The sequence below is a fragment of the Lycorma delicatula genome, chromosome 2 (assembly GCF_047948215.1).
Source record: "Lycorma delicatula isolate Av1 chromosome 2, ASM4794821v1, whole genome shotgun sequence".
NCBI lineage: Eukaryota > Metazoa > Arthropoda > Insecta > Hemiptera > Fulgoridae > Lycorma > Lycorma delicatula.
In genome coordinates, this window is record NC_134456.1 from 197211280 (window position 1) to 197460527 (window position 249248).

General features: G+C 28.9%; 2 protein-coding genes across 4 annotated transcripts; one reads left to right on the top strand and one right to left on the bottom strand.

Annotated features, from left to right (window-relative positions):
- Window positions 1-215: 215 nt before the first annotated feature.
- LOC142319554 (MKRN2 opposite strand protein) lies at window positions 216-56028 on the bottom strand. 3 transcript variants are annotated; one of them, XM_075356948.1, is made up of 5 exons: window positions 55897-56028; window positions 9981-10123; window positions 7701-7778; window positions 5844-6053; window positions 216-3583 (listed from the first exon to the last, which is right to left on the bottom strand). In XM_075356948.1, exons 2-5 carry the CDS (start codon window positions 10109-10111, stop codon window positions 3328-3330), a joined length of 675 nt encoding a protein of 224 aa, XP_075213063.1. In that variant the 5' UTR covers window positions 10112-10123; window positions 55897-56028; the 3' UTR covers window positions 216-3327. The 3 variants fall into 3 exon arrangements, with proteins under 3 accessions (XP_075213063.1, XP_075213062.1, XP_075213061.1); XM_075356947.1 differs by having other exon boundaries at window positions 55884-56028; XM_075356946.1 differs by lacking the exon at window positions 55897-56028 and adding an exon at window positions 13787-14020.
- Window positions 56029-65254: 9226 nt separating this feature from the next.
- On the top strand, window positions 65255-161525 carry eys (eyes shut). The gene is made up of 23 exons (XM_075357709.1): window positions 65255-65385; window positions 79352-79500; window positions 82137-82250; window positions 86658-86774; window positions 89043-89156; window positions 95219-95387; window positions 98224-99283; window positions 105300-105348; window positions 128001-128265; window positions 130669-130894; window positions 136759-136910; window positions 137474-137610; window positions 140012-140257; window positions 140891-141067; window positions 143823-144057; window positions 145680-145843; window positions 148469-148678; window positions 149394-149582; window positions 151139-151380; window positions 153276-153417; window positions 154358-154536; window positions 158243-158480; window positions 161359-161525. The coding sequence occupies exons 1-23, from the start codon at window positions 65255-65257 to the stop codon at window positions 161523-161525; spliced, it is 4872 nt and encodes a 1623-aa protein (XP_075213824.1).
- Window positions 161526-249248: the final 87723 nt, after the last annotated feature.

Genomic DNA, 249248 nt, shown 5'->3' on the forward strand with positions numbered 1-249248 from the left:
AGTTGTGATTTTGTTTACATTGGCAACAGCCATATGAGCTCTTTGTGATTGGTCGTTGTGTTTGACAGCGGCCATCTTGCATTGATCTGATTGGTTTTCCTTTGTTTACATTTCCATCTGATTTATTAGCCTCTAATTTATTAAAAAAACTGTACAAATTAAAAATAAATAGATAGATTTATTAAAAATAGATGAAAACAATCTTTGATGCGGGTTATATATTGTGCTAAAAATTTTTTTTATTGTGTTTTAAAAAAAAAATAAAATACAGATGTTTTAGCTGTTAAATATAATTCAAAGAAATTTGGTCGTTGTGTTTGACAGCAGCCATCTTGCATTGATCTTTTATTTACATTTCCAAATTAAAAATGTACAAATTAAAAATAGAAATATAGATTTATTAAAAAATAGATGAAAACAATCTTTGAAGCGGGTATATATCGTGCTAAAATTTGAGCTTAACGCAGAACATTTTGAGTTTTTGAAGCGTACACAAACGAACTTAACATTTTTATATATATATAGATTTACTTTGGCAATCATATGTATAAGTTGTATAGTACTAAATTTAAATTAAATTATGTGCTGTTAAATGAAGTAAATCACAAAAATGTAAAATATACAAGGGGTATTTGAAGAATTATTTGAGCAGGATTTGTAGTATTCAGGGAAATTACAATTAATTTGTTTTTAATTAAAGGAAATTTGAAGAAGTTAACATTAATGAAGTCCTAAAGTTTAAGGTTTAAATCTGCTGAATATATTTAAGTACAATTCTAATTTTAAAAATTGACTAACTGATGTACAAGTTTAGACTGGAGAGAACTAAAACTAGATCTGAAATTTGATCCCTAGTATAAATAAAATTCCAAAGGAATCCAATTCATGAAAAACTTTATTTAATCATTAATTATTGATGAGAGGCTTTATTTATCATATATAAAGAGTACATTTGACACCTAAGTTTCATATGGTAGGAGCTCTTTAAAAATGTGGAGTGCAGTATTTGTAAACAGAAACAAACTGCTGAAAAATGAAAGTTTGGACACTATTTCAGATATAATCAGGAACACAAGTATAATCAAAACAAAGTATTTATTTTTAATGAAAAGAACTTAGTTTAATGAATAGAAAAAGTTGAATTAATTTAAAATTATCTCTACATTTATTTTAAGAAACAAACATTTTTTTGTCATTTACTTATTTTAGTATGCAAAAAGAGAGATAATTCCAAATCTTCCTAAAAAAGAATCCTGCAGTATAATTTAATTTTTACAGTAACCTAATCTTTTAGAAACAGAGCAAAAGTAAAAAGAAAAAGTTGTTTTTAAGGAGTAAAAACAATGTCTTTGATAGACATCAAAAATGACCAACTTATGGATATTTTTTGTTGTTACAAAAACAACAAATATAACATTTAAAGTAATTGTAAACAATACGAATATCATATTATTTTTACAACTCATATGCCATTTGATGTCATTAACTGTTATGTTAGAAAAAAAATTATTTCTAGTTTAGACCACAAATTAAACATCCAGGCAACTCAAGAAATAATTACTTAATAAAAACGCTCTCTTCCGGTATGCTAAAACTGGATCATAAATTTCTCTTCCATTTTTAATTTAAAAATCAGTAAGTGGTCACACTGCCTCCAACCAAAAACAAACACCCTTCAAGACTTTTAGCCATATTGAATATAACATGAATTGTTATGAAACATGCATTAATACTTTGAACAAAAAGTATACAACAGATATTATCTAAAAAATATTTCATTATTGATTATAAAACATAAATTAGTAGTTTTGTTAAAAAAAGCTAATGTGTTTAATTATTTTATCTTTTCATACTATATGTGGAATTGAATATGTAATAATAACACGAGGATAAATTGTTACGTGTAATACAAAATTTTTATACAAACAAAGAGCAATTATTATTCTTTGATCAGAGGTTCTTAAAAATACTATGATACAAGTAAAGATATTGTAAAACAATATGAGAAAAATCTAAATAATTAGAAAAAGACTATTTTTATTGGTAGAGTTACTTCCATAGTGAATTTAGTATGAATATAGATATTTAAAATTTTCATAGCTTGTTTTCAAGTATATATTGTTATTTCTTTAATATTTAATAGTACAATAATTATCCAAACCGCTAATAAAATAATTAAGTTTAAACATTTGTAAAACGGTCCAGAGTTTTATAATGAAATTCCAAAAATTTTCATAAATAAGAAGTCTCAGATTATTTCCTAGTTCTCCTGTTGAATGATCATCCTAGGACTGAGAACAACCATCAGTAGTATATGACTAGAGACGACTATTCTAGTTTTACTAGTTATAATTGAAAAGCATTCTTTGTGTCTTTAAGTTTAGTTCATATCGGACTGTAGTACGTTATTCAGTTACTCAGAATACTAAACTAAAAAAATATAATCCTTACAAAGGTAATATCATTTTTCAAAATCCTTTTTAATTCAAAAATCATAAATGTCCATTTAAAACAACTTTCTAGATTGTGATCAAACCCTATTTTCATGAATACTGCCATGTTCCTAAAACTTCAAGTAGTGACAACCTTATTTTCTGCGGTCCTGATCAATGCAGCAACATACTTCAGATGATAAGTATTCATTAGAGTGGATGAATAAGTGAGGGTGTTGTGAAAGAATTAGATAATCTTTATCCTATAAAGGATTATATTCTATAATCAGTATAACAATATAAACATTATAAAGCATTAATTAATTATCCTCTACACATTCTTTCCAATTATCACTTTTATAGATGCAATCAGATCCTGCTAGTTTCTCCACACTGAGGATATCAGGAAGAAGAAACATTACCTGCAACACGTAGGGACCAAATATAAGACATAAAGGACACAGCTACACAAAATATAACAGAATAAGGGAAACCAAAAAGACAGAACCAGAAAAGACGAAAGGGTTCACTGGATAAATGTCCAGGAAAGTCCTATCCTACTCCATTCCAATCGTCTGCTCCATTCCCCCTGACACAATGAGATGTTAAAGATCAAGGATAACCACTGGCATTTTAATCTTTATATCTGTTGGGGGATCTGCTTATAATCTGAGTTATATATTTCAATTTTTCTGGTAAAAAAGACGCCCAATGAGCACACCACCGTAGGATGATATCAAGTCCAATAACTTCAAAGCTATATGGTTATGTTTCCAGTATCACGATCAACTTATAATTTTGATGACAAGGAAAAAAAAAAGGATTAAAAAATATTTACTTTTTTCTAATTAACAAACAACTAACACTGTGCAGATAAAAAATGTAAATAAATAATTCAGAAAAGTGAATTGATTGTTGCAGAAACAGATGACAAATTCTTAGATGATTTAGAAGTGCGACACACATAATATCCACTGTCTTTAAGACGTCGATACAAAGCTATATATTTACAAGCAACTGTAGCTCTGGGTGATACAAATGCTTCACAGAATTTCACTCGACTTACAGCAGCTTCACTTAAGTTTCCATCACGTAAGCATCGTAAAAATGCAAGAACAAATGTATAACAATTAAAGGTTTCTTCATGATATCTGTAAAAATAATGCACACCATCAGTTACTGAAACAAATAATTTAAAATAAACAAATTGTAAGTCATACAGAACTTCTGACTTATTGTTTTTCTCACATCATCCGAATGAGATATCTTTGACATAGCTGATTAAGTAGCAATTCCCCAGCAATTAAGAATGTTAATTTGAGTATAAAATTTGTATTATTATATGAACCACAAAAAAAGCAAGCTACATTTGTTAAGAATAATCTTAAAATGTGTCATTAATACATTATTTTTAAATTCTATTGCAGAAACAGATTTATATCAATACTAAATAATGTAAAAGACTTTTTTTTTATTAGTAAGTGCACTATTTAGTGCACTTTTTATTTCACTTACAAGCAAGTAAAAAAATATTTCATATAAAAAAAGTAAATAAATAAATGAAACAAGATGATTTAATACTGCACAGATAGTAATTACTAATGATACAACCTAGATAAGCAGAATTAGGAAACACAGTGACCAATATAAGAAGTACCATGGGCAAATAAAGGAATATAAGCTATCAACGTAACCATTAACATAAACCTCCATAGCAATTGAGATCTCAGTAAACACTGCAAGAAATGCATAGATTAACAGTTGGTTATCTTCAATGGTTTCATAAATTATATGAACAACAGTTAAACATCAGTTCAGATAGTAAATATATTATTTTTCATTAAACAGCTGTTGCAAATCATACACTAAGATTTTAGATTTGTTATATCCTTATTATCATCACTCACTATCTAATGAAGAGTCATACTTAAAAATAGATTTCGTTACATGAGCGTTATATTTATACAATTTCTGGACATTAATATGTTTAAAAGACAAAATCATATTTTCTGAGAATCTCTTAAGACTATTATTTTAACGTAAGTAGTAATGATAGAAATGCTCCATTATAAAGAAGTATATTTTATAATAATAAAATATAACCTTTTCCTAATAAAATTTCCTGAATTTTTTGTTTTGTTACCCTTGGGAGCCAGCTGGTCATTTTAGTCTGTTATTATAAATGCAGTTTCCACTTAATGCACCTGTTTATTTCCATTGGTTTCCCTGCTTATTTCTGTTTGTTTTTGTTTAAAATTACAAATAAAATACATTTTAACATTTGCATTAAACAAGCTTTGCAGAATATAAGAAACAAAAAAAAGAAAATTAAAATACATTAAGCAATTTCATCTTGAAATACATATGAATGGATACAAATATCAGAAGACATTCTACATTTCTTTATTCCAGAATTTTTTCTCACATAGTTAAGATAAAAATGCTTTATACTCTGAAAACTACATTACTTTAGAATATAAAAATATTAGTCACAAAGAAAAGCTACAGTTCTCTGAAAAGTTAAATATTAATTGATTTAGCATCTAGAAAAAAAACTTTGTTTTACTAAACCTGGCAATGTTGAAGCGCTGAACTATCTGTGGATGACATGACAAAAGTTAGTTTCAGTGTCAAAAAAAAAAAAAACTAGATTAAACTGTTTTATTTTTCACAGTTAAACAAATTTCATTACTTTAATAAGATATTCTATTATGTAATTTTGTTTGATTATTATCAAACAAACAATTAGTAATCAACTACAAAAGGCTGAAACAAATTTGTTTGCTTTCTTACAGTAATTGCAAATTACTGTGAAAATCTCTATAAATAATCAATTATGAAAAGAGTAAGAACAACAATTTAGTCAATAACTCAATAATTTTTAAATACCATCTGTACATAAATTCATCCCTGCAACTTAACTTTTGATACACCTATGAAGTACACTACTATTTGAATGCATTATATTTTATTAACTTTAATTCTATCTTAACAATTTATTTTACTCTTTTATAATAATTGGAGCAAAAATAATAATTTAAACATACTTCTGAGCATTCAAAACAACAAGCAATTAGGAAAAATCAAGATATCTGAAATATAATACCTATAATATAATTTTAGAAACAAATAAAATTTCAGATGTTTTGTGGCAAATTTTTTAGATTAAAATTATTTGAAAATGATTAACATGCAAAAAATATGATTTAAAATCTAACTTATGGTGACTAAACTTATCACAAAATGCATAAATATATGTAATTTATTTTATCATTTTTGGATAAATGAAGACAAGTACAGACTGCAGGAATAAAGTGATATTGAAACAGGGAGGAAAACTTGTAATGAACTGGTTTGAAGTATTTAGACTGCATACAAATGGTTAAGACATAATAATACAAAATATTATACCTTTGTGGAGTCCAACAATCCTGTCGTGCAACAGTTTCTAAAACTGAATCCCACACTTCTATCCATGGCTCAGAAGTTAATTGGCTAACTACAAGGCACTGATTCCATGATGATGTTTTATCTCTATGCAATCCACCTCTGTCAAACTCTACTACCTGACCGTTTGATGTAGTAACACCAATATGCAAATCCATTGAAACATTATAATTGCTGAAAAGATTATTAATATTGTGTATAAGGAAAAAAATATATATATTTTTTTTAATCAGAATAATTAAACAAAATTTCAGTTAAAAAATTACATCATTACAAAAATATTAATATAGAAAGAAAAGGTGTTAATTTAATTAAAGGCCCATTTATAACTACACAAAAATGTTTTATGATTTGAATCATAATTCTTTAAAAGGATAGAATATTGCTACTGTATTCTACCTCTGCCTTGATTATTGAACTAAATCAGACTAATCCACAATTTAGTTTTAAATAATGGCAAAATTATACAATTTTTTTCTTTGGTACCAAGTAAAGTTCATCATTAATCAAACGTGTTTTATATTCTGATGAAATTATGTTATTTTTCTTAACATTAATATTTCCAACTTTAGTGTAAATAAGATTACCACCTGAATAGTTTCTCAGTAATCACGAAACTATTTTATTTCTGAAGCACATTTCTACTGAAGGCAATAACTGTAAAACTATAATGAATTTGGAAGATATAATATATATATATATATATATATACATTGTTACCACATATATGCTTAATTTAATATTGATGGTATAGCAACTCAGATGCCAACGGGTGCAGAGTATACAGACGCGCTGATACAAGCATCATTCCCACCACGCAGTTCTCCCACCATAGCGGCGCTGCAGCCCCCACCATTCTCATGCTCCAGAAAAAGAGCATGCACAAGAGTGAATTTTAAATTCTTCATCGACCACCACCTGGAGAAGGCCAAGAAGAAGATAGAAGAAGTTCCCTGGCCGGCTCAACATGAGACCTCCCGGCAGATGCCAACATCCCCGCCGGAGCAGCAGTGTTGGCCGGCTTGCCAAGGGAGTCACTGGACACAGACGCTACTTTCCTACTCTAGCTTCAATCACTCTGGCCGGCAGACTCAGCAGCAGTGGTCGGCCCAGCATGGAATCGCTCGGGGAGAACTGCCTTAGCCACACCGGCAAAGGACGACCAATGCCGACCCAACACTGCGAGGCTCCGAGAGCCACCACTGCCACACTGTAGTGGGGACTCAACTGTCACTGAGGGAAAGCCCGGTTGGACTTCAATGGACCAGCCGCAACTCCCCAACTTCACCGGAGACCAGCTTCTGGACCCAACAGCTCTTTTCAGAGCTAACCCAAAAAACGGCCCTTTTCAGGGCCACAACAAGGTTATGGATTACAAACCATCGAAGCCATTGAACAACAACAGCTCTTCTCAGGGTTACCCTAAGGTTAGTAATTATGACAAGCTGTCGAAATCAATATACAACAAAAGCGGCCCTTTTCAGGGCCACCATATGGTTAATAAGTGCCACATGCCGTCGGCATTGCATGCTGTCAAGCAATTCGGCAACAACATATATGCATGACTTGATCCCTGTTAGTCAACATCATAAAAAAAAATTTCAAATATATGATTTATTAGTGCTACATTATACAAAATACTTAACTAGCAAAGAGTAGCAGCAACTTTATAATAAAATTACTGTCATACAACAAAAATTATAATATAACAACATAATATAAATGCAAAACCAGTTTGTTACATCATTAAAAATGAATTACATTACATAAGAAGAATAACAATGAATAATTATTTGCAATTAAAAAGGTAATATAACATACTTGAGAAAATCACCATTTGTTGGTTTTATGACAACAGAACATGGATGCTGAACTGCTCGCACAAAAGGATATGGAACCCTGCAAAAAAAAAATGAGAAGAAAATATTGAAATACAAGTTTTTTAAAAAGTAGCTACCCACAATCTTCTACAAAACTAGAAAGTAGATCTTAACAACAATTACGACAAATGCCGCAACACAGTCTTTATTTGAAAAATATGTATTTTTATTGTGCAGTACCAAACTGAGCCAACAAAAATTTTAAATAAAATCTTGCCGAACGTAATTTTAAATAAATCTTTCAAACATATAGAGATGGCTTCTTGTATTACATTTAATTGATCCGCGAGTTGTTGTTGCGTTTGAGCATCATCCCCATCCAACAATGCTTGCAATTCGCTGTCTTCAAACTTTTTCGGTTTCTCACAGTAAAATCACCAGTTCTGAATTTTTTAAACCACTCTAAGCACTGTGATTTACCAAGAGCATGCTCACTGTTAGCTTCGACAAGCATTCGATGCGATTCTGCAGCAGTTTTCTTTAAATGGTAACAGAAAATCAAAGCTTTTCACAAATTATAGTTTATAGGCACAAAACTCGACATGTTCAACGCTAATTAAAGCTATTCAGTTGTATGAAACTAGTATTGTTGTGAGTTGAAAATCTTTGTCAACTGTCAAAGAAAGAAAATAGCACGAATGATGCGGTTTGACGGTAACTACATTGACAACTAGGGCCATCTATGGGCAAATTCCAGTTTCATATGTAAACACCTGGTACAGTAAGTAGAACAAAATTCAGAATAGAAGGTACAATCAAATTAAAAGGCATTTATTTGTTTTGGGATTGTAAAGAAATTCTACTGACAGAATATCAGAATATATTTACATACAGTCTGTGACCACTCTATCAACGATAGACCAATTTTTGTTTTATTTTTTTTATTTGTGAGATTCTTACTAAGTTTCAGAGGTCAACCTGGAATAAATAGTGCAAAGTGCTAAAAAAAAGATACTTTTTCTTTTACAAGACAATAGGCAACCCCAACAGTTGCAGAAAAAGCTTTACTTGAGCAACTGAAGTAGAAGATTTTCAATCATCATTCATAGCCAATCACATTCTGAATTTGTGATTACAATTTCTTCATCATAATAAAGTTTTGGCTGATTACCTATAATCTTGAAACCAATGAAGAGCCCATGGATAAAGTTTATTAACTAACTAGTTACTCTGACAACAGAATACTTCAACTATGGTGAACAAAAGCTGTTCAACAAAATTGCAGACAAAATAGTTACTACTCCGCCTGTGATCAATATGAAACTTTAAAAAATATCATCTATTAAAGATAACATGATTTGAGTATAGATCAACAAAAGAATCACCTAAACCTTTTCATTAATAAAACAACCACAAAATAATTTATGAACCATTTAAATTTTCTTGAAGGAAAATCTTTCAAAATATAAAGAAGTGCAACAGGGATTTGTGAATTTGGAATAAATTCAAATACATTCTCTTTAGTTTCTAAGTTTATGCACAGACATCCAAATTCTAATGATGGATTTATTTTGCAAAAATAATTAATTTTCACTATCATGAATTTAATTATATACAAAACCTTTTAGTACTACCTATAAAGTCTTTCAGTAGACTTTTAGAACTTTATGACATTGTGCAGCCAATATTTATGACCTTGAAGAATAATATTTTAACATACTATTTCCACTATTAAAATTATATTAATGTTTTACTTAATAATTTACATTAATATTACTAATAATTAAGAGTAGAAAAAATTGATCCAATCCCATCTACAAGGTTATTTTTTTTTCAAATGATAAATTAAAATAGATCAAACGATCAGATATGCTTATTTGTAAATGAAACAGGATAAATGCTATGTGATAATATGGCAGATACTTAATTCCTTTCTATGAGGTTATGAGTTCATAAAATTACTGAAAAAATTCCTTTAAAATTTGTTACTTTTGTACTGCACATTTAAAAAGTGATAAGTACTGACAATGAAATCATTGCAAATTCTTCAATCTTCTTGCAATCTATAATAAATTTTTATTTTACACTAACAAACAGCATTCCTTTAAAAAAAACTGTGTTTTTGTATAAAGCTTTTAAATGAAATTCACTTGAAATATATATTTTTAAAGAGTAGATTTTTCTGAAAGCTACAATTTTTTTAAGTTTCTAAAAGAACAGCTAAGAGATAAGACTGAAGTAAATAAAATAGTATAATAAGTCCTACAGCTAAATAAATTACCTAAATGGAAGAAGTGTCGGCTGATTGTGATCTAAACGTACACGACAAGCAGGGCAGTTTTCTGGAATCTGAAAGCAGAAGACCCTGGGACCACAGTGATCTAAACAGATAATTCCTGGATCTGCATCCATATAATACTGCTCCTGTAAACATAAATATTAGACTGATGACTTGAAAAATATATTTTATTTGTTATCTGAAAAATAACATGCAAATATAAGAAATAATCACTATTAAATTAAAATCCCTTATTCTCAAGAAAATGTATAAAATAATTGTTAACATAAATGTATAATACATACATGTAATAAAACACACGAACCAAAATACTATTAATGAAAAAGTAATGTTTGAACATGATGACTGGATTAGGGAAATAGAACATTTAACTTAAATTCAGATTTAAAATATATTCAACTTATAATATCATTAGTTTCATTAGTACATGATTATAATAGTAATATTTTAAGTTCTTAAAAATAAATAGTTTTATTCATTCTCTGTGAAAGCATTAAATGAAAAAAGGGGGAAAATAAACAGCAAATGAACAGTAATTAGTTTTTTATAAATAATTATGCTCTGCTACTAAGATGGTTTTCTAGATTATTTATACAAAAATAAAATTGATGCGTAACAAAAAATTCAAAATTCATAAAATAAATAAATTAAAATCCATGGTTTTCCTGATCAACTATATTTGTAATTTCTTAATCAAACCTCAATGAATACAGCAGTACCAAACAACACTGAACTTCGTAAAATTTATGTGAACTAAAATATGTTTTCTACATCAACGTATCAACTGATTAATAACCCCAATTGCTAAAAAATTTTCTGCAAAGTTATAATCACAGTTTACAACAGTTTTTTTAAGCTTAAGTGAACTCTATGTGACTTACTTGATAAATCTGAAGTAGTTGCATGTAAAAGTGGACCAAAAATAATTACTCACCCTTTTTTTGGAATAGAACATTACAAATTAACTCAAAACTATTTTTTTTAATTTTTTTAATTAAATTTCAATCAAAACATGATTTATTGAAAGATTTTGAAAGTAATATATTTTAAATGCTAACCAAAGAAGCGTTCACAAAAATGGTCCCTTTTTACAAATTAAAACCAGTGTTTCTACCGGTATTGCCACTATTTTGACTTGAATGTTGTTTTTTTTGCTCTTCTAAATTTTGTGGCTTATTTGACATAAACTTTTTTTTTCTCAAACAGCCAAAAAGAAAAAGTCAGGAGCTGTCAAATCTGATGATCTTAGAGGTAAATGAAAATCTAAATTTTTCAAAACTATTCAATTTCCAATCTTTGACCTAAGGAATTCCATTGTGGCTCTGCTGGTGTGCACCGCAGCTCCATCTTGCTGGAACCAGTCCTCTTCAACTTCATCTCCAACATCAGAACTGAAAAATTCCTCAAGTTTTTTGGAGATATTTATTGTTATTCATTGTTATCAAAACACCATTTTCTTCAAAAAAATAGCACCCAGTGAATCTTTGTTTAGAAACAGCACACCACACCATTGTGGTGTGTAAAGGATGTTCATGTGCAACTCAAGGATAGGTAGTACCCAAAAACAAGTATTTTGTCTGTTGACATACCCACTAAGGTGGAAATGGTCTTTGTCACTCATCCATAAATTAGGCAAAAAGAAATCATCAGAATCATTGAGGTTGATAAATTGTTACCAGTATTCCAGGCATAATACATAATCGTTTTAATCCTTTTTATGAGCTAACTGGATTTTTGTAAGGAACCATTTCCAAATCCTTGTGCAATATTCTGCAAAATGATGTTCAACTAATATCCCGTATTGAGTGAAAAGTTTTCAAATTGGCATTGTGGCATCCTCGATACACTGTACCTTACGGACTCAATATTTTCATTATTTCTGGAAGATTTTGGTTTTCCTGATCTTCTGGCATCAGCCACTGATCCAGTATGCTCAAATTTGAAAATGACTGTGGGGATGGCTGCGCCAGAAGGTGATTTTCTAGTTTTATGAAACTTTCTTAATTTTAATTATTTCAGAAACATTCCTCTGACTTCCAAAGTAAAATGTTACTATTTTTATTCTTTCTTGGAGGGTATATTTTTCCACAATGAGGGCTGTTTTTTTAAGTTCAAGCTTAAAGCAAAAAAAAATTATATTTTAATAATAAAAAAAAAGTAAATTTTTTTCCATAGGAAGTGATTTTTGGCCCACCATATATAATTAAATAATGATAGTGGATTTAACTCCTACAAAAAAATGAAAGATAACAATTAATTAATATACTAATATGATTTAAACACAAATAGCACCCGAGTTTAAAGTGAGTCTACAGCTAAAAAGTTAATTATGCAAAATCTTGAAAGAGCAATTCACCCCAATGAAAAAGTTACTACGAAAAAATTAAAAACCATCTTAAACAATGATAACAAGCTTTGCATAGAAATGGTACTGAATTTAACCATAAAATAATAATTCTGTAGTGTTCAATAAAACTCATATCCCATATATTAATAATTCTGAACAAAAAAAAAACAATTGGAACAGATGGTGTGAAAATTAAATATTACATGTTAATACAGAAGTCATGACATTGTGGTCACACAGAATGTAAGGTGATAAAAAACAACTTTTCACAAAAGGTATAAGAAAAATATTAAAATATACAGATTAAAGTTCATTCACATACTTGGATAAATCATCAAAAGGAATTATCAAGAAAACATAACTGTGAACATAAAATGTGTTTAGCAACCCTACCTAAGATGTGAACAATGAATGTTTCTGCATTAGTGACCAAGGATCTTCCAAAACTTCAAAGGTTTATGATAAACCAACAGTTAACAAAATTTAGACTTCTGCCACTTTCTGAAGATTATTTATTTACTAATTAATAAATAATTAAAAATATATTGTGGTGAAACTCATTGATTATAATGTTCTGGCAATTCACCATATCTAAATTTAATTAAGAATTTATGAAAAACAGAAAAGAAAAGGGTACAAATATTTGATGACAGTAACAAATAAATTTTTTTCTTCATGAAAAGATTATCAAAGTTAGAAATAAATAAAATATTACAAGTGCATTTTAAAATTCACAAACTTTAAAATGAAATTTCAGACAATGAATAGAATATATGAACAACTGAACTTTCTAAAAATGTTATGGCATTATTCTTTAATATGAACTGAAATTGCTTGTACTTTTTATTAAATTTACTCATAATCTACAAATATTAATAAATTCAACAGCTCATTCATGTCTTCACTTCATGTATACTGATGCTCTCAAAAGTGTTCTTGAAATAAAAACTGTTTTAGCAGTCAATGACAGCCAAAGTAAATTCAACTTAAAAATTCTATAAAGTTACTAAAAAATTCAACTGGGATCATGGACAAACAGTCTTAAAAGAAAAACACTATAGAAAAGCAGATACATATTTTTCATGAAATACTTCAATAACATATCCTTATAATCATTACTTGCAAAAGCTTTCATTTAAATTTTTTTGGGAAAAGATATTCAATAATGAAATATTTAACAGCTAAACTATGACCCAAATTAAAAGGACCATAACTTGATTCATGAGAAAACAAATTTGTTTTCATTCTTTAAAATAGACAAATCGTGTCCAATTTCTTAACTTTATCTAGTAATAACCTAACCTCAAAGTTTGCACAAAACTGCTTTCAAGTCAACGCGCATTATATGTATTATAAACGTTTATAAGTTTACTATTAAACTAAGGCAGCCTACAAATTAGGTAAATAAAATGATAATTCTTTGATGAAAAAATTCAATTACCTGGTTAACATCAGCATTCTATAAATCAAGATAAAAAGTGTAATAAATTAGGTGGACTAAACACCGTTAATTAAATATCCAGCTATAAGTTTTCGAAAACAAATTTTAAACATTATAAAGATACTTGCTAAGTATTCACATAATTATCAATAAACAAAAAAATCTACTTTTCCCGCACAATATTTACTACATGAGTAATTGTCTACCATGCAGACACTAAACTTCTACTGTTAAGATTAGGTACTCTACTATGAGTCGTACTATGATCTAAAAGCCCTCAATTTTGCTAAAACGAACCATAAGCATTACAAAAAGTTTTAAACAATGATCCGAGTCATTTAAATATAAGGATTAAAATGAAACAAATGTAACAATGAAATTACTTCTTCGTTATTGGTCAACGAGATATATAAGAGCAGTACGCTTGCGCACGCCAATGCTAGGTGATAATTTTTATGAATTTACTATTATTATTAACAATTTTTATCACATTTAGTGGAAGAAATAAAAACAGACAAAAAGTTATCAGCTTGCATTAAGCGTACTGCTGGGTTAATTACCAAACCTACCGGACTGGTCTAGCGGTGAACGCGTCTTCCTAATCAGGTAATTTGGAAGTCGAGAGTTCCAGCATTCAAGTTCTAGCAAAGCCAGTTATTTTTTCACGGATTTGAATACTAGATCGTGGATACCGGTGTTCTTTGGTGGTTGGGTTTCAATTAACCACACATCTCAGGAATGGTCGAACTAAGACTGTACAAGGCTACACTTCATTAATACTGATACATATTATCCTCATTCATCCTCTGAAGTATTATCTGAAAGGTAATTACCGGAGACTAAACAAGAAAAAGAAAATAGTTAATTATCAGCAATAACTCGATTGTCAGTCAACAATTTTTTACAGATTAGATATAATTTTTTCAAAATAATAAATGCTTAATAATTTTTGTAATAAGTAAAAATTTGATCAAAGAAATTGTAGATTAAATAATTAAGATGACTGACATTTTGAAATTTTTGAAGTGACGTTTTCAAATTTTTTTTATTTTGTAGTAAAAGACACTAGTTTTAGATTTGCCAAGTTTAATTAAACTAGGTTTACCCGTTCCTGAAAAATAGTTTTTTGTTGAAAATCACAAAACGGCGTCCAGAAGAAAAACAAAGCAAAATAGGACTTATATCTATATGAACGTATTTGCTCATTTTGGTGTCTTGAATCGGTACTTGAAGTTCGGCGAATATGTCTCGGAACACTCCATATATAAGCTTCTATATTAGTTAGGTAATGAAAGAATTATTATTTATATTTATGAAATTTGTTATTCTGTTGTTTCTTTTCTACAAATTTGAACTCTTTCGATTATATTACGAAAGATATGAATTTTTTTGGCCGTTAATCGCTTTGCTCGTCCAGCAACTATAGCTTGTAGATTTCTCACTTAAAATTCAATTCGAAAATTTTATATTGGTTGTGAGCAACATTTACTAGTCTCAATTTGATTACCACATGAGAGATACTTAATTTTACTTGTCAGGGCAGTCAAAGCAAGCGGCTTACGTTAAACTACGATCTACAACAAAAAAATTCGAACATAATTATTAAATATAAAATAGGACAAAGAAATAAATTGGAAAACAGGAAACTCAAAAATTGATACATATATTTTATTTTAAAGAAACCGTTGAAAATGCACTGCTAAAAAATCTACAAAAAATTAATTATAGCAACTCTACCTTAAGTCTAGGTTCCGCACAGTGAAGACGTATCTATCTGAGGACCAGATTACATTGAAATTCTACCATTTTTTTTTTTTAAATTGACTGGATTTATAAGTTACAATAAAGATTTATAAGCATTAAGAGTAAATAAAAAATTATTTCAATCCCTTTCTTTTATTTTATTTTCTCTACAATTATTTGTAGTTAATAATACAATCCTAAATATTCGCGTTTTTTTCAGTTAATGTGTTTTGTTTTAGTGCTTTACTATTTCATTGATTTTATCACACCAAAAGTGTTTTTTTTTCTGTAGCTACTTAAGAAAATACTAGTATTTAATTTTTCTTGTCTCTTATTATCAAATGCAGGAATTTCCATTGGTAACCTATGCAAGTTCATGAGATTTGGCTGGGACAACATATCCCTTTAGTTCCGATTTCGAATTGGAAGAGAAATACCTGTCTACAACGTTTTCACTATTATCAGGTACAGGACGAGAACTGTTAAGGCTATTAAGTCTCTCAAAGTTCTTTTGCTAGGCAACACCCATGCGAGAGACTTACCTGACCTTATATAATTTCTGTGGAGTTGGATTACCGTACGACTTCAGTGGTAAGACTGTAAAAAAAATACTACAAAATTCAAAAATACACTAAAATACTCAAAAATACACTACAAAATTCTTTGCCTTTTGTAGTGTATGAAGCAGAGAATCTATCTAATGATTTTTCTTTTCTTCTGAAGACCTCGTTTTCATCATCGGTAGTACAAGACTCATTCATTGGCTGCTGGCCGAGTTCCTGGGTTTTGCGATGTAGACTCGGTGTTTAGACCACAAAAGAATGTTTTACGTAACATCTTTCACTAGTTTGACCCTACAGTGTTTAAAGAAAAGTGAATAGTAACAAGAGAAGTTTTGTTGGTGAGATATAACATTGTCCTTTTATAGAACCAAATGCTGCTTTCATAAGTTGTATGTATATCCGTCTCTGATTATGTTTAAATTCGGTAGTAAAGCAGTTCTGGATGAGGTCTTGTTTTTGAAAATTCTGAGAAAAAATATTTTTTAATGACAGGGGGAATCCTTTTCCAATCTTTGAAATCACTTGCTGTTAAATATTTTACATACCTCCCATTGCAGTGTTTCGATTACCTCTACTTAACAATTTTCATTAACAACTCTTTCCCAAAAAAATATAACTTTTAGTATTAATGCATAACGTCGATCGGTCAAGGATCCGAATATTCTTAAAAGATCAAGTTCAGATCCCTCCTCCCCAAAAGACATTAACTACACTAACATTCAGATTTCTCATATAAATAATAATATGCAATGCCTATGAAATAAAACCAAAGAGGTTGAAATACTTATGATCAGATTTTATTGCTTGTTATAAGATTTTTAACTTCTTCAAAACACTGGCTATCCAACACGTAAAACATTTCTGAGCTACATTATTTTTAGCTTGCTGTAACGTTTTATAGAACTGAATACAAAAGCATCGAATTCCAGTTTTTGTTAAAGATTACGACTTTAATAAATGGAAACTTTTTATATATTCGGAGAACAAATTAAACATCTGTAATATTGAATGTTGTGCATTTCATTATCCTAGTGTAAAATTGATATTGATGGTAATTTTCAGATCATCTGATTAATTTGTAACCTGCCTGGATAAAAGTCGGAAACGTTTTTAATTCCTAGTAAATACCATGTCAGTGTTTGTCGATTTTAATGTTAATTTCCTAGATAATTTCAATAACTTTCCCAACAGTTGCAAAACTGTTGGGAAAACTGAATTGTTGTTTTAGTTCATATATTGAAATAGAAATACGACTACATATGTTTTACAGAAACAAATAGAAATATCCGCTTATATATTAGAAAGCATAGTTGTAGAAGATTTTTTTCAGAATTACATACTTAGAAAGTGATTCGGTATTTATATATTTTTTAAAAACGTTTATACCACAGTTAAAAATTTAAGTCTATGAAATTTTTAAAGCTGAAAGATTTTGCTAAAGGACAGATGCAAAAATATATCTTAGTTCCAGTTTTAACCACTGAAGATGTTTTATTTGTAACTAATATGCGAGCCTATTCATGTTCATTTATATCGATTTTGTTTTGCTATTTAAAGAAATGTTCAATTTAAAACACTAAAAAAACACAAAACTATTAAGAAAGTTCAACATTACTTTTGGCTTAGCGGTGTTGATTCTAAATTGTGAGAAAATTTGTTCTAAGCAGAGGAAGATAAAAAAATCCTTTTGAGGTATGTAGGATCTTTTTTGTGTATGACGGTACATTATAATTCACTGAGATTTATAATCAGTAATAAATACCTTATAGAAAATTTTACAACAGAACATGTTTCAAAATGATTTCCTTCACAAATTGTACGCTACAATTATAAATCCTCCATCATAATCAAATTTCTAAAAACATTTTTCTCACAAAACGCAAACAATACGTATTGTTAAGTGTGTGTATTTAACAACAATTCCTTCATTTTGATATTATAATTAAAACATTTAATCGAATAGATTAATACTAATGGTTCCTTATTTCCAATTAATCTCGAATTTGGTAAATTTAGGTATTCTGCTAATCAGGGTTCTTATATATAACGCCCGAATCTGAAAAATTTGAAACATAGAATAACCGAAAAGTGATCAGTGAACGTTTTGAAAAAATCAAAACGTAGGCTGATCGGCAACAGAGCTTGTAGGCGGTATTCTTTCTAGGCTACGTGTTTCTGAAAACAGAACATTTGAGCTGTACTCGAAGAACAAGGTACACCAAAATATGAGATCTGCCGCGTTTTCTATTGTTCATTAAAATTTGTGTCATATCTATAAATAAACAAGGATAAAAATATAAATACAAGAAAGAGGAAATACTGATTTCAGACCACAAAATTTAGATAGATGTAAAAAGATATGCTATGACTTATGATTAAGGTAAATGTAATAAAGTAACGATTAATTTCAGTGGTCGTGGCGCGAATAATGGTTTTAGTTTTGGCCTCATAGGTACATAGTTTAGGAACCACATGATTCACATCTAAAACGAGGATATTTCATATTATTGTAATTCATTTGATTAAAAATACACTAAGGAAAAAACCAGATATTGCAATGGATCTTTATTATATTACATCAATAAATCTTGATTCTAAACCTTTCTAAAATATATTTGGTTTTATTTATCAGATTTATGATTAAAAGTACACTCTTTCTAATTCTTGATAAATGTATGATCTTTAATAAAAATAGTAATCTTTGATTCACTCAATAGGCGGGCAGAAATTTTATGGAAATTATCACCTTTATGTTCTTATACGTTTTCATTTTTTTACAACGAGAGATCATTTGGCTTCTTTTCGTATGTTGTTAGTAATTTGGAATAATGTCGGAAATTTTTAAGTAATGATGAAACCAAATCTGTTCCTCTGAAGTTCCATTATCTACTTCTTATAGAAAGAACTTTTTCATTAAAATTACTAAGAGTGATTATCCAAAAAGCAAGATTTATTTCTCATACTCCACACTCTACGTTGTTACATAGTGATATGTTATCAGCGAGTATGAAATACTCGCTTCGTAAGAAATATTATTTCTTACGAAATAATGTATTATTTCGTTATGGCTTCATTGTAAGAAATATTTCCTAGGTTGGATTTAGAATCACAGTACTCCATTTTTTGGCACCTTGAAGCATTTTCTAGTCAGATTACCTCTTCTGCAAAAAGGAGAGATCTAAGAATGGTTTCTAGCAGCGATAAATAAAGAAGAAAGGAACCTTGATATTTTTGAAGATAACTCGATAACATTAGGAAAAAGATTGATGAACCTAATAAGAAACAAGAAAATTTAATTTTATTAGATGCGGTGTAGCGGATTAATGATATATTAATCATCATTTAGATGAAAATTGAGTATATTAAACATTATTATAATTAATAATGGTAGTTATAATAAATAAATAAAATAGTTATGTAATAAATAGTATATAAGTATTCAATTTTATTTCCTACATGTCAGTATGTTTGAATTTCTGACTAATAAAAAAAATTTATTTCTATAATTGTATAATATAAAAATTTTTGGTTTTTAAATCAAATATACATATGTATTAATACTTACTAATTTATTAAATATTTTTTCGTAATTTTTTCATGATTATTTTGACTTATTACGGATATATTGACGAAAGATTTATTATTTTACTGTTTTAAATCTATTTTTTATTATTATATTAATATTATTTTATTTGTCACTATATTGACGAGAAATTATAATTGTATAAATAGGGTGTCCCATATAAAACGCAACCCAACCTTATATTGGTAGGCATTGAAATAATAGAAAGGCATGTGTAAATGTAAATGTAAATGTAATTTTTATTATTACCATCCATTACCTTACATTTAGAGTAAATGTTAGAAGTGGCCGCCATCTTCTTGAATACAAGCTTCAATTCTTTTTACAGCGTTTCTTGCAACTTTTTTCAAGAAACTTTCAATATTGACTTTCAATTGTTCAAGTGTGCGTGGTTTATTGCTGTAGGCTTTTTCTTTGAGGTAACCCCATAGAAAAAAATCCGCCGCAGTTAAATCTGGAGATCTTGGTGGCCACAAGCCTCGACCGATAACACGATTACCAAAGAATTCCTCGACGAAATCAGAAGTTGAACCTGCGTAGTTCGATGTCACATCGTCATGTTGTAGCCAGCAGTGTCTGTCTTCCTCTTCCAAGAGTGCAATGAACTGAAATAAAATATCCTGATATCGTTCTGCATTAATCGTGTACTCGATAAAAATAGGGCCGATTATTTTCTTCCGCGATATCGCGCACCACACGCTCAACTTCTGCGGGTGTAATTGTTTTTCGTGATAAATGTGGGGATTTTCAGCACTCCAAATTCTACTGTTTTGGCTGTTTACGTAGCCATCCAAATGAAACCGTGCTTCATCTGTGAAAAATAACGAATCCATAACATTAATTGCCTCACGCAGAAATCGACGGAACCGTTGACAATATTGTAGCCGTTTTTCTTTGTCGGGCTCAAGAAGTTGATGAACCGTTTGAATGCGATAAGGTCGTAATTGTAATCGTTTGGTCGCCCGATGAACAGTTGATTTAGACAAATTAATTTCAGCAGACAAACGTCTGATCGATTTATTTGGCGAGGCGAGTAATCGGTCTTTGATTTCAGTGACTGTATCTGTATTCAACACTGACGCAGATCTTTTGTGTTCCTTGTTATTAACAGAGCCGGTCCCTCTAAATTTTGCGACTAACCTTAATACTGATGTTTTGTTAGGAGCTGGTTTATCTGGGTACTTATGGCGAAACAAATCTTCCACTGCAACCACTGATTTCGTACTGAAGTACGACTCAACAATGAAAACACGTTCATCTAGCGAAAACACCATCTTGTCTCTAGCAATAAACTGAACGTTATGATTGCATTGTTGTTACTGTCGGTAGTGTTCTACTCCGTCGCCGCGATGTTCAGATGTTGGACGAGTCCATTTCAGTAACGAGTAGGGGAGTAAGCTTGAATTTTGAAATTTCATGGATGAGTGATTGATGGGTTGCGTTTTATATGGGACACCCATATATATATATATATATATATATATATATATTTATAATTTCTTAAAATAATTTCAATAGTGATTTAATGTACTAACAAATCTGTTTTAACTATCATTTAATTCAAACTAATTTTAATAATTATTTAAATGATGATAGTCGATTTTTTTTTCAATTTATTATTCATTTAATTTTTTTCTTATAACTTTTGGCTATTCATCTTTGATAAAGTATGAACTACTAATTAGAATTCTATTTTCTTGAAATTGTCATTTCTCAGTTTCACTTTATTATGATTTGAACTGACAACTATTTAATAAAAACTGTGCAAAATTTCTGGAATTATAGAAGCACAAAACCCACCACTAGAACTCATTGATTTCATCTTCTAGTAGTCTATAACAAACATAATTCAGCGGAAATCTTATTAAATGAACATCGATTAACAAATATTTTTAATTATAAAAATAGAGTACTGAAAATATTGTGATTAATTTTTCAGTACTGTTCTCTTTTTATTCTTTAAAATAGAATTGTTAACAATAATATAATACAATATTATAAAAAGTTTAATATACTGAATATTAGTTCAGTTAGAAATTCCTAAATTATTTATTTGTAAGTATTGAAATAAATACTCTATTTATGAAATGAAAATAACATTGTAATCATTAACGCAATCATGAAGTAATAAAATAAGAAATCGCATAAAAAACATTTATACATATCTCATAAAACAATTTTGCATTCACGACAATCAAGTAAAAAAGAGAGAGATAGACAAATACCAAAATATAATTAATGGGTAGGAAAAGCAAAATAATATTTTTAAAATGCAAATATATTTAGTTGTTTGATAATAATCAGCTGAATCATACATTTCAATTTTTTTTTTTTCAGAAGTAATAAAATCTATGTCGGCTTCCATCGTTTCACAAATATTTGTTTACTACATATAATTTTCTTAACTAATAAATTGATTATAAAAGCAAGAAATACACGGACTTCCTAAATTGTCGTTCTTAAGAGCTGACAACTAGCCGGCCCTTCATAAAAAGACAACAAATAAAGGGTCCTGAAGAAGAGAAGTTTGAATAAACCAAGAGCTACTTAGGGCGGGTTTATTATTGATGCAAGGTAGAGTAGAGGGTAGTGTCTGGCACTGTTCATATTGTTGTTGACAAGTTACCATGGAAACAAACCACCCGACCACCCACAAAACCAGCATAAACAGCAGTCGTGCACCACCGCGTTGGAAACACAAGCCGTTCACGATAATTCTCTAAGGTTTGTACATGTACATTTAATACATACAATTTAGTTATAAACATTTATACCAAGTACTAAATTAGGCATAAAACATTGTTGTTTACTTTACAGATTTAAATGGAATAATAGAAGCTTATAGGTGAAAAAATTGGGTGCAAAATAACTAATGAATTTATTGGAAAAATGAATTTAAGTATAACCTTCGAGATAACCCATCATCTAGTTATTTTTAACTAGATGAAGTGTTATTTTTTGACTAGAATTAGTTTTTTTTTAAATTTGCTAAGTTTTATATCATACAAATTAAACAGTATACGTTCATTTGTGCATGTATAATTACGCCATTATTACATTTTCCAATTTTTGTTAGAACGACCTATGTCAAACTATACTCATAAATATATCAGAAAATATATAAATTAATTTTTTTGGACTCCTTGAATATTACCAAAATAAAGATGTAAACTGGAAAGAATAAACATATTTTCTGGTTAGGATTAACTGCATGCTCGAGTGCGCTTGAATATGATCACGTGATAAAGCATTTGTAAATCTATTGTTTTTCATAAATTGATGAAATTCTTCTCATTAAGATATGAAAAACAAATTATATGGACATTAAATGATTAATAATACGAGAAAAAGGACAAAAATTTAACTAATACAAGAAATATTGAATTTAGATTGAGATATATCTTAAAAAAGCTCATTAATCTAAAATCACGTTTAATTAAGCTCTATGAATCAGATATTGTAAACCAATGTATTTTTATTTTTAAATTCATATTTCATTTTTTTTTTTCAGGAACTAAAGAAAATTTAATAATATTTACTGTTTTATTACAAAAAGAAATTGTCTGAAAATATCGATTCGAAAAATATTCATTGGTAGAGTCGAAAATATTAATATTTTTGTTCTCTGACCAAATACATTAAGCTTTTATTATTCTTAAATTATTGTAAAGAAATATATTTAATACCGAAAAAAACAACCATTATTATTATTATTATTATTATACAATCATGATTATTTAACGGCTAATTGTTTGCTAAGGATGCATCCAGTTTTTATTTTAAATAATTTGTTTAGTGAACAGTTTGATTACAAATGAAAATTTCAAAATGCAAATTAAAGTTTAATACGCAGGTACACTTTCAATAATTACAATCCAGTGCAATATGGCAATTAAAAAATAATCCATTATTTATCAGTCTGCTTTATTCACTAATTAAAATCAATTATTCTGATTCAAATTACACCGACTTTTTCAGCAGTTAAATATTTTTACAACTTCACATATGAGCATTCTAAAATAAAAACTGTATATATATACTGTAATTAGCATTAACACTGTCACTTACCCCTAAACTAAACCCTATTAGCTGAATGACCTATCTTGATTAATTTCACGTAACTCCTTTTACAATTGCTATACTCGTATATGGTTATAACCGTTGTTTCATTTACATACCTAACTCCACGCAAAGAATATACAGGCTTGTGACTTCCACCACCAATTCTGGAATAACTCAACGGTGAATTACGTCACGCTTTGAGTTCACTACCACCGTACTGGATATCGTACTGTTAATTGTAATATGAATTGAAACATGAGATACCAATCGTCAGCGCTTGTAATTAAGAGATGAAACACCGATATTCCCTCCAGCAAGTAAAAACAAATTTTCGCACATCTTTTACTTGACATTTAAATCTAGCATTAATCGACGTTTCCAATAGTTACTCATACTATAGCCAAAGTAACATAGTGGGAAATTTTATACTTTGTGATATTTTATATAATTTATTTTAGTATGTGAACTTAGTGAAAACATCTATGATAACGGTAATAATTGATAAGAAAACTGTAAGGTTTACATTACTTACAAAATCTAAATCTGTGTTTACCTAAAATCGTGGAAAGCGCTACGATGTTATAATTTATTTAATTTCTTCAATGACTGTACTGAAGACAGAGGAAAAGAAGATAACAAATTTATGACGATTTATTTTGAATAAATAGAATGATAAATGAAATGGAAATTATCATTGTTTTATTAATGATCAAAAATATTTTAATATTTTCTTATTTAGAACGTAGTAGTGGTAAAGTAATTCTATGAATCAAATTTTTACATAATAAATGTGCAGTCATTAAAACGATTTATCAGATTGTGAGATTAAAAGGCCAAACTACTTCACAACTCTTGGTCTAGGGCAGCGTTTCTCAACCTGTGGTCACGACCCCCACGGAGGCCGTGGTGATATGAAAGGATAGTCGCGAAATTAGCCTACAATTTTACACGTAAACAATAATGAAATCATTTTATGAGAAAAATAATTATTTATTATAAACATTTTTCTTACATTTATAAGCACACATGTAAAGAAAACAAATTAATGAGATGGTTACGTTTGTTTTTCATCTAAAAGTTTCTCCATTCGTGGATGTATTTTAGAAACACACAAAAGCAAATTATTTTCAAGTGATAAAAATCAATTTTTATATTTAGTTTTTAGCGCAACCATAAACCAAAAACCCTTCTCACAAAGGTAAGACGTAGCAAAAGTAATTAATATTTGCATTGCTTCTATGACTAAATTTCCTTATTCATTTCGACGAGCAAGCCAAAACATATATAAATATTCAAATGTGAATTGTAACTACAATTATTCCAACATTGTGACATGTAAACTGTTCCAATTATCAGCCGACATTTTGATAAGCTAGTTGTGAATCTCAACTGGTAACTTAGCAGCTCTACAACAACGTTTTCATTAAATGGATTCAGTACCCATCTCTTCGAGAATTTAGAACAATCCAGATATCAATCAGGCTTCTTAATGAAAGCATGAACTTTATCTCTCCTTAATAAAATGTTTTTATCACGTTCGCATTCAAGTCGTATAAATGCGAAAGTACATCAACTAAGTAAGCCAACAGCAACATATACTCGTTTTCTGTAAAAACATTGAGAATGACGCTTGTTTATCCTAAAAAAATATTATTAATTCATCTCGCAATTCCAGTAACCGGGTTAACATCTCCCGCCCTATAAGCCATCTGACTTTTGTATGGAAAAGAAGAGATTTTTTCTTTTTGCACATTTCATCGCATAGTTTAGCAAACATCCTATTCTGTAATGGTCGACTTTTAGTAAAATTAACCATTTTTATAATTTTACAAAGAATCTGTTTGAGATTTCCCGGCATATTTTTTTGCGGCAATAGCATGTCTGTGAAGGAAGCAGTCGTTTATTCCGCCCTTGGTATAAGACGATCTTTTAATTTTTTTAGAAATTCACTGTTCTGTCCCCTTATCTTACCTTTGGACCATTACTAAATTCTACAATAAATTTTGTCCAGACTATATTACAGTGTTTAGTAGCTTCATAAAAAGCAACAAAAAGACATTGTCCTGTTTCAAGGCCAGGTATTGATTTGTAAAACAACATATTTTCTTTGATTGATCTGTCCCTACCGCATTTATATCTCACAAAACATAAGAACTGAGAAATGTTTCCCACATCGGTTAATTCATTAAACTGAACACAAAAAAATTCACTTGAACTCACTTGCTTAATTATTTGATCGCAAATATATCATCATAGCCATATCATCAGTTCGCCTTGATACTGTACTGTTAGAAAGCGGAATTTTTTTCAGTTCTTTTCTTCTTCACGCCTACTAAAACACTGAGCATATCAATTGCAGCAGGGAATATGACCTTTTCTGCGCTTGAATGGGGTTTGAACATCTTAACTACTCTTAATGTTACGAGCTAAGATGCCTTTTGTGTACTTTTATCAATGCGGCTTGATTTACAGATAGAAGCTTCTTGATTTCTCAATGTATGTAATTTTCTTTCGAAAAATTCCAAGGGTTTCCTTTCACGATCTGGATGTTTAGTTTCCAAGGGTCGAATTAATTTTGATGGCTAAATGCTTTCATCGGAGAGGACTTGAAAGCAAACAACGCACTGTGGGTTTCCATCCGATGAGATAAAACTATCATTTAATAACTGTCATTGTAAAATCTTATCTTTTTATCGATTGATTTACTGAATGTTAGCTTACTTCGTTTGTTCACAAATTTATCCGTTTTTCCTAAGAGTCTAATTGAAAAAAAGAAAACAGTTACACCGTTTGACCGCACACTAAAAAGCTGAAACCTCAGTTATTATTATTTTCAATGAAACTATACTTTAAAAATTTAAATAACGTCACTAGACCCACGCTTCGCTTTCGAAACTAAACTGACGTTCTGCAATCCCGTAAGATTCTTTTATACTCCTGAGAACACGACATGTTCAAACGTATCGTATGCATGTTCGTACATGACGCTCTCACAGCGAATATTATGCAAGCAGACCAAATTATAAGGAGCACTTACGCATCAAGTTGGAACCTGTAAATTGCTCATGTTTGTACACTTCATACATGCATGTTCATACCCGTCGCTATCAACGCAACTAAATAGTTTTAACTAGCTTTAATTGGGTTGGAGTTGGGGGTTCACGAAATATTCATTTTATGTTATTACTTTCCCGCCTAGCGCGCTATAGCAGAGATATAGCTTTAGAAGGGAAACTATTGAATTCGGTTAAATTTGGGGATATGTGGTTTCCACTGGATCTTTACGTTTTGACACCTAAGGAACCCCAAAAATACAAAAACCGGATGGAAATGTTCTCATGTACGTGTGTATGTTCGGTGTTTCCTTATATCTCCAGAATTACTTGACCGCTTTTGACCAAACTTGATCAGTTTACTTCTATATGTGGGACACTGATGCCATTAAATTTTCTACTTAAAAGGTCAAGAGGGTGGGGCTGCATAGCAGGGTCACCCTTAGTACCTCGAGATTTCGCGTTATTAAGGTCTTATTTTTCTAAGGCACATTTGTTAACAATTAAAAAATAATATTGCCAAAAAAACTTTTTACAAAATCGCACCCCCACCCAAAAAATGTTCTAAATAAACTAATGGCTAAGTGGATATACTGAGTCATTAGAACCTCCTCTCACCACAAGAAGCCCTAGTGTAGCACTGACGTACAGCTGCTGTAGTAGCCTGCTATGTTGTAACATCACAAGTGAGCGGTACAATTAAATAAATGAATAATATTTTAAGTGTAAAAAAGTATTTAAAGTGGCCGCTAGTACCGGCACACCCGCGCGAATGAAATAAGTATGCGCGCGCGCTTTAATTATAATCATTGAACTAAATAAACAAAAAATATTATATTTAAATAAAATGATAAATATTTTTAATTAAGTTGTGTGTGTAAGCCGTGCATCAGAAAAAAACCGCGTGACGAGAAAGTCCTACAACTGTGTTGTCAGCTCTTTTTTTTACTTTCTGGTGGTCGTGGAGATAAAAAGGTTGAGAATCAGTGGTCTAGGGGAACACTCTACAGATATTTAAGCTTTAGTTAACGGTAGCATTTAATAGTAGGTCAAACCAACCACCTAACTGGTAATCAAACATACAAAAATATTTTATTACTTCATATAATAACTTTATATCCTTTATGTTACGTTTATTTTTTTACTTATTTAACGCTAGAATTTTTACGTTCATTGTGTTCATTAATCTAATTTACATTTAAATAATTTGAATTTCAAACCAAAATTGGCCATTTACATCAAAATTATTTTAATATTGTTCATATAGTATCTAAAATGAAATATTTGATTTCGATATGATTTAAATGTTTCACAGTGAAATGCATCATTCCAAATATTTTTGTAAAATTTTTAAATGGCAGATCGTTGTTCTTAAATTTTTTGGTTATTTTTCAATTTGTTTTACAATATTTTTTTCATTTAAGTAACACGTAAAATCATATAAATACTATCATTCCTTTTTTTCTTTGTGTTGCATCTTATAGAATAAAAAATTAATACATTAGTTTTTATAGAATTAAACTTTCAGAATTTATTAAAAATGTGGAATTATAACTGTATTGTCGGGATAAGTTCATTACACGCTCACTCAATGTAAACAATTAGAAACATATTAATTTAAAAATACGAAAACAATTTTCCATGCATAAAACGTATGAAATATGTATTTAAGTATAATATACTGATAAATATCATACGACATAGCAAGTGTGCCAAAATATAGTTATATGAATAATTGGTCTATGCATTTCCACAGCAATTATCGCAAGCAGTGACTACTGTTTGGCATACAAAAACACGTAAATTGTCATAATTTTGTAAAACACTGTTGTAAGCAGTAATAATAAATATCATTCAAGCCTGTTCTTTTTTTTTATTAAGAACTCATTTCTCATTTAAGCAATAAACAATATCTAGTTTATATTTTTTTACAAAAGCAAAATAATATGATTTTACATCCCATTTTTTTAAGCTCCATAACTTTCGTCTAATAATTCGAAAAAGTATGTGGTGTAATGATGAACTTAATCATCTCAAATTTTTCTTCGTTTCGTCAAATATTTTATTGTTAGTAGGTCATTAAAATATATCGGTTCTCGTCTTCGCTCTCATATCGATTTCTGAGACCAGTTTTATGACAGTTATTAAAATTGTAACTAATTGTTAATTTAGATAAATGGTTGAGAAGAAAGAGGAACGTTAAAAAAAAATATTTATAAACGCTTCAACCTACTACCAATTGTGACGTTAATACCACAACGTATCCTATAGTATCATTTTTACACATATGCATCATTTATAACTTGTTAATGAAAATAACAGGAACTGTTCATAAAAATAGATTAACCTATTTTAATTGAAATTTATACTTATGTTCAGTGCCGTCCGTATGAGGATGTCAAGCGCGTCAAGCTGTCTAGGGCGTCTAACGGCGCCCTCTCTCCAGGTGTCAAAACTGATAGATATCACTAAAATTTTAAAACCGAAAAACACAAAACTCTACCTACTGGATACAGACTCAAAAAAAAGTGCTTGTTTTCCAATTTAAATGTGAATAATAAGTAAATATTTTAATAAATTTTTTGTTGAAAGGTTAATGCTGAAACAGATAAATCATTCAATATTTATATTCACCGTTGATTATATATTTACAAAATGTGTTTCTCCTTTCTCACTTTCAGTTTATCTTCAGTTATATTCCCTTTAGCACCCAAATTTCAATATTTACACTACTTAGTGAATTTGGATAGTTGGGGGGGGGGGGGGGGTCTCAACTGTCTTGTCCCAGCCGCCTAAACTCCCAGGGACGTTACACTAACACCCCTGCCTGTGTTACATTAACACAGCTTAAATTTGATTCTCGTTTGCCAAGAAATAAATCTCAGAATCTATGTACAAATCATATAACATTTTATAGTTATGATTCTAATTTTACAAACGAATACGTTTTTAAATGTCTACTGTAAAATTACTACGGGAAATAAATCGTTTTGATAATATACCTCAGGATGGAGTGATCAGTTTTTTAATCGCTACATTTCTAAAAAAATGAACTAAAAGGAAAAAATATATTAAAGAAAATTATAAGGAGGAAAGAATTAAATTGTCCATAATTAATATGATTTAACCATGCATAGTCTAAAAATTCAAGTAATTGTTTTGCTTTTTGAAATTTAAAAAGAAAAAGGAGTCGTAAAAATATTTTGTATGAAATCACCATTAAAAAAAGACAATTTCTCAATACTGCACTGAAGCTAAGTATAAATAGAAAAATGTAATTTTTATTGCATGTGGATTCAGAAGAGAATGTGTCGACTGAATGAGTGATGAAACAAAAATATTTCGTTTTTATATAATTATAATGAACCGTAGAATATTATTAACTTATAAAATAATAGACAGACAAATATTTTTCCCATGTATTACGTCATTCATTTACTCTTTTATTGTAATTTTTCCGCAATTTATAACAATGCTTTCAGTTACCGTAGATGCAACTTTCCAGTCTAAAAACAGTAAAATTTATTCATTACATGATGGTATGATTTCTGAACAAACACCAGTTAAACAATTATAAACCGCATCAATATTATTTGCACATTCATACTGATTGTAGTCACGTTAATGGTGAATCACAAACTAGCACACACGTATGGTTTATTAGAATACCTACAAATAGGAAGTTCCAGTATATTGAATGAGGGTAGCCCATTACAAGCGGCATACTGCTGTTAAAACAAAACAATTAGTTTTGTTGATGCTAATCGTATGAACTGAGGGCAAATAGCATTATTTGTTTACACATATTTCCTAAAATTTACCATAGTCTAGTCTATAAAATATTTTTAAAAGTAAATGTATAAATACTTCACACTATTTTTAAAACAATAAAAGTAAAGAATTTTATCATAAAATTAATTAAAATTTTTTAATCGAAAGAGATAATTTTACATTAACCTATATCATAGTCGCATTATTTTGCATGAGGGAACGTTATTAACTTCTTACATTCTGATTGAAGAAGTTTTGTAACACCTTTTTAAAACATAGTTAATCACGCAAAGAAATAACTTTGTTTAAAAGTTTTTGCAATAAGATTATCGTGGAAAACAAAACGCTTATTTAACTGCATTCATCAGTTGTTGGTAACTAGGTTTTATTATTTTTTTCAGTTTTTGATCCACAAATGGGATAACGTTGATATCAAAGAACGTTTTTGTATCTGAGTTAGGGAAAAGGTAATAAAAAACGCTATAACCGAATCCCTTACAAACTAAATATATACATTTATGTTTATAAATGTAATATATACATTTATTTTATTAAATACATAAATATATATATGGACCGTAGGTGCTAAGGATTCAATTAAATGCACTATCTCAGATTATTTTACGGCTTGATTATAAACCAGATCTTCGTCAGTATTTATATTTTTTTTTATTTTGATTAGATGAATAGTGGAAAAATCCTTTCTTGGAATCGAACCCCAGAGCAGTTCATTAGAAGTCATTATGCTAACCATTAAAACGGGTAGTGCATATACAGGTGAGATTTATAAAGCGTAGATCATTTTTATCATGATTTCGTACGAATATGTATGATAATGATCTAGATCTATTTACTATCCGAGATCCCACTTCTCAAACAAATAAATTTAGACAAGACATCTGATTTTTAGGTTAAATTATCTTTTTTTTCTTTTTACTTATGAATTATCAGAAATCTTCTTGCTATGACATACGATAAATTTGAATGGTTAATTTGTTTTCTGTTTCTCTAAACTGTTTGAAAAATTATAGGAAATTATAAATTATAAACCAGGTCCACACAAACGTATAAAAAATGTGTAAATTCAGTACAGTTCTGCTAAATTTTTTATAACAAAAATATAATTCATAAAAATTTCTTCTATGTAATAAAACCTACACGGTGAAGATTTTTTTTAATATATTAATTACATTTTACAAGTAACTTCCTAAAAACAGAACTACCTGATAGGTTTCTATAAAGCAACATGAAGGCTATATAACATGGTCTACAACATAAATTTCAAGAATTATTATTTTTCTCTCAAGAAAGTATAAAAATGTTTTTTTTTAAAAAACACTAAAGCAGTTTTTTAAAACAAAGAAAGTTCAAATCTTGTCAAACTGCAATCTTGCTAGTTTGACAAAATTTATTTTTACGACAATAAATTATCCTAGACATTATTTTTTTCAATTGTAATTATTACTTTCTTTTATTACATTAATTACAATTATTACTTTTTTTATTACTAGCGTACATTCTGCTTGCCAGGGTCCTATAAAAAAAAAATCCTTCTGAAAGGTATGAATCAAATTTTCTTATCAAACGTAACCGAATTTTAAATCAAGATTATAACTGTAAAAATAAGCATAACTTTTGGTTCGTTAAATAGGATGACAAATTAAAAAGTGCGTAACTTAAAATATATTTATATATATTCATCTATTAATTATTTACGTATTAATTTGAAAAGAATACAGATATCCACTCAAACTTTCTTTCTTTACTTACTGAGTTTACTTGATGATTTATTATAAATAAAGAATTTAAAAAAATAATTTATAAAATACAACAAAACAGCAACAAAAAAAGAATTATTAACAAAATAACAAAAGAATTATTCATTGTAATAATAGTAATTGGACCATGCTGATCATAAAACTCATATGAAAACGTGATTTTAAATAAATTTCAATTGAATCATGGGAAATAAAATGTTCGAAATTTATTCTGAGAACAAAATTAAAAATGCAAGATATCTTTTTTTTTATGTAATACTTTTCCTCAAAACTTGAAAAACTGTTGAAATATTATATAATATTTATAAATTTGTGCAACCATTACCGATCCAGAAAATCTCACCATTAGAAATCTTAATGGATCTCTTTTGGAACCTCATATTTTATAAGTATTTTATTTAATATTTCCATAATTGTGCAGAAAAAATACTGATTTCGGTCACATAATACGTCGATTTATGTTTCATTTCTATAATAACCAAACTTCTTTTAAATAAAATCTGCCGAATTTATAAAAATATATCTTAGATAAAAATAGTAAAAAAAAAGTCTTATAACTTTTTTTTGTTGGATAACATTCAAGTAAAAAAAAAAAAACGTTAATGGCAACGATTAACATATTTTTGAAATCTTTATACTTAATAATTTATAATATGGCTTTAAATGTGCTTTAATATACTTATCAAATTATATTAATATATAATATTGTACTGCAATAATTAGAAACACACGTTACAAAAAGTATACAATTTTTCTTCTACAGATCAATGTTAAGATAGTTTAATGTTTTCAGTGGTTATGGTGTTTCTCTTTGGCGTTTAATGAATGTCCATGTAAACTCTAATCAGAAATTATCTTAGCAAATATCTTATTAATTTACATAATGCAGCCATTTTTAATTAAAGTAAAATTTTTAATTAACTTTTTTTTTGTAATCTTATTTAACTAATCAGTAATATTATAGAACGGCGGAAAAAAATATTTAACGTAATAAAAATATAATTAATCATATGTTCGTGTGAATATAATTTTAAAAAATTGTGGCATATCTTTATTAAAGAAACAACACAAAATAATAATAAAAAACAATTATAACACTATAAAATACGTAAGTTGATTGGCACTGTTATAATATTCTTTTGAATAAACATTATTCATACATATTTTAAACACAAAATAAAGTGAAATTTATAGTCTTCATGACATTCTGCGGTTGCAAGCTCATTTTTCCCATTAAATGTTAAAAGTGAAACAAGAATATAACAATAATAATAATAATATATTTCTCTACTTATTACATTATTTCGTTTTTATATCTCACTGTAGAACAAAAAAAATAATATTCTTTTTACTGGAGATCATTTAGAATATTTTAGTGAGGCTTTACTAGAAATATAAAGAATTACTTTTTTCTTATAAAGATTATCAGAATTAACGTTTTTAATCACTCAATTATGTTATTTTTATTTATTTATAATATTAAAATTTAAATAAGTACTTCAAACTCTTACTCCTTGATTTTAAAAACTCCCCTTATATTAAAACACTGTTATAGAATAAAATGTTCATTTACTTAAATAACAAAACAACTTATTCCTTGTTTGTAAACCAAAATCAGAGCGTACAATAGTTAATTATTAAAAATAAACTTTGCAAAGCATAAACTGATAAAAATCCTATAAAACTGATATTTTCTTACTATACACAAATTTAAAAATCTCAGTTGTTTCCTAATGTAAAGATTCAAATAATAATTATTATTTTCTTTAAATGATACAATGTTATATTAGATAGGGAATTCGTATGGGATATGTTTATTGTGGAATATATCAGCTATCAGCCTAGAGATTGTTTTAAAATTGGTCACTTGAGTAAAAGTTCATTTACACAGTATTAGTACAAATCAGTTTGTCATTTCAGTAGAATAATGGTTAATTATCAGTTTGACTTACTGGGTGACATGCTTACTCCAGCGTTTAGAAAGCAACCGCTGAATATGTATGTTTAATTATCTGACCAAAAGTTGATATGAACTAACCAATGCTGACATCAACTGTTACATAAAGCAGCAAGCACCATAGAGTTTCACTATCAGTTAGTTTTGTTAATATATATTTGTTCTTTTGATGGGTGAAAAATATCGTAAATTCAATAGAAATGTTAATCCATTAAATTTAGTTGGAAATGTGTTATCTACAAGACAAAAAACTAAGCCGCCATTCTTCGAATTTAAAATGTTACCTCTGCCGTAAAAATTTAAAGTTTTGAAAACTGGAATTCTTGAAAACTGTATTTACGATTTTGATAAAATTTTAACATCTGTCAGTAAGTACTTTAAGTACTATTTTTAGAATTTCCAATTTAATTTCAAAAAAATGATTAAAAAATTAATAGTATTTTAGAATATTGAATTTTAATATTTAATTCCCAATAAAATGGGAACTAGTTTTTTTTAAATTATTTTACGAAATAATAATGACACTGAGATTAAAGCAGTGTTTTTCTGAATCCGCTGGTAATTTTTTTTAAATTTCGAAAAATTGAGTTTTCCGTTGAAACACGTCATCAGAGCTACAGTTTGAAAATTATAAGTTAAGCTGTTTTATAAAACATTTTAATAATTAAATGTTCTTTTTAAAACTACCGTAGTTAACCAATTTTGTCCGTTATTTCCACCACCAATTAGACATTAGATAGCTAACCACGAGTTTCAAAATAATCTCGTTATATTCTCTTTTTTCTAGTCGTCTTATACATCGCTTGACAACTCCTTTCATTTCTTCATCACTCGCTAAGAACTTGCTATCGAAAAAGTCTAAACATTTTAATGTATAGTATGTGAATGAAAACATCCTTAACGAATTTTTCTTGTAAAATACACGTCATAGCTGAGTTTTCTACCCCTCATTATCGTACACCAACATAACGCCTTTTGTGCCATCACCGGCTACTATTATCAGAACAAATATTTGTAAAATACTGCTCTAGGAACATATAGAAAAATCTTTTCCCAAATTTAAAATTTTTACATGATGTTGCTAATTTGTTTTTTTCTAATTTGGTCAACGTGCTTCTGAAATGTTCGAAAACGTTGGACGATCACTCGTCCAGACCTTGGTGATCACTCGAAAAGCTTTGCCCTTCACAGTACTCTGTTAAGGGTGCTGAAACATTTCACTTTATTATCTTATATTTGTTTCATTCGCTGCATTAGACCGGTCATTTGATGTAGTGTTACATTTTTACGTTTTTGGTTACCGCGTGCCGCGCTCGATTCTCTGCAAGGAGCTAGCATTTTTTCATTTCATTTAAATAAATCATGTCCTTGCCAATAATAAATTAAATTAACACCCGCACAATGACCAACTGACCATAAATTTCAGCCATTATCTCGTTCTATAACCCCAAAAAATATACATTTTAAAACGTTATATCCAACATTTAAATGAATATAAAAAGAGGACAAATAGTAGAGTGCAGCGACACATGCACGGCAACCATTTAGAAGAGTCTAAATGAAATTTAGACTCAATCACGGAAACTAGTTCTGTTTTTTCCACCGTTACGAAAATTCAGTTTTGGATAATCACTAGACAGTTAAGAGCCTATAAATTTTTGTTTGATTATAAGGCACTTCTTTTCTTACATTTGAATCAATGATGAAAATATTTTAAATCAATTTGTGGTATAACTTTTTTTTTAAATAGTCTTACTTTTTTTAAGAACTGATGTATTTTCTGCAAATGTATAGTATTTCTGCAAGTAACTGTATGAAGATTCTATAAGTTTGTATAAATAATTTCTATTACCATTAAATATTTTTAAAAAAATCTACACTATAAAAAATGCATTGAAAATTGTAAATATCTTAAAACGTTTTAATAACATACTAAACTCTTAAGATCCGTCTGATCAAAAAGTAATAACTGAAATTCGCGTGTTGAGAGCTTTCGCAATAAACTTTAACAATTTAACCCTTTTTTTATTGCAGATCAAGTTTCATATATTTAAAGCGAACTGCGACGCTATTTAAAAGTTTTTACTTATTTAGAACAAGAATAATAAATTATGTTTTATAAACAACTAATAAAATATTTTTAGGATGATATATGTTGTGTAATTTCTGTTCAACATAATAATACATGTTTTGCGATAATAATTCAAGTTATCTCACATACCGGGTAAATTTTATGGCTAAAAATCACGGAGCGTGTTTGTTTTTGGTTAGAGATGGCGTGACACCATTTATTGATTGTTTACTAAAAAAGGGAAGAGAAGTTGTTGATTCAGTTTTAACTTGCCAGAAGAGAACATATTTAAATTATTTTTTCATATATTGTCTGTTTTTTTCTCTTAAGTAGCAGTCTAAATCAAAAATGAAGCTTCTCTTTCTCGCTATTGTAAGATCTAAGAACAAATATGTATGTTATAAGAATAATGATACTACCTGTGGTAATTATAGTTGCTGTAAATACCATATTTGTTTGTTTTTGATTTCATCTTAATTCTGGTTATATTTTCATATTACATTTTCCATATTATGAATATTTTGTTTAGGTGATCCACTTAACATCCCCATCATTTTTTATATTTTTCCCTTTGTATGCTATTTCTTAAAAACTACTTTTTAGGTTGCTTTTTTTTACTTTTTTCTGTTCTGGAAGAATATACCGTAATTAAAATTAAATTGTGGTACCCAAATTTTTGTATTTAACTGTATTTAGAGAGATCAGGCAATATTAACCTTCCTATATTTCGCTCATTAAGGTAAATGAATAAAAAGATTGTATGATTATTTAAAGTAAATAAAAGAAATAACATAAAAATATGACTAAATTAATCCTTCTATTCATCGGTTAGAAAACTTCTAAGTTTTAATTATACACCTTTTCCTTTATTAATGGCACAATAAATAATCCAATCGTGCACATTTTCCAAAAAAATAAAAGTACAAACAATAATTACTCATTGCTGTATTTTAACATTTAATAAAACATTTTACAAAACATTTCTGTGATTTCACAAAAATTCTTTTTTTACAAAGTTAAACTGTTTATTAAATGGCTGAAATTATTGATGCTCCTTTGTCAAGTACAAAGGACTAAAATAAAGGAAAATAGATAAATGCAGTATTTGAACTTTGCTTTCAGATAGTAAAAAAAAAAGCTTTCATTTTTCAAGTAGTCTTTTTTTAATTGTCTTACAAAAACTAGACTTCACATTTTACATATCGGGAGTGCCTGTCATATGAAAACTCTTTATCAGATGTTCCCTTTATTAATATATCTATAAAGGGAATTGCTACTTGAAATTTGATTTATGTTAGAGATTGAAACTATGACCCTAGTTTTAACTCTCCTCAGTCGAAACTAGTAGAGTAGTAAGTTAGTTTTTCATACTATGTATTTAGCAGTGTATACTATTTTGATACCTTATTTACCAAAGAACTAAATTTATGGTACATAAAATGTATCTATTACTGATAGTGCAAACGGGTAATAATTTTTCTTAATAATAATAATAATTTTCCATTTTATATTAAACTTATCTTCTTTTTATTCTTAGGTTAATCATGATTCAGATTCATAAACTTTTATAAATATCCGAAATTAATAATTTCCAACTGAATGTAGTATTTTTTTCAAAGCATAGAAAATTTTCGTCGATAATGCTATACTAATTTCACATATCTGATGAACTGTAGTGATGTTTAATTAATGAAGATTTGTTGATACGTTTATGTTTTCTTTCATTCCATTATCTCTTTCCAATAACAGATTATAAATATGCAATGTGCATTTCACTGAACAATCTTCATTTACTGAACAATGATGTGTTCTTTCAAATTAGATACATAACTTAATAAAACTGTAGGTGTCAACCGCAATGGTTGCAAGTAATCTGATAAGTAATACAATTCATATAAAAAAACAAAAACAAAACAAAAATTATTCTACAAATAACAAGTTCATATATTGTACTTGCTAATCTACCAAGCCTCTAAAATTAGATGCATATTTAAATATGGATGCTACTGATTTTTTCCGCTTCTGATGATCAATGTTGGTTAAACAAATATTCACATCAATAAATCTGAGAACAGAGACCTTATTTAAATAACCTTTTGTTTCTTTGGCTGATGAATTAATTCACCAAAGAAGCTTACAAGAAAGGTTGTACTTGAGAGTATGAATATGAAGATTTGTAACGTATCAAAAATGCTATGCCTGACCGGGATTCGTGCCCGGGACCTCCGAATGAAAGACTGACGCTGCTACTCCGGCACAGAGATCGACGGAGTGATTTTATTTAGGAATAATTAAAAAATCACTTCGATACACAGCCTACTACGGTTTCTCAATCTAAAACTCTTACTATAAGTATATTGTTTTTCTTTATTCTCAGCCAGATTTTGGCAAATAAAGCAACCTGTTGAAAATAAAGCAATCTACAGTATTGTATAAAGTTAATATAAAGAAAAGAGTGTTGGGATTACTTTGGTAAAGACCTTTAGTACATTTTCATTCGTGTTTTTATACGTTTTTTAAAGAATTAAAAAAAAAATGAAACCTCCTGATTTCAGAATCGTGAAATATACCCAGGTATAATTTTCTGGATCAAAATCATAATTTTGTAAGACGTTTTATTTTGGATTGTAAATATTGTATTTAAATACTATTTCTTTAAAGGGGCCAATAAATATAACACAAAGCTAAGTTCTTTTTATGGAATGTAACGTAAAAAATAACAAAAGTCATTATCATTTGCAATAAAAATGTAAAATAAAATTTGAGGGGGGTAGAAAATACCACATTAAAATAGACATTATTTTTATTTTACAATATAAAATTGCATGATATCAATCATAAACCTTACATTTTGAGCTTAGAATCTTATTATCTATTGTCAAATTCATACATTATTTTATGATTATATATCATGATAAACAATGATGTGTATCCACGAGTAGATATTATCAGCCATGACGCAAAAGTAAATTTACTATAAAGTAATTTTATTTTCATTTACTTTATCGTTCTATAATAGAGGAAGTTTCTACTAAATCCATATCCCCTAAACGATTTACTTCAAATTGTTAGTTATTATTTTTTGTAACTATTATTGGTAGTACCGCATTGAAGTACTCAACATAATGATCACAGTAGCTGCCAAAAGTGTATTTACAAATTACTGGTGGAAATCAGATCGCTTCCACAAAGTATTCCACAAATCGATATGGTAATGTAGCATGGTTTTTTTCTGTTCGACAGACAACATTTTTACTTCCTGTTCAATGAAAAGATGTAACACGCAAAATTGCAGTTCCATATAGTAATGGTTTTCAAGGTAATTATATTTTAATATTTTATGAGTTCTTCGTAAACGTAACTTGTATTACGTGTCTGTATCACTCATTCATTTATATAATTCATACCGACTTCATATTATAATAGTATGTATATTTTTATTCAACATAGCTTCTGAGTATGGTTAAAAATTATTTTTGTTCTATAAATTTATTAAAAAAATTTTCAAGTATTCTAGTAACGTTTATTAATAAAATTAACCATAATTACAAACGTTTATAGATAATAACCTAGTCTATTAATTACAAAAGAGTGAATAGTTATTTCAAAACTAAATTATAATTGGTCTTGTGTCATTTAATAAATGTTTGATTTATAGATTATAAAACATTTTTAAGTTACTAAAATATATTTTTAACCATATGAAGCAATTTTAAGAATGTACTAAATATTGTGATATCCCCTGAACACTTATATACTACACGTATTACAAAAAAAAAAAAAATAGAAAAAAAAATTAATACTTCAACATCACTGTAAATAAGCTGAAGTCTTCAAAAAATAAATTATAGCTATTCTATTTGGTTACAGAAAGAAAAATCTTTAAGAACCATTTAAAAAATATGAAAATCCATAACCAGTAATGTTGACTATTAAACTGTGATTATCAGTAAATATTAAAAATATGTATGAATATAAAAACGAAACAAAAAAGTTAGTAACTAAAATTGCAAAAATGAAAGTATCAGAAAAATGAAAAGTAGAAAATTTATTTTTAAAAATTAACTTCCGTTTTATAATTTCCGTAGCCAATTTGTATCAGTTTTTTACGTATTTTATATCTTATTTTTAATTTTATTTTAAAAAAAGATACAGGAAAAAGATTTTAGAGGTACTCCAAAAGTATTTTTTTTTATTTAATTGTTACCATTTTCCTTATTTGTTTAGTTATTATTTTTTTTTTTTTTTTATTATAGCAATTATAAAATGACAGCAGTTTTTTTTTAACTGTAGGTTTTTCAGTACTTCTAACTTATATAGTTATTTTTAATATCAACTGGTTATAATTGTTTAACAGTAAAAATGTTCATTTAATTAAACACTTTAATTTTTTCAAATGATTCTTAAACAAGCTGATACGAGTATTTTACTTAAAAAAAAAAAAAAAACAATTTTTAACATGTGAAATATATTTTACCGAAGAAAAACTTTATTTTGAACTCCTTTTATTCATTAAGTCAATAGAAATTTTCTAAATTAAAGGTTTGTCTTTATGTTAATTTCATCCTTTTAGATGTATAGAACTTATTTTATGAAATTTTTATTGATTCTATTTTTCTTAAACTTTTCTTTTACAAATTTAAAAAATTAAAAAGACAATTTGACTGAAAGATAATTATTACTTGTTTATTTTCCCTCATTTTTACTTTCTTGTACGAAGTAAAGGATGTATTGTGATCGCGAAACATTTCGGTTTTCATATGTCAACAGAAATTTTGACTATCTCTGAATCCATTTTGAATAGTTTCGGCGTGACGTCTGCACGTACATATGTGCGTATGTAACTCGCATAACTCAAAAACGATTAGCCATAATATGTTGAAATTTTGGATTAAGCACTATTGTAACATCTAGTTAGTTGTGCACCTCCCTTTTCGATTGCAATTGAAATTAAAATTAAAATTTTAGTTAATGAAATATTTCGATCTTAAAGGGAAGGCATATCGATTCGAATCAGACTTTATCTCCTTTTGCTTTGTTTTTTTAAATCTTTTTTTTTATTTAAATATATTGATTTAATTAAACTATTCCGTTTAGTGAACTCCTGTATACTGGTTACAAAATATTAATTTTGACCTTACGGTGTAGAATAATCAGTTTTTATTATTGTAATATTTGGTAAACAATTTATTTAAAGAGTAATCAAGGGACTTTTACTCTAACCTAAAATTTCACGGAAGATTGTTGAATTAATAATTATATAAATATTTGTTGTTAATAAAAACTAAATTTTAGCAATTGTGTAAATCTCCCCTTTTATTAAAGAATTGGAGGATCGTATCTCACTTTCAAATGAAATAAGTTTAAATGAAGTGCAGCAAAAATGTGTATATGTAATTTAATAGACGTACAAGGAGGCCATGTGGGCTCCACATCAGATTCTTTATTTATTCAATAACAGTTGTTATATTTTCATAGAAATTGCTGTTTTATAGTTTCACAACGATCTTAATTCTGTACTATTCTGTGCCTACTTGCATTACAAATTCCGTGGTCATGCAATGGTCTTTCTACTTTATAATGATGTAATAAATTCAGTAATCATGAAGTATAAATATTTATTTAAGAAATTTTTTCAAAACTACAAAATTTATTATCACAATTCGAATATTGTACGATGTATTACATTTTCTGATAAGAAAGAAATTTAATTCAATTTCCATTACCTTGAACCCGTAAGAATTATACCCATTTTTATTATAAAGAATAAATGGGATTATTTCATTAAGTTCAAGGGTTTTTTCTATTTTTTTCTCGTATCCGGTCGAGCAGCTTCAAACTATACTCTTTTTTTAGCTGCATTATTCGAGGAGATTTATCACCTTTTCGTCAATAGTACTATACTATTTTGCCAGGATTACATATGAGGGAAAGTTTTCAACCGAATGGATGGTTGTCAATCTGTATCTTGTCGCATTCACACAGGTTGCTACCCAACAGCCGTCAGTAGCGGAGGTTGTGCTTTGAGTGGGCTTCGCCGCTTCTTAATTTGTTCAATGTTTTCCATTGCTAGTAGTTGAGATGTTTACCACGAGAAAGCGATCCAGCCTATCTCCGGTGTTTGAGGCTGCGTTCCATATTCGGTATCATTTGATTATAAAATTTATTTTATAACTTAGTCATTTTTTTAATTTTAATCTGCACATAATCAGTTTAACGTTAAAATTTAGTAAAATTAAACCACGCAAATGTTAAATCAACATTAAAAAATACCTAAAAATTATCGTTTAACTTAGTTCCCGGGCTTCAAAAAATGGTTCCAAACCACGAAATTCAATTTTCACAAATCAGTTTTCTATAATTCTCCAGTGCCTTTATGCACGAGTAAAAGAAGAAGATTATTAAACTTTCTAAAACAATAGACCAGGTTGATAACCATAACCTGTATTTTTGATTAAAAACGTATATACCTTAGATAAATACTCCCTGCTTATTAATGACATCTTAAGCAGAAACCTTGTGCTAATTAAAATATTTGTTTAAATCATATTCACATCTTATAATATACTAAAAACAACGTTAGCGCGTCAATATCAGTTTTTTTTCTTTTTACTTTAAGGTATCCAAACTGTTACTCAATGCGGCTAAAAGTGTTCTGAGGGAGCTCCTGCAATAGTAGTTATCTCAAGCCGAATCGAGTAGAACCATGAGTACGTAAGGTAAATGATTAAAGCCAGTAAACAGGTCCTTTGAGAGAAAAACACAATTTGATGAATGTAAAACTTATTTTTTTCTGTTATGGATAAATCTAACTGAATTTGATGGCACTTTCCTTATATCTGGTAATAAAGTTTTCTTTTACCAAAAGAAAAGTCTGGTAATTGTGTTGGTTAACGTCATTTAAGATGAAGTATGGTGATTCGATCTCTACAAAGTCAGAATTTTGAGATGATAATGGTTAAAACATTTCACTATAACATTTTTAACGGATAACTTAAAATAATAGAAAATAATATCGGGACAAAAGTGCATCAAAATCAAAGACAATATCAGTAAGTCGGTAAATTTACGTCATCAGAAAAAAAAACCAGAAAATATAGCTAAAAACTGAAATTATTGAATCTTTTCACATTGAAATCCTTACTTGGAATAAAAAATTTAACGATCTTATGATTAGCCTTCATGATTGCGAGTAGGATTCCAGATCCAATACGCTTGATATCCAATACTCTTAAATCCGATTTTGCCGATTGAAAATGTTATACAGATAACTGTGGGGAAAGCCATGGATTTGTAAAGTATTTTAGATTTTCAACTTTTTTCTATTTTAATTTACCGTAACTAACGAGAACAGTTATTCTACATTATCATAAAAGGTGAGAGAGTTTAGAACAAAAAGCAATAATTTTTCTTGTTTCTCTTATCTCCTAATTACGGTTACACTGTTTTAATGGAGTCGTGGTTGGAGAAAGGTATTATAAGGTATTAGGTGTTCGATAATAAATGTATATATATATATTTAGATGTAATCGATGTAGTACTGTCTCAGGAATGAGTCCTAGTGTTCGGGAGGGGGGTATTGATAGCACGTAATGCAAAGCTCTAGGCGCAGTTAGTACAGTTTAGATTGCTTCAAGATATGAGCTATTCGAGTTAAAATAAACACTGGCCGTAGCCTTCGATTTTATGCGCTGTAGTATGCATTTCTCCAACTGTAAACTTAAATTATTATAAGGAATTCTAGGAAGTTTTGTTATATTGACATTAATATTGTTGTTTCTTCTGATAATCTAATCCTGTATGATTTCAATTCAAATTAACATGATATTTTTTTTTGTAGTCCAACAAAGCTGATTTTTATTTAATTTTATGCCGTATCAATTTAAATCTAAAATTCCGTTTCTTATGAAGATTTTACTTGATTTAGTACTGAGTAATATACCGACAGAAACTAAGCCAATTATTCCTGAAGGCAGTTATTATTATTAGTCTGCTAGCATAGTTGAATTCAAGTTATCAATGAATTCGCATATACAATTGCATCAGTTCATCAATCATAACTTAATTTTTAAAAAGTTCATTTTTATTTTTTTTATTGTAATTTAAGGTATAGGGATCTCAGTAGTTTGTATAATTATACGGATATTGATGAGGCAGTGAATCGCTAACAGATATTATTGTAGCAATTTATGGCTGCCTACCAGAATCTAAGTGGTAATTAAATTCAAATACCATCCTTGATATAATCGAGCAATAATATAAAAACAAAATTAAATAGAAGAATAAGCCTGCTCGAAAGTAACCCGGTATTTCCGGTATTCTTTTCTGCTTGATTGAAAACCGATATTCCTGATATTACTTAAAAATATTTGAGGGACTTGAGTTGCCCTGTTAAGCTTGATATACATTTCCATACAAACAGTTCATGTATGATTTTTAACAGAATATTCATGATAATGTATAAGAACAGTAAAAAAATTCTAAAACTGACCACTATGTCTTCGAGATGAATGAGCTTCCTATGCTATTAAGTTTTTATAGTGTAAGAGATTAATCGGACTAGATAATATCTCCCTCCGAACGTTATTAAATGACGAACGAAATTCTTATTAGATCCACTTCTGTTTCTATTTAATTTATCATTGGAAGTAAAAATATTTCCTCAAAACGTAAAACTTCGATACTAACTCTGAAAAATCAAGAGAAACTACAGACCCATTTCTATTATTAATTTTTATGCAAAAATATTTGAATATATAGTTTAGAAAAAGAGTTTTAACAGTATTAAGTGCATATTTATTCTCTTTTCAACATTGCTTTATACCCGATCCTTCCATTGTGACAAATTTTTCTTCTTTTTAGCAACTCATGAACTGAATAGTAATTCTCGTATTATGTTATTGTTCTTGATTTTAAAAAGAAATTTGATGGATTAAAATTTTCTTTTAAAAGTGTTACAATGTGTTGAATATCTAGACGATATAACTTTCTTCAAAATTTATTTGAAAGGGCGAACCTTGTATGTACCCTTCAAATATGAAATATCTAGACAGATATAGACAGTAGCAGATCGGCAGTATAATAGAGAGCAACTTTGACTCTAATTTTTTTTATATTTATTAATGATTTACTTTCAAGTATTGGTAAATCGAAATAAATATTGTTTGCCGATTCGTGAAAATTTACAGACCGGTCAGGTATTACGAAGATTACAGATTCTTTCAATTGATATTGATAACATAGCTGTATTAAGTTTGGTTACTAAGTTAAATATAAGACAAATTAAGTTAAGTTAGTTGAATATAGGTAAATGTATAGTTTTCATTTATTATTATGATTTATCGTAAATCACAATATAATAATTACAGGTGTCTAATAAATAATAAACAACTTGTAATAGTCTCAGAGATAAAAGACGTCGAAGTACTGCTTGGTCCCTGCCTTACGTGTAAGAAACATACGTATCAAATAACAGCTAGCGGATAAAAATTTTACTTTAAAAATCTATACAGTATAATGATATTATAACAAAATTATAAAATGGATTAGTCAGGAGTATTCTAGAGCACGGGGTAGTCATATAGAGACCTTTTTTTATTTATTTTTTCTTCTCCTCCGGGCCGAATCCTGCAGTTAAGTATTACACAGCCCAGGGGAGTGTCCTTTACTTTAATGGGCCTCCACGTCTCGGGCCGCCGGTGTAATTTCACTTTGCGCCCTCCTCAAACCCCCAGAATAGGATCCACCAGGCTCGGCTATGCCGTCCCTGGGTCACCACTCCGCGAGCCGGGACTCGGTCTTTACGCCAATGCCTCTAAGGGGGACACCCCGAGTGGAACATCCCCGCCGGGTCACGATCTTTTTCTCTCGGGGGGTGCGAGAGTCTCCGTACTTCATCGCTACCGCCCACTCGTGCAAGCACGTGCGAACGGCAGCTCCGCAGAGGCCTGTCCCTCATCCCCGAGCCCCCCGATCCTTCTCCTGAAAAACCCTCGTCACGAACCCTGCAATGGCATCAAAACTCTTGGGGCTCCGCAACATGGTGGCGAAGATGTTCTCCACGCTGAACGGTCCGGTAATCGCCGAGCAAGCTAAACGGTATTCATCCCACTGCGGGCACCAGATCACCACGTGTTCTGGGGTACCCGTCGCCGCAGTAAAGGCAGTAGGAGTCATTTGCCCTGTTTCTACCGCACAGGTAGTTGCGGAAGAGAGACCTTATCAATATAAATATATTCATGACATTAAGATTGTTAAAAATAATTTTTAAGGTACCTGAAAAAATTTAAGTGCACCTGTCCTTTGGAATGCTCAACGGAGTACTTGAGAAATATATTTTCCATTAATTTGTTGCTGATCAGGAGGAAGATCTTCTGCTTGATGATAATTTATACAATTTTTAATAATCGAATCGAATTTCCTGCAGTAATTAATCTAATAAAATTTCAAGTTCCTTGTAACAACAGGTTTCATATTAATTTATTGTACACAATTTATACTAATTTAATTGTAATTTATTGTTTAAGATGTTCCAAGATCAACAACGGTGAATTTTAATAATAATTTATTTTTTATACGTCCGTTTTATATGTTTAATGAAATAAATTAGGACTTAACACCCATTTGATAAACACTAGTAGTTACAAAATTTTAAATGATTGTTAAAGTGTGATCATAAGACATATTATGGTGGCTCAAGTTGTCTCATTTTCATTTTTATTTTATTTTTTTTAATAACGTTAGCCTAAGAATTTAACGTAATTGTTTTATAAATGTGACTGCTTTATACAATATTAAAGTTATAATAGTTGGGATATTAAAAATACCCAAGAAATAAGATCAAATTGTGTAATAATTAATTTGACCTGTTTGAATACACAACATTTAAAAAATATTACATTTTCTCCTATGTTTTACAAATCTAACAAGGTTCATTACTCTCTCTGATTTTTTTTAAAATATATTGTTTATTATTGATCAAAACTAATATGACTATTACCGGAGAATCCTACAATTAGAAATCATATTTTTCCCAGTTATGAAAATTAATTACAATTTAGAATTTTTCGTAGAAGGAATTTCTTTTGGATTTTTATGTTGTGTAATATTTTGTCCTTATTCTGTTTAGGATTATTTGTTTATTTTCTCTACCGACTACAGGCCACCATCAAATTACAGTGATTTCTAACGGTTAAATTTTGTGTAGTGTAAGAAATATCAAATTTACCGCGATTTGTAATTAAAACCTTCCAAATCGATGGCAGAGACGCTAGCTAGCTGTTGATACTACGTGCGTAGGAAGAGATATCATTATTCAAATTTATTTTGTTTAATCCATTTCTTTATTTTTATTTATTTTGTTTAACAATAAATAAATATATATATATATATATATATATATATATATTTAAACAATAAATTGTTTATTTAAAAAAAATTAAAGTTGAATAATAAAATCCAACACTATTCTTTTATTATCATTCTTGGTTTTACCCATTGTTTTCTGAAAATACGAGTAATATTAATTACTTAAAAAAAAAGTAAATTTCTTATAATTTCGCCCGTTATTCTTTTAATTATCTACCATATATTAATCATTAAAACATTATGTATAAACTCAATTATTGATTTTTGTATTATTGTTTCATTAAAGAGATATAGCGTATTCCGTTCACTTATGTATAACTAAAACCACAAGTCATTGAACTTAGTTCATAAAATTTTCATGTAATTCCTTTATTGTCTTTCTTCACTGTGGAAAAAGCTATTTTCTTTTTCACAGGTTAAGATAATAATGGAAGTATTGATTTATGTCAGTTTATAAATTCTACATCAAAACAAGAATTGTTTATTAAAGCGATACCGAATAACAACTTGAAATATTCCTGTATCATAAAACCTGTTTAAATTTATCTGTTTGTATAACAATGTTTGTACTTTCAGTAAATATTATTTATACTTAAAATGGGCAATATTTCTTGCAAACTGATCGTTGGAATATGTTTGTTTGAGGATTAATAATTAATTTTTTTTTTTCAAAGGGAAGTTATATTATTTTAGTTATTATTTTAACGCGACAATAATAAAAAAGCTTCGAATGGTTTTGGTAAAAATAATAAAAACTTAGAGTAGTGTTGAACTTTTCAGTCATTTGCTTTGATCTTAAACTGAATTGTTCATCATAAAGGTGTGAATTATTTTTATTCTTACTACCTTATCTTTTTTTCTTTCTTATCAACTAATACAAAAAATTAATTTAAAAAATTCTTTAAATTAATTTAAAAAACTCACAATAAAATTGTCTTCCGTTACATTATTTTGTAAAATTATTTTTTCATTCGGTACTGTCACTCAGTGCATACCCGCGTATGAGAAATATACCAATACAAAGTCAAAATAACTTCAAATTGAGGGTTAAATTGACTGTTTTCGACCTTAGATTGAGCGTAACTGAAGGACTCAACCAATCTTCATCAAATTTTCTCACGCACAACTTCAGATACAGCATATTCAAATTTCAATGAAATTGAGTTTTGGAGACTTTCGAGCCATAGATTTTATGCATATTCCTGTTTTACACACACACACACATATATATATATATATATATATATATATATAAATAACCTTTAATTGAATGGTATTTTCGTCCTCCTTATACCTGAAAACGTAAAGAAAATTGAATTTCACTCCTTCCCGTCCCCAATCAAACCGAAATTAATGCCGTACTTTTGTCCAATATGTGGGTAAAAAAAGCTCTGGACTAATTTGTTAAACCAGTAAACATAAAATCAATCTTGTGGTATCTTAAGGTATTTATTTATTTTTATATATTATAAAATTTAGTTTTAATAACGACCTGAAATAACCTAATTAGGGTATTTTAAAATAATAGCTTAATTTTATAAAATATTTAAAATCGTTATTACCAAGCACTCTAATAAACTTTGAAAATATTGCCAATCTGATAATACCAGTTTAAGAAAAAAAAAAGTAATAAAAAAAGGTCAAGTTGATAATTAGATGTGGGGAAAAGTTAGATAAATTCATAAAAATAGATTTTTTTATGGGATTGATTTAATGATTTTTTGAAATAGTTTTTTTGATGAATTATTTTTGAAAGTAAAAAAAAGACTCCGAAATTAAATTTTCATAACGTCCAAACTCAGTCGATATTAGTATACACCCATTATTTTCCCCTACCTAATGACCCCCTAATTTAATAGAATACATACCCTCCCTCAATGCATTAGCTAAAACAAAATTTATAATTTTAAATTAAAGTCAAATAAAATCCAGTTCATAATCCCTGTATGAATATGCTTGTACATCCTTATAGACATTTACATTTAAATAAATACACACATGCATAAAATACATATATATGTATCAGAAAATTATATTTTATACAAAGTATTAATAATTACGGTTACGGACTCAATAGACTTCAAAATGTTGAGAATACAAAAATTTGGGATCATTTTCGACCGATAAAAATTCATTCTCTCTGTTGTCAGCCATAACATCCATGAGTGTATTATGTACAAAACAATTCAACAAAATGTAAATATTATGTTAATAGATAGTTAATTTCAATTCGTTTTACCTTTCAATTTATGATTTATTCTTATGATGATTAAAAAACAACCTTTTATTTACTCACCTACAAAGTGAATATTTCTAATAAAAATAATAAAATTATTAATTGTAAAATAATAGAAAAATTACATAGCTTTTAAGTGTTAAATAATAATAATAATAATAATAATTATTATTATTATTATTATTATTATTATGTAAGCTATGTAATTTTTCTATTATTTTACAATTTTGAGAGCAAAGTTCTGTAATTAAATAACATTGTCATTATTGGATTCCAGTTGCTATGGACTCGAAAACTTAGTTCCAAAACGGAAATTGTAAACATAAATTAAATGGTCAGATAAGAATGAGTTTCAATAAAACTAAAATTAACCTATACACATTATAACTACCACAATTTCTGTATAATTATATTATAAAAGGAATAATTTAATTTTCATTTTTATAGACTTAATTTTCACCCCTATTAATAATAACAGGAGTCTTGGGATTTACCTGAGTTTATTTTACCCTACATGGTGACCATCCCTTTTTGGATCCAAATATGCCAAAATTTCGTGGATTTATGACGAACTGCCTTCTAGAAGATTTGTTTTTTATTTACATTTTACTTAACCTTGAAAAATTCGTATTTGGGACACAAATTACGTTTTAATTTTAAAAAAATGATTTTGTGAGGTTTCAAGTTTTTTCAAAAAAATTCGTGCATGGAAATGCCTTCTTATTACTAAATTACGTCAATACAAACAACACGCGAAAAATTTAATAAGATATTGGATATTGTTAAGAAAAATAGTAGGAAAAACTTAATAAAATATGTATTACTGTATAATTTCGGATGGCGAGATTCTCTGGATCGGATTTGCCTACAAGAGCCGCAAAAATAATAAATGTTTTTTAAATAATTTTCAGATATTTAAAAATTTCTAAATATGTGTTGCTGTGTTGCCAAAGTTGCTTTTAAAATATATTTTACGAAGAGCTTAACAATTCGTTCATTAAAAATATATATGAGTATAAATGAATACGTTAATTTTGTGAAAATGAAGTTACAAGAGAATTTCATTGCAAGAGAATTTCAAAATCCAATTTTTAGGGGGATTTTGAACTTTTTCTTAACTGCAGTAATCAGCCCTCATCACTGAGAGCTTTTCAACGATATATCATTAGTGGTACTTATTTTCATTGGTTCCAGAGTTATAGCGAAATAAAATTTTAATTAATCAAATATTTATAAGGTACAAGGGGAAGGCACTCGATTCGAATTCGACTTCATTTTTTTTTTGTTTTTAACTAATTTTTTTCACTTTTTTATTTATTTAAATATATCGATTTATTAATAATTATTAAACTCTGATTGTAAAAAATGCGTATATGTAATTTAATAGGCGTACAAGGAAGTCATGTGGTGTCCACATCATATTTTTATAAATACTTTAATTACAAAATATATTAATGGATAATTTTTTTAGCTCCTCTTTTTAACAACATATTCATGCTACATGAGGAATTTCAATCAATTTTGATTTTAAATTCGGAAAAATTATTGTATTTCAACCGGTACTTTGGTTTTCTGTTCAAATCTTCACCTGCTCAGTGTCACTTGTAAGACTGGGCTAGTCTTTAATGACTAGTTTGATGAACTTCTTTAATGAAAATTGATTCAGCTGTTCTAAAATCATAGGTGCTTCTGGTAGTATTACGAGTAAATACAACATCATATATATATATATATTATATTGTAAAAAGGCCAGTATAATGGTCTTGATTAAAGGATCCCTATCGATTAAGAAGAAAGCAGTAAAAAATAACAATGAAAGGAATTCAGAAAGGATCCTTTTTTCTAACGCTAACAGGTCCGTTTAACAATGTTGTTTTTATAATAGTGCCCATGCCACGCCTCCAACAGATGTTGTTAAATGAAAAGCGTTACCGGACCAGGAGGAATTTTTGGGAAAATGTAAGGGCACGGACGATAGTTCTCACGCTTCAACAGTTAAGGAAATTGGATCTAGTTAAGCAGGTCATAACCCACCGGGTTGGTCTACTGGTGAATGCATCTTCCCAAATCAGCTGATTTGGAAGTTGAAAGTTCCAGCGTTCAAATCCTAGTAAAGTCAGTTATTTTTACTCGGATTTAAATACTAAATCGTGGATACCGGTGTTCTTTGGTGGTTGGGTTTTACACTTCATTTACATTCATACATATCATCCTCATTCATCCTCTGAAGTAATACCTGACGGTAATTCCCTTAGGTTGAACAGAAAAAAAAAGGTTATGTTGATATCGTGTCAGATGGGACGCTAACTGAGTAGTAGTCATTAATATTGAATATGATTTGTTTGGTTTTTGAAACTGCTTGATCTCAGCTCACACCGTACTTACGTAAACGGTACACATCGTATCTGAACGGTAATTACCGGAGGCTAAACAGGAAAAAGAAAGAAAAGTTCAGCAGATTATAGGATACTAGTATAAATACTCCAGAACCAGTAAGTTAAGTTCACTAAGAACCGAGTATGAAGCGTGATGAAGTGTGTAGTGATGCAGGGTGTTCAACGCGATTTAAGTGACGTCTCAAGCATTCCAGTGCGGACAGTAGGTGAATGCAGGAAGTTGTTCAGTAAATTACTGATAGACAATTAGTGAAAGGCATACAGTATTAAATTCATTCATAAATTGTTAGGATACGTCTATGTTAAATAGGAAAGATATTTGCAGTGAATGAACTTTAGATTTGTCTTACCTGGTAGTTAATACAAGACTGGAACAAAAGTGTTCAAAAAAGTGTTAAGATTAGCGGTCATTATCATGTCTTTACATTTATCATGATTTTACTTCCTTGAAAAGGAAGTATTGTGATCGATAAAAATTTCAGTTTTCAGATTTCAACTAAAATATCCATTTTGGCCATCCCTGAATTCATTTTGATTAATTTCGGTGTGACGTCTTATTCTTGATTAGTATCTCGCATAATTCAAAAACGATTAGCCATAGGATGTTGAAATTTTGGATTTAGGACAGTTCTAACATCTAGTTGTGCACATCCCCTTTTCATTTCAATCGACGCGACCAAAAAAGCTCAAAATACAAAAATTTTTGGATTTTGGACTTTTTCTTAACTGCAGTAATAAGCCCTCATTGGGAGCTTTCCAATGAGATATCATAAGTGGTACTTATGATACTTTTCATTTGTTCCAGAGTTATAGCCCAATAAAATTTTAATTAATGAAATATTTGGATCTTACAAGGAGAAGGCTCATCGGTTCCAATGCGACTTCATCTCTTTTTTCTTTATCTTTTTTTTAATTTAAATATTGATCGATTAATAATTATTAATCCCTGATTGTAAAAAAAAAAATATAATAAATAATAATTCAATAATAACAAGAAAAAAATAAGAAAAAATATCAGAAGTTATTAATGAAATAAAATTTTATGTAATTTTCATTTTAAAAAAATGTGTATATATAATTTAATAGGTGTACAAGGAAGTCGTGTAATGTCCGTAATAGATTTTTAACTGATTTTTTTTTTTTTATTATTTAACTCCCCCTAAATAAATGCTGTCTTTACTTGAAATTCTATTTTGTATGTAATTTATTGATTATTATTATTATTATCGAAATTTTATTATTATTGTTAGTTGTTTATTATTGTTATTGTCATTATTATTATTTTTGATTCGTTTATTTTTTAATTGTTTGTCAGTATCCTGATCGACCCGCGAATACGCAACAATATACATAGCATTACGAAGTGCATTAGTGCTGTATACAATTCGAGTAGTAATCATAACACTCATTACATTTTGTAGTCCTGTATATTTATATCATTGTGTAATATTTTCATTAGATATTATATTCTATAATATATTATTTACAATATACGTTTGATATATTTAATACATTATACTTTTGTACTTTTCCAAAGTAATACTATGTTGTTTTACAACGTATGTGTGTTTTTTTTTTTGTTTTTTTTTTTCATTATTAATTGTGAAGATATCTTTTAATGTTTATTATTTAAATAATTACTTATAACTTTTTTACTTTCATAATTTTTTTTTTTAATGAATACATTAACAATGAAACAACATACCAGTTTGTAATAAATGTTATGCATTATCAGTTAAAGGTAATGTGATACGAGAAAGACAACACTGTAAAAGTAAAACCATTCTCGATAAAAAGAAATTTCTCATGCCACTCTTATAAAGAAAATGAGGAGTAAATGATTACTTGTTTGTTATTTTCTTCACTGAACCAGATCATTCTTGTATATCAGTATATCAAACCCTTTGAAATGCAAGTAATATTTAACATAAAAGAAATACCTACTATTCACCTCAGGAACTGGCAATATAATAAATATGTTTAGTCTCAGAAAAAGCAATTTTGATCGTTGTCACATTTATTTAAGTGCTTTACGGGTACCATGACCGTGAAGCATTGAGATATAACGTGAAACAAAAAATGAATGTACTCCTTTCTGGGCTATTTATATAAATATATATATATATATATGAAAAAAAAAACAAAATTTTTGTCAAACAAAAGAATGTTAATTCAATCTTTAATAATGAATCAGAGAGATAATGTTGAGTTCAATTTATAAAATTGTAACATGACTTAAGTACAGCTAGGTAAATTTCTTCCTTTTTAAACTTAAAAAAAAACTTCAATTAATTCGAAAAAATTTGAATGAAAAGAAACATATTAATCGAGTTTTAAATAAACTACAATTAGTCTGTGAAAGAAAAAGATAATTTTTATGATAGAAAAATATCTGATGTAGACACTACACGACTTCCTTCTAAGCCTATTAAATTACATATACATATTTTTTTTAAATGAAAAGTACATAAAATTTTATTTCATTAATAACTTCTAATATTTTTACACTTTTTTTTTTATTGTTATTGAATTATTATTTATCGTAATTTTCTTTTACAATCAGAGATTAATAATTATAAATAAATCAATATATTTAAATTAAAATAAAAAAAGTTAAAAAAAGGAGATGAAGTCCGATTTAAATCGATGTGCCTTCCCCTTGTAAGATCCATATATTTCATTAATTAAAATTTTATTTGGCTATAACTCTCGAAACCAATGAAAATAAGTACCAGTTATGATATATCGTTGAAAAGCTCTCAATGAGGGCTTATTACTGCAATTAAGAAAAAGTCCAAAATCCAAAATTGTTTTGGATTTTGGGCTTTTTTGGACACTTTTGGTCCTGTCGATTGCAATGAAAAGGGGAGGTGCACAACTAGATGTTAGAACAGTCCTACATCCAAAATTCCAACATCCTATACCCAATCGTTTTTGAGTTATGCGAGTTACGTCACGCCGAAACTAGTCAAAGTGGATTCAGGAATGGTCAAAATGGATATTTCCATTGAAATTTGAAAACCAAAATTTTTGGCGATCACAATATCTCCTTTACTTCGTACAAGAAATAATAACGTAGAAAAATATGATAACATAAAATATGAGTATTTCATGTTTACAGTAAAGCGATTAGAAGAAAAAGTTAAGTTATTCAGAATAAATGTAAAAAATGATTTTGTAGTTAAGAAGTTCATAAATAAACCTTTAAAATAATAGTTTGAAAATAGATTATAAAAAGATTTTTAGATTGTATAATTTTTTTTAAAAAGCATTAGAAAAATTTATGATAAAAATATACGGACATTAATAATTATATATTTAATCAGTAAGTAAGAAAGCGTGCATGATTACAACAATATCTCTTATTAAATGGATTAAGTGCAGAAAATTTTAAAAATATTTACAACTTTTTTATAAAATGTTTCTTTTACAGTATTATATATTATATAAATACTTTAAATGTATTAAAAAACAGATGTGCGTAAAATCAATAAATATATAGGTTATGTATACGCACTATGAGTTGGTACCTGGTCCAGATGTAAATCAGTTACAATTGATTGCTGAACTGTGGTGCACAGTGCCAGGTGGAACCAGCGTAATGTGAGCTAGTAACTGCATTTAACTCCATCCACAACGGTACGTCATTCTACCTATGCCTTTACATCACCCAACCCAATGTCAATAGAGGACTTTACGGATAATTTCATTATACAATACTAACAAAGATAACAATTTCAATGTACATGGCAGTTGTTTTTTTATTATTTTTTTTTTATTTATTGAAAAGATGAGGATAAAAAGATAAAATATTTACATTAATAATTAAAAAAATAATAAATAGTTAATATGAAATAATAATAAGAGTAGAGTATATACATATCTTTTAAATAGTATTGGCTTTAAAGCTGGTATGTTACTAAAATAAAAGTAAAAAATTGAAAAAAATTATTCCTTTTTATTAGTCTTTACGCTACTAAGGTCAGATCAAAACCGCTATAAAAGTTTATACCTTAAAAAATAAAATAACCAACTGTTTTAAGCAGATGTCTTAACTAGAATTTAGAATTACAAGAATAGTTACAGTTCTTATTTAAGTATTTTTAGATTCATTACACCATTATTTAAGTAGTCTGTTTACTAGAATTAGAAACCGTTTCAGTGTTAAAATTTCAGATGTATAGCATTGAAGTATTTTTTGTGATTTTTTTTTTTTAATTTCCTGTAATTTACGTTTAAATACAAAAGTAAAAATGACCTTATTATTTTATCAATAAATACGAGTAAATTAATTAAAATCTTTAAAAAAATTATTTGTTTTAAGTTTAAAAAAATATTTGTTTTTTTGGTGAATTTATTTATTTTTATTAATTTTAAAAGATTCCTTAAATTTCTTCGAATAGTTCAGATTCATTTTATTGAATTCATGAATTCCATTTTTCTATATCTAACACTGTTTTTCAATTTAATCAATCATATATATTCTTCTGGTTGGAATGGGGAATCAATATTACTTTTAAATTATTTTATTGATGGATGAATTTGTGTGTATCTTTTTGTTATCTACTTAAGTACATACTCATTAAGTGTTTACAGAAACGAAGTGGTACACAAACTTAAAACTGTTTACAAATAGAAATAACTGACTTGCTTCAACAATCTAGAAGAATTTAATCAAGTTTATATATTAAACGCAAGGTATTAAAGTAGATATTTTATTTGACATGCATACGATTACGCTTATTTATTTAATTAAAAAGGACTGTTGTGTTTTTTAATGCAATAACCAATATATATATTTTACATATTCAATTACATTAAAAAAAAATTATACATTCGTATAAATATATGTTGCTAATTAAATTCTAAATCGTTTAAAAATTTGATAGCAATTGTTTACAGATTTTATAGTTGCAGCAACCTTTAAAATTGGAATATTTTTATATTCAAGTATTTATAAAAAACCACTGTACTTTTTGAAAGTGGATAAAGTCTTCTGAATTGTGCTACGGTTAATAAAACAGTTTAACGTGTGATAAACTAAAATCCGCAGAAATTTATATGTACAAGAAATTTTATAAATTTTACAAACATACAATATATATTTTCATATCCTAGCGTTTATCAGAAATTTAAAGCTAATAAACCCGTCGTTATCTTTAACTTTGAAACAAGTTTATCGCAAATAACTTTGTTTTAATTTTGACGTCCCACCATCTGCATGTAATAAAGACAATTCAAAATTTAAATGTTTATTCTATTTGCTCTAAAAAATGTTTGGAAGGAATAATATAGGTACTGGTTTTTAGAAAGGGTGATGGTAGCACAATAATCTATAAAATCGACTATTTAATCATTTCTATGGAGTCAAAAACGCTGTAGCAGTCAAAAAACGACATAGATACTATTTTGGACAACTGTTCATTATGCAAAGCGTTGGCCAGTCGTTTTCTTGTGATAGTTTTGTTCACCACCAGCACTCGTGAAACATTTAATAAAAACTTTATCTAAAAATCATAATTTTGTTTGTAGTTTCTTTAATAATAATTACACATTAAATAGCTCTTTTATAAAAAATAGTCGGTAACTGGAAAACCACTGATCCAAAAATCCAAAACGAGAGCAGTGAGAAAATAATACTACTAGCCATTTATAAGAGTACATTTAAGATTTTTTTTCAATTTCAGAGAGGTTTTTAACTTAATCAGAAAAAGCTTCTTAATCTGCAAATTTTTATGACAAATTTTGAAATAGAAATGAAATTTAACATATAATCGAATAAAAAATAGATATAAAATATAACACTCCAGATTTATTATCATCCTTTTCTTGTTATTTTATTATTATTATTATTATTATTATGCTGTGGTTTTTGCCAGTGAAAATTAGCTTATTGAATTTTTCCATAGAACAGGAAAAAAGGAACAACGTTTCACAGGGTTTAATCAGTTATTCTCTAGTACATTTTGGATATTTTCATTTTTCTTGTTGTTTGTCATTTATCTTAAGAGGCAAAATAACAACCAACAACAGAATTGTTAATCTATCCCAATAGTCAAACCGTTTTTTTGGTCTGATGCAGAGCAGAAAGTGATTCCTTTCTCACTCATTTTAGGCCAAGAGTTGAAATTTATCTCCCCTATCATTTGAACAGATTCGTCAATGACGGCACACTCTGATTTTAATTTACGTTAGATTTAGTTTTTGACAGGGTGGCTTCGTCTAATGTCAAGGTACAAAATGCATAAAAGGTTTTATGGTGAGTAGAAGCGTTTGCCGTGCAATGATCAATGTGCGGGATTATTTCATTTGGAATGCATGGGTATAACGGACGAGTATTATCTTTTTCCTTATACTTAATAAGATGAGCAAATATATTTTTGATGATTGCTCTCGTATATTCAAAGGTGATCGTACACCGATTACTGGTGCTGATAATTCGAGTATCTAGTAGAATTAACGCGAATAGGGTTACTAAATGTAAAAACATGAATGAAATTGAAAAAGTGGACGTAGTTATTAAGTCTAATTTTATGTAACATTTTGGTTCCAAAGTTGTTTGGACTCATCATCAGTTTAAAGGAACAAATTAATCAAATATAAATGAAGATGAATCACTCATGTATAGCATTTAACAAATTTAAGAATGAAAATGTTAATTGAGAGAAAAGCTGGATTCCCTCTGTTTTCAAGACAAGTCTGATCCAGCTCCTGCCAGTAGTAGCTTGTATAGATGCGTCGTAAAAATTGTCAAAGAAAGTTGAAGCTGTAGGTGTGAGAGTAAAGCGAGACAATAAGGTAGTTACTTTATCAAGTTAGAATAAAAGTCCCCTAACGGCTGATGCTTGCAACAACAATGTCGGTAAATGACTGGAAAGTAGTGAAATCAATCTATCAAACCTAGAAAGAAGGCACTATTTGTTACGAAGTTTGAAGATATTACTGAAGCTTCTGATGTGGAAAGGTTATAAAAAGACGTTACTAAAATTCAAGAGATTATTTACACCAAGCTTAAAACTAAAAGAGAAGGATAAAGATCTTTTCATGTATTATAAGAAGATTATGAGAAGGCTGCTGCCCTGGAAGTCTAGCCGAAGAAAGTTTTGGTTTAACTATGTTATGGATCATTTGAGGAAGACTATATATATAAATTGCCTATTAATCAGGAGATCAGTGAAATAATGTCAGTGGGGTTGTACTGAACTTAATATTTTATACGAAAATGATGGGGTCTTTGCAATAAATTTGTTGAAGTTTTTGCGTCGGCGACTGCAGTACAACATGAGATTATAGTTATTACAGAGACGTATTTTCTTGACACCACTTTACAGATTACTTTTCTAACAGTTGGGTAATATTTAGGGGTTGACAGGTACTACATAAAAATGGATAAACCTTGTGAAGGATTGCCCTTATTGCCGTCGATAAAAAAATTCAATCGTTTAAAAGGAATGATTTAAAGCTTACTGCAGAATGTGATAGGGTTGAAATATAAATGAGTGATAGCAATAACCAGGAGGTAAAAAGTAAAAATGGTGCTAACTAAAAAAAGTGAAAGCACCCATTATTCAAAAGTTAGCACCCATTATTTCAGCCCCGACACTGGTCCTGAAGTGCCGACAGAATATTTTCACCGATACAGCAAATTAGACTGGGACCAATTGTCCCAGTCTAGTTGATTGTGATGCTGGGCGACTTTAACTTGCCTGGGGTTAGATGGAACGATCTCTCCCTCAAATCTGGAATTCATTATTACCCAAGGAAGAAGAGTGAGGTCCTTTCTTAGTTTATGAATAATACAAGACTCGATCAATGTAATTTCTGTCTGCCGGATGGTCACACTTCGATCTTGGACTTTATTCTATCTAATGTTGATGTGAGTGCGAACATAAAGGTTAATCATTTTGTTTATCCTGATTTCCTACATGATGCAATTACAGTGAATGTTTAGATAGAGAAAGTGGTACATTAAATATATGATATATTTAATGTACCACTTTCTACTACACAAGAGATAACCACCTCAGCATATATAATGCTATAACATTAACAGATTAGACAGATTGGAGTGCAGTTTATTCTCCTCGATTACTTGTGTCTCTGCCTTTTCTTTTAGTAAAGCCCTATCGCCTAAAATTAATGATTTCGTTCCTGTGAGGCTAAACAAGAAAAAAAAGGTCTGTCTACGATTTTGGGGATCATAAACAGAGATTTAGTTAACTGAATTGATCACAATCTGTTTACTGATACAGCAGGCATTTCTCGTATTAATAAGAAAAAAGTATTAGGGTGTATTGCGAGTTAAGAGTGTGGTCTACTTCAACTTTAGGAAGAATTTTGACATTATTTTATCGTGTTGTATAAGTTAAAAGCTTATGGTGTTAGAGGTTCTGTGCTGAGATGAATCCATTCATATTTGCCTGATTGAATTTTTCAAGTGAAAGTATCTGATGAAATATTTAGCGAATATGTTGCAATATTCTGTAGAGTCAATATTGGATCCATTTTTTCTATTATTTTATAATGATTTTGGAAATGGCATAAAATCAGAGCTTAGTAGATTCGCTGACGATGAAATATTTATGGAAGTGTGAACTCGTATAGTGATTATTTGGCCTTTCAAACGGATATTAAGAAGATTCATAAATAGTCGGTTGATTAAGCAATGCCTCTGAATCTTGATAAAACAATTATCCTTTACTAGAAAGACGTTGTAAAAAAACAGCTTGGTTATCAAAGCTGTGGATAGCTTTTAAGCTAAAATAGCTATCCAAGAAATACGTCGAACTGAAAAAATTTGTGATAGGTATTACCAACGATTCTAAGCACTTGTTTACGCAACATGTAGACAAAATAACATGTAAATCTCCAAGGAATTTTTGCCTTTGTTTATAGGTAAGTCGTTACTTTCGGCAAGTGATCACCATAAGTCATCTTTATCAAACCACTGACAGGCTGGAATGTTGTTCAGTGATTTTGAACTATAATAGATTTTGAACGTTTACTAACCTGAATATTGAAGCTATGTAAACGAAATTCCTCTGGGATTTACGGCAACGAAAGCTGAGTACGTACCTACTTTCATATGTGGCGGAATGCCGCAAACTGGGCATTGCATCTTTGGAATCAAAGAGGAAAATGTAAGATGTTATGTGCATTTATAAGGCAATGGATGGACGAATGTTGAAATTTCAGGGTTCCATACATGAATAGCGGGAGGTATAACTTATTTAAATATTCAAACCAAACTTCCTTATCTCTAACCAATAGATTCGTTGAAATCCTTAATCCTTTGGTTAATGATAGCAGAGTGTGTTTCATGAAAATTTAACTATGTTTAAAATGAAAATTAGAAAGTTATTTTTGACGACTGCTGATTTGTGAATTTGTCATAATAACCTTGTTTTTCTGCTTAATTTATTTTATAGATATTAATTTATTTATAGATTAAATTTAATGTATTAATTTAATTTTATAGATTAATTATTTTATTTATTTATTAATAAATAATTTTAAAAATTTATTTTATAGATATTTGATAGTAGGTAACGATTACGTTTGATATAAATTGTTACTATCGAACTTGACATTAGCATTTCATTTATTTTAGGATTCACTTATTAATAGTGATTTTATGATTAGATTTGACGAGGAACATTCTGTACTTTTTCATTTTATATTTAATTTATTCTAGATTCCTTAATCACGTACTGTTTGAGTGACTGCCTGCAATTTTTGTTTTACTGATTTTTCTTAAACACTGAGGAAGTAAGTTAACTTGTTTAATTTTAGTTCCCAGACTAAAATTATTCCCTGTACAATAGTGCAGCACATTACATTTTTTTCATTTACTGTTCTGCTGTACTTCTTACACTTATTTAGGCTTTTCCCGCTTCCCTGTCTGTAGATTAAGTGTCTTCATAGAGGCAGCTGATGACTATAAGTGGTGTGAGGAGACCATAAAAAATACATATACATATATTAATTATTATTACTACATTTATTAAGTATCAAACTTGCTGTCAGAGCCTTACTCTACATAATTATCCGGTTACATTGCTTATTGTTATCACCATGTTTTATATATACCGGTACATATATTTTTTTAAATTAATATGAATCAAATAAAGATAATTCTAAAATTCATGTTTTACGTGTGTATTTTGCTGAAAGATTTCATTAAAAAGAATTTCAATCAAGAGGTGAACTCCGAATTTTGTGTATCATATGTTTTACTTTTATATTAGGTTATATAACAGAGGAAAAGATTCCTCTACGAAAAAAACAAAATAAAATAATATATAGGAAGAGTACTACAATTAAAATCTCATTCCTGTTCTGTTTGCTCGTTACATATGCTAACAACAAAAAAGTGATATGAGGATTCGTTTTTAGTTAGAAGAGAACCCAACTATTGTCTGAATTGTAAACGAATCAATAAATGTACTTTTATACAGAAATAACTTATTTACGGATAAAGCCTGAAAATCGAAAAATAGAACAATTCAAACCATGTTTTGGTTGAACAACTGTAACGAATTCATTTAAACTTCGGTCAAAATAACCTTGAAAAAGTTATAGAAGTAGAGTTTTGTTGTGAAACACGGAAATGAATAACAAAGGTTATTCATATCCGGCTTTACTACTCCCCTAGTTAATAAAAAGTCCACTTACACGTTATATTATTTAGATCGCTGTAAAATTACATTAACATACAACTCTCACATAACCTACATGCGCGCGTGCGCGCGCGCGCGTGTGTGTGTGTAGAAAGAGAAAGAGCAAAAGGAACGAGAGAAGCGAGAACTTTTCGTAATATTTCTTACTAATTATCACACATTGATATACGAATTTTAATCATTAAAAAATAAATAAATTGTGGTCAATAATGAATAACGCATTCAAAATTAAAAGTTATTTTATGAGCTCTAAGCTCTTTTTTAAGTAAATGAGACTTATGTCGTAATTCACTCTCAAAAGTTAATAAAATAGTCATTCATATTCAAGGCGTATTTTTACCAAAACAAACCGATATCAATGTTTTTACGTGAAATTCCTCTGATGATCCCATTGTTAGTTTCTCTAGATAGGTAATTTTAGCGGAAAAGTTTTAAAATTAAAAATTACTTTGTATACGTAAACGATTTTATATTTTTTTTATTATAATAACGAACACTGAGTTATTACAGAGTAATAATTCTGATTGATTTTAACGCCATTTTAATATTTAATGTATATATTTAAACAAAAATTCAAGAAACATTTTTAGAAACATTACGTAAAAATATAACACCTAATCCCGAATTCTAAAGAACCTTAGCTTACTCTGGGTTTCATTCTCTTCCCATCATTTCTCTGCATTCGTTTTTTTTATTTTTATCAAAATACAGGTCCCTTACCTTGTGTCCTACAAGCGGCTTAATCACACGAGCAGCGTTTTTTGAATGTATATTTATATTTTAAATCAATATAAAACAAAAAAAAATCTGAATAAAGAACTTTAAATAAAATAAAGCCACTTCAAACTAGCACAAAAAAGTAGCAATACTAATCTATTATTCAATTTTTAAGTTTCTACTTTTTAAGTCAAAATTAAGAATAGGTAGTCAACAACTGTTTTTAATTGGCGCTGACTTGTAAAAGTAGGAATTTACAGATCTTGTAGTTAATACGTATTATATTATTAGTTTAATTTTAAGCGAGGATTTTCAAAAACTACGCTTAAGTGGCTTTACTTTTTAATCTATTTATTACCAGCAGACCCAGCAATGCTTCGCTGCTGTTAGATTTGAGTATATATAGATTAAATGAACACAATTGCAAGTTTGATTAAGTATTAAAAAACTGAACATTACGGAATTTCACAAAATTTAATCTTTTCCTTTACCCAGTTTTCCTTTTCTCCCTTTTTTGTTTTTCTTTTTCCCCGTTTCCCTTTTTTTAATTTTTCCTTTTTTCCGCACGTAAATCGGTCCAGTAGGGCTTTAGCTTATAGCGGACACACATACGACATACCCTTTTATATATATAGAAGAAGAAAGTCTGTTTGTATATTTGTTTGTTTCTTAAATATCTCCACACCCGCGACACCTAGCGGGTACAGTTTTTGCAATTATTTTTCTTTTTACGTAACTAATATATATTCTGAATATGAGCCATATCGGGCCATAAAATACAATTTTTCGAAATATCTCGACCCCCAGCGCCACCTAGCTGGTCCAAACTAATTCAGAAACCTTCGCGGGCGTGCGCGCAGCAACTCACCAAAGTTTTATCACAATCGGATGAATGGTATAGGAACGCATACGGGACAAACAAACAAGCATTCATTTATATATATATAAGATTTAAGTGTTGGAAAATTTTGCTAATTATTCATCAATTTTATCCGTCTGTATATTGTTTTTCTTACAAGCCAGAGAGAAAAGGAGGTAACGGTGTTGTTTTCTTTAATTTAAAGATTCTCAGAACTCTTAATATTTTAATACAAATCACAAAATTAAAAAAAAATAAATAATATTAATAATAAAAGTAAATTTTAGCATAGAAAACAAACAGATAACCCGCCAAATTGGTTCATAATTCTCATAATACTGAATTGCAGTTTAAATGAAATAACAGACTTGACCGATTTTTAAATAGTTACACAACCTATGTACGAGTAGTATGACAACACCATATCAGAAATTTTGAATTTCGTTCTTCATTTCAAAAGATTATGAAAGTCCGAATTACCAAATCGTAATTACTCAATAGTCATCATAGTTTTGTAAGAAGTTTTAGTCCAGCCAAAAAAAGTATTTGCAATAATATTATAAATTATATTACTTTAAACTACATTCAAAAAGTATTAAATTTATAATTTTATAGGAAGCGGCAGGATGCCGGATGGTGCCTGGGTTTAGAGTCCTCCTGGCGGCTGTGACCGCCTCATGGCTCGTACTCAAGTTGACGTCAGCCGGATTCGCCTGCCTCAGCAATCCCTGTGTGTACGGAATTTGCATAGATGATCTTAACAGGTAATTTTTATTTAATGTTAGTTAAAAAAGTTACTTATAATCAAAGCGTGAAGTAAAGACATTAGTATTGGTTATTTAATTTTATTATTTTGATTAATATAAATTTTTCATGTCTGTGTTAAAATATTTAAAAGTTGTAATTTCAATAAGCTCTAAAATATATATATATATATATATATATACATACATACATATATATATATATATATATATATATATATATATATAAATGTATATATGTGTATATTGATTTATTTATTAATCGTGACTTAAACAAAGAACATTTCAAAAAAGGTATTATATTTTTTTTATTGATATGATGAAGTTTTTATTTGTTTTAGAGTAGTAATGGTAGTGCCTTCTAAGCTCAAAATTTTTAGAAATAGTCCATTAACAATTAAGACGGAAAATATTTTTATTTAAACAGCAGAAAACTATACATAAAATTAAGTACAATAACAATATAAATACTGTTTAAATAAAAAAGACATTAGAATTTTACTGCTATGCATTTACATTAAAAATTATACTTATAAATTTTGTTATACATAAGAACAAAAAACCCTGCTTTGAAGGCTTAAACATTAATAAAATAAAATCTTGAAATATGATTATAAAAAAAAAAAATGATTCAACAAATTAAAGAAAAATACTGTTAATGCCGTTCTGTATCTGTTGCAGAATAATATGACCCTTTAACTTAACCCTTAATTTAACCGTAAAATATACACTTCAAGTTTATTTAAATAATTTTACTACATTGAATTTCAATAAAAACACTTAGTTTGTTGAATTTTTAACGTTGTTATAAAGGTAAGTAGTTACTAAAATTAATCTCTAATGATCAATAAATTCATCATATTTTTATTATTATTACGAGTACCTAAGTACATCAAAAAGCGTTCAAAAGTTTGCTTTTATAATTCTTCCTTTTTTTTTTGAAGACTTAAGTTATCCATTCTATTTTTTACGGGAAACTTACTTTCACAGTAATTTCAATAGATATACTTTACTGTTAAAAGCAACGCTTTGATCGGCTTTAACACAGATACTCCACAAAGTTTGCACTAATAATAAATTTGGCTGCCGTTCATTTTTCGATTGAAATAAAAATTCTTTAAGAGGAGCATTAGGTTTACACGGTACAAACTCTTTAAATAAAAGAACACAGATTTTTTTTAATCTTTTTACTGACTGAAGCCGGACATCCGGACTGTTTAGAGGTATTTTTTATCCATTTAAAACTCAAAAAATATTTTAAAATTAGTCTTGCTTACAATCTAGACGCTTGAACGTCCATTTTCATTATTAAAAGTCAGTAGATATTGAAGAAAAAGTACATAAAATGGTGATTAAAAAAAAAATGAAAAAATGGAAGTAAAAAAACAATAATGAATATTAATTTTCCAAGAAACAATACTTACTGAAGAATATAAAACAAGTGCAGGATGTCCGAGCTGAAGGTATCCAAAAGTAATGACCTATATTTAGAAAACCAGTCGTCGTAATCTCTTAAATGTAGGCTCAATCGACAAGAAATATCTTCAAGATTAGTTCTGCATATTCTCAAGGTCAGCGGAATACGCTTGCGCAGGCAAACCGATTCAGAATACAGTTGCAGCCCATTTCATTGTCCATTACTGTTTAGGGGTTTTCAGTATCCCAAATTCGAATTGCGTCTGTTAACTTTCCCGCACTTATTAAAGGTTAGTTCATCACTAAATAACAAAGTATCAAGATAATTAGGATTGTATTCGTCAGGTGCATTACCTCTGCAGCAAAATAATTTCATAGAGGGGTATCATTTGATTTAATACGATGGAGTTGTAACTAGTAAGTTTGCAAATAGAGCCGCTTATGAAGAATGTCGTGAACAGTGGAACTAGGAATTTTCAGTTCGTTACTATCTCGCCTAATTTACGTTCCAGGACTGGCAGTGAATGCATCGCGTATATGATTTTGTCACTAACTGAAACGTTTGGATGATTTACGGTATGCAAAAACAAGCTTTCAGTCTCTCTTAAAGTCGTATCCCACTGACAAATAGACTTGGATGTAGAAAGTTCCATTCAGTTCATGCACGCCGTTGAACAAGCGCAACTGATTGAAACTCCACTAATCAAAGCATACACTCAACCTTCTGTTATAGGGCCTACATCTCTAGTGACTACAACAGCTCTGTGAGTCGATTTGCCTAAGAACGCGTATTCCGCCGACTTGTTAGTACACGGGATAAACCTTGGAGATATTTCCTGTCAGTTAAGCCTACGTTTAAGAGATTACGACCACTGGATTTTTAAATATAGTCCATTTATTTTCGGATACCTTCAGCCCGGACAGCCTGTATTTCTAACAGTGTTAAAATAATAAAGTAAAAAAATCAAACAGCCATGGTCGTTTTAGTCAATCCCCATCAAAAACAGAAAGTTAGCTTAAAACCGATTATTTTTCATTAATTTAAATTAGGAATAACTGAACTGGATAAAACATAAATTAGCCTACAGTTTTCTACAACCCATACAGTAGTCATGAAAAACTGATCGATCGGAGATGACTATGGAAAGTATTCCATGGTCATATGTTTACGGTCACTGTGATCACTCCGCTTAAATTATTGGACCAATCCCTTCAATCGGCGTATTATTTAAGGTTGTGAAAAAATTAGAAAGTATTAAAAGAACAAAAATGTTTTAGATAATTTGGTCAGCTCGTTGCTAATTATTCAGACTTTGACAAACATTAAATAGGTAAGATAAGTTATTTTATACTCCTCAGCATTCAGTACGGCAACATTCGCTATCACAAAATGTATCGAATAGAACGGTATGGAGTATATTTCAACATGATATTACTTAGTTTCACCCGGAAAAATTCAAATTTTCCAGGAATTATACTTAATGATTAGCGAGTCGCCTTGACTTTTGAATAAATTATGATTCATGTGAAAATGTTTAAGTGTTACACGGTTTAATTATGTCGAAAGAAGTTCATTAATTTACTTTAAATTTAAGGTATGTTAACAAACAATAATGTTGATAGCAGCCTTCCTAGTAATCTTACTTCATATATGAACAACAATATGAAAAGTTAAGTAAGAAGTGACAATAACTGTAATTATTGATTTTCATTTCTTTGAAGTAAACACGGGAGTACAGTAACAGATACAGCACAGTGGTGTGCTAATATATTCAAGAATACCTTCATAGTAGGAATACAAAGATTAAAGAAAAATGAACTTAAAATTCTAGCAAAATGGTGTTACATCGCATTCCATGGGGATATCTAAAGTTTTTAAGGAAAAATATTTTCTGGTCAGTTGATTTCTCAAAATTGAAATATTGGTTGGCTATCAGATCTCCAGAAACATCAATCATAAAAAAAATCAATTTTACAAAATCTAAACCATAAATTAAAGCAACATTCTAGTACCGTATTTATTGCTATCAGAAAATGCAAGAAATCCTGGTACTCCATCCAGAGGATCTACTTAAAATCCTTGAAGAATTTAAAATAGCTTCCAAGACAATAAATATTATCAAAGAAACGTTAACAAACACAAAATCAAAAGTGAAATTCTTAGGGAAACTTTCAGAACCATTAGAAATTAAAACTGGCTTAAGGCAAAGAATTAGACTGGAAACAATCCATCTACTTGCCTTACGCCTTCTCTTTAACTGTACGCTTGAAAAAGTTAAAAGAGAATGGGAGAAATGATTTAAAAACTTAAACGCAGACGAATACATAAAAAAGAGTACTACAACTAAATTGATAAATACAAACATTCTGGCCTTCGCAGATGATATTACAACTTTTACAAGAAATATAGACGAGGCTAAAATTAAAATTCAAAACCGAAGCGAATGTACAAGCAAAATTGTTCTTCAAATGTCTTATAAAAAAAAAACTTATTGGTATTCCAATGACAAAGAGAACACAACTCAACCCATAAAATTTCCGACAACAAAGAAATAAGTAGAGTTCAAAAATTTAAATGTTTGGGAGAAATCACGACACTGAATATAACTGAAAAATATGGGAGACGAATTTACGAAAAACGGAATTTGCAATAAAAACTCCTTGTCGTATAAATTGAGATACTATAAAACTGTAGTCCTACCAGAAGCACTGAATAGGGAAGAATGTCTGAAGTTTTTTTTTCAGAACAAGAAATAGCAGTACACAAAAGAATTTTAAGAAAAATTTATAAACCGTAATATGAAGATCTAATTTACAAATTGAAAAGGGAAAAAGAAATTCGTTTTCGTACAAAAAAAAAGGGGGCTTAATCCAGAAAATAAAAATACATTTTTATGGACATTTATGCAGAATGAACAACTAAAGATTGACAAAACAAATATTTAATTTCTACGTAAACAGATCCACAAAGACCATCTGGTTTAAAGAAATAGAAACAAATCTAAAAACGTTAACATTTCTAAAGATCTGCGTTAAGAAAGAGATCATTTTAGAAAAGTCATTCAAGAATCTAAGTTTCCAGAGAAATAAGGGTATAAACTTGAATAGATGAACCGAAGAAATGCGATAACAACAAAGCAAAAGAATGAAAACCTTTTGGGAATAGAAAAAGAAGATAAAACTATGCAAATGTGATCCGTAGTGGTCGATACGAAAAGAAAAAAAGATTAGAAGAATTGGATTATAGTATGAATTATCAATAACAGAAGGCATTTGTAAGTTATTTTTAAAAAAGTAAAGAAAATAAAATAAACCTCATTAATTATACTCGTAATTTTTCTCATTTCTCTTTGTTGGTCCTGTAATTTACATTAATAGGTAAAAAATGGTTAATTCTCTTATATATTCATATATGAATATAGAATATGGCCTATGTAAAATTTTAATAAAATATGAGACAATTACAACCTTCAAGAAATGAAAAATTAAATGTATTATTATTATATGTCAAAGGTTAATGAAAATGTTTTAATAGCACTATGAAGAAAGGTCAAATTTGAAAGCAATACTGTGATCAGGGATTGAATATATACAACGTCAATGGAGATTAGAAAATATTACATAAAATGTATTATCCTGCTGCAATACGGCTTCCATTCGTTATTGTATTATTCAGGCCTCTGTAGTAAAATAAATTGGCTATTTAAATTTTTTTTAATCAACTTATTTTGATTTTTTAATAAAACATAAAAAAAAGTTTAATGAACTCCTTTTGTACGAAATTACCTCAAATGTTTTTCCACTATGTGAATAAGTTTTAGAAAGTATATTAAAATCTAATTTAATACAGAGGTTTGGAAATGATTACTTGTGTTAATTAATTAATTAATGATATTTGTTTATTTCTTACAATAACACATTGTGATTTGAACCCAGAACCATCAAGATTTAATACAAATATGTTATTACTTCGCCTAATATCAGGTTACCGGCACTGTAATTGTGATACAATTCTTGCTTACCAATTTTTTTCTTTTTATCCGTGATCTTTTATAGAAGTGTAATCATATTTATTTAATAAATTTACTATTTCATAAACGTTTAAGAGTAAAACAGTTATGAAGTTAATTTCACCAAACCTAATATACGAGCGTATATTATACTAATTTCTCCAAAGTAAAATCATAAAATCATTCAATATATCACCAACATTCTGACAAAATCATACAATTTATTGAGTCAAAGTGAGTGAGCAAAGGTCACGCGATTCTACAGCAGGTGCGCTTTTGCACAAATCTTTCTCAACTACTGTAACGTAAATATAAAACGTTGCAATGCTCAGTTAAAGTACCACACGATAAACTCACTTAAAACCACTTCTTCATAAAATGGTTTGCTCAAAGACACATAGTTTGCACGCATTATATGCCACCTCATATAAACGTGGTCGGAATATATATGAAATGATTTAAACAATGTGACACAGTACTGCCCTACATTTTACTGTAAAATTTACTTAAATATATGATGATCTTTTTTCTCTACAAAATATATAAATGACTTTGCACCTAAGTAGGAAGCTAACATCTAAAATGGTCATAAATCATTAATGCAAAAATAAACGCCATTTTAGCGAGAACATAATGTTGCATTCTAAGTATGTAATATTGTACACGAATGTTCTCGTATGTTTTAAATTTATATGCCATCGTTACATTCACAAATAGATGCACAGGAAAAATTTCCGTTTAGCATAAAAAGTTTAGTTTATTTCATAATAGCATTTCTTTAAAAAATATACAAATGTATAAATAATAACAACTCAGATCGTAATAGACACAAATGTATTTAACATTATAGACTTTCGTGTGTGTGTGTGTGTGTGCACAGTAATGTTCAGTGCATGCGCGCAGAACATTACTGTGCTGTCACTCGAAACTAAACTTATTTTAGAGTCGTTTTACTGATAGAAAAAACTGCAAAATAATTTTAATTTCAAACAAGTATATTCAGTTAAAACTTACAGGAAACACAAATAAATTCCAAAAAAAATTTCTGAGGTAGGCGTTTCTGTTGATTCTACCGAACGAAAAAGCAGTTTGTTGGAAAAAAAAACATCTGTTTATAGAAACCGTTATGAAAAAACAAGGTGAATTATTGTTTTATTCATGACTCAGTTTTCCATTACATAGCTAAACTGTTGTTTTTTGCTTTTAAAAGCAACAGTTCATTTTAATATTTTTTCGACGCGCTGGCAGTAGGATGTTGCGGTTGACACCAACGAATACCATATATCATTTTATCAGTAGATTTGATAGTTTCATGACCCTTTTATTCTGCGCTTTAATAGGTACTTGTCGGTTAGTAGTAACTTGTCGGTACTTGTCGGAGGCTAAACAGGAAAAAAGAAAGAAGGTTATGTTGATATTACCCACCGGATTGGTCTAGTGGTGAACGCGTCTTCGCAAACCAGCTGATTTGGAAATGGAGACTTCCAACGTTCAAATCCTAGTAAAGGCAGTTACTTTTATACGAATTTGAATACTAGATCGTGGATACCGTGTTCTTTGGTGGTTGGATTTTAATTAACCACACATCTCAGAGATGGTCAACCTGAGACTGTACAAGACTGCACTTCACTTACACTCATACATATCATCCTCTGAAGTAATACATGACGGTGATTCCCCGAGGCTAAACAGGAAAAAAAACGTTATGTTGATATCGTGTCAGATGGGATGCTAACTGAGTACTACCCATTAATACTGAATAAGATTTGTTTGGTTTTTGAAACTGTTCGATCTCAGCTCACACCGTACATACGAGTAATACTGATAAAACAACAGTTTGCTGGGCAAATGACTTGATCTCAGTAAACGGCGAACAGTTTATTCATTTCATACGTTTCCTTAAACTTAACGTTAGAGTGAGCTAACAGCTCTGTTTGGTGATTCAGTGCGTTTGCTACGCAGTATTACTATTGGGCGGAAAAACCAGTTTGGATTGAATGAAAGAACAGTCGTTTTTTTTTTTCTGAGAAACACCAGATAGTTTAATCTTGATATTTTCCAACACATCACTACTTTTAGTTGACAATGATGCGAAAACTGTTCAATCATGACAGATTAATTGCCTGTCTTCACGTAGTTGACTGCATACAAATCTTTTCTGCATTTGAATCCAAACACTACGCTAAAAAAATCCATCTCTTTTCTGTTTTTTATTCCGCTCAAAATAACCTACTTTTTTAAATTGATAAATTCAACTTCCGAAACTGACTGCTTTAATTTTTTTATAATTTGACGCTGATCATTGTATTTTGGCAGTTTTTATTTTAGGTTTTATTTATTTAGGTATTATTTATTTTAGGTTTTATTTTCAGCGGTTTTACATGTTGAGCGATAATTTAACATAAAAAGTGAGTGGCGTTTGCATTGTATGTTCAGTAAAGAAACTGTCATCATGCATGATCTATCATGAGATAGTCAAGTTAGCGCATGATGGAACAAAATAATCATAAAATGATACGGTAGGGACTTTGAGTATTCAATGAGTTAGATTGCTTTAGATATCAACATGCGGAAGAAACCACAAATAAGCTGTTGGTTTGTGCGCTAATGCACTTCATATAAATAATATCTTCATAATAACTGGCTAGAAACCTCTTAAATATTTGAAAGGTAATTTCAGATCATGGAGAACAATTATCTCTGTAAACTAACGTGTGTGTATATATATATATTGTATTTAACTATGTCATACAGCTCATTGTTCTTATTCTTACCAGTTATTCTTCTCTTGCCATTATTTTTATACAAAATTCTAAGTGCAATCCGTCATTTTATAACGATTTTACTTACTTTGTTACGAAAAAATTCAGAAAACTATGTAATAAATCTGTAATGTACTAACTAAACAACCCATTCTTCAAAATGTTCCTATTCCTTCATCAAATCAACATTCTGTTTACGTTAATAGATAGAGTATAATTTACTTCTTAGTGTAACGTACTGTGACTATCATCTTTATCCAAAATATCAAAATCATTTTCTACACTTTTTTTGTAATAAGTTTATTTAGAATATCTTTAACATTTGATAAATTCTTCTTTTTGTGTCTAAATATTTAGGTACTCAGAATTTTTTTTTAAACAATCCGTTAGTTTTTATTACATATAATATATTTTTCCTAATAGCTTATTATTTTTATACACATCTCAACAACTACTTCTTTTATTTATTTGTTTATAGCCAACAACAAAATACACTAAAATATAAAATACAAATATTCGATGCAATACAAACATGATACATTTTTTTAAATATGTTAATTAAATTAGAAGAATTAATTATTTTACAAATTTATATAAAGAAATTATTAATAAAAATATTAATTAATAATTTAACAAAATACATTAAAATACGAAATACAAAAAAAAAACATTGAATACATTATAGATTTTTAAAAGAAATACAGTAAAAGTTAACTCAATTAAACTAACAAAAATAATATTATTTTACAAATATATTTAACATACATTATTATTCTGGATTCACCGGCAAAAGGTACAAGATCTTGTTTGCTAGTGAGGGCATTCATTTAACTATAGTAACAGAACAGCCCTTAAGACGATACAATAAAAAAGAAACGTTGAAAATGCAATCCTTAGTTCATAAGCACATCAAAATTATAACAGTTAATTGCAATTTTAGTAATAATTAAAAATGATATGCCTTGACAAAAAACCACGATGTAAATTAGTTAAAAATATTTAATAAAATAAACTAACTGCATTAAAGAAAAAAATATTTTTAATCCCTGTCGTTAATTCTTTGTTGGTTTTATATATATATATATATATTTTATACCAGTATTTATTTTTATTTACAATCAGTTGCAATTAACCGGATATTCATAAGGAAATTTAATTACGATAAACAAATGACATGCACAGAGACTTCTTCATTGAAATCTCTCAAGAATTATAAATGCATACTCATGTACGCATATGTACACAAATTTTACAAAGGACACTCAAATATATAATAAATGTAAGCAATTAACTGCACTGATGAGTTCAAAGAACAACACTGATCAAGTCCATAACATTAAAAGAAAATAAAGAAAACACCAAAAAGTATATCTTACAGTTACACAAAGAACCACAAAAAACGACGAAGAAAATGTCGTTTTCTAAACAAAGAAATATCAGAAAGGAAAAATAAATAAATAGCTAAAGTTAAAAAAATAAAAAATGATCAAACAAAACGGCTAAAAAGAACGAGATATTTTGAAAAAGAGTAATGTCCCAACATAGTGGATTCATCCAAATCTCGAAGAATCTTATAAATCCAATACATGCAGCCTCTTTAACCGCCGAACTTCCTCCCAATTATCCAAGAGATCAACTCAAGCTAGCTTTTCATACGACTGTTCAGTCTTATTTTTTATTTGATACCGAATTGTTGTATCTCCTCCCGAAACTCAGCATTTCCAGATAACTATGTTTCTCAGTGTTTCTGTAAATCACGGCATCTCTGTTTTAGTTCTCAATAACGTATTCTGAAATTGCTGAATAATGCCAATGTTACTCTCACTTGTAGTACCCCACAACTAGATTCTGTAAAACCAAATAGGTTTCAGGATTGTTGTATACACCAGCTACTTTCGGTAATGATAATTGCGACCCCCTCCCTTGCAACCAATATAACTCCTTGAATTTAACGTTAAGTTTTTTCCGTTTCTTCCTGATATGAGTCCTCCACGTCAGACGGCGATCCAGGTTCAGACCTAAGTGTCGCATGCTGTTAGAATGCGGGATGAAAACGCCATTCACTCGAAGGCAGTCATCCCTCCTCATCACAAAAATAACGATAAAGAGCTTACTTCTTATCATTACTTTTCATAGAAACTAGAGGGCAAAGTTTAGACTTTGCCAGATTTATCTTCATCTTCCATTTAGAAAGCCAATGATTAATTAGAGTAGGTCAGTAGGCCAGACATCTAGAAAAACAGCCAAACAATTCATCTTCTCTTCTACACAATTGCTGATAACATTCACAATCCGGTGTGTGTGTCTTTGATCGCCGATTGACCACTTGATGGTCCGGAATAACACAACATCCCTTCCCCAGAATCGGCCATAGTCTCCGAAGAAGTAGTCTGAAATAACTTCAATAGAATTGGCAATAGGCTTATATAATTATGGTTTACCCTGTTTTCCGACCATTATCATTTGACACCTTCCATCAGGAAATATGTAATCAAAAGATGCCGTTAAAAAGATGTATCGGATGGCTTTGAATAGAAACATAAACAGTATTTTGTTAGTTATCAAGTCATACCAAAGAGCTTTCTTTGAATTCCGTCCTCTCCTGATAACTTGTAGAACCTCTGCTAACGAAAAGGGTTTTACTGGAAGACTAGGGCTACTCAGGTTTTAAATTATTTGATAACTTGAGCTTCAAAAAATTTATTTGGTGCAAGGTTCATCAGTCGTATATTAAATAAATCAAAACGATAAAATTTTTAAGGTTTCGGCGAGAGTTTGTCGTGAATTGAAAACTCCAAATATCGAAAATCAAAATTCAACAATTTATTTATTTATAGTTCTTCAAAAAGACATTGTCCGAAACAAAAATGTACAGATATGTATGAAAGGCGGGAAAATAATTGTTATCTCACTTATATTCAACAACTTATTTATGTAATTAATAAATTGTGGAATTTTGATTTTTGATGTTTTCAATTGACGGCAAACTCTCGCCGAAACCTTAACAATTATTTTATTTTCTGTTCAGTCGTTAAATTCTGTGAAATATTACACGATTTATCAAGTCTAGTCAGTAACTAGTAATTTATTAATAATAAGTTTCTTCTTATTTTTAAGAAAAAACAACTTCAAAATTCTCATCAAATAAAGCACTCGATCTTCATGAATGAAAATCTTTTTCTTTTCACTCAGTAAACATGAAATTAATACTGATCTAGTTCATATCAGTCAGTTTTTCTAATCGATATCTAGTCATCAATTAGTATTTGAGTTTTTATTTTCATTGATTTGAGCAATTGCAATAATAATGTGAAAACGGTTTAGCATTATTAAAAGAAATGTTTTAATAGTGTTGACACAAAATTTTCAAGAAATGCAGTTTTCAAAACGGTAAAAAAGTTGAATATTAATTCTAAATAAATATAAAGCAATGAATAAATAAATAAATATATATATATACACATGTGTATTTATATGTAATGTATTAATATACATATAAATATTCATTTATACTATGTACAATTTTTCGAAATATCAGACCCCCAACGCCATCAAATAGTTCTAATTGTAGAATAAAAATTTAACCAATTTATTTCAGTTTTATTTATTACTTTTTTAATAAATCTAGTATCATCTCTTGTAAATTAATATTTATTTATTTTTTTTTTAATGAAGTGATGGGGCTTAAAATAATTGTTTCATCTTCAGTAGTTTCATTTAAATAAGAGTGTTTACTATTAAAACAAGCTGTAATATATTTTCTTTTAAATTTTAGCATTTGTACGCTACCTAGTACTATCAACACTGCTATCTAGCGGCGCGATTCATAAACGGGTTAGGAGAAAAAAATCAGGGTTAGAAGAACGAAAATTTCGCATTTTCAAATTAAAAAACGTGAAATTACGAAGATTATCGCATATTTATCGAAAAACCCTACATTCATTTAAGAACATCTATTTCTGCGATGATATGTAGCTTTATTTCATCAAAATTATTATTTTTTTTATATTTTAAACAATTTTAAAATTTCGATTTGCGAGTTGGTCAGCGTATAGTATTTCAGTGAGGACAAACTCTCGCCGGCGTCATTCATCGAACGACTTGATAGTCTCCGTATAATGGTCAAATTACAATGATACTCTTCCTATTTCCTAATTGTATAATTTCTTTGTAAGTAAATATAATAATTGGCTCTTAATTTAAATTGTCATGTATTACATTGAATGTGCCTCATTTGGCTTTTAATGTATAACTGTCTTACAGTCACAGCGTCAAATTCCAAAAATATTTTATTTGCTTGAACAGATTCTATGCTTATTTAATATATTTTCGACTATTACTTTTTGCATAATAAAATAAAGTGCTCATGTGAGAATCAAAATTTCATCACAAACTGATACACTGTATCGTAATGTTGATTGAACAAAACACAAGATATTAATTTTATTTCATTTATTTTACGAATTCATTTTAGTTTACAGAAAAAGTAAGAGATAAAGTTCAGTTTTTAACAAATAAACTAACTAAATTTTATTACAATTTATATATCATTTACAGGTTTATAAATATTATGAAGTAATAGTTTAAATGTATATTGAAAGACATAATTTTAATAAAATTAATAAATTATAAACTTATTTTAATAGTTTAACTATAAACAATTTAAATAAATGTAACATTTGCATTAATATAAAAATTTAAATACTTATTTGAAATTTGATTGTCTATGCAACTGACAAATTATAGTACAGGTAATAAAATATTCTTAAAAAGATAATACTAACTTCAAGAATCTAATAGTTTTTTACTTTCAATTAATTGAAGATGGTTTAATTATTATCACCATTTTTAGTTTCTTAATTTGGTTCTTTCTTCAAAAAGCTAAAAATATAAAGAAATGAAAATGTTTTTTTTTTCCTTTTGTAGAGACTTAAATTTTTTTTTTCTAATTTTACTTTATTTAATATTTTGTTATTACTATATTTAAAGTATTAATAGGCCTAGAAAAATGCAAATCTTATGAAAAAACTGTTCATAAGGAAGCAGAAGTCTCAATAAGTGTTTTTTTCTTACACCATAGATTGCTTTCTTTCTTTTAATCTTTTGTTTTCTTTAATGGTTAATGAATAATAATCTTTTTAGATGTCTGATTATTAGAAAAATAATAGTGTAGGTCAATTTTATAAAATGAATCTTATCATGAAAGAAAAAGTATATACATTCTTAGAGCCCAACAGTTGTTCATTACCTAATATTTTATTGTGAAAAAATTCCCATGATCTTAGATGAATCTATGAATTGAAAAATGCATAACTATGGTAAGAAAATTGTATTTAGAAGTACCAATTACTTATACAAGAACATCTGGTTTCTTATATATATAGTCCTACCTTTAAAATGGATATAGATTTGGCTGGCTTCTGGCCATAGCTTTTTTTATTTGTGCTATGTAACACCACCAAGCTCATCATATGTACTCATCTATAGACATAATTCTAGCCCTTTCAATTCATTCTATTGAACTTGAGGCAAATTTTATCTGTTTCAGGAATTAAGTAAATAAAAAATATTTTCTTTTGCATTTTGTTTTTTTTCAGCCAAACTAGAATTAAAAGGTTTTTCATAATTTTTATTTATTATATATAAATAAAACATCATTCTGTAACTTTAATATTGAACACAACTATATGTTATCATATTTACCAAATTTGTAGACCTAAAATCATTAATCTAAAAGAGCACAATTATTTTTCAATAATTAATCTTTTTTTTTCACAGCACATACACCTGTTACTGCATTGATGGTTATACAGGAATACACTGCCAAACAAACTGGGATGAGTGTTGGTCTTCACCTTGTCTCAATGGGGGTACATGCCATGATGGCATTGCAGCTTTCAATTGTTCCTGCCCTCCAGGCTTCCTTGGTAATCAATCAAATTCAAATAGAATTCTTTTAAAATTTTATACTTATAAATTTACTTTAGTAAAAAATTAACTTATTACAATTTAAGTCATATATGTATAATATTTTAACTATAAACTAGCAGACCTGGCAATGCCTCACTTTTGCTAGATTTGAGCATATATGTAGATTAAATGAATACAATTAAAAGTTTGATAAAACATTAACAAAATGAACATTACATAACTTCACAAAATTTAACCTTTCCCCTTTACCCTTTCTCCCTTTTCCCCTTTTCTTTTTCCTTATTCCCATTTTCATTTTTGTCATTTTCCCTTTTCCTCCCCCTTTCCTTTCCCTTATTTCCCTTCTCCCATTCCTATTTTCCCCTTTTCTTTCCCTTTTCCATTTCCCGTTTTTCCTTTTCCTCTTTAAAATTCTCCTCTTCTTCCCTTTTACCTTTTTTGATTTTTTCTTTTTTTCTGATTTTTCCCTATTTCCCTTCTCTGATTTTTCCCTTTTTCCCCGTGCATAAATCAGTCTACTACTTTTTTAGTCTACAGCAGACATACATATTGGAAACATTGAAATGGAAATGTAAAATATTTAGTATAGCGTGTGTTGCTTTTATGTCCAATAGGTAGTGCTGTTTTTAAAAAAAAGCATGTTTTTACCTGTCACAGGTCTGACATCTTAGGTATATATAGTAAGTATATAAAAAAATGCACGTATTCAAATGCAATATTGTGTCAAAATTTCAAAGCAATCGGTGAAGAACTTTCAGATTTAAAATTTTGAACAAACACTTACATTTTTATTTATATAGATTAATATATTATTTTTTTGCTTTATCAGAAGCATTTCAGAAAATCTCCTGTGCTTACTTTTAATTAAGAATTTTATTTCCATGTTATGTTGGATTGATAAACTTGTTATTTTTTATGAGATATATTTTACTTATTTTAATAATAAACTAGTTTTCATAAAAAAAAAAAAAAAAAAAAAAACAGTGAAGATTTTAAATTATTTCCCAAAGTTGGTAAGTAGCTTATTTCTTAAGAAAACATTTGCCATTCTTTGCTTGTACTTTTTTATATTAGCATTAAGTGCTATCAGCTATCAACATTAGTCAATGTATACAAAAAAACCTCTAAAACTGATCGCTTAATTTCAGTCTTCCAATGAAACCAGTTTATCAAATGTAACATACTTTACTGTAATTTTTTTTCAAATAATTATTTTTGCAACAACCAAATTTTAAATCTTTGGTAAATTTATTTTTCATGCATCTACATTGGCTGTAGATGCGTATGTATGTGTGTATACATAAATATACATACATCAGTAATAGTGCAATAATGACAATGTAGCAATAATTACAGTGTGTATTGTAATACACTGAGGTTTAAATCAGTTCTAATAGTGCAACAGCAATATTGATATAATTATGTTTAAAATTCTCTAATTGGTAAGACCAAAATTAGATGTTTAGATGAGATTCAGGAAGCATTAGGAAATCTGCTATGTCAGAAGTTAACATGGAGCATCAGATACAGTCGTGTGTAAGACAAATCACAAGTACCGGATTGGAGTTTTAGCATACCTAAAATGAGCATTCAAAGTATGCTTCATAAGCATTTGAAACTACACAATATTTGAATCACAAATTTAGCTATAACGTAAAATCATGATGGGCCACCATCCCAAGCAAGTTGAATTCACTGAATACTTGTTCCATAAACATGTGATGATGATAGTTTCCAAGTAAGCACTATGGTTAGTAATAAGGTAACTTTCTATATAAATTGTTTTGACAACTATACAACTGTAAAATTTGTCGGTGATTCTTTCAATTAAACAAAATATATAATGTGAAGTAATGCAAAATTCTGTTGTGAGTCCATTTATATTCTTTAAGAAAAAGAATTACACCCTACGGTTATTATCCAAAAGCCTTTTTTTTTATCTTAGCTATACTGAAAGGGTCAAAAAATTATAAAATTAGTTTTAAAATTATACTTTTAAAAACAGGTAAAATTATAATTTTTTCTGTAAAATTTTAGTATAAAATTAAATTATATATTATTTAGTCGTGAAATCACAACTCCTTCTTTTGATAACTCTGTTCTTGAATTACATCTTTTTATACTTCAAGGTGATGAACATATTACCATCAATGATGATCTGAATACCTGGAACCAATAAACTCTAACTATACGCAGTTAATTTCTTCCATGGCACGTTTTAAATTTTAATATGTCTATAGACAATATCTATTTTCACAAGTGACGTTTTTCATTAGTTATATTCTAAGAGTAGAGTTCAAAACTATAAAAAATAGATTTTTATAATTATATCTATGTAAAATATTACTGTCAAAAGCAATTATACCAAAATACTGACACATTAATTCTACAAGTAACTTGCTATATATATATTTTTTTTTTTATGACAGAAAGCAGAATATCAATAAAAACTGAATGACTTTTATTTATATTTGCATAAAATGTTCTGAGGTAAATATATTAATGAAAGAAAAAAGGAATACACATATTATTCTGTTAAGTAAGAAGAACTAGCTGTATTTTATTATGTATCTTACTGAAGGATAAAAATAATGTAATAATTTGTATTGTTTTTATTCTATTTTTAATCTAGGTGATTTATGTGAAGAGAATGTTGATGAATGTAGTTCTAATCCATGCCTCAACAATGCTACCTGTCTTGATGTGGCTAATGGTTACACTTGCCTGTGCCTTCCTGGATATTCAGGTAGCATATATAAATAACTACTTTATAAAATATTTCATTATTTTAAGGCCGTCTTGTTTTTGTCTTAATTGAAAGTTGATGATTATGAGGTAATTTTTTTACTTAATTATACACAGAAATATTTTCATAGTTAATAAATATTCTTTAAATTAAACTGATCCAGGCCTTGATTTCTACTAAAATATTTTAATATGATATATAATTATAATATAATGGAAGCTAGACTGTCAAAAGTTCAAGAACTAAATCTAAAAAAAGCTATTTTAAAAGGTTTACTTTGCATCAACAGTTCATACTTGGTTTTACCCTCAGAATACAACATAAATTTAAAAAGAGATTAAACAAATTTTTTAAATAGGTTTTCAAACTAAGAATGGTTGTTACTTGATAACTGTAACTTGTATCACTTTCAAAATGCAATTATTTCTATATTAAGAGTAGAATTTGTTCTTAGATTATTTTCAGAAGCCATTTAAAACTGGTTTACTAGAAAATATGTACATGTATTTTTTCTTTCAGCAACTGATTGTTTATATTTAAAAAGAAATATAATCTTTTCAACACATGTTATTAGATAAACAATATAAATAGATGAAGGGAAGGTAGACTGAACCAAAATCTCTAAAGTGTCAACAATTGTAATATTTTATTTAATTCTATCTCTACTGTAGCTTTTGGTTTATGTTGTATAGAAATATAAATTTAAGTGTAAGAAAAATTACTTATACCAGTAAAACTCTTTTTTACTACACTTTTATTTTTCAATAACAAACAGATTTAATCACTTCATCATGGGACTTTTTTCAAGTTAGCCGTAGTATTCATTACATTTAAAATACAATAACGGACAAGATAACATACAATTAGATAAATTAGATTAGATTAGTTAAATAATTTACTTAACATTTAAAATATGAAAATTGCATACGTTTGAAGTAACGTATACGGCAAAAAATGTTAAAGATATATTTAAAAATACTGATGGATTCAGACAAGAATTATTATAATATTAAACTGTTTACTATATAGTTGTATTATTCCCCAAGTCCAGTTCTGTTACAAATTTTCTAATACTTAAGCATTATACATTTTTTCATAATTCACTTTATCTTTATGGTATAACTTCTGTTCCTTTACTTCCATTTTTTTTCAATTTCTATACAGCCATGGTCTGTTTCTTAAATATTTTCTGTAAGATTTGTTAGATATTTTTAAAAAATAATCATTGCTTCAGTCATTAGGTCAGTCATTGCAATTCAGTTAATCAGGTTTTGTTAATGTTACTTTTGTAGGTTTTTTGTTATAGTTGATAATCTACCTTAAGTTCTTATCGCAGAATTCTATTTAAAAATATATTAAATTAGAACTGCCTATAGCAGAACTCACTGAAACATTATTCATAACATAAACCTCACAATCCAACTTTGCTGATCACATCACTGGTAACAATTGGAGATTTTACATAAAGTGGTTTAAATATATATTAAATAAATGTGAAAAGTTATAAAATAGGATGAAACAGAATAAGAACCAAAGGATAAAGAACAGAATGTTAAAATTTATAAGCACACACCTGTATTATTATTTTCATTTTATGTTATTCTCACAATCTTAACAAACAATTCCAGTACAAATCAGACATTATTTTTGTTGAAGGGCATAGTAAAACAAAATATCTCATGGAAACTGTTCATCCAAAGAACTTTTGCTGCATTACCAGTATCTTCTTCAGTGAAGCTGCTGGTGCTACCAGTAATCAGTAACCATTGCAGATGGTGCTTCACAATTAACTCCAGAAGATTTTTTAAATAAGATAATTTAAAAAATAAAAATAAAAACCAACTTAAAAAATTATACTACTAAAAAGTTACAAATAATTATATTTTCATTTATTAACTAAATTAAAAGTATTTACAAGAAATAATTGATTTGAAGTCAGTGCCAGCCAACACAAGTTAAACATAAAGTTCGTACCTCAACCGACCAGTAGGTGGCTAAATGGATTCCCACATGTAAAATGAGACGTCTCAAAATCATACCTCATCTTCAGTTTGTAAATGCATACATACTTGGTGATAATATATGTACCTGAGCATCTATAAAGTATTCTTATATAATATTTTTATATCTCACATTTTTAAACATGCTGCTCAAATGAGACAGCGACGTTTAAAGGAAACTGGCCAAGAAAGGAATGATCGTTTAAGGAAAAATAGAAAAAAAATGCCATGAATATTTCCACAGCGACTAAACAACAATAATACGAGGTGTGTGAGAAAAGTAATGAGACTGACTTTTTACTTACCAAAGTTTTTATTTTTTTCAAACAACAATATTATCCCCTTCAAAGTAGTTCCCTTGGGCAGCTATACAACGGCGGAGTCATTGTTCCCACCCTTGGTAGCAGCGCTGGAAGGCTTCAACTGGTAGGGCTTTTAACTGGTTGGTCACAGTCTTTTGAATGTTCTCCAGAGTTCCAAAATGACGTCCTTTTAAGACATGTTTCAATTTCGGGAAAAGGAAAAAATCACAAGGACTCAAATCAGGTGAATAAGGGGTTTGAGGAACCGTAGGAATGCGTTTTGAGGTCAAAAATTCCGTGATTGAAATGGCCATGTGACAGGGGGCATTGTCATGATGAAGCATCCATTTGTCTGCAATGTCTGGTCTCACTCTTTTCCTGAGCCTTTCAAGGACACCTTTGTAAAACTCTTGGTTGAACGTTTGTTCTGGAGGAACAAATTCTTTTTACACGATACCCCTACTGTCAAAAATGCAAATCAGCATGGTTTTGATCTTTGATTTGCTCATTCGACATTTTTTTTGGTCGAGATGACGGAGTGTGCAACTCTTCGCTTTGCCGCTTTGTTTCAGGATCGTACTCAAATATCCAGGATTCATCACCTGTGATCACACGATTGAAGAATTCTTGGTCATTGTCAATCCTCTCAAGAAGATCAATGCATACGTTTCTTCGATTGTCCTTCTGTTCCGTTGTGAGGTTTTTTGGCACTAATTTCGCATGTCCAAATCGTTTTTCAAAATTTGATGTACGGTGAAAGTTTTTAAATTTAACTGTTCACTCATCATACTTATTGTTAAACGACGGTCTGATCTCACAAGAATCCTCACGGGCTCAACGTTTTCGTCAGATTTTGAAGTTGAAGGTCTCCTGAGCGAAGTTCATCTTCAACATGTTCTCGGCCTTTCAAAAATGATTTGTGCCAGCGGAAAACTTGTGCTCTTGATAAGCAATGTTTCCCATAGGCCTTTTTCAACTTTTCGAAGATCACACTCGCGGATTCCCAAGTTTAACACAAAAATTGATTGCACAACGTTGCTCTAAATTCCATTTTCGTAACATACAACAAAAACAAAACTTCACTGATGGAGCTGTCGAAAATAATGTGTTGGCTGAACGGAGTTGAAACTCGTACTGAGCATGTGGAAGGGATGAACAAACAGGTCTAGCACAGACCGGGAGACACAGCGTTGCCAGATCGCTCGCAGTGTTACCAATCTCATTACTTTTCTCACACACCTCGTATATACTGTTATTAGTATCCTAGTCATACAGGCAACAGAGAGCAACACATAGTGGTGCAGTAGTAAGCAGCTAAGGGTGTTGAGCCGTTTGGTTTTTTTTTGTTATATTTCTTAAAATTATCATTGGAATTGGTCAAAATTTATATGGGACCACTGTGAAAGCATACTCTTTCGATTAAAAAAAAATTATCAAAATTGGTGGACTAATGTCAAAGATATTGCATGAAAAAAATAAATAAAAATACAGTTGAATTGAGAACTTCCTCATTTTATAAAGTCGATTAAAAAAGATGTTTTATGTAGTTTGAAAGCAAGTTATTTGTCATTTTAAAACATATTTTTTTAATCCTTAGTACTTAATCCTGTCCTTAGTACTAATAATCCTGACCTAAAAATGTTAACCAAAAACTTTATTAATAATTCTCTAATTTTCATCATACAGCTTAAAAAGTGTTAGTTTATGATGACATATGAAAATCAACAGCATTAAATGACCATTTGAATTCTCCATTGGATTAATCTTATTAAAAATACAGCAATTATTAAATAAATTTCATATAAGCTAAATATTTTGAGAAAAACTGAAAATATTATTAAACTGTCATATGGCAAAAATGTGACTATTTTCTTAGTGTTTCTTAAATATTAGTGTGTTTTCTTAAGTGTTTTTTTAAAAATATTAATGAAGAACAACTGATGACATAAACAAAACCCAAAAATAAATGATGATTTTACCAAAAATAAATATAAAATAGTTACATAATGATTGTAAAAAGAGAAAATGCATTAGTAGTTAAAAATTAATTACAGATTCAATATTAAACTTATTTATAATTAATTTCATGCATCCGTGTTTTATAGGAGTCCACTGTGAAGTAGACATTGCAGTGTGTAATAGTACAGAAGAGGCTCAGTGTCATAATGGTGCAGTATGTGTTGAAGGCCCTGGTATGACATTCACATGTATCTGCACCCCAGGTAAAAGAAAAAAAGTTATTTTTAATTTATTTTACTATTTCTTTTATACTCTATGTAATATTAAAATACAATAAAGCAATGCTCAAAAGGATATTTAACAAACTTACACATTTGAAATTAAGTAGTATTTCTTGATTTACATTACCACTCATATTCTTTTATTGCACCATAAAAAAAATCATGTATATGATTTTACTTCAGCAACTGTGATTGATTCTCCAATTCTGTAGCTAAATTTAAATTTATTGCACTTTTGTTATTTAACATTTATTATGAGAATTTAGTTCTTAAATTCTTTCATGTTCCAACTAAACAGAGGTACACAAAAACTTTTTATCAAAATTATCATGGCAATCTCTGCTGGATGATGTAGCCCACTGATCAACCAATAAATGTAATAAAATAATATGTGGTTCATGGAACTTATTTTATTTACAAACAATAAAAAAATAGAAACTTTTTTCTTTTTTTTAAAATAAGTTTAAGATTGTTTCTTCTTCTCACTGTCTAACACTGGAACTCTCATAGTATGTCATCTTATAATTAAATGATCTATTTTTGCTGTCATGATCAAAACATCTTCTTATTAATTAAGATTTTTTCTTTAGATTTGATTTATTGTATAATGTTCCCACCAACAATTTAAGATGGGAACTTCTTATGCCTAATTACTGACTAAAAATTATAGAGTTTTCTGATGGATTATAGTGTTCAAAACTTTATTTTTATTAGCTATTAATATTTTAATGCAAAACATTGCTTATGTGAGCACAATGAGTATGAATGCTTTCAATTTCTGAGTTTCAAGATTTTTATTAAAAATTGCATTACTTAGTAATACTAATTGCCTTACTGAGTAATAAAATATTATAAAGATGTTTAAAAAACTGGGTTAATGTATAAAAGTAAGCTCAACATTTTATACATTATGAGGGAAATTTGGCCAGCATGCAAGAGAATAATTTTAGGATTCTAATTTAGCATAATTAGGATGGATTTATATATAAACTGACAAAATGATAAAGAATAATCTTTGTAATTTTATATTCAGTTTTTTTTTTTTATCACGGTTGAACATAGTTGTATAAAATTCAGACATAATAATTTTTATTAATTATGTATTTTTAAATTGATTGATAGTCTTAAAGAAAATAAAAACACTATTGTGTTATTTTCTTTAAGACTATCAGTTGATGCATGATTATCAACACCTGTGTCTTGTTGATATATATTAAAACACTTATATTTATATACTATTTCAATGTACAAATAACAGTGGTTCTGAAATTTAGTGAATTTTAATTTCAATTATCTTATAGGACAATTTAGATTTACAATTAATTCAAAATTATTTTCTATAATACTATTCCAGATTTGAATCCTGTACAGAATTGAGACATTTCATATGCTACAAACATTCTGTATCTTATTCCTATCTAAATTCCTTAATCTTGTTTGAAGAAACTCTTTATCTATTATAAAAAATAAAAGAAATAGTTACATCATAATTATCAATCATTAGAATATCAGTTTACTCATATCTAATAAATCTAATTTAAACTGCATGAAGTTTCTACCAAACTTTCAAAATTTCCAGTAAACTTTTTAAAATCATTATAATACAAGGAAGTAATTCATATAATTAAAACAGAAGATGATTTCATAATTGAGTCTATTTGTAATGCTCACTTTGTCAATATTTATATTAAAGGATTCTCTTTATATCTAACAACATTACTTTCATACAAAAAAATTAATTTGAACAGTAGTCCAAATAAAGTCTAAAGTCCTACTCAGTCTTATTGCAGCAACATACTGATTTTGTTGATAGGTTAGGACTATTGTGTAGTTCATTCAGCTCATAGAAAAAAGAAAAAGAGTTGCTGGAAAAGAGTTATTACTAGAATAATACCAAAAATAATATACTTCTTATCACACGATTTGTGTTATTTCTACATACTCTGATGTGACATAACAAATAATTATTTAGAAGAAAAAAGAAATTACTCATTTATTAAGATATATATACAATTTATTTAGATAACTGTGATTATAGTTTATTTTTAAAATATTAATGTTATTAAACTGAAACCAGCAATTTAAACTTTTGCTGAATTTATTTTAGCAAAAATTATTATTGAAATATTGATTAATTAAGATCGAAGCTAAATATAGAATACTTTTTGTTCATAAATAAGATTTATTTTTGTCATTGCCTTGTTTAATTCAAGGCTGTAACATATGGGAGTATGTGTATGTTATGTATAGGATGGAAGGGGAAACATTGCGATGAAGTTATAGACGAGTGTGCATCAGCCCCTTGCCAGAATGGAGCAGTCTGCATCGACATGCCAGCTGGCTATGCTTGTGCCTGTTTATTTGGTAATCCAGAATCCCAGTATTGAAATCTGTTTGATAATTTCACTTAACACAGCTTTTCCTTTCATAAAACTTTAATGCTCATCAGTTTCCATTCATGTCAGACTGTTAATAAGATAACAGATTTATTTAATTTCAAAAAAAGAAAAATCTGATGCATGATGCTTATTTAGTAATTAAAACTAAGCAATATTGTATTTGTTTAATCTTTGTTAAGAGTTTGAGTTAAGAAATTAACATTACTGAATTCATTATGAATTAATCTTACTGAATTCTGCATTTGTACAACTAATAAAAATTAAATTCCTGATATTGAAGTTGCTATTTTTTATAAACAGTTTCATTCTGGTATTAAGAATTTACAAAACAGAACATTGTTCTTCTTGATGAGGAATATTTATGTTGATGAACACTGAGAATGCTCAATTCCATAATTAAACAAGTCTGTTAGTTAAAAACAGTAAGTCAATTTTTAAAAATGCAGTGTGTAAGTGGAACACACTATAAATACTGAATTTTTATAACAGAAAGAGTAATTTAACGTATTATTTTTCACTAACAGTCTTAATATTTCTGTTGGTACCGTATGATACAAGAAGAGGCACAATTAGTGTTGCTTTTTCTGTGAATAACAGTGATTACTGCACTTCCTGTGATGAGAGAATAAAGTTGTACATGCAAGAATGAACACCATTTGCCTTTGGTATCAGCATACTGATGTATTACAATATGTTCAGCACAGAATCCTTAAAATGCCTGGTTAATATTGTCAGAATGTTGCTGTTCTTGAGCACTACTATGGCATTTTTGGAAATGACTTCATGCCTTACCAAAAATATTTAAACTCTGCAACCTTGTGGTTTAAAAGAAAGAAAATAACTGAAGAACTGTCTTTAAAAAAATATCACGATAATTACAATTTTTTCTGATTAGCAAAAATGAGAGTATTTTTGAAGTAGAATTTCAACAATTTAAATTCATAATTATTAACTGACTGGAAACACAAACTCAATCCAAACTTGCAAACTGATATATTCATGTAGATATTCATATTACATAATTTGTATATGTTACGGTAAAACCCCTTATACCGGTAAATCTTAAGTTTTACCGGTAAATTCTAACATTTACCAAGTCACTTGGTAAAAGTTTGAAAAAATCTTGAAAACGCATTTATTTCGCACTTTTACCAAATAGTTTTGGTCATTATTGACATTTACTATAGACTGTTGGTAGAAGTTGACAATTCTGTAATGAAATCACTCAAAAGTATGAATTTAAAAATGCTCTTCCCACTTTCGGAATTTCAGTGCACTGCAGGTGAAAAATGAAACATTTTTTTCAAAGGATTACAACAAAAGATTCAAAACATTAGCTGTAATCAAAAGATTACAACAAAACATTCAAAAGATTATAAAATCAACGTATAAAGTGAGAAATAAATATGAAATCATGATTTTGAAAGAGTAAATCCTTTTCAGTAAAGCCTGCAGAATACAATTACCATTAAGAATAATCTATTAACTTTTTTGTGTAAAAATTATTCTTAATAATATTAAATAAAATTCAATCACATTTTCTTAGCAGCATGCTTTTTTTTAATCATGGTGTTTTGTAAAAGGAAAGACGAGTTTTACGATAAACAGAAAGCTGGAAGGCTATATTTTAAAAAATAGAATTTTTAGTTATATTTTTTAGGTTTTTTATCTTTCCTTAAGTTTTAGAATGGAAATAAATCCAAAAATTGAAAATAAATTGGGTTAAAAAAGAATCTGGGTATTAGACCCAGACTGTGTATTTAAGAGTTAACTATTAATTGATTATTCTCATGTTTGAAAATGATTAATTTTAATGCAATTTTTGAACTGAAATCCCGAAATTAAGAAGAGCATTTTTAAATTCATGCTCTTTCCTATTTAGAAGTGATTTCGTTACAGAATTGTCAACTTTTACCAACAGAATATGGTAATTGTCAACAATGACCAAAACGATTTGGCAAAAGTCCGAATTAAATATGTTTTCAAGATTTTTTCGGACTTTTACCAAGTAACTTGGTAAATGTTAGAATTTACCAGTAAAACTTAAAATTTTCCGTTATTCGGGGTTTTACCGTAACATATATATTCCACAACCAGAATAACATTTTATTAATGTTAAGTGATAATAAATTGTCCTTTAATTCAGATGTGTTGTTAGATTTTTATTTAAATAAGGGTTGTTGAATTGAATTATATTTACTACTAGGCCCAACCTAGTCAAATCTTAATTTTCACTTCTTTCTTTGCAATCACTAAAATAATATTTTATTGTGTTTTCTTAAATAAAAATGGTTCATTAAGCTACTACTAAGAGAAAATTTCAATGTTAATTATAAAATAGCAGTTATTGTTCATAAAGGAAAAATAAACACGAATTTAGAACCCATGATTTCTGTTCAAAAAGAATGTAGGTCTGCAAAAACATTTACTTCACATACGATTTTTATTTATTTTTATTTTTGTCCCATTAACCTAATTCATCAAATAAATAAGAAAGAATAATTTAGAATTCCTAAAAAATATACTCATAGCTATTATGTAATACTCATATTTTATTATAAATTTGCAAATAGTATATTTTTTCTATTTTACTGAATTCTGCATTGCACAAATATTGCTATTTATATAGCACTATCTTATATTGTTTTCATTTATTTATTTCACTAACAACTGATAAGATGCATTATTTATTTTTTAATTTTTATCAGAAAATTTATTTTTGAATTTTGCTTATGTGACATTGGTGTGCTTTAAGTACATATTTTTTTGGCTATTTTTGAAATCACTGTTTAATTTTCATACACAGCTATTTTTATTCACTGTGTAATAATTTATTTAATTATTTTGTACTTTGTTATTCAGTGTTTCACTTAATCTACTTATATTAAAATTTTACATAATAAATATATGTTTAAATTTGTTTATTTTTACGTACAGTTCAGTCAGTTTATCTAACTGACTGAACTGTTACATAAAACGAAAGCCTTATAATTTAAAAACAGAAATGTGTTATAAAGAGTTAAAAATATAATTCATTTATTCCACTAAAAGAAATGAAAGTTTGAAATTAATGAAGATGAATTAATTTTGTTATAATTAGAAATACGGAGACAACTTTTCTAATGGATTTTATTAACACATTTTTTCTTAGTTGGTATGAATATCTTTTTAAAGGTTTTCTGAAAATTTATTGCTGAAATAGTATTTTGTACCATAATTTTAAATTTTATCAATGTTTAATTATAATATTTTCTTGTACATTTTTAAATTATGAATAATATTAACAAAATAAGAAAATATATTTTTTTAAATACGTAGTGATTCATAAAAGATTTACAAATTTTCAGGACATGTTTTACTGGTGAAAGTAAAAAAGAAAGTTCATATGAACACAGGTTCAGAAATTCTTCAATAGTGAGTGTTTGCTAGGAAAAATTTACTAAAATTAGATTAAATTAAATTAGATTCCAGAACTATACTTTTTGCAGTTTTCAATAAATCTGAGGTAGCTTAAAAGACAAAATATTGGGGTCAAAAAACCACACTATTTTAGTTTGGTGTAAAATAATTTTGGAAGGAGGAAGGGCGAACAGTTACAGTTACGTCTCAACGTTATGTACACATGCTAAACAACTTCCTGAAGCCGAAACCGAATGAAATTGGAAATCGTGTTGTATGGTATTAACAGGATTGTGCAACCGCTTACACAGCAAGACAATCTATGGAAGTCCTAAGACAAATGTTTCCAGGGCGTTTAATTTCACTGCGAGGTAACATACCGTGGCCAGCTCGTTAACCCGATCTTGCTGCTTGTGACTTCTTTCTATGGGGCTACTTAAAGAGTAAAGTCTACAAAATCAAACCGAGGACAACCGACGAACTCAAAGCTGCTATCCGACACGAAATCGCGGAAATTCCACAAGAGATGACGACGAGAGTAATGCACAATTTCCGAGTGAGGCTTCAGTCGTGTATAGACAATGACGGTTGCCATTTAAATGATATTATTTTTAATCATTTAGACATACAATAAATGGCAATGATAATTCTTATTATGGTATAATAAAAGTTTGACTAAAATCTATTATGTATTTTTTTTATTAGCCCTTCAAACTGGGGAGTTATTTCTGCCGCTACCTGTATTTGAGAAAAAATTAACTTCAAAATGTTAATTTATATTTAGTTTGTGGGGACTTTTTCATGCCACTTTACTCAGGATCAAATTCTATACAAGTCTTGTTTAAAACCTTTCTGTGTTTATTACTCATTTAACATAATTTTTTTATCCCAAATATAAAATATGTATTTTTTGTTTTTTACTCTAGATTACTCAAAAACTACTAAAAACACTGTTCTGGGAATTATTATTTTCAGCTGAGATTTCTTTTAAAACCACTAAATTTACCTCATAATTTGGGTTCCAAGAATTATAGTGTACCTTAATTATACAGAAGACGCAAAAATCAGGGCAAATTCTTTCGCCCGCTGAAACTCGCTAATGAAGCGTTTCCGAACCTATGTTTATATGAACTTTCCTGTTTATTTTCACCAGTAGAACATGTCCTGAAAGTTTGTTACATTCTTCATGGCTCACTCTACATAACAATGAAATCTTTAAAAGCCATTTACTGCAAATATACTCATTTAAAATTATTTTTATTTTGTCTATAATATATTATAATTGCTTTTATAAATTGTTTTAATAAATCTCTTGTTAGTATAACTTTTGATGATTGTTCTAGGTCTTAAAGATTTGGTTAATTTACATGTACTACAACTATTATTAATTGTGATTTTGTTGCCTCCACTATAAATAACACATAACAATCATATATAACAAGCAGAATACAAGATTAAAAAAACTCAATTTCCTGGTTATTTTTATAAAAATCTTATTTATGAAGATATTTTTCACAGTTGTGTTCTTGATCTTTGCTGAAAAGATTTATACTATTTAAACATCTTTTAACACAAAGTTATAATTAAAAAATATACATAATAAATACAAAAATAATTTATTTAATACATTTCCATATGTATGATATATGATTAAAGATTTATATAATAAACTTACCATTTTTAAGCTGTTAATAACAATTCTCTTAGTAAGAATTAATTATTACAAATTCTTCCTAAATTAAAGCAACATCCATAATGCATTGTTTTTCTACAGAAAGGTATATATATATACTAATCTCTTTATGCTATCTGTCCCAGTCTTTCTTATGGCTCTGACATGTATTAAGTACGTGTATATAAGAGGTATAAGAGGTTTCTGCCAGACTTGCTTTCTCGGTGTCTATGTGGTGAATGGTATGAAATTGTCACTTGCTGGACAGAATATTATTTGCATTTAGATGTGCTTTGCATATTGATTTGCAATATTATTAATTGGTTCTAACCACTTTACTTCTCACTTTCCCTAGTAAGCCAAACTTGTAATTGTTATTGTTCTTAAAGATAACTATTTAAATTGTTGGGAGTGACTTATGACTCATGACAGGATATCTGTAACTGTTAATGTTATGGCACTTTATAACCATAATAAACATACTTCAGTAATGATTAATTAGAATAATATTTTATTAATACAACAACATTAAAACAATCATAACATGTATTAAATGTGTTATAATTATAATTCTGGTTTTTTAAATATTTTGATTTCTATTATTAATATTTTTTTTTGAAACCTGAAGTGGATTAAAAATAAATGTTTGTTATTGTTATGATGAAGAAAGTAATCTTTTTATTAAAAAAAATCCAAAAAATGTAATCATTACTGTTATTAATAGTATATACGTTATATTTTCTATAGTTCTATTTATTTTATTTGAACTGACCCATCAAAATTTCACTTGTAGAAAAACTTAGGATGGAATATGTGATTAAAATTAAGCTTGAACTAAAATTTTCCTAATAAACTTCACTAGTTCTCTTGTGAATTGTAAAATACTATTTAACATTGCAATATAATGTGATCCAATTTAATTTTTGAAAATTGATATAACTTTAATATGTTTTTAGGCTTCACAGGTCAGAACTGTGATACAGAACTTCAATTGTGTGAAATGAGTCCATGTGAAAACAATGCTTTATGCTTAAATGAGGATGGAATGAGTGTATGTTACTGTGTCCCAGACTATCATGGAGACCGCTGTCAATTTCAGTATGATGAATGCCAATTGGGACCAAGGTATATATAAATTTGAAAAAGATGTGTATTAAATAAGTTTTCCATAATTTACAGAAAATTCAATATCAGAATAAAAATTTATGTTCATGACCTCAGCTGTGTAACACATAATCAACAATTCAATAAAAATAATGCTCTTCTTATTTAACAATTAGGATATTCAGTGGTTAACAGCGTGATAATTTAATACATTATCTGAAATACACAGATTTATTTCTCCAATATTTTCATTCTTTTTGTTTTGTCTTCAACATAAGGATAAATATAAAGATCATCCATATGGTTTTTTGTCAAATCAACAAAAATGATTACATCACTGACAACCAACTGTTAAATTAATGATGCAGCATATAATTTGTCAGAAATTTAAAAGCTAAAATGTTGAATAATCCACATTTTCAGTAAATAAATATATAAATTTAATCAAAATAAATAATTATTTGAATATTAATACAACAAAATGAATAAAAATATTTAAGATTTGTATTTCAAATTTTACTACTATTTCTTAATCATTTAAAAGTTATTACCGTATTTATTCGAGTACCCCCCGCACTTTTTTTCTTGGAATTGGATAGAAAAAAATAAGGGTGCGGGGCTTACTTGAAACAGCCTTTAGCCAGGATAATTTATGTAAAGTAAACGTTTACTTAGAAGTACCTAAATTCAATCACATAAATATAGTTACATTAGGCTTTCGTTTATCAATATCGGATGCCGCTTATACATCATTAACTATTAACATCCTGTGCATATTATCGATAGGAACGAAGTTACCATATTTTTATAAAATTGATTCATTCTGTATAGGCTGCATCCGGTTGACACTACAGTTACATTATCAGGTACCCATCGTCGTCTTGTCTATTCGCCATAGTCATTGTACTGTTTGTACAATGTGGACGGTTATATGCATTTTATCTGTTTAGTTTATCTTGTAAAGTTTAATACGGTGATTTATTTTAATTACGGCATTAAAATGAGTACAAAAGGACAACGTCTACGATATTTTACAGTAAATGAAAAACTGCGCGTTGTAGAAGAGGCTGAAAAAATTGGAAATCAGGTGGCAGGAAGAAAATTTGACGTAGATGAAAGCTGCATTCGAGACTGGCGTAAGAAACAACTTCTGGAGAAAGGCACTGGTAATAAAAGGGCTTTTCGTGGCTTAAAACCAAAATATACACACATAGAAAAAAAATTATATGACTTTGTTATGGAAAAAAGGAAACGCGGGTATGTTGTCACGACATAAATGTATCGATCATATGCTCGTGGAATCGCTAAATCATTGAATAAAGTTGATTTTAAAGTAAGCCGTGGATGGATGATACGATTTTTTACACGAAATTATTTGTCAATAAGACGAAAGACGACCATTTCTCAACGATTTCCAGATGCTTATGAACAAAAATTATTACATTTTCACAAATACATAATAAATCTTAGAAAATATAAAGGCTATTTGCCTTCTCAAATAGGAAACGCTGATCAAACCCCCGTATATTTTGAAATGCCATTTGGCAAAACCGTAAACAAAAAAGGTGAAAAAAGTGTTACGATTCGCACTGGTGGTAATTAAAAACAAAGGTGTAGTGTTATGCTTTGCTTTACTTCTGATGGATCAAAATTACCTCCGTACATTGTTTTTAAAAGAAAAACTCTTCCTACCGTACAGGTAAATGGAGTTATTATCAGAGCACAGGAATCAGGTTGAATGGACCAAACCTTAATTTTAGATCGGATCAGGTGTGTATGGCAAAAGCGATCAGGAGATTTACTAAATAAAAAAATACCGGTATGCTAGTAATGGATAGTTATCGGGGACATACGACTGATAAAGTGAAAGACATTTTAAAAAAGGTTATGACAGACCTAGTAATAATTCCAGGCGGATTGATATCTCTATTGCAACTACTAGATGTCTACATTAATAAACCGTTCAAATCTGCATTAAAACAATTGTACAGTAGATGGATGGCGAATGAAAATTTTTTTCTCACGCCTACAGGAAGAATCAAACGCCCAGATTTTAACCAGATTTCTGTTTGGATAAAAGCTGCTTGGGAAGGTATTTCCACGGAATTAGTAAGGAAAAGTTTAAAAAAATGCGGAATATCTAACGAACTTGATGGTAGTGAAGACGATCACCTAACGCAGAGCGACGTGGAGACTACCGGTAACTCTTCTACAGACATTGACAGTGACAGTGATTAATTAAAAATAAAATCGCATATTAAAAAGTGTATTGAAATGATCCTTTTCAACATGATACTTTCTTTTCGTTTTACTGGCCTACTGATTCTGAACTAAACTAGATCTTACGGTAATTAATTATTAATGTAATATTAATATTGTAATTTTAATGAACGAATTAAATGCTTTTACTTTCTGAATATTTTCGTATTTTTTATCATATTTGTTGCACTTTAAAATACCGGTATGTACTGGATTTTTTTTTTAGATTTTCGGTCCGGAAAATCGTGGTGCTTATTCTATGCTATAATGGTAATTTAGTTTTATAAAATACTTTTTATAAAACTTTCCAGCGAATTAACTAACATAAATGAAATACTTTTTAGCTCTGGTTACTGTCAGTAACTTAGTCAAATTTTCATAGAGATAACTCTTAGCCAACAATTTAGTGGATCATAAAATAAACTGCTTCATGAATCACATGAATTACTAAAATTGATTATATAAGAAATAATATTATTTAAAAACAATTAGATTACATAATTTTTTGAATAAGAAATTATATGTTTAAGCAGACATTTAATTTAAAAAATGAAAGGGAGTACTACATAACCATATAATTCTGTTTTAAATTTCTTAGATGTTGGAATGGTGGAACCTGCATTGATGGAGTGGATAATTATACATGTTCATGTCCACCAAGGCTTACTGGACGCCACTGTGAATGTTTAATTTTGGATGATGACCAATTAGATTGTACATACACATTGACCACAACAGAGCTTCCATTTACTACCATCCATTATGTTAAATCAACCACAGAAAGTTCATTAGGAAATAAAACATTATTTACTCATTTCTTCATTACAACAGAAATCCCTGAAACTTATGTGCCAACAACTTCAGAATCAACCTTAGATTTAACATCTGAGATAATATCAAAACCAATCACTGAAGAATCTTCTTCGGAGGTTACTAAAATTGTTGAAACCACTCCTACTACTGAATTACAATTGACAAGTGTTAAGTATGTTACTGACATGACAACAGAACATTTTACAACAGATTTATTTTATAACACTACAACAGCTACCACTGAAACTGATTTAGTAGGTACAACATTATTTCCATCTTCAATAAAACCCCAATTTTCAACTAACAAAGAAGTAACAGAAACTCGAATACCAATAAATATCACAGAAATAACTTTCACAGGAAAAACAGATACTGTTACTACTACTGAATCTGGATACACACAAATTAAAACAGAGTATGAATTTACAACTACAAGTGAAAAAGCAAGTAGTTTATTCTCAGAATTACCTGTTACAACATTTATACCAGAAAGTTCTCCAATACCAACAGAGAAAACAGACAAGACGACAACTATCCATTCAATACTAACTGAAACTACCAAAGAATTAACAACCAAAATATTTGTGACTGAATCAGAACATCCTATGATTCCAAGTCTCATGACAGTTCCAATAGAAACAAGTACTCCATCAGAATCAACTATTGAATATTCTACATCAAAATTTTTCACTGAAATTCCCTTACCTGAAGTATCAACAGATTATTACTCACCTACTACAATTACTGAATCTGAAACAGAGACTGTGACCAAAGTGCATTTTGACTGTTCAAAACTTCCTTGTTTAAATGGAGGAAAATGTATTGTTGAAAAAGGCATTCCTAAGGTAAGTAAATAAATTTAATTCAAAATTGAATACAAATATTATTAATAAAATTAATAAATTGTTTATTACTATAACATAAAATTAGTGCTTACTTATTGCCTCTGTATTGAATTAGGAAGGATTAGAAAGCCTGGCTATACCCAGCTGTGGCTTTATAAATGGGCATAAAATGGGAAAAAGACTCCAGATATGACCATATACAGAGCTGCTTTCCCCAAGCCATACAAATTCAATTATCAAGGGTGCTTTGCTTCTGGTGATCCTTATATCCTTCACTTGTGATGAAGTTATGAAATCTGGATCTGTATTCAGTGAGAATTTAATTAAAACCAACATATCACTGCGAAAAAAGGAATCTAAGAAAAAGGGATGGATAACGAGAAAGGGACAGTCTGCCACAGTGAAACAAACATCCTACTCAAAGAAATTTTAAGGAGTTTTGCTAGAGATTTCCTCCAGGCAGTGGTAATCCAGTAGTATATCTTTATGCAGGATGGGAGTACTACATAATTATATATTACTGATCAATGGTTTTGCATTGATCTTTCAAGTATATGCGGTTACAAATTTTTTTCTTCAATTATTTACTAGTTACCTGAGAAAACAGGTCCTTACTTCTTTAAGGAAAATCTCCACTCATCTCCAAAATTGTGTGGCATTATTGAGAAGTACCTAACTGAACTATGAGCAGTACCCTCCACTTTCAAAGGAGAATTGATGTATAAGTGGTTATCATTCTCATCAGTAATCTATTGTTATAACAGTTTTTCTGTTATGATGCAGTAGATTTAATTCATATCATTTTAAAATATATTCTTTGCTCTAATGAGGTGAGGTTTACTGATTTTCAATAATCTGGCTTTTCTTAATTTTATCAATAACAAGTAAACAAGGGATGACAGTCTTTATGGAAGAAAATTGCTTATTTAGCATATAAATATTACATATATTTTATAATTATTTTGAAATGCTAGAAAAGTAAAGTTAAATTTTTTTTTAGTTTTCTACTGATATTTTTTTTTGGTATTGTTCATTGCAGAAGTCAGCAAAAATAATGTAAAAGTATACTTTTGCTGTATATTATTACAATTTCTTTTTAAGTACAATATGCATTACTTTGTACCTTAAAGTATACAGTAATGATTTATTTCTTATTTCTGTTTACATGAATTTACACATCTTTTCAGAATGAAAACATCAATACTTACCATTGCATTAATACTAACTTCATCATTAAAATACCTAATAATCAGACATGATCTTTAGTTGTACTTGTAATTTTTTTATTATCATGTTCTGATTAACTTAATCTTTCAGCATACACAGCCTTGAGCAAAACATCTTTGTACATGTGAAATGTATGGTATTGCAATCATGTTTTTTTAATGAAGAACAGGCACAATAAGCAAATTTTATTCATTAATACATTTATAGGCATTATTATTATCATAATTTTTTGACTAATGTAATTATACATCTGTATAATTACATCAACAATAAAATAATCTAATTTTTTTTAAAACACAGAACTCAAAAAGAAGTAAAATTAGATTACATAATTTTATTTTTCGCTGAAAATGTTTATAAAATTGTTCACAATGGCTTAATAGAATAAGAAAAAATTTTATGTGGACACCCATGACTTCCTTGTATGCCTATTAAATTACATATACACATTTTTTCTAAATGAAAAGCACATAAAATTTTATTTCATTCATAGCTTCTGATATTTTTTTTATTTTTTTTTTTTATTGTTATATTGAATTATTATTTATTGTAAAAATATTTTTACAATCAGAGGTTAATGATTACTAATAAATGAATATATTTAAATTTAAAAAAAGTTAAAAAAAAGGAGATGAAGTTGGATTTGAACTGAAGTGCCTCTCTTTTGTAAAATCCAAATATTTTGTTAATTAAAATTTTATTTGGCTGTTACTCTGGAACCAATGAAAATAAATACCACTTATGATATATCGTTTAAAAGCTCTCAATGAGGGCTTATTATTGCAGTTAAGAAAAAGTCCAAAATCTAGATATTTTGAATTTTGGACTTTTTTTGGACACTTTTGGTCCAGTTGATTGCAATGAAAAGGAAGGTGCACAACTAATTGTTACAACAGATCTAAATCCAAAATTTAAACATCTTAAGGTAATCGTTTTTGAAATATGCAAGATACATATGTACATACGTCTGTATGTACATACAGACATCACGCCAAAAGTAGTGAAAATGGATTCAGGGATGATCAAAATAGATATTTACCTTGAAATCTGAAAACCGACTTTTTTGCAATCACAATACTTCCTTTACTTCATACAAGGAAGTAAAAATTAACAAAGAAAAAAATATTCTTCTGACAAATTAACAAAAAATTTGTATCATAATGTTTCCCAGTTTTTAATTGAAATAGTATAAATTTTATTTTTGATATGTTTATAATCTTACCTTATAAAAATAAACTACACTTATAAATAAACTATTATTTATCAAATTAAAAAAAGTATAACAATAATAAAATAGTACTGATTCACTGACCTGCAACAATTTTTTTACGCAGATAATTTTGAGTTATTATGTATTGTTTGGCGCTGAATCCAAATATACCTTGAAATTTGATCAAAAGGTTTCATTTTTTAATTGTAATTGTCACTAATAGAAAATTAAATTTGTTAAAACAATTTATGTTCTTTATTAAGACTAAATACTCGTTAAGTTTTGTTATAAGTCAATTTTTATATTCATAATAAACTTTGAATGTTTGAACATATTTATAAAAAACCATACTTACGAATGGCTCAGAGTGGAACAATTTGAAGGAGTTACCAGTGTGACTAATATGGTATTAATCATAGAATGACATCAAAACTAACTGTTTACTATGGCTCATTCCTTCTAGGAAAAATAAATCTATCAGAGTATTTTGATTAAATTAATAGCCTTTATAATGACATCATAATTGATATAATCATTTCTATCACTACGTTTTAATGTGTAAATACCTAGACTAGAGAATCAGTTTTGTTCTGAATTTCATGCAAAAATACCATATCTAGTATGGTCTTTTGTTTTATTCCTATTCTTGTTTGATACAGTTGTGTATTATTTTTGTTATAATTTTCTATTATTCTTTATAATTTTTTTTAAAATATGTATTGTTAGTAATTTACATACAAAAACATTGTGATTGTATAAATCATCCTAACAGTTTTTGCTATGTGTGTGATGAATTAATTTTTAAATCTCGTAGAAGAAATGTTATTCCTTTAGTTAAATAATTATATGAAGTCTTGAGTGCAAAATAAGAGAACTGGAAAACTGTTAGCTTCCTTAAAAGGAACCCAAGACTCTAATAACTATGACTGTATCTGTTGTAATTCGTGCATAATTATACTAAGCAGCTGGCTAAGTGGCAAGCCACAACAATTGGCTTTTGATGTTTCTATTGTATGGAGAGAGCCTAACAAATCACTATCACTAGATAGACTGTTATTTTTGTATTACAAACATTAAAGACATCACAAGTAAATTCAAAAGATCTTTTGTATATTCTAGTCTTTTTTCAACCATATCTATTGCACATTGAAGAATTGTTACCTGTTCCACTTCCTCCAGCAAAAATAAAATTCAGAAAAAAGTTTTGATGATGGAGAATCCTATGGTGATTTACAAAATAATGAAGTAAAAGAGGTGAGCACTGACTCTCACAAAATGACTCAAGCAGACTTTAATAATCTTGTTCATGATCTTAATCTGTTTAAAATGCAGTGAGAGTTACTGGCTTCTAGGTTAAATGGCTGAAATCTCCTGAAAGGCCGAAAGCTGAAATCAAAATGGAACTAAATTATGTTTTAGTTTTTTTTTCATGTTATTCAACAAGAATGTCTGCATCTGTTCTCCTTACAAGATAATTTAGAGTACTGTAATACCCAGCAAAAAAAATGAAGACATATAAGAAATATAGAAAATAAGATTAATAAGAAATATTTATTGAAGATGATACAGTATTAAAAGTATTCTTGGCACAAATGTAGAGGCCTAAAGATGATAGTAATTTTATCAGGATGGCTCAATTATTCTAAGTACTGTTGTTTCTTATCCAAGAAAGAGAGTAAAGACAGGAAAAACTATAACATTAAGAGAGACTGGCCAAAGAGAGAAGCACTCAAACCTGGACAGAAAAATTAATCTGTCAAGTTTTTCTAAATCCAAAGAATGTGTGTCTTCCACTAATACACATACATGGCTTGATGAAAAATTTAGTCAAATCAATGGAGTGTAATAGTCAAGGTTAATCAAAGAAGAAAAATTTGTTGTACTACAGATACATAAGCTAATGAAGGATTTGAATTTTGAGAGGAGTTAAAAATAATCTGAGAAAACAGCATCGGTAATATTTAAAAAGTTAAATCATTCTGGGCAAAAATGTTGAGAACTATGTACAATTGGTGAATTCTTCATTACTGGGATGCTATATGTCCCTAAAAATACACATATTAGCTTCACTTTTGTTTTTTTTTCCAACTAATCCTGACAATGTAAGTGATGAGCACAGGAAGGCTACGAACAGGATATGTCAGTGATGAAAAATTGCTACCAGAGCAAATGGAGGCTGAATATCTTTTCAGTTACAAATACAGAGTGAAAATGGGTCATTCCAGAGGCTAATGCAGGAGAAAAATAAAGAAAACCAGATAAAGATAATATCATACTACAGATTGAATAATACCTAAATAAAAATCAGTTTTTCATAAAATAAATATTATTAAAACACCCTGCCACATATTTAATTTTGGTTTGCAGATTTGAAATCAGCGTAAAAAATACTTTCAGACACATTTTATTGAATTCATATAAAAGAAAAATTTTTTTTTGTAGAACATGCTATAATTATTTATTGTAATATTGTGGTAGTAAAACACCTACACAGTGACTTTGTTATTCTTTCTTATCATCTGAACAATGTTCTCACTTCACTCAGTACATTTTAAAACCTACTTTACAGACAAACCAAATAAACATTCCATACTTCATTCTATAGTAATGTTTTTTTTTTTATTTTCTTTCAACGTGCATAACAATAACCCATAAAATGCTTCATAACTCACTTTCAAGCGTGAATACTAAGTAAGCAAAAAGCAGTCTGTTAAAATTAGCAAAATATAGTAAATCAACTCGTAAAATAACAAAATTAAAATTATATCTAATAATACAAAAAATTATGAAAATGAAGAAATAAATAGTTTCACATTAGTAAAATCATTGAAAAAAGACTATAGAAATAAAAAATCTCAGATAATCTGAATGCGAATATCTACAATGAAGAATTAAATATGAATTACTATAGTTATATTTTAGTTATTCTTAACTGGTTTGGATTTCCCATGTTATCTGCTTGCTTTCATTCTGAAGTCAATTAATTAATTCATCAAGTAGACATAATACCAAATGCAAGATGTAGTTGGTAAGAAATACAGGAAGAGTCAGAAAATTAAAAGCTAGCATAGAATGCTACATGAGATATACATACTGTGTGTTACTAGGCAGACAATGAGGTGAGATAATAATATTATAATAAATATGTGAAATGTTATCCAAGATTAACTATGTCAGTATATGATATATTTATTACCAAAAAAAAATCTTCATACTTAAGAGAAGGAAGATCTATCATTAAATTCACCATAAAATTTTTTCTATTCTTTGTAGAGGTAGATAATGTTTCAATAATTCTAAGTTTTTAAAATGCTAACTAAACTTTCAGTTTTATAAATAGATATTCTTAGTTAATAAAAAATGTACTAATTTATAAATTAAAACGTTTTTAGAGCTACATATTTACTTATTTGAATTATATGAAGTTGAAAGCCCATAAAGGCTCAGTAATTCTTTATGTTTTTCTAAATAACGCAATAAATTTAGATCTTAGGAAAAATCATAAATTAATTCATGCTTTTTTATGATAAAGAACTAATGTTATATTAAAAAAAACTGCAATTTTTGTTAATTTTACAGTGTAGCTGTCAGTTTGGGTGGACAGGATTTCATTGTGAGGAGCATACAGGTAAAAATTCATTTAAAAAAATAAATAGCATATTTAGTATTACTAATCTATTATTTATTATTATTTTCCAGTTATTGTTTTTATAGAAAGATCAAAACACAAAAATGTAAAAAAATTGTCTTGTATAAGTTTAAGAGAATAATTATAAATTGAAATGAATCTGAAGACCAATATTGTAAATTATTAGATGATCACACGATGATGAACAGCACTTCATTTCCTTCATTAAAAAGTTTTCATTTTATTCTTCTTCCCTTTAGAATCATTTATGGCTGGAAGCATTAATTGTTCATTAGGGTGGAAAGTTGATGAGTGCAAAAAATTACCTTACCATGTTATGGTAAATAATATTTAGTTTATTCTTCTTAGTGGAACTGTATATTGACAAGTATCAAGAAACAGCAATCTCCATGATGGTCTTTTCTGATCTTTTTCTTATAAATTACAGCATTCATCTCCCTTTCAAATCATCGAATATCTTTCTTCTTCCTCTCCCCCTCATACATGCAATCTTTCCTTCAGTTATTACTTTTTGAATTTAATTTATGTTTTTAATCTACTCATTCCATTTGTACTGTTCCATTTGTAATAATTATGATAGTTATATTTCTATTAAATTTTTCTGATTTCAGTCTATTACTGTCATAAATTAATGATGAAAGAACAGTCATTTAATTATAGATTACTAAAATATTATCTATAAGTTTCACATTTCCTATTAATTTCTTAATATCAATTCATCAACAGTATGCATTTTCTCTTAAAGAAAAACTATTTGAAGTAATATTTAAATGTAATCTACATGACCATTCCACAAAAAAATGATTAACTTGAAACAGCTATAAACTTTACTAATGAATACTGATCTGTGTCATCAAAACACTGACATAATAATCTTGTTTCCCTTATTTATTTTTGAAATTTGTAAATTTAATTTATTTTTAATAATTCTATAATGTAATAATAATAATAATAATAATAATAATAATAATAATCAGAAAATAATTCACTAGTATTTTTTTTTGCCAAATATTGTAATTTTTTGAGTCTTTATTAATACATTGTAAAAAATTACTGTAGGAAAATATTTATCATGAACACTTTTGTATTTTCAAATAAATCCTGAAATTTCAGTCTAGAGCATAGTAAATATGATCTGCTATAAATTCATTACAGTGATTATTATACTAACTAACCACCATATTATGTAAATATTAACACTAACTTTTTTTAATAGCTAATAATTTCAGTCATTACAAGGCTTTTTCAGAGAATTAAATTATCAGTGATAATATTGAAGTTCATATAGCATCCTTTGTTGCTGATTCAAACATAAGATACCAAAAACCTAATATTTATGTAACTGAAAACGTATATGGAATAGTTGGGAATTTAAACTTTAAAATATAAGAATTTAAAAAAATTATTACAACACATATGCAATATATTTGCCAATTTTAATTTCAAATCATATTCTTAATTATTATGAATAAAGACATGTAGCTAGAAAAGAAACTGTATAGGTAAATGTTCCTAAAGCATCTTCTTCCATTTTTTATTATTACTTTAAAATTTGTTTAAAAACATAATACTATATTTTATATTTATATATATATATAAATATTCATGAGCGCGCACGCACGCACACACACACACACACACACACACACGCACACACACACACACACACACACACACACACACACACACACGCGCGCACACACACACACATACAGAATGTATCACAAAGTTCTCCCGGGACTTTTATAAGCTACTTTACTTATGAATATAATGGAAAAAGTTCATATGTCCTAAAATGGTTCGTTTGCATGTTACAGCTAATGAAAGATTTCACACGGATTGCAGTTACCCCAGTGAAATGAGATTGTACCAAAATTTTTAGAACATTAATTATGGGGCAAAATTAATGACTTCTTACGGTTCTTGACCTGAAAAAATAAAATAGGTCCCAGAACTGTATCTGCAGTAGTTTATTAGAAATCTGGGGTGAAAACTAATAAATTGCAGTAAAAAACCCTGTTTTTTATGTTTGATGTACAATAACTTTGTTAAATGGGTAATAAATAACAAAACTTGTAGAGAATTTAATTTTGAACAAAATGGTGTAAGATAAGTTGAATAAAGCAAAGAAAAGTTAGAATAAATTAGAATTTTATTAAAATCCAAAATAAGAATATTAGTCTTCTGTTGCATTTTTTTACTGGATGGAAGTAACTGACTTCTGTTTGTATCTTTTCTTATTCTATTCTACCATTACTTTTTATGATTTTGGTTTTGGTTCTTGAAATAGAAACAAAGAATTTTATGTGGACACTACATGACTTCCTTGTACGCCTATTAAATTACATATAGACTTTTTTTTTATATGAAGAGAACATAAAATCTAATTTCATTAATAATTTGATATTTTTTTCATTTTCTTTATTGTTATTATTGAATTATTATTTATTGTAAAAATGTTTTTACAATCAGAAGTTAATAATAATTAATAAATTGATGTAATTAAATTTAAAAAAAGAGATGAAGTCGGATTTGAACCATTGTGCCTTCCCTTGTAAGATCCAAATATTTTATTAATTAAAATTTTATTTGGTTATAACTCTGGAACCAATGAAAATAAGTATCACTTATGACATATTGTTTGAAAACCTCACAATGAGGACTTATTACTGCAGTAAAAAAAAGTCCAAAATCCAGATTTTTTTGGATTTTGGGCTTTTTTGGACACTTTTGGACCAGTCGATTGCAGTTAAAAGGGGAGGTGCACAACTAGATGTTACAACAGTTCTAAATCCAAAATTTCGACATCCTACGGCTAATCGTTTTTGAGATATGCCAGATACATATGTACATATGTCATGCCGAAACTAGTCAAAATGGATTCAGGGATGATCAAAATAGATATTTCCATTGAAATCTGAAAACTGAAATTTTTCGTGATCACAATACTTCCTTTACTTCGAAAAAGGAAGTAAAAAAAAAGCAGACTTGGTATTGCTTTACTTAAAAGGCAGTGAAGGCTCTCTGTTGGTAGACTTTGGAAGCAAGGTATCATATTCAAATATGTATTAAATTATGCAAAATTTCATAAAGGTTGTAGTAATCATCTTTGTTATTAATTGGATTGGATTATTAATAGCATTAATATAACAGTTATCAGTAATATAATTTAATATTAAATAATTATCATAGTGATTATATTAGTTATTTCAATGATAATGTATGTGTTTCTCATATACATGAAAAGCACTTATAAAATATTACTTTAATTTTTTAAATCATTTATTTTTATTTTTATTAATAAACTTAAACTACCACCAAATCATGGTTTTGGTGGTAGTTATCTCTATGTTAACATTATATATCATTGTGACTACCTGCTGTCTATTATGGTGTGTTTACATTATTTACAGTATGTCTTTTTGAACAAATATTAACAGACAGTCAATTTTATAAAAAAAAGTAACATATAAATATCCAAAATTATTTGATAAATCAACATACTAATGGTTTTTTAAATTTAATTTGTTAATTTTTATTTTATTCTATAAATCTATCATAATCTTGAACATAAAAATGTAACATTGATAAAATAATACATTAATATTACTTTAACGATATGCATGTTAATAAGAAATTAGAAAAGTTTACATCATGTAATATATTTTCATAACTAGTACTTTTATATTTTAATTGAAATAGATCATAAATTTACTTAAAACCTTCATAAAAATAAGAAATAGAATACTTCAGCAGGTTAATGACTAGTGATTTCAAAATACTTTTTTTTTCTAATGTATCCTTAATTGTAGTTTGTTAATTCAATACATAATATTAATTACTTATATGTTAGTTAAAAATCAAAATTGTAACAAAAATCAAAACGTTTGCAATATTAAGATTAGAAAAGTAATTTTTTTACCATTACATTCATTTAGTTGCTAATTAATTATTAATGTAAGATAGGCTTAGAATTATTGATACTGTAAAGAAATCTCAAAGTGAGGATTATGTTACCTCTTAATATTAATAGTAGTCCTAGTAGAAATAGAAGTATAAAAGGAAAATGAAAATATTTTTGTGTGCACTTTTATAGTGAATAACATAATTGTGAAATTTGTTGTTAGTAATTAAACTTTGTTAAATCCACTAAAATTGTTAAATATATACTAAAGAACTGGTGACTAAAATTAGTTTCTACATACATTAATAGTTGTGTATATTTAAAATGAAATGACAGTCACTATATTTCAGTAAAATGGAAAATATTTTTAAAAATCAAAAAACGTGCTTTCATAATATTAAATATTTAGGTAAATATTTGTTTAAACATTTTTTAATGTAAAATTTTAATAACATTAAAAAATTGGTGAAAAAAAATTTTCATCCTTTTTGTTTTCATTATGTGTAAATTTTGTTTTTGGAAAGTGGGAATTTATCTTTGTATTTTAATGACGTGATATTTTTCAGTTATTTCTTGAAATGTGTACTTTAAAAAAAAAAATTATTACTAAGTAAAGCAGTGATGATAGGATCAAACATTAAAGATTAGCGAATAAAAAATATTAGTTTAAGTGTCAAAAAAAGGAAAGTATTATACCCTAAGTGATCGCACACAAATAAATATTTATTCCTGATTGTTGTAATATGCATATATTCTATCTTTTTCTAACTACTTGAATATGTAGTTAAGTCTGACTATACCTCAACAGTAAGCCTGTTAAAGTCAAACTACAGATATTTTTTTCATTAAATTTCAAGAAAGTTTAGCAGATGTTCATCTTTACACTTACGGAGTGCAAAATGCGATAGGGTTATAAATTATCTAAATCAGTTTTTTTATGATTGCAGTTCTGCGTGCTCAACTTATTGGTGATTTGCTCTTTCATTCTGTATGACATGTAACCTCGATATTTCACAAACTTTAATAGTTCTTAGTTCATAGCTTTCATATTTGTTTCCTTTCTTTTTCTATTTCTTTTCTACAATTTCCTATTTCTAAATAAATAACATACACTTGGTTGCTAAACAAACTTTATATGGGGGCCAACTTCCTATCGCATGTCATATAACGGGTGCGAAATGGATTTAGCAACACTGGTTAAATCTTAGGGGAGAATGAAAGTATCTTGTAGCATTAGTTTTACCATTCACTTACAATGGTGTCATAGAGCGATGCACACCATGCTTTTGCTGTTAAAGTGTATCACAAAAATAGTGACAGTTATGTTACCACATAGCAAGACTTTCAGAATAACTTCAATATTCCTCAAAATAATTTGATGCCTTCTGTCCATGCAATAAAAACTTCTAGAAACAGGCTCTACATTAAAAAGAACTGAAAGCCTTAAAAATTTGGAGACATAGAAAATATGCGAGAATGGAGCCTGCTCTACAGCAAACTCTTACTTAGTCAGCACAGCACATGCAGTATCATTAGGCATTTTTGACTGCAGTACCATCAGTATGCAGGTTGGGCATGTACTGAATGATGTTGATCAAACAAACTGATTAACTTTCTATCATCGGTTACTGGAAATGATAAATGTTAATCCACACTTTCTTAACAATCTTTTGATAAGTAATGAGGCTCATTTCCACCTTTCAGGTTTCATCAATAAACAAAACTTTTACTTCTGAGAAAGTGTAAATCTTCAAATATTACACGGAAAGGTTCTCCATAGTGTCAAAGTGACCGTCTAATGTGCCATTTTATAATTTGAAATTAGTATGCTTTCTAATTTTAAGTTACTGTAAAATTCCTTCAACCTGAATTAACATATCATCCTGTTAATCAAAATCATCAATATCTGTTATTTCAATAAGATGTCCTACAAGCCACACATAGCACATTTACACCTTGCACTTGTCACAGGAGTCTTTGACTCTTCAAAGACTTCCGTGACAAGTACAAGGAAATTGTTTCACAACTTAGTCATCTTCAAGAACGAGATTATTCCTTGACTCACAAGATAACCATGGTCTGTTTGCGACATTTTTCTTTAGTGATACTTGAAATCACACATTTTTCAAATACCCTCAAATAACTTCAAAGGATTCTTAAAGAACCACATCTTGAGTCCTTAAAAAACAGATCCGAGAAAAGGTGGCTTCCCCAAAAAATGCTATAGGTAATCTACACTCTATACTGTTGAAATATGTAAAACAAAATGATCGCCATTTTTGAGATGTTATTTTTAAACAACTGAAAGTCTGTTTTCATTTCATATACAATAAAAAGACGAATTAATACTTTTTTACTCAATTATGATGCATTTTTAGTTGCTCGGTTCATTGTGGCCCCCGTTATTTAGCTACGCATGGTACATAAAATTATATATAAGAAATATATCATTGACTGCCTGTAAATCAATTGCCTTTTATTTTTAAAGCAATGATTTTCTGTTTTTCCTTTACATCTATGGATATTTTGCCTATTTTTCATGTTTCAATTTATATCAACAACCAGTAAAAATTATTTCTGCTATTTTATTTATTTTTCTCGTCAAAAAATAAAAAAATTACTTCCTGAAAAACAGTACGACTAATTTCTAGAAAAAATATATTCAAATAATTTAGCGACTCATGTTACATTGTTATTAAAGCAATACATATTCCTCATTAAGTTTTTTTTTTTGTTTTATGAACTGAAATTCAAACTTGATTTTTTAAATGACGTAATCTAAATTATTGATGTTACTGTTTAGACATATCTGAATACTTCTTATATTTTTATTTTTATTAAAACAATTTAACAGTACATGAGTGAGAAATTACATAAATGTACATTTACTTCTAGTAGTAAAGTCATAATAATAAATAAAAGCTCATAAACAGAGTAAATGGTTTACTAGAGTATTTAAAAAATGTTTTCCACACTTCCCCACCCAGTATAGAATTTTTAATTTAATATTTTAAAATAATAATTATAATAATAATATTTACTTGAAAAAAGAGCAATTGCCATGATACAAGTAGTACAAATAAGCTTAGATATTGGTTGCTTATTCAATAACAACTCTCACGACTGATAGAATTTTTTTACCATGCAAAAGAAAATTATATTATTTTCAAACATCAAAAAATGTATATTCATAAAATATTTATGGTTCTGTTAAAAGCAATAAAATCGTAAAAAGAGATTAATTTTTTTCGAAAATTGTCAGTGCTTAATTCTAAAAAATGAAATGACAGTTTTAAAATTTGATCTGTTAAAATTACTGTGAAAACTTTTTCACTAAAACAAATATAAATATAATTTGTATCCTTTGAAATTATTTTTATTACCTTAGGTTTAATCCTAGTTATGTTTAATTATAGGGTTAGCTACATAAAATTACAATATAAGTATATTATTTTTTTTTTTAAATTATCTGTGTGATTAAAGAACAGTGATTTCTTTGCATCAATTTTTGCATATATACACATAATTAATTAAGTAATATAGCCTATTTCAAGAACAATTTACCAATTATTTTACGTAAGTTTAAAATTAATACGAAATTTACACATTTGTAAATATAAAAATAAAATTTTAGCGGAAATAAAATTTTATTACAAAAAAATATTAGTTTATTTTAGAAGTTTATTTGATTTTTGTATGTTAAAAATTGGTAGACTTTTGTATGTTTAGCTTTAATAAATACTTATTGCTAATATAGGTCAACAGTAGCTTATAGGATAAATTTTGGCATCATAAGTATATTTTTTAAATAAAAAAAAGACAAAACAAATTTATTAGTAATTTATCCTATAATTCATTAGAATTATTGGAGTTATGTAGAAGTCTATTCGATTTATAAATGACTGAAGCTTCAGGATATTAAATGACAATAATAAAAAAAAGAATGGTTAATTTCATAAGAATCATTTTAAAGTAGTTCGACCGGGAAATAAGATTGTGTCAACACTCTAAAATTATTTCCGATGAGTAATGATCATGGTGAAAAATTGTTTATTTTTTAATATTTCTAATTTCAAGCGGCAAATCATTTTTTACACGACTGCCCAAAAAGGAGTGCAACAATTTATTTCGGGTGTATGTATATATGTTCCCTCGTAGCAGCTCAACGGCTGAACCGATTTAGATGTATGACCACGCGTTGGATTCGTTACGTTACTGGGAGTATCATAGGCTATATATAATTTATGTTTAAATAAATTGTAAAAATTTGAAAAAATGAAATACAAAATTTTCACCTGCACGCTCTTTAATTATCTGATATTAGTAATTGCCCAATATTAAAAAGCACTGTTTGTCACCCGCACGCCTAACGCGCTCAGAATGTGCTATTTAAAAATCAGATGCAAATTTCAAAAACCGTGCTCAGAAGTTTCCGATTTCGACAGTTAGATGGCAAAATCTATTTTATTTTTTAGTTTTGTTTGGCAGTCGTGTTTTTTTTATTTTAATGATTTAAAACTCATTAAATTGTTACTGTATGCGTCATAAGTACTGAAAATTTATCTATCTGTGTCTTTTTCTTTCATCTTTACATAAGTAAATAATTATTATACAATTTAATAATATCAGTTTTTAATCCTATAATTATAAAATAGCATTAAAAGCAAAAAATGACATTGAACGGTAATATAATGTTTATTTAAAAAGCTATAAAAGATAGTAGAGTAATTTCAACTGAGTTATGTATATATTTATGTATTTTAATTCATTTTTTCTTTAATAATTTTTAGATTAACTACTTCAATAAATACTTTTAAAAATAACTTAACAGTCATTTTACAATCCTTTGAAAAAGCTAGAGAAAGTAAAGATGCCCACATCGCAAGTTAAATATTGCTATATTGCAAGTTTATATAAGGAAGGTTTATAATAATTAATTATTAAGATAAAATTAACTTTTTGAATTTTTCTCTAATTTAAATCATAATAGATAATATTAAATGATTAAAATACTATTAATTCAGTTTTTTTTAATTAATTTACATTAACTATTTTGCGTACATCTTTATTATCTATGACGAATAAAGCTAGATAATTCCTCATTAATTATCAATTCAGAAGTACAGTTCTTTCAAAATGAAGCGTATTCATATAAGGCGCAGCGTTATTCTATGGGTTTTTTCCGAAAGAAAGATAGTTTTTTAACAAATGACAATATTTTTTTATACTCCATGGATGAGATTAGATTATTTCTTAATCGTTATGCAATGCAGAATTATAAAATTATTTCATAAATAAATAGAATATTTATCTTGTAAAATCAAATTATATGTTACACTAACTTGTTATTTATTATTTATTAATAACAAAACAATTTCAAAAACAAAGTAAATAAATATATTACATAAACTGTAATTAATAAATAGAGGTTCTGAAATAATAATATTACCTAATAAAAATTAAACGAGAAACAGATGAATAAAAACATCAGATACGCCAGCCGCCATGGCGCGAGTAGTAGTGTCTCGGCCTTTCATCCGGAGATCCCGCGTTCAAATCTCGGTCAGGCATGGCATTTTCACGCGCTACAAAAATTTTCATTCATCTCAACCTCTGAAGCAATACCTAACGGTAGTCCCGGAGGTTTAAAAAAATCAGATATAAAAAATTTATATTAGTCAGTTTTACCACGAGCATACATTTTACTAACGTCGTTAGATTCCTAAAAAAAATTTAGTTTACCAAACCGCGATTTTACAATCTATTATGACAATTCAATTTTGCTTAAATACGATAAACGATGTGTTACTTTTAAGTAAAAAAAAATTAAAACTTCGTAGTAGCCCGGATGACGAATAACAACCTATTTTTTCTTAAACATAAAATAAAGTGATTGTATGTGATGTTTACTTCTTTTCATTTAACTACTAATGCAGATATAAAAATTTCACCCACCGAGTGGTCTAGTGATGAACGCGTCTTCCCAAATCAGCTGATTTGGAAGTAATGAGTTCCAGCGTTCAACTCCTAGTAAAGTCGTTATTTTTATACGGATTTAAATACTAGATCGTAGATACCGGTGTTCTTTGGTGGTTACATTCCAAATTAACCACATATCTCAGGAATGGTCGAATTGAGATTGTACAAGACTTACACTTCATTTACACTCATACATATCATCCTCTGACATAATACCTGAACGGTAATTCTCGGAGGCTAAATAGGAAAAACAAAGAAAGATATAAAAATTTCAGATTTCTAAAATTGGCTAAATCTCAGTGATAATCCCTTCTCCAAAATATCACATATGATCTACCACTTTGGTAAGTAGATGTTCTGTAATTACAAAAGTGTCTCAATCATTGAAGTAAATACGTTACTTCCATTACTATTTTAAAACTACCGGATCAAAATAAATAAACGTCTGTAGTATCACGCAATATGGTAATAAGTTCCTGCTAAAAATCAATTTATTTTTTACGAGATTATTTTATATTTAGACACATTTGTATAAAAGAAATCAATATAATAAATATATAATCTTTTTATCATTCACATTTTTCCATAATAATTTCGATTTTATCACGATCCTATTTTTATTTTTATACATTTTATTTTTATAAATAAATCTACGAATAAATGTTATATTTACATTAACCTTGAGCTGAGATGGCTTTGGTTCTGTACGAAGTTTATTCTGAAAATTTTATTTTAATAAGAAAAAATCAACCTTTCTTTGGAATCTATATATTATTTCTACTTAATACTTCTTTCTTATCTACATTAGGTGTTTCTTTTAGGGGTAAATTTTCAAATTTGATAGTATTTTCAGTAAAATTACATCAAACTAAAACAAAATTCGCATTTCTTACTAAGTAAAATTAAAAAAAAACACATAAAACACACACACATAGATGTGTGTAGTCTGAAAGTGATACGTAATTTTTAATGTTTCAACAGTAAAAGAATATTTTCATTTAAGTTTTTTTCTGTTATAGAACATAAAAAATATATTTAAAAAAATATAATTAACATAAAAAGTATATTTTTTATGTTCTATAACAAATTATGTTACATCAACTTTAAATTTTCTTTTATTAGAAAGAAATGAGGGATGTATAATTTTTAAAATTAAAAAGTATTTTATTTGAATTAGAAAATAATTACATATTGATCAAATCAGATCACATACATCGTCATCATACACATGATCAAGTCAGATATGGTTGGTGAGCTATTCCACAACAAGAAGAGACCACTACAATTATTTACTTAGAAGGATCAAGGGAAACTATAGAAAATCTTCTTCAGAGGAATTAATCCAATTATAAATTGGATTAATAACAAAAAGATAGGTTGCTATCTAACCTATTAATATAACAGTTGCAAGAAAATAATAATATCCTATGTAGATATATCAACCATCTACAGTCGATATATTCGTATTTGGTTTTAACCTTATTTGAGTCCGTAGTTACAATTATTTTCATTATTAGGAAGTGAGAAATAAAATTACTAAGATGGACAAGAATAGTTCATTTTTTTTTTTAAATAGAGGCAGATATTACATAAACACCAACTGTTATAGAAAATACTAGTGTAGAGCATATTAAATTACTCTGTAACAAAAGTAGAAATAGAGATTATGCAAGTACTCCTGTTTTAATTTTGGTCGGGTTGTTTTAAATTTAATTATTAAAATGTAATACTAATATTATTATACATTGTTTTTGAATTAATATTAATTTGGTATTCTTAAATAAATTTTAAAGCCACTTCTTGTATGTACTCTTCATAAAAATTTCTTAGAAATTAGTTTTTGCAGAAATTTCTTTATAAATAATTAAATAATTTTTTGGTACTTACATTTCTTTTTCGCCAGATAAATAGATAGTTACAGAAAGCATTTTAAAGATTATTAAATTTTTTTTTCAAAGTAAATCTTTTCCCAATTTGTTTTTGATTTAATAAAACTATCAAATTTTTAATAGAATTTTTATTTTTAACTCTCTTACATACGTAAACGAAATCACCAATCCGTAGGTTATACATTTATAGATTTATCATAATAGTAACGAGCAAAATATTTATTATTTTAGCAATTTACCACTTTATGTAATTTTATTATTATTTTTTATGAGCTATAAAATATCAAGTCTTGTTTTATTCGGTATTTATTGAATTTAAACATGAGAAAATAATACTTTTAAAAGTATACCCGATTTCCGAACGTTTATTTATTTTTGTTCATTTATTAATAGATTAGATATGTTCGCAGATAGATAACGAAAAACGTGATTGAGACAATGTAAAAACCCCAAGCCCAAGATATCTTGTTATAAATCTAAAAACATTTTGCTTATAGCTCGTAAGTTTCCACAAGGTAGAAAATATTGCATTTTATGTGAATATTTTACTTTACTTTAACTATTTTTTTTACTTTAACTTCCATGCAAAATATGATTATGTACACTTACCATCAAATAACAGACGTCATATTAGTAAATATACAGAATGTCCTACGAATAAACGGAGAAACTTTCAGGACATGTTCTACTGGTGAAAATACCGAAAAACGTTCGCATAAACCTAGGTCCAGAAACACTTTGTTTTCGAGTTACGGTTAGCCAAATATTTCGCCCGGATTTCAGCTCTTTTAACAAAAAGAAGCCCTACTCTAAATTTAGGGACCGAAATTATGAGTAATATTGGTGGTTTCTTATGTAATTTGAGCTGAGAAATGGGATAAATTAGGTCCCAGAATTGTAACTCCAGTATTTTTTAAGATATCCGACGTAAAACACAAAACTCGGTGTCAAAAAACAAGTTTTTTTTGGGGTTTATAGTACAATAGCTTCGTTGAAACACTAATAAATGCGGAAAATTTATAAACAAAATTTTTAGGGATTTAATTTTGAGAAAATTAATGTAAATACAGCCAATAAAAAGTAAATAAAAACTTCATTACATACAAAAAGAAAATACGATTTTCTGTCTATTTTTCTTTGCCCAATAAAAAACCAATTTTTAAAATTTTTTATTTACTTTTTATTGGAAGAATTCTGCATAAGCAGAATATTAAAAATAATAATGCTTACGCGTAAATATTGAAATTAATTGCTACTGACGACACAAATGTTCGGTTTAAGAAAGAAATTGAACTGAAACCTTCAGACACTGGTGGCTCTGCCAATTGAGTTAACGAAACTATAGTGAGGTATCTATCTGTATTACTATTTTATTATTATAATCAATTGAACTATAGTAATAAAAAACATGAAATTGTCCTGAAAAAAATAATTATTTTCAATTACCCTCACACGTAATTGTGTAGGTTAAAAGACATAGGAATTCTAAATTTAATATTGACGTGTAACCCTCCGGAAATTATATAAAATATAACTTTGCCACCTCAGAAGTCGGTTTCAACGGCACATTTATTTCTACAAAGAAGAAAAATAAAGGTTATCTAAAAATATTTTGTTATTTTCTTTATGTACAGTAGAAAACAAAATTTTACTTATTCAAACGTTTATAATAATTTATACTTAAGTATATTATCACTTAATAATTGACCTGACTTAAGTAAAAACGTATGATTTACTTGTAAACTGAGTTTTCTAAATGTCAAAAAACGATTGAAAAAAGCTTACTAAAATCAGCAATAATTTACAGAAAATAAAAGGAAAATTTTACATTCTCTAAATGATAATTTAAAAAAATTAAATCCTTAACTTTTTTTTCTAGTCACTTTTATTATTATTATGGGCCAAGAATAAGTAATTTTATATTTTCAGAATTTAAGAAGCATTATTTCAGTTAGCATGAAAAAGTAATATGATATACTCTATTTCATTTATTAACTCTTTCAAGAAATAAAACTATAGCTGATAGTAATTATCTTGATTTTTATTATTTCTATTACAAATAATTAGTAAAGTTTTCCATTTGTAATTAATTCTTTTTAAGATAAGATTAATTAACTAATTAAAGAATTAATTCTTTTTAAAATAAGTTTAACTATTCATGAAACTAATTTTATCTTTGAAATTAAAAAAAAAATTATATATTGACAATTTTTAGTATTTTGATATGTTCAATAACACAACTAACTCATTAAAAAAAAAAAAAGAAAAAAATGCTTATTAGATTTCCTTACAATCAAAAATTATCAATGAATTAAAAAAACTTTTTGCTTGAAAAATCAAGCTAAAATACAGTCCTTTTTTAGTAAAACTAACAAATTTGTTACCTTTATTAAGAGAAATATCTTTATTAAAGCATGAGTTAAATCCCTAATTGTTCATTAATCTTTTAATTACATAATTTTCCTGATCTTTTTTAAACTGAATATTTATGATTGTTTTTTTTAAATTACTTTATTTCACTAGTTTTTTCTACAGAATAGAAAAAACGTATAGTCACCAAAAGAGCAGTAATAAAATCTTTATGATTTGATTTATTTTACATAATTTATTAATAAATAAATATATTCGTATATTAAAAAAAAATTGTTTTCAAAATTCCAATATTTAATTAATAATGAAACAATAAGTTACACTAAAATATGAATTCAAATTTAAACATAACGTACAAATAAATGCCATTTATAATCTGTATGCACAATGTTATTTCCTATTGTGTATTGCTTAATGCAAGTTATTTGATAACGCTTAAGTACCCCACATTACAAATAACCTTTATAAGTAATTACCACATATACATGAGTTTTTCCCAGGGGTATAAATTTACGTTTAATAACGAATGGAAACTACAGAAAATACAAACAAACATATAAATAAAATAAAAAACAATTAAAAAGAGATTTTTTTAATAAAATGTACAGGGAGTAGGATATGCAAATTGGTATACATTTATGTGTTGTTTAACTACTTTTATGAAGGCGCTAGTCTTACATAATTCATTAATACGATTACACATTCATTATATACCAAGTCTTTTCAATATTATATAATTCTAACTTTTTTAACGACTTTATTTATTATTAAGTAACTGTTTTAAATTTAAAGCTAATTATGATGTAGACCTACTTATTATTTTATTTCTAACTGACCATAAAAGAATAAATTACTATATTTCATGTTAAATTAATATTTATTAAATAAGTTACAATTGTGTATAATAAAGGTTGATCTATTTTAAATAACTAGTTTTAAATTCTTAAACAGATTAAGTTAGCTAATCATAATCTTCTATGAATATATCTTATAAATATCAATTGTATAATTTGTTGCGTAATTATAATCTAACAGCATATTAATACGTACAATTAATTATAACTGTTATTACAGTTGAGTTGTAATGCCAGTTTTCTTGTATTAATGTTTGTAAGTTTAAATAATTTAATTACCTTTCTTAGAGTTAACCTTTACATAAATTTCCTTAACTAGTTTTTTAAGCTCAGATTTATGGTCATTATAAAGTTTAAACGTAAATTACAAAATGTTTAATAAAAATAAAAATTTTAATTTTGATCAGATTATTTATTCGTGGTTTTAATATTTAGTATTCAACAATACTAATGTAAGATTTTTTCTTAAACATTACATATTTTTTTTTTTATTTACCCATTAAAAAAATTATACTTTCAGTAATAGATTAGTTAATTGGAATTCAGCTATATGCAAAAACTAACGTATAATAAGGAATATTTACTTAAAGTGATCCTTTAATGAAAACTAATAAATAGAATTAAATTTGTTCAATTTAATTTTTTATTAATTTTTTAAAATTAAATACGATACAATTTATTTTAATTTGTACTGAAAAGGAAATTGTTAAAAATTCGTATTACAATCAATTCAATTCTAATTTAATTATCCTTTGTGTTAATTTTTGAAAAAATCCGAATCAAGCTAACTTTTTTTATAAATTTCATATTTTTAATTTAAAATATTGATATAAGTTGATATTAATAAAATATTTGATATAATAAATTAATGTATAAAAATATTTTTAAATTATTATTGTTGCAGTTAATATTTAAATTAATTCATTAAATGCGTTAAGCCGTAAATAAATCTTAAATACATTTTTTATCTTAAATAAAAAAATATAAAATATTTTAGACATACCTTGTAAAAAATACATTAATTTCATTTTAAACAATTTCTACTTTGTAACGTTTTGTAAAAAACGCATTTTATATTTAAACTGAATAATAATGTTTGAATAATAAATTCGTAAATAACCTAATTATATTTAATGAAAATGATCTTATATTTATATAATATAATGTAGAATTTTATTACAGAACAAATTCACTTATATGCATGCGTATCAAGTGCCGCTGTAACGAACTGAAATTTACTTCCGCAGTATATGGAACACCTCCTTTGCTAAGCACTAAGTAACTGACGTTGCCTTTCGTGCTGAGCACCATATATAGGATGGAAATATGGCGCAATTCCAAAGAAGCCAGCTGATCTGCAGCATCATTTTATTTCTACGTATCGAATTCTGATATTTGATTATCTTGTTCAGCGACCTACTACAGATATTTTTTATTTTACTTTTCATAAATATCAAAGAACAAAGATTGCAAATATAAAAAATGAACTCAGTAAGCTACTCTCTAAAGTACGGGTATTTTTAGTTTTAACACTTGTTCTTTTCTTTTGCTGTTTTCTTAGTATCAATCTTGAACCTTTTATTTGAATTTCCGTTAATTCGTTTTAAATCTGTTCTATATTAATTTATTTTTTTTAATTATTCGTAAGATTTAAATATTTATTAATGATATTAAAATCCACTGTTCATTTTAATTATTTTTGCTAATAATAATTAATATAGTTTAATATAATTTATTGTTATTAATATACAATATATAATTTTCGGGATAGTTTGATTAAATACAAGTTTTTTATTTTTGTTTTTTTAATCTATCAATTTTTCATGTATAATAATGTTACCGAATTACATAGACTTAATAAAAATGTTTGTAGCTTATTTCTATTTGATAAGACTCAGTCGCTGGATAAATTTTAAACAATGGTCAAAATATAAATTATTAAGCACACATCAGTTTAAAACTTTTTTCACTTTCTTCTTTTTTTTGCAGGGGAGGGCATGGAAACACATTAAAAGATAACAATCATGTTCAAATTAAACAAATTTTCTAATTCTCTATTAAAGCTAAAATGAAATACTTAATTATTATTACTAATAATAATTATTAACTAATACTAATTATTATTTGAATGTAGTTTGCGTGATAAAATAGCCAGTAATAGATATAAATCAATAATGTCAACAGATTACATTCGACAGTTATTAACCTAAGTTGTTAAATTTTTATTCTCATAATAATTCTCATATTACTTCTCATAAAGATATTTTGTTTTTTAAATATTTATAAATTTTTTCATCCAAATATTCGATTTCAATACTTTTTAATAGCATCTTGAGGATCGTTGAGTCCAAAAAAATTTTTTTTCATTAGGGTAATTTGAATGTCTTTTTATTTATCCATTATTTGCCTGATAGTATCAACAATAAATTAAAGTAATAAGAATTCAGCTATACGCAAAAAATTATGTGTAATAGAAATGGTTACAAAATGTCTTATTTATGGTTAAATCTTATATAAATGGTTAAATTAAGTTATTTATTAAGAAAATTGGTACTTTGTTGAAAAACGACAAATAAGTATGAAATACTTATTTTTGATTTTATTATTAACTCGATTTATGTCAATTTATTATTAACTACTGACTGTCATTGTATTATTAACGAAATTTATTTAAATTGTGTACAATACGATTTATTTTTTATTTTTAGTGAGAAGGAAAAACTATTAAAAATTCATATTAGAATCAGTTTAATTTTAATGTAATTTTATGTCTGCTCTAACGTAACAGTCTGCTTTCATTTACCAAAGTAAAAGATTTGTTTGGAGTTATACAAAAATTAATTTCCGGTAAATTTTGTTTGCGTAAGGAAATTATTAATGCATGTATACATGTTTCAAACTCTTTTTAACTTAGCGCGCGCGCACACACACACACACACACACACACATTCGTGCGTCTATGTCAAGAAATACAGAAGCTCAGTTTTTAACTTAGCTGTGTACTTTCCTTTTTTTTTCAAATTATTAGATCTATTTTAATGGTAGATTTTTAATGAAGATAATTTCCCATTTGTTTGTTAGATGATTCATAAATTATGCAAGTAACAATTTTTATTACTTCTGAGAAGTAAAGACTATCAACTTTTGATACAAAATATTCTTAGTAACATTTATGTCTTTTATCTTAGTCTCTTGTTTTATTGTAAGTATTTATTTATTCTCCGTTTTTTGATGATGTTTATAGAGCATTCCTCATAATCAATACTTTATTTTTTATGATTAAAACTGCTGTTTAATTCTGAAATATAATAAAAATTATTCATTTATTATTTTATTTAAATTTAAACAGAAAATAGGTTATAAAAAATTTAAACAAGAAAGATTGTTTTCACTTTGTAGGAATCCATAGATTGCAATCATATTATCTTTATAATATTAGAAGTTTAACTATCATCCTCTAGGTAATATATATTATTTCTACCCATAAGGAAAATCTCAGTAAAAGTTTCAAAAAAAAAAATTGCATGAAATTTTTTTTTAATTTTATTTGTTTCAATTCTGGTCCCCTGAAATCTTTTACTGTACAAAAAATAGATTACTTTATCATACCAAAATATAACTAAGAAAAATGTATGATGGGATAAAAAACTCTCGTTTGAAATTTCAAAGACGTTTCTCAAAAATTTATATGTAATTTTATTTACGTTAACTTTCGCCGGTTAATACTAATGCTAAAATGCATATTGAGTATGAAAACTGAAAAAACCTAAAAAATGGAAGTTAGTTCAGCTTCTGTCTTATTACTTTTTTTATTAAGTGCATCTTGAACGAATAACTTTCAAAAATCTATTTTTATCAAGAGAGGCTATACCACTGATAAATATTTCAAGTGAAAAAGTAGAATAAATCTCTAATATTTCAATAGTATAAAGTGCTACCAACCTATTAAAAGTATTGAGTATAAGCAATGTTAAGTTTCGTTAAAACGGGCCATGTCCTTCATGTCTAACCTCGTTCAACAGACTTAAATTAGAATAAGGACACAAATTAAAATAAACAAAATCAATAAATCAAAAGATCTTTTACTGTAGTTTTATATGACACGTAGAAAACAAACTTTTAACATATGTCAGACGATAATACTAACTATATGTACAATGCAGAGAAAGCGCTCTCTACGTAAAATCATCTACTTAAGAAAAATTTTATATCTAATTGAACTTTATTAAGTCAACAATAAAAATATTAATGCTCGAAAAAACCGCTGTAAAATTCGACACGCTTTCTATTAAACCTTAATACAATCTAATTTTCGTGTTATTTGGATCAAGTTAAACTTAAATCATCCTCAAAGTTCGATAAATACATAGGTAAGAAAAATTACTTATTTTTGTCCAACAGTTTTTGAGTTTTAATGAACATCGATAGCCGGTCGCCGTGGCGCGTGTGATAGAGTCTCGGCCTTTCGTCCGGAGGTCCCAGGTTTGAATCCCGGTCAGGCATGTCATTTTCACACATGCTAAAAAGTTTTCATCTCATCCTCTGAAGCAATACCTAGCGGTGGCCCCGAAGATTAAAAAAAATAAAAGAATATCGATAAGTATACAAGAAGATTATGATTTATTCTATTCGGAAAATATATTTACGGTATAAATAAATTTTCATGTTAAATAAATTCAGCAGTATATATTTATAAACAACGTTTCAAACGGTAAAAACATCAATAAAATGTGTGCCTAACCTATAAAATAGAATTTTGACATTTCTGAGTACAACTTTCTGTCAATCCAGCAAGATACATTTTAGCTGTACAAGCTAAATATGAATATTCATTGTTCAACTGCTATCAATAACATATTTATGTTAGTACTAAAACTAAAAATAACATTATTAAATCAAAATTGCATTTATATTATAGACAAATTTGCTCAATGCATTCATAAATTATACTTGGTCGTTATTATTTTTCTGTATTTATAATATTTACATTTAATTACAACATAGACTGAAAGAAGAAAGTAGCACTAACATAAAATATCTTTACATTTATTTCTTTATTACCTTTTTTTTATTCACCATTTTGCTTTAATGTTTAACACAAAATATTACTTTCTTTCTGTAATTTAACAGACATAAAACTGATAATTTGTTTTAATTAATTTATAAGTGAAAAAGTAAACCTTGAACTTATGTTCATTATAAAGAACAAAACTTTAAAAAACAAAGTTTTAATAATTGGCCTTCTTGCATGCAAATTTACTGTTCGTGGCTGGAGGAAAAAAATAGGATAAACTAAATTATAAATGTACTTATATATCCGTTTTGTTTTTTATTTAATTTCAACTGATAAAACAAAAGTTTAAAAGAAGTATTTACTGAACTTATCACACTGATCATTAATAATATGCTCTAATTAAGTCTTATGACTTAATTAGAGCATAATATTAATGATCAGTTAGGAGTTAATAGGATTATTCCTATTCCAACACTAAAGAAACTGTAATTAAACTTTAACACACTGATATTTTCACTTTAATTAAAATAATTTTTGACATTTGAATTATAATAAAAAAAATTTAATTCTAAGTCAAAATGAAGCAATTACCAAAACTTTTATTTCAAAGATTTTAATTTCTCATTTGTTTTTTAAATGATCTACTGAATATTTGCAAAACTGTTCTCCACTTGAAACATAAGAGTAATGGGATTCTTTGATAAATTTAAAAAGATTACCTCATTTGCAAATAAACAGAATTTTTCAGTTTTTTCTTCATAATTAGTTTTATATGAATTTCTTTTTAAATTAAAATATTATTTAAATGTTAAAGTAATTCAATTTCTGGCTTTCAACTGGAAGGCAGAAAGAAACTGGAAGGTTAAATTATCAATCAGGTTTAACATTTGACATAGTGTATCTGTCATCCATATTATAAAAGGGTATGTTAAATATAATTCTGGGCAGGATCATGTAGTTATGAATTTAAATAAATAAATAAATTTGAAAATAAAAAATAAATTTATCTTAATTAGATTGCTCTGGGCAGCATTAGTCAACCTCAGTTTATGAGTTATATATATTTATTGCAATTTTTTATTTTGTTTAATTTTTCCAAAAAATTTTATTATGCAGATGGTAAATTTAATTATTGTTTACTTAAAGTAAATGACTCTAAAACAATTCTAGCTCTTTTCTGTCGTTTATTTAAAACACTAACATTTATTAAACTTGATTTAAATTTTAAAAAGATAAATAAATATCAAAAAATATCCAAATTACCCAACCTGCATTCATCAAATATTCCCTTTTCCCTCATGTTGTTATTAGTGGAGGAACTATATTGCTAATTTTAAACATGAAAAGTGTGTACGACACTAAAAGAGTTCTGTCTGTGCAAAACACATTCTTTGTTTGTGTTGCCTATGCTAAATTTTTTACTGCTTTAAATATAAAATGAGAGATTAACGATGTAGTAAACTGGAATACAATGATTATGATGAATACTTGATTTAAGGCACTTTATAGAATCTTGAGGTGACAGTTGACAAAGGTGAACCTGAAAGGTGAAAAGTTGACTGGAGATTTTAGGTGCTGATTGGATTTAAATTAAAATTTATAAATTTAGTTAATGAAAATCAAATACTGATGAGTTTTATATGACTACTACTAATCCTTCTTATTACTGTGCAGGGTAGTTATGTTTGAAACTATTTTGAAACATACAGAGACACATTAATTTGTTGCACATACTAAACAATCCAATCTTTTGTATGATTGTTTTGAATCTGAGATATGTTTGTTTTGAACGTCACAAAGTCACGATCACTTTCTCTGAGAGTAACATTTTTATTAAAGTATGAGTTCCTGTGGTGAACATAGTAAAAATATCTCTTTTAAGGCTGAATATCTTCTGCATTTTGGTGTGCTTGACATGGTACATAACAATATACTTAGCTCAGCGATAAGGACAATGGAAAATGTCTTCAATTCTCACTTTCCTTAAACCAGTCACAGAATGCTTAACCCACCGGGTTGGTCTAGTGGTTAATGCGTCTTCCCAAATCAGCTGATTTGGAAGTCGAGAGTTCCAACGTTCAAGTCCTAGTAAAGCCAGTTATTTTTACACGAATTTGAATACTAGATCGTGGATACCGGTGTTCTTTGGTGGTTGGGTTTCAATTAACCACACATCTCAAGAATGGTCAAACTGAGAATGTTACAAGACTACACTTCATTTACACTCATACATATCACCCTCATTTATCCTCTGAAGAATTATCTAAAAGGTAGTTACCGGAGGCTAACCAGGAAAAAGAAAGAAAGAAAGACACAGAATGCTTATTTTTTGGAGAAACTTCCCCATTCCATGTCAGCTTGTCTCTAACCACTTAATTATTGCATCTACCAAATAAATCCTTTAGAGAAATGTAAAATTTTACTTTTGTCGGTACTAATTTCTTAAACTCCTATTCAACTTTTTAAATGTGATATCAACCACAAAAAATAACTTCATATCACTGTAGTTAATAACATTAAATAATTTTTAGTATTAATATGATCTTTTTGTTTCAGTATATGCTATGTTCTGCATTATTTTATAATAAATTGTATTACTCAATTTATTTTTCATTTTTTAGGTATTAATGTGGCAGCATTTACTGGAGTATCATTCTTGACTCATAGCCTCAGTAACAGTACTGGTGCAGTGGTAGGAGTGAGAGCACGTACTCTTTCACCAACTGGATTATTATTCTATGTACAAACAACTTCCTTCATTAATATGGCACTTTATTTGCATAATGGACTGTTAAAATTTCTGTTTTCATGTGGATTACAAACAATGCTGTTTAGTGAACTAAAAGATCGTGTCAACAATGGTTATCAACTTAATATTGTAGCTGTGTAAGTTCTAGAATGAGTGATGAAACTTTTTTTTAGTGTATTATCATCAGTAAAATTATAATGATTATGATTATAAAGTTATAGGATTTTTAGGTGTTTCTTTCAGATGTCTAATTTAGCAACTTTTAGATCAATCAGCTACATTACAACTTATAAGTACATTGTGTAGAATTGCACAGTCACAGAGCAAAGAGATCACAACATTTGGTTAATTAGAATCTTTCGATAATCTGGATTCTTAAAAAAAAAAAAAAGAAAGAAATATGTTAGTAAAATTTGCATTTTATTCAGAAAAAGAATCTAAGTAAATAAACAAAAGAGATGAAACATTTTAGATGATAATTTCATTTATTATTAAATAATTAAGAAATAGGTAATGTATATTCTTTATCTGAAAAATAAAAAGACTGTCTATGGATGAATTAAATGTGTAAGATTTAATCAATCAGGCAAGAAAATAAAATAAGTATTCATTCTGTGTATCAATAAGTAAATCATATTGGTAGAAATATTGAAGATAGATATATAAAGAAGTTATCAATGATTTGAATTTCTGCTGATTTACAATGTGCTAAAATCAGGATATAACTGTTTATTTAAATTGTCACACAATGATGGATTTTAATCATAAAAAATAATTTGTTCAGTGACTTCACTCTCTGAATTATGAACTATCAAAATAGTTTAGACTTGATAGTTACTCAACCTTGTGGTTGAGGTCAAATCTGACAACAATTAAACTTATATTTACATGAAGTAGTATATTTTCCATTCTTTTGAACTGATTTTAAAGTAACTAAGAACTAGTAAAAAAATCTGCCTCTGCCTCTGTCCCTCTGGGTAGATATTCTTTACACATTTTTTTTCTAATTTATTAATAGATATTTTATTTGCAGTTTTAATTTTTTAAATGTTCTACAACTGTGTAGTTATAAAAATTTCAGCCCAAATTTCTTAAAAAGAACAATGAAATTAGTTAAAAAGCAATTTTACGAGTAAAACACTTTTCTCCTGTAATAGGAGATTCTTTTCTCCTATTATAGGAGATTCAATAATGAATTTATGAAATGAACTTGGTTTCAGTTCATTTTAATTTTAGGCTATTATCTTCTTAATTTTTTTATTGTTCATTACAAAAAGAATTAAGAAATTAAGAATTAAGAGAATTATTTAAAAATTAAGAAATTATCAATAAAGAATTAAGAATTAAGAATTAACAGGTATACATTAATTTTTACTTAATTTTCCAAATAGTTTTCATTCCTTATTACTCCATTTGTCAGTCATTCTGAAAGTTTGGAAATACCTTTGTGATAAAATTTGGTTCTAGCATCCTCATATATACAAATTCTTGAGATGCTGCTGAATTCCCATAATGTTTGCCTCATAATGATCCTTATGAAATAATAATACAATGAGGCATACTCAAGGAAGGTTGGAGAAGAGCTTACCATCCAATTTTATTACGTTCACCAATATTGAGACAAGAGTAGAGCAGAACAATAAACGCAGTTAGGATGATGGTTTATTGCAAAATTTATACAGAAAATGACAAAGTTTTCATAGTGACTGAACATAGTGTTATGTGCTTTTATATTCTTAATATTATAATGACTGTTTGCCTGATTTACAATTAATGGTACATATAAATACTACCATCAGCCAAATTGCTAGATAAGTGTAATATCTTGTAAGTGATAGATATTGTGTTTCATATAGTTTCATCACTAATGATGGCTACTCATTATTTTCTTAACCATTTTCAAATTTTAATGTGCTATTGATTTTGCTTCTAAATACTGTTTTTGAACATAACAATAAAACAAATGCAATTTTTCTTTGCTTATAAATATAATATTCGTAATTCTTTGACAAGTTCAGGAGCATTATTCAGCACTTTACTATTGATTATTATTGAGCAGAGTAAAGGTGTTGTAATAAATTTGACCATTATGCAAATGGAATTTATTGGAGATTTTAAAACATTTTTTTATTAATTTTATATGAATAATTAACATGTCAGAAGACAGGTAATGGGTCACAACGTTAAAGGGCTCTCTTTCAGTTATTATAATATGCAGTCTTATCATTTAATTATTTATTGAATTGATAATACATATTTATATGTATTGAATTGAATTGATAATACATATAAATATGTATTATCAATTCAATAAATATACTATATACTTCTCTAAAGTGATATATTAAAATAAATCTCTTTATCAGGCAAGATTCAAGCAACTTAATAAATTTTAATACACTTTTGTTGCTCTATCATATTTATGTTTTATTTAGTAATATTTACAATAATAGTATGAGTTATTTAATATAAATAAATTGTAAGGACTTAGGTCGGTATTTTTTCATGAAATTGATACTTTTTATTTTAATTCACTATAGGATAGAACTTGTTCCAACAGTTAATGATCCTCTACAATGTTCAGCTTCTTTACGACTTAATGACACTTTAGCAATGAGTGGAGAACAACGTGCATTGAATGTGCTTCATGATGTCGATCCGTTCAATTCACACCAACTGCATTTGGGTGGACTTCCGCCACATTTAATCCATTTAACAGATATACCTGTAACTACTGGTATCACCGGATGCATGGATCAACTTCAGGTAAAAGTATTCTATTGTTTTCTTCTTTCTTTTGAAATTTTTGCAAAACAATTCAATAATTCTTTTTTCATCACCAATTATAATTTTTTTTATCTCTGATAAAGGTATCTATTTCTGCAGTCATTAGATTCTAAATAATAATGGTAACATCCAACAGAAAAATGTCTAGAGTATCATGTATATATGGTTGTCTAAGGAATCAGTTTATTAATTTAGCAATGGTTGCATGCCATCATCATTACTTTCAGTTAATCTTTTCTTTTCTTGTTATTAGTTTTATTCCATTCTCCAATCCTGTTCTATGTACCGTTCAATCTCAGTATATGTAGCAAATTCTATATCTTCTGTTGGGTAAAGTTAAAAAATAAAAAAACACACAGCTAGTATTTGCCAAAAGAAATTGGACTTTAATTATGTAAAACAACTGAACTTATGTTAAAGCATAACCTTAAATTGAATGAAATTATGAACTAAACATAACTTAATTTCACATAAGAAATATCAACTGAAATCAGCATATCAGTAATAATATTATTAAAATGAGATTTACAATTATATACTTAGAAAAACAAAACATCAATAAACATAATATAACTGGAGAACTATTGCATTACTGACAAATGCTGTAATATTGAAAAATTAGCAATGAACAAATGTCATAACCTTAGAAAAATAAATTAAAGTAAATCTTGATTGGCATTGGCCTTTCCTGATTTATGAACCACAAACTTAACGTTAAATAATGTAAAAATGTAATTTTAGTTTGACGTAGAAAAATACACAATAATATTACAGTACAAAAGAGTTAATTACAATATAATCACACTGAACTTAATTGAGCACATGAAATGGGTTGCAGCTGAAATGACAGCCTTCTGTAAGTGACCTGTCGTGACTGTACTGAAGTGAAATTGAAACTTGAACGGCATAGGTAGGATGAACTGAATGTTCCACAAATTTGAATGATAACATAAAGGTTTAACGTAATGAGTAAAGAAAAACTGAGCTTGCCTGTAACACACAAATATTTGCCAGAGATGACCTCGTAACAGCAAGTACGGAAGAATACCTATGTAGTCCTGGGCGTAGTCCGCACGGTGAATCAGGAATACAGAGGTGTGATGTGGTTTGGTGGTAGCGTGATGTGTAGAATCTCAGATGTGTTGTGATGAGTTTGAAATTCTGCTTGAGCGTGAATGTTAACACAGATTTTGCAGGAGAGTATTGCCCGAGGCGACTGCAGTGGTGAGATGTTGGAGGTACTCTGCCGAAAAGATGGCGAAAAAAGGCGGGGGTAACCAGATCCAGGTAGTGTACAGGATAGTGTGTGTTTGTATTAGTGAGGGGACGAAAAGATAACGGGTGTTTGAAAAGGTTAGTCAGAAATCACTCGATAGAATAAGGGGCGCGGTCGTTAAGGATGACGGGGGGAGGTTCGCACGAGAACAATAATAGAGACAGGTGGACTTTACCGACCCAGCAATACGAAACCAAGTGGAATTCAAACATTCCTTGTAACAAAACAACGGGACCTACCCTAGCTGGGAACTCGTAGAAATAACGGAAAAACTTTATGCCAGAATGGCGTAAACATACTGGGGGGCGAGCGAGCAGAATCATGAAGAGAAGACCAGAGGATGAATCTTGTTTACAGGACGAGTGATGAAACCGGAAGAGAGTTTGATACGGACGACACGGCAGATACCATCCTTACCAGGAAATGTTTCCGAGATGACACCAATGGGTTTTTCGGGAAGTCCAAGGATTGGAGATCCGATAAGGAAGTGTCCAGGGGAAAGCGTGCAGGATTCTTCAGCAGGGTCCGAGGAAAGAGAAGTTAGAGGTCGGCTATTCATAATTGCCTCAATACGGGCGAAAAATTGTGCAAAATTCTTCAAAGGTGAAGGGGGCGTCACCGAAGGTTCGATGTGGTAACGTTTTGGCTGACTTGACAGCGGCTTCCCACAGACCACCGAAGTTGGGAGCATAAGGTGGATTAAAATGCCAAGTGACGCCTTGGGACGACAGATTGGTTGAGATTTGATCTTGGGAATTGGCAAGGAGATTCGAAACTTCCCTTAAATGCTTCGAAGCGCCGACGAAATTTGTACCATTGTCCGAGTACACTGTATGAGGTCGGCCTAAAGCGTTGGAAGGATGCGAGGAAGGCTTGAGTGGATAGATCAGAAACAAATTCCAAATGCACAGCTTTGGTGGACAAACATATAAAGATACACAAATATCCCTTTTGGATTTTGCCGTTTCGTAAATTAGAAGATTTATAAGGGAAGGGTCCGGCAAAGTCAGTGCCTACAGCAGAGAAGGCCCGTTGAGGAATGACACGATCAGCAGGAAGATCAGCCATGATTGGTTGGGTTGAGAAGGGTCTGAAGCGTTGAAAAGTCAAACAGTTTTTAATGGCTTGACGAATTACAGTGTGTGCAGATATGACCCAAAAACGTTGCGCGACGAGTGCTTGGGTGTGTCGAGGAGCACAGTGCATGCCATCGACATGATGTTTTCTGATGAGAAGTTTGGATAAATTGGAAGTTTTGGGCAGTAACAGCTGATGTTTTGAATCATAGGCCAGTGACGACTGTTGACGTCCACCAACGCGAATTAAGTGGTTGTTGTCATATCTAGAAATCAAAATGTCATAAGCGACTTGATAATTTTCCGCAGAAATTGGCAGAGATTCAATTAATAGGAGCGCATTACCAGATAAATGTGTCCTTAGAATTTGCAGTTTTTGTTCAGAAGATAACTGTGAATTTTCATGGACGGAACCTTTGAACAGATTGTGAAAATTTATCCAGTCGTGGAAATTTCCAGAAAAAATGGGAATTTTGAATTTCGGAGTCTCTAACAAGGAATGAAAGACTGGTTTGATATTCTGTTTTAAATCGGGAGTTTCTGATTCTATACGTTTAATGGGACAAAATAATGAATCCCATTCGGTGCTGATTAAATTTATATCACAAATTTCTGACTGGTTTTTTATTTCTGAGTTATTAACAAGAATTTCATCGAGGATGCCATAAAACTGTTGATCGAGGGCTTTGATATCATCAAATTGTTTACTAGATACGGAAATTCCGTGAAAGTTGACGATTCTCCTGAGTTTGTTAACACGAAGCTGCGCTTTGGCTAACAGCGCAGCGTTAGCTGAAATGATGGTGGCCTGAGCACGAGTCATGTTGTGCATTAAGTTTACAATAAATATTTAAATAGTAAGATTAGATACAATATGAAATACCACTCTTAAAAATAACAACTTAATTATACAACAATAATAATATAAAATCAGAAAGAATTTTTTATCAGAGAATTAATAGATACGATAATCGTTATATTAAATTATCACAAGCAATAATTAATTATATAATTACTGTAATTAGTAGTTGTTTACAACTTTCATGACATCATTACTTTCAGTAACATGCTTAAAAACAATACAATATAAGATATTCTAAATTTGAAAGAACAATTTAAAGTACTTATATAATAGAAAAAGTTTAGATCAAAAATGTTTGAAAGAGATTTTATGACAAAAATTTACTTTAAGAAATGTAGTATGAACTGTAAATCCGGAATGATATCCGGCACCCGGAGGACCAAAAACAACTAGCTATGTTGGGTAAAGTTAAAAAATAAAAAAAACACACAGCTAGTATTTGCCAAAAGAAATTGGACTTTAATTATGTAAAACAACTGAACTTATGTTAAAGCATAACCTTAAATTGAATGAAATTATGAACTAAACATAACTTAATTTCACATAAGAAATATCAACTGAAATCAGCATATCAGTAATAATATTATTAAAATGAGATTTACAATTATATACTTAGAAAAACAAAACATCAATAAACATAATATAACTGGAGAACTATTGCATTACTGACAAATGCTGTAATATTGAAAAATTAGCAATGAACAAATGTCATAACCTTAGAAAAATAAATTAAAGTAAATCTTGATTGGCATTGGCCTTTCCTGATTTATGAACCACAAACTTAACGTTAAATAATGTAAAAATGTAATTTTAGTTTGACGTAGAAAAATACACAATAATATTACAGTACAAAAGAGTTAATTACAATATAATCACACTGAACTTAATTGAGCACATGAAATGGGTTGCAGCTGAAATGACAGCCTTCTGTAAGTGACCTGTCGTGACTGTACTGAAGTGAAATTGAAACTTGAACGGCATAGGTAGGATGAACTGAATGTTCCACAAATTTGAATGATAACATAAAGGTTTAACGTAATGAGTAAAGAAAAACTGAGCTTGCCTGTAACACACAAATATTTGCCAGAGATGACCTCGTAACAGCAAGTACGGAAGAATACCTATGTAGTCCTGGGCGTAGTCCGCACGGTGAATCAGGAATACAGAGGTGTGATGTGGTTTGGTGGTAGCGTGATGTGTAGAATCTCAGATGTGTTGTGATGAGTTTGAAATTCTGCTTGAGCGTGAATGTTAACACAGATTTTGCAGGAGAGTATTGCCCGAGGCGACTGCAGTGGTGAGATGTTGGAGGTACTCTGCCGAAAAGATGGCGAAAAAAGGCGGGGGTAACCAGATCCAGGTAGTGTACAGGATAGTGTGTGTTTGTATTAGTGAGGGGACGAAAAGATAACGGGTGTTTGAAAAGGTTAGTCAGAAATCACTCGATAGAATAAGGGGCGCGGTCGTTAAGGATGACGGGGGGAGGTTCGCACGAGAACAATAATAGAGACAGGTGGACTTTACCGACCCAGCAATACGAAACCAAGTGGAATTCAAACATTCCTTGTAACAAAACAACGGGACCTACCCTAGCTGGGAACTCGTAGAAATAACGGAAAAACTTTATGCCAGAATGGCGTAAACAATTATCTATTTCATACTTCCCAGTCTTTGTTTTCCTTTACATTCTACACATTTTCCATCACAAAATTAACTAAACCTGGAAGTCTTAATAGATAGTCCCCTAATCTAATTTCTCTTTTTACAAGACTGCCATAAATTTCTTATCTCTACTATTCATCTTTCTCTCCCATCCTCACCTCTTCAGTGGGGATTTTCAACTCATCAGATTTTTTTATCCTCTCTAATTAGAGCAACTCATGATATCAGCACCTGATATCATGATATCATGGTACCTGATATCAGCAGAAAATTCACCACTATGTGTACAATGTGACTATCCCTTGACTGTGCACCACATCCTTGTGGATGGCATATGTTATGCAGCCATACATAGTAAATTTAAATTACCGAGGTACATTAGCTGCATCCTAGGCAATGATAAAAATATATTAGAGTGGATATTGCTACTTCTATGAAGTGTATTGAAGTATCAATATACTTCATAAAATTTAATGTTAAGCAACCATAAATTTTGATTTTATTTTGTTATTCATGTTGTATATTTTATCCTAATGGTTACGTTTCTTTTATTATTTTAGTTTTATTCTTCTTATTATCATAGTTTTCATCTTAGTTTTAATCTTATTTTATTGATATCTGAGAAGGGGTATTTTTTTGTTATAGTTTTGTCTCGGGCGATGATAACACGAAAGCGTTTTTCACAAAAAAAAAAATATATATATATTTCAAAGATTGTAATATTTTTCCTCCATGTGTTTCTTTCTGCCCATATTTTGCTCTCATAAAATGCTACTCTCTCCACAAATACTTCCATAAATTTTTTTCTAAAGGTTACATCTGTATTTGATGCTAGCAGATCAGTTCATAAATAGTTATATATATCTAATAGTCGATAATGTAGCATAATTTTAATTAATTACTTCTAACAGTCTTATACTATGATCTACTCAAAACAAAATTTAATAACTGTTTTATATATTTTCAGATTGATGGAGAGGAGAGGCATATATATCATGATGCAAAAGATGGTTTTGAGATATCAGAATGTGCTTCTCTTGCTTGTCTTTCAAATCCATGTTATGGTGGAGCTACATGTGTAGAACACAAAGAAAACTGGAACTGCCTCTGCCCCTCTGGGTAGATATTCTTTACATATTTTTTTCTAATTTATTAATAGATATTTTATTTGCAGTTTTTTGGTATTTTTTTCAATTAAATTTACTCCTATCTTTAAATATGTCTGTTTAACATTCTAGGTTCTACTCTTCAATCTACTACTAACTTTTAAAATTTAATTAATAAATTAATTTAGAGAATAACTTATCCCAATTTATGCAAAATACTGATCACACAGTTCAGGGCTAGGGAATTTCATTGGTTATTGAGCCATCATTATTTATTGCATTGTCTGTTTATTTATGAGTCTCCTAATTTCCAGGTAGCTACTTCATAAATACTAATGAAATCTGATTTCACATGTAACAGAATAAACACTCAATTCAGAAACATTTTTATTATTAAGTAAATGTAGCACTTATCATTATTTTTATATGTTATAGATTTTATGGAACGATATTAATTTTTTTGGAATATGATATTATAAAAATCAGCAAATTTTTGGACTGTAAAACAACTGTAAACAACTATCTAAGAACTGTTTACTTCAATCAGTAAAAAATTATTAAATAATTAAATTTCAGGTATGTTGGGCAAACCTGTAATCAATCAGTATGTGCCAATAACCCATGCCAATTTGGAGGAACTTGTGCTGAATACCCAGGAAGTGGTTTTATCTGTCTTTGTCCATTTGGGAAGCATGGTCTCTTCTGTCAAAACGGTAACTAGAACATTAATTTATTAAAACATATAATGTAGATTTTGTTATTAAATATTATAAAAGAATTAATTTGTAAAATTTTACAAAAAAAGAATATTGGCATTTGAAATGTACCACTTATCAGATTAATATACCAAGAGTTACATGACTGATGATGAAATTTAAAGATGTTTGATGCAGAAATGGAAGTATTTCATGTCTGCTAGTGAAAACAAGCAAAACGTTCATTCAAACTTAGGCCTTGAAAAGCTTTGTTTTTGTGCTATAATTGACAAAAGATTTTCCTTGATTTCTATTCTACCACTCCACCACTAAAATGAGCAATTCCTTGTATTTAAGTTATAGAGTAAAAATTGTTTTTTTATTAAAAAAAAAGTGTTTTTTAAGCATTTCTTTATTAAAAAATTTACTTATTTATAATAGAATATGTACAGAGAGGATTAGTGTAGAAGTTTGGGCTGACAATTTCAAAAAACTACTAACACTAAGGAGGGGTTGCTTTACAAAAAAACAATACAACAGGATGCAGCAGAAGTAATTCTCACATTTTGAAGGTTAATTTTAAAAAACTAAATGAGTTAAAAAAATCTTTTTACTATTACAAAACACAAATAATGTAGTTATTTTAAACTAAATTTTGAATACTACGTCACTGAAATGTCGACCATCATTGGCGATAAATTGTTAAAATATTTCTTAGAAGTTCTTCAATATTCTCAGGTACATCTTGAGAGGAATGGCGGCAATGTCTTACTGTATCGCATCCTTTAAGTGATCTAGACTTTGTGGACGATGTTTAAAATTTCTTTCTTTTAAGTATATCCACAGAAAGAAATCACAAGGGATCAAATCTGGTGACCATGCAAACCACCCATTGTCACCTCATAAAGAGATTAGATGACAGGAAACATGTCTCTCAAAACTGTGAACAAATGTTTAGAAGTGTGAACCGTTGCCCGTCCTGTTGGAACCAAACATCTGCTGAATCTTCAAATTCGTCTAATTTAGGTCGCAGAAAGCTCTGTAGCATGTACTATCTGAGGTCACAATAACTATAACCAATGTCTTCAAAAAAATAAAGGCCCTATATGCCAATTTGTCCTCTTGCACACTAAACAGTAATGAGAGGACTGAGCACTGATTTTTGATGAAATTTGAGAAGGCTTGTCTCAGCCAGTAACAAAAGTTTTGTTAATTTACGCTGCCAAAGAAATAAAAATGTGCTTCATCTCTAAACAGCACAACAGCTGCAAAGGGGATCTGCTGCCAAAATTAGTTACACAAATTTTTACAATTGATGCAATCCCTCTCACTTAATTCTTGCGCAACTACCATTTTATAGGGATGCATTTTAAGTTCCCTGTGGAGAATTCCATGATGTTCTCCCATCCAAGACATGGTAGTGACTAAAAAATAAACTAGCAAGACTTTGCTCATCTCAGTGTCCTTCCACATACAGCACAGTTTTCAAATGTGGGAGATACTTCTGCCACACTTTGTATATGCTTATACAATCATACATAATAAATCACCTTTATGTAAAAGATGATTTATTGGGGTAGACTATTTAAGGTAAGTGAAACTGATTATGTATTTGGAAAAGTGAAAATAATAAGCCCCAGTACAGGAGTCTGAGAATTTTATATACAAGTTCCACAAATATTTAAAAAGAAAATTTTACAATTTTATATATGTTAGATAAGGAGATGCAAAATCAATATCTTTTCATTACAAAAGAAGAGTGATTCGCGGGGGGGGGGGGGTTGTAATTTACTGAAAGATGTAATACATTTTTACATTTAGTGTTTTAATTTTAATACATATAGTATTTTATGAAAGTTTTATTAAAGAGATTAAGGAAGGAGATAAGATGACCTAATTAACCAACAATTAAGTTACTTTTGAATGAGTTTCACATTGGACTTAAAAAAGGTTACAATATTAAAAACAGCATATTTAATTTGTATTATACTCGTATAATAGAATTACAGTTCAGTAGCAAATAGCAATAATACATTTTATAGTTCTTTGTTGGCTTTAAGACTGAATTTCATGAAAGTTGACAGATCTGCTTCATCTATTGCTAAAATTAACATTTAGTGAATAACCATTAACATATTTGATAGTGATATCAAATATCACTAAATTATTTGGTTATGATATATATATCTGTAAACTATATCGATAGCCATATCGATATTAGTCATAGGATCTTAATTGTAAAATTTGTTAGCAATGTTGTAAATTTTGTAATTTTAAGTGAATCAGTCATAATCGAAAACTGATACAAAAATCTTTTACAGAATTTTATTTCAGCATTTTACTGATCTTTTAGTTAGTTTTAGTATGTTAATTGTGACATAAAATTAATAAACTGGCTTATTCCTTTAATTTTTTACAGATTTAGAAATAGGTCAACCATCTTATTCATCAGCAGTTAGAGGAATTTCATCATTCACAGCTTATCCATTACCAAGTGCTGTACACCACAGTTTCGAAATCAGGTTTCGATTTAGTCCTGTCTCCATGGATCAAATAGCACTAATGTTATTTATTGGGCAAGGACGTCCTCATGATTCCACATCTGATCATTTAGCTGTCAGTTTTATTAAAGGCTACGTTGTCCTTACATGGAATCTAGGTTCAGGTACAACGGAATAAAGTATTAAATTATTAAAAAATAAATGTAATATTAATTAGAAAAGGATAAAGTTAGATGAAATCTAATTTTAGGAAGGTGAAGTTTCATTAAAAAGGATTTTATACAATTATAATAATTGGAGCCATATATTTTCAATATTTTTAAATATAATTATGATGCAGTGTTCGGCAAGTAGAATCTTTTGAAGCAAAACATCATTAAATGTAATTTAAAATTTTAACTTATACCTTTAAATCACTAATTTTAGTAAATCAAGACAGAACTATAAAAGTTACATTAACATCAGTATTAAAGAAATATGTTATATAAGGTGGGAGAAACAAAAATTGTTTAATAATACACAGAAATTATTTCAAGAACTTCTGAAATAGGCAATTACATAAACAGTACCATCCAAAATCACATACAGAAAATTTTTAATAGAATAACACTCAATATTAATATTAGACTACGATACTCGTATTTCAAAAAATCACTAAAGTTACTTCACTCATGAAGTAACTTTATAACAAACTTGTAAGCTAATATGTGTTGTAAACATTCAAATATTTTAATGTTTTTTTGTTGTTTTTTCTTTTTTTTAATTAGTAATTTTAAAATCCAATTTAACAATTCTAGGACCAAGAAGAATATTCACTCCACGTTCACTGAGTGGTAGAACTGGACGTACACACCTGGTAAGACTAGGCAGATTAGGTCAGCAATCATGGTTACAAGTAGACAATTTGGAAAATGTTACTGGTTACTCTCCTGGACGACTTTCTGAACTCAATACACAGTCTATTATGTTTGTAGGTAATACTGAAAAGTATTATTTTTACATTTGTTAATTATTTATTTTAAACAAAATGTATTGCATTTAACTCTAAAGAAAAGAGAAAAATAGTTAAAACACTTTATCAAATATTTTTATAACATTAAAATACTGTTCCAAAGAATTGGTTAGAAAGTTCTTCCAATGTAAAAAAAAAACTTACATAACTCATAAATTCAAATCTAAAACTGAAAGAAAAATAATTTTGTTGAACTTTAATATACAATAATATTAATGAACATAAAGGTGTTAATTTATTAAAGGTGTAAATCTATTCTTTATGAAATGTGTGTACGCTAGATGTGTGTGCGTGCACGCGTGCATGTTCAGAGGTGTTAATAAATATTAATTAAAACGTAGCAGACGACATGTTTAATAAACAATATATAAAGTTTTATTAATTTATAATTGAAAAACAGAATGTCGTTCTCCTTAAAAATCAACATATGCAGATTTGCAACTTCGTTTTGAAAATAACACTGTATCTCATTTTATCCGAGTGTATTTTAAATTTCTTATTTGTTCCTATGAAACAAGAGAGACGGGAATTAGATTTTGTGAAACCGTAATCCGGTCGCTGTCTTAGCCAATAAATACCTTCGCCGTTTGAGGTATAACCCCCGATTAGATTATGAGAGATTGCCATTTAGTGTACAATAAAATAATTATATTTTGTTATTCACAAAATTACTTGATGATGTGTAGAGATTACTCGTTTATCCTCAACGAAACTAATTTGAAACATAAAGAAATTTCATTTATCGATATGAACGCATGAAACTTATACGTATACGAATATATTCAGACATTATGACTTTTAGAACTTTTATGACATTAGAACTTCGAATTGTTGTAAGCAGAAGGAACTGTATGTTAGTTTAAAATTAAAATTTAAGCAATTTTATAGTTATAATTTATTAATGAGAACGGAAAAAATTCAGTTTTATATTAAGTATGTAATTGAATATGTAAGTAAGTAATTAGGCATTTTAATTCCCATTATTATTATTATTATTATTATTATTATTATTATTATTATTATTATTATTATTATTATTATTTTTATTATTTTAATTCCCATTATAAGATGAGTCTTGTTACTTTCGGCGTGTATAAAAAAAATCTCGTATTCGTTTGAAAGTTATTACTTAATTCAAATTTCTATGAAAATCCACTTTCGTAGCAACAAAGAATGTTAAACTTTTTTTTTCAATTTTTGTTCATTTTTCACTTAAGTGAGTTACAAAAATAATTACTTTATCACCATGCGTTAAATCGGAACTGATTGCAAAATGATTATGAATGAAATTCAGTTATTTTATCATTTAATTTAATTGAGAAAAAGTTACAAAAACCTTTTATCGTCAAGATGAAGGCTGACTGGTAAAAAATTAAATTGACGGAATTGCTTACATTCCTAAGATTTCAATACGGTTAACTATTCCAGTTAAATTTATTCTAAATAAATCTCTATGGTCAGGTGACCCGAAAAATCTATTGCCAGATGAGTTCTGTAATTTATCGTCTGCGTGAAAGGTAATATTTACAAAATTAAGAATAGGATAAAAGAAATTATCATGATTATTCTTACTTAAACGTGCTCACATTTATATTCACTTCATCTAGCACCTAGAGTGTTGGAATGTTTTTTTTTTTTAAAACGTATTTCATTTAAAATTCAATTAAGATATGTGCAAGTAACATAAAATATCTGCCTTGTTTTAATGAAATTCTTAAAATAGCAATTTTATAGTAATTTACATTTGATCGGATTTTTAAGACTCGTCGTTTAAACACACGCTTGCGGACGCGCGCGCACACCAACAGCACCACCATTATTTTCACAAAAAAGTATCATATTTAAACAAACTAACATGAAATATACCACAAATTGAACACTCTTTTTAACCACATTCTACATACGCTTTATGACTCGAGATATCATCAGTAATAAGTTTGATGGGGCCATAATAATACAAAACCAGCACTAGAGATAAATGATAAAAGTTATAAGCATTTAATTTTTGTTTTTTCTTTTAAGTTAAAATATGTTAAAATTTAAGTTTGAATCCCTGATTCTCAAACTAATAATTTTGTCTAAATGTTTACTTCACTGGCTTTTTTCCAGCAAAAATATTTTAGATTATTTTACAATGAAACAATTTTATTTGAAATAAGTATTCCTATATTTTCATTTATTGATTAATTAGAATTATAATTTTATAAAATGTTGTGAGAAGTATTACTTGCAATTAGTAGAACTCACTGTTTACTCTGTATAGGCATTGGAAAGGCATTTCTGTAAAGGCTGTTTTGTCACAGTTAAATTTTCATCCTTCTATATTTGGATATACTTGGGTTTGTTGATAAGCATCAATATCTTTGCTCAGTAATTACAACAATTGGAAACCACTTCAAATCTCAATTTTCTAATTTTCTGGGCGTGGAATGTCTGTTATTCTTGAGAAATGACAATACCACTAATATGAATAAATTTAGTCTCATGTCAAGTAGCCATGACAGTTTGGTTATGGCATCTACCTAACTGACAACTGTTAATTAATTCTTATCAATAAATAAAATTGTAATTGCACTGTAATCATTACATTAGGTAGTATGCACAACAATAATTTTTCATTTACAAGAAAAATCATCATTCTTTGTTTGTCTGAAATCAAACAACTAGTTTTATATAACTAGAATTATAATTTTATATTATGTTTTTAATTATTACAGGCGGTCATAAAGCAATGAATTTCACGGGACTGCCCCATGACCTTCCATTGCATACTGGATTTTCAGGTTGTATCTATGGTGTTGAAGTTCGAACAGGTCAAGTGACAGTTACTGTAGGACAATTGAGGCAAAGAGCTATTGTTGGTAGAGGGGTTGGTCAATGCGGTACTCAGCAATGTCATAATGCAACATGTTTAAATGGAGGTGCTTGCCTTGATCACGGAGCAACTTTTACGTTAGTATTCATTCTGAATTAAGTATCGTATGAATTTTAATATTATACCTCTTCTAGTTATTAAATATATATATTTATAAGTATAATATTAACATGTCCTGCGTTATTAACTCAGTATTTAATATATATAATAATAAGCAGCACATCCTGGCCTGACAACAGAGTAAAAAACTATTATATATGAGTAAGGGGTACAGCTGCCCACCGGCCTTAAATCAAAATAACTAATGTATATGGAATATTATAAAAAATCAATTAACTATTTAAATTCAAAATTGTTTGATATCTTACAATTGATATCATTTGATTTAAAAATTTAAAATTTTTTTTATATTTATAAAAATCTTCGTAAATGTTGAAAGAATGAGTTGTTAAATTAAGCAGTGAGTGTTACACCCTATGACGAATTTAATTTTCAAATAGTTTCAGTATTATCTATATCATTAATGTGTTTTTTATTTTATTATTATTTAATTATATTTAATAAAATTATATTTTTTCAAGGGTAAGAATCGAATTTAAAATTATTAATTCCTAATAGGGATGTGTATTATGTTTTTTTTAACATTTGTTTGTTTGTTTTAGCTGTTTAATGTACAATGCATTGTTAGACTTTCAAAAATCACATTAATTTTGTCATATGTGCAACTGAATGTTTATTTTATAATATTTGTTTATTTCATAATTATATAAAAATCATAATTTTTTTTTTAAATAACTGATAATTAATTCAATTTTACAAAAACACTGTGAATCATCCAGAAGCATACATTTATTATTACTTAAAAACTGTAAAAAATAAAATCATAGATTTCTATAAATATTCCTTCAATATTCCTAATGCTAAAATGATCCTAAAAAATCTAATTATTCATGTATATGAATAACCAAATTACATATAATACTTAAAACATTAGAAAACATTTACTTTATATTTATACTAATTACTAATTAAATTAATTAACTAATTAGAACTTATTAATTACTAATTTCTATATTTTATAATTAATCATTTTAAATCATAGATGACTCAATTTCATAATACTGGGTATTAAGGAGATACTTAGCTAACCTACTTCAGACATATCCTTAGCCATAAAATCTGTAAAAGGAAACATATTTAACAAAGAAACACACCATACATAAAACATATTATTTGGTTATGTAAGGAGTTTACTAATCTTTTTTATAAGGGACCATTAACTACAGCATTCTTCATAACTACATGGAATTAGGTGTTGCTAATTAATGGTCCTACTGAAGAAAATGTCCTGATATTTTGTTTCAGTATTTTTGTTCCGGTATAGATTTGTGTCACAATATTTCCAAGTGTTACCATATCAGTTCTTCAATAAAATTATGTATTTCTTATGTACACTCCTTAAAGTCATTTTTATCATTCAGAAAATAAGAAATCTATTTATTCAAAAATGTAAGTTTGAATGTAATTTAACAATTTATATTTTATTAACATATAGTAAGCTAACCCGTACAAAAAAAAAAATATACTTCTTATTTATAACACATTTTATTTATTTTACTATAATAAGAAATATGACTGATAGTATAAATACAAGTATAATTATTATGGAAAATTTCAGAAGAAAAATCAATGTTTTTAGGTGTTTATGTAAGGATGGTTGGTTTGGTCCAGTGTGCGCACTCCGACAAAACCCATGTGATTCAACACACCATAAGTGTTCATATGGATCAACATGTATACCTCTTGAGTCTGGGTATGCATGTGACTGTTCTTTAGGACGCACAGGCAAATTATGTGAGAAAGGTAAATTCCTACAATTGTAATTTTTTAAATAAACTTTTTTAAATAAGTATATTAAATCAATAACTTTAAAGGAAAAAAATAAAAATTCTTTTTCTCAACGCAATACTTATTTCAGTTTCATAAATTTCTCCAACATTTTAAAAAGTAAATGACACTTGTTGAGGAAATATATTTAAATACTTATATATCAATAAACTTCAAAACGTCCAATCTAAGAAATTTTATATATATATTTTTAAACATAATTTTTCAACAGCATAATTTGAATTTATAGTTACTGAAAGACCAGTATGTAATCAATCTTTACCACCCATACTAAAACTGAATTAAAAAAATTAAAATTGTTTATTAACTTTACATTCAGATAATCTACTAACTATTCCATATAACTTGTAAAATACTACATTTATTGATTTTCCACTAGTGAGTAGTTATGTGCCAACCTGTCTGTTTTGGCATAAAAATACTGATACCATAGCAAAACAAGGAATATACTTTTATTAATAAATATAGTTATCCTCCTCGCTTACATACAAGCTTTACCTCTATGAGACTTCCAATAAAAAGCAAACTATGACAATATGTTGTAATTAATGTGTAGTTGTCTCATGTTATCCCATGTTTTGGAAATCAAAATTTTTTTAAATTTCCCAAATTTTAAAAATCTTCTGATATAGACCTAAAATTATTATGTAAACTTTTGGCATCTAATACTTACATTCTTCACCAAGCAACTTATATTGGTTACCTGCAAGCATACTGAATCCTGCATGATTAGGCACAGTGTAAAAAAATTACACCACTTACTAATGCAGTCCACTGTAAATACAAAAAAATTAACAATAAGCTCAACTGTACTTAATCATTTTCAGTATTAACAACATATGTCCAATTGAGATTTGATCCTGTGGCAGAGTGGTAGAGCTATGTTTTTCATTCAGAAGATTCTGGGTTTAAAATTGGTCAGGCTTGGCATATTTTGCAAGAAATAAAATTCGTCAGTCATTATTAACTGACTGAAACTGGGCATAATTCTGTTATTGCTTGCATAATAAATACATACCACAGTATTGATGTCAAAACTTTCTCAAAAATAAGATTTTTCAGTCACTAGACTATAAGTCTCTGAGAAATTAGTTTGAAAAGTTTTACTCAAGGTTAACAAACAAATTGTACCATAGAGTGCTAATTTTGTCTCATTTTAATTAAAATTGAACTGATGAATTTCAATTTTACCCATTGAAATTTATTACACCTTACATCATGTAAGCGGAATGTGTAAAATTAGTCTGGCATACAATAATTTATAAATGTAGAATGAGAAGTAGATAGTACAGGAGTAAATACATCTTACCTTCAGAGAATATTTTGGTATGATTCCTTGCTGTAACAACATGTAATTACACATATCTAGTTTTCACTTTTTGTATCTACATGTATTTCAGAATTCAAAGTGACAAATCCTATCTGCCAAGTAAGACAAAAATATAAAAAAATAACAAAACAAAATTTATAATTATTACATAATTTTTTACATAATTAAAAGTTTAACATAATTAATAAGACAAAATTTAAAAAAAATAAAATAGACAAAAAGAGAAAATAAAAATAAATAATTAAATTAAAAATTAAATAAAAATAATAAATAAAAAGTGTAAAATGTGTTTAAAAGATAAGTAAAGAAGATTTACTCTCTAGAGTTAGTGCATGTGCATGAGTGCATCATACTTCTTGTTTGGTATTCAATCTTTGACCTATTCTATTTTGATGTGGTGAAGTACCATCTACAATGATAAATGGACATACAGCAAAAAAGATCCATTAGTGTGATGACTAGAAGTATTTAGTAACTGCTCATTTCTTAGAGAAGATCTTATAGGCTTGTTGCAAGTATACCTGAAATGTGAGGCATGTACAATAAAGAATATCTATTTATTCCCTTCAGTGAGTTGAGCTCACAACTCATCAAATGTATTCATGTATCTACATGAATACTGCCATTGTTAATATAGACATCTGTCTATATTAACAATGACAGTTACTGTCCAAAATACTGATCCAATGATGCAAGTTTCTGACACTGTATTTCCTCTTCACTTCAACTTTCTCACACATTAATTTTTTTTCTTTATTAAGTGATAAGCAAGTCTTGAGCATTCCTGCTCAAGATAAGGGTTCACCTAACAGTGCTGACAGTGCATGTTATACTATTAATAATCATTGTAATGTTGAATTCAACTTATTCCCTTACTCTCTCATACTCTTGTTATGATAACAAGAGTGTTAGAGATGGATAATTGATAAAAAAAAATTTGACATCAAAGAGAAACTGAGAGAGGAGAAATGCACATGATATTTTATTGCTATCACATAGCAGGAACAGGATTCTTTATAATGCACAGCGGTGGAGTATGTAAATAAATTAATTTATATTTGCTTAGATATATTAAAATCTGAGTCTTCTACACAACACGTAAATCCATGACATTTATAATAAATTATGTAATATATTTGTTGCATATAGTTGAATGAAAATATTCTAGAAAAAAAGATGATGCATTATTTATAGTTTATATTTTTGTAATTTTAACTATCCGTTTTACATTAAAAAAATTTTTGTTTTAGCTGAAAAGCTGTCAGATGTAAATTTTTCTGGAATAAGATCATACCTGTCTCTACCAACAGCTGACTTCCATCTTCAACAAATCTGCATTGACTTTGAATTGCGCCCTCTAAAGAATAGAGGTCTTGTTATTTTTTCTGGTGAGGGTTCTCGAACATTCTTGTCATTGTCATTGCATGGTGGAGTCCTTGAGCTTAGAGTTCATCCTTTAGGTAAAGATTATTCTGACTTTTATAAGATTTTAATAACAACTTTTTCATTTAATATTTTTACTACCTATTCTGTTTTCTATGATGATAAAAAGGTAAATCAAAATAACAAACCTAAAAAACAGAATTGTATCACTAAAAATAACTGATTTGATTAACTGATAACATCTTCATCTAATCAAGTGAAGATATTTATCTGTAACCATTTACATTGTCACTGATGAATGGTTCAGCAGCTGTTAGAGACCCCAGTAACTGTATCTAAGCATCAAAATAACATTATCTCCTAACTTGGTAGTTTATATTGCAATCTCATATTGTTGAGAACAGTTTTGAAGTAAATACTGAATTTTATACTACTTATTCTGAGAAAAAAATACTTTCATTGATTAATAGATTACACAGCAATATTTTCAATACAAACAACACTACTCTAACTGCTTACTTTTAAAATTTGAGAACTTTTTATTATATAAATTCATATAATTGTTCAGTATATGCGATGCAAATTTTTTTATTACTTAACTTTTTACCCCATAATTGTTAAAATATATTATTACTATTCTAATTACTCTCTTGTAATAATAAAAAAATGTTGTTTTACAAAATTAATGGTATTTTTATATTATTTGCAACAAAATTTAAAAATGTAATATTTATTAAGTAATAAAATAAATTGTGAGAAAACTCAGATTCAGAAGGAATGCAGTCTGAACAGGTGGAAAAAGACGTTTGGAGGAAGTAGTGGTTGTTCGAAGTGGACGAGTCCTTCCTCTTGGTGTATGGCACAGAGTTCGAGCAGGTCGTTATGGACAACGACTATTTTTATCAGTTGATGGCTCAGTAAATGCTGGAATACTTCAATTCGGAGAAACCATTCTGCCTACAATTAGTCCTCTTTATATAGGTAATTCATTTTTTTATTTTTTAATAAAAAAAAAAGGTAATTTCTATTATAATAAATGAAAAGTAATTAAAAATTTATATTATGAACAGAAAAAAATTTAACAAAACAAAATACAATTTAATAAAAAAAAATTTGAAGTAAACCATGAATTTTACCCTAAGGATACAACTATGCAATCAATTTTTGGTTAAATAGTTAAAATTATTTTACTGAATAACTTAACTCTGAAAAATGTCAAATTTTAATTCTTAAAATAAAAATAAAATAAATTTAGTGACTGGGCAAAAGTTTATACTGATCCTGATCAATTGTATAATGAAGGTAAATGATCAATGATGATGATTATGATCTGATCTGCTGGAACCAACATTTTCGTTCGTGTAACTACATGGCAATAAACCTTTCGATTAAGTTGCGATAAACCACACCGTCTACAGACTGCTCAAAAAACAAAGGTCCTATTACATGACCCTGGGAGATAATCGCAACTAAACATCAATTTTACGTGCGAGTAATAGTTGTACATGAAACTCGTGAGGATTTTCAGCGCTCCATATTCGGCAGTTTTGGCTGTTAATGTAAATCACAGGATTTCAGACTTGCTCAGGGAGTCATCTCAACAGTAGTTGACTACTCCTGAGTGCACCTAACCCCCTCTTCGTCCAGGCTATCCTTTCCCTACTCCTACCTAACAACAGTTGCTTTTCCACTCTTAGTCCTTCACACTTTATTCTACTTGCATCTCCACATGTAGGACTGCTCTGGATTATTTAGCACATAACCTCCATCCAATCTTACTGTGTAACATAAACCACATCACCACCTCAGTATTAGCATTTTCTTCGCCACCTGGCCTATCTGCCAGATAAGCAAAATTTGGAAGCCTACTTTAATTTTTTTTTCTCTTTATCAGTTATTAACTTTCATAAAAACAGTTTTATGTACTTGTAGATATAGTGTTCCAGGACGTATTCGCCAAACTTCAGGAACTGATTCAAGATATCAAAATGAGCAAGACGGTTCATGTCGATATACGTCCTGTTTTGCTTTGTTTTCCTTCTGGATGCCATTTTGTGATTTTCAACAAAAAAATTATTTCTCAGGAACAGGAAAACCTACTTTAATTAAATTTGTCAAATCTAAGATTGGTCTTGTTCTGCAAAATAAAAAAATTTGAAAACGTCACCTTAAAAGATTTCAATCTTAAATCTTTTTAATCTTCAATATCTTTGTAATTATTTGTTTGATCAAATTTTTACTTTTACAAAATGTATTAAACATCTTATTTTGAACAAAATGATATCTCATTTGTAAAAATCCGTTGACAAACAATTGAGTTATTACAGACAATTAACCCAGCAGTACACTTGAGCACCATAATGTAAGCTGATAATTGTTTACCTGTTTTTATTTCCTCCACTAAATGTAATAAAAGTTATTAATAGCAAATAACAGTAGTAAATTAACAAAACTTATTAGCTTGCATACAGAGTTTGTATTACAATACAAACACATGTGAATATTTTCATTACAATTATTTTAATTTATTCTGTCAGGTGGAATTCCAGATCTTTCTGATTTACCATATGGCACAATGGCTGATCTGCCTGTTGCATACACTGGTTGTATTCGTCGTTTGTCGGTCAACTGGAAACATATACCTCTTGATGAGACTAAAGTACTATCAGCAAGAAACATAGCTGACTGTGATGGTACAGCTTGTGGAGGTGATTTCTGTCAAAATGGAGGAACCTGCTGGTTAGATACCACATTTAGGCCTCATTGTACTTGCTTACAGGTACCTATAAAAATTTTTCTAATATATTATACATTTCATATCATGTCATTACATGACAATATGTGTCATATTTTTCCTTAAGGAAACAAGAAACACATGTGATGATATGTTAGTACATATACTGCGATATAAGTAACATATAAAGTTTTAAGATAGATTTTACTTGCAATTAACTGATCAAATTATTGGTGATGTATAAAGAGGATCAGTATTCTCTGTCAGTAAGTTTTATGTACTGATAAAATGTTTTCACTTGATAACAATACTCATATTAACATAAACACTTACAGCAAACAAAACTAGAAAGTAAACAGATATAGAATTAAGATATTAAATATGTTTCATGTTATTAGATTGACACGTATAGTTACAAATGAAGTATTACAATAGATTTAGAGTAAATTTCGTACTCTCAACTGTGAGTTCCACTGTATTACAAACTGATCATATTGCCCACAGACAAAGGCTAGATGGGCCTCAAAAAATGTTTACTATTTGCAATAGATTTTTTTCAGTAACATAGCCCATAGTCATTTAATCACTCATAAAAATAAGTTTTTTCTTAGCTGAGAGTTTGGGTTTGATGGTGTAAGTGCCAAACTCTCAGCTAAGAAAAAAGATATTTTTATGAGAGACTTAACTATTCATTATGGATTGTGTTTACTGTAGAAATTTACTGCAAATAGTAATCTGTTTATATATATAAATGAATTTTTTATTCAGATCATAACATTATTATTATTATATGTTATGAATTCACATCTGAAATACTAAGTTTACTATTCTATGGATACAAATAGGAACTGCTCAATCATTTGCTATAAACTAGCAAGACAAAATATAGAAAAATCTTGATTAAAAGCAGCATCACAACATAACAATATTAATCAATAAAGAAAGAAAAGTGGTTACTTCTCTTTATATTTTATAGTTTTCTTTATCTTAGACAATAACAATATACAAAAAAAATATTACCATGTGAAATAATAATGATACAAATAAATGAAGATATATCCTTACATTATCATTTTTATTTTTCTTATTTTACGAACATTTTCCTGCCAGCTGTAATGGACAAAAAATGATGTCATGCCTTATCTGGCCTTCCTCTTGTTTATTTATCATTATGGTTATACTTATCTTTTAATTTTATTTACCTATTTCCTGTTTTCAATGAATAGAGGATCATGAAAAGAAGGCACTTGATTGTTAACTTGTTCATTTATGATCGTTTTATTACTTTTTAATTTAAAGATTTCTAGTCTTCCTAAAGGAAGACTAGAAATCTTCAAGAAATCTTCAAATCTTTAAATCTTTAAATCTTCAAGAAATCTTTCTTCTTCAATGTTAAAGGAAGAACAAAATGAACAGATCAACAATCAAGCAAATGTCCTTTTCAAGAGCCTCAATATATAGCCATTAATAACAAATAAACAAGAATAAGGCATGACATCAAATATAGGGAGGGGTGTTGACTAAACACTATATAAAGATTAACAGAGATTTAAAAGTACTAGTACAATAAGTTTTGATAATGGAGTGATTTTGAAACGCATCAACTAGAGATAAAAAAGTGAAACTAAGAAAGGTAAGCAGTACTAAACATAGAAACCAAAGTAATCTTAGCAGAAAAGATAACTGTAATTATTATCTTAATAACAAATATTTTAACAAAAAATGACTTCTTGATTTATTAAAACATGTAAATAAACAGATAAAACATGAATTATAGGAGTGTAGTTTCATGATAGCTGAAATCCTATTCTTATAACATAATATTAACTTTTCTTATAAATAATATTAATAATTAAACCAAATAAAATATATAATATTTTCATTATGATTTTAAATAAGAGATCTTTATTCTAATACAATGTTTTTTTTCCTAATTACAGTATTTTACTGGAAATAAATGTGAAACAATATTATCTTGTGCTGAAGCACCATGTCAACACGGTGGGCAGTGCATTAAAGAAAAAGGAGTACAACCAACCTGCCAGTGTTTAAGTGGTTGGGGAGGTCACTTTTGTGAACTAGGTGAGTTTCCTAATTTTTTTTATGGATTAGTGTGTACATTTTTAAAATAATCTCATCGATAATAAAACAGGTTGTTTATTTTTATTATTAACTGCTGTGTTTCCTTATTGGCTTATGTAAATGGAAAGGATAAAGGATAAGACAAACACATTAATATCACAACACAAATATAAAGTTCCCAAAAAGTTTGACAAATTGTGATAAAAAAATACTGATCCTGCATTATATTAATTTCTTGAATTCTGAAACCACTTAAAATAAATCTTGAACCATAGAATTTTTTCCATTTTCTATTATTGCTACCTCAGACATGTTGCACTCATATTTTAAAAAGGAAGATGAAATTATGAAGGGCTAAGCCATTTCTGGGAATTGAATCTGACCAGCTGATTTTGAAGTCAGCACGTTAACCACTACAACTGCCTCAAAAAATAAATTGACTCCCATTTGCTATGTAAGGGTTTGCCAATAAGATGTTTAGAGCATAATGTCATTGTTCAACAGAGACTTGTACTAAACAGAAGTTCACTTGTACAGTCAACAAACTGTTTGCATACTAAAGTAATGTGAAGATAAATCGTGAAATAGCCCTTTACCTTTTGAAATATCAGGTAGCTTTGCTTATGATTTAAATAACAAATAACAGTGATTAATTTAACAAATTAATGAACTGCAGTAAGAAATTAGTTATGCTGTTAGAAAATGCTGTGATTCTGTGAATCTGTGAATGACTCATAGACATCTGTGAATGAATGCTGTGAATCTGTGATTGACTCATAGAAACATGAGAGAGAGATACCAACAAATACAAAAACACAGTAATAAAGTGCACAAGAAATAAAATATGAAATTATTAATCTATATTCTTATTATACTTAATAAAACTGTATGTTACCTTTTCTAAAATTTTATGTTTCATTGTAATTTTTATTACTCACAGAAGTACCAGTTGGAGCTCCACATTTTAGTGGTGACAGTTTCATTGTGGTAGATTCCAGTCCTTACTTACAGAAGAGAGGAAATATTCTAAGTGAACAAACTCGAATGAATGAAATTGATTTCTTATATGTAAATTTTTCAACTGCTCAGCCTGATGGAATGATTCTTTGGAGCTCAATGGTAAAAAATAATACAAAATGTGTTTTTCTATTACAAATTTTTATACATGATGTTCTATGTGTGTCAATAATTTCAATTTCATAAAATTTCAGCTTCTTACTGTACATGAATGTTATATTTTACAACCATAATAATTGCAGATGACCTGGCTTAAAGAACTAGTCACAAAAAAGGCAGTCAATTTCAAGAATAAAATTCCAGGCATTTTATGAAAAGTGAGGATTGGAATGGTTTGTGACTGTTTCTTTACTGATTATACCACTGATATACAGATGTGACTTTCATTTTTTTTCATTCTGTTTACCAAATAGAATAAACTTATATAATCAACATCATTATTCTTAAGAAAAGCAATTCAGATCATTATGATTAGAATCTGAGATATTTTAATACATCACAGCCTTAGAAAATACTAGAACAAATACTAATAAATTAATGTATTACTTTTCATTGGAAATAATGTATATGTACATTTTCCCCAGTCAATAGAGGAAAACTTCATTTTATAGATGTATAATTTTAAAGTTTTCATTGTTTGAATATAAATATGCACTTAATAATTTAATAGCAGCTACATAAGAGATTTTTAAAAATAATAGATGATGTGATAAAACTAATGTACTTTTATTAGTAATTAAAAGTCACTGTTTTGAAATTAACAATTGAATTAAGAGAAAATGAAGAAATAAAAGTCTGTTCCAAGTAAAGACATGTATAATTTGTTCATTTATAGAAGGATGTATGAAATAAACAAACTGCAAGTGTGGTAGTGCGTGTATATACAGCAAATTATTGTACGTGCCGAGTTGTTGTAACTACCTGATGTTTATAAACAAAATATTGTTTATCACTGATTTTGAAATAACAGTATAAATTTTCTTATTCCATACTGGATATTTTTAATTTTCTTTTAATTGTTGTTCTTTGTTTCAGTCCTTTTTTGGTATGTGTGACTATGTATATGTATGTATGTACAGTTATTGTGCGATTTATTTACTGTACGATTATTACTGATTATTGTGAGATTTGATAGTGTGATTAGCCTATATGTGTGTGTATTTGAATAGTTTATCGATATGGCTGATAATTCAGGAAGATCTTTTAATCAACAAAGAAAAGAGAAACATTTGCAAAGTGGTTAAAAAAAAAAATAGTTTTAACATATTCAATCAACTGCTGAAGAAAACTCCTACATTGCTTAAAAAGGAAGAAGTGAAACTTACTTCTGAAATAACTGGTGTGTCAGTTAGTAGTATTAATAGATTACGGACTGAAATAAATAGGAAAGGAAGGTAAAAACTCCTGTTAAAAATAGAAAATGTGGAAAACCTGTGGTAGGAAAATGGGATGAATTTTACAAAAATGTAATAAGATTGACTGTACATAATTCTTTTTTCAAAATGAAATACCAACCTAAAAAAAATTGCTGGCTGTGATAAATGGTGACAAGTTTATCAAAGATTGGACACACTAGTTTATACAAATTACTGTTGTCAATGGATTTTAAATTTATTAAAAAAAATAAAAAAAGTGCAATTGTTGATCAAGAAGAGTTCATAATTTGGCGGCGTAATTATTTCAAACAAAAATAGAAAATTATAGAAAAGCAGGTAGAAATATATTTTATTTGGATGAAAGGTGGGTAGGCCACACCACTTCAAGAATTTGGTGTGATATGACATTTACATCTGTAAAAACAGCATATCTTCAGGATTAAGTAGGGGCCTGCAACCTCCAAAAAAATAAAGGAAAGTGACTAATTGTGGTACATATTGGCAATGAAAATGGATTTTTAGAAAGGGATTACTCATATTGAATCAAAAAAATTGGGAGACTACCACAATGACATGAACAAAGATATTTTTAGGAAGTGGTTTGAAAAAGTGTTCTTTTACCCGAAAGTAGTATTGTTGTAATGGACAATGCTCCATACCATAGTGTAAAACTAGAAAATATTCCAAACAGTTCATGGAGGAAATAAGAAATTGCTTTATGGCTGCAGTCAAAAAATATCCACTTTGAAGAAAAAAGTTTAAAAGCAGAACTCCTTGAACATGTAAAAAACAACCATGACAAATTGAATAAATTTTTAATTGATGATTTTGCTGAAATGAAAGGTCATACGGTGTTAAAGCTTCCCCCTTAGTACTGTAACCTAATCCAACTGAGTTAGTGTGGAGCCAAGTAAAAGGCTATGTTGCCCGAAATAATAATACACATTAAAATCCTGCTTGAAAAAAATTTTGTGAGAATTAAAACGTTATAAGTTTAGTATAAAGTAAATATAAATTAAATAATTATAATTAAATAAATTGTATAGTAATTAGAATTATAATAATTATAATTAAATAAATTAAGTTAAACTGAATATAACATTTTGTGAGGAATTACAAAAAATTGTAAATTTAGTATGGAATATTTTTTAGGCATACTGTTCCACAGTGGTCTGTCATCTGCAGTGTGTTTATGTGATATCTCTTTCTAAGAAAGAACAGAGAGTAACATCATGAAACCTTTGGCAAATCAGAAACCTATCAGGATTAGTAAGTTCTCATAATTGGAAAAGAGATTGGGTAGTAATTGAAAAATTATTATTTATTTAGCAATATTTTTAAACAATATTATATACATGCACAACTTAATTTTGGCTTTGAGTTTGTTAACTAAGTAATATTTTTCTGTATTATTTTAAATGCTTTCTAAAATAGGTCTGGTTACAAAAATATCTGTATTACTATTATTCACTTTCATATGATTTTAATGTGTATGTAATATAAAATTTATTAATCTAATATCAATTTTGAGCCATTAATTCCAGTTATACCTTTATTGAAGTTTCTAGACACTTGAACTCACTAATAACTGAAAACTCTTATTACTTTTATGACATAAAAAATTTTTCTTTACTTACTTTCTTATTGAAAGAAAAATTGTTCTGGAGTGATTTGTTAAACTAGTAAAAGTTTTAAAAATTAGATAAATTCATTTACGTACAAAGGTACACGATAGTGTCATGAAACAAAATGTAAGCACCTCAGAAAAAATTGAAAAGTATCTGTGCATTAAATCTTAAACAATATTTTGAATGATGTCTTATTTTAAAAAAAAACCTTTTTTAAAAATTTTTAATTTATTGGTTGAAACAGTTGACTTTATGAAAATAGTATTTTTATGAAGGGGGTGGGTTACTTTGGTAGATTTTTTTTAAAAACTGTACAAAGGTATTTCTTCCAGTAGTAATTGTGATCATACTGTATTTCTTATAAGTTAAAAGCTATGAACTAGTAAATATTTTCATGAAGTCTGAACTTCCTTCAAGATAGAGAATTCCTTAATATCTCCCAAGTTTCTTATCAGATATTTTCAGAAATTTCATGGAACTATACTCCTTGATATATTTCATGACTGTGAGTTGTATGTTCCCAGTTAGCAAAAATTCTCACTTGCATGCACACACCACATTCAAAAAAATATCATTTTGTACGATTTTAGAATTTTTGTATTCACGAGACATCAAGATGTGGAAAAACATAAAATTCAAAACGTTATTTTTGAACAAATTGCTTTCTCACTTCTATGGGACACAGAAGTTATAATGTATTTTTCTGTACTATAACAACTGGGAAAGAATATATTCAGACTCATTAAACTCTTTTTAATATCAACAAGTTATTTATAAATTGATTTTAATTATTTTATTTGACAGGTTAATGAGTTTGTTGGAGTGGGTGTTGAAAGTGGCCTCATTAAAGTAGTATGGGCATGGGAAAATACTGATGCATCAGTTGTGAAAGTACCTGGAGTATGGGTTGCTGATGGTGGCTGGCATGATGTCATCCTTCACTTCAGTTCTGAAAATATCACCCTGTTCATTGACCTCAATGTTTTAACTTTTCCGACATCAACCAATCGTCTACTTAACAGTGATGGTATTTTTTATTTGGGTAAGTACAGTTGCATGTAATTCTAAAGTTTCATAATTTTTTTTCTAATATTTCAGTGAGAGACCACTTTCAAGTAACTGATAAACAGATTTTAATAATCAGACTGACTTACAACTGATTATTAACATCTACTTTGTTATAAAAATATTTTTATAGAAATATAAAAAGAATTTAAAGAATTTACATTCTTGTTAATTTTGCTTTCTTATGAAGAAGATGATTTTAGAATAAAAGTACCTTAACTACATCAATGGATTTTTTACATCCACCCTTGACCTGAACATAAGTTTTAATTGTTTGTAATAGATTTTTTTCTTTCACCAGAAAAAGTATGTAACTTTCAGAATTTTTTTTTTATTTTTCTGTTACCTTACAACTTTTTACCAATGGGGTTGGTTTGAATACAGTATTTATTTATTATTTGTGATTTCTATAAAGTTCATGAAGGAATATTTAATTAATTTAATAATAAACAAAGAAGTTTATTTTTATTTTTTAATAAATTTTATTTCATTGACCTGTCTACAGAAATCTCTGGTCTACAAAATTCTGTCATGAGACATCATCTAATTCCCTTCTTTCTCTTCTACCAAAATAAGAGGGTCATTTAATAATTAAAGCCACAAATAGCTGTGGAAACAAAACAATTGGTATGAGGATTATGATATTTTCAGAACAGTAAGTTGGTATGATGACTTTTGATCAGCTGTTTGAGTAAAATTTTTTTTGGTATCCTCAAAATCTCATTTTATGATAGCCTGTCCTCTTAAAAGTTTGCAGATTAGTTGAACAGCAAGCAGTGATCTGTTTTTTGCTATCTGAAGGTGAAAACCTAGTTAAATTTACTTTCATATGACTAATTAATATGGACAAAGTCGAAATTCAGTGACTGATGAATCCAATTCTGGACATCCAATTGAATTTTCAACTCCAGGACTTAAAACTCACATAGACTCTTTCAATCAAGAAGATCAACAGAGTAGAGTTCAGACTGTAGCTGAAAAATTACAGGTAGTGTTTGTACAGTTCATAACATTATCACCAACAAGCTTAAGTGCCACAAAACAAGCACAAAATGGGTTCCAAGAGAGTTCACAGATCACCATAACAAGACAAGGACTTTGTATGGGTACAGACCTGAAACAACAGTATCAACAGGAAGGTGATGTTTTGTGCACAGTATAACTGTGATAAAATATGAACTCATTATGAAGTAGAATAAAAAATACAGTGTAGAATCAAAGCACACAAATTCAACTGTCGATGTGGAAATTCGATGGTTCCAAGTCAGAACTGTATTAGGGAACTACATTTCTTCCCAATGCAGTTTGTTTGGTTTCTTGACTTACCTAAACTGTGTTAGGCATGCGCGCGCAGATCAGGCATTATTGTGAAACAGAATGATGCCTCTGCGCTGAGATCCAGAGTGTTTTTTCACCACTGCTGGCTTTACTTTGATGATAAGGAAGTTACAGTAGTATGCGCTACTTAATTGTTTGCTGATCTTCTACAAAAACTGGTCCTTTTTCATTGCAAAAGACTGTCACTGTGCTTTCTTCTACTGATGGTCAAGATGGGAATTTCTTATTTTTGGTTCAGTTAAGGAGGTACTACATGGTAAAACGTTTAATGGCAATTACTTCATCAAAGAAAATGTACTCAACATCAAAAAGCTGATTCAGAAATGGGACAAATATATTATATTCCCAGACATTATATTGAAAAGTGAAAAAAATGTCATGTTGATTAAGTAAGTCACTTTAGCTCCTGAGCAGTTTTTGTCTTTAATTATTAAATGCCCTCATATCAATTTCATCTTTCTGTAATATTTTTGTTATATTTCATTTGTAGCAGTAATCTTTACAGACTTCTCATAGGAATTACGGTATTAATTTCAGTCGCATGGTGGGAGTGACAGGGATGTAAATGAATTTTCTTTATGTTTTGAGGTATGAGGAATATTCAAATAACATTCATTTAAATCATGGTTCCCTTATATGTTTATTTCTAAATACGCCTATGTATAAAGTTTTATGGGTTAAAAATCTCCAACACTATTAGATCAATTTCGCTGAAATTTAGGTACGCTATAGTAGTGTATCTGAAGTAGTACATTTGAAAATTTGATGAAGATTAGTTAAGTCATTCTTGAGTTACACTCAATTTATGATCAAAAAAATTTGAGCAGGGCAAGTTAGAAGCATGGTTCATTATGATGCTACAAGTTGGAACATTGACATTTCTTTATCTTCAGTATCTATTGTTAGTAATATTTTTCATCGTATTCAGGTAGCATTCCCTACTTTGAGGGTCATGATGAGTCTGGGTATGTTTTTTATCTAAGGGTTACGTAAATTGTGTAATGGTCTATCTATTTTTCATACGCCCTTATATAGTGAGTCACAGTGGTGACTGAGTTGAAACTTAATGCTTATGTGTAGGGTCTACTGGTTAATCTAACATATGTAATGCACTGTACTCTGAAAATGGGTGTATTTTTGCCTGCAAAATAGTTAGGGCATCAGAATTATTAACTTATTACTGATTTTCTTGTTACAGTATATTAAAATTATTCTTTTTATTATTATTTATATATGTATATAGTTTTATTTTAATTTGCTTCTTGATTATTCACTTATTTTTGTTTCTTATTTATTTCTTATTTCACTTTCTTTGTAAAATTTTAGATTAGATTGAGTCGATACTTTTTCAAAAGGAGACATAATTAAGTAACTTCTTCTAGTGCAGAACTGCGCAAGAGTTTTTTTTATTGCGTGAGATATTTTACTTTTAATTTTTTTTAATGTTTATATACTATGTCAAGTTAAGACTTTGTCATTCAGATTATTACAGATTGTAACTTCTTATTTCTTTGCAGGTGGCTTTCCACAGGAGTCTGATATTGAAGCAGAAACACATGGTCTTTATAGAGTTCAATTTAATGGTTGCATACGTGAACTGGCATGGACCAAACATACTGGAATAACAGATTTCACTAATTATATTGGTGAAAACATTGGGACTTGTGATGGAGTAGACCAATAACTTGTAAATAAATAAAGTAGTTCTTATAATATAAGAAAATAAAACTGCCAAATATTTCATTTATTGTATAAAATTAATAGACAATACACTTTTACATACATTTATTAATTTTGCCTTCGCAGAAGCAAAAAGAATTTAAAAAATTAGATCTTCTGTATTTAATTATTTTAACTGTAAATTTCAAGAAATAATTAAAATTTTAAGCTTGCTGTTACAGTAAAATAATACATATTTGCATTATTCTTCAAATTAAAGTACATACCCTATATAATAGTTGATTAAGGTACATAGCAAAAATTGTTTTCATATTTTCTTTTAATATTTAGTTTCCTTAAATACTGGTTAATAACTTATAATACTTAAAAATATTTAATTTTTTTCTTAAATATAGATTAACTTATAATACTTAATTTTTACTTAATTTGTCCACCTCCTCTTGAGATTAACGTCCCAGTAGGTGTAATAAGGCATCAAGCAATGAAATGTGATTTATGACACTACACATTTGTTATCTGCAATGATATGTGTATCATATGTATATTTATTCTGAAGAAAAATGAATTCATGGACTTAAATATAATATTTTAAACACATATTTCTGAAATAGTTCCAAGTTATTTTTATCCCACCACAAGAGAGAAATTTATTACAATAAATATTTATGCAATCTGAAAATGTGCTGATGATTAATGGAGAAAATTAAGCTTGAAAATTTCACTTTCTCTTCCTTCTTCTGCAATCTCAACCATGACTTGTTTAGGCAAACTATTGAACAAGTTTTGACAAATAATATATAATTTTACTCATTTTTGTAAGAATATATTTTTTATATGATTTTGGTAGGGTGTAAATCCTGGACAAGATGGTAAACTTCTCCACTCTTTCTCATTGGCTAGATCTTAAAAGGCTATCGTAAACGGTAATAATTTTGGAACCATTAATGATATCCAAGAAGCTAAGTATTAGCTGAAAGTAATTCTGTTGCTGCCTTCAACATTGTTGTGAATATTGAGACCAGTCTTTGTGGAAATGTGTTTTGTCACAAGGAAATTATTTGAAGGGGACAATCTTGTTTTGCTGGTCATGTGTGAATACAAAATTATATTGTCATTACTTTTCTGTCAAAGCTCATAATTTAAACAAATTTAAATTGAATTACCAGAAATTATTTTTAAAAATGATTTACTTATTGTTAGTGGGAAAAATGCCAATGAAAATAATAGTCTGTGAGATTATTAATTGGTAAAATTATCAATTTTCATGGTCTAAGCATTAACTCACTTCAAAATACTGTTAATTGAACTAGATTTGAATATTTTTAAAGAATGCTTTTTATGTATAATATAATGTTTATGCTGTTTCTTTTCAAATCTATTATAATTTTAAGGAATCATGCCATCAGAAGTTACTCAATTTTCAACTTATTCCATCTCAAATGTTTTATTTATTCTATCTTTTATTCATTTAAAATCTTTCGTTAATATAATGGAAACCAATTTCATTAGGAAGAATATGAATAGCTGGAAAAGTACTAAATTATCAAAAAAATTATTTTGTGGATAAAATTTTTTATGAAGATTTAAATTATGTTCTTATTAAATTAAATATTTTACCAAAATAACATTCCAGTGAATAAATGTTAAAAAAAAACTCCTTTTTAACCAAGGGGTAAACTCTAGAACATTTTTAAATTTACATAGCCTAAGTTTGATTCATGACCAAACCTTATTAACGTGTAAATTTTATTGAAAACAGGTAAATTGTTCAGAAATAACTTTCAAGCAGACAGCATGTCATTGCATATGCTGTTTACACTCATACTGTCTAACTATGGTATATTAATAGACAGTCCCTTGTAGTCCATAGATTAGAGATTGTATTGTATGCAGTAATTATGATTGTAATAACAAAGACTTTGTATTTCTGGTTTCGTTTTCTCAAGCATGTGTCAATATAGGATAAAATTAATAGCATATGACACCGCTAAGAATATTAATAGTTAATAGTAAATGTTTATAAAAAAGGATTACCTTAAAAAATTATTGTCTAATTTAACAATCATATAGTTTTTAATCAGAAGATGCTACAAACCATTTTGTTTTTTATGTTACTGAAATATAGAAAAAATCTACTTATTAACTATAATATAAATGACTCAATAATAGGTACATATTATTCAAAGAATTGTAACTTATATAAAAATGGTTCTAAGAATTCTTTTTTATTAAAAATTAACATTATAATAGAGTTTTATCAAATATTGTAAATTATATTTTTATTAAAAGAAATTATATTTTCAAATTAAGTGCTTTAGATTCTTTCAAAAATAAATTCATAATAAATATCAAAACAAAATTTGTGTTACAACTGCCAAACCACTTGTGTTCAAAAAGTAAATTCTTAGTGCTTAGTATTTACTTTTAAACATGATTTTTATTTTTACTGTTTTTTTCCTGCATTTATTTTACATCGCTTTCAGATGACTGTTTTAAAAAATTATTTCTTTAGTCTACCCCTGCTTTAGTACAGTCTCAATAACAAGATAGCAGAATGAATTTTTATCAATCTATCCTAAGCAAAATTAAATTCCTCAAATAATATTCAAATAAAATTGTTATCAATAAAATTATACTTAATTATACTTTTTTGTTAGTTTATCTATTAGCTTCTGTACCAACCTAACAAACACCACAGCATCATTTCACATACAAAAACACCTCTGTATTTAATTCAATTAAATTCATAAAATAATAGACTAGTAATAACATTTAAGAGAATAAATTACCAAAGAGATATCAAATCATTATTTGTACATAAGACTACAATTCTACCTATTTACTTTTGCTTTGAAACTGATTTTTTTTTATGTACTTCCTTTTTGTTTATTTTAAAATTTACCTTTTTAGTGTAACCTGTAAGCCCCTATATTAATAACTCAGCAGTTAGTTTTCTTCTTTAGAGAACATTTTATTCAACTCCAGCAACCCAAGTGCACTGACAGACATTTAAATCCATTTAACCAAAATTTCAATTGATTTTTTAAAATCTATTTTTTGTAAACATATTTCATACCAGTGTTAATTTATTCAACAAAGTTACAATAATTCAAACTTAAAAAAAAATTGGGTTAGAAATTAATGTTAAGTTGTTTACTAAAAATATCTACATAATGAATAGCTTGCAACAAGAATTTTAATTGAGAACTATCAGATTAAATGTACTTTCTAGCAATTACATCTACAGCCAGTAACTAATTTTTTATTTAAAAAATTAACGAGTTAATTTCTCTATTTACTGGTAGTTTTCCATGTTAGCACCAAATTATATCTTATAGATATTCAATACCAAGAAATTAAACTTTGATTGTTTTGTGTATGCATTGATTCGGCAATTTTTCCTTTTTAAAAAAGAAAAGTAACTTATTGGACACATCTAAGAGCAGTTATAAGAAAAACAACTACATAGTAAACTTTTGAAAACACCTTGATAAATACAGCTTATTAAATGAGTTTAGGAGCTTGTAAATATTGCTTCTTGGTAAATGTGTGTGTGTGTGTATGTGTGCGCGCGCGCGCATAAGTATAAGTGCACATCCAAGTGTTGTTTGCATGAAAAAAATTGAGTACATATATTATCAGTTTTCTGACAAATATCCTTTTACTTCAATAAATAGAATGATAGTAAAATAAATCTATAAATTCTTTGTTCTAATTGTAAAAATAGTCAATTAAGAGAAAATAATATTGTTATCAATAATTTCTTCTATATTATGAATCTTATCTACAACATCTAGTCCTGAATCTGTTGGGAAAAAAGTACAGCAAACAAAAATGTAACATTAAAACTAACAAATTGGAAAAAAATTATGTTAAAAAACTGTTTAATACCTTATTTAAAATCTAAACTAGATGGTTATTTCAATAATTAAACAATCATTATCAACAGAGAGTAATTAGTGTATGTATGTATAAATTAAATAAATAAATGAAAAGAGAAGAAATAGTAATAAAAAATCAATTGAAAAGTAAACAGTACTTACAAAATTCTACAAAATAAGTACTTTTAGTGTTTTTATTTTTTAATAAGAGTAAAATATGTAAAATGACTGTTGCTTTTTAGGCAATTTCAATAGAAAACATAAATTAGTTCAAAAATATCTAACCCATTAAAATCTTCAATTCACATTGCCCACTATGTCTTCATCAAATCTTTTTAAGTAAAAAAATTTCTGTTTAGATTTTAAGAAGTGAAATTTGTTAACAGCTTTTGAGCATAATATTGTTTTTCAATTTATTTTAATAATTGTTTAGCACAATTCTTTATTTTTATTAAAAGTCTAATGAACTTGTATAAAACTCTAATAAAAGTAGCATCAAATTTAGTTAAATTATAATGATATTAGTTAAACTGTCAAGATAGTTACAGTATAGAAAATTTGTATTATTTTTCTATTGAAATGTAACATGTAGATTAATTTTTATCAGGTATATGTGCCAAGAAATATTGATTTTTTTTTTTAATTACACTATAATGTAGAGAAAAGTTAATCACTGTAACAGAAAGATAAAATAGTATTATTTTACAAACTGTTGACTTTTTTTGTTATGTACGTTTGCAACTGGTTTTTAATGATGTAGTTTCATTTGTAATTTCAAATTAAAAAGCAGGAATTTTACTTAAACTTTACATTATTATTGCTAATAAAATCCATAAAGAATAATGTAATGAATAATGTAATAAAATAATTCACATTACTTGAATAATAAATGTATTCACATTACATTATATAATAATGTAATGTATTATTAAGAATAATGTATTATTTACAATGGCAGAAGATATTCGACATTGTCTTTTGTGTGTCTCTTTGGAGCTACTAATATATGGCATAAATAAATTAAAACTGGAATCTACAATCAAAATAGTGTACAGAAAATTATTTAAAAATACCAAAAGATTTAACTGAAAAAACCCTCACCAATTTCTGAATTTCATAAATAATAACTGGTCAAATAACGGCAAAGTGAGATTCTGTACCAAAAATAGGGTATAAGGTAATTTTTATAACATTTAATGAAAATATTTAGAATTTAAGATAAGATTAAAAATCTTTAAAAATGCATTTTTATTTTTATTCTTTAAAAAATTACTATTATGTAAGTAATTCTTAGATAAATACCAATATCAGTTCTTTTTTGCCACACAGCAGCTTCAAAATAATATAGTTGAGGGGTTAAGGTATATGTTTTGAAAAGTCTTATGCAGTTTGTTGTAATGTACAATTTCTAAAAGTCAGGATTAACATTTTTTTGTTAAGTTTTAGATTTATTGTGATTAACGTAAGGTTTATGTTAAATTCATTGATTTTATTATGTACTTGACTCAATAATTAATTATATTTATAAAAACTAATCATAAATACAAATATAATCACTTTTTATTATTTAAAAAAATAAAAATAACAGAATAACTTGATTTTGCAATATATAATAAAAAATAATATACATAACAATTTATTTGATGAAACAAAGTATAAATCTGTAAAAAAAATGTAAAAGTTGTCAATCAGGAGATCTTTATAAATGTGTTTTTTGTTTGTTTTTTTTAGCTACTTCATTTGTGACATTACATACACAATATTCCATGCAGATGGCATTCATTATATTATTAATAAAATTATCTCTATTTTGAAAGGACACACATCTAACCACAGATTACTACATAAAGAACACATTCAATTAAGTATTTCTTACAAAAACAGCATAATTTTTTTCAAATCACCTAATATTTATATTAGGACACATATTTAAAAATACAAAAATATAAACCATTAGATGAAAATATTTTCACTAGAAAAGAGTTCTTTCACATTATAACAAGAGTTCTTATCGTGCGTTCTTATCACATTATAATGTTAAATTTTAATCAGTCACCTACATTTGACAAAAAAAATATATAGACCACAACACAACATATACTTTTTGATACTTATTAGACTTACTAATTACCTGAAAATGGACTCATACTAAATGCTGAGAACATAATGAATATTTAACATTATAAATATATACCTGGAAAAGCCAGTTTCACCAGTTTAACACAGAGGTAGACTCTGTATAGGCTGATTGTTCCTTTCCCCTACCCTTCTCCTTCCCTTGACAATCATCTCTATTTTTGGATAGATACCATACAAATTATACCAGCAATAACTTGTTACCAGCATATCACCTGCTTCATTACTGGATTTGAGTAGGATGATGAGTCAGCTTTTGGACTCCTAACCAGAACTTCTATCCAGACATTGCACAAAACTCTGTACAAGTAACTGAGGTACGTATCAAATAGAACTGATCTTTCTAAAATCTAACATCATAAATGAAGAAGTAAATCATATTCATCCTCTAAAATATGAGTAAATAATAATTATAATATGAGTATTTTAGATCACTACATATAATCAGGTTATAAAAGGTTTATAATCACACTTATAAAATGTTTATTAATCTTTTTTAACTAATAGTTAATTTGTGTTTAATGTGTATTTCTTTTATTAATATCTATCTAAATTGTACATAAATATAAGCTAATATGATTAGAGTCTGATGAAATCAGATAAAAGTAACCCCAAATGTCAAAAACAATAAGTAAAAGCCCATACAAATTTAATACTGTTTACAAAAGTAAAATCAATATAAATATTAAAAAGAAAATAAAAGAATTTTTATGCAGGCCAACTTTGACTCGATCAGAGACCAGATTTATTCTATGTCATTTCTACCAATCCATTATTTCCTACCTTGTAAAAAAATTAAATGTTAATTTATTATAAATTTAAATTAATGTACAAAATAAAGTATTATGTATGAATAATTTTAAACATATACTACTTGAATAAGTGGGTTATTGTGGAAGTTTGTTTTTTCATTAAATGATTAATGTGCAATACTGTAAGTGCAATATTTTACTGTCTTTATATGAATTTATGTTTGTGTACTATAGATTAAATTGTTAATTACTGCTAACTATTTTATAAAAAAAAATTTAATAAAAATCTGAAGTAATGTGTGTACATAATTATTTTTATATTTTTTTTATATCCAGTTATTTATTTGAAGAAGTAGATCTTATGTATGTAATTGTAGGAAAAATAAGGGTATATGGCAGGAAAACAGGTTTCTGATTATAAAAAAGAGATAAATAAATTTTTAAAGATTGCTTTTATTTAATCTGATAGGTAAGCTTGGAAATTATCAGAAAAAGATGACTAATTTTAAGCTGGTAATACTAAGAAAATTTAAAAAAAATGGAAATATTGATTGTAATTTGAATGTTGTTATGTTTAAATTAATCGTGTTTCTTATGAGTGCACATTATTCTTCCAGTTTATTCAGCATTATTAATTAGATTTGGTACAGCATTTGGACCATTTCTACAACAATTTTAGTTATATTGGCATTTAGATGGATTAGAAATTGTTAATCTGTACTCTGAGGAGCTATCTGATTGTTAGATTTAATTTTCTAAACAGTAGTATGCTACTTGACATAAATAAAAAGTCATTCTCAAAACATGTATTGATTTTTCAAAAATTACAGGCATTCCAAGCTTACTAGGACCTTACTAGTAGAAGTAAAGTGGTTTATTATTAACTTCTTCACTAAGTGAAATATCTATTGCAAACCAGCATGCCAAACCCATTGTAATGCAGTGATAGTCAGCAATACAAGTAATATATAATGCTCTCTCATAACTGATGATTCAAGAACACCTGGGATGTCTAAAAACTGGAAATTGAAGGGTCTGAAGAAATGAAATGCCAATAGCCAAGTGCAGTAAAATGGTTCCAATAGATCACTAAAGCTGGAGTTTAACTAGATGTTGTTGCTTTTATGTTAGTGGTTAATAATCATTGTACTTGAAACAATTTAAATTTATTTTTGAAAAAATGATACCTTCACTCATCACAAGGACTGGGAGTAAACTGACCATTATTACTGTCAGAGAAAACAAACCTAATTAGTACCACTTGTACAATAGAATTATTTTAATGATATAGAGCAAGTTGATGTGAAAGATGAGGTGAAAAATAAGAAACAGGCTTGTGTAAATATCATTCCAAAACCATGAGTCATTCCTGCAGTTCAGAACTGTATGTAAAGATTATTTGTAGGTATAATGTAATGATTAGACAGCATGAAAAACCATCACTCATTTCTTATTTGATGTTGCCTAATTTTCAAACGCCGGATCGTTACTGGTGTCCTTTTTCTTTTCTTTTTCTGTTTAGCCTCTGGAACCACCATCAGGTATTATTTCAGAGGATGAATAAGGATAATATGTATGAGTAAATGAAGTGTTATTCTTGTACATCTCAGGTCAACCATTTCTGAGATGTGTGGTTAATTGAAACCCAACCACCAAAGAACACCAGTAACCACAATCTAGTATTCAAATTCGTATAAAAAAGTAACTGCCTTTACTAGGATTTGAACCTTAAACTTTCGACTTCAAAATCTGCTGATTTGCAAAGACGTATTCACCATTAAACCAACCCGGTGGGTTATTACTGGTGGCCTACTAATTCTTATGTTTCATATCTTCTCTTGATAATGTAAGTCCAGATCAGCATGCAATTCATAGATTACAGTTTGAATTAATTTTCTCTTAAATTACATTTATAGTTTAATTTATATTCTTTTATTTTTTGTGTGTGTTCATTTCTTTCTAAAACCTATTACATAATTAAATAAATAACCTATTAATAGACATTTTAAATTTTATTTGTTTTGAAAATGGGAAATGTTTCAGAATTCTATTTTAAATTAACTGGAAGGATAAAGTTGCATGGTGAAGCTCTCAAAATAATGTGGTACGTAAGTTGAGGGTAGTTCCAGTGATATTACTAAAAAATTCACAGAAAGAGAGCAGCTAATGTGTGTAGTGTGTCTGACAAAATAGGTTTGTAAAAGGTAGAGAAGTTTTCAGAATGAAGAGATATAAAATGAAGAAAGAGAAATTTAGAAAAAACGAGATAGGAATTCTTTTTAGAGGAGGATTTAGAGAAAAACATAGAAAGTGCGAACAATGAAGATTATTATGGTTGACCAAACAAAAGGACGTATCCGGTAATGGTACGAGTAACAGGTCAGGATATATGCCCGGAGATATAAATACTGTCAGGGACCAGCGAAGTTGGTACAATTTTCACTACAGCATATGACCAAATTGAAAAATAAATTAACAAAAAATTAAAAGATACTATAAGATTTTAAAAGAAAATACAAAAGAAAAACAATTGGCTCTTGAGTAAGAGTATCAACATAGAAATAGAACGCATCAGTAAAAGTGAATACATTAGTATGTTACCAATTAAATTTAAATTTGACGTTATCAGACTCCAGGAAACACACGCAGCTGACAATTGTCAAATTTAATTGCGAGGCTATATACGAGGGTATAATCTCGCTGCAGCAATAAATAATTCAAAATATGGAATTGCCACATATGTTAGAATAGGTATTGATAAATTTTCGATAACCCACTCATCTTCCTCACAAGATCTTTTTGTACTAGCTGTAAAGTTCGAAGAAACGACAATCGTCAATTTTTTTTCCCCCTACATCTCTGGGCCGGACATCCAATTAAGTATACTCGGCCCAGGGACGTGTCTTTTGACTCTAATGCGGTCTTCCCGCCCACCGGTTTTACACCCGGCACGGCAGGTCAACCGCCCCGGTACTAGAGCTTTTCTTGCCTGCCTCTAATTCCCGCCGACGAGGGCAAAGCCCGGCTATGCCGTTCCCCACCCCCGCCGACAGAAACCGGGTCTCGGTCTTTATTCCATTTGCCTCAAACCGATGCGACCAGCACAAGGAGCGCACGCACCCCCAAAACCAGCCACACCGGCCGGGTCTAGGTCTAATTTTATCCCCGCGAAATCACCCCGGAGTCCCCGTCCCCTCACCGAAACCTGCACGCCAGGGCATACAGGCTCTCAGAGACAGGGCTGTCCACCTATCCCTATTTACGATTGAATCTAACGATTCCTTCGTCGCGCCTCCTCTTCCTTAGTGCGAAGAACCGTACCGGCGAAATTGTTAAAAACGTTCCAATTCTGCTCCCTCCTTAGCGACCACTCTACTATGTTATTCGCGTTCAGGTTATTGACTGCTATGAATTGTCTGTATTGTGCCCATCTCCGGCATTCGAACATCGTATGCTCTGCGTCGTCCACCTCCTGGCAGTAATCGCAGTTGGGTGTGTCTCTCTTGCCGAATCTTTTTAAATAGTAACCAAAACATCAATGACCCGACATCATCTGTGTTATGTAAAATTTGACCTCGCCATGTTGGCGATCCAGCCATGCGTCCAAATCACTTATTAACCTTCTGGTCCAGGCCGCAGCGTTAGTCTATGCCCATACTACCTTTCACCACTGTCGAGTCATCGCCTCGGTCTCAGCTCTACTACACCCTTCCGCTCTCACTTTCCTGCTCTTGATCTGAAGTTCTTGAACATGGAATTTATTACGCAAGCTGGAAACCGAACAAAACACCCCGTCGCTAGCACTAACACCCCTAGGCCAGAAGCCATAGCCAAAAGAATTAAGAACCTATCGAAGATCATTATTAAGTGAGATATGCAATACGCGAAATTCGTAAAAGTCATCAACAGCTCCTCCCCATTATGACCATATCACAATGGAAGAATTCAATGCTGCAATCAATTTAACAAAATGCAGAAAAGCTGCTTGATTAGACAACAGATATCCCGAGTTCATTAAACACATAGATCCGAACACGAAACGATGGCTTTTAAATTTTTATAATGATATCCTGCGAAGGGTAAGTTATCAAAATTTTTCAAGAAAAGTAAAGTAATTGCCATTTCTAAGTCTAGGAAGGACATCGCTCAACCCGAAAGCTACAGACCAGTGGCTCTTTTAAGCGCAAATATTAATAATTTTTGAAGTTGTTAACACAAAATTGAAACTGATAAAGGAATTAGTTCTAAAGGTTCAACGTAACTGTTAATTATTCAAAATTTGAATGAAATGTTGTTTTTACTCACAAATAAAGCTACAAAATTTAGAATGTACGTCAGTTACTTTAAATTTAGAAATATTTTAAATAAGGAAGAACTGAGAACGAGGGTAAGGAGTTCTTTGTCTGGGATCACCCGCCTAGGAGTACACATTAGATCAAGTTATTTCCGTGTTGTTCTTTTCTCTTCTTCCATCGTTCATTATTTTGAAGTGGCTTTCCTCCTTTCTTCCGAATCTTGGTTCCTATTTTGGCTGAGACCTTTTTTGAAATCTTAGTACTTTATGTTTCAGTTTCGTTCTGATCTTTTATCTGTCGGTTTTGTTTTCGTGGATCTTTAGTTCTTTCGTATATTTTAGAGTGTGTTTGCATCGGTTTGTCTTGATTTTTCTCTTCATGAAGAAATCAAAAATCTGTTTAGTCAGTCTGTTCTGAATTACACTTTTAACGGTATTTAGAGTATAATAAGCCTTTAATAAGCAGCTGCTTTCATAACACAAAAAATTTAAAAAAAAACAATCTCTGCTCACGATACCTGGAAATTACCACATACACTTATTTAATAACAGATGGAAAAATCTTTTCCGGTTTACTAATAATAGAAATGAACAAAACCGCAAACCACAGAAATACACTCTAGTAAATTGAACAGTGTGAAGTAAATCTTGTCTTCGTGAAATATTATTATGCAATTAAAATAAATCATACATAATGCAAAATATCCCTCTCTCTCTCACTCTCTCTCTCATTCTCTGTGTCTTCTTTCATTTAGATCTTTTTAGAACTAGTTACATTTTCTTTCTTCTTTTCCTCTTCTTTCCGTTGTTTCCAGTACTTTTTCATTCTTATCAAGAGTGGTTGTTTTTGTTCTTCTGTAAATTTTCTGGAACTCTTCTTTGGTTTTCCTTTTTACCTCAATTGGAATCCTGAATTCTTTTTGTAACAAAAATCTAAGTACACAATAACATCATTTTATGACCCCCATGTTTGCTATATTTTAGGGCTTAGGTACATGCTTAAGATAATTATTGTCGTAATTTACACCCAAAATAAATAAATTAAAAAAATGTTAAAACAATGGTTTTCTTTTAAAACGAAATTGCTCTAAAACGTGGAAAATAATTTTTTAGTGATTATAAGATAATCAAAATAATTTTCAACATTTCCAAAAAGAAAACCATCGTGCGCTCATAAAATATTATCTTGTCTAATGGATTCCTTAATGGATTCTCACAGAACACCTATTCGAATTCTTCAGTAATATCGGTTTATCTACGTAACAAAAAACAGATCACTTACAATAACATATCAATAATGATAGGTTACATTAACAAATCCATTTTTTTACCGCAACAAAATCGTTTCGCTGCTACAAGAAATCCTTAGTTACCGAATTATATGATTTGTTACCCTAATGTAAACAAAGAAATATGTTTTCACAATATCCGCCATATTGGATTTAGAACGATATTAAATATGCTGCATTATATTGTCATTAGAACCAAAGCTGTGTGCAAAATTTCAGCTTGATTGAAGTGTGTTAAATTTCAGTTACTAAATTTGACCTATCCTAGTATAGGATTTTAAACATAAAAAAACCATTAAAAAAAAGCCGATTTTTTTTTTAATGATAATTCTGATTATAACACTAGTAGTTGTTTTGTTTTTATTTACATAACTTTATATAACTATGTTTTCCAATAATGGTTATAATTTACACTTTACATCAGTGGTAGTCAACCTGGTCTCTACCGCCCACTAATGGGCGTTCCAGCTTTCGTGGTGAGCGGCAGGGGTTTTGTCCGATACTATAGCACTTTCCTTTTTTTAATTTAATTGACTTTTTAAAAAATTCTCATAGCATTATTTAAAAAAAATTTCATTAGGTTTTCATAAAATTCCCCGTGACAATTAAAATTTCTAAAAATATACTATTTGTATCGCCCGCGCTTAAGTTTAGTTCACGTTGTGTAAGTGAAACTAAATGGCGCTATAGTGCAACCGCAAACAAAAGAGCCTCATTCCAGAATAGCTAGGGTAACTGGTCAGTACGTAGTTAGATTTGTGAGAGTGACACGTGCCTACTTCAAAGAAAATATTGTGAGCCCATGTCTCAAAAAAAGAAATACGTACGTGGCTAATTGCCAAAGTATCTGAAGGTGGGTTTCATAGAATCTGTTGTAAATAAACAACATCCAATGTGTTTATTGCGTCATAGAACATTATCCAATAAGTCAAGTCGATTGGGAGAACATCTTTCTACAAAGTATCCAAATGATAAGGACAAGCCCATTGAATATTTTCAGGAAATATATACAAAATTTCAAAATCGTTCAACAATCGCATCATTATAAAACAACATGCAGAGAACGAAGATGGATTAATTGCCGCTTATCGCAATTCACTATTAATTGAAAAAAGTAATAAAAGCTATAATATTGAAGAAACTATAATAATACCTTCTATAAAAGTATTTATCTCAACAGTAATGTATCAGGATATAACTAAAATTTTAAAAACGGTGCCCCTAAACGATAGCACAGTAAAGCAACGAATTGAAGAAATGCCAGTTAATGTTGAAAAAAATTTATAAGTATTCTCCAAAATTCATCATTTTCCATGCATTACGAGAAGAACTGCTATTCGCAATAAATCTCATTATACATACAAGAGGATTACTTATATTTAATACTGTGAAATCATATTTTACAAAAAATAATATTCCTTTGAATAATATTGTTGCATTCGCTACTGACGGAGCACAATCAATGGTAGGTCGCTATAGCGGATTTGTTGCTTATTTGAAGAAAGAAGTGCCATATGTTTTATGTATTCATTGTGTGCTGCACAGACAACATCTTGTAGGAAAACATCTAAGTACAAGTCTCCTTTCATCATTAACTATAATAATTCGAGCCGTAAACAAGAACAAATCCAATGCAAGAAATGATAGAATGTTTCGACAGCTTTGCCAGGACAATATTGAAGATTTTATTAAGTTACTTTTGTACACCGGTGGCTGTCAAAGAGTACAACTTTGGCTCGTTTTGTAGCATTATATGATAGTATCATACAATTTTTAATAATTTAATAATAATAATGAAGTAATAATTTAACTGTTGTGTCAACAGTTAAAAACAGTAAAGAATGATGCCTTTTATTTGGCAGATACGAGTATTTTCAAGAGAGTTAATGATGTCAATTTGTAGCTTCAAGAAGCTTATAAAATTCTTATATATTGCCAAAATGTTGTGTCATTATTTATTGACAAACTTGAACTATTTCGTTGTAATCTATTGAAGAGAGAATTTCATCAGTTTCCAAAATTATCATTTATAAAAGATGATATAAGTCCAGAAGATGTTGACAGATTCAGTAGCCACCTCAACGAAACTTAAATTGGACACGGAAAAACGATTTGAAAATATTTTTAAATTGAAGATATATGACTAGATGAAAAATCCTTTTACCGCAAATATTGAGGAGGCTGATACAACTTGCCAAGAAGAACTGTTAGAAATTAGATATGGATGAAGAAAGTAAACATAAATTCGATAGTAATGAATATTAAAACTTACGGCAAAATAAAAAAATGCCTGTCTTATATCCAAATATGTGGAAAGTGATATTCAGTTTATTAATATCTTCCCTACCTCATATCTTGTGGAATCAGGCTTTAGTGCTGTTAATCATATTACGACCAAAGAAAGAAACCGCCTGAATATTTCCGAAAGAGGAGACCTTCGTTTGTTCCTTACAAAAATTGAGCCAGATATTCAGTATTTAGTTTTGTATCAGCCTCAGAGATCTCATTAATACAATAATTAATTAAATTTAATTTTATCAGACTTCATGCTTCTACGTATGCAAAGTATAAATAAAAATATAGATTTAACTACAGTAAGTTGTTTTATAAAGATTTATTCTGCCAAACTTAGCGAAAGTCCGACAAAGTATTTGGTAAGTAATTATTATTATATGCTTTAGATCGGTAGCGTACCCAGAGAGTTCAAGCAATCGAAGGTAGTAGCCATTTTAAAACCAGGGAAACCAGTAAACTTACCTAAGAGCTACAGGCCTATAGCATTGCCATCGGTGACATATAAATTACTAGAAAGGCTTATCTACAACAGAATCTATCAGAAGATATTTGATGTTATACCAATTGAACAAGTAGGCTTTAGGCCAAAACGAAGTTGCACCGACCAAGTTCTCTCGCTCACAACGTACATTGAAGCGGGATTCCAAAGAAATCTTGAAACCTCTGCTGCATTCGTTGATTTATCGGCCGCTTACGACACTGTCTGGAGAGAAGGCACGATTTGTAAGGTCCTCCGTGTAATCCCATGCAAACTAACAGCTCATCTCCTTAATAACATGTTGAACGGCAGAATGTTCCAAGTTATCTTGGGATCCGATATAAGCTCACCAAGGAAATTCAAGAACGACCTGCCACAAGGGTCCGTACTTGCGCTTCTCCTTTTCAGCCTCTATGTTGCAGACATGCCAGAGACAAAATCTAAAAAGCGCCGATGACCGGATGCTAACAACAAAATGTACATCATTTGAAGAGTCAGAGGAGGTCCTGATGACTGACCTGGAAAAACTGGGAAGGTTCTTCCGGAGATGGCGCCTCCAAGCAAATGCTAGTAAGCCAGAGCTGTCATGCTTCCATCTGAGTAACAAGTTCGCTAATAGAAAGCTTAAAATTCTATTCGAGAATACATGGCTCTTTCACAATAAGATACCAAAATACCTAGACGTGACACTTGATGGAACGCTTTCCTTTAAGGAGCACCTAATGAAAACTGCAGAGAAATTGAAAGCGAGAAACAACATTATACATAAGCTCTGTGGAACAACGTGGGGAGCATCGGCTTCCACTTTGCGCACATCGACTCTGAACCTCGTCTTCTCGGCTGCTGAATATTGTGCGCCAGTGTGGCTTAACAGCCCTTATGTTTATAGGATTGATGATCAACTTAATAACACTATGAGAATGATTTCTGGGGTTATCAGGTCTACTCCTGTGGTATGGCTCCCGGTATTGAGCTACATACCACCCCCAAACCTGCGCCGTATGAACGCTCCTGTAAGAGAGTACAAGAAGATCATGGGCAATCGAAACCTACCAATACATGAGGACATTAAGGATGCCAATCGTGGTCGCCTTCGATCTAGAAAGCCACCTATTAAAACATCAATTGCTGCACAGAGGACGGATTTAGCCTAACTGACGCCTGGCGTCAAGAATGGACCACAAAAAAGAATAACCAAATCCCATGTATTACTCAAAGGCCGCCGGGTTTTGACTTGCCACGTAAGACATGGTCAACGCTAAACAGATTACGAACTCAGCCTATTTCCTGCATAAATGGGATAAAACAATGACGCCCCTTTGTGAGTGTAGCGAAAGTCAAACTGTTAAACACATCACAGAAGTTTGCCCTAGGAAAGTTTATGAACGGGATCCTGAAGATTTCCTGATGGCGACTCCAGAATTAGTAGCTTATATTAATTTTTTAAATCTTTGTTTGTAATTTTTGACTGTAATTGATCTTGTGTTTTGGTGTAATACGCTAAATAAATAAATTATATGCTTTATAAATTTTATAAAGTTACTTTCGTACTTTATAAATCACCATTACTGTGGAACCGGTGAGCGGTTAGAAAATTTTACTACTAACAGAAACACAAAAATGATTGGTAGGTATAGAAAGGTTGACTACCACTGTATTACATCATAACTTGATAAACATAAAAATACTTTCAAAACTCTATTCTATTATTTTTTTCTTATGTTTATTTAGTTTGTCTAGGTCTTGGTTTATTTCCCGGTGCCACACTATTTTTATTTTTCTATCTTCATAAAAGTTAAATAAAAAATAATATATGTTATTATTATTATTAGTTTCTATCAGCCATTATAACGTTTTTAGTGAATTATATTTTGGTATTTATAATTAATTGTCATTAAATCAATTTTGTCTTTTTATTTGAATCACTATTTTGTATTTATAAGAAATTGTTACGTTTGTTAGTCTCTCAGTATCCTCGTCGAACCGCGAATATGCAAAAATATTGTAAAGTCTCTAACAATATTAGTAGTACAAAGCAATTATAAAATAAGAAATGCTTATTTAACCTGGTAGTTAAATTAACCATGAAGATAACACAAAAAAAACCCAATAAAATTAAAGATAATTTGATAAATTAAATAATTCAAAAATGTATATGAAAACCTAATAGAAAATAAATTTTAATTTAATGATTGCAAAATTATTTAAAGAAATAATGAGATGCATGTAAGTAATGAAAAAACAGTAACAGTAATGTTTTCATAACATTAAAGTAAAGAAATACGGAATGAGAGAAAACCCTGTTATTTTTCATCTTTTTTTTATAATTTTCTAGATTAAGGAATTACATTTTTTAAATGTTCAAAAAACTATTGAAAAACTTTCAAAAAATCATTTACTGAAGTTTCTATAGTTATTTCCACCTTAGAGAACATCGCTAACAGACGCCATCTAATTTTCTATATTCATTTCTTTTATAACAATAAATATGTTATCTCTCTAAATATTTTAAAATATTTTCGCAAACAGTTGTAAGTTTTTGTGTACTTTTATTCTTAACCTACTCCAATAGCCGGGAAAATGTAACGGTTATTGAAAAACATTATTAATTTTTTTTTTAATTTTACATAAACTGAATTATCGCCTGACGATTTTTTTTACAAAAGTGACATTCAAGTAAAAATAATAGGAAAATAAACTCCCTGGCGTAGAGAGGTGTGTGCTCCATATACTCGTACATATTATATAACAGCTTAAGACTCAATTAATGTCAAATCAGTCAAAGAATTTCAATAAAAAACTAATAAATGGTTAAAAAAAATATTTCAGGCCAAATCAAACAGATAAATACGAATTCTCTATTTTTATTAGATTATAATATGTGCTGTTTTCTATTTTAACTACTTTGGTATTTCATTTATCTAGAATGTATACTTTTCAAGCTGTATTTTTTCCGGTAAGTATATAGTTTAATAAGTCGTTTCATAATTACGGTGAAAAAAATTGAGGATGTTATTTTACTTCACGATTACTTATCTGTTAACATACATAGAGTTTCATTTCACTGCGAAAACGTTTCTTCAAAAACACGTAGAAAAATGAAATCAATTTAATTCTTTTTGATTACTTTTTAATCTAATATGAATTACAAATATTTGAAGTACATTAAAAAATATTAGAAATAAAAATTGTTCTTTCATTGCCTTCGCCCAACCTGGGGGTATTTGGGTCCAATGGTATTCTATTTATCAATCATTTTTCAAGTTATATGTATTTCGTAAGGCGTATTTTTATTGTTAAAAAAATTTGTGTGCTCAGTCTCATTAGCTGCATATGAAAATGTGTAAAATGATGAAAAAAATTTGTACTATGACGGTGATAAAGGGATATTAGAATTATGTTTTTTAAATAACTGCAATTTTAAAAGTTGTAAGAAAAAATATATTATAGTCAACTGCTTTTGTTTATACCTTCTTTAAGACAAATGGACTAGCTAATCATTTTCTTGAAAGAGTTAATGTTGGAACGTTTGCACTAGCGTGAAATATTTAATTAGAGTTTTATTTAATTTTTAAATAACTATTTCTGACTGAAATAGTTATTTAAAAACCGGTTGATTAATAAAAACTAGTGGTCTAAAAATATCCAAAATAGATTTTAGTAATATCAAGCGATAAAGTAGTTTGGCAGTAAATATGTTATTTATTTTTTAATTATAAAGTAGTACAGTTAAGTTAAAAAGCAATAAAAAGTGTAATTTACCTCATTTTTTAAGAAAAATTACAGTAATGAATTGCAAAGGTTTAAAAAAAATGGAAGTGGGAGTAAAATAAACAATAAGAAACTCGTATTTACAAATACGAGTAATTGTATTATCAGATGTAATTCACTCTTAAACAATCCCATCAATAGGAGTAAAAATAGATGCAATCCCAGGACGTCTTAATCAAATTAGATTAATAACAAAAAATCCCAGGAATTTTCTTTGGACAATGTTCAGAAATTTATGGAATAAATCATAGATTTATACCAATCACAATAGAAAAAGTCGACATAAGATCATTTATGATCTCAAATGAAAAAAAAAACATAAAAAAATTAAACATTAAGTGACTGAAAGAAAGTAATGGTCTCTTAAACCAAAATATAGTAAACATCGAATACTCTTAATGAAAGATGCTAGTTTAAAAAAAAACACTTAATTGTCAAATAAAAAATACATAAAATGTGCATCTTGATTCCACAAATATCACCAATAATATGAAACTTAATACTATTAATAACTACAATCATAATAAACATAACAAAAATATTCTTCATAACAAACATTAAAAAAAATAAAGGAACTAAAAATAAAAAAATATATATATAAACTGAAAATGAAAACCAGTCTATTTTCAACTTTTGACCCAACAACTATAATACTTCAGAGAAACTGAATAATTATTTTTACAACAATAATAATTATACCAAAATGATACTGAACTAAAAAATCCCGAATAAATATTCGGGATTTTTTTATTTAATAGAAATATAAAACTAATAGATTAATTTAATTAATAGATTAAATATAAAACTAATAGAAAAAAAATAAATCAATAACTCACCAAAAAGAAATTCTAATTTAAACAATATCAATATTCATATTCATTTTAACTAGAAACACAACAGGCCTAAAAGCTTTTTACTTCGTTGCACGACGTAAAGAAAGTATTGTGACCGCGTAAAATTTCGGTTTTCGGAATCAACGCAAATATCCATTTTGATCATCCCTGAATCCATGTTGACTAGGTTCGGCGTGATGTCTGTACATATATACCTCGCATAACTCAAAAACGACAATCGTAGAATGATGAAATTTTGTATTTAGGACTGTTGTAACATCTAGCGTGAACCTCCCATTTTGACTGCAATCGACAGGGCCAAAAAAGCTCAAAATCCAAAACATTTGGATTTTTCACTTTTTCTTAACTGCAGTAACAAACCCTCATTGAGAGCTTTTCAACGATATATCATAAGTGTTACTTATTTTCATTGGATCCAGAGTTATAGCCAAATAAAATTTTAATTAATGAAATATTAGGATCTTACTAAAGGGAGGCACATCGATTCAAATCCTACTTCAACTCCTTTTTTTAACTTTTTTTTTAATTTAAATATACTGATTTATTAATAATTATTAACCTCGATTGTAAAAAAAGTTTTACCAAAATAACAATTCAATAATAACAATAAAAATACATATATATGAAAAAATATCAAAAGTTATTAAAATTTTATGCACTTTCCATATTAAAAAATACATATATGTAATTTAATAGGCGTACAAGGAAGTCATGTGGTGTTCACATAAGAGTTTTTTACTTCATTGAAGTGAGTTATTAAATTTCAGACATTTAGTGCGACTGGTATTGTTTGCGAGTTTTATTATGCTTTCCTTCTTTAAATGTAAATTTTCAAGGATGAACAATCGTCCTTGAAAAATGTAATCCTTCATATCTTAATTACTGTAATATGATGCGCATAAATTTTAAGTGTTTACCTGTTTCGCTTTGTTTCCCACACGCACACTAAAGAGTTAATATTGACCTCTTGTTTAAACCGTAATGTTAGGTACAAGAATTTATTTTTACATATAAATAATCATTAGCTACGTATATACTATTGCTGCTAATTACATATTACATTATAATTTATAACTGTATTTATTATTAACATCTTGGTTATTGTAATTATTATGAGTCGTAAAAACTTAAAATTGTCTGTAGAACAAAATATATAGGACAAAATATTTTTATATTACTGAAGACTTGTTGAAGATTGTACTCTTTTATAAAATCAGTAGGCGTCCGTAGGAAGTTGTTCGCTGTTTTAACCCGTTATCTCCCATAAATTGTATCTAACCAAAAATATAATCTGGCTTTGCTCAAAATTCAATTCTCCAGCAGAAAATTATTCTCAAACAACACGGACACAACTTCATTCTAAGCGAAGTTATCAGATTGTTAGTAACACTCACATACGCGTGAGAGGCGAACACAACCGTCGCTGTGACCTTAGAATTTAAATGAACCACGTTAGACTACTTTTTTTTGCGATCGCAAGATTGCATAAAACACAGTTGAAAAACATCTTTAGGAAAACATCTTTATTTGATCAGATCGCTGGAAGAACTCAGTATTTTATAGTAATAATAAATTGTCAATTTATTCATTGCAAAATATAAAAACTCAATCGTGCATTATAAATTTTCACATGAAAATTAGAGATAAATTTTTATCTCTACATTCGTTGTAGTATAAAGTATTTTTATAGAAGTTACAACTGACTATAAAGATTTTAAGTTACGTAGATACAATATAATTCGTTTAAACTACGTCTCTGCAAATCGCCTTGAAGTCAATAAAATTGTGCTGTATTATAATATTTATACTGAATTTTTTTGTCAGTTTTTCCTTATTAACTGGTTTCAGGCAAATAAAATAATTAAATTTAAGACATTAAAAAATTGTCTACGCCTCATTAAATTAAATAATGTTATTAGCAATTATAAATATTTAAAAATAGTAATAAATAAACAAAAACCTTCATTTTAAGCTAGCAACAGAAAATTTAAATAAAATAACTATTAAAAAAAGATGTACAAATATATGTAAAGACATATAAAGATGTCATATAAAGATGATTTAAATAATAAATATATATTTAAAGTAAATTAAGTAATCGATAGAAAAATTAATTTTTATAAAATTATAAATATTATATTAAAAATCATATTATCGCCACCTCCGAGGCGAAGTGGTTGCGTCTCGATCTTTCATCCGAAGGTCCCGGATTTGAATCCCGGTCAGGCATGGTATTTTTCATACGCTACAAATATTCTATTACTATATCCCACGTTGGGGCTTATGTGGTGATATCAATAAGCAAAAAAAATTATTAATTACCTTTTCTTAGAGAAATGCCCTACATATTATCAAGAATTAAAAATAAAGGTAGACTTCTCACTGTCATTAAAAAACTTTTTCCGGGATATTCTTAAAAATTAATTTTAATTTTTTTCACATTATTTTGATTTTAAAATAGTAATTTCGTCCTAAAACTCTTTTCATTCACATTTAGCACTCACTATTTTTTTTTTTTTTTTTTTTTTTTTTTTTTCTTACTAGTACACAAAGACGAACTGGTCTCTAGATGAATGGTATTTAATGAATCGTAGAACTACCCAATTTTATAAATAAGTAGATCTTCTTAATTTTCGCTCACAATGTCTTCCAAAGCTTTGTTCATCAAAAGTGTGTCGGAGTTTTGAATTTTTTTATAAAAATATTATCAAAATAAAAATACGAGCTGACGCAAAAAGTAAAAAAAATTACAAAAATATTAATCTTAATAAAGGAATTCTTTTTTTTAATCGTGGTAATTCTTTAATACAATAATATTTTTTCTGCCGGCCTCCGTGGCGCGAGTGGCCTTTCATCCGGAAGTCCCGGGTTCGAATCCCGGTCAGGCATGGCATTTTCACACACGCTACAAATCATTCATCTCATCTTCTGAAACATGCCTAACGGTGGACCAGGAGGTTAAAAAATTTTTTTTTTTTTCTGCATAAAAATTGCTGCTATTAATAAGCTTGTCTGTACTTTTAACATCTAGAACCTCAACGTGAAGTAAATTGAAATATCCATACTCCATATTAAAAAAATTTGGTAAACGGACTAAAAAAACTTAGTTTTTCTGCAATTAACTAATTTAGTTACAAACTTCGTTGGGGTATTAAAACACTCATTACATCAGGTCACAGATAACCAGCATGCACTCCCTACGCTCACTCGATTACTTCATTACTTAAACCCTAAAGAAACTAATTAATTCAAAATATTAATTTTTCTGAAAGTTAACAAAAATGTATGACAACAATTATATTATCAATATGAAGCCGTTTGACACTAATGTCTCTAACACTATGTTATAATACCACTGCAAAACGCAGATTATTAGAATTGTATAATCAAATATGGTAGGATGGAATGTACCCGCAGCAGTGGAAAAAAGCTCATGTTGTTCCAGTACCAAATAAAAAGAAAAATTTAACAGATCCCAATAGCTATCGTCCTATCTCCTTGACGTTCGCTATGAGAAAGATATTCGAAAAAATGATTAATAATCGACTCGTTTGGGTTTTGGAAAAAGAAAACCTGATATCACCATATCAAGCAGGTTTTCGTCAATACCATTCTACCACTGATCAAATGATTAACTTAGAGAACGTTATATATAACAGCTTTATTACAAGGAAACATTGTGTCGGAGTCTTCTTTGATCTTCAGAAGGCTTTCGATATGACCTGGCGATATGGAGTAATGCTCCAGACATATGACTGGGGCATTCGTGGCAATCTGCCAGTACTGCTCAGCAACTATATGAATGACCGTACCTTCCAAGTACGCGTCAACAATGAATATTCATCTGAAAGAATCTTGGAAAATGGCATACCGCAGGGTTCGCCTTTGACCGGTACCTTGTTTATGATCGCCATTAACAAATTGATGTTAGCCATTCCAGTAGAAATCAGCAAAATCGTCTATGTTGATGATTTGGCAATTGTGTATGCCAGCAACAAGACTGCTATGGTGAAATACAAACTGCAACGGGCGATTAACGCCTTAAACGAAGTTGCGAGGAATAATGGATTCCAAATTTCACCAGAAAAAACGTGCTGTGTACACTTCTGCAGGAAGAGAATTCCTCATCAAAGTCCTACGTTGAGAATTGGCAATGATCCAATACAATACAAAGAGAATGTGAGATTTTTAGGACTAGTATTGGATAAATCCCTTACGTGGGGATTTCACATACAGGACTTGAGTGATAGATGCAAAAAAGCCCTAAACATTACAAAATGTTTATCGAACATTAACTGGGGCTCAGATAAAGAGATATTATTGAGATTGTATTATTGCATTGGTTCAATCTAAACTAGACTACGGATGTAACGTATATTCATCCGCTAGAAAGTCGCATTTAAGAAAGTTAGACGTAGTTCATAATAGCGGAATAAGATATGCAACAGGCGCTTTCCGCACAAGTCCGGCGAATAGCCTAATGTCCGAAGCCGGAATAATGCCACTAAATTATAGAAGAGAGATCCTTTTGTTAAGATATGCAGCAAATGTATGGGCTTTTCCTGCCCATATAAATAATAAACTTTTCATGAATCATCCAATGGCTGCAATATATGAACGTCGTGCTATCTATTCCACACCAGCCGGAATTAGGTACCACGAATTAAGAAGGAAATACGAAATTGCTATTCCAGATACAATAGCAATTTCCACAAGAGAAATACCGCCATGGCTTTTGCCAGCGGTAAATACAAGGTTGGATCTCTCTCAGGGAGAAATAAAAAAGAAGCCAGCAGTGATCATCCAACAGGAATGTTTGGCAACCGTCAGTAGTTACGAAGAACATATTAGAATTTGTACTGACGGTTCTAAAACCGAACATGGTGTTGGATGTTCCATATATGGAACTTTAAGTTGACTTGCCGAAAACAAGTAGCTGTGACCAGACTTGGAATCGGTCACACGCAATTAACAAATTCATATTTGTTAACCGGCGAAAAGAGACCAATGTGCTGTGTTTGTAATAAAACACTGACAGTCAAGCATCTAATAGAAGAGTATACCATATATGAGGACCTCAGAAAGAGGTTCCGTCTTAGAAATGATATAACTGCTGATCTGGATAATGGAAATGAAGAAAAAATAGTTGCATTTTTACACGCCAGTGGACTTCTTAGAAGTCTGTAAAAGTTAAAAATTTAAAGCTGTGATAAAGAGTCTCTAAGAGGTAGTTTCATTTATTTATATATGGGAGTCTCGAAGCGTGGCACGTATAGTGACGGGAGGTAGCCCTCTTACCTAGGCCACCCTGGCTCGTCTGTATTCAAGAGCAGTGAGTCGAGGTGCGTCCGATGATGGCATGGGGGGCCCTCAAGGGTAGACTGAGGGCGCGAGGCTATGTGTAACTGCAATGGATGCCTGTAGCCTGTTTATAAGAAGTCAACTGCCACGGCATCCTGGCGTGACTAATATACTGCTTCACGGCGGTTCTTGTCGCCCCGAGGGTACTAAAATTAACAACTAAACGAGACGGGTATAAGAAAATAAATGGAATGGTATGGTATTGTTTTTATAGTTTTACTTTTATCTTTTTTGAGAATTTTATCTCAAATTTTAATTTTGGGGCCCTTTACACCCCATAAGTGTTGTTTTGTTTTTGTTTTTGTGGTGTTTTAATGTTTCTGTATAGTTTGTGCTTTTAAATAAAATGTAAGGGCCCTTATACCCTTACATATCCTGATGGTGATACTAATTTCTTTCTAAGAACGTGACGAGGGTAATGACCTTAGTAGTCGATGCCCGTAAAAATTTAAAAAAAAAAAAATTCTTATACGGCTAGCATTTTACCTTCCATTAACAAGGCGAAGGACAAATTCTGAACTGAATAGAAAATTAACCTACCTGAACCGGTTTTTAGGTTGCCCTATTAAGCGGAAAACCTTTTAAAAATATTAATTTAGAGACGAAAGGTAAGGGCAGACGTACGGCTAATTCTGTCTGGAAGGAGGCTTGTAACCACAAAGTAAATTATTTATTAAGTTAATTTATTTACTGAAACTGTGGAGCAGCACGGGTCCCCTAGTTATTGCTATTAGGTTTCCTCTGTATGTATTATTACTATTATTTTTGAATCAAATTTAATAAAAGGAGGAGGTTCTCATTTCGACGAGTATGAATTTTATTTTATTTTAAATGTATTTTCAAGCCTTACCCTTTGCCCAATTGGTAGATTTGGTGGTTTATTTTTTAGAGGAAGTTCCTTTATGATTTCGTTAAGTTTCTGGATAACAAGAGAAAGATTTGTTTTTAATGAAAAATTACATTGAAGATGATTGTCATAGATGATTTGACAACATGTTTTTTATCATCATAATGCTTACTATATTATAACTTACGATAAATTGGGAGATATCATTTATCGAAAACATAAGTCTTTTCATGCGAAAACTCAAAAAGATTAGACTGGTTAATAAGAGTAAAAATATGATACTTAAATTCTATTTCCTCACTCCAGGTATCATTAACTTGCCAATCGTAACAGCCTCTTTTCTTTGTTCCTTTGTATTAATATTTTTATTTTTTTATAAAGATGCATTTTTTATTACCTGCCATGCCAGCAGTCTTTTTGAAACGTAAGCTTAACTGTATTTTACACAAGAATAATATTAAAAATATTTCAAATAAAATAAATATTTAAATATAATAAATTAATCACAAAAAATACTTCATTTAACAGAATAATAACAATATTTGCTCAGTTCTTTAAATTTTGTGTTTTTAAGTTAGGGGTAATTAACTCCCATTCTCCAAAAGATTTATTATAATTACATGTTGTTGTACATATTTGATAGTTATCTTTAATTATAAATATTTACTGTACTATTTATTTTCAAATAACTCAAAAATGAATAGGAATGACCAATTTTGTTTTTTTTTATAATTTTTTAGATGATAATAATGTAATTGAGTAAGTAATATTGTGTAAGAATATAGACAGACCACTTACATACATTAAAGAAAATTTTATTACTATTTATCCAGTTTCTTCCTTAGAAATTTTCATTCATTATTTATGATAATATAAAATTTTATCGACTACTAAGAAACAATATGACATCATTTAGTCGTGAAGTTTTTTTAATGTTTATTTCATTTTTTAAAGAATGAGTAAGTCCAATTAAATGAATAAATTTACACTACAATATTATTATTTCTTATTATAAAATATGTTTAATTTCACAAAGATATCTTGTGAACTGGTTGTTACAAAAGGTAAGATGGAGGGGGAAAAGGAAAACACACAACAAATTCTTACATGACCTTACCACATTTGAAGTTTATATTTAGCAAAAGTAGACATTCTCGTTTATAAAACTAAAGTTCTAGTGTCTGGAAAAGGTTTTGTTAATAATACCAATTTAATCATTTATTTTTTCTAGTAAGTTTTGTTTAAATCTTTATTTCACTTATCTTATTTAGTTTTATATGTTTAACAATGCGTAAAATTTGATATCGCGTAGGTATTGTTAAATGAGAAAATGTTTAAATTGTTTCTTCTAAAACAGTGGTACATTTACAAAATTTTCATTTGTTGTTTCGTTTTATCTTTTTAAAAATATACAAACAAAAAATTATTCAAAACGTAAAATTATTATTAATTTAAATAATGAAACACACATGCTTAATTATTAATATACGTATGTATTTATGTATTGCGTGAGTGCGTGCAAAGGTTTGTGTGTAAGTGCAAAGTCAAAAAATTTTAATAAATGATAGGAATTTTTTTTTTTGTTCTTAAGTTTTACCTAATTTCATTCTGTATTTGAACAGGATTAATCGTTAAAGGATGAAATAATTTCTTTATTCTCTTCTTTTTTCAATCATAAATTTTATTCTACAAAATTCAATGTTCTGATATTTACAGTTTAAATATCGGGTAAGTATTTCTTCATTTTTTATTTGTCAAGTAAAATTTTCATCGGCCCGATAAAATAATGAACGAACCAATACTATACGAAGGAAGTCATTAAAATGTGTTTGCATTGATCAATTTACTGCCGTACAGTAACATAAATACAAACGATTAGTGTTTAAAATGTATATGTAATTCACTCTTTAACTGTAACTAAAATAAATAATTTTTGTTTGTTTTTTACCAGAATACATAGACACATTATTTTGAAACATCTAGGTTACATGAAATTTTAAATATATTACACATTACTTTTCTCTCTCTCTCTCTCTCTCTCACTCTCTTTCTTAATGATTCCCTTCATTTTTAAATATTGAAGTCTTGAGTTATATTATATTTTGGGACAATGTTGTACAGGTTTATATTCTTTTTACTTCCTTGTACAAAGTAAAGGAAGTATTGTGATCGCGAAAAATTTCGGTTTTCAGATTTCAACGGAAATATCAATTTTGATCATCCTTTTTGATCATATCATTTTGACTAGTTTTAGCGTGACGTCTGTACGTACGTATTTTCTCGCATAACTCAAAAACGATTATCTGTAGGATGTTGAAATTTTGGATTTAGGACTGTTTTAACTTCTAGTTGTGCATCTTTCCTTTTAATCGCAATCGACTGGACCGAAATTGTCCAGTAAAGCCTACAACAATATACTATAAGTGATACTTATTTTCATTGGTTCAAGAGATATAGCTAAATAAAATTTTGATTAATGAAATATTTGGATCTTACAAGGGGAAAGCAAATCGGTTCGAATCAGACTTCATCTCCTTCTTTTTTTTAATTTAAATATATTGATTTATTAATAATTAACCTCTGATTGTAAAAGAAATTTACGATAAACAATAATTTAAATATAACAATTAAAAAAATGAAAAATATTAGAAGTTGTAAATGAAATAAAATTTTATGTACTTTTTATTTAAAAAATATGTGTAAATATAATCTAATAGACGTACAAAGATGTCATGTGATGTTCCATCAGAATTTTTATTATTTCAGTCTTACGTTAGTGAAAATTTTATGTACTCGTACAATAATAAACTTACATTTTTCATGTCATTTTTTATGTTCTACTTAACACGGGTTGTTTTTTTTCTTGTAAAGGTTACGGAAGGTTCACAAAAGTTTAATATGAAATATATTAAACAGGTAACAAATGGCCGTAATGTGAATATACAGAAAATTTAAATACAATCATGAGTTTTATTATTCATGTTTTTGAACAATCAGTTTGTAACAGACGTACACATATATATATATATATATAAATGAAAATATGTCTGAACAGGAATCAATCTTTCATTAATAATCTTGCACAAGGAGCTGACAAAACTTACATATTTTTTCATTATAGTAAGATGAAAAAAAATAAAAAACGCAAATAAAATTCTTTACATTTTTTTTTAATCATCACGATCTTATAATATTACCTTCAACCGCATTATAATGAAGGAAGTCCAATTTCTAAAGTAAATTTAAAACAACAACTTTTCATGAAACTCAGTCTTTCTGTTTGAACATCACTTTTGAGCGACTTCTCGGTTTTTAATGAAACCTGCAAGTTGGTTTTATCTTGTACATGATTCAAAGAAAGGCTATACAGAATTTAAAGAATATGCTAGAGGGCGCTCATTCTAGAATCTTAACAATTCATATTTTCATATTCATATTCATATTTTCTCACTCGATTAGCATTTTAGTGAAAAATAGATAAGAAGACAAATCCTTTTATTCTTTGCTACAATTTTAATTAATATTTTCTCAATACATTAGATATTTTTCCTGAAACTAGTTTTAAGTTTACGGCTGAAGGAGCACAGTTCAACATCGGTTGCCATCATAATTTTATCACAGAACCACTTAAAAAAAAAATTATAAATATTATAAAAAAGAAAGGAAACAGGAAATTGTTCTACATTTGAAGGGGAATAATTGTTCTAATCCGATGACTATATTGATATGACGAACAGTTAAAATATTTTGAAAATTGTTCAAACTTTCTTCAAATTCTTATGTACCCAAAGTCAGTTGCAGGATTCAGAAAATAATTTGTTACCACCTCATTCTCGAAAATTAAAAAATGCAAGACTTTTAATTTTTTAAATCACTCTTATTTTTATTGTCATAAGATTATAAATCCGATAATTATTTTTACTCGTAAAATACATACAGCGATTTAATTAAATTTAGTTTTAATTTTCATCGTATAAATTTTTACATTTATTAGATTGTCTTTAAATTTATTTTGATAATTCTTGTTATTATTTTCATGATTATTTGTATTACATATTATTAAATAAACATTTTTCACCCGTAATTTGAGAAGCCCTCTTTTCATACACTTTTGATTGATGCCTATTTCTTCCTGAAACCATTTACAAGCCTGAAATTCATAGTTCCAATTATGTCGAACAGAAATGAAACCAACGGGAGCGTCCACAAGATTTTTAAATGCAACAATACAATCAAAACAACAGCTCCATTACTTACTGAAAATGAGTATTATTATTATTATTAATTAATTTCTTTCTGATCGCTTTTCAACATATAGAACTGAGAAAGACATAAAAGTGTTTATTACCGACCATAACATGTTTTCCGAAGAGTTCAGTGAATTCTTCAGACTTTCTGTCTGAAAATAAAATATTTATTTTTTCACTTTGGTTGTACTATAAAATTGAGACAGATTCTGAAAAAAAAAAATCGGTAACTTAAAAATTACAAATATATCCAAGGCAGATTAGAATCTATAAACCTTGTACTTTTATTTGAGACCTTACTTCAAAGAGTTTTTGTTTTACCACTCACAATACTTCTCGCTACTAAGATGGAATGTTTATTAGTTATTTCGAAAAAAATTGAGGTTAGCCGGTTTTAACCCGAAATCCTAGTACCCACTAGATGGGTACTAGGTTATGAAACACATTAACGGGGAATGGAAATAAGCTAATCATGATGCGACTGAAGAATTTGTTTCCACTTTTACAATCTTTAGAATTACTATTCTTTTAATAAATTTTTAAATGGGTTAATAATAGAGAAATTTATAAGTACTATGATATCCAAAAATCAATTGAGCTATCTTTTTTTAAGAGCCTTATTTTATTGCCACAAGAAAATGGTATTTTATACCGGCATTCGCATACTTTTATTTAATGATTTATTATTTTAGTTATGAAATTTTTGATAAAATATTATGATAGTTTTATCTAATAGAAATGAATGTTCTTATAACATCTCTCATGTTACATAGGTTTAGTTTAATTGATTTCCTTATTTTTTTATGATTGTTGTTTTTCTGCAAAAGATCCTTTTAGTTGACTAGAATGACGTTTTTTTAATGATAATGTCAAATATAATCACTTTAAGAAGATTAATCCAGAAATCTTTCCTAAAATCAAACAGTATCTCGTTCACTCTAGATTTAAACTTTTAACGATCACGTTTGTAAACTTCATTATCTCAAATAAAGACAGTTTCATATAACATATGGGTTACTTGATTGAATTGCATGGAAATTTACCTTACAATAACATTTAGTTTTCATACTGAGAATTTACAAATAAAAGTATCAGGAATATAAAAAATAAAATAAAATAAAATTCTAATCTCTATTCACAATAAATTTTGCTCTTTTTTCATAGCAGACGTAAGAACTAAGATGAAAGTTCGAGTTGTGTAATATTAGAAAAATATAAAGCAAAAATTAAATTCAGGTTATTAATTTCATCTTTAATTTACTTATGTAATATTTTTTATATTTTCTGACCGGGGATTTATTGCTTTCAGATTCGTTTTTAATATAAATACCTCTCATAAACTGATTGCATCCTCCTAACACTACAACAAAATTGACCTACGTTTTCTGACCTAGTCTATATATCTTTTCATAACATTACATCAATATCATTTAAACAGTTCAAATAAAGAATATTTTTTAATATAAGTCCCTCGATCGGTTTTATTTTATCCTCTATTCTTCTCTGTTTTGTGCTAACCTTTTAACTTTAGACTTTCTTTATATCATACACAATCGGTTACCGGTTTCATTTATTCCAGTCTTTGCAGTCTTTGAATTCTTAAATAGTTTTTAGTCTGTATACGCCACTCTATTAATAAATTAACAAAAGATTTATCTGTGTCCCATTAACCTGGAGTTAATTACACTGATAGAAAAAAAAATGTTTTTAATGTTTCTCTAAGTGTGATACTATTCTTGAATTGCTTTTTTTACGTACATTACAGATCTGTAAATACAATTTTTCTATCACCCTTAGTTTGTAATAAATTATTCTTAAAAAAAAGTTAAGGGAAAATATAGTTAAAATCTGTAAAATTTATAATTTTGTATGGCCATACTTGCGTTAGAATGATTTCGCTAATGCTTTTCTTTTATAAATAGCATCAGGCACATCCCAAATTAATGTCGAATAGTAATCGGCTAACATTCTATTTCCCTTTATAGCAGCTTTCCATCACCGAAATGTCTTGGTGGAAATGTTCACCATGTTTGTAATTTATGTCTCCAAGGTTGTCGGAAAAAATCCAGATGTGAGTGGAGGAAATGTATTTTCAAAGACATATTAAATCCCATAGCTCTGTATGAAGTAAGAAGTTGATTAACAATATCGTGGTAATTGTCAGATTTTTGCTTGCCGAGAAAAGTTTTGCAAACGTCTTTAAATGAAGCCCAAGCTGCACTTTCTACATTATTTAACATTTAGTTAAATACATCATCTTTGACCAACTCTCTTATTTGAGGACCAAAAAATATTCCTTCTTTAATTTTTACTTCACATACATACGGAAATTCTGCCTGATGTACAAAAATTTGGTACTATCCTTCGTCATTGCTTTTATAAAATTTATCATTAGTTCTATGAGAGGGGGTAAAAATGTTTTTTTTTTGGTTCAACTAAGAGCTCATGAATAATATTTTTCCCATTTGGAGTTAAGTTGTCTTGTTTCTTCCACTCTTTCGTAACATAATGTTTATCCCTATCTCGGCTATTCCATTTGCAAAGAAAACACATGTACTTAGTACAGCCTAATTGCTAACCTATCAAAACAGCTATAACTTTCAAATCATCACATATGTTCCAACTATTTTTTTTATAATTTATTTTTCAAGAACGTCTTTAATCACATCGTATGTCTCTTTCAAATTAACACCATAAGCGATTGCATTGAAGGATATTTGTTACTGTTGTGGGTAGTAGAACCACTTTTAAAATATACTTGGACGAATCTATGAAAAGGCACCAGTCCTCAGGTTTATGAACTTGTCCTAAAAGCAACAAAAGCCCATCAATATTTATGCAATAAACCAAATTATTTTCATCAATAAAATAGTGAGAAAGTTTCTTTTGTCGGTTTCAAAAGCCTGAAAGTTTTGAGTTTTTTTGAAGTAAATTCCAACCTTGCAGTGTTGATCCTAACAGTTCAGCTTGCTCTTTTGATAAATTTAAATCCCTAACCAAGGCATTTAATTCACCTTATGATGTAAGATGTGGCTTTTTGGAAGATATTCAAAATCAAAATCATTGTTGTCTTCTTCAGTACTGCCTGATTCTTGATTGTTGCTTTCAAAACATACATTCACAGGTGGCTCAGGAACTGGAATAACTTCACTGTGAGATACAGGCCTGTTTGCAGATTGCAATGAAGGATATTTTACAGTATGTTTACATTTTTTAGAATTTTCAGGCACACTAATTAAACAAAAGTAACAATTGGTTGCATATCCTTTGATTCACATCAAACCATAGGTAGACTAAATGGCAAAGCCTTCCGTGTACCTTTCAGCCATCCTCTTAAATATACAGACAATTAGTGTATACTATATGAGGAGTTCATGTCTTATCCTGATCACCAATTTTATACTGAAAGTACAAATGATATGCTTTTTTGAATTAAAGGTGTAATGTTTTTTCTATTTGATTTTACGGTAAAATCACCACATACATAACAAAAGATATGACATACATTCACAGATATGATGTCATAATATATGAATATGATATGATTTAATTTTTTGTCTAGTATTGTTTATTTATAGCTTAAAAATTATGTAAACAAAGTTAAACAATAAAAAATGAGCTAACAAAATACAGTATAGGAGCTTAAAATGCTAACTTTACATTGAAAAATGAAAAAAATCCTTTAATTAAAATTAAAAAATTTTTCAAAAATGGTGGGTGACAGAAAGATTCTGAGTTCATATTTGTTTTCAGCATCAAAAGACAGATTAAAATCATGTATCGTATGCTAGGAAACAAAAATTATGTTTGTCAGTGTTATTTATCTTTTGACAACAATCTATTGCAATTTGTTTTCTTCTTCTATTCATTGAAACTTTTTCAGTTTGATATTTATCAACTTAATTTTTATGTTAAAGATACATGTAAAAAAATCTTCTCATAAATAAATTATTAGTTCTTATTGTAGAATATGAAAAAGGGCTTAAAACTGTAAGAGATTCAAGTGACCTTAAGTAACTATTTTTTTATGATTTGCTGATACTTCTAAGTGACCTTCACAGTAAACATTATTAATAGCTATCTTGTTCTAAATGTTGTTTTATAAACCATTATGTTTATATTGCATTTTAATATGAATCCAATAGCAGTACAAAATTTCACTAGCTAACTTGAAGTTAGATATTTCTTTTATAATATTTTATTTAACTCTTTCTCTATATTTTCTTTCTCTTGCTATTTTACTTTACAAAATTATAATTTTTCATATTTATTCAATATCTGATTTAAGTAGAAACCTTTCTTTTTGAAGTATTTGAACTACTTCATTTGTAAAACATTTTAACTTAAAGTATAACAAACTACTACCTTTTGAGAAAGAACAGAAATTTTTGTACTTGCTTTTTTAAAAGTAAGAATAAGTCTTATTTTTTAAAAGTAAGATTTTTTACCAATTTTTTTTAAGAGAGATAAAATAAGTTTTTCTTCAAATTTTATGAAATTTACTTTATTAAAAATACTTTTTTAAATTATTCAACTGGACTTCAACCCTCTCCTCTTCCACTGAAAAAGTATTTTGTGATTTATTCACAAAGGATTTCATATAGCAACAGTTTTATGAAATAAAAGAGAATCTAACTGAAAATAAATTCTCAGAAAATACTTATTTTAAAGTTAAATTAGGATTCAGCCCCCTTATTGGAATAAGTAAATTCTCTTTATATATTTAATTCTCTTTATATTTTCTTCCACTGAAAAAGTATTTTGTGATTTATTCACAAAGGATTTCATATAGCAACAGTTTTATGAAATAAAAGAGAATCTAACTGAAAATAAATTCTCAGAAAATACTTATTTTAAAGTTAAATTAGGATTCAGCCCCCTTATTGGAATAAGTAAATTCTCTTTATATATATATATATATATATATATATATATATATAAACGGCTAACTAATATATATATAAACGGCTATATAAACGGCTGATGAAATCATAATATTGGCAAAATTAAACTATATTTGAATACAAAATGACTTATAAAATAATAAATATTACATAATAAAATAAAAATCGGGAAGTAAGAATTAAGAGATTTGAAAATGAATTGTAGATGAGAAAAACTGATTCAAGCAATTATTAACTAATTAATCTTTTGGATGTACAGAAATTACAGAATGTTGCTAAAACATTTTTTTAAAAACAATATATTAAGTTACAATGTCTTATTGGATTGCACTCTTTATACTATATTTTTGACCAAAATAGGGAGCTTGTTTTCCAACAAACATTTAAATATTTTCATGGGAATCTACTGCTGATCTTCATGTATTATTTGTTGGTATTACAGTATGGTGTAGGGACTTGAACCTTAAAGAAAAGTAACTTCAGTTGACTAAAATCTTTTGAATGGTATATTTATTAGTGAATCCAATTCCACACACTGTAAAAGTGACAAAAAATGCTTAATTGATTATGTAAATCAATAAGGTTTATATTCATTTTATCAGAATTTTTCTGCAAAATAAAACTAATTTATATATATATTGTTTTTAGTAAAAATATATATCAGCTTGATGTATTAAACTAACTTATTGACACTCCAACTAAGAAAAGTTAATCAGCTCTCATCAACCTCTTTTGGTAGATATATGTACAATGCAGAAATTATTGAAATAAAAGGTTGGCTTCATTGAAAATGTTAGACTAGTAATTCACTAAGAAATAACTCCACCTGTTTATTTCTTATTAATAATTAGGAATAGTACTTACTCCTTATAAATAAATTCATTTTAGATTACCTGCCTTACTAAGTAATAAAGTTTCATTTATAAACATTATCACAATTTAGATCTTTTACATAAATTACAGTTCTGCAGGGTGAAGAGCACAAAAAAATAAAACCATGATTACTGTTAGTGTAATACTTGTATATGTTTTTTTTTTTTATTTGCAGATAAATCAGATTTTACTTCTATTTGATTTCCAAATATTACATTTTCATAAGTTGTTCAAATTAAGCAGTTTTTTTAGTATAAACCATCATCATAAGGTTGTCTGTTTTAACACAAACAGGTTACTAACACTGAAAACATTCTGTGAATTAATTCCATTCATTTAATCTATCCCAGTTTACATGCACTTGCAAGATTTATCTCATTTCTTTCTTCGTTTTTAGTTGTTTTTATTAATTAATACAAAATTAAATAATTACCATAAGTATATTTTAGTGAGCGGTATAATTATGTATACTACTTGCCTACAGGAAAAATGTATCAGTCCATTCTGAAAATATTAATATTTTCAACCATTCTGATCAATATACTTGCAAACGAAGATAAAAGAGTAAATGATAATACAGAAGATGAAGAAGAAGATGAACTACCTTCAATTAACTATAAGCCAACAGAAGCATCTACCAATACTACTACAACACCACTGTCTGTTTTTTTCGTAGAGGAACGAACAACTGAGAATAGTCAAATATCTTGTCCTAAGGGTCATGTATTAGATCAAGATAAAAATTGCCGAAAAATATTAGGTTATAAAGGTAAAAAAAAAGAATAAAAATACAAATTTTATTTACATAACTTAAAGTTAAAGTTATGCCTTTGTAAAATAAAAAAGTTTCATTTGATAAATTATGTTTTCATTACAAATAATATTAAATTTATTTTGTTCTTTATACTTATTAAATTGTATATTATTAAGAATGTGCATTTATTTTATCCCAACCTGGTTGGGATAACCCAACCTGAACCCAACCTGATGTTCACACAAAAGATAGTTTGAACATTTTGATCTTTGCATTTCTCTATGTCCCCAAAGAATTATGAATTATTGTAAAAAATAAAGTAAAAAAAAAAAAAATAAAAAGAAGGGATTATGAAAATTATTATTTTTTTAAATTAATACAGTACCATTAAAAGATTAGTTACCAAGAAGAGCTCATTTATATTAAATTTATTCCTTCATAATTATTTCCTTCTTTAAGTATAATTTTACCTATCAGCATTATAATTTTCTCTACTGGATTGTTTAACTAGCGGATACACTGCATCATTTCATAAAAAATTAATGAAATATGATGAGTGTAAACCTTTTAAGACACAAGAAACTTCAACCAGTAAAAGCTGCTTTCTTTGAAAATCATTATTTTCAAATGTTCACATAAAATGAGTATCAGTTCATTTTATAATCAGTCCCTGTGTTGAGTAAACTAAAGATATTACTTGTAGGGTTAAATATTGCCTGCTTTTTGGTGAACCTGGCATACTGATACAAAATGTATGCAGAATTCAGTAAAAAAGACAATAAAAAACCAGTTTACTACTCACTTCTTTAACAAATGACGTGTCTTCCACACAAGTTGCTGTGGAAGGCATACCAACTTTTAAGATTTGGTGTCTTCAAGTTGGTGTCTTCCTTTACAAATGGTATTGTTAAATAAAACCTAGAAATGGAAGAAGGTCCAGAAATATTTTGAGTATTTTTAAAAATAAATTCAAACTTATTCAAACAGGACCAGATTAATTGTGTCTGTACAGGACAAAACATGTAGCTGAAAACACAGCTGTGTTGTTTGTATTAAGCACTGGATTTAGGAATGAATTAATTTTTTTCAGTCTTATTGCTGTCTTAACTTTGTTAACAGTGCAATGACATAATGCCTTGAAATTGTGTAAATCATGTGGATGCCTTTTGTTGTGTATGTGGTAAGTTTACCGTAAAATTAAATAGAAAAAACATTATACCTTTAATAGAAAAGCGTATCATTTGTACTTTCAGTGCAAAACTGGTGATCAGGATAAGACATGGACTTCTCATATAGTATGCACTAATTGTTCTGTATATTTAACAGGGTGGCTGAAAGGTTCACGGAAGGCTTTGCCATTTGGTCTACCTATGGTTTGATGTGAACCAAAGGATATGTAACCAATTGTTACTTTTGTTTAATTAGTGTGCCTGAAAATTCTAAAAAACCTAAACATATTGTAAAATATCCTTCATTGCAATCTGCAATCAGGCCTGTACCTTACAGTGAACTTATTCCAGTTCCTGAGCCACCTGTGAATGTATGTTTTGAAAGTAGCAATCAAGAATCAGGCAGTACTGAAGAAGACAATGATTTTGATTTTGAATATCTTCCAATAAGCCACATCTTATATCACAAGGTGAATTAAATGCCTTGGTTAGGGATTTAAATTTTATCAAAAGAACAAGCTGAACAGTCAGGATCAACACTGCAAGGTTGGAATTTATTTCAAAAAACTCAAATTTTTTTCTCTATCACTGTTATCAATTCTACCCTTATGCATGTATAAGATGTTCAAAAAATGACACTCTAATTAGTATTATTTAATCATTATTTAGAATGTAAGTACCATAAATAAAATGAATGAATGTTGAAACACCATAATAAGAGCTTCTCAATAATGGTGTTACAATATTCCTTAGTCACATTTACTGTCATGGAGATTAGATGAGCATTATGTCCTAGTAAATTTTATAGAACTTTGAAATGCTTCATTTATGAACTATGTTATGGGTTTGACTTCAAGTTGAATGACTAGTCTGTACCTGTATGTGTCCATCGAGTACATGTTTTTTACAGCTTTTATTTTTTTTATTTTAAAACTACATAATGACTTAAATAGGATGATTCAAAATGATGAATATTTTGATAGTGATATTTTAATACTAAATACAAAAACAGGTTCTTACGTAAGCAATATTGTAAGACTATATAATATATATTCCTCTTTTGCATTACACATTCAATCCCAATTATTTTAATTATTTAATTTCATATTACCATAAAACTTACTAAAACATGTTGGTTTTAATAACAAATAAAAATTATTAAAGAAGAGGACCACAACATAGAAGTTCTTTATAATCTTAAATGTGTAATTTTTTACAAAAAAATCTTCACAAGTGCAGATAATTTTTACACATTTAAAAATATGAAAAATGTGGAGATTCCAACTTTAAATAATCTAAATAAATCTGAATTCTTATATATTAGCAGATTCTAACTTTTGAATCTGTTATATTAATTTGTAAATGAAGACATATCTTGAACTCTTTACACTTAGTTCTCAGGTGACAAAACTCCATTTTGACTTTTTAGTAGAAAATAGTAGCTGCAAAAAGGTCATATAAAGATCATACACCTTATAGAAATAAATTTTATCTGTAGTACATTACAAACAAAAATACAAATTTCAGATTTATTTTACACTGACATCTATTTATTTCTTATTCTAGTAATACAATTAAAGTTTTCCCTTAAACTAAATCTTCTATTCTGTGAATAAGTATAGGGATGAGGCAGGTAGAACTACTTAATCTTTCACTTGAAGAAACGATATAACTTTATCACATTCCTTATCAACTTCCTTTGACAGAGAAAACAGTCACCATTCATGCATTAAGTTGAAAATACTAACTGCTCTAAACTAGTAACACTTGGATTAAGAATTACTAACACAGAACAAAGTACCTTTGTGCTATCATGAACTAATCCCACTTTCATTTACAAAATCTTTATTGAAAAAGATCAGGCCTTAACATGCATGACTGGAGCACCAAGAAAAAAGATCTTTGTTACATTCTGTTTTTTATTCCACTTTTTTGGTAGTTTCATACACTTAATAAAGTAACGCAAGGTTGAGTTTCATATCTTTCACAAACTGCATTCCAGATTCAATTTTCTCAACCAACTTAAAATTTCAACATTTTTTTAACAGATGATAATAACTTCGGATCTACCAGATAAACTCCATGCTCAGAATGACAGAATAATCTGAGCAATCACTTTGAGGTATAAGCTATGAATGACATAAAAGAAGTAAACATTAGTAAATACATAGTGCCTTTGAATGATGAAGCATATTCGATATAGCAAGCATTTCAGTACCTTAAGCCCAGTCTGATTAAAAAATTTAATTTTCTCAAAAATTTTATAATTAGTGTACAAGTTCATATAATGCTATTGAAACAAAAGCTTGTTGATAAAGGTTTTCTTTCAGTAACTTATTTATTTAAAGACATCATCTGTAGTAACTGGTATTCTGTTTTAATAGTCTCACAGATTTACTCTCATTGTTGCATTTTACCTTTTGTAATGTAAATCTATAACAAACAAATACAAGAACTGTCAATAAAGTAATGAGACTGGTTCAGAAAAACATTTTATTTACAATCCAATTATAATGGACAATGGACTTCATCACCTTCGAAATAATTCCCTTGGGAAGCCACGCAACGCTTCAAATGGTTTTCCCACTCTTCATAGCAGTGTTGGAACTCAAAAATCGGAATATCCTTAAGATGGTCAGTTACATTTTTTTAATGCTTTCTACTGTTCCAAAATAGTGTCCTTTGAGATGTTTTTTTAAAGTCAGAAACAGGAAAAAGTCTCAGGGACTCAAGTCAGGTCAATGAGGTGGTTGAGGAAATACAGAAATGTTTTTCTTTACCAAAAACTCATTAATTGAAAGTGCAGTGTGATGACAAGGTGCATTGTCATGATGCAGCATCAAGTTGTCTTTGATGGCTGGTTTTATGCGGACAACTCATTTCTGCAGACATTCAAGAATTTTTTGGTAAACATATTGATTTACAGTATGTACTGTTAGCAAAAACTCCTTATGGACAATGTCATTACTATCGAACAAACAAATTAGCATGGTTTTGATTTGATTCATAATGCTGCATCATGACAATGCACCTTGTCATCATACTGCACTCTCAATTAATGAGTTTTTGGTAAAGAAAAACATTTCTGTATTTCCTCAACCACCTCATTGACCTGACTTGAGTCCCTGAGACTTTTTCCTGTTTCTGACTTTAAAAAAACATCTCAAAGGACACTATTTTGGAACAGTAGAAAGCATTAAAAAAATGTAACCGACCATCTTAAGGATATTCCAGTTTTTGAGTTCCAACACTGCTATGAAGAGTGGGAAAACCGTTTGAAGCGTTGCGTGGCTTCCCAAGGGAATTATTTCGAAGGTGATGAAGTCCACGTATAATTGGATTGTAGATAAAAAGTTTTTCTGAACCAGTCTCATTACTACATTGACAGACCTTGAATATTAAATGTAAAATTGTAGTGTTGCTGATATTGAAAATTAGTCCCCTTGATTGAATATCACGGGGACCGTGATATTATAATATACTCTACCTACCAATAAAAAGTATGAGACATATCAGCAAAACATGGTATTTTTTGGATAGAAGAAGATGAAAAGTAAGTATCTAGAGCTTTATATAAAGCAAGAAATTGTAATTAGAAAGCAAGATTTCCTTGGAAATAGAGGAAAAATAGTTTCTTGGTTTAGAAAAAAAACTTAATATTATTATTGTTTTCTACAGGTTGAAATGAATGACAGAAATCTTCAGATACTTCTCATTTCAGTCCTGATATGTACAATTTGCAATATAAAAGCTGCTGATGAGAATAATGATGATGAGGAGGAGGAGGAATTACCAAATATTAATTTTTCAGTTGAGAAATCAAATGTTACATAGACACCACTGACCGTATTTTTTGGAGCAGAAATAGTACGATGTCCAAGTGGATATTTGCTGATAGATTCAATTTGTAGAAAACTATTTAACAATAAGTTGAAAACTGGATAAATGAATTTATATATAAGTAAACATAATCTTTTTCAAAATAGACATAAGTTAATTTTACTCATAGACTACATTCTTTTTTAATACTTTGTATAAGTATTACTTTCCTTTCTAAAAATAAAATTTTCTAATAATAGTTTATTTATTTATTTATATGTTTCTTTATATAATATTAATTCATAAGTCTATCTTGATAAATTCCTCCTAACTAAATTATTTAATCCAGTTAGGATTTGTAAGATCCAAAAGATGAATTTAATTTGTTAAAAATATGAGCAAATACAAATTTGATCAATAATTTATAATTGTCTAAATTTCCTTAAAGTAGCCAAGAAATATTTTAGTTTTATAAAAACACATAAATGGTGACAATTTATACTTTTGATCACTTAACTCAGGAGTACACATTTTAGGTCTGTCAGATCTACTATAGGACTAGTTTATATTGCAGTTTTAGTTCTCAATACTTAACTGCTATTTATGAGAATTAGACAATTTGATTTTTGCCTTGGGTGACAAAAGTCAAATTATAAAATCTCAAGTCAGAAAAAATTCTAAGTACTGTGAACTAAAACTGCAGAATAAAATATTTCAGTTGATATGGCAGAGCCAAAGCATGTACTGATGTATTAAATGATTGTAGGTACAAATTGTTGTTATTTATATTTACAACTTTTTTATGTAAATCAAATGGCACATAGCTGGAGTTGTAATATAATAAATATTGAAAATCTCTATCAAGTACATGTGTTAGAATAAAAGTGTCTAGCAAAATGCATATGTGAGTTTATAATTCTGTACATGTGCCAATATATATCAGTTCTTTATTCATTGTTTCCCAGAGAAAGCTAATTTTTAAAACTGTAAACTTTTGAAATTATGAATCAACCATCTTAGGAATGGTTCTGCGTTCTCATACTATCATTAGCTGATACTATTGCTAACAGTAATTTGGAATTAGGCAGAAATTTAGAATGGATAAAAAGCATGGTAAAGTTGAATTGTTCCAGTTAGTTGGTACAACAATGTTGTACTTTTGTCTACAATCACCCAAAAATGATAAACCAATATTGATGATATCAAATTAGGCAAACAAGTATATAAAATATGGCCAAAAATGTTAAAGTTGAATTGTAACTTAGTTTATAATATAATTGTACACACAAATCTGATAAACATTTCAGCTATTTAAGATTAGTATCTGTCTAATAAAAAAAAAAATTGCCAGCAGTAACACCAGCTGATACCAAGATGAGAACAGTAGTACAGTCACTGAAGATGTTTGCAAAACTGACTTGTACTATAATACAAGGACTTTGATGTAAGTTTTTAAAAATGTTATATTTGTAATAAATTTGACTCGGTTTATTGTTTCAAATGTTGATAATTTTTAATAATTTTCATTGCTAATCACTATAGACCAAAGCATAGTAAAGAAGATAAATATATAACATAAATTATTAATGTAATATACAACTAAAAATATAATTAATTAATCACCATAAAGAGGGTATAAGTTGATTTTGTGATAATTCTCTTGTTAAATTTTTTTTTACATTTATATTTTGTAGCTATGAGAAATAAAACAGTACAGTTTTTAAGATAGTTCATTTTATCAAAATCAAAGAAGGCTAATTTTATTTATTTATTTTTCTTAATGGGGAAGAAACTGGGAACCAACACATTGCTCAAACTATGAAAATGGAATTAGCCAATACTAGAAGAGGTAAAAACTTTGATGTAAATTATATCAATCTTCTTGGAATTAGAATATATCTTGTTAAAAGCAAATTAATGAAGTTTAGATTTGTACAGTGAACAACAAAATTTAAGTTGAACAAAATACTAGCCCCTATTATACCTTACTTTTTATAATAAACATACTCTCAAATTTTTCCAGAGAATAATTATAATGACCAGATCCCACAACTTTAATAAAATGTTTATGTAACATTTTTTGAATTCACTGACAAGTAAAAATTGTGTAGTATTATTAAACTCACTGATATTTATAGCAAGAGAAAAATCTTGAGTAGTCTGACTGTCGTAGTACAGCCATTGTTTATGCAGTAAATATATATATTTAATTACCACTTATAATTGCAGTTATACCAATTTCATTTTAAAATCTAATAAATATTTTTGGTAAACTATTAAAATAGTACCTCTGACTTCATAAAAATACTAAGAATTTAAATACCAGCCTAAATAGCAGCCGAGGTGTAATTTTTTGTCGTGACCTTCTGGAAATGAATTTAAATGAGATTGTTGACGAACTTCGTTCTCAAGGTGTTGTAGAAGTGAGACGTATAATGAAACGGCAGAACGGATTAGAAGAACCGACACTGTCTCTTATACTAACATTCGCTCTTCCTGTTCCACCAGAGAGGTTTAAAGTGGGTTACCTCTCCGTTCGGGTACGCCCATTCATACCCAACCCACGGCGGTGTTTCCGATGCGAAAGATATGGTCACACTACAACATCTTGCTCGAGAACAGAGATCTGTGCTCGATGTGCCAACGAAGGTCACAATGACACTAACTGTGAGGAAAGTGAAAAATGTGCAAACTGCAGTGGTTCACATACAGCCTGCTCCCGAGATTGCCCAACCTTTAAGGAAGAGAAGGCAATTCTCAAGATCTGTACTGGGCAGAAACTATCTTTCCCAGCTGCACGCAGGGAATATAGAAAACTAGTTAGCTCACGGAACCTCATCAAACCGGATGTATCTTTCGCCACCGCTACCTCAAAACAAACTCCTTCAGATGTTCATAATCAGCAGTGCGGATCCTGCAATGAACTTAAGAAACTCGTTCAGATGCTTTCTGATCAAGTTACTTCGCTTACAGCCACCATTTCAGAGCTGACGATGATGAATAAAAAGTCGTACGTTGCAGTAAATGAATCCAACAGTAGGGTCCATACGAAGGTTCCTGCTCCCTAAGTACTACCGGAACGGGCAGAGGCTACCACAGCTGGCAGTAAGCCAACTAACAAGCTCCTCACAGAGGGAACCCACATAACCACCCGTTCTGGGATGTCAGTAGCGGCGTTCCATTCTAATAAACCTCCTTCACCATCACCCCATATACTGGAGGATATGGTTGAGGAACCTCCCGACCTAAAGGCGTTGGAGTTATTTAAATTCAAGAACACGAAAAAGAAAAACCGGATCACATACAACTAAATTTTATATCGTTTCTTAAGTATATTTATTTATTTATGTTTTTTTTTTTTTTAATTTATATTTTTTCCCTTATGATCATTATTCAGTGGAATGTTAGAGGTCTTCGGTCCCGCATCGATGATATTGGAGTACTGGCACACGAACATGATCCAATAATCATGTGTTTCCAGGAAACTCATCTTCTACAACATGACCGAATAGCACTCAGAGGATACTTCTGTGAGAGATACGATTGTATAGCAGACGGTAGAGAGAGTGGTGAAGTGGCTATTTTCATGAAGGATTAGGTATCGGCTACAAGGATTCAACTGACCACTCTCATTCCTGCTGTTGCAGTAAGGATCTCTGTCCCCTTCAAGTTACATATCTGCAATCTGTATCTCTCGCCGTGCTCTGGATATCTCAAATCTCCTCACACAAATACCATCTCCATCGTTAATAGTAGGTGACTTCAATGCCCACCATGTTTCCTGAGGCTCGACTTTCTGCTCCACTCGAAAAAAATATAGTACATAGTGTGAGACAAGACCTAGACCTTTGTTTGCTGAATAATGAATCTCACACATTCATGTTTTTATCATCTGGTACTATGTCTAATATCGATCTCTCAATATGCTCACCGAATTTACTCCCTCATCTTGATTGGTCTGTTTGTGATGACTTTCATGGCAGTGACCACAAACCAATTATTATTAGTTTCGGTGTGGACCACGAGGTTAAGAGAAGGCCACGGAAGTGGACTGTTGAGAGGGCAGATTGGGATGGATATCGTAAAGCCTTCCAATCACAGTATGACGATGGTGCGAACGTCCTCTTTTACGTCGTTCTCTTTTACGTCTCTTTTACGTCTTTTTCCTCTTTTACGTCCATGATACTTGAAACTGCCAGCAGATATATCCCACAAATATCAGGTAATCCTAAACGTCCTTCCGTTCCATGGTGGAATGATGATTGCAAATGTGCTATTAAGAATCGACGGCAAGCACTACGCAAATTTAATACTAGACCTACAACTGAACATCTAAATTTGTACCGCAGGACTAGAGCGGTATGCCGTCGGGTCTTCTTGAACGCTAAGAGGAATTCATGGACGAAATATGTGAACGACGACTCCCACGTCTACTGTGTGACGTGGGATATAATAAATACTATTATTATATTACGTGTATATATTACTAGTATTATTAATACTTGTAGTATAATAAATACTATTTATTATAATCATATAATAAAAATTTATTAAAACAAGAGTCAAGAAGTTAAAATAAAACTATGAAGTCTTTAAAATATAAATGTTAAAATAATCGAATAAATAAACTTCAGCGGTGAACACACTCGTAATCTGGTAGGCCAAACATATAAGTTCTTTCATTGACAACAAAAGCACAACTAACGGTATCGTATTGTTTCGACCCATCAGTGTATATCACCGCGTCTGGGTTCATCTTGGTGAGTATATACTGAAACATTTGCCGGAAAACAGTGGGTGGTGTTGATTGTTTATCATACGTTGTAGGGTCAAATATAAAATTTACAAGGTTTATTCTCCATGAAGGATATGAGCACGGTCATGATGGAAAGAACGGGGGAGTGTCAACATTTATATACTGCAGCAGACGTCGGCTACGGACACCTACATGTGCAGTACAGCGTGGACGGTCCTCATATTTCCTTAAATTAGGATTTCTAAGAACTGGGTCAAAAGCCGGGTGATTTGGCTGTCCTTTGAGACGGGCAAAATAAGACAACAAAAGCTGGCCCCGTCTATCAAAGTGATGGCTCGCCACAGTCTACAAGTAAGCTTGCGACAGGGCTTGCAAAACGCACCTGTGGCAAGCCGAAGAAAAGCATGATGTACAACGTCCAGCATTTTAAGTACGGTTTGACGAGCTGAAGAGTAGGTAACACAACCATAATCCAAACGAGAACAAACAAAGGAGTAGTAAAAACGTAACATACATGACTGATCGGCTCCCCAATTGGTGTTACTAAGGACCCGCATCATATCTAAAAGTTTGGAACATTCTGTCCTCAATCCCTTTATATGTTTGACCCAAGTAAGACAGCTATCAAAAAGCAAACCTAGAAACTTGACTAAGGAGAGATAGCAATAATATCTCTGTTCAGAAAAACCTGCGGAATAGAAGGGTTTCGTAGCCGAGAAAAGACTACACATTTCGTTTTATCGGATGAAAATGTCAAACCAGTAGTTCTGGACCAAGCCTCAAGGCGAAATATAGTGTTCTATAGCAGTCGCTCTGCAGTGGGCGTTGAACGGCTCGCAATGTAAATAACAAAATCGTCAACGAATAGAGAACAAGAGACAGGAGCCTGTACACAATTGGTAATGCTGTTTATGGCTACAGAAAACAAGGTGGCACTTAATACACCACCCTGAGGTACTCCATTTTCCGAGGTGACACTGTCTGAAAGTGAAAAACTCTCAATGAGGGCTTATTACCGCAGTTATGAAAAAGTCCAAAATCCAAACTGTTTTGGATGTGGGGCTTTTTTGACACTTTTGGTCCAATTGATTGCAATCAAAAGGTGCCCAACAAGATGTTAAACAGACCCAAATCCAAACTTTCACCCTCCTTCGGCTAATCGCTTTTAAGTTATGCGAGATAAATACGTACGTACATTCGTCACGCCGAAACTAGTCAAAATGTGTTCAGGGATGGTCAAAATGAATATTTCCGTTGAAATCTGAAAACCGAAATTTTTCGCCATCGCAATACTCCCTTTTATCGTGTAAGGAAGTAAAAAGAATACAAATCTGTGTAACATTGCAGCAATATAATTTGTGACTCCAATATTTAAAAAATAAGGGAATCACTGAGAGAGAGAAACTGGGAGAGTGAAAGAAAAAAATTAATGTGTAATATATTTAAAATTTCATGTAACCTAGATGTTTCAACATAATGTGACTATGTGTTCTGGTAGAAACAAAAAAATTATATTTATTTTAATTATAGTTATAGCGTGAATTACATATACGTTTTAAACACTAAAAGTTTGCATTTATGTTACTGTATGGCGGTAAATTGATCAATGCAAACCGATCTTAATGACTTCCTTCGTATCGTATTAGTTCGTTCATTATTTTATGGGGCCGACGAAAATTTTATTTGACAAACAAAAAATGAAGCAATACTTACCTGATATTTAAACGGCAAATATCAAAACATCGAATTCTGTAGAATAATATTTATGATTAAAAAAAAGAAAAGAAAAGAAAAAGAAATTATTTTATTCTTTAACGATTAATCCTGTTATTCAAATACAGAATGAAATTAGGTAAAATTTGAGAATAAAAACATTCCCTATCACTTAATAAAATTGTTCGACTTCGCACTTATACACAAACGTTTGCATAAACACGCACACAACACGCAAATACATATATTAATAATTAAACATGTGTGAGTTTCGTTATTTAAATTAATAATACTTTTACGTTTTTAATAATTTTTCGTTTGTATTTTTTTTAATAAGATAAAAAGAAACAACAAATGAAAATTTTGCAAATGTATCACTGTTTTAAAGAACAATTAAACATTTTCTCATTTAACAATACATTAATAGGCGATATAAAACTTTACGTATTTTTAAACATACAAAACTATAAATAACATATTAGAAATAAAAATTTAAACAAAACTTAATACTGAAAATAAATGAGTAAACTGGTATTAATTAACAAAAACGTTCCATACACTTGAACATTAGTTGATTTTATAAACGAAAATGTCTACTTCCGTCAAATACAGTTTAAAATACATGTAAGTTTAAATGCGCTAAGGTCATGTATGAATTTGTTGTATGTATTCCTTTTCTCCCTCCATCTTACCTTTTCTAACAACTAGTTTCACAAGCTTTCTAAAATTAAACATATTTTATAATAAAAAATATTATATTACTGTAAATTTATTCCTTTGATAGAACTTTTTCTTCGAATAAAAAAAATATTACATAGTAGTTGATATAATTCGATATTATCATAAATAATTTAATGAAAATTTCTAAGAAAGAAATTGGATAAATAATAAAATTTTCTTTTATATTTAAAACTGGTCTATATTCTTTCAAAATATTATATACTCAATTTATTATTATCTTCTAAAAAATTATAAAAAAATTGGATATTCCTATTGATTTTCGAGTTATTTGAAACGAAATAGTACAGTAAATATTTATAATCAAAGAGAACTATAAAATAGCTACGAGAACATGTAATTATTACTGATGTTTTGGAGAATGGGAGTTGATTCATCCTAACTTAAAAAAATAAAATTTAAAGAACTGAGCAATTATTATTATTATTATTATTTTATTTTATTTTATTTGAAAGTGAGATACGATCCTCCAACTATTTATTAAAGTAGACAGTTACACAATTGCTAAAATTCATTCATCAATCTTATCCTCTTTATTACTATTACTATAAATGTAAGTCTTATATCTATCTAAAATTATGTTTTTTTTAGATTATTATGATGTAACCATCAACAAAATGAAAACAAAAACGATAAATAATCAGACGTTTCAGCAAACCTGATGTGGATACTACATGACTTTCTTGTATGCCTATTAAATTACATGTACACATTTTTCTATTGAAAGTATATAAAATTTTATTTCATTAAAAAACTTCAGATATTTTTTTTCATATATATTTTTTTTATTGTTATTATTGAATTATTTATCGTAAAAGTTTTTTTACAAAAAAAAAAGAAAGTTAAACAAAAGGAGATGAAGTCTGATTAGAACTGATGTGCCTTCCCCTTATAAGGTCTAAATATTTCATTAATTAAAATTTCATTTGGCTATAACTCTGGAACCAACGAAAATAACTATCACTTACGATGTACCGTTGAAAAGCTCTCATTGAGCGAGTTATTAAGAGTTAAAATTCAATTTTTTGGATTTTGGGCACTTTTGGACACTTTTGGTTCAGTCGAATGCAATCATCTGGTCCACAACCATCACTTACGATGTACCGTTGAAAAGCTCTCATTGAGCGAGTTATTACTGCAGTTAAGAAAGAGTTAAAATTCAATTTTTTTGGATTTTGGGCACTTTTGGTTCAGTCGATTGCAATCATCTGGTCCACAACCAGATGTTACAACAGTCCTAAATCAAACATTTCAACATACTACGGCTAATCGTTTTTGAGTTATGCGAGATACGTACGTACGTTCGTACAGACGCCACGCCGAAACTAGTCAAAATGGATTCAGGATGATCAAAATGGATATTTCCGTTTGAAATCTGAAAACCGAAATTTTTCGCGATCACAATAAACTCACTGACGTACAGGAGTTTCCCATTGATATTACTATACAGTACAACAACTTGAGACTGAATAATTCAATGTCAAGAACAAATCAATCAAAGGTGGTTAAAAAATGTTTCAGACCAAATCAAATAGACAAATACGAATCTCTGTTTTTATTAGATTGTAAGTGCTATTTTCTATTTTTTAACTACTTTGGTATTTTATTTATGTAGAACGTATACCTGTCAAGCTGTAGAGGGAATATAAAGTTTAATAATTCGTTTCATAATTACGGGAAAAAAATGGAGATTGCTGTTATTTTACTTCCCAATTACTTATCTGTTAAAGAAATTACTTATCTTTAAATTACTTATCCCAATTACTTATCTTTTTAAAGAAAAATTAAATCAACTTACTTTTTTTTTATTAATTTTTAATCGTATATGAATCACACGTAAAAAAAAATTGAAAAAATGTTCTAATTATATTCTCTTTCATTCTTTTATTTATCAATCATTTTTCAAGTAGTATGTATTTCATTGGTGCATTTTTTATTACTTAAAAAAATCTTGTTCATTTTCATTTGCTGCATATGAAAATATGTTAAAATAATGAAAAATAATTAGTTCTACGATGGGGATAAAAAGATATTAGAATGATTTTTTTTTTTAAATAACGTTCGTGTTAAAAGCTGTAGGAAGGAAATATATTATAAAATCCATTGCTTTTGTTTATACCTTCTGGAAGACGAATTGGGCTAGTTAATAATTTTTTTGAAAGAGTTTATTTAATTTAAGATTTTAATTTTAAGATTTTATTTAATTTTAAGATTTTTATTTAATTTTTAATAAAATAAGACACTTTACATCATTGAGGTAAGTTATTAAATTTCCAACATTTGGCACGACTAATATTTGTTTGTGAATTTTATTATGATTTCTTTCTTTCGATATAAAATGTAATCCTCATATTCTAATTACTAAATTATGATACTCACAAAATTTATGTATTTATCTGTTTCGTTCCAGAAAATAAAAATATATAATCTCAATAAAAAAACTTCAGCTTTTGTAAGAAAGTTTTTTTGCTAAAGTGCCCCAGTAAAGATTTAAAATTTTATTTCAGCCAAAACACACCTTCCCTCCTTTTTTTCAATTTTTCCAAAAGTTAGATACATTCCTTTACTCCGACGGTAGTACTTGTCTATCAAGTTAGAAGAAAATCGGTTAACGGGGTCTAGAGTTATAAATCAAACGCAGGCCAACATTCGTAAAACGTTCGTCTGACAAAAATAATTTTTTTGATAAAATCTTACAAGGTGATCTGAATGTAAAATAGAACGATGTTTAGAGGAAGTACTTATTTTTAAGGAGGTATGTCTATGAAATCTAATTTGTGCACGTGGATTTCATTTCCATATTTTACATTCACACTCTTCTGCCAACTTCTGTAGCCAATTAGTTCATCCAGAAAAAATTTGGTTTTAGGAGTAGTTTAACTTTTAATAAATATCGAGTACATTTAAAATTTTAAAAATCAATTTTTACAAAAATAACAGAAAATATTATCATTTAAGCTAATTTAATCTGCCTCAATTTTTCTTGTTTTTCTGTAATATCTTCTAATGAGCTAGACAGTCAGCCCCATGGTGAACGGAGGGGCAAATTAAATTTATTACTAAATTTAGGCTAAGGTCTCTCCGGGAAATATTATTTACTTTACTTAAGTTTTCTAAGTAAATTTTCTTGAATAATACTATGAATATTTATTAAATGGTATGAGGCTAAATATTATTTTACTATTATTATCCATTACTATTAAGCAATAATGACGAATAAAAATTAATATCAAATTTTTTATTAAAATAACACAGTATTTCATTTTAATAATTTTCCACTTAAATCAAATTTGTTTTAAGGTAACTTGTTCTTCCTTCTTCTTCTTCTTCTTCCTCAGTAACTTGTTCTTCAAAGTAAATTTTATATTAAAATAACAGTTTGTTTTAAAGTAACTTGTTCTTCCTTCTTCTTTCTCAGTAACTTGTTCTTCAAAGTAGATAAAACTGAAAAATCTGAAACAAATTTTAAATTATTTTTTTAAAAGGTTTGAAGATATCCCGGGGAACTTACAATTGATAATTCCTTTACAAACTTATTCTATACCTCGTTTCTTATATTTTAATTAAAAACTAAAACTGAACATTTTTAAATTAAACTTTTTAAAATGTAAGGAAATTGATTTTTAAAAACCTAATATGTCTAATTTTTATAATGAACGTCGATTTTTTTCCGTAGACTTCAATTACTTCAATTTTCTCAGAATTAAATTCTCTACAAGTTTTAGACGATGAAATTTACGCACTTGAATTTTTCCGTCCAATTTCGTATGCCTTTATTTCTCCGAGCGACTTGAAATTAAAACCACATTTTCACTGTGGTTTTAATTTCGTGACCGATCGGAGATCGGATGTATGTAGAGTTACGGCTAGCATAACTTATGTTAGCCGTAACTCTATAACAAAGTTTTCGGATATATTTTTGTACGAACTTTTTTTCTAATTTGAGCTCTATAATCAGTTCCCAAATTATTTCCCTTTCCAGAATTTAACAACGGTTCACTATTATAATTGGGAACTGACCGATTGTAATTAGGCATCATCCTAACTATAACATTTGAAAGAAGTTTTATTCTCTCACATACATCGTCTTCAATGTGTTTAAGAGAACAAAAATTTATTTTATGTACGAGAGTTTTCTTTTTCAAGGTCCGATCGGTCACGAAATTAAAACCACAGTGAAAATGTGGTTTTAATTTAAAGTCGAAGCTCGATGTCTGTGCCAAAATATTGTCCTCCTAGCCAGCGCTTCATGTGAGCAAAGAGGTGAAAATCGGATGGAGCCAAGTCCGGGCTGTATGGTGGGTGATCAAACGCTTCCCAACGAAAACGCTGCGGGAGCTTCTTTGTTACAGCTGCAGTGTGCGGCCGAGCATTGTCGTGGTGAAAGACGATGCCTGATGACAACATTCCTCTCCGCTTATTCTGAATGGTCGTGCCACGTTCCATGAATTCCACCAAGAGCTGCAGACCAGCGTAGAAACATGGCTGAAAACACAGGCGGCTCCGTTCGATGACGAGGGTATTGGAAAGTTGGTACCACGCTACGACAAATGTCTAAATCCGAGTGGCGACTATGCAGAGAAATATCGTAACTATGTAGGTACTGGTTACAAATAAAAAAAATGTTTATTTTCACTGACCGATGTTTATTTCGTGACCGATCGGACCTTGAAACGTTAATAATGTAATCATCTTAAAATCAGATTATCATATTTTGACATTTAATCTACAGATAATTAAGTAAAAATATGTTTTCTTGTATAAAGATCTCTTAAATTTATAGAATGCCTAACATTTTTCACTATAACTTGAACTTCTTATTCATTTTATCTTTACCTTATCGGATGTATAGCATTTATTTTATTTACTATTTTCCTTATTTATTTTATTTTATTTTTTTTTTTAAAATGTAGTCGCTTATAAATATTATCGATATCAATCATCGGTGATTATAATCACCAGTATCGATTATCGATAAGTTGTAGAAAATCAAGTAGCTAGTAATGTTGTTTTTTGTTGATATCTTTGTTTAAAAAAAAACTATATAGTTTTTTTTTTATATTTGAAAACCACTCTTCCATAATCATGCTTTGATAAAATCGGCATTTAATTATCTTGTCGGTTCGCGTTGAAAATTATATAATTTATTTATAACCGGTTATTTATACGCGTAATATCGTCAATTTTAATAGAAACGTCAAATTACAGGTATACAAAAGTTAATATAACGTTACGGAATGTAATATACTTACATTAAAACTTCTTACTAGGTGTTCTTTTGAAAGTATCCTCAGGTACATCTCGAATTAAAATACTGAAATATCTTGGTGGAAACGGTACTTCTTACTACCTTAAGGTTTGCCGCAAATAAATCTAAATGTAAATGCAGAAAACATACTTTTAGTGACTACATCTTTATGTACATATTGCATTCCATAGTTCTATATCGATTTAACAGTTTATCTACAAGTACAATATCCTCATAATTTTGTGATTTATCAAGAAAATCTTTGCAAATTTCTTTAAATGCTGTCTAAGCAGCGAGTTCTACATCGATCAACACAGTTGGACATTTCATCTCTGACCGGTTCCTTTATTTGTGGGCCAACTAATATCCCTCTTTAATTTTTGCTTCGCTTTTGGGAATTTCTGCCTGGTATTAAGCGGAGGTGGAATTATTTTTTCTGGTCTAACTAAGAGTTTCACGTAATTATTTAAGATAATTATGTTATATGACTTAAATTATTGTTTCGTGGTTTAACAACCGATTAATAGGGTTAAAAATATATACTGAGCACGTAAACTAATGAGCATGTATAATCATGCACCATACAATATCAATAACTTTCAAAAATATGGGTTACGGATAAATTCTTATTTCAAATTCATTTTCTCCCAAAAAATTTAAGCTGATTATTTTAGTTTATATTGTTAGTCGCAAATAAGTAGTTTGATTTTTCTAAGTTGAAGATACCAAGGTTCAAATCCTAGTAAAAGTTAGTTGCTTTTACATAAATTTTAATACTAGACTACTAAAAATAGTGGTCTACTTTGGCGATTGGGGTTCAATTAACCACTGAAATTTTTTTGTTACAATAAAAATGCAATATGTTTTTATAAATTGGATGAATGAATCAAATTTCATCTATTTGGTGAATCTACTTTGACAAAAGATTTATTTTTTGTTAAATTATAAAAATAAAACAAGTTCATAGATATAAAAAAACTATTGCTTTTATCGACTATTAGCTATTAGAAGCTACACAACATTTTAATTGTATTTTCCTGCTATTAGTCAAGTAAATTAATCATCTGGCACTTAATTTGATAAATTTTCATATTACTGCCGACTTCACTTCTTAAACTAGAAAAAAAATCAAGTAATTTTGAATTCTAAACACCGTAAAAGAAAATTTATCCAAGATTTATGGCACTACACAAACTGATAAAATTGTGTGTAATGGTAGCAGGTAGCCAACTAAAAGAAAGAGAACATACAGCTTCTTGAAGGAAAACACTTACTGGATGAATGATCAAAACTAAGTAAGAATTGTCATTATTAAAAAAAAAATCACTGAAACTATGAAATCTGTAGATTCTACTGAATGTTATGTATTGGATGAATGATCAAAACTAAGTAAGAATTATATCAATATTAAAAACTCACTGAAACTATGAAATCTGTAGATTCTATTACAGAATGATTCTACAGAATTTTATGTATTTGTAGATTCTTTTGTCTTGTTCCAATTACTTGTTTTATATACTCATACTATAATTTTTATATGACAACCTCCTTTCTTTTTCTCTTTTAATCTCTGAAACCACCATATGGTAATACTTCAGAGTATGAATGAGGATGATATGTTAACCTCTGAAACCACCGTACGGTATTACTTCAGAGTATGAATGAGAATGATATGTATGAATGTACTCGTAAATAAAGTGTAGTCTCAGGTCGATCATTCCTGAGATTGGTATAAAAGTAACTGCCTTTATTAGGATTTGAACCTCAGAACCCTTTAATTTGAAATCAGCTGATTTGTGATAAGTTCATACTATTCCAACCCGGTAGGTCTATATGATATATAATCTAATAAATTAAGTTATGTTATCCTTGTTTATTTACAATACAGTTATTTGTCTTCACAATACTGATTACTGATGTATTGATAGAATTTTGGTATATTCAAATCCAGTAATATTCAACTTTAATATGTATGACTATTAAGAGACGTGGATCGTCTATTAAGAGACGTTATCGTGTATAAGTGACCTATCGTGTTATTAAGAGACAAGAGACTTTTCAAACTAACAGATTGGAATTTCTAATTGATTTTTTTTCCATATTCAATAATGTAAATCATGTCGACAGATTAGATTTGATTATTTTCTATTTTTTCCAAAAGAAACTGATATTTGTAACCTGAATACATAGAATTAAATGAGCTTGTGGGGAAACCTAGAAATATTTCCAACTGCCTACTTACTAAGTAGTAACTTATTTACCCAGTTACTAGCTCAATAGATGAATTAAAATGCTACTTCAAATCTATATTGAAGTACAGCATCTATATCGGTCTGAAAAGGAACAAAATACTTTATAGTAGTTTTGAAACAGATATTTAAACCTGAAAATAAATATTCAGAGAATAAGTTTAGATTATCTAATAATAATGTTACTGATGGCAACCAGAGATGGGATAACAAAGCTACATGATCATCAAAATGAAATATTTGTACAGTTAGGATTTATATCTGGGAAATGACATTCTTTTATTTATTTCCCTAGTATGTACACAAACATTAACAAAATTAGGCAATTATAACATATTTTAATTCACAAATCACACACACACACACACACACACACACACACACACACACACATCTTCAATATATGTTAAACCAAAAAAAAAAAAAATACACTTACAAAATTTTTTTAGGATCCCACACAAATTTTTTGCAACTGGAGATATCTTCTCGTTTTGGGGACACCCTGGGAATAGAAGAAAATTCCTTTCAGCATGTAAATAAGGACTAAGCAATCTTCTCCTCTTTGATTGGAGATTGAAAATTGAAGACGGTGTAATGAGGGCAGCACTCTTCAGACATCTGAGTTCTGGATGATCCAAGTAGTTAAGAAGTGCAGTATAAGCCAATAAAAATTGATCTATAAAAAACATAAGGCATCCATAGAGTTAATTTATTTGCTTTAACAAATACTGTGCTGAATCCTTCACCATCACATTGAACATTTATTTTATAGAGCAAAATTAGTGTTATTTTAATATATTTATTTCATATGTACCTGAAAGAAAATTGTAATACCCTGAAAAGAATACATTTTGTTAAAAACATAATACAACTAATATATTGATAACAAAAATACTATATTGAATCTCTCACCATCACTTTGATTAGTAATTTTATTTTTAACATTTACTTATTATTTTGATATTATATTCATTTCATATGTACCTGAAAGAAAATTGTTAATACCCTGAAAAGAACACATGTTAAAAACGTAATACAACTAATATATTGCTAACTAAAATACTATATTGAATCTCTCACCATCACTTTGAATAGTAATTTTATTTTTAACATTTACTTATTATTTTGATATTATATTCATTTCATATGTACCTAAAAGAAAATTGTTAATACACTGAAAAGAATATATTTTGGTACAAAAAAATGATACAAGTACTATAATTCTAGAACAAATACTTAATGAATCTCTTACCAAACTTTTTTATTAATTTTATACTGAATAAATATTTTAATATTATATTAATTTCATATGTACCTGAAAGAAAATAGTTAATACCCTGAAAAGAATACATTTTGTTAAAAAAAACCATAAAACAAGTAATATATTGCTAATACAAATAACATATTTAATAATTCACAATCACTTTGAATATTAATTTTGTACTGAATAATTTTTTAATAATAATTCATTTCATTTATATCTGTTAAGAAAAATGTTAATACGCTGAAAGGATTCATTATGTTGAAAAGAAATAATACAAGTACTAAATTACTAAAAAAAATACTTAATGAATCTCTTACCAAATTTTTTTATTAATTTTATAGCGAATAATTATTTTAATATTTTATTAATTTCATATGTAGCTGAAAGAAAATTGTTAATACACCTAAATAATACATTTAGTTAAAAACAACATAAAACAAGTAATATATTACTAAAACAAATATATAATGAATCTCTTACCAAAATTTTTTATTAATTTTATACCGAATAATTATTTTATTATTATATTAATTTCATATGTACCTGAAAGAAAATTGTTACTACACTGAAAAGAATACATTAAGTTAAAAACAACATAAAACAAGTAATATATTACTAAAACAAATACATAATGAATCTCTTACCAAAACTTTTTAATTTTATACTGAATATTTATTTTAATATTATATTAATTTCATATGTACCTGAAAGAAAGTTGTTAATACACTGAAAAGAATACATTTTGTTAAAAACATCATAAAACAAGTAATATATTACTGAAACAAATACATAATGAATCTCTTACCAAAATAATTATTTTATTATTATATTAATTTCATATGTACCTGCAAGAAAATTGTTAATACACTAAAAAGAATACATTTAGTTAAAAACAACATAAAACAAGTAATATATTACTAAAACAAATACATAATGAACCTCTTACCAAATTTTTTATTAATTTTATACTGAATAATTATTTTATTATTTTATTAATTCCATATGTACCTGAAAAAAAATTGTTAATACACTGAAAAGAATACATTTATTTAAAAAACCATAAAACAAGTAATATATTGCTAATACAAATAACATATTTAATAATTCACAATCACTTTGAATATTAATTTTGTACTGAATAATTTTTTAATAATCATTCATTTCATTTATATCTGTAAGAAAAATGTTAATACGCTGAAAGGATTCATTTTGTTGAAAAGAAATAATACAAGTACTATATTACTAAAAAAAATACATAATGAATCTCTTACCAAAATTTTTTATTAATTTTATACTGAATAATTATTTTATTATTATATTAATTTCATATGTACCTGAAAGAAAATTGTTAACACACTGAAAAGAAAACATTGTTAAAAACAACATAAAACAAGTAATATATTACTAAAACAAATACATAATGAATCTCTTACCAAAATTTTTTATTAATTTTATACTGAATAATTATTTTATTATTATATTAATTTCATATGTACCTGAAAGAAAATTGTTAACTCACTGAAAAGAAAACTTATTGTTAAAAACAACATAAAACAAGTAATATATTACTAAAACAAATACATAATGAATCTCTTACCAAAATTTTTTATTAATTTTATACTGAATTATTATTTTATTATTATATTAATTTCATATGTACCTGAAAGAAAATTGTTAACACACTGAAAAGAAAACATATTGTTAAAAACATAAAACAAGTAATATATTACTAAAACAAATACATAATGAATCTCTTAGCAAAATAATTATTTTATTATTACATTAATTTCATATGTCCCAGAAAGAAAATTGTTAATACACTGAAACGAAAACATTTTGTTAAAAACAACATAAAACAAGTAATATATTACTAAAACAAATACATAATGAATCTCTTACCAAAATTTTTTATTAATTTTATACTGAATAATTATTTTATTATTATATTAATTTCATATGTACCTGAAAGAAAATTGTTAATACACTGAAAAGAATACATTTAGTTAAAAACAACATAAAACAAGTAATATATTACTAAAACAAATACATAATGAATCTCTTACCAAATTTTTTTATTAATTTTCCACTGAATAATTATTTTAATATTATATTAATTTCATATGTACCTGAAAGAAAATTGTTAATACACTGAAAAGAAAACATTTTGTTAAAAACATCATAAAACAAGTAATATATTACTAAAACAAATACATAATGAATCTCTTACCAAAATTTTTTATTAATTTTATACTGAATAATTATTTTATTATTATATTAATTTCATATGTACCTGAAAGAAAATTGTTAATACACTGAAACGAAAACATTTTTTTAAAAACAACATAAAACAAGTAATATATTACTAAAACAAATACATAATGAATCTCTTACCAAAATTGTTTATTAATTTTATAGTGAATAATTATTTTATTATATTAATTTCATATGTACCTGAAAGAATATTGTTAATACACTGAAAAGAATACATTTAGTTAAAAACAACATAAAACAAGTAATATATTACTAAAACAAATACACAATGAATCTCATAGCAAAATTTTTTATTAATTTTATACTGAATTATTATTTTATTATTATATTAATTTCATATGTACCTGAAAGAAAATTGTTAACTCACTGAAAAGAAAACTTATTGTTAAAAACAACATAAAACAAGTAATATATTACTAAAACAAATACATAATGAATCTCTTACCAAAATTTTTTATTAATTTTATACTGAATTATTATTTTATTATTATATTAATTTCATATGTACCTGAAAGAAAATTGTTAACACACTGAAAAGAAAACATATTGTTAAAAACATAAAACAAGTAATATATTACTAAAACAAATACATAATGAATCTCTTAGCAAAATAATTATTTTATTATTACATTAATTTCATATGTCCCAGAAAGAAAATTGTTAATACACTGAAACGAAAACATTTTGTTAAAAACAACATAAAACAAGTAATATATTACTAAAACAAATACATAATGAATCTCTTACCAAAATTTTTTATTAATTTTATACTGAATAATTATTTTATTATTATATTAATTTCATATGTACCTGAAAGAAAATTGTTAATACACTGAAAAGAATACATTTAGTTAAAAACAACATAAAACAAGTAATATATTACTAAAACAAATACATAATGAATCTCTTACCAAAATTTTTTATTAATTTTCCACTGAATAATTATTTTAATATTATATTAATTTCATATGTACCTGAAAGAAAATTGTTAATACACTGAAAAGAAAACATTTTGTTAAAAACATCATAAAACAAGTAATATATTACTAAAACAAATACATAATGAATCTCTTACCAAAATTTTTTATTAATTTTATACTGAATAATTATTTTATTATTATATTAATTTCATATGTACCTGAAAGAAAATTGTTAATACACTGAAACGAAAACATTTTTTTAAAAACAACATAAAACAAGTAATATATTACTAAAACAAATACATAATGAATCTCTTACCAAAATTGTTTATTAATTTTATAGTGAATAATTATTTTATTATATTAATTTCATATGTACCTGAAAGAATATTGTTAATACACTGAAAAGAATACATTTAGTTAAAAACAACATAAAACAAGTAATATATTACTAAAACAAATACACAATGAATCTCATACCAAAATTTTTTATTAATTTTTTACTGAATAATTATTTTATTATTATATTAATTTCATATGTACCTGAAAGAAAATTGTTAATACACTGAAAAGAATACATTTAGTTTAAAACAACATAAAACAAGTAATATATTACTAAAACAAATACATAATGAAGCTCTTACCAAATTTTTTTATTAATCTTATACTGAATAATTATTTTATTATATTAATTTCATATGTACCTGAAAGAAAATTGTTAATACACTGAAAAGAATACATTTAGTTAAAAACAACATAAAACAAGTAATATATTACTAAAACAAATACATAATGAATCTCATACCAAAATTTTTTATTAAGTTTATACTGAATAATTATTTTATTATCATATTAATTTCATATGTACCTGAAAGAAAATTATTAATACACTGAAAAGAATTCATTTAGTTAAAAACAACATAAAACAAGTAATATATTACTAAAACAAATACATAATGAAGCTCTTACCAAATTTTTTTATTAATCTTATACTGAATAATTATTTTATTATATTAATTTCATATGTACCTGAAAGAAAATTGTTAATACACTGAAAAGAATACATTTAGTTTAAAACAACATAAAACAAGTAATATATTACTAAAACAAATACATAATGAATCTCTTACCAAAATTTTTTATTAATTTTCCACTGAATAATTATTTTAATATTATATTAATTTCATATGTACCTGAAAGAAAATTGTTAATACACTGAAAAGAAAACATATTGTTAAAAACATAAAACAAGTAATATATTACTAAAACAAATACATAATGAATCTCTTAGCAAAATAATTATTTTATTATTACATTAATTTCATATGTCCCAGAAAGAAAATTGTTAATACACTGAAACGAAAACATTTTGTTAAAAACAACATAAAACAAGTAATATATTACTAAAACAAATACATAATGAATCTCTTACCAAAATTTTTTATTAATTTTATACTGAATAATTATTTTATTATTATATTAATTTCATATGTACCTGAAAGAAAATTGTTAATACACTGAAAAGAATACATTTAGTTAAAAACAACATAAAACAAGTAATATATTACTAAAACAAATACATAATGAATCTCATACCAAAATTTTTTATTAAGTTTATACTGAATAATTATTTTATTATCATATTAATTTCATATGTACCTGAAAGAAAATTGTTAATACACTGAAAAGAATACATTTAGTTAAAAACAACATAAAACAAGTAATATATTACTAAAACAAATACATAATGAATCTCATACCAAAATTTTTTATTAAGTTTATACTGAATAATTATTTTATTATCATATTAATTTCATATTTACCTGAAAGAAAATTATTAATACACTGAAAAGAATTCATTTAGTTAAAAACAACATAAAACAAGTAATATATTACTAAAACAAATACATAATGAAGCTCTTACCAAATTTTTTTATTAATCTTATACTGAATAATTATTTTATTATATTAATTTCATATGTACCTGAAAGAAAATTGTTAATACACTGAAAAGAATACATTTAGTTTAAAACAACATAAAACAAGTAATATATTACTAAAACAAATACATAATGAATCTCTTACCAAAATTTTTTATTAATTTTCCACTGAATAATTATTTTAATATTATATTAATTTCATATGTACCTGAAAGAAAATTGTTAATACACTGAAAAGAAAACATTTTGTTAAAAACATCATAAAACAAGTAATATATTACTAAAACAAATACATAATGAATCTCTTACCAAAATTTTTTATTAATTTTATACTGAATAATTATTTTATTATTATATTAATTTCATATGTACCTGAAAGAAAATTGTTAATACACTGAAACGAAAACATTTTTTTAAAAACAACATAAAACAAGTAATATATTACTAAAACAAATACATAATGAATCTCTTACCAAAATTGTTTATTAATTTTATAGTGAATAATTATTTTATTATATTAATTTCATATGTACCTGAAAGAAAATTGTTAATACACTGAAAAGAATACATTTAGTTAAAAACAACATAAAACAAGTAATATATTACTAAAACAAATACATAATGAATCTCATAGCAAAATTTTTTATTAATTTTTTACTGAATAATTATTTTATTATTATATTAATTTCATATGTACCTGAAAGAAAATTGTTAATACACTGAAAAGAATACATTTAGTTTAAAACAACATAAAACAAGTAATATATTACTAAAACAAATACATAATTAATCTCTTACCAAAATATTTTATTAATTTTATACTGAATAATTATTTTATTATATTAATTTCATATGTACCTGAAAGAAAATTGTTAATACACTGAAACGAAAACATTTTGTTAAAAACATAAAACAAGTAATATATTACTAAAACAAATACATAATGAATCTCTTACCAAAATTTTTTATTAATTTTATATCGAATAATAATTTTATTATTATATTAATTTCATATGTACCTGAAAGAAAATTGTTAATACACTGAAAAGAATACATTTTGTTAAAAACATAAAACAAGTAATATATTACTAAAACAAATACATAATGAATCTCTTAGCAAAATAATTATTTTATTATTACATTAATTTCATATGTCCCAGAAAGAAAATTGTTAATACACTGAAACGAAAACATTTTTTTAAAAACAACATAAAACAAGTAATATATTACTAAAACAAATACATAATGAATCTCTTACCAAAATTGTTTATTAATTTTATAGTGAATAATTATTTTATTATATTAATTTCATATGTACCTGAAAGAAAATTGTTAATACACTGAAAAGAATACATTTAGTTAAAAACAACATAAAACAAGTAATATATTACTAAAACAAATACATAATGAATCTCATAGCAAAATTTTTTATTAATTTTTTACTGAATAATTATTTTATTATTATATTAATTTCATATGTACCTGAAAGAAAATTGTTAATACACTGAAAAGAATACATTTAGTTTAAAACAACATAAAACAAGTAATATATTACTAAAACAAATACATAATTAATCTCTTACCAAAATATTTTATTAATTTTATACTGAATAATTATTTTATTATATTAATTTCATATGTACCTGAAAGAAAATTGTTAATACACTGAAACGAAAACATTTTGTTAAAAACATAAAACAAGTAATATATTACTAAAACAAATACATAATGAATCTCTTACCAAAATTTTTTATTAATTTTATATCGAATAATAATTTTATTATTATATTAATTTCATATGTACCTGAAAGAAAATTGTTAATACACTGAAAAGAATACATTTTGTTAAAAACATAAAACAAGTAATATATTACTAAAGCAAATACATAATGAATCTCTTAGCAAAATAATTATTTTATTATTACATTAATTTCATATGTCCCAGAAAGAAAATTGTTAATACACTGAAACGAAAACATTTTTTTAAAAACAACATAAAACAAGTAATATATTACTAAAACAAATACATAATGAATCTCTTACCAAAATTGTTTATTAATTTTATAGTGAATAATTATTTTATTATATTAATTTCATATGTACCTGAAAGAAAATTGTTAATACACTGAAAAGAATACATTTAGTTAAAAACAACATAAAACAAGTAATATATTACTAAAACAAATACATAATGAATCTCATAGCAAAATTTTTTATTAATTTTTTACTGAATAATTATTTTATTATTATATTAATTTCATATGTACCTGAAAGAAAATTGTTAATACACTGAAAAGAATACATTTAGTTTAAAACAAGTAATATATTACTAAAACAAATACATAATTAATCTCTTACCAAAATATTTTATTAATTTTATACTGAATAATTATTTTATTATATTAATTTCATATGTACCTGAAAGAATATTGTTAATACACTGAAACGAAAACATTTTGTTAAAAACATAAAACAAGTAATATATTACTAAAACAAATACATAATGAATCTCTTACCAAAATTTTTTATTAATTTTCCACTGAATAATTATTTTAATATTATATTAATTTCATATGTACCTGAAAGAAAATTGTTGATACACTGAAAAGAATACATTTTGTAAAAAACATAATATTACAAGACTATATTGCTAACACAAATACTATATGGAATCTCTCACCATCACTTTTAATTTTAATATTATACTGAATATTTATTTTGATATTATATTAATTTCATATGTACCTGAAAGAAAATTGTTAATACCCTAAAAAGAATACATTTTTTGAATATACAAATCCTATATTTTTTCCACAAATACTATATTAAATATCTTACAATCACTTTGAATAATAATTTTAAACTTAATAATTTGTTAATTTGTTATTATATTCATGTCATATATACCTGAAATAAATTGTTAATACCTTGAATAAAAAAATTTGTTTGTTATTGTAATAGAAATTGCCCTATATCCTAGTATTTTATAAATTTATATCATTACCTCTACAATTGCTTTCACAAATACTATTTTGAATTCTATATTTATTTTATATTGAATAATTAGTTAGTTTGATATTATATTCATTTTATTTGTACCTGAAAAAAATTGTTAATCCTGAAAAAGGAAAATCGTTTTGTTAAAGGAATTAAATAGTTTTAACTAATCTTAACAAAAATTAAGTCATTTAAAAACAGATTTAATACAATAAAAAAATTACCTTTTAAATAATATATATATATATATATACATATATGTATTTATATAAAATAAATTTCCTAACTTAGTAACTTAGTAAACGTTTCTTAATTCTGTCAGCTCAAATTCAATATATGTCAAGTATCTCTTCTTCTATTCCTCATAATGAATTTAAATAATAAATGTCTTAAACATTATTGTAATATGGTGACTATGGAAATTAACTTTATAATTTTTATTGTTATATTATTTTTTATTTGATTACTAGTTGTGTAAATGTGGAATATTATTTTTTGTTTATTTACAGATGTTTCAGGAGTACGGGAAATTATTTGATTATTGAAACTATATCTTCGAAATAATTTCATACAAATGTATCTTATTGCGTTACGGTTAGGAAACGTTTCCCCTGGATTTCAGTTCCCGCTCTTGAAGGAGGTTATACTGAAACTTTTAACTTCGTATTTAAGGGATCTCTTATGTTTTTTGATTCGAGAAATCGAATAAAACAGATCACAGAACTTTATCTTACGTAGTTTTCATGATATCCGACAGAAAATAGAAAAATTTGGTGACAAAAAACACTATTTTTTAGGTTCTAAGCGCAATAAAATTTGTTAAATGGCCAATAAATTCGAAAATTTATTATAAAAACTTGTAGAAAATTTAATTCTGAGGAAAATTATGTAATAACGTATACGAAAAACAAAAAAATAGTCAACTTTTATTATTACAAACAAAACAGAATAACACGCTTTTTTCATTTTCCTATTGTGTACGTTGCAATCCGTTCAACAAATGAACATTCCCCCCTAAGGCCCAATGAAATGAATATGATATGTAAAACATGTAAGGTGTAGTCTTGTTCAGACTCAGGCCTACCATTCCTGAGGCGTTGGGTTAATTGAACCCCAACTAACAAAGTACACCTTTAGACACTGTTTAGTATTCAAATCCGTATAAAAGAAACTGCTAGCTTTTACTACGATTGGAAAATGATCTGTTATAAACAACTGATTAGAACAAAACTTAACCAGAAAAATGTAATGAATACAGCTTTTAGTACAATAAATTCAGACCTTTGAAAAGTTGAAATACGTTTAATTAACTACTTTTCCGTCTAGCACTAAAGCAGAGCTGTAGCTTTAGAAGGGAAAGTATTGTGATCGGTCCAATTTGTGCATATCCGGTTTTCACAAGATCTTTATATTTTGACACCTAAGGAACACAAATACCTAAAATCTGGATGAAAATTTTCCGGATTTTAATGTTCATATGTATGTGTGTGTGTGTTCGGTCTTTACCTCCTTATATCTCTAGAACTCCTGGATCGATTTTGACCAGATACTTGGTCAGATTACTCCTATATATAGGGCATTGATGTCATTAAATTTTCAACTTAAAAATTCAAGGGGTCAGGCTGTAGAGCAAGCTCATTCTCAAAATCTCAAGATTTCGCCTAATTAAGGTCATATTTTTCTTAGGCGTATTTGTTAACAATTAAAAAATAAAATATTTGCAAAAAAACATTTTTGTAATATCGCAACCTCACCCCAAAAAGTGCTCAACTATTATTTTGTGTTAATTACTAAAGATGGACGAAGCAGGAGCGACATAAAATCCTGAAAGCACAGGCGAAACGAGCCTTCAGTCAGAAATATAATTTGTTTACATCAAAAATTAATTTAAATGTCAGGAAAAGATTTTTGAAAGTATACGTTTGAGCTTTATATGGAAGTGAAACTTGGACGATCGGAGTATCTGAAAAGAAAAGATTAGAAGCTTTTGAGATGTGGTGCTATAGGAGAATGTTAAAAATCAAATGGGTGGATAAAATGACAAATGAAGAGGTATTGCGGCAAATAGATGAAGAAAGAAGCTTTTGCAAAAATGTAGCTAAAAGAAGAGATAGACTTATAGGCCACATTTTAAGGCATCCTGGAATAATCGCTTTAATATTGGAGGGACAGGTAGAAGGAAAACATTGTGTAGGCAGGCAACGTCTGGAATATGTAAAACAAATTGTTACGGATGTACGATGTAGGGGGTATACCGAAATGAAACGACTAGCACTAGATACGGAATCTTGGAGAGCTGCATCAAACCAGTCAAATGACTGAAGACAAAAAAAAAGATGTTGTGTTAAGTACTGTTATGTTGTGACGGCACAGGTGAACGGTAGAATTAAATAAATCAATAATATTTAAAACGTAAAAAGGAACTCGGTCTCTGGCTGGGTCTCTGAAACTCGATCACCCGGTTTACTCGGTACCTGGTTCGTTATGCCTCGAGGCTGCATCAGTCTACCGACCGTACAATCGACATTTTTTTATGTAAATTGTGAAAATACATTAGTTTAGTTAGTGCGGACCATCGCCGCTAGTACCGCCACACCCGCGTGAATTAAATACGGTGCGCGCACGGGCTTTAATTAGAATCATTAAATTAAATTAACGAACAAATACTATATTTAAATAAAATGATAAATATTTTAAATTAAGTTGTGTGTGTAAGCTGTGCATCAGAAACAACCCACCGTTTAGGACTTTAAAACTGGAACGCGGCTTTAGCCGTGTGACGGGAAAGTCCTGCAACTGTGTTGTCAGCTTTTTTTTATATTTTATAAATTTATAAAAAAATTTAATTTAATTTTTTTTTAAATTAAGGTTATTTTTTCTGTAATGATTCCCCTACTGAATATAGGTATTATATATATAAGAGTACGACAAATAAATTTGTCGTTTTAATTTAATACGACAAATTTATTTTAGTCATAATTTATTGTGAACAAACAAACCTTTAAAATGAATTCTTTGATGACGGTTTTATTTCTTATTTTGAGTTACATCAACCGATTTATTTTTTTATTAAAATCAAATAAAAATATAAAAAATCGGTTTGTTCTTTTTTTATTAAAAATTCCAAAATTCGTATAGATTGTGATCGTATATATATATATATAAAAAAGGAAAAATAAATAAAATAGATTTATCATATTTTCCTTCCTAAAAAAAAAAAAAAATCCATATAAATTATACGAGGGTTATTTTTTTTCAACGTCCGACCGTAGCGTGGTTCCAACTTTCCAATACCCTCGTCATAGAACGGAGCCGCCTGTGTTTTCAGTCATGTTTCTACGCTGGTCTGCAGCTCGATATGTGTGCCAAAATGTTGTCCTCCTAGCCAGCGTTTCATGTGAGCAAAGAGATAAAAATCGGATGGAGCCAAGTCCGGGATGTATAGTGGGTGATCAAACAATTCCCAACTAAAACGCTGCAGGAGCTTCTTTGTTACAGCTGCAGTGTGCGGTCGAGTATTGTCGTGGAGAAAGACAATGCCTGATGACAAAATTCCTCTCCGCTTATTGAAGCGGCCCTGAATTGCCCTTCGTAGACGTTGAAGATTCATGCAGTATGAGGCTGCAGTGATGGTCGTGCCACGTTCCATGAATTCCACCAAGAGAACTCCATTCCGGTCCCAGAACACAGTAGCCATACACTTTCTGTTGGAGAAGGATCGCTTGAACTTCTTTGGTTTACTGGGAGAACGAGAATGCATCCACTGTTTGAATTGTTCTTTTGTTTCTTCAGTTTCGAAATGGACTCATGTCTCGTCCCCTGTGACAATTTTGTTCAAAAAATCTAATTACCGCACGCACTTTACACTTGGCGGGAGATGCTATTGTTGTAGACATGTTTACGTGCTAGCTGCGTGTTCAGAACTAAACGAAGTGACGCGGCGTGATTGAAGGCCATATTAGAGACGCTGCGCAACATATATGCGCAAAGGTTCATCCGTTTTTTGCGCGGGTTTTTATTTCGCGACCGATCGGACCTTGAAAAAAAAATAAACCTCGTAATACTGGCAGATTGCCGCGAATGCCCCATTCATGTAATTGAAGCATTATTCCATGACGCCAGCTCATATCGAATGCATTCTGCAAGTCAAAGAAGACTCCGACACAATGTTTCCTTGTGATGAAACAGTTATATATGATATTCTCTAAATTAGTCATTTGATCAGTGGTTGAGTGGTACTGCCGGAAACCCGCTTGATGTGACGATAAAAGATTTTCTTTTTCTAAAATCCAAACTAGTCGATTATTTTTCATTTTTTCAAACTTTTTTCCCATAGCGCACGTCACGGTAATAGGACGGTAACTATTGGGATCTGTCAGATTTTTATCTTTCTTTGGAATAAAACAATATATGTGATTTTTTTCCATTGCCGCGGGTACATTCCATCCCGCCATTCTAATTATACAGTTCTAACAGTCTCCGTTTTGCAGTGATACCCAGCTGCCTGATCATGACGTAATGAATTTCGTCTGGCCTAGAAGCTATGTTGCCAGGTTTCTCCAACGCTTTCATAAGTTCTTCTATTTTGAATGGTACATCGTATGAATAATTCATTAAATTGCTGAAATTTAGCAGAACCTCAAGTTCTGTTTTTTGTCTTCTAAAAAATTCATCATAGTTAGCTGTTTTGTTGGCTTCTTCGAAATGATTGGCTAGTAACTCCGCAATTTCGTTTGGAGTATCTCTAACTTCATCTTCATACTGAAGGCAAGTTATGGGAGGAAAGTTTTTACGCCCGCAAATAGCCTTCACTTTCCTCCAAACGTCTGATGCAGTTGTGTTTCTGTTAATAGATGACACGTATTGTTGGCAGAATCGTTTTTTATAATCTGTCATAGTCTTTTTGCGTACGTTCTGTATTTTTTAAAGGTAATTAGATTTTCTAATGTTGGGCTTTCTTAAAGTATTGTAAATTATTGATGGCGCCATCCTCAATAATGTCCTGCTCTGTACAATTCAGCAGATCCCGACAGATCACAACACCCTTTCAGGTATTTTTCCTTTCTTTTCATAATTTTACTTATTTCATCATTCCACCACGTAACAGGTAGCTTCTTGAGTTTCCCGAGTGTTCTGGAAATGTATCTTGATGCCGAGTCAAATAAAGCATTGACATATATCGAAATATATCGTTATAGCATTGACATCGGCTTCGATAACTCCAGTTGTTTCAGTGAGTATCGTATTAGCTGTGAAACTCGTCCAATCTGCCTTATAAAACAGGCATCTTTTGGACATGAGATATAATTTTCTTGTATCATAGGTTGTAATTTGCACCGGGAAATGATCACTTCCATGTAGATCTTCCAAAACTTTGGAAGTGCTACCTCGGTGCTATCGATGCCTTATAAATGCTAAATCTATATAGGACGACGATCCACCTCTGGCATTGAAAAAAGTTCCTGAACCATCATTTAAAATAATAAAATCAGAATTTAATAGGAATTTTTTCAATTCTCTTCCCCGGGGATCTACTCGATCCGATCTCCAAAGAGAATTACGTGCATCAGAAGTCACCCACCAGTAGTATGGGTGGGGGAAACTGAGCAATTAATCGTGTTATGTCATCTTTCAATCAAAATTCGGCAACCATATGCTACAGATAGAGATCTACAGTGGAACGCTTCATCCTGATTGCGATCGCTTGCAGATTTGTGTTTATTTCAGCCGCTTCGATGGTAGCTCTAGTTGATATTAATGTAGCTATTCCACCTCTAACTCTTATATCTTGCGGTTGATCTCGCGGATAATTATTAAATCTTCTTAGATGGAAATTTTCATTCCGGCGGAATGTGTTTCTTGCAGACATACAAATTCGGTCTACATCATGAACTCAACGAGTTCATGTATGTTTGACAAACATCCATTGAAGAATCGATTCGCTTATTTTTTTAAGTAGTTAATCTCTTGGTTTGCCTTTCGGCCATCCTTTTTTCCTCTTTTTTTCCATCTTTCGAGAAGGTGGCCAAGAAGTTGGTCTGCATCAACAGCAGCCGTAGCCTGAGTATAATTCTTGTTTCTCTAAGCCTGCTTCGAAGTAGCAAGTAGGTCTTCTTTTACTTCGAAGTAGCTGACCTTCTGCAGAATTTTAACTTCCTGTACAGCAAGCTCGTCTTTGTAAACAGGACAGTTTCTTGATCTACATGAACGCTGTCCTTTACAGTTTACACAGGAAGAAGGATCCTTGCATGGTTCCCCTTCATGAATCTCTTCACCACAAAAGCATATTTGCAGTCTTTCGCATCGGGCAGTGAAGTGGCCAAAACGTTGACACCTGAAGCATCTCATTAGTTGCGGTACAAAGGCCACACATCCAATTGGTGTATTCCTGCACGCACTTTCTCCCGCAAGGTTGGTCTGTTAAAGATGAGGACATGAGAATCAGAAGGTAGGACTTTGCTGTTCCTTCTCATGTTCAACCTACGATTCTCTATTACGCCTTGTAGTATCAATTCCTCAACGATTTTCTGCTCTGTACAATTCAACAGATCCCGACAGACCACAACACCCTTTGAGGTATTGAGTGTGCTGTGCAGATCGATATGTAAAGCGAACTCGCCAATACTTTTAAGTCCAAGGATGTTCTGCGACTAAATGTTGATAGTCGTCTCTACGTGAAGTCCATTGTACGTTTTTCGAATTTTCTTAATGGGGCTTACGACGCAATTACTTATCTCTCGAGCGATAAGAAATAGGCTTACACTCTAAAAATTGCCATCTTCTCTAATGATTATCAGATATTTTGGTTTCGGTACATAGCGCTAGAATAAAGCTATCTGGAAACACTTAACCTCATTTTTCATTCTTACTGACTCATGACTCTTTACCGTTTCGCCTTAGGCGAGGGTATTTACGTGAATCCTCTGCCACACTTGATTTCTGTTCAATCTTCAAGATAATTTGATCCCTTCTGTAGGAAGGCTAGCTTCCGGGGGTACATCCCCACTCTAAGGCTACCAACGCTGGAGGTCCGGTCTAGTATTCCGGTGGATCCGGCATATGTCCTAGCAGAGAGCGGATGGGCAATTTCTGCACTGACTCCTGGCCCCTAGACACCGAAGCTATCAAGGCTCCCACGCACCGACATACATGGGCCTCTTAGCTACACATTTTCCATCGCGGGGGTCATGTGGACAGCGGAAGGGTCTCCGATACACCTGCAATCACTTCGACCCTGGCCGCCGCCACATCGCCAGCTTTAAATATGGTATAAGTCCATTTCCAAATCATTTACAACATACATGATCTGCAGGTGGCCGAGAATATCCAATCCAACATAGTTACCTAAAGGTCGAAAACAGGTAAAAAATAATCACATTTCCGAGGAAGTACTCGGATCCCCGTTAATCAGCTATTCACATTTGTACAGCTGTTGCCACCCTGGACGTGGAACGTAAGTGGTGTGTTCCGGACGTGGGGATTTTCAACCTCAGGGAATTATTATCATCATCATCATCATCATTAATATTATTATTATTATTATCATTTTTTTTTGAGGTTTTTAGGGGCATCGACTACTTTGGTCATTAGCAAAAAAAAAAAATAATAATAAAAAAAAAGGTTCAATAATTCACATTCTCATGAAAAAAAAGTTCAAAATTTCACATTCTTCTATAATTTCAAATCCAAAAATTATCGTCTAGGCTTTCCTTTCGGCCATCCTTTCTTGCGTTTTTCCATTCTGCGAACGGCCTCAACTTCCGATGACAGTGTGTCTGAGGCTTTGGACATGGCATTGTCTTCTCTTTCTGATACCAATGGACATTCGCCGGCTTATATCAGGCGATGAAACCTTCATTGGTGCTGTAAGCATCGTTGCAATTGAATCTAAACTCGCAAACGATGCACTTTCGGCGGCTGATGAACTTGATTCAATGTCTAAGGCTGTGTTTGGGCCGACTGATACAGATGCTCTCGCCACAGTTGTTCTCTGAGCTTTTGGAGTCTCAGTACGTACAGTTTTATTATCGTCTGTGTCTGGTGCTTTTTCAATAGTTACTTGCACCTCCATTTTGGTTGACTCAGATTTTTCCTGTACTCTTGTCACAGTATCCTTAGCTTTATGACTCGTCGTCGGAGTGATCTTTTGGTCTTTGTCAGATAAATCAAGACGTTTCCTCATTACGTCTATTGATGGCGTTATAATCGAAGGTTTTACCGGTTTTTTAACTGCACTGGTACGGGTCTTATGTCAACGACGTCAGTCCGGGAATGAGCCTTCTCATGTTAACTTTGTTGTGTCTGATGAGTCGACTCGATCTTGGAATCATTGATTCTTTCTATCATTGTCGCGAGACTTGGTGCCATTGTATTAAGCAACTGCTCCACGTTGATTTTAGATGTGGGGGGAGCAGCAGCTGCTTCTGCGTATGTAGTCGATGGTCTAGGTGTACGTAGATTGACAATCTTCTTCGCTTCAGGGTAGCTAACGTTTTGAAGCGTTTTAACTTCCTGAATGGCTGTTTCTAATTTGTATACCGGGCAGTTCCTAGATCGACAGTTGTGGTGCCCTTTACAATTAATGCAAACTGGAGGGTCTTTACATGGATCACCCTCATGTATCTTCATTCCGCATATGCAAATTTCCTGCGCATCACATCGAGCTGCAGTGTGTCCGAAACGTTGACACTTAAAACATCTCATCGGCTGCGGAATAAATGCTCCTACATAAAGGCGATGGATGCCAGCTCGTACCTTTTCAGGAAGATTTGAATGTCAAACATGCGAGGCCGAAGGAAGAATCTCACCATTTCGTCTCATAGTAAGTCTACGACAATGTCTGTCACTCCCTGACTAGACATTTCCTGCACTATTTCTTCTTCAGTACAGTTAAGAAGATCACGGCAAACAACAACTCCTCTGGATGTATTAAGTGTACTATGCGGTTGGACAGTAATCGCAAATTTACCGGTCTTCTTCAACGCTTGGACTTTCTGGCTTTGCATGTCGTTGATGGTTTCAACATGTAATCCTTTGAACGTCTTACGGATTTCCTTAACAGGACCACCAGCACAATTAGTAATCTCTCTAGCAATTAAGAATGGAGTTACCTTTTGGAAGTTACCATTCTCTTTCGTAATGACCAAAAATCTTAGTTTGGGAACATTATTAAAGCTTTTCTTAAATCTTTACTGATTTTATCAGCATCTTTTCCAATCTTATCACTCTCCTTACTTTTTTCCTCTCCGCGTGTGGCGAATCGGCGGTTTCTAAACGAGGGTGTTTACGTGCACCCTCTGCCACGTTAGTTTGTTCAGGAATATTCATGAACATTTATCCCTTCTGTAGCAAGGCTAGCCGCTGGGGTACACCCCCACTCCAGGGCTACTAACCTTGGAGGTCCGATCCGGTACTCCGGTGGAACCGGCATTTGTCCTGGCAGAGAGCGGATGCGCAATCTCTGTACTGACTCCAGGCACCTACTCACCGAAGCTTTCAGAGCTCCCATGCACCGACATACATGGGACCATTGCTACATGCTTGCCATGGCAGGGGGCATGTGTACAACGGAAGGGTCTCCGTTACACCTGCAATAACATTGACCCTGGCCGCCACATCGCCAGCTCTAAGTTTGGTACGTGTCCACTTCCTAATCAATAAATTGTTCATATCCTGCAGGTAGCCGAAAAATCCAAACCATGTGAGGACCTGAAGGTGGAAACAGGTCAAAAGAAAAGCATATCCGAGGAATTTACTCGGAGCCCCGTTAGCCAGCTATATGTATTGTACACAAGTACAGCTGTTACCGCCCTGGACGTGGAACGTAGATGTTGTGTTCCGGACGTGGGGATTACCTACCTCAGGGCATTGTTATTATTATTATTATTCTCTTGGGCAAGCCCAGTTAAAAGCATTCTGGCCGGCCCAAAGGCAAGGCGCAGGAGCTATAACTATTGTTCTGACATGCATTGTATATGGTAACATGAACTATTGAATACTATGGGTGAAATATAAGAATGAAATTCAAAATACCAGACATAAAAATTTATGAACTGCCAGATGTTAACGGCCATTGTCCCCCGTCTGCAGTTTCATCTGATGACTATCAGGTGGCCCTTCAAGAACAGGCGTTATCTTATCGCTCGACCTTGTGATGTACCGACGGACCAAGCGGCATGTATCCAGCAACACAGCCTTCTGTATTGGTCGGAAAAGATTTGATGGTGCCCCAACGGATCTTAATGAACCATGCAGAGAACGTGGAATCTCTCCCATCGCGCCCAAAACCACCGGGACCACCATTACGCTCTCCTGGTCCCAAATCTCCCTGACTTGTTCTGCAAGATCCCAATACTTCACTAGTTTTTCCGTGTACTTCTTCACTATGTTGGTGGACAATGGGATTGTGACATCAATCAGGAAGGTGATCTTTTCCTGCTTCTTGGTCAGAACGATGTCTGGCCTATTATGCTCCACTGTCCTGTCCGTCAGAACAGTACGATCGTAGTACAGTTTATACTGATCGTTCTCTAATACAGGCTGAGGAGCATACTTAAAATACGGCACTGAAACGGCAAGGAGACCCAGGTCCAAAGCGAGTCTCTGATGAAGTATCTTCGCCACGTTGTTATGTTGGACTCTATATTCCCTTGGAGCTAAAAACTGATACCCGCTAACGACATGTTCGATGGACTCGTTGGTCGATCCACAAAGACGGCACAGGTCAATGGTTACAGCAGGATCCTTGACGACATGCTTTCTCTAGCTGAGTGTGCTGACGACCCTATCTTGTATAGCAAATGCAAGGCCCTCCGTCTCAGCAAACAACTCGGCATACTCCAGCCAGGCTACAGACGCATCTCGATCAACCGCTTCATCCATAAGCGCCGCATAGTACCTCCCATGCAACTCCCTCGAACGCCACCTATCCATCACACTGATCTCGGAGAAGGTATGTTCAAGGGGCTAAAATTTCTCATCACTGTGGCGCAGTGGGGTTAGACTACTGTCACTTTTTACTATAACCCCGTGGAGCAAGCTGGATTGGCTCTTCTCTAGGAAGTATTTCCGGAGATTCAGCAGTTGTTTTGCATGAACCTCCTGCAAATCCACAACGCCTCTTCCTCCTCTATTCCTGGACAGGTGAAACCGCTCGACGGAGCTGAGCGAGTGATGGGAGCGGTGTCGCGTGAACGATACACGCATCATTCTATTAAGCCCTTCAAGGTCTGTCCGCGTCCAATTTATCACGCCAAAGCTATAGGAAATCAACGGAACGGCAAATATGTTAATGGCCTTTACCTTATTAGAACCACTCAATTGGGAACTCATGACGGCTCTGACTCTACTGTTGAAGCCAGATGTAAGGGCCTCTTTCGCTCGACTATGGCTAATTCCAATATCCTGCAGGAAACCAAGGTACTTATATGTCTCACCACGCTGCATTGCATTTATGAGTGCAGGAGCATCCATCTGCGGCACTTCACACGCCTCAATCTGCGACCATTCAATCACTAGCTGCTGTTTGCAGCCCCTACCACCCTGACGACACCCTTTCTGCTCCTCAGCTAAGATCTGATGCCTCTCAAGATGCTTATTGATTTTGGCAGTGAGAACAGAAGTAAAAAGCTTTATAGCCAGGTAATAGGTCTGTACTTGGACGGGTCTGCCTTCGCAGTAGAAGATTTCGGGATCAGATAGGTCATCCCCTGAGTGAAAAAGGTCGGCATTAGACTTGCATCTCGCAAGATGGCAGAGTAAAATTCTGCAAGACGCTTGTGAACAGAAGAAAAGCGCTTGTACCAAAAGTTATGCACTCCATCAATCCCAGGCGCCTTCCAATTATGGGTTTTCCTAATTGCCTCCTGTACATCTTCTAGAGTGATTAAATGATCTACCATTGTCTGGACTCTATCAACTCGTTTTCGTTCCTCACGAATCCACCTTGCCCCACAGTTATGCTGTGAGGAACACAACCAAAGCGGGCCCCAATAACCCAAGACCTCCTCACTAGTAGGGGACGCGTTCGCCTGAAGTTGTTGCTGAGGTGAAACCTGCAACCGCTTATACAGCTCCTTTTGATTGGTACGGAACAAGTGAGCTTGTTCCCGGCGCATGTTACTCTGCCGATACCGCCGTAGCCGACATGACAGTACCATCAATCGTTGCTTTAACAAATCCAGGACTTCATGGCCGGTGGTGTTTTCCGGGTTCTCATATGTTTGGATTATCGACTCCGCCGCCGATCGGATCCTTCCACTGGGGTTAGCAGATGTTAAGAAACTGGACAAACGACCAATCTCTTTTCTCAGCTTATCGACTTTCCTACACAGTCTCTCCTCCCAAGGTGGACGCTGGGGACTCTTACGCATTGCAGGAGCGACGATTCGCTGGCCATTCGCTTTGACTGCCGTCATCGCACCGATGTACACTAACTCATGGAGCTTAGTTATGGAGGATACTAATATTAATTTTTCTTCAAGAATCTCATTAATAAGGCTCACTATGTTCCTCGTTCCGCAATTAACCCTCAGCCTTGGTATACGCTGTCTGGCCGACGGATCCATACCACCATACAGCATCTCGTTCTCAGCAAATTGATCGAAGAGGGGATTGTCGGCTCTTATCGTTTCTACTACAGCACTTTGATCTGATAATGGGCTGGACAACAACCCTAACTCCCTAGAAACATCAGCTCGGATTAACGCCACCACATCCGCAGGAACCCTATTAGACTTAAAAAGAGATCTGCGCTGATTCAGGATGTTTTGGACAGACTTACATCGTAGCTCAGGGAACTTCTCAACCATCGCTTGGTGCAGCGGAACACTATACGGTTTATGTCCGATTCCATTTTTGTTATAGTTAGGTAGGTACGGTAAAGGAAGGCATTATGTTCATCTGTCCATTTAAACCGCTTCCTACCCCGGGGTTCTACAGCACTGGGTGACTGAACTTCAGCCACAACAGAAGCCACAGAAGACGTTCCAGGCCGTGTGGTACCATTAGGTGAGGCGCCGCCACTAGCTCCAGCACTCCTCACCCCAGACTGAACATCACGACGGCTCCGAAGGCTGTCAGCCCGCAGCACCCTACCGCCCCGGCATTTATTCACATCGTTGTACTTCATTAATTTTCAAAACAAATGGGTAACAGGATAAGCTCCTGCGGGCAAAGCTCCGACACCTCTAGAAACTGCCGTCCCTAACATGGGAAACAGACGCCGCCCAATCTGGAACAGACGCGTTGGATTTAAAGTACCTGTTATGGTCCACGGGTGAGCCTTTGAAGCACACCACCTATCCTGTATATCTACAAGGGCTTCCTCTATCCGCCACCTTGAGGACGCGCCCAGTAGGGGGACAGAATCCCCCCTGAGGATATTTTTATTATTATTATTATTATTATTATTATTATTATTATTATTATTATTATTATTATTATTATAAATAATAATAATAATTCTTGGTTTTCTTTTATAAAGCTCTGCACAACAGACTTCCGACGCGTTATCATGTTGTCTTGCGGAACCAGGCCAGGTCAGTGAGGTCTTTTAGGCAATTTGTGACGCCGGTTGGTTCCACCGTGTCTCCGATTGAGCGGTGTACCAGTGTTGCAGTGGAGTTCCAGGATAAGCTAAGCTTTTGGGACGATGAGGCAACCTTCGTTAAAAATTTGAGAGGGTTACGTGGCGATGGATCATTGTCCTTGGTGTGATGCTCACTTTCATGATTTTAAAATTATTGTTGTTTTTTTAAGGATTATTGCTTATAACTTGTTTTATTTGGAATGTATTAGTAATGTTGTCTTTTTGTTTTTGTATGTTTTCATCTATGTGTTTTTATTATCACTCCGTAGCTGCCTTTTTTAAAGTTCTAATTGTTTTTTGTATTTGACTGCATAATTGTTATTATTATTATTATTGTGTTTTGAATATTGTATTTTTAATTTATATGTGGGTTGTTGACTTGTGGCTGTTCTTTTGTGACTTTATGTGATATTGTGCGGCATACAAAGGTTTTGTAACTGTTCTGTTGCACAAACAAGGCAAATAAAAAAAAAATATATTATTATTATTATTATTATTATTATTATTATGAGGCGTATTAACTAATTTAAAATTGTCTCTACAACAATATATAGGACAAAATATTTTTATATTATTGAAAACTTGTAGAAGTTTGTAATCTTTTATAAAATCAGTAGGTGTCCGTACGAAGTTGCTCTCTACTTTAACCTGTTATATCCAACTATAAATCGCATTAAACCAAAGATTTAATCTGGCTATGCTCAAAATTCAGTTCTCCAGCAGAAAAGTATTCTCAAATAGCATGGACACAACTCGATTCTAAGTGAAGTTATCAGATTGTTGGTAACACTCACACACGCGTGAGAGTACGTGCACAACCGTCGATGTGACTTTAGAATTCAAAAGAAACCACATTAAACTATTTTTTATGCGATAGCAAGGTCGTATAGAAGGCACAATTGGAAAATCTTTATTTGATCAGATCGCTTGAAGAACTCAGTATTTTATAGTAATAATAAATTGTCAAGGTATTCATTGAAAATATAAAAACTCAATCGTGCATTATAATGTTATTTCCACATTCGTTGTAGTATAAAGTATTTTTATAGAAGTTACAACAGACCATAAAGATTTTAAATTACATAGATACAGCAAAATTCATTTAAACGACGTCTCTGCAAATCGCCTTGATTCGAAGTCAATAAAATTATAATGTATTATAAAATTTATACTGTATTTCTTTATCAGTTTCTCTTTATCAACTGATTTGATTCAAGGCAAATAAAATAATTAAATTTACGGCAATAAAAAACCAACAAATAATTTCTATGCCTCATTAATTTAAATAATATTATTAGCAATTAATTATTTAAAAATAGTGATAAATAATTAAAAAACTTAATTTTCATCTAGCAACAGAAAATTAGATAAAATAACTAATAACAAAAATTTACAAATATATTTAAAGATTTAAAATAATAAATATATAGTAAAAATTAAGTAATAAGTGGAAAAATTAATTTTTGTAAAATTATAGATACTATATTAAAAATTGTATTATCGCCACTCCACTGCTCTCCGTGGCGAAGTGGTAGCGTCTCGGCCTTTCATCCGGGAGTCCGGAGATTGAACCCTGGTCAGGCAATGGCCTTTTTCATATGCTACAAAGTTCCATTTCCGTATCCCACGCACGAACTACAAGTAGTCATATCAAGCAAAGAAAATGTATTAATTACCTTATTTTTAAAGAATTAAATTTAACACCATCAAGAATTAAAAACAAAAGAATAACTTCTGCTGAATCTCTGTTCGTTTTATTCACATTTAGCACTCGCTAATTTTTTTTTTTTTTTAATTTTTTCTTATTAGTACACAAAGGCGAACTAGACTATAAACGAATGATATTTAATGAATCATAAAACTACACAATTTTATAAGTATGTGGATCTTAATTTTCACTCACAATGTTTTCAAGACTTGGAACTTGTGTTGGATTTTACAAATTTTTTTTATTAAAGATCGATAAAAATATTATCAAAATAAACATACGAGCTGACGTTAAAAAAAAAATGAATATATTAATCTAAGTAAAAGGAATTCTTTTTTAATCACGGTAATTCTTTAATACAAAATATTTTTCTACTTTTTAATAATTACCTACAACCTCTCCAGTGACATAAATTTAAATATCCATACTCTCCATATTATTAACGATTAATGTGACAGCTACTTAACCTACATATTAAAAAAAATTTGGTAAGCAAATTAAAAATTTAGTTTTTCTCCAATTACTCTCCAATTAAACTAATTTAGTTGCAGACTTCGTTTGAGATATTAAAACACTCATTTCATCAAGCCACAGATAACCAGTATGCACTCCATACGCTCACTCGATTACTTAATTACTTAATCCCTAAAGAAACTAATTAATTCAAATAATTAATTTTTCTGAAAGTTCAAAAAATCTATGAAAACAAATATATTATCAATATGAAGCCGTCTGACACAAATGTCTCATTTTCTTTTAAACAAAGGCAATTTCTTATACGGCTAGCATTTTTCATGACATTCACAAGGCGCAAGGACAAATTCTGTAATGAATAGAAAATTAACCTACTTGAACCGGTTTTTAGGTTACTCTATTAAGCGGAAAACTTTTTTAAAATATTAATTTAGAGACGAAACGTATAGACAGACGCATAGCTAATTCTGTCTGGTAGGAAGCTTATAACCACAAGTAAATTATTTATTAAGTTAATTTATTTACTGAAACTGCGGAGCAGCACGGATCCCCTAGTAATTGCTATTAGGTTTTCTCTACATGTCATTATTATTATTTTTGAATCAAATTTAATAAAAGGAAGAGGTTCTCATTTCGACGAGTATGAATTTTATTTTATTTTAAATTATTTTCAAGGCTTACCCTTTACCCAATTGGTAGATTTCGAGGTTTATTTTTTAGAGGGGGTTCCTTGATGATTTCGTTGTTAAGTTTCTGGATAACAAGAGAAGATTTATTTTTAAAAATTACATTGTTTACATAGATGATTTGACAACATTTTTTTTTATCATCATAATTGCTTAGTTTAACTTTACAATAAATACTATGCTTATTAAATTTTAACTTATGATAATTAGGAGATATCATTTATCGAAAATATAAGTATTTTCATGCGAAAACTCAGAAAGATTAGACTGGTTAATAAGAGTAAAAATATGATACTTCAATTCTATTTCCTTACTCCAGGTACTTAACTTACCACCAATCGTAACAGCCTCTTTACTTTGTTCCTTTGTATTAACATTTTTTATTTCTTATTAAGCTGCCTTGCGAGCAGTCTTTTTTAACGATATATTACACAACAAAATTCTAAAAAAAGGAAAAAAATAAATCTTTAAAAATAATAAATTAATCACACAAAATACTTCTCTAAAAAAAATAATAACAATATTTGCTCAGTTCTTTAAATTTATTTTTTTAAGTTAGGGGCAATTAACTCCCATTTTCCAAAACATTAGTAATAATGACATGTTCTTGTTGCTATTTTATAGTTATCTTTGATTATAAATATTTACTGTACTATTTATTTTTAAATATCTCAAAAATTAATCGGAATGACTTTTTTTTTATAATTTTTTAGATGATAATAATATTTAATTGAGTATGTAATATTTTGAAAGAATATAGACCAGTTATAAATATAAAAGAAAATTTTATTATTTATCCAATTTCTTTCTTAGAAATTTTCATTAAATTATTTATTATAATATCGAATTATATCAACTACTATGTAATATTTTTTTGATTCGAAGAAAAAGTCCTATCAAAGGAATAAGTTTACACTACTATATTATTATATACTATTATAAAATATGTTTAATTTCAGAAAGATATCTTGTGAAATTAGTTGTTACAAAAGGTATGATGGAGGGGGAAAAGGTAAACATACAACAAATTCATACATGACCTTAGCGCATTTAAACTTTATATTTGACGGAAGTAGACATTCTCTTTATAAAATCAACTAAGGTTCAAGTATATGGAAACGTTTTTGTAATAATACCAACTTAATCATTTATTTTCACGAGTAAGTTTTGTTTAAATTTTTTCTTCAGTTATGTTATTTAGTTTTGTATGTTTAATAGCACGTAACATTTTATATCGCCTATTAATGTATTGTTAAATGAGGTAATGTTTAATTTTCTCTTCTAAAACAGTGATACATTTACAAAATCTTCATTTGTTGTTTCGTTTTATCTTTTTAAAATCATACAAAAGAAAATTACTAAAAACTTAAAGACGTAAATTTATTATTAATATAAATAACGAAACACACATGCTTAATTATTAATATATGTATATATTTATGTACTGCGTGCGTGTGTATGCAAAGGTTTGTGTGCAAGTGCAAAGTCAAATAATGATAATTAATGATAGGGTTTTTTTTTTGTTCTTAAGTTTTACCTAATTTTGTTCTGTATTTTAATAGCATTTTTAATCGTCAAAGGAAGAAATAAATTCTTATTCCCCTCTTTTTTTTAATCATAAATATTATTCTACAAAATTCGAGTTTCGATATTTGCAATTTAAATATCAGGTAAGTTGTTACGTTTTTTTATTTGTCAAGTAAAATTGTCATCGGCCCCATAAAATAACAAACGAACCAAGACGAAACGAAAGTAGTCATTAAAATCGGTTTGCATTTATCAATTTACCGCCATACAGTAACATAAATACAGTGTTTAAAATGTATATGTAATTCACGCTTTAACTGTAGCTAAAATAAATAAATTTTTTTGTTCTGTACCAGAATCCATAGTCACATTATGTTGAAACTTCTAGTTACATTAGATTTTAAATATATTACATACTATTTTTTTTCTCTCACTCTCTGTCTCTCTTAATGATTCCCTTAATTTTTAAATATTGAAGTCTTGAATTATATAATATATTGGGTCAATGATTCACAGATTTATATTCTTTTTTATTGTTTCAGTCTTACGTAACTTAAAATCAATATAATTGTATAATAAGCTCACATTTTTCATTTCGTCAGTTATTTTCTATTTAACACACGAGCTCTGTAAATAAACTAATGTGTCTGGTTCAGAAAAACTTTTTATTTACAATCCCAATTATACATGGACTCTATCATTTTCAAATTAGTTCCCTTGGGAAGCCACGCAACGCTTCAAACAGTTTTTCCCACTCTTAATAGCAGTGTTGGAACTCAGAAACCGGAATATCCTTCAGATGGTCGGTTACATTTTTTTTATGTTCTCCGTTGTTCCAAAATGGTGTCCTTTGTTTTTTTAATATCGTGAACAGGAAAAAGTCGCAGGGACTCAAAATCTCCAAAGCAGATCCCATTCGGATTTTTTTTTGTGATATTCTGTTAAGAAGTGCGGCACGCAACGTGCACAAACCTTTCTGAAACCTAAATGGTCATGAACAGTGCGACCAACAACAGCTCTTGAAACATCAGGAAAAAGAACGGCCACGTCGGGAGTCGTTGAGCGACGAGCTTCATCGATGATTTCATCATCAACGCGTTTGAACAAGTTCTCGGTGATTATCGAGGGCCTCCTCGAACGTTCTTCTTCATGCACTTTAAATCTGTTGTTTCTAAACCTTTCACACAATTTTCGAACGTTTCTTTTATTCATTGCATTATCACCGTACACAGCAACCAACTCTCTATGAATTTCAGCCGGCCTAACGTTTTGATGGTTTAAAAAAAGTATTACTCCACGTATTTCGCGGTCGGCGGCAACATCGATTTTTCTATTCATTTTATAACTTAATAACTCATACGTAATCTAAGATATACAACGCGATAAATTACAGACAACAATGCAATATGTGCATTACTAGCGTGTCCATGAACGACACAGGTTCACCAACGTGAAGGAGAGAAATTTTCCAGCGGTCTTTACAGTTCAGAGATATCGCACGTAAAATATTTATTTATTCACTTCGGCTACACTATAAAATTCAAACAAATTTTGAAAAAAATAAATCAGTAAGTTAAAAATCACAATTACATCCATTCTTCAAAGAGTTTTTTTTTCCATTCGCCATATTTCGCGCTAATAGATGGAATGTTTATTAATTATTTTGAGAGAATTTTGATTGGCCGGTTTTAACCAGGCTAATTCCAACCCGATAAATTATATAATTACTCACAAACATAACAATAATTTTATAATAAAAAAAAAGAATAAAACAACATTTAACCCTACAAATAAAATATCTTTAGTTTGCTCAACACAGGAACTTGCTATAAAATGAACTGATTCTCATTTTATGTGAACATTTGAGAATAATGGTTTTCAAAGAAAGCAACTTTTACTGGTTGGTACTTCTTGTGTCTTAAGAGGTTTACATTCATCATATTTCATTCATTTGTTGTAAAATAATGCAGTGTATCTACTAGTTAAACAATCCACCATAGGAGATTGGTAGACTGGTAGGTAAAATTATAATTAAAGAATGAAATAAATATGAAGGGATAAATTTAATTTAAATTAGCTTTTCTTGATAACTGATCTTTTAATGTTATTACTTGTAATTTAAATCATTCAATCATTTCAATTGTTATTAATTTAAAAACAAATAATGTTCATAATACCTTTTTTTTATTATCTTTTATTTACTTAATTTTTTTCAATTATTCATTACTCTTTGGGGGCACAAAGAAATACAAAGATCAAAATGTTCAAAATTGATAAATCAATCAAAAATCAAAGTGATAATAAAATAAATGAAGAAGAAGATGAACTACCTTCAATTATCTTTAAACCGACAGAATCATCTACTAATACTACTATAATACCACTGTCTGTTTTTATCACAGATGAACGAATAACTGAGGATCGTCCAAAATCTTGTCTAAACGATTATGTATTAGATGTGTAGATGAAGTTTGCTGAAAAATAATAGATTACAAAGGTAAAACATAAGAATACAAAGACAAATTTTATTTATGTAACTTAAAGTTAAAGTTATGTCTTTGTAAAAGAAAAAAATTTCATTGATAAATTATGTTTACATTATAACGTAATATTACATTTATTTTGTTCTTTATCCTTATTAAATTGTTTATTTTTAAGAACATACATTTACTTTATCCCAATCTGATTTGAAGTTCACACAAAAGCTATTTTTAACATTTTGATGTTTTTATTTTTCTATGCTCCCCAAAGAATGATGAATTATTGAAAAGAAGAATTATTTAATTTCATATTACCATAAAACTTACTGAAATATTTTGGTTTTAATAATAAATAAAAAGTAATAAGGAAGAAGGGACCACAACATGAATTATTGACAAACTTGAATTCTTCTGCCTTGAAACTTGAAGTTTCAGAACTGCCATTTAGAAGTCCCTTATAATCTTAAACGTGCAAATTTTTACAAAAAAAATTTTGCACATGTCCAGATTTATAACTGAAATTAAAAATTAGTCAATTAATTAATCTGTACAAATTTTAAAATATGAAAAATGTGGAGATTCCAACTTTAATATCTAAACAATCTAAATAAATTTAAAATCTTATTTATTAATAGATTTTATCTTTTGAGTTTATATTAATTACATATTTTGATTGTATATTTTGAGATTACATTAATCTGTAAATGAAAACATATCTTGAACTCTTTACACTTAGTTCTCGGGAGACAAAAACTGTAGAATGTGACTCAAGACTTTTTAGCAGAAAATAGTAGCTTCAAAAAGTTCATATGAAGATCATACATCTTGCTGAATAAAGTTGAATGAAATTTTGTGTGTAGTGTATTACAAATGAAAATAAACATTTTAGTTTTCTTTTATACTAACATCCATCTTTTTTTTTTCTTGTCATGAAATTAAAGTTTATCCCTTAAATTAACTCTTACACTCTGTGAAGAAGTAAAGGAATGAAGCAGGTAGAGCTTCTTAATTTCTCCACTTGAATTAATGATGCATCCTTATCATATTCCTTAACAACTTTCTTTGATGGAGATGACAGCCAGCATTCATGCATTAAGTTGAAAATTCTAACTGCTCTAAATCAAAGATTCAAACCAGTAACACTTGGATTAACAATTACTGATACAGAACAACACAATGTGGTATCATGAATTAATCCTCCCCTCTCATTTTTAAAATCTTTATTGAAAGAGGTCAGGCCTTAACATGGATGACTGGAGCACCCAGAAAAAAGAGCTTTGTTGCATTCTGTTTTTTATTCCACTTTTTTGGTAGTTTCATACACTTAATCAAGTAATGCAAGGTTGAGTTTCATATCTTTCTCAAACAGAATTCCAGATTAAATTTTCTTAATTGACTTGAAATTTGAACAAAATTTTTGTAACAGATGCTAATAACTTCTGAT

Bases quoted from the DNA above. Each gene is read 5' to 3' on its own strand.
- LOC142319554 (XM_075356948.1), bottom strand. From the start codon at position 10,111: ATGGATGCAGATCCAGGAATTATCTGTTTAGATCACTGTGGTCCCAGG. The intron at 6,054-7,700 runs GTATGTTATATT...TAATCTTTTCAG, and splicing joins ACAAATGGTGATTTTCTCAA to CAATTATAATGTTTCAATGG. The intron at 3,584-5,843 runs GTATAATATTTT...TTATTTTTACAG, and splicing joins GATTGTTGGACTCCACAAAG to ATATCATGAAGAAACCTTTA.
- eys (XM_075357709.1), top strand. From the start codon at position 65,255: ATGGTGCCTGGGTTTAGAGTCCTCCTGGCGGCTGTGACCGCCTCATGG. The intron at 128,266-130,668 runs GTAAGTTCTAGA...AATTCACTATAG, and splicing joins CAACTTAATATTGTAGCTGT to GATAGAACTTGTTCCAACAG. The intron at 136,911-137,473 runs GTAGATATTCTT...ATTAAATTTCAG, and splicing joins AACTGCCTCTGCCCCTCTGG to GTATGTTGGGCAAACCTGTA.